A 262,275-nucleotide genomic window follows, 5' to 3' on the forward strand; every position below is an offset into this window, starting at 1 on the left:
GTAGATTGTGTAGTCTAATAATGTAACGTTTTTAGTGTAATAATGTAGCTCTAGTATTATTATCACAACTATCTAATCTAGGGATTCAATAGCTGAGATTTACTTTGATTTTTTACAGAATCTACTATAGTCAATAATGCGCCCTTATCTTAATATTTTAAACTTATTAACACATTCTAGTATAATAGACTATACATTTCTAAAAAAAATAATAGAATTGATAAATACCAAAGTAGAATAAATATTTGATTATTATCCAAAATTCACATTGAGTTTCAAAGCTGCAATGTGATTCGAAAAGTTGGGCCTTAAATATACATCAGGCCTTAACTCAATTGGGCTTTAAAATTAATCAACATTGGGCCGAAAATAGAAAAATCACTCTCCACACACATTCTCTCACTCACCGGAAAAAAAAAAAAAAAAAAAAAAAAAAAAAAAAAAAAAAAAAAACCCTACTGAGCTTGATTGCTGAAGCAAGTGAAATGGATAAGATTCTGGATTGCTTCGACAAATCGATCAACTGCAACTGCCTACCATGAAGATCAAATAATCGGAGGAAAAGTCAAGGAGAGGAGAGAGAGAATCGGAGAGATGGTAGGACCAGTGAGGCCATTGTTCGTGCTGTTTGGATCATCTATTGTTCAGATCAGCTTCTGCAATGGAGGCTGGGGTGCTATCCTCTCCGAAATCTACGCTCGTAAAGTACGTCGGTTTCTTCTCCACTTTTTTTCCAAAACCTAATGAGATACTTATTTCACAGTTTGGTAGTTTTAATTTTTGTCAAATTCAATCGATGAACGTATCCGTAGCTGCGGATGCTTGATTTGTGTGAAATTGGGGAGAATAGCTAATTGGTATCGGTGTTTCATTAATAATTGGAGATCAGAGTGTTTACTAGCATATGTTTCTCCAATTCTGTTGGTGTTTTAAGTGAATATCTCAAATAGAGAGAAGAGTTATCGGAATGTATTCAAGTTGTTTGTTCAAAAGGCTGACTGAATTGAAATGTGTTTGTGTGAATGCGAACTGAATATCACACAATGGAGATGAACACTTGCATAGATGAAAGGACTTGATAAAAATACAGGGGAAATTCATGCTTGGTGACTTGATCTTCATTGATAATTGACTACATTCCGCTGCATATCTTTGATTGTAGATGATCAGTTGTATTTTTAATCGATTAGTACTACATTGTAATCCTACTTTTGGCTCTTTGCATTTGCATCATCATCTTATAAAGCCTTCTTTTGTAGGCTGATATAATTACCAGAGGCTACTTCGGTTGGAATTCACGACGAGCTCTCCAAATCCTTGATCAAGTTTTCCCAAAAGTACATGATTGTTTTGCTATTATAGACTCTCCTATACCAAGTACAAATGATATCTGGATTACGGCCTGCATGATTTACTGTTTTTGCATCAACTGTAGAAAGTGGAAAACCGATTCATTTAGAAGTTGTACGATGAGATGACATCGAATATCTTAACATATGATTGTGCCATTTCAGGAAGCTGAAATTCAGCCATCGTTGGTGATTGTGTATTTTGGTGGCAATGATTCCACGGGACCTCATTCATCCGGAAGAGGTCCTCACGTCCCTCTTCCAGAATACATTGAGAACATGAAGAAAATCGGAACCTATCTCAAGGTGATATGTTAGTAACAGTTCTATTGATTACAATGATAGATCTTTTGGTATTAGTGAATCTATCAATACCAAATACAGAACTATTTCAAGGATATTTCAATCCATAGTTCATCACTAACACTGCTTTTGACTCCAGAGCCTCTCAGACAAAACTCGTGTAATATTTCTTACTTGTCCTCCTATCAATGAAGCCAAGGTTCGTATCAGCAGGTACGCCTCCTGTCGCACAGATAACGATTCCTTGAGCATATTAGCGTTATAATGATATCCCACACCTCTGTTTTGATATCCCCTTTCATTCTGAGGGTGCTTCTTTGGCATCTCCCCCGGTGCCAGTGTATATTTCAGTGAGCTGGTCCGGACAAATGAGCTATGTCGCACATATTCCGCAGCTCTTATGGAGCTGTGCAAGGAGTTGGGTATAAATGCAATCGATCTTTTTACTGTAATCCAGAAACGAGAAGATTGGCAAGAAGCTTGCCTCATAGAGTGAGTACAATGCATTGTTTATACTTCGTTGAGGCTATGTTAACCAAAGAAAAACCCTTTTTTCACGCGCAGAGATGGAATTCACTTGTCCGCGGAGGGCAGTAAGATAGTCGCGGAGGAAATACTTAAGGTGATCAAGGAAGCCGAGTGGGAGCCTAGTCTGCATTGGAAATCAATCGCTACTGAATATTCGGAGGACTCGCCTTACGATCTCGTTGCAGCTGATGGAGAAAGAACCTTGAATCCCTCAGCATGGACTTACTACAGAGAAACCCAATGGGAGTAAGTCTTGGCCTCACTGCTACTAGGATCATTACTATGAGTTACCCAAATATGCAATAGGGTCAATTATTTGAGGTTGTAAAACTCCTTCAAGTATATATGATCAGTGTGTGTTTAATGGCTGAAAATATTATGTAACATATTACTGTACTACTATTAGAGTTCTTTCTAAATACTCCCTTCTTCCTAGCTTCAAAGCCCGAATTTTGGTTCGTCCCAGTTTAAGAGTTCTGCAAGTGCTCTCCATATTTTTGATGAACATTTTCCACTAAAAACCACTCTCTTTGTCTGCAATTACACGTCTCATTTTGTCATTTTAGTTTGTCCGATATTAATTAGTATCTTATTTCATTTTTTTTATACTCCATATGGTAACTAAATCTCATATTCCGTTAACCTATTGCATTCACATTTCATCATTAAACTATTACTATAATATTCACAGTCTACTAATTTTTTTACTCGCATAATTATATTACTCATCGCACATTCTTTAAAACCCGTGTTAAGTAAAAGTTGGACTCTTAAGTTGGGAGAGACGGTATAATATTCAAACGATATACCTAGTCGTAAGAAAGATTTCACCCCTGACTTCAAATTGCGCAAGTTTTGATATCTAATTTTTCATCGCAAATTATTTATAGTGATATTTTTGAAAATAAAACTATACTAACTTTCCACTAAACACTAATAACATTGTATAAATTGAACAAATTGTGTTGCTTAATTTGAATGAAACAAAAATAAGACTTGCTCCTACAATCTAGCCTATTTAGGTAATGAAAGGTTTCCATTAAAAAAATCTATTATGATGAGAGATTATTGGTTCACAATATTGAAGCCATGTGACAAAGAAAAGTCACAAGGCATGTGCATGAAGACAATTTCTTAGTCACCAATCTTGATTGGACCATCTCTATAAATTATAGGAGTACTTAAATGGGTAATAATACAACTATTGACAGGCCAACAGAATATTATATGAGCCTAAACTTAATTAGGAATTTACATTTCCTAAACACTTTATATTAACAAAAATGGTATAATACGTGAAATGTATCACACTATCACCAAAGAAGAGGAGAGATAAAGATTGGCTCCATCACCTCCATGTGCATATTCCATTGACAGAAAAGTTAAAAACTAGAGACAAAATTATTAGATTCTTGAGTGGTTTTGCATATGCTGTGAAAGATCAGCATATTGATATTTGTGGGATTCGAAATTTCGAATATCTAATAGTATGAGATATTTGTGGGAGTCGAATTTCTAATTGGAAATAAATGGTGGAAAAGGAATAAAAAAGAAGGTTGAGAATAATTCTTGTCTCATCGTAGCACTCACGACGACACCGAAAATTGAGCCGGACCGGAGGGCTTAGGCATGGGTCACTTGTACGGACTACTAAGTAGTTGAAGTAGTAAGATGAAAGTGAGACGATAAATAAAAAGGGAAAAATTATAAAAAAAAATCATATTTGATCAAATTCTAATTAATCTTTCAATTTAAAAGAATGACGGATTATATCATAATTTTAACTTTTTTTTTTTCAATTATTTCACGGCAATGTAGTGTCGTTGTAGGGGGAGTGAAGCGATTTGAGCCCTATCCATGGACACCATCCGGTGGACTAGAGAATGGTCCAAGTTGTATGACAAAATTGGGGCAATAAATAGAAGGGTAGATCGTTAGAAAACCGTCAAATTTGATCAGATTTTGGTCAGTCTCGAAACTTTAAGAAATGACCGACCATATCATAATTTTAACATTTTTTTCAATTGTCTCAGAATGTCTTATTTGAAAAATATATGTATGTTATGGTAGATAGAAAAAACTATGTTAGCATAACATTCGGCTATTTAAACGACGTCGTTTAATACACTTAGTCAATCACGTCTTTAGTTTTTACACTTGTGCACCTCATGTCTATAAATCAAGCTATGGAGGATTTGCTTTGCTCTAAATGCAAACCTACTTTATTAGGAAATGGTTCAATACTTCAATTATTAAAGTGGGGGTAGGAATTTTAATGCAGCTTTTGGCATAGTAGGAAGGTTGTTCAATTATTAAAGTGGGGGTTGGACTTTTAATGCTGCTTTTGCCAACTAAAGTTGAAAAAGTCCAATTAATTACAACGACGTGTTTGACGACTTTTCCTTTTGCTATTTGTTCAATATTTTTATTTTAATTATCATCATTAATAGTACTATAGTTTAGTCTTAGTTTTAGTTTTATTAGTAGAGTTTTTCGTGCATGACAAAGGATAAAACGTGTAAGATTGTCAAGGTATAAACCACATAATTAAATATTCAATACTATAACCACATAATTAAATATTTGAATTATTAGAGAGGATTTAAACCCCTACCAATTATTTTTTGTCGTCTATTTTATTGTTAAAAAAACCCAATTTTTTAGTATACTCCTACTAAAATAAAAGAGAAATAATTTGTTTTAATATTAGAAATAATTTGTTTTAATAAAAATTACAAAAAATGTTACATTTATTTTATTAAAACAATTATCTCACATCAAATATATGAATATATATTTCTATTTTCATTTAACACAGAAAACAACATCGTTTAAAACCTCGTGTCATTTTATATGTTCATCACTATACACAAACGTGGAAATACGCCAACATTTGTACTCCACTTAATTCTTTTAAGACTAAAGTTCAATTTTGGTCTCTTACATTTGTCCTAAAATTCTTTTTGGTCCCTTACATTAAGTTTGTGACCTTTTGGTCCATAACATATTGTTTTTGTACCTTTTGGTCTCGAACAAGGTCATAAACTTAAAGTATGAGACCCGAAAAGAATTTTATGGAAAATATAGGAGACTAAAATTAAACTTTAGTCCAAGATTATAATTAAGTTATTAAAATGGTCAAACCTTTTGACTGTTAATTTTAACAAAAAATGATTATTTGGACCAGAACAATATATTTGGGACTATAAGGTACCAAAATAATATGTTAGGAACCAAAAAGAATTTTAAGGAAAATGTAAGGGACTAAAATTGGACTTTAGTCTTCTTTTAAATAGAGTACCAAAAATGAGCTTTATATTTTTAGCTATTACATAAACTCTTACATGTAACATAATTTTCCTTAAATATTTGTTAAGATTTTCTTGTTTTCCATAGTTTTTAAAATACATTCCTATACTTTTTGCATATCAACATGACATTTTCTTATATAGTCTATATTTTAACTTATTGACTCTTTTGCGGCAGTTTCGGTGTCACGTATATAAGTTATTTATCTAAATAATTAATTTTTTATTATTAAATTCCAAACAAATTACAACAACTTCGAAAAAAATAAAGTTTAAGTCCCCCTCAAATCTCAATCATCATGGCATGCCTTTCAAAAAGAGTAGTCTTCCAATAAACAAAGAGAGAAGATAAAGATTAGGAAAGCATCCCAAGAGAAAACACACAATCATCATAACAACACACACTTATGAATAAAAATCTAGACCATAATAATAAAAAATCATCAATACCTAATTCATGATTCGAAATTTTCAATTCCTTTGCCAGTCAAGTTGGAGAACGAATATTTATTATTAAAATCAATTTATTAGGAAAAGTCATGGAATGCATCCATCTCGAAGTAAACGTGTCGGCACACGTCTCCACGATGCGACTTGCCACCACCTATCATTCTTGGATTAGTATTAATTTTAAAATATTCTTTCTCCATTTAGGAATTTTGATCGCATTTTAGTTTAGCTTGGATTTAAAAATAAAAAATATAGGGATAAAAGGTTAATAAAATATAAATCTTATTTTTATAAATTTATTTTATATTCAAATATAACGAAATGAGTTAATAGAACGTGTGACTCACTTACTAAATACATGTATTTATATTAGTATGAAAGAAAACTTTATGGAACAGACTAAAAAAAAGTGTGGCATCTAGTATAAGATGAATGGGCATATATAAAGTTAAAACGAAGTGTAACAATAGAAAATGCTCTTTCCATCCCTCTCTAGGAGAGATATTTATTTTCGGAATGAAATTTAAGAATATGTGATTTTGTTAGTTGAGTAGATAGAAAATAACATAAAGAGGAAAGAATAAGAGAAAAAAATGCCAAAAAGAAAAGAAAAGAAAACAAGTCATTTACCTTAGATATCCTAAAAAGAAATTTGTAGCATTTAACAAGAAACATATAGGATTCATTTGAATATCAACCAGAGGCTTCACTTTCATAGCAAGATATAACAAAAAATCACATCGTGGATGCAACCCTCTCAGCGTGCTTTCATGAAAAGGTGGTGCACGCACAAAAATTTAATTTTTCTTTTTTAAATTGAAGCTAAATTGAAACCGAAAAAACTGAACCAGATTTTAAATTTTGATTTGGTTTGGATCGGATATTAGGTTTTTTGTTATTTTGCTCACCCCATCAACAATAAGGAAACCCTAAAATAGCTACACTTTATTTTACTATTTTTAATTTTTCATTATTTTAATTTTTATTTATAAAACAAATAACATAAATTAAAATGAACAATACTATTTACAAAACACTAAAATGATAATATTTTTATTTAACTAAAATTTCTATAATTTATTTGATTTTAATCTTTATATTAAATAGAAGGCGAATAATGATTTAAATTGTAAAAAACGCAAAAATAAATAAATAAATAAGTGCGTAATTAATTCCAGCTGCGGCGCAAACTGTTGCCCGTGGTGTTCCGCCGACCTAGCGGCCAAACATGCATGGCCGCCCCTCGATTCCCCATTGCAATAGCTGGGTTCGGCCGGCGAAAAAATCCGGCGCTATTACGAATTCCCTTCGTACTTTTTTAGTTATTTTATAAAAAAAATTATACATTAAAAATTATCTAAAAACTTAAAATATCCAATGACAATTGTGACACCGACAGCTGAGGTCACAAAATTTTGTAGAATTTCACTATTTATCTTTCCTTTTCTTAAAAAAAAAACTAGTTATCTTTCCTAATTTGATTGTTTTATTTTGGTGACTAAAGCAAATCAGATTAGTCATTTCAAAAAAAAATAATTACGCAAATAACAAATCTCATATTCTAAAATATTCGAACCCTAAACTGTCCATTCAAAAGCATAAAAAAGGAAATAAACAAATCTTAAATCATAAATTTAAAATAAATATCTAGAAGTAAAATACCATTTTCCTAAATCCCATGCCAAATATAAATCTTAATTAACATCAGATAAAGCTAGTAATGAATTTTGAGTTTTAAATCTAATATTGCAAATATATAGTACTCACATAAGGATAACAATTTACTCCATTCGTCCCATTTAAACAATAATTTACGTCATCGGCCCCATTTAACGCGATACAATTTCAAAAATAGAAACACTATATTTATTTTAGTCTCTTTTCGCTTAATACAAAAGTACATCAAATCCGATCCGAAAAAATGCTCGCTTCGTCCATAATAAAAGTCTGATTTTGTCGTTTCGTTATCTATAATTTAAAGTTTCATTTATTATCAAATTTAATTATAAAAGTAATAATCCCTCCACCCTACTGAACATGACACATTTTTTTTTTCTAATTTATCTTACCTAAAATGATCCATTATTAAAAATAAAATCTATTTATTTCTACTTTATTCTATCCACCGAACACGCAAAATAAAATATAAAATCTTATGCCGTTTGAGAAATGAGTCATTTTCCTTAGAATTGAGCCAGTACGATCACTAAAAATTTCTAACTATTTTCATATTTTCATACTCGACTCGAATCAAAGTGAGACTTTAAATCGCAGATCCGGACCAAAGAAATTTAATTCAAAATGGGACCATAACAATATTAATAATAATTGCAGAAAAGGACAAACTATATTTATTTATTTGATGGAAACCACTTGGAAAACACCTTCGTCTCTCATCAGTCATCTTCTTCATTTTCTCATCTCATTATCTCTCACTACAAACCCTTCTCCATACTCCTCTCTCTCTCTCTCTCTACCCTCTCCAATTCTCTCTGCTCCTCTCCTCAATCTCTCTAGGTAATTAATTTTCCACATAATTTGCTATGCGCTGTGGATTTGCCTTCGATGTCTCCGCCACCGATCTGAATTTTTTTCTCTCTTCTTCGTTTTTGCTTGCCGAGCTGATTCACGAACTGCGTGTTTTTCACCTATCTTAGCGTGAATCGTGATTTAAATCGTGTTTAATTTGATTTATTGGAGAGCTAGGGTAAAGGTGTTAGCGATAGGCTAAGATTCGTTTTCGATTTTTTGTCCACTTTTATTTATGGTGTTTATTTCCGCTGGGAAGAGATAACGCTGTCGGTGTTCTCCTTTCTCTCTCTCTGATTTTTGATGCTTTGTTAGTCTAATTCCCTTTAATTTGTGCAACTTGTATTAATTGATTAATCAATTAGGTCATATGGAGAGTATTGTCTTGCAGATTTAGAACAATAAATATGTTGAATTTATAATTAATCCTTCCGATTGCTAATCATTGGAGAGTATTTTAGTGAATTGAGCTAGTTTTTGATCCGTGAGCTGTTTTATCGCAGGAGTGTTGTATTTGGACTCATGTCTGTTCCAGGAAATGCAGAGGTTTTCGATCTATCTTTAGATTATTCGTTGTTAATTTTTCAAGTTTGAGATTTTTTTGTTGTCTAATATCGTTAGTTTTGTGTACATGAGCAGCGGTCTCTTAGTTTTTCGAGCAGTATCCCTATAAAGAAGAGGCGGATTCCGGTATTCCAGCCTTGTTCTCCTCCCCGAGAAGAAAATCCTCCAGCTTTGGAGGATTGCGGTTCAAAGCAAAAAGAAGAATCTAAAGGTCAAGATGGAGGAGCGATGCCGTCAAGTGAGGCAATGAAATCTGATTCTTTGGTTAACTCTGTGAAAAAGGAAGTTGATCCAGTGAAGCTAGCTAATGTGGATGTTGCTGCATCCAAGCCTGTGGAGGTAAAGCCCGGAAGTAGTTTAGGTCTTCCAGATGATTCAGGGAACAAAAAGGTCGTCGAGCAGAGTGAAAGATCTTCAGCACATGTGAAGCAGGAAATTGTTGGTGGACAAATTGAAGGTACCTTTGGACTTCAACGTTCTACTGAAAAAATGAATGTTGAATTGTCATTAGGACCACAAGAATCGGTTGTTCATGCTTCGGAACATCAACAAAAGGAAGTTAATATCCGTAAATCTGACAAAGTAGAATCTTTGTTGAGTTTGGCTTTACATGAGGAAAAGCTTGTTTCGCGTGACAAGAAAGATATTGCTGCTGACTCCAGCAATCCGGTATCTGCTAATCGATCAAATTGGGATTTGAACACGACTATGGATGTATGGGAAGGTTCTACATGTAGCGATGCATTTACTCAGGGGCTTGGTAATATTGGTGGGTTCAACAAGAGTGATAGTCATCGCGATGATAAATCTTTGTTGACTATGGCCAGTTTGACTCGTCCTGGTTATAATAAAGGAAAACATATATTAGATGGTCACACATCCAGTTCTTTTAAGTTATTATCTCCACAACAGCGCAAGGTGGATGATTCACTTGGTCTTAGGCTAGCTATGCCGTTTATGGATACCAGCAGTGTGCGCTCATCTTTATCTGATAACTTAGACCTTACTAGTGCCAGTCCAAATTTGAGTTCGAAACAGGTGCAACTACCCATCGTGAATGTGAGTAGGGCTGTGAAAACGGAACCTATAGATGATAATTCGAAACGTGACTGTAGCATAGGTAGTTCTAGCAGTACCAATATGGAATCTTCAAAGTTCAGTTCAGTTAAAAGAGAATGTGCCATTAACCACAGCTTACAAACAATATTGCAGTCATCCCCAAGTCTTGAGAAAATAGATGACCGTATACCGATAAAGTCTGAAGTGGTTCAGGATTACAAGCAAGAAGTCTGCAAGTCAATTGATGCTGCTACTCCACCTGTTACAAGAGTTATGCAGCATCAAGATAGCTGTGCATCCTCTTCTGCCATGCCAGTTTCTTTGTTGCCTCAGAGTATATCTCCTGCGCGGTTAACAACTTGTTCAGAGGTAACTACAAATAGAGATATTTTAAATCAATCTGAACAATCCATTCATAGTAAGGAATCTCAGAGCAGTGACAACAAGCCTGATGAGCCAAATGCTATGCCTATCAGAAAGGACAACAACCAATTAAGAACGTCTCAGTTAGGGAGTTCGAGTGTTGTAGACGAGGGTAAGTGTGCATTGGCTCGGATTGATGAACATGCAGTTGAATCATTCCAAAATGACAACACATCTGAAAATGGTGAGGTAGATATGGACATATCTAATGATACTCGTGAAGAAAATTCCTCTGGGTCTGATACTGATACTGAATCTGCACATATTCGTGCCGCTGGTACTGTTCGTCAAAAGGAAGATGAAGAATATGAAGATGGTGAGGTTCGAGAGCATTTGCAACATGCAGCTGAAGGAGCTCCAATTGTTGAGGGAAAGGGTAATGATGATTTAAAACTTGTCGCATTTGATTCTCAAAATTTGCAGCCTGGTGATCCTTCAGTCAGCCAAAGCATGAGTACATCTGTATTCAAGGAAAAAGATGTTGTAGAGGAAAATATTGACGGAACTCAAGCTGAACCGACCAATGATCAAGTTGGTGCTTGTTGTGAGCCTGACATTGAAGATAACTCGTTGCATGAGTCATATGAAATGTCAGAAGTGGTTGCTGAAGAGAAAAGAGCAACCAGTGTCACTCTTGATGGACAACTTGATATGTCAGTAGAAGATATGCTCGAAAGACAAGTCTCTTCTGATATTCCAACTGATCAAAGCCATGGGATCGATGTTGGAATTGGTGGTGAGGCCAAGGTTGTTAGAGAAAACTGCATGCATGAGGGTGAGGGTGATTTGACTTTGTCTGATGTCGGAGCATGTCTAGATGGCCATGATGCCGCTAAGGATTCCAACAATGCTAGTAATAAGAGCCGCATCATAAATTTATCACGCCCTTCAGTTATGTCAGCTCCTTTCAAAACAAAACACTATTCAAATAGGTCACAGACGACACGAAGTGGGAAAGAAAGATATTCTGATTTTGATGGAGAGATGCAACCAAGAGGCAATAGGTGAATATATCTTCGTGTCTTTTCTTTTCCATTTCATTTTCTAATTAGTCTATTCCTTTTTTCCAAGAATGTTGTTTATATTTTCATTTCCTGTGGCTTATCTTATCTAGCAGAGATGAATTCTATACTGGCGGTTCAAATAAATTTGTGAAAGATAGGGCCTATGATCAATCGGTCAGGAATTCTAGACCAAATTTCATGCGTGGAAAAGGGAGAACCGGTGGCCGTTTTGGCTCGTTCCGTCGTGAATGGGATTCTGATCACAACTTTGCACCAGAAAGTTCTTATGGCCAATCTGATTATCGAGTCATCAGGCGTAAACATGCTTCATCCATTTCTGATGCTGATCTTGAACATGGTGGCTATAATATTCCACAAGATAATACCTCTTTTGGTGGTAACAGAAGGAAGACAATGAATGATGAATTTTCTTCACTACGCCGTGCATCCTTGAGGAGAGTCTCTTCTGGTGATAGAGATGGTCCTGTGGCAAGGGGCTTTCAGATGATTCACAGAATCCCAAGAAATTCAAGTCCAAGACGCAGTTCTGGAGAGGCTGGTTCCAATATGATGGGACTTCAAAACGATGAGAAGTTTATGCAGCATTTATCTGATGATGTTGGTAATCCTGTCTATGCTCAACCACAAGCTTTGTATGAAGAACTTGATAATCAGCTTGTGCGTGGGAACAGGAACTTCTCTACTACCCTGCAAAGAAAGGGCTATCCTCGAATTCGCTCAAAATCTCCAGTTAGATCTCGAACACGTTCTCCTGGTCCGTGGTCATCTCCTCGCAGGAGATCACCCAACGGACTTCAAGAACTTGTTCAGCATCAGTCTCCAGCGTTGTATAGAATGGGGAGGATGAGATCTCCTGACCATGGTTGTTTTCATGATGACATGGTTGCTAGAAGGCGTGGATCTCCCTCCTATGTTGCAAGGCATAATAATGACATGAGAGAAGTTGATTCTGGAAGGGAGCACATTCATCCTAGGACTACTGATTCTAATAGGAGAGACTCACCTGGACTTTTTTTTCCTAGAAATACTAGGAGAGCTGATGCATTAGATTCTCGAGAGATGGGAGATGGTGAAGAGTACTTGAATGGGCCATCACATTCCAATAAGTTTCATGAGCTTCGTGGTGGTGATGGCAGCATGGATGATAGAAGAAAGTTCATAGAGAGGAGAGGACCTATCCGTTCGTTTCGACCAAATTTTAACAATGATAATGAAAATTTTAGATTTCATATGAATGATGGACCCAGGCCATTCAGATTCTGTCCAGATGCAGATACAGAATTTGAGAGAAGTAACGGCCGGGAAAGGGAATTTGATGGGCGAGCCAAGCATCCATCTCTTGCTGTACCACGGAGAATGAGAAATATGGAAGAGCAGCAGGATGGAAATTTCAGACCTCCTGTCGAAAGGGTCTGGCATGATGATGGATTCACTGAGGCTAGAGTGAAAAGAAGAAGATTTTGAGTTGCTACTGCCCTTTTTATGCTTGGATGTAGCAGCATCCGATGCGAACAGCAATATCTGCATGTGAATGAAGTTTGCTGGAAGAGAAGGGGCATCAAGATGCCGGTATGGTTTAATTTCATGGAAAACAAGGGTCACTCAGCTTTGCTCGCCTAAGATTGGTATAAGGAGCTGAGATTCTGGAAAAATAATGTACTAAGAATTAATATCTTGATTGGCAACATGAGTCTGTTGTTAAATGCTTGGCAGGTCCCTTGAAAAAGTTGGCTCTTCTAAGTGCTCTGATTCTCCTGGTGGTGCAGCATGGGTTCATTGCAGCATCATGAGTGAAGTTCCTAAGTTACTGTTTCGAGTCTTTTTATGTTGGTGCTCATCGCTTGTAAATTCTCAGATGGAGCCTCCAATAGTTTGTAGCCTTAGGTCCAATCTTGGTGCTCAATGGATGGAGTTTTTTACGTAATAATAAAGATTTCATCACAAGTTGCATTCAGATTGATAGGGTGCGCTGTATATTGTGATCTTGTGGAAGCTTGAGCCTAAAGAAAATATCACAACTTAAAACAGTGCCAACTCGTGTCGCAACTCTTATCTACTATTTTTGTTCGGTAGCCACTGCAGTTTACTATTTTTAGCACAATGTTCTCGACTGTTCTTTCAGCCAGGATTTGTTCGAGAAAAGGTCTGAATCTTCCTCTTCTTTTGTGTGATGTTTGCTGGAGGGTTGTCCCTTTGTTTGAAGGGTGAGCTGTTGTCATCAGTTTTTTTGCTGAAAACAGATTTTATGGATCTACCATTAGTTTTGGAGTCAAATTTTCGCTCCATTATTAATCGTATTTGACATTTGATTTCTGTATGGCTCAGAACATGCTATCTGATGATTTCTGTTGCGACTGACTGGAATGAGTAGAATCTGTTTTTTCTCATGTGACCGGCCGTTTTATGGCATGGATGGATACTTGTGTCGTTCATTTATGCGATGCTTCCAGATTAAAATATGTCTCACTTGTGTTGGACTAGTCTGCTCCTGATGGGCTCTGTAGTTCTTCTGGTATGTGCTCTTTGTTGCATATGACTTTGCGAGCAGAATGTGTTGAGAACAAGCAGTGGCGACTCGTGGGTGGATTGATGTTAGATCGATCGAATCGTTAATGGTGGCTGAGGGTGACTGAATCTCCTTTGAAAGAAAGTGTCTAATTCTGTTCAAACTGATAGGTGATGATTGGTGAGTGAGGTGTTCATGAAACTTGATTAGGTTTGGAGGGTTTTGATATCTTTCATTTCTAACTGAATGAAGACAGAGATATGTTGAAGACAGTATATGGTCCTTTGCAGGTGAATTATTTGATGTTTTGTGAAAATATGTACTTTTTCTTATGAATAGTTCTTAGTTTCTTGAATGCTGTTGTTCATCCAACTTTCCTCGTGTCACGGCCTATGCGAATAAACTAATATCGAAACGAGCCCAAAACTTGGCTTTGAAGTATGGTTGACTCAGAGCTCGAGTCGTCAAGACTTTGGTCTTGGTTGACTTGAGCTCAAGTGTGAGAGGTAATAAAATTCTTGGAAAATGTTGGAAAATGTCTTAAAGATTGTTTTTCCACTCATTAAATGCTGGCCAAAAAAGGAAGGCAAAAAATTGAAGGCAATGATGACCAGCCTATGTGTTACCAAGCAGCATTGATAATTTAGAGTGTGTCACGTCGTTATCATAATATTAAGTATCATGTTGACATAGTACAAAATATGAGGCAAAATTATTGTGTTATATACAAAAACATGAAATCATCATGCTCTTGTGTAACTTGTTCATGATACAAATATGTTAAAATTTGACCATCGGCTTCGTATGAGTTTGCGTTGTGCTTTCATAGTGTGATTTGTGCCGACTTAAAAATTACCGAAACAATAGTGCAACACTTTAAATAACTGCGAAGCAAGATAAATTATACTACCTCCGTCCCTGAAAGTTTGACACAGTTTATCATTTCGGTTCGTCTCTAAAAGATTGACACACTTCACTTTTTACCATTTTTGGTAGTGGACCCCATATTCCACTAACTCATTCATACTCACATATTATTATAAAAATATGACTCACATCCCACCAACTTTTTTAACTCACTTTCTATTACATTTCTTAAAACCCATGCCAGGTCAAAGTGTGTCAATAGTTGGGGGACGGAGGTAGTAAGAGCCAGGAGATGCATAGTTAAACCGTAATCGTTGGTTCAACGCAGAATCGGAATGCATGTTCTAGTTTTCGAATCGTAGCCATCTCTCCTTGGTTTACTAACCATAATCAGTGTTTCATCGTTGATACTGGCCTAAAATCAAGGAAAAAATTATAGAAATCGTTGGGAAACTTAGGAAAAATGGGTTAAAAACAGCTAAGTTATCTGATCGTACTTTTTAATGCAATTTTTCAAATAAAAATTGGAGGGAAGGCAAGATTTTACGTTTTAAAATATTGAACCAGTAATAAATTATCAAGGTAAAAATAGTGTTATAGTGTATTAGAAAATTATCATTCACTTAATAAAAAAAGAATAATACTCATAATCATAAGTTATAATAAAACAATAAATAAACCAAAAAATGGAGCAGTTAATGAAGTAATTAGTTCGTAATAATAAAGCTGCATTAACAATAATCCAACCTCTCATTATCCTTAATTTTAGCCATCTTCTTCTTCCTCAATCCAATTCCCACAACTCCCAAACCCACATTATTCATCCATTTTTCACCAATTTTTCGATTTTTTTTCGTGTAGAAATTCCATGATTACATGATCATTCCCACCACCTTCTTCATCCCCAAACTAATCGCATCAATTTCATCAATCGATCGATCAATCTGATCATCAATCTCCCCCTTTCTCAATTTGAATTGTTGTTTCGATCAGACGATTCATGGCTACATGATTCCGATCGACAATGGCGCCGAGAAAATTGAATCCGAACGGATAGGGATCGCAGAGATCATGTATGCGTATAAATGCACGCAGAGTTTCCGCAATAAGAGAAGGAAGAGAAACGGTGGATGCGAATGGGGAGCTACAATTATTATAAGATGTTCGGTTGCTTCAACCGGAAGTTCAAAATCAGCGAGTCGGAGCCGCCGCCGGACGTGAAGGAGGCGTTCTGGCGGTACTCGGCGGGGGCGCAGCAGATGACGGCGGAGCAGCTGCTGAAGTTCATGGTGCAGCACCAGGAGGAGTACAATTGCACCGCCGTGGACGTGGCGGAGATTATGCGGCACGTGTTCCACCGGCGCCACCACGAATTGGAGGTGATGAGCCTCAGTTTCACACTGGAGGACTTCTTCTACTTCCTCTTTCAAGATGATCTCAATGGCCCTATCAATCCCCTGGTTTCTCTCTCTCTCTCTCTCATTCAATTTTAAAATCCCCAATTTCTATCTTAGGAGCTGTTTGGCTAAGCTTATTTTAGGAAATTGTCAAAATATTTGGATAACATATATAGTTAGAGGTAGAATTGTGAAACTGAAATGTATGCATATTAGAAATAACAAACTATATAGAGTTCTTTTTATGAAACTGATTGTTAGTATAACTTATATACTATAAGATTATGGAAAAATGAGTTAAGGAAGTTATTTTTTGGAGGTTGTGAGCACCTATGCTCTTTTAAGTTAGAAAGCATTGTGATTTTGAAAATAATTACTAGTACTAGTTGAACAGAGGGACTTCTATGGTGATTTTGGGCTCATGCAAGGAAATTCTAGTACTCTCTCCATCTCATGTTTAGCGAGGCGTTTCTTGGGCACGGGAATTAGGGGAAATGGTGTTTATTGAGTTATGAAGATTGAATTTTGACAAACGAGAAAATGACTCATTTACCTTTTGACGTCCCAAAATTAAATGCGAATCGATTAACTTGGGACAAAATAGTAGTAGAATATATGTCCACACAGCTTTGGAGATTTTAAGGTAGTTTGGGATTTAGAGGTAGAAGGAAAACCGGAGAAGATAATGCCCTTATGAGATTAATTTCATTTTGTTGCATATTGTTGGAATATTAGTTGATAAGGAATATATGAATGTTAAATTCAAAACTTCTGCAAATTGGTAGCAAATGCATGTAGAGATTAATGCTTAAATGGTAGTACTACTATATCAATATTTTCTTTCTTTTCGTTGTTATGAAAAAGCAATAAGATGTAGTGATATGGGAGCAAGAATTGGTTTTGTTTTTGTTTCTTGTTTTAACTTTTAAAGAATTGACTGAATGCCCTGCCGTAATTTGATTTAATGCTTACAATGAATTAGTAGATTTTCATATGTATGTAGTGTCAAACCATTGTAATACTGTGAAAAAGTAGAGATGGACAAGTTTATTTGAGAAATTATACAATTCATATTTACATTGGCAATTTGCACAATTCCAGGTACACCATGACATGACTGCTCCGTTGCATCATTATTTCATATATACAGGTCACAATTCCTACTTAACCGGGAACCAGTTGAGCAGTGACTGTAGTGAAACCCCTATCGCAAAAGCTCTTGAAAACGGTGTGAGGGGGATTGAGCTTGATTTATGGCCCAATTCTACCAAAGATAGTGTGCATGTGCTTCATGGAAGGTATGGTAAGCTTCTTTGTTTACATTCCTCTATTTCCAGACGTCGCTGTTGATCGCTTGTGTTCAAGATCTAAGCTGTCAAAATCCTCGAGTGTGTTTGTAGTCTACGTTTTGATTGTTGAGGATAAATTGGCAGAACGCTTACAGCTCCAGTGCCCCTCTTCAAATGCTTCAAGTCTATAAAAGAGCATGCCTTTGTTAAGTCGCCTTATCCTGTCATCATCACATTAGAGGATCATCTCACTCCGGACCTCCAGGCTAGAGTGGCGGAGGTAACTACTTTCTGCTTTTTCTAGATTGAATTGTTCTGAGTTTATCAAGTATGGTTGTTTATGAGAATTCTCCATTTCTTAGATGGCGATGCAAATTTTTGGAGACTCGTTGTATTGCCCCGAATCAGGATACGCAGAGGACTTTCCTGCAGTTGAGTCCTTGAAGTATAAGATTATACTCTCGACGAAGCCACCTAAGGAGTATCTTGGTTCCAATCACAGCAAGGGAGGAGAAACCTCCTCACCAAAGTATAAAGATTTTTCTGATGATGAGACTGAAGCTGAATCGGAAGCTGATGACAAAGTAAAATATTGATAAACTGAATTTTGTTTTGTTCACTGTTTCAACTGTCATGATGCTAACCAGCTTTCTTTCTTTTCAGCTAGAAAGCGACAGTGATTATGAGGATTACGACAGCTGTGGTATAACATCCGGAAATGTGGCAGCACCGGAGTACAAACGTCTGATTGCCATTCATGCTGGGAATGCCAAGAACAAGTGCTTGAGGCAGGTGCTGAGAATCAGAATTGACAGAGCTAGACGGCTTAGTTTGAGCGAGCAAGAGCTTGAGAGGGCTGCAACCTTGTATGCTAGTGATGTCGTGAGGTATACTTATCTCGTACTATTTTGTTTATGCTTTTTATTGCGACCATCTTATGATTATAGCTACTTGTTTCCACTTCTTCAACATGCTCTAGGTTCACACAAAAGCACTTGTTAAGGGTGTTTCCTAAGGGCACGCGGGTAACTTCATCAAATTTTAGTCCAATCATCGCGTGGATGCACGGAGCACAGATGGTCGCGTTTAATATGCAGGTTAGTTTTGTTTTCCATGGATATATGGTGCATTTAGCTAGCTGCCCCTTTTTGTTTTTTGTCTTAAGATGGATGAGCTTTTATTCTTCCTTTTTAAAGTACTTATACGTTTCTTGCTGAAATTGTTGTTTTCTTCTTTGATTTAATAGGGATACGGAAAAGCTCTTTGGACGATGCATGGATTTTTCCGGGCGAATGGAGGCTGCGGTTATTTCAAGAAACCACATTTGCTTATGAGCAAGAACTCAAACGGCGATGTGTTTGATCCCAAACTGCCATGGCCTGTGAGGTTGACATTAAAGGTGACCGGAAAGCCACAACCCGTCGATCCTTTTTCCTTTAATGCTATCTGCAAGCTCTATCCATTTAAGTCCTCTTGTTAGTGAAATGTTTTGGTAGAGTTTCTTATGAATCATTCTCGATTTCACAGGTGATCGTGTACATGGGAGATGGGTGGCGTCTAGATTTCAGCCACACGCATTTTGATACGTACTCACCACCGGACTTCTACACGAAGGTAAGCTAGAACTTTTGAATTTGACAAGTCATGCTAGTTGGTTAGACAGTACCCATATCCGAACATAAGCTCATGTCCGGTGATTAGGAGTGTCAAAACAGGTCAATCTAGCTCGGGCCGAGCTAGAACTAAATGGTCTAAGATAAAGAGTCCCTCATATTTGACATAGACATCTTCTTAGTTATGTTAGGATCGTCGACTGAGTATCTCCGTTTGATCCTATGATTGTGAGGTTGCAGATATACATCATCGGTGTGCCACTAGACGCTGCCAAGTGTAAAACGAGGATAATAGAAGACGACTGGGCGCCTTACTGGGATCAAGAGTTCACTTTTCCATTAAGAATTCCTGAGCTAGCTCTCCTGCGAATAGAAGTCCGCGAACATGATAGATCGGACAAGGATGATTTCGGAGGGCAGGCGTGTTTACCGGTGTCGGAGTTGAGACCGGGCATTCGAGCAGTTCCACTTTACGACAGGAAGGGTCGGAAATTCAAATCTGTTAGGCTTCTTATGAGGTTTAAGTTTGAATGAAGTGTATTTTTGTTCAAATTTATGTACATGTATTTTTTTTAAAAATTTACTCAATTTTCTGAATTTTGATTCTAGACTGTAACATAGATTGTGATATTGATTACATGGGTAATAGAGAGAACCTCGTTTCCTTTATTTGATGTGCAAGTTTGGGATATTTTTCATAAAACAACTTTCACACTTTTTCTCACTATAAAGAGGACATTACTTAGTGAGAGATGCTATCAGAAAAAAAGTGACAATTCGCTAACTTTAAAGCAACTTATAAAGCAAAGCAAAAAGTGCTACCTCGAGCCTAGACAACTTCAAGACATATCAAATCTTGATTTAATTGATTAGCTATAATTATTTGTGTGTGAGCAAACACATGCACTAAAATTGCATTTCATTTGTATTGTCTAGAAATTTATACTCCTTCCATCCACAATAGGGTCCCTTTTTCCATTTTTGTCCGTCTGCAAATAAGAGTCTCGGTTCATTATTACCATAAATGGTAAAAAGACCCTACATTCCACCAACTCATTCCACTCCCGTATCATTTAAAACTAATATATATAAGTGAGACCCTTATTCCACTAACTTTCTTCCACTCATTTTTTCTTAACATTTATTAAAACCCCGTGCCGGAATGGAATGAGACTCCTATTCGCGGACGGAGGGAGTATCTTTCAATCCAGAACACCAAATTAAACTTTACGTAATTTACAATTGCGATTATATTTACACATGTGAATACTTGGAAAATTCCTTAATTTACAATTGCGATTATATTCTCACATGTGAATACTCGGAAAATTCGAATTTGGACAAAATAAATAAAGTTACATAATTAAAAAAACAATAGCTGCATTAAAGAATCTCAATTTCTTCTCGAGACTTCTGGAAACATGTGGTGCTTTTGCAATTTCTACTAGTTCACCTAAGACGTGTCTTTATTGTTGTTAGAAATATGTCAATATTTTTTTTCTATTTCGTTTGGTGTGTGTAGTGCTCTGTTTTGTTTTCTTTTGTTTGGTTTGCAACTATGCTCATCTCTTGCCGAGAGAGTTCGACCATTTTAGTTCGTCTTGTCATGTGCTTAGCTGTCTTTGTCCAGTTCAGTCTCCACACTAACGCTCCCACCCGTATTGCCTCTTGGAAAGGGATTACCTTTGTCTTTATTAGAGAGTTAGTACGAACTCAATATCTCACAATGGTTGTGAGAATAATTGGTGTAAGGTTTGTATACTAAATGAGTTCTCTGTTAGACCGGTCTGGATGAATTCTCCCATTTGGTCTGTCACAGTTGGCTATTGGATACTTCGTTCTCTTAGTTCTGGTCGCTTCTACTCTGCACACCCATTTGTTTCGTAGTAAGGAACCTTCTCCCAAGTATTCACATACTTGAAAGCTCTTATTCTCCTCCTATAGAGGAATATGACCACCTCTTCTACTATAATAGTCTCACTTGCATCATTCTTCCATTGCGGCTAGTTTTATAGACAACACAAATTATTTGGATGTATAGGTTTATTCTACCGAAATGAGCTCGAAGCATTGGTGGAACTAGGTGAAGGAGACATAGGGCTTAAGCCCCTGATCAACTCATTCTTTTAAATATTTTCTTTAATAAAATTTTTAAATTTAAATACTCCCTCCATCCCCATAATTTGTCACCATTTAACCAGTTTTAAGAAATATAATAAAAAGTGGGTTAGAAAAAGTTAGTGGCATGTGGGTCCTACTTTTATATATTAGTTTTATAATAAAATGTGAATGAGAATGGTGTTAGTGGAATATGGGGTCCACTATCCAAAATGGTAAAAGTGAAAGGTGACAAATTTTCAGGGACGGACGAAAAAGGAAATATGTGACAAATTTTCAGGGATAGAGTTTTTAATAAAATTTTTAAATTTATCTAAACCTTGTGTAAATTGTCATACAAAAATCTCTATTAATAATCTAAATCACTCAAAAATATACTTTCAATTAGTATTTGGAACATATAGCCTCATATAGACCTGCCCAAAACCGAAACCGTGAGAATTTACCCGAACTGAAACCGTCGATTTTTGAACCATGGTTCGGTTCAGGTTCAAAAATTTTCAAACCGAAACCGTCGGTTCCGCGCGGTTTCAAATTGGAACTGCGAAAAATCACCGGAAAACCGTGAAATCAAGCCGGAACCGGAAAAAACCCAGCGGTTTGAACCATGAAAAACCGCCGGAAAACCGCCGGTTCGGAACCGAAACCGAAACCGGTGGTTTTGGAACCGGAACCGTAACCGTGAAACACCCTCGCGGTTCGGTTCCGGTTCAATAATTTCCAAAATCAGAACCGGCAGTTCCGAACACCGTCGATTCTTGAACCGTGGGCACCTCGAGCCTCATACGAGTTTTTTCAAGCGTCTGCCCATGGCTCTAAGCATACGAGATCTGCCCCGCAGAGGTGCGTCCAAGGCACTCTAGACAATTTTTATATCAAAAAGCATTTTTTGTTGATTTGAGGAAGATAATTTTTTGCTAATCGTATCTTTACTAATTTAACATCGCAATTAAAATAAGAAAAAAAAGTCATTTCACCATTTTATTCGAATTCTAAGAATCTATTCGCTTCCTCAAAAGAAACAGCAACGCGATTAAACAATTCCCGCGCAATTCATCTGCACTTCTAATTTATGACTTTCCACGAATAATCATTCCCAATTCTTCACCTTTTCAACTTTATTTGATCCACACAAATATGCAGCGCCGATCACACTTTCACCGTCGATTCAAATCATTCAATCTCAGCTTCCTCGATCACTTCCGATTTCCGCTGATTCGCTTCCGATCCTGCTCGATCGATCGATTCCATGTCCAAGCAGACCTACCGAGTGTGCTTCTGCTTCCGCCGCCGCTTCCGCCTGACGGCCGCGGAGGCGCCGCCGGACGTGAAGGCGCTGTTCGAGGCGTACTCGCAGGGCGGCGCGATGAGCGCGGACGATCTGCGGCGGTTCCTGGTGGAGGTTCAGGCGGAGGCGAGCGCCACGGCGGAGGAGGCGCAGGGAATCATCGATTCGCTGAAGCATCTCCACATATTCCACCGGAGGGGGCTCGATTTGGAGGCGTTCTTCAAGTATCTGTTCAGCGATGCGAATCAGGCTCTGGACCCCAAAATTGGGGTAATTTTGAGCTTTTTTTTAGTTTGATTGTGCCAATTCATGCTTGTTTAAAACCTAATTGATGAATCGGTGAAGCGATGCTGCTGTTTCTCAGGTTCACCATGACATGACTGCTCCACTGTCTCATTACTTCATTTATACTAGCCACAATACGTATTTAACGGGGAATCAATTTAGTAGCGACAGCAGCGATGTTCCGATCGTACGTGCACTGCAGCTCGGTGTTAGAGGGATTGAGCTGGATTTATGGCCGAATTCTACAAAAGATAACGTTGATGTTCTTCATGGGAGGTATGAACTTGGAATTATATGCATTTATTTATCTGAATGCTGTTTTAGACTTAATCACGGTTGTTAAATTTGGATCTATGATGCAGGACACTGACTACTCCTGTGCCACTGATCAGATGTTTGAGGTCAATTAAGAATCATGCTTTTTCTGCGTCGGAGTATCCTGTTATAATAACACTTGAAGATCATCTAACTGCTGATCTTCAAGCTCTAGTTGCTGAGGTATATAGAAATGGTCTATATTGTAGGGATTGATTTGTCATCTTTGGCTTAAAGTGTTGTTTGATTAATTCTAGATGATTGTTCAAACATTTGGAGAAATGCTGGTTACCCACCCTGGTTCAAGCCTTTTAGGAGAATTTCCCTCCCCGGAATCACTCAAGAGGCGGATTATTATATCAACCAAACCGCCTAAGGAGTACCTAGAAGGAAAAGAGGATAAAGCGAAGAAAAGCTGCACAGACAGTTCGTCCGATGATGGAGCTCATCCTAGAGAAGTTCCGGATCTTATACCAAGAAATGATAACGATAAGGTGTCTTTTTGAGTTGTCCCCACTATAACCAAAAAATGTGTTTTTCTGTCAGTTTAAGTGACCAAAGCTTCTTTTCTAGGATGATGATGATGATGATGCAAACAGAGATGTCACGGAAACTGATGAAGATGATGAGAAGGATCCAAAGGTAGGGAGCCAAGCAGCGCCCCAATACAGGGATTTGATCGCTATCCCTGCTGGAAGGGGAAAGGGAGGCATACAGGCGTGGCTGAGGGTTGATCCTACGAAAGTGAGACGTATTAGCTTGAGTGAGCAAAAGTTTGAAGATGCGATCTCAGGAGGATATGGACAAGACATTGTTAGGTATATACCATATTTTTTTGATCATATTTCTCTTTTTGTCTGTGTTGAGGTAACATGATGTCACAATTTTCCTTCACCCAACTTGAATATGAACCAATTGTGATACTTTTATAGGTTCACACAGAAGAACATATTGAGAATATACCCCAGAGCTATTCGGTTGGACTCCTCCAATTATAAACCGTTATGTGCATTGATGCATGGAGCTCAAATGGTTGCGTTAAATATGCAGGTTAGCTAAAACATACCGCTATTATTACAGATCGTTTCGTACTCATATTGATATGTGGAAAAAAATGTTCTTGACATGGACTTGTGTGTGAATCATGCTTGACAGTGACCAACTTGTATTCTGTTCTAGCATAAAATAAGAGTATTAGAGTATGTTATTTCAGCGATATAGATGATACAACACTTTTCTTTCGCGTAATATTTTTTGGAAACTATGATGCTAGTTGATAGTTTCTTACACATGTTTACATTGGAATGTAAATCAACAGAAGTGGATAAGGCTTTTCATTTCTTATCAAACTGGATACGTAACTCAATATAGTTCGCCTATTTAAATTGACAGGGTTATGGCAAATCACTATGGTTGATGCACGGGATGTTCAGGGCGAATGGCGGGTGTGGCTATGTTAAAAAGCCAGATTTTCTGTTGGATGCTGACGAGGTATTCGATCCGAAAGCTGAATTGCCTGTCAAAACTACTCTGAGAGTGAGTGAATTTCTCTACTATAATGGAAGATGATGCATGATTTGCCCTTGCTTAGATCTTTACTTCGAAACAGGTGACAGTATATATGGGCGAAGGATGGTATTACGATTTCTCTCATACACACTTTGATACCTACTCTCCCCCTGACTTTCGTGCAAAGGTAAGCTTCGTCTAGTTATTCCACATCTTAAACTCGTCGTTGCTGTTGCTGCTGATGATTTACACAATCTTCAACTGCAGATTGCAATTGTGGGGGTGCCGGCTGACAAGAAGAAGAAGAAAACAAAGACAATAGACGACAACTGGATCCCGTCATGGGATGAGGTGTTCGAGTTCCCATTGACAGTTCCTGAACTAGCTCTCCTCCGACTCCAGGTTTCCGAGGAAGATGTATCTGGTAAAACTATGTTTGCCGGCCAGACGTGCCTCCCCGTGTCGGAGCTCAGGGAAGGTATTCGAGCCGTCCCACTCTACACACGCAAGGGAGAAAAATACAAGTGTGTCAAGCTTCTTCTCAGATTTGAATTTGTTTGATCCATAGTGTATTTATTCTATTTTGGTGCTTTGTGTGTGGTTGCTCTAGAGATTCAATAATCTAATATAATCATAAAATAACATGTTACAATAAATTAATACCTAAATTCCGTTCCAAATATACCTAACTTTGTTGTATTATGAATGTAACACGGCTTGTAATGTGCTTATACTTTTCGTGAGTAATTTAGCTTGTTAATTAAATTTGTATCTGTACTTAGCTTTCGAATTTGTCAAAGAACAAAATTTGATACGTGCGTATACTTAAATTGCATTAAATTAAAAGAAAATGATAGCTGAAAAATGAATTCATGTTATTTCCAATGTCCGTGAAATGTTGTCCAGTTTGATTTTTTTTTTCTTCTTTTAGTAAATGGTTCTCACTTTCCATTAACTCATTACACTCACATTTTATTATAAAATTAATATATAAATGTGGAGTCTACATTCCACTAATTTTTTACACTCATTTTTCTTCGGGATATTGGCGTCTAATATCACGAAATTTTAAAAAGTTGGATTTTTCCCACGAACTTTAAAATTGGCAAATAATATCACGAACTTTACCCCGAGTTTGTTTTTTGCCATGAATGAAAAAATTCATGTTATTTTAATAGATTAAAGAACAATTTTGGATGGTGTGCTTCAAGAAAAACTATCTTCAAAGATTGAAAAAATTAAAGCTCTCAAAATTGTTGTCGAGAAATTACGAAAAAAAATCTGTATCATAATATTATTTGTGGGAATTTTTTCATTCATGGGGAAAAACAAACCCGGGTAAAGTTCGTGATATTATTTGCCAATTTTAAAGTTCGTGGGAAAAATCCAACTTTTTGAAAGTTTTGTGATATTAGATGTGAATATCTTTTTTGTTCTCATTTCTTAAAACTCATGCTGAGTTAAATATAAGCAATATTTTGCGGACGGAGGAGTAGAATTTATTAAAATAATCAATCCTCTATATCATTACGAAAATTTTTGTAAGATGGTTTAAGTTTAAGATAAGTCAAATATCCAAATTATCCACTGCATTGTTTACTACTTTCTCTATTCACAATCATTTTATAATCATTACCAACACTATATCTGATGTGTAACTTTTTCATCTTATTTATAGACATTATCCTACATCAATCACTTTTTATTTTTATTAACGTGTAGACACATGAGACTATAGTTCTAAATTCAACAAAGTCAATTAAATAATGATCATCAATTATTTATTTGAACATACCTAACACAATAAATAGGACTCCCTCCGTTCCGGATAATTCGTCCGAGTTTTTCATCTCAGTCTGTCCCATATAATTTGTCTCATTTCACTTTTATCATTTTTGGTAGTGGACCCCATATTCCACTAACTCATTCCTACTCACATTTCATTATAAAACTAATATAGTATAAAGGTATGACCCACATTTCACTAATTTTTTCAACCCAATTTTCGTTACAATTCTTAAAACCCGTGCCCGGTCAAAGTGACCCGAATTATTCGGGACGGAGGGAGAATGAAACAACTAATTATTTTTTTTTCATAAAAATCACAACTGCAATTTACTGTTAAAGACGGCGACGTGTTCACATCAATGGCGATGATCACAAAGACGTGGCCAATCCGCGGTTGAGCTGACCTCCTCTCCCCCTCGCGATGGCCCCACCTCTCAATCCTCCAAAATCCAAAGGCATCTAGCGCTTGATTCCGTTGCAATCAATGCATCTAATCCTTTCCCCTTCAGCTCATAACCCTCACTCTCACATCACCAAATCTCATCTCTCTCATTTTCAATTCCCGCAGCAACCGACTCCGAAATGTCGTCCAAGCAGACCTACCGCGTGTGCTTCTGCTTCCGCCGCCGCTTCCGCCTCGCCGCCTCCGAGGCGCCGCCCGACGTCAAGCAGCTCTTCGCGGAGTACTCCCAGAACGGCGTCATGGACGCCGAGCACCTGCGCCGGTTCATGGAGAATGTCCAGCAGCAGAAGGACGCCACGGTGGAGGACGCGCAGGCGGTGATCGACAGCCTCAAGCACCTCAGTATTTTCCATCGCCGCGGCTTCAATCTCGAGGGCTTTTTCAAGTACTTGTTTGCTGATGACAATTCGCCTATTAACACCAAGCTTGGGGTAAATTTTCGCCTCTTTTTTGTTCCGTTGATTGCTGAATTTCTGTTTTTGAGGCACAATTGAAGCGATCGCTGTGGTTTCGTTTTGATTCGAGCCATTGTTGAGGTGTTTTACTTTCAGAAGATTTTGAGAATTGGTTATAGTTTAGATTTGAAGTGATTCTCTGATTACTGAATTTCTGTTTTTGAGGGAATTGAAGTGATCGCTGTGGTTTCATTTTGATTCGAGCCATTGTTGAGGTGTTTTACTTTCAGAAGATTTTGAGAATTGGTTATAGTTTAGATTTGAAGTGATTCTCTGATTACTGAATTTCTGTTTTTGAGGGAATTAAAGTGATCGCTGTGGTTTCGTTTTGATTCGAGCCATTAGTTTTAGTTTAGTTTTGTTTCGATAGAGGTAGTTTTTTTGGCGTTTCTGTGATAATAGGCTTTAAGTTCTGAAGTTTGAGAAATTGGTATACTGTGATTTGCTGTGCCTTGAATGACGAGGTGTATTGAAGGATTATATCAGTGAAGATGGTGCTTTTAGGCAGTCAAATGAGTAATATAATGTGATATGTTGAATGAATTTCATCCTGTCAATTTTCACACTTTTTTTTGCTATACCTTCATTTTTGTTTCACTGAAAGATAGCCTGAAACAAAAAATTTGTAGTGCTCTCTTGCTTAAGATAGATATGGGTGAAGCTGTCGAATGGATATTTTTGTTTTTATATAAAAAGGTTGGATTTTTTTCATCCTCTGCATCTTTAAGGGGCTGTGATGGTCTTTGCAATGTGAATAACATACTACCATTTGAGCTCCAGTTTCCAAATTGGGACTTTAAAACCATCTTTCAGTTTCTATTTATAGTTTGATTATTAGTTGTTCTCATGATATCCTCTGTTGTGATCGTCCTTTGTGGTAGCCTATTAGCCTTGCTTTTTGACAGTTTTGCCATTTTTTCAGGTGCACCATGATATGACTGGTCCTCTTTCTCATTATTTTATATACACGGGCCATAATTCCTATTTGACGGGGAATCAACTAAGTAGTGATTGTAGTGATGTTCCCATTATAAATGCATTGCATAGAGGCGTCAGAGTTATTGAATTGGACATATGGCCAAATTCTGCTGGTGATAATGTCAATGTTCTTCATGGAAGGTATGCATTACTTACACATCTCGTTTGGGTTTTCCTATTATTGTATAGAATTCTGTAAATAAGCTTAATTCAAAATGTACTAATCATTTACATACATGAAAAACAAGCCCATTGATTGAGGTTTTAGTTAAAAAAAATGGCTTAACTGATTTAAGTTTTATCTCGTTTGAAATGATAGGGTATTTACCCCTTTTAACACGAATTCCATGCTGATCATATGATTTAGTAATCTTATGGATATTTCAGTTGAATTGCACTGCATCAACCAGTGAAACATATCTACTACAATGCTGAGAATAAATATGGAACATAAGCTTTGTTTCTGTGAAGATGGAAAAGAAAATAGGATATTGTTGTACTCTGTACTTGTGCAACTTTTTATTGAAATGTTCTAATGGTTCAGACTGCATAACTAACATAATATGGATGTAAACAGATGCTAAGTAACTGTCAGTATTATCTGCAAAGTTTTCTTCAAACTGCTGTAGCAAGTACATCCATTTCCAGTATATTATTTTCCATTTGGAAAATTGTAGAATTCCATGAAAAGGGGGATACAGATAATTCATTTCTGAAAAAGCAGTAATGCAGATTTCGAGCATATCTTTTAGTTATCTGCAGGATATGTATTGTTATCTCCTTGTTATACACTTATACTTCCTTTTATTGTACTTGTTAAGGACGCTAACCACTCCTGTTGAGCTCATCAAATGTTTGAGGTCGATCAAGGAAAATGCATTTGTTGCATCTGAATATCCCCTTGTAATAACATTAGAAGATCATCTTACTCCAGATCTTCAGGCTAAAGTGGCTGAGGTATGTATGTGGAGCTTTTATGGGAAATTAAGTAATTTTTCTGTGTGTAATCACTTCTCCTCTTACTGAATCTAGATGATCAATGAAACTTTTGGCGACATCCTGTTTGCCCCTGGTTCGGAATGTTTGAAAGATTTCCCTTCCCCTGAATTTCTGAAGAAAAGGGTTATTATATCGACCAAACCACCAAAAGAGTACTTAAAGGCCAAGGATGTTAAAGTACAAGAGGGTGATTTAAAAAAGGAAAAGGATGACGAAGCATGGGGAAGTGAGCCAAACTATGCTAAAAATGACAAGGTACTTATAAAGTTATTTATCTCTCAAGACTGAGTAAGGTCCGTCCTGTATATTTCTCAGTAGGCCATAATTTTTCTTGTAGGATGATGAAGATGGGGAGGACGATGAAGATGATGAAGAGGATGCTCAGGAACAACAAAATGAAGCCCCAGAATACCGGCAGTTGATTGCTATTCATGCTGGAAAGGGGAAGGGTGGAATGCAGGACTGGCTGAGGGTTGACCCTGATAAAGTGAGACGTCTTAGCTTGAGCGAGCAAGAGCTTGAGAAGGCCATTGTAGATTACGGAAGAGATATTGTCAGGTGACTTGCACTTAAAAATAGGGCATTATAGTGCATGATTTCTAGTACTCTAGGTGTGAAGAGATTCTGTTAGAATGTGGTTTACATTCGAAATAACCAATTCGCAATTAAAATCTGAAATCTCAGCCATTAACAAGTAAAGCAAGCAAAGGCCATGGTAGGATGTATACATTGCCTTAAGCATAGTTTCACCTCACTCTCCCTATAGACTACTCTTTGATGTTTATAGAGCTCGTATTGGCAAACAAGTGTGACCATTTAAATGTAATTATCCATTGATTTCTACAAGTGTTACACATGAGATTGAAACCAATTGATAACTTAACTGGTATATATAAAGTCTGCAAGTCGTAGCATGAAAGAGCTAATAAATCACTCTCCCTGACGTTAACCTCTCCAATGGTGTCTCATGTATAGCCTCCTCAAAGGTATTAATTCGGAGAAAGCTAATGTGTATGAATACTGGCAGTCTTAGGCATTTTCTGAACCTTACATATCATATTTCTGTTCTTCAGGTTTACCCAAAGGAACTTGCTTAGAGTGTACCCTAAGGGTATACGTTTTGATTCATCCAATTACAATCCCCTAATTGCGTGGTCACATGGAGCTCAAATGGTTGCATTCAACATGCAGGTTGGCTATTGACTCACAAGAAACTCCAATTACAATCCCCAAAGTTTTTGTTTTCTCTTCATCTTGTTTAATAATATTAATACCTGCGTAGTACCAATAAGTCCAACTTATAGTTGAAAGACTTAAATGTTTATTGTTTCTATGTAGTTATACTACTGTCTAGATTTGAACATATATGTACGAGAAATAAATAAACAGTGCAACAGTTATGGCACAATGTAGTGTTCTCACTGTGCACCCGCAAGATATATCTTTCAGCAGCAACCTTAGAATGCGCGAAAAATATTTTGGTTCTATCACTGACATGTTATTACTGTCTCTCAGGGTTATGGAAGGTCCCTTTGGGTGATGCATGGCATGTTCAGGGCCAATGGTGGTTGCGGATATGTTAAAAAGCCTGACATTTTGTTGAAACCTAATGCATATGGCGAGGTCTTTGATCCTAATGCATCATTACCTGTTAAAACAACTTTGAGGGTAGGCTGAAAATGCTTATAGCTTTTGACTGTACGTGTGCGCGTTGTTGGTTAGTTACTAAATTGACTGAAGCTTTATACATTTGGCACATGCATAAACAGGTGACTGTTTATATGGGCGAAGGATGGTACTATGACTTCCGTCATACGCATTTTGATACTTATTCTCCCCCAGATTTCTATGCTAGGGTAAGCAGCTACAACCATCTATGTTTTTGCGTCTGATTTAATTACCTTCGGCCTTCCATATAATTCAGACTATTCTCATTGTCGTTTACTCTGCTTCCATATAACTATGTTTCAAGCTAGCAAACCTTGTTGTATCAATTTTTTGATTGGTGGCAATGATCTGTGTGTATTGTAAGGTTGGAATTGCTGGAGTGCCTGCTGATACCATCATGAAGAAAACAAAGACGCTCGAAGATAACTGGATACCGAACTGGGATGAGGTGTTTGAGTTCCCACTAAGAGTTCCGGAACTGGCATTGCTGCGAATTGAAGTCCACGAGTATGACATGTCTGAGAAGGATGATTTTGCCGGGCAGACATGCCTGCCGGTGATGGAGCTCTGCAAAGGCATCCGAGCCGTTCCACTGCACAACCGCAAGGGGGTGAAGTACAACTCCGTGAAGCTTCTTATGCGGTTCGAGTTTGTGTGATGTGCAATGACTCTTTTTTCTTTGGGGTCTGGATTAGTCAGCCATGCATTTGTATATATAATGAAAAGCATGGTTTAGTTCCTTGTTGAACTCTGATTTATGTTCATTTGTCGATTCATGTACATGACTCTCGAGTGAGAGTGAGAGTGTTGAGTGTGTGAGAGAGTGTGTGTGTGAGATTGATGAATATCTATGTGAAATATCACACGATGCGTTTGATTTCTACTGTATCTATCGTAGTGATAAATAAATCGTGTTGTCGTGACCTTCTCTTGAATTCGCAAAACTTTGTTCCTAGGGTTTGGGATTGTCCCATCTCTCTTTCAACTACCATCGCGTCAACTAAAACTGTCTTCATCCTCATCAATTTAGCCGCCGCCACCACCTCCGCTTCGAATGACAGATCTAGGTGGGGTCAGAGTCGATCAAATTCCTGTCAGTTCATAACAGTTGAAAAACTCTACTAAATTCGGATTTTGGGGCTGGCTAATCCCACGATGATCCAATCATTTGGGGTTGAGGTTTATTGTCATTCTTAATTCGTTATTCACTATGTTTCTTTTCACTAAATATTTTAAAAGGTAATGATAAGAGAGATTATACTAGGTATGGTATCGAATGAAATCGTCACTGGAAATACGATCTTATTCAAAGTTAAAGATATCAAATATTTAGAGTTTTTTTTATATACATGATCGAACATGTGATTGGGAATTATTTGAAATATATATGGCAAATTGTATGTGTACACATCAACTATACTTATTTGAAGAACTCCATTAAATTTCAATGCTAAGAATTACTTTTGTTTATTCTTGGCAATCTATTGTCATCGATAGTTGATGTATCTCTTTCACTTTTCAACACCATTTACATTGTTCAACCCCCACGAGCCTCATTCATGGTTTGCCAAAAATAAGGCTGGCAATATCACTTGATAATTATGTGATAAATGCTAATTTTACCAACAAATCACAATCAAAGTCAACCATATTTTGCATGATAAATTAAATTTATTTAACATTACAAAATTATTAGTAAAATAATTTTAATCATTCCTACCACCTAAAACAAATACTAGTGCAAAATTCTCTCAATTTTGTCAGCTCAAATCGAAGATTTATCAGTCAAAATCCCAACCCACCGCCGCACAATGCTCTCCTCCGCCGCCCACCACCTCTCCTCCGACTCCGACTCCGACTCCGATTCATCCTCCCCCTCCCATTCCCACCAGCGCCACCCCGACCTCTCCTCCTCCATCTTCCAATCCTACCTCTCCCATTCCAGTTCCCGCACCACCACCGCCGATCTCCACCACCAAGATCTCATAAAAATCCAATCTTTCCTCACCTCCTCCCGCGCCGGCGCCCTCTCCTGCCTCATCTGCCTCGAGCGCATCAAGCCCACCGACCCCACCTGGTCCTGCTCCTCCCGCTGCTTCGCCATCTTCCACCTCCTCTGCATCCAGTCATGGGCCCACCAGTCCACCACCCTCGCCGCCTCACGCGCCTCCTCACGCGCCGCCGTCGCCCCCGACGAGGGCTCCCTCGCCTGGCCCTGCCCCAAGTGCCGCGTCGAGTATCTCAAGCCCCAAACCCCCAAGAATTACTATTGCTTCTGCGGGAAGGTCGAGGACCCGCCCCGTGATCCCTGGGTTTTGCCTCATTCTTGCGGCGAGATTTGTGGGAGATCGTTGAAATATAACTGTGGGCATCTCTGCCTGCTGCTGTGCCATCCCGGGCCGTGTCCGGCCTGCCCGAAATTAATTAAAAATCGGTGCTTTTGTGGGAAATTGGAGGATGTGAGAAGATGTGGATTGAAGGAATTTTCTTGCAAAGGTGTGTGTGGGAAGGTGTTGGAGTGTGGAGCTCATAGATGTGGTGAGATCTGCCATGATGGATCGTGCCAGCCGTGTAGGGCGAAGGGGAGTTTTCGATGCCAGTGTGGGAAGGAGGAGATGGTGAGGGAGTGCTGTGAGAGGGACTTTAGGTGCAATGGTGAGTGCAAGAAGATGTTGAGCTGTGGGAGGCATGTTTGTGAGAAGGGGTGCCACGAGGGCGGGTGTGGGGAGTGCCCGTTTCAAGGGAAGAGGAGTTGCCCTTGTGGGAAGAGAGTGTATGAAGGGATGGCATGTGATGTTTCTTTGCCTCTGTGTGGGTCAACTTGCAATAAGCTGCTGAGCTGTGGCTTCCACAGGTGCCCCGAGAGATGCCATCACGGCCCGTGCGTTGAGAATTGTAGGATGATCGTGACAAAGCCGTGTAGGTGTGGGAGCTTCAAGAAACAGGTGCATTTTGTATTGGATTGGATGGTTTGTTTTTAAATGTGGTGTTTCTGTGTTTAGTGTCTTTGTGTATGATGTTTGTGATAAGGAGAATGGCTCATTGGATTTAGAATAGGTCCCTTGCTATCAAGAGTTGACTTGTGAGAGGAAATGCCAAACGCTTAGGGATTGTGGTCGGCATGCTTGTAAGCGCCGCTGCTGCGATGGGGACTGCCCTCCTTGCTCAGAGGTTCTTGCTTTTGCTATACTCTAATATGTGTACTGTAAATGGAGACTGTTCTTCTTACTTTTGTACATATCTTGGAGTTCAGATATGTGACCGGAAGCTCCGGTGTCGAAATCACAAGTGCCCAGCTCCATGTCATAGGTAATTCTGTTGCCATCGTTTTGTGCAATGTGCGGACTTGGTAGAACCTTATAGGTCTTGTAGGGTTCTTAGACATTTATCTACACATGTGGGAACATTGAACATTTACAAATGTATTTGTATAACCTATGATCTTTTCGACCCATATGGACGTTGGAATATTTGCTGATTGTTTTTTTTGTTGTTGTAGAGGTGCTTGTGCTCCTTGCCCACTGATGGTGAGGATATCATGTGCATGTGGCAACACACATTTTGAGGTTAGCATTGTATTTTTTGAGTCTTGAAATTTGTCTTTTTATCTCTCGTATGCTTGGGATAATTGGCGCTAGTGTGCTCCACCGCGTATTTAATAGATGAGTCTATGTGGCTGTCCAACAAAAATATCATTATATACTTATTCAAGGACATACCATTTACTAAATAGTAAGGGTTTTGATAAATTTGTTGATTGCTTGCTTCTGTTGTGAGCAAGAAAACTTAAAGCTGATTATACTTCAATCACGATGCATGCTTTTCGGGGAGAATATGTGGACGAAGGATTTAAGAACAAAATTTGAAAGCTATCCAATTATCTGATATGAAAATTGCATACTCCGCAAGAGTTCTGCTCACTCTTTTAACTTGTAATCAGGTTCCTTGTGGCACAGAAACTGAACAAAAGCCTCCTAAGTGTCACAAACCATGTCCCGTAGCTCCTTTATGCAGGCATGCTCCACAATCTAAGGTATGGCTGTTCTCTCAATGTAATAATCTAATTCTTGACTGATAATAGCAGACTGTTAAGTACGCAAAAAATGCTTTATTTGATTCGACATTTAGTTTTCTTTCTAGATCTTTGCTATATAGCTCAAACAATGACAAGAAATTGTTTCCAATGACGATTTTTACATATATGTATCTCCAGCCACACCGGTGCCATTATGGTGCTTGCCCCCCATGTCGGCTAACTTGTGGTGAAAGATACTCATGTGGCCATGAATGCCAATTGAGGTTTGCCTCAAATAATTCTTCTTTGGTAACTGCCTCCTCCTCGGGCCACTCCATCTCTAACTCAATTGTTTAATGTTATATATAGGTGCCATGGACCTGTACCACCCCCACGCCCCGAATTTACGTTAAAACCAAAAAAGAAGAAGGGAAATTATCTGAGTGAAGCTACACCTGGTTCCCCATGTCCACCTTGCCCAGAAGTTGTGTTGAGGTCATGCTTTGGCCGTCACATAGGAGCAGAAAGGATGGTTAGTTTCTTCATCAGCGAATAGGCCTTTTCTATGTGTGTCGTATTTATATTGTTCTGTTGTATGAGGATAAAGATTATTACCTTTTTTCCTCTCAGATGGTATGCTCAAATAGTCCGGAGTTTCCTTGTGATAATTTGTGTGGAAATCCTCTTCCATGTAGCAACCATTACTGCACTTACGTATGTCATCCCTTGAAAGACCATTCTTCGAAAACAGGCGAGTCCTGTGAAGTGTGCAATCTCCCTTGTGATAAGGTAAATACTCCCCCGGTTCTTTTCTTAAATCTTGAAGCTTTAGGGTTTAGGGTTTAGGGTTCTTTTTGGTTACTTGTTCTTATTCGATTAGTACGTTTCAAGCCTTGTTCGAATAGCTTTAAATGTATCTAGAACTCAGATTCACGAAATATTTTAATATGGTGGCATTGGTTGGTGAAATTCACACAGTTTCTTCTCTTTGTCCATGATCTTCTTTCAGGATAGAGATCCGAAATGTCCACATCCTTGCCCTATGCGATGTCATCCTGGAGAATGCCCCCCTTGCAAGACGTTGATTAAGCGTTCGTGTCACTGTGGGTCCATGGTTCATGTTTTCGAGTGTAAATATTACAACTGCCTGTCCGAGAAAGAGCAAATGGTTGTCCGTTCGTGCAAAGGGCCTTGCCATAGGTATTCTCGAAAAGTCTTCATACGGTATCTTCTTATTTAAGATGACTTAATGCTATCCAAAAAACGAAAAAGAAACTGATAATTATAACTTCAAGGAGAGGACTATTTGGTGTTTATTTTAAATTATTTTCTATGAATTTGTGTTCAAGTTGTGTGAATAGTTTCGGCTTATGTCGTACCCATCTGATCATGATATCGAAATATTTCAAACATTCGTCTTTAGATGCTTTCGATATCACTCTTTTTAGTGTCTCCCTAAGAAGATCTAGTAAGTAGTGAATATCCTTCTTTTATGTTGTATGTTATATTCTTTGAGTTATTCTTATTTCTTGATATCTTGAAATGTTAAATAACATATCCCCGATTTTATTATTTTTGATCGGCAGGAAGTTGCCGAATTGTACACACTTATGCCCAGAGACGTGCCATCCCGGCCCCTGCCCATCACCTGACAAGTGCTCTAAGAAGGTACCAAAAACATCTACCGTGTTGGAATCTGACAACTCGAATGTGGGCCTCTCTGTTAACTTTCTCGATCTCTTGCTAGGTAACCGTTCGTTGTGGGTGTCAAACCTTAAAGAAGGAGTGGCTATGCAAGGATGTACAAGCGGCACATATTAGTAGTGGTTGCGATCCCAAGGAGATGCCAAAGAATCAATTTGGAGTCGGACTTCTTCCTTGTGGTTCTGACTGCAAGAGCAAAGTCAAGGCCCCCGACTCAGAGTTGCATCTTCGCCAAGTGAAGCCCCAGGAGGTAATTCTTTCTACTTCATTAAATCAATACGATGATTTTTGGAAAGCTCGGTACACGCTTATGTTAGTTTCTCTTTTGAAGGAAAAGGAGTCAGATAAGGCTAGTAACGTATCGAAAAGGAGGAGACGGAGACAAAGGGTACACGAAGAGGAGAATGCATCAAGGCTGCAGGTTTGGCTTCTATTCTCGGGCTAATAGGCAGGTCTTGGTTGTAGCATTTCTAGGTAGTGAATATTTTTCTTCGTCGTGCAGAGAATAGTTGGTGTGGCTCGACGGATCCTTTTGGTGCTTATCGTTGTAGCAACTGTCGTCGTCTCTGCATATTTCGGGTATAAAGGTCTGTTGTGGTTGTCGGACTGGATGAACCAACTCGAAACTCGACAAACAAGAAGATATCCACGGGTCTAAATCTTACCACAAAAACTCAAAATTCACAGATTGAATCTATTTTGTGTTCTTAGCTGGCTGGGGAAAGGTTATGGATTTTTTTTTCTTTATTTTTTGATCAACATATAGTGTGGAAAAATAAATCTTTGGTTCATTCTTATGCTTTACACATTTTTTGTTATGCTTTACGTGAGGAATTGTATTTTGGAGAAATAGAGAAAATAGTCTTTTTTTCCTAAATTTCTAAGAGCACTCCCAATGGCACTCCCTTATTTCTCCCTAACTCCTGCCACATCAGCGCCACATCAGCATCACATTTTATCCCCAGTTTTTAGCCAACTGCTACATTGGTTTCTCCCTTATTTCTCCCTTATTTCTCCCTAACTCAACATTTCATTTTTACATCATTATTTTTTATATTATTTAATTTTCCCTACAAATGTATTTAATAAATAGACTAATAATGAACAATTCATCGTTGTATTAATCATTGGAAAATATAATACAACGAGAAAAAAAAAACTACAAATAAAAAACGCAAATAAACAAAGATTTAAAAAAAAAAAAACTAAGACGGAGGGGCCGGAGGGGCGTCGGGATCGAGGCCCATCGTAATCTGCAGGCTTTGGATGCATTTCCAGAGGGCCGCCTTTTCTTCAGGGGTCCCGCCGCCGGTGAAGTACAGCGTGTACATCTGCGTCAGATTAGCGACATTGCTCGAATAAGTGGCTTTTTCTAAGTCGATGTGGGGTTCCGACTCGACTTCCGACGTTGTGCCCTTCCCCTTCCGCCTCCCCTTCGCCTTCTTCGCTCCCTCCGGGCGCTCGTGCGGACCATCCCCACTCAAGTCGATGTGGGTCGCGCTCCCCTCGCTCTCCGAAACGCTAAGTCGCGAGCGCACCGATTTCCCGTGCAGCGCGACGTGCATCCCCGTCCGGAATTTGGGGAGATCCTTCAGCTTATCGTAGATGTTCCAATACTTGAACCCCTTCGACAAGTACTTGCCACAATACCTCTGCATGGCCTCATCTCGGACCATATGCTCGTTCTGGCCACTGGGCATGTTCGCCAACAAGTTAGAATAAATACCGTTGAAGTGGCCGCAGTCCCTCATGAGGCGCTCCCAATGCCGACGGATCGCCTCGCTGCCATGGTCCTTCATTGAGGCAGTCTTGTGGCTCCTGTACTTCGCGGCAACCCGCTCCCAGAATATGATCTCAGTCTGGTAGTTGCTGCGCTCCGCGTTCTGTGACGTGTCCGCCCAGCAGGTGGCTATCAGCTCGGACTCTTGCAGAGTGTAAGTAGTCCTTACCCGCTTTGGCCTCTCATCGGAACCCGTATCAGTCGCAGCCGACGACGCCGGCGCCTTCCCCCTCCCGCTCCTAGAAGGCGGCTCGTGGGCGTTTCTTCCACCTCGAAGTCCTCCGCGCTCAGTGTCGCGGCCTGAGATTCTTGGTCGCCTGGGGTTGATCCGGGGGTGTCGAACTGGGGCCGATACACATCGTCGGCTGGAGAGGGCATTCTGCCGGCAGAGTTGAAGTACGGAGAAAGTCTCCGCGCCGGAGGAGTCTGCAAAGGAGACGGACCCGCGTATGGAAGTTGGCCGGGAGGAGAACCCATCGCCAACAACGAGTGCATCCACTGCTCGTTTGCTTCATCCGTGTTGGGAATTTGTGAACTCGACTCTTTCCCCTTACCCTTACCCTTACCCGAGCGGGAATTTTTCTTCCAAAAGCTCATAATTTTTGGAAGATTGATGAAGATTGAAGATTGGGAGAAGAGATTGAAAATGGAGAGAATGAAGATTGTGGGTGATGAATGGAGGAAGTGGAGGAAATATTTATAGGGGTGGGATGTAAAAATAGCCGTTGGGCCGAAAAAAAAAAAAAAAAAATTAAATATCGCCGATTTATCGCCGAGCGTCGCCCACAGTGGCCGGCGATCGCTCGGTGATAATCCGGCGAAAAAAACGCCGCTTGGCGTAAAATCGGTAGGATTTTCGCCGAAAAATCGCCGAAATCCTCCCAATGGCCGGCGATAAGTCGGCGATATCCGGCGATTTTTCGCCGGATTTTCGCCACCCCCATTGGGAGTGCTCTAATTGTGTTTTTATTTTATGCTAGTACTACTATTTTGTGACTTTTGTCTCACCTCAAACTCTACCATCGTTTAATTAGACTCTTGTCACAAGATCTAATATGATCAAAATGAAAACTCTAACTTTTACTTAATAGATACATATGTTTGCTATACTTACTGAATATACATGCTTGTTATACTCATACCTAAATTGGATGTTAAATAATTTTAGAAAAACATCTATTGTATTGGATTTGGACTCGAACTAGAAATGAGTTTTAAGTATTATGTTTAGAATATAAAAAAACTATAAAATCTCAAATTTTGAGGAGAATTCTAGAAAGTTTTGTGCATATTTCTAGAAAATCTCAAAAGTTCAGAAGAAATTCTCTTCAAACACTATAAAAACATATTTCAATACTTGTCATTTTTAGTTTCAATTTTTTTCAAACATATAAATACTAGTATTTCATCAATCATTATTTAATGAGTTGATTTATATCTTTTAAATATATAATTTATTTACTTATTTATGAATTATACCACACTTAGTGTTAAGATCAAATGCAACATGTTTATTCAATTTTATATTTACAATAACCATTACACGAAAATGCATTCAATTTTATATTCCATACGATAATCCAATGACATGATCATGATTCATGGATGTTACAACAAATATATTTCATTTATTTAGGAGAAAGGAAAGAACACTCTGCTCTGCCGTTGTTTCCTCCTCCGACATCTTATCCACAGTTATTTCCTCCTTCGCCGTTTTGTCTCCGTTATTTCCTCCTCCACCCTTTTGTCCTCCGTTTTCCACCATATTTCAACTAAAATGGCCTCTCAACTATGTTGAAACAAACACTTAATTTACATTGCAAGCCCCAGCAAGCTAAGAGGATTTCACAACACTATAGAGTTGATTTGATTATCGCAAACTAATCTCGATTATTTCTAGACAATCAATTATGATTTGGATTTGTTATTTAAATTAACTAATAATCAAACTAAATAAAAATAACCAAATAATTGAAAAAATGTGGATTAACTTATGAGGACAACCTCTATTCACCTATTATTAATTATCTAAACTCTCATTCCTATTCACCTCTAAATTGTTGGTAAGCTTAATACTAGCTAAAATGTGGCTTCTTTTGAATGCACACAAATTAATGTTTGATTAATCTAAACAAGTCTCGTTTAATTTCTAGTCAAATAATAAATAGCTCTATCAATCGGCTAATTTTTCATGCTTAGTCTCAAGTCTCTCGACTCAATTGCCTAACGTGTTGATTGTTTTCATTCCTACACAATTACCCTTTTGTCGAATGATGCATGGAGCAATGCACAAAATTTATTCAAGATATCAAACTCATGAGTTGTAAAAACTAAAAACAATCCTATCCAACAAAAGAGATAGGCAAAGAAATTCTAGAATAAGAACCATGAGAAATATAGTATTTAATTACATAGAATCCTAGTAATTAAATTAGCTACTCACAGAGACGAAGCCAAAAACTTTATGTTGGGGGACCGAGGCTTAGGTATTTTTTAGTGTTGGCATTGTCGAAATTTTTTTTAGCATCAGCAATGGAGAATTGCAAAAGATATAGTAGATGAATAATGAGAGGAAAAAAAAAGAGAATGCATAATAGAAATTAGAATTATGCTAGTACTATATGTGCTTATAATTGTTATAAAACAAGGTGCAAGTAAATTAGAGTAATATAAAACTAAAAGTTGGATATATGCAAATAAAATAGCAGTGAGAGTAAAACTATTAGACATACAAGTGTAAGAAAATAAAATAAAGATATTTTTTTTTATTTATAGGTAGAAGGATTTGAACTTGGAAACAAAAAAAATACTGTAATTAAGAAACTAAAACAAATTCCTGGAAGTAAAAGTGTTAAAATAATGATTTGTTACTGAATGAATTGAATTTTGGGAACATTAAACAAACTCCTAGATATAAGAGTGTAAGAAAATAAAGCAAAGAAAAAAAATTGAATTTTAGGCTCTAAGGGGGGGTCGACTTGGGAGCATAAAAATGTAAGTAAATTGGCTTAGAGATTCGAACTCGGGTATTGCAAGAACAATGACTTGGGCTGAAACCAACTGGGCTACTCACAATCTTTATCTTTGTAATAGCATATATATAATAATAATTGTATAAGTTGGGGGCCCCCCAGGCCCCATAGTGGCTTCGTCACTGGCTACTCATGTTAATCAACAATTCAACATTATTAATCCAAAAATCATACTGTACAATTCATGACAAAATCTATTATAAGATACTCCCGAGGTGATTTTCGGAGTGGAATCCTCGTCTTCAATCCGTATCCCTCGAAATCACTCCAAAGTCCTCAAAACTCTTTCTGGGGTCAGCTGGATAGTTGGAATTCGTGCCCTAGGTCCATTTATACCTAGGGCTGGACGACAGTTTCACTTACATTTCCCAAAGACTTGCTAGGTAAGCTAGTGTGTTAAACCTAGGGAGTTGTTGAATGTTTTCTAGAGTACAACGCCTTTCTAGTGAGTCGCTGGGTCCGTGAGCCTAGCGAGTCGTTGCACATCTTCTAGATACAGTACATTTTCAACGAGTCACTGGGTATCCAAGTGCGTCGAACCTAGTGAATCACTGGCATGCGCAGGTTCTCCGTACTTGATCCCGAGCTCCGCCTTTTGTTATTTTTTACCTATTTTTAAGCTCTTTTACTGCATGCACATTCTTCACAAGCTAGTCAAAATTTAATCTTTGCATTTCTTAGCAAAATATGATCTAAAATTACGTAAGTCTAATATCTAAAATCGTGCAAAATTACAGGGAAGCAACACAAATTAAATACTCCATATAGTCTCTATTTACATAACTGATCGTATCTACGGATGTATAGCATGTTTGGTAAGGTTGATAACTCACTAGGAATTGAATTTTATGAAATAAAATGACAAATTAAATATATAGTCTCTATTTACATAGCTATTGCTATTTTATTTTGTGACTTTTGTCTTACCTTCAGCTGATAAATGTAAATGATGTCAAACTCTTTTTATTATTTTAATTGAGTCACTCTGTTCAATTTCAAATTGAAAACAATTTTTTTATGTTAGATCAACAATCAATTAGCCCAACAAATTTTGCTCCATTCCAAATTAATCGAAACATTTTTTAAAGGAGATTTAAAGAGAGATTGTTGGAGAGAAAATAAAATAGGTAGAGAATAAAGTAGCAAATTAAAGAGTTGATTTTTTCCAAAAGGTGAAATGACTCGTATCACCTTGGATTGGGATGTCCCAAAAATTTAAAGCATCATATTATCTTTCAATTTCAATTTCTATGGGCAATGAAAATACTACTAATATATCAAAGGTATTTCAAATCGATTCTCTCAAGACTCTGAATGATGTGAGGTTCTCAACATACACGATTAATTTGATTAGCAAAATAGAGAACAATATCAACACCTATAAAACTCTCTATTGAAGCATAGTCAAAACGATGTTGAAACAAATAATTCACATTCCACAAACCTATCATATAATTAAGCAACAAAGGCCCGTCACTGCAAATAATTGATCGTATCATCAAGATATGCAATACTAGGATGATACACCGTCACGATTTTGCATCTATGAACAACGACGTTACACAGAGAACTTTACTTTTCACAATTGATCATGCTCGGGTTGTGACAAGGCTGAAACTTCGTCAATGGCTGCTTCACTGCACCGAACAATGCTGTACAAAACTTGTTGGCTCCCGAGTTGGAGACGCTGCCTTGTGAAAAGAATATAATTATCCTAAGCATTATATTACATAAAGACATGCATGACGGCCGCCAGTTTCTTCCTATGTCCATCCCGAAGAAGGAATTCCATGTTTCTGAAACCACTCGGGCATATGGAACCTTTCGTAGAGAATAGGCCTTACATCCTTTTGTTGAGAAAGATTCTTTAGCAAAGGAAGGATGACGTCCAAAAGCTGTATAGATGAATCCACAAATTAATTCAGGTGGAAAAGAAGATAACGAGGTTCGAGCAAAAACCTTTTTCAAGTGAGAGCAGATTAAACTCAAAGTATAAAGTGCACTTATTTGCATCGTGATAAAAAGTTAAGGTGTAGTAATGGTTCAGTGCGAGTGACTTATATGCCGGGTTATAGTCGTACCTGTTCATCATGAGGTTGCCCAGGAGAGAATGGTATGCAAGGGATGCCATTTAATGGTTGCAACAAGAAACTAAATGGATTATTGTCAACAATAACAATTCGGCAGAAGTCCTTCGACAAGCAAGATAAGTCCTTCACATGTTCACGATACTCCCTGTGATTTATGCAAAATATTTTCAAATGAATGGCTGAGTTCTGGTGGATGAATTTGAGAAAAGCACTCAAAATCAGGATACACATATAGCATGTCATAAAAACTGTACACCAACGATTATTTCCATTTAATAGTATTATTTCTTTCTAGAATCCATTACATACTTCATCATTTTAGCATTTACTTAGTCCCATCAGGTTCATGCCACAGAGTTCGGTAATGAGTGTATTGGTGGACTGTTATTAAGTACAATATCTACCTTAATTAAGTTTTTATTTATATCACCCACATAAGTACTTTAGCTTCCTTTCCCACAATGAAATGAAAAAGGTAGAGGCTCACACATCTAACAACAGCAAAAATCAAAACCAGTAACTTCAGAGATTTAATATATTCTGGTATGTACCACCAAAGTTAACAGATAACTTACGTGCTAATGGTAGAAGGCCGGTAAAGTCTCCGGCTGAACAGATTTGCAGAATCTATTTTATCTACGAGAGGTCTAGCATAGCCTGTAAACACAAAATAATTTTACTCCAATTGTAAATATCATACATAAAAAGTTGCAGCTGGAGATCAAGAAAAGTATGTCATCATAATAAGGTAAAAAAAAAACCTTCAAGTCCAGCTGTAAATAGTATAAGATCAGCAAATTCACTGAGTTGTTTCAGGAATTCTTTAAGCCCAGGACGTTCAAACACTGTCACATAATTGATCTTAGGCTTGCCTTCAAATTCCTAGGAGTTTCATTGAGAAATAGACAGTGTAAATCAATACCAAATATCATGAACTACTTTAGATAGCTTAATTACTAGTCTAAGGTCAACGGAACCAGAAACTTACTTTGTCAGAAGATATGCATTCCAATTCAAACCATTTTATACCAGCTTCTGTGGCTTGACTGCGTAGCATGGCTGGCAAGCTTGACGTCTCATATGCACATACCAGAGTTTCGTCCAAATCAAGAACAACCTGCATCCAAAGTACAAATGATTATGAAAATGCTTTAAATTTAAATAAACCTTTATGTAGCAAAATAAACAGAAATATGAAGTCTTATCCCTCATAGCCTGACATAGAAATAGTTTTCAAAATTGTAAGGCAGGCAACATCAGCTATGATAGTTCAAATTTCATCCAAACTTTATATTCTTTTATTAAGTAAATAAATCATTATATCATTCAAGTAATGCCCCAAGTTTCATTCTTGTCTATTAAAGGAAGCAATTTCACTAGACTGGTTCAATATTTACTCTTGGAGCGTATTAACCTACTCTTGTTATGGGTTTTAACTTCTTCCGACATCCCAAGTTCTCTTTTTATCCTATACAGCAGCACCGGCACTTGACATAATTAACATCTAAACAGTTAACTTGTTCGCCTACACTTCTCATGGGGTTCACTTCTTCAAACTGTGCTCGGCCATTATTACCAGCAATGGTCTTCAGCAAATAACTCAGCAACTGAAGTTCAACTTGTCAGCGAGAATTTCACATCAGAAGCTGCTACACACTGGTTCGTTCAGTTCAGATTCTTAATAACTTTTCAACTCTCTATGTTATGCAAATGCCATTAGAACAAGTTCAATAGACTACGCATTTCCTATGATTAGAAAAGACATCGGCAGAAGTAAACTCCTAATAAGTGCTATTGACTGCCTAAAGGACTAAAACCACCTGAATGCATCCAAAATAATTTTCATCCCATTTATCAAAAGATCAAAATTTATTTAAATAAAAATTTAGCAATAACAAAAAATTGTACTAGGAACAAGTATAGCACCATAAACATAAAGCCAATCTAAAAATCCATGTGATATTATTTCATCCAATCCTTCCAATCCCTATTTTTCCCTCAACTTTCTTACAAAATAGCACAACATATTCATAAAAAATCATTGACTCGAAACTATTTTGTCAAATCACTCTTCTTCTCAGCTCAACTCCAGGAAAAAACAATAGTAACTGAATCCTAAAATTTATGTTTCATCTTTCCTTTTAATTCGCTCTCTATATAAAATCAGCTAAACAAACTAAATCTACATCCACAACACACTTACTAAGCACTTCGCAAAGTCAACCACGATCAATTAAAGCAACAAACAGCACATCCATCCATCATTAACTCACAATCAAATAAAAAACACAATAAAACCTACCGTCAGCTTCCCGAAAGGCAGAGAATCATCAGCCGCCCCCTCTCCGCCGCCGCGCACCGCAACCGCCTCCTCGTGCTCCTCCGAGTACTCCGACAGCTCGACCACCGGCAGCGGCTTGAACTGCGGCGGCGCGTGGGGCGCGGACGGCAGCAGCGAGCCCTGGCGCAGGCCTACGTACGACAGGACCTGGTTGAACGACGGCGTGCCGCGGAGGATCTGCGCGAAGATCTGGAAGAAGAACGCCAGCCAGTTGAGGAGCGTGCGCCACACCTGCAGCGTCCGCGGCGCGTACACTTCAGCCGCCGCCAGCTCCGCCATCACCAATCGAAAATTCAACGGAATACTGGTGAAATTAAACCGCCGGAATTCGCGAGAGTGAGAGAGAGAGGTGTGTGGATGCGGAGGCGACGGAGAGGAGTGGTCAGGATTGGGGGCGATGGCGATTGCGATTGCGATCAAACTGCAGATTTTACATAAAATCGAAATTGAAAACGAAATTAAAAGGTTTTGGGGGAGAGTGGATTGCACGCGGCTAGAGCGAGAGTGGGGGCGAGTGAAGAAACATAAAAGGAGAGATTGAGTTGTATTATTATGAATACAGTTGGGCTTAAATTTAGGGAGGGATTATTCAATTATTTAATTAATTTTTCGTTTGTTTCTAAGTTTTTTGTAATTAAGACTTTGGGATAAAAATAAATCAGTGTTCAATGCAATGATGCTGACTATTTGAAAATCATAAATGTATCAAAATTGTAGTACTATATAATTGTATTTATAATTGGTTTACTAAGATTAATTAATTTAAGTTGAATTAATGTATTTTTATTTTCCTTTTGTGATCATTTAAAAAATGTTCAATTTTTGAAATAAATATGTGCAGATTTAGAAAATGAATCACTTTTTCTTTGATTTTAGATTTATTATAAATCTTTTAAATCAAATACTATCTTTTAATGACATGTTATAGTAAAATAAATAGATCGATGTGATTTAGTAAGGAAATACATATAGTACTAATTGATGAAATAATAATAATTTATAGACCATGTATTATTGTATATTTATTTGCAATTTATGATTCTATCTTTAAGGAGAGTTTACAATCTTTTACAAAATCCTCTTATATACCCGACCATAGCAATATATAGGAACGGGGGTGGTTACACGTACATCTTTTTTTTACTAGGGTACAATCGAAAATGGTTTCGGGGTCGATGTTAAAATAACTCACGAGATGTGCTTGCAGCAAGAGCTAGCGGCCATCTCGTCATGGCGCGACGAGCCACGCAAAATGCCCAACTGTTAAGCGAGAAGAGTCATTGTTGATGATGATTTTAATGATATGTTCGATATAAATTATCATAATGTTCAAGAAACTCTGGATACTGTCGGAATGGTGGGTCATCTAACAACGGCAATCCAATGAGTTTATGTTGATGATTTTAAAATACCTTAAATTATTTTTCCAACAGAAAAGTTGATGTTTTTTGCAATCTTCATTAGACTAAACTATTGTTGAAGTGGTGGTTAAGTTATGCCTCTCCATAGTAAGGTATCCATTCTCAAATTGCTATGGTAATTTGGTATCTTATTTAATTAATGCGATAGGAATAACCATTAATTATGAATGGATGTACATTTAATTAGACTCTTGGGACCTCATTGGCAAACGGTAGGGTCGTCAACCCTCTCGATCTTACTTGGATCCGCCATTTTTTATTAATACGATAGAAAACTACATTAAGCTTTTAACATTAGCTTTAGAAAGTTTAATTTCTTTAAATCCCAATAGTATTATTTCTTACTCATTTTTCCAACAACTTTAGCAGACATTATTTGACATTCAAATTCAACAAACACCAATTTTACTATTGCTTTACAATTCTAAAACTCTTAACCCCACAACTATCAGTCAAACAATATCTAAATCATTGTATTCAATTCCTTTTGTTCCATCTTAATTAAAGTATTCTTTCCAGCATTATAATTTAATGAAGTGTTATTTAACGTATAATGTGGCGAGAGAATCAATAAAATACTCCAGATTGCTATTTTCATTTTTAGAAATATGTAACTTTGAGTGAGACAGATTGTGCAACTTTGAGCGGGTAACACAAGTCAAGCTTTCTAATATATGTCATGATACAAATCTATATCCGGTGTCATATTGTAAAATTAAGTGTTTGATATGATTCTGAATCCAAACATGAGTGTCGTCTAATAGCTGTGGCCAAAATTTCATTAAAATCGATTTCCAGAGCTACTGTCGACCTTACTGTGCATAGCTCCCTTCATCCTTTGGGATTAGGGTTTGTTTTCGTTCTTCATCTATCATCGATTGTCAATTATGGCCGCTGCAAAGCCTTTTAACATGACCGGCGATCTTCTTTATTAAGATGAATAATAAAAGCCAAATATTGGATTGATTGTGCTATGTAAAATAGAGAGAAAGAATGCAAAAGAATTGAAAAAGAGGAAGGAAACAAAAGTAAGAAAAAAGAGGAATATTTTGCCAATCAGAAGAGACAGTTTTTCGTGCTAGTGGATACCTTTTAAAATATGTAGATCCCAATCTCAACATATAAATTAATATACCAACATTATTAATTTATTTTATAGTTGCCAGTAGTAACATAGATTTCCTCAGCATCCACAGAGACTCAACACTTCCCATTTGTCTTTATCCCTCACTTAGCTTTTTCTTTTCATTTGTGCTTTTCATCATAACTTAGCTTATAGTACCATTTTTAATGGCTTGCTTAGATTTTCACTTAAATAAAAATTACTTAACTATTTATAAAAAATTATATGCATTTCAATCTTTATGGATTTTTTTTTCTTTCTCTATATATAATATAAATATATCATTTTCAATATTTCAACATTTCTACAATTTTCCTCTCTCGTGATTTTATTTAAAAATTTAACCATAGATAATTTTTATAAAATTATTATTATATTCTTTCATATAATAAACTGATTACAAATCCTATATATCATTACAAATATATTAAAAAATATTTTGTAAGTGTTAGACATTAAATGAACTCCATAGATAGAAAAAAGAAATGAATATGTAATTTAAAAATTAAATGAAATTGGATTGGATAAAGATGACTGACGTGGAGAGTCTAGCATAGAAATTTCTAAGGATTTGCGTATTTTATTATTACAAAGTCAATTATAAAAACAAACTAGGTCTACGTCTATTTTACCCCACACAAAAGACTGAAGACTTGGTCGAAGACTTGGTCACTAGACAGTAACATAAAAATTGGGTCGGCTCACAGATTTCGGGTTGAACAAACATTTACATCCCAATTATATATTCTTTTCATTCATAAAAATAATTCATTCATGAGGGCATGGGTTTTAAGATACGCGGAGTAATTGGTAAAATATGAGATTGAATGAATTTTAAGATATAATTAGTAAAATATGGATTGAATGAAGAAATGTGAGTAAAGTAGAAAAGGAGAAAAAATGGTAAACAAATTATCTTAAGAGCATCCGCAGCGGATGTCCTTATGGATGGACACGTCCGTGCCGACGGCGCGGCATGCGCTGTCCGCCGCTGCGCAGCTATCTGTCTGTGTCGACTGCACAACGCTGTTCGATAATAAGAGCACGTCCGTGCCGCTGAGTAGGCTAACGTGGCGGCACGTGATTGGCCAACGGTTTAGCCGTTGGCAATTTCCTTTTATTTAAAAAATTTGAGAATAATACCAAAAATTAAAAAAATGGAGTATATATTTTTGGATTCCCAAAACATAGAGCCGTTTATTACCATTTTTTTTGAATTTTTTTTTATTTTTTTAATCTCAAAATCATCTATAAATACACACATTCATCATCCACTTTTCACATCAAATTGTCTCTCATTCATATTTTTTCATACAACTCATCTACATCTTCCTCTCTCAATCAAACCCTCTCTAAAAAATTCAAAAATGGATTTCACCGATATCATTGCGGAAGACCTAATCAAACACATTTGGGCGAAATTTGGCAACGAGTAGTAGGTTTTTAAATTTTATGAATTTAATTATGTAATTTTTAAATTTTTTTAATTTGTAATCATATTCCGGGTATTTTTAATACATTTTAATATTGTGGAAATGTTTTTATTCAAATTAAATAATAGAATGGTGGGATCCTTGAGCTTGTCATTGCGAAAGAGCATGAATGTGGATGTTGTGCTCTTATTTAAGCGCAAAGAGTAAAAAATGAATAAAAGTGGGTCCGGACCCACATTTGTGCTCTTGCCAATGAGCACAGATGGAATGCTCTAAAGAGGAATTGGATTAATTTTGATGGAATATTCAAAATAAAAAAATGAGACAATTTTTCGTGCATAAACAGATTATAACAATGGGATAGCATACAAATAATAAGGCTCAAATGCAATTGAATAAAAATGTTATATACATTTCCAGAGAAGAACAAAGATGATCTATCACCTCCTACAAAAATCTCACACTCTCATATCTGGAAAAGCCAAGGGTGCTTCAACGCCTCCCGGGCACTAGGCCGTCGCGCCGGATTGATTTCGAGCAAGCACTTCATAAAATCAACGAACACCGGATCATCCGGTATCTGCAGATGCTCCTCCAACGCCATCTCCTCCGGGATTATGTACTCCACCTCGTTCGTCTCCTATTCAAATTTCAACCACTTCTTTCACTATGCATCGCACGGGTGCAAAACTAGTTAAACCACATACCTCGTCTATATAGTAAAGATCGTATTCTCTCGTGAAATACTTGTGCGTCTCCTGCCCATCCCGGAGCATCTCCCCATCAATCGGGCCAAGCATTGCCACCATCCGCGCAAGAAGCAACACAACTTCTTCGTTCGGAAATAGCACCTGCATAATTTTTGACAAATTATCGACACAAAAATGCATAATGTCTAACTAAACGAGATAAAAACAAGCGTGCGTGCGTTACCTCCCCAGAGTATAGCTCGGCCAGGATGCACCCGAGCGACCACAAGTCGATCTTGTGGTCGTAGGGAAGGCCTAGCATGACCTCCGGAGCCCTGTACGAACGTGATTGTACGTACAAGGACAGATTATCTGCCTGAAAGCTACTGCTGCCAAGGTCGATAACCTTAATCTCACACCTTCGGTAGCTCTTGATCAGAATGTTTTCGGGCTTTAGATCGCAATGAACAATTCCTAAATCATGAAGATACACTAATGCCTCCAAACATTGTTGAATTATTACCTACAAATTACCATTTTCATCAAATATATTTCATTTGAATTGAAGATGAGGTTTACGAAAACTAGTACCTGCAGCCTATGCATTGTGAAATAGGGCTCTGCTCCCGAATCCCGGTTATATTTCTGGAACTCGTACAAGTTTGCTCGAAGAAGCTCAGTCACAATGAAGAGATGCTCCTATTCACATATATAGCGCGATACATATGTTATAAAATGTCGAATATGTTTAAAAACGATCGAATTGATCATACCTGATGGTAGAAGTAGTCATAGAGGCGTAGAATATGGCGCTCGTCAGCAGGATCGTTCCTGTTGACGAACTTGAGAAGTTTGATCTCGTCTAAGCTTTGGTCGAAGAAGTCCTTGTCATTCTTGATGATCTTCAAGCAAACATCGGTCCCTGAGTGAAGATCACGAGCCTGGACGACTCTGCTGAAAGCAGCCGATCCTAGAACTTCCGTGACATGATATCGACCAGCAATGACGCTGTTCAGAACAATCGGAAACTCCTTGTTCTCTTCAAAACCCGTCCTGCGTTAAGCATAACAAATTTTTTGTCAAACGGGATTTGATAAATTGGAAACGACCGTACTCAGATATGCTTCACCAACCGGTTCTTTCTGTGCACGATCCTTAGGTCGAATATCTCATAATCATCCTCCTTCTCGTAGCTCAGAAGCTCATCCGGGATTGCACGAGCCCTTTCAGCCGTTGTGTCCAATGAGGCTCCACCAATTACATCATCATCAATTGGAGACTCTTTCTTAACGTTGTAGGTGTCGTTCACGCCTACAACCCCGGCCTTTGTAGGACTCTCTTCCTTGCATACGTCCGTGTAGACCGTCTCAACGCCATTGCAATGTTCGTCGCACTCTTTGCTGACCTTTTCAAGTTGAAAGCCCTCACTCACTTCATCACTGTCATGATCAGGCTCACACTTGAAGTGCTCCTCGAAATCCAATTCCCATCGTTTTCTTCCCTCAGAAACCACATTTTGCTTCGTCTCATCCTCAACGGGCTCCTCTGCTTGCACGCTCATCACAAACTTGTCTTCGCTGGGGTCGCCATCAAAGTCCCTCCCGTCAAAGAGGGGCGGCATAGCATAGTCCCCGTCGTCCTCCTTGTACCACAACGCGTCGTTCTGCATATCGAAATCACGGGAGTCTCGAGCAGTTCCAAACTGGGACAGCCTATCGGATGAGGCTTGAGAACCCGGTCGCGTGGTGCGAATGGCATACGGATTCGTAAAATCTGGAATTCGTATACGACGAATATCAACACAAGACAAGTAGAATATCCTTAGCTAACAATCAAATTAATAATACAATACTAGTTTGCACAAAAAAAACACAAATTAATCACCAAATAGCTCACAGATACCAGAAAACAAAAATCCACATTACACCAACACAAATGTATGCAGTTCAATCAGAGATGAGAGGGCTTAAGCCCCCACCAACCACAAGAAGCATTTTTTCAATAAAAAATCGTCGAAAAAATCGGGTTTTCTGCAACTTTAATTAGACAAATCCAGTAGCCAAATTACTCTGCTTTTTTAAAAAAACATGAGCAACAATCAAGAAAACAGAAAACATTCACCCAAAAAAAATGCAAAATACAAAAATGACATTTCTTATAACTAATCAGGAGGGGGCTCAAGCCCCACCAATAAAAGAAGCATTCTTTCCAAATAAAATCTTTAAAAATCGCCAAAATCCCTTTTTTTTCTTCAAATTCTCGTCACATCGAATCATAGGAAAAATGTCTTCATAAAAACATGATCTTGAAATTCAAAAAATACATTCAAATCCAAAAATCCAACAAATGCCCACCAAAAAAGATTCAATCTTTACACTAAATTCAAACATCCAAACTGAAACAAGATCAAAAAAAGCAACATTCGAATTAAATCAATCGAACATCTTAAAAAAAGAAGAAGCATTTCTTATAACTAATACACGAGGGGGCTCAAGCCCCCACCAATAAAAGAAGCATTCTTTCAAAATAAAATCTTATACAATCATCAAAACATCCCTTTTTCTTCAAATTTCCTTTCAGAAAGCCTCATCACAGGAAAAATTCTTCCAAAAAAACATGATCTTGAAATTCAAAAAAAACATTCAAATTCAAAAATTCAACAAATGCCCACAAACAAAGATTCAATCTTTACACCAAATTCAAACATTCACACTCAAAAAAAGCAACATTCGAATCAAATCAATCGACCATCTCAAAAAAAAGGAAAACTTTACTACCGGAGGAGCCAAAGCTGACGAATTCATCATCATCATCATCGGAGGAGGCCTCGGGACTTCCGGCGCCGGCGCCGGCGGATTTCCGGTCGGTGATGTCTTGGAAGAGGGCGGATTCGGAGGCGGAGAGGCCGTTTCTCCTGAGGAATTGCAGCACGGCGTCGAGGTGAATCTCCGCCATGAGAAGGGATTGAATTGAAGAGAGATGGATCAATTGGTGTGAGTGATAAAGAGAGAGAGGGAGAGAGCGGTGAGTTCATGGGAATGGAGTGGGTCAAAAGTAGGACATTGATCATCAGCACTTGGCCTTTGCATGTCCGTGTCTCTTCTCTTCTCTCTCTCTCTCTCTCTCTAAATTTATATACAGTTGAGAGAGAGGTTTGTTTGTTTGTTTCTTTTGGTGTTTGTGCTGTGAATTAGAAGCCAACGGGAAAGATATCTTCTTGCAAACTTTGATAGCTATGGAAGATTTGTATGAATCTAGGTAGGTTGCTCTTCTTTTTCTTTAACTTTACAAACTTTTACTTTGATTTTATTTTTTCTATTTTGGCAATTATAGAAAAAGGTGAATTTTGGTTAAGTATTGGTGTATCATGTATTTTTTTAAGGTTAATTGAGAAAATTGGAGATGGGAAATCATATGCGGACGTTATCGTCGAAATTGTATCTGATATGGCAGATGAGAAAATGGATGCGGACATGGATATTACCGGTATCGATGTCGACTATTCATACATACGAGAAATTAAACTACATTGTTCAGTTGAAAAACATTAACGTAAGTATTCGTATTACATGTAGATGATCAGATTGTTTAGTTACGTGATGATTGTGAGCAAATCCAAATTTTATACTACATTCGTTCTGTGGTAGCCGAGTCATTTCATTTTCTGCACTCGTTTTAGAAAATTGATAATAAATAGTTAAAGTAGAGATAAAATAAAGTAAGACAGAGAATAATGTAAATAAGACTCTTATCTAACTTATTATGTCTCCTACTTTACTCTCTTTCCTTTTTAACTATTTATTATCATTATTCCAAAACGAGTACGGAAAATGAAATGACTCAACTACCGTGGAAAGTATTATCGATTGATTTATAAAATTATAAGATTGAACAAGAATTTGATTAAAATTTTTAATTTTTCTGCTAATTTATCGTATCAAATATTTTAAGTATCAATGCTTCATCTTATTCAATAAATACACCATCCGAGTTCGTGAAATGGGCGAAGATTTTTTAATTTACTACGGTAAATTTGATAACGAATTCAGTAATTTTATTGGATCAATACAAATAAGATTCTAACCATAAGAAATATTTTATTTTAGCCATACCCTGCTTAATTCGATTTCTTAAAATTGTAGTTCAATATCTGGTTTCCCGAGTAAACAACAATAGGAGAAAGAGAAAAAAAAAATATTAGTAGTATTATTTTTTTCTTTAAATGGGTTGAGAGTAATGAACTTTTACTTTATTCCATTATTGATGATTATTATTTTGGTGTACAATATGAAAGCTGTAATAAATTTAAGATTTTTTTATGATTCAATAATTTGGTTGATGGCAACGACATGCAATCATGTACTCCATTAACAAAGCATATATGTTATTGCTTTTTTAGCATATTGATTAATTTTTATAATGAAGCCAAAAGCTTTATAGGAGTATAAGAGTATTGGGGTATGCTATAAAGATTGGAATCTAAAAGGTTGGTGCTCATTAATTACTAGTGTTATCTCTCTATTAATATTAATATTCTTTTCATACCATTGTATCACTAGACAATAATATTAGTGAGACTATCTAATTTAAAAATGCAACAATAAAATTATAGTTTTTCCTATTCTTTTGTCTCATTCTTTATACAATTCAATATTATCCATTAGTATATATATAACTGACAAATTCTTTTTAAAATAATTATATACACATATATATTAGATTAGTTGATTGTGGTGTTATTTTCCTACCAATTATCAAATATGGTAGTATAGCATTTTTGTGGGATGCATTGCTTTTAAGTCAAGAGTGTCTAATGCGTATCTACTTAACCACTCCATATTCCTCATCTTAAAATACAATATAATAGTTATAATAATTTGCATACGATAATTATTGCTATACTCTTCTAGATTCACAATATTATTATTCATTAAAAAAACAATAAATTTGGACATGAAACAACTTTGATGCCTTCATATTTAAATAAGCATGTAAATGCCAATTATAAACATGAAGTAGTTTTTAGCATGTAGTAATTGCCAATTGTATGTAATTATGAGCATGTAATTGCCACTTATAAACATGTAGTAGTACTTAGTAGTTTTTAGCTGTAATTGCCAATTATATGTAATTATAAGCAAGTAATTGCCAATTATATACATGTAGTAATTTACTTGATTGTTAAATATTCACCCTAAATAAGTCGAATAAAGTCAAAAGCACCTCAAAACATCATTCCACCGATTCTACCGTAATTTTAGCCAATGTTTAGGCATAAATGATTCCAAATTTTCTATTTATCATTACCCTTTGCATCTCTATTTTATGATTAGTGGCTAGGATACACTACGTACGTGCATTGAATTAATGTCATGTTATGAAATAGACAACACTATACAATAATTGAAGACGAGATGCCACACAATATACATTAAAAATAAATCTAATATTATACTCCCTTATTTTTTGCTACTTTGGAATGTTGTGTCTTATGGTCCCTCCGTCCCGAATAGTTTGTCCTATTTTTTCATTTCGGCTTATCCTATAAAATTTGTTTCATTTCACTTTTTACCATTTTTAGTAATGGACCTTATATTTCATTAACTCATTGTTACTCACATTTTATTATAAAGTTAATATATAAAAATAGATTCACGTTCACTAACTTTTTCAACTCACTTTTCATTACATTTCTTAAAATTCGTGTCTGGTCAAAGTGAGACAAACTATCTGGGACGAAGGGAGTATCACTTTATGATAACTAGCTCTCAATCTCCGCTAATACTTTTAACTCGTAATATTTTATTAATAAAATATATAGAGATCAAGTCTAAATTCTATACATTTCTTCAATTTGTTTAAATCTCTTGTTGATGATAAATAGAATGCTAGTTTAATACATACAAAAAGAATAGTAATTTATCACAATCAAGGATCGAATTTATTCTTATTTGCAACTTTGCTTTGGGACCTCTTGTTCAAAGGTTTTTATCCGACCTCCCATCCTTAATCAGAATCACCTAATCTATGGTCAATTTGTGTTATGAATCAACACGTCTAGATCTACTAATATCTAAATGCATATAGTGTTACATGTAGAATACTATTGTTCCAAAAATTTTAGTTATTTTAAAAATAATTCCAATTTTCTTCTTAGTTTTTTTGTTTGGTTTCTCATGGTGTCCCTCGTGAAGTCGTGCTACTGCCGACAGCTAGATGACTAATCCTTCGTTCCAATGGTCAGTACACTAAGCGGTAGGGGACTGACCAGATGATTTTATCCACTCTCCATATATAGTTATACGACACACAATAATCATGCTATATAGTTACCATAATGAATCTAGATAGATTATTTGCGCCATTATACTCTTATTTTGATAATAGTACATTTTTTGTTTGACCATTGTGTACTAAATTGAAAAATGTCTTGAAGCAAAATGATTGAATTGATGGCGCAACCCACTTTTCACGAGAGCATGCATTATTATGACGACCCACCCTTTGCTAAGCCATAAATCTTTTCATTCAAATTTCATTTTATTTTTTCACAATTTCCCTTTTACTTTTTGTTGAAGCTGCTTTTTCATGTGTTCAACAATCTAGTAAAGAAAAAAGTTCGACAGACATATATATTGTTGGACCATAAATCCTTTTCACTTTTCTTTTTCCCACGTCGTTTCATTATTATATTGTCGATCAAGTACTTGAGCATAAATTGTTTTTGTTAATTATTTTGGGGCTTAAAATTATAAGTTTTTATGCTTTAATTAAATTAGTGTAAAATTAAGAACACCGGTGGGGCCCGGGGTGGTCAACGACCTCGTAGTCGGCCAATGAGGGCTAGAGGGTTTAGGACATTTGGAGCTACCGTCAAGCTCCATAAACTTCGGCTTCATTTGGAGCTGTCATCAAGCCCCAATTTTTCGAGTAGAGGTTCATTTCTGTCCTTCATTTATCGTCTAAATTTAATGCTAGGATGCTTTTTGTTCATTGAGATACAAATCTTGGAAGTATTCGAGACCAATATTATTGGTGCAACTACTATATGTTTTGGCAATTACATAATTTTGGCAAAAATAAATTTCAATTTGAAATTATTTGGAGGGTGGAAAATATATTTCTAATATATTTTTAAATTGAATTCATTATTTTGAGATTTACGCAGACACACCCTTTATTCTCGAATCCCAACAGCATAGCTCAAAATATTTTTCATGTAAAAATGAGCAATTTTAGTTCTTGTTATTTCACCAAACTCGGTAAAAACCTTGGAAATTTTGGGGTTTTCTATGGATTGATCATTTATGGAATCTATTCTTAAAACTTGCAACTTTAATGAGATCTTTCTGAGAAAACTAAAAAGTTGATAAAAAATTTTGATTATTTTTTACTACTTAATTTGTGAAATCATGAAAAGAAGTCATCGAAAGCCAAAAGTTTGAGCCAAACATATTTTTATTAGCCAAATTACTTTTTAGTAGTGTTATAAACTTAAACTCGAATTGTTCCTCAAAAAATCAAAATAGTAACTTGAAAAAATATTACTATAGTATTATAAACTCTATTCTATTGGAAAAAATTTGAATAAGTTCAATTTAAAAATTAGACAGTATTACTCATCGGCCCAAAAACACTAGGGCCATAATTCAACTTGGGCATTAATATTTGTGAGCATATGGGCTGTAACGTCTCTTTCCCTTTTCAATAGTATCAACAATTATTTTTTACCGTCTCAATCAATAGTGTTAATAATTTTAGATAAAAAAAATCATTTTAGATTTAGATTATTTTTTATGAACACTCCAAAATAAAAAAAGATGAGCCTATATTTTGGTGAACGGATGGATGGAGTATACTTTCTTCATCCCTATTAATTCTACTTTGTCATTTTCGTCCGTCCCTCATTAGTTGTCTATTTTCACTTTTTACCAGAAATAGTAAGTATGACTCACATTCCACTAAATTATTCCACTCACATTTTATTACTCCTATATTAGAATATTTCCAAGGGGAGAGGTAAATAGAGAGGTAAACTAATATAATTACCATATTTATCTTTTTTTCATGAAAAATCATTCTCCAATAGAAGAGGTATTTGAGAAGGTATTATACATTTTCCCATTTTGAAGAGGTATCTTTACCTCCCTATCAATGGAGAGGCAAAATCTTGGATGACGGTATTCTGCCTAAATAGTAGACATAGGTAATAAATAAGAGAATACTAAAGATCCGAGCCATAGAATTTCCCAATTCTGATACAAGGTACTTATTAGATCGAATGTACTTATTCGATCTAATAGAATGATTTTGCCGTATCCAGACTAATACCAATCCAAGCCATTTCATGAATAAAATGTGACCAATTAACCAACTATCAAACTTTATGTTTTTTTAATGCATTTTGTAACTATTATTTTATGTTTAAAATATCATTTACCTTTCTATATAGTATATTTCTTTTTGGAAGGGTATATTTCACTTTTGAGGAGGTATATAGATGATATATATCTTTCTATATACCTTCTCCCCTTGGAGATGCTCTTATAAAATGTGGGAGTTATACTCCATAAAGTTTTTCAACACATTTTTCTTTACATTTCTTACAAGTTACGCCGAAACCAAAATGACCAATTATTATAGGAAGGAGGAAATAACATATCCATACTATGTTGATGATTTGAATTTGTATACCTTGGTTTTTTCACCACCATCTCCACCGAGTAATCATCGAACGCAATGGAATCGATAATCAAACCGCATTTTACAATAATACTAGTCGGATATAGGATAGTAGCATGGAATAGTAATAATAATTATTAGTAATCCTAATTTATTGCTTCCTAGTGCATGGCAGTGTAACCCATTGGGCTGCTTGGTTTGCAGAATCTGAAAGATCACTGCCACACCACACCATTGCACTCCATCTCTAACTTCACAAATTCCTTCAAATCTCTTTATATACATGTCACAATCTGTGCTACATCTACACCAATTTACCACCACAACAACACTCATGTTTCCTCTCTCCCTTTCTCTTTTTTTTAACATTTGTGAAACACATACTAATCCGAAAAAATGAATTAATCAATGCAGGAAAACATTTTCATTTTCGCAGGAGACATCACCTTGGCCTTGGGCCCGTGGGGATATCAAACCGGCGAGCAATGGTCATTCGAAACCAATCCCGGCCAAGGCATCAAACAAATCATCGTAAAATGCGGTTTGATCATCGACTCCATCGCATTCAAAGACACCGATGGCCGCTCCACCAAATTCGGCGGGAACGGCGGTTATAAAACTTTCATGGTATACAAATTTCAAATTATCAACTACGTTATATTATTAGGGATATGGATAAATGTACATAATTGTACGTACATAATCGAACATTTTTTTTTTAACATTTTACATTGAAAAATTGAAATTTTAACTTAAATATTCATAACGTGAAATCACGTTCAATTTGACATAAATTTTTTATTATCGCTTTTTTTTTATTTTAATAAAATTTAAGGATATTATGTACGTGTAAAATTACTGACTAGTACGCAAGTACTTTTGTTACACAGGTCAGCATCGATTTTCCTAGGGAATATCTGACCGGGATAAGCGGGACCCACGGCTCAACTTGGCTCTTCCCAGACAGCGTCACGTCTCTCACCTTCATCACCAACAAGACTCAACACGGCCCTTTCGGAACCATCTGGGGCACCGAATTTTCCGTCAACGCAAACGGCATTGTTGTGACGGGATTCCACGGCCACTGTGGCAAATATGTTGAGGGAATCGGGCTTTACATCAAGGCTTGTGACGAATCGGATAACGGCTTTTTCTCTGCCGTTAGATGGAAAGAATATGTTGACTTTGCCTTCCGGTTTGTTGGATCGTTGAAGGCACGAATCAAAGCGATAATCGATGAAGGATTATCGAAAATCATATCGAAAAACCTCGAATTTTAGATATTTTCTTAGTAGTGTGTTGTTTTTTGAATTGTTCTTAACAACTAAGCTTCGACAATAGTACCTACATTTTATTTTGTTATGACGATGGATGGAATATATTTTGTTGAAGGGTTTTATAATCGACTTCTATTCATTAATCAAAGTAATTAAATAGCCCAATGTTAAATTTGGACGGACCATAAAATTAGATAGTAGAAGTACTATTACTTAGAATATGGGCTATAATGTAACTTGAGCTTTAATATTTCGAGTCATAATGGGCTGTATGACTTACCTTTAGAGCCTCATTTGCAAAAGCTACAATGTAGTTTCCTTATACTCCCTCCGTCTCAAACGAGTAAGCCATTTCTTTCTCGAACCGAGGTTTGAAGTGAGACTATTGAGTACTGAATACTCCACTCTTGTGGTGGATCCAGAATATAATTTTGTGAAATCCATTGTGTGGAAATGGTTTCCAGAGATCGGAGAAGTCAAAGAGGAAGATAGGTTATTATTACTTTATAAAGCGAGATAAAATCATAATTTCACAATATAAATTTTTAAAACATACAAAATGACATCATTTGCCGTCTTCTTCTTCAAAACAAATGTACATATTATGGGCAATAATGATATTTTCGACTGATCCTAAGGAAAAATTAGATTCCTCCGACGGTCTAACTTCTAAGAGCTAACTACCACTCCTAAATATCTCCTGGCTCAACTTATAACACTACTACGAACCATCTTATTAAAATTTGTATCTTCCAATTAATTTATTAAAATTCGTGTTGTGTACAACGCGACAAATTTTTATTTTTTAATGTAGTAAAAATTGGAAGTAAATAAAATTGAAGAATAAATTAAGCATGCATGGTGAAGGTGGGGACTGGGGAACAAATGCAGTGCATTGAACATAAACCCCACTAAAAATACCTTACTATTTATGGTATAGTCTAAGGAGAAACTCACCCCCTCTCCTAATTATATCACTTCATCTTCAAATCCACTTTTTTTGTTCACATCTCAATTATTGCTTTTTCACATAAGCAAACCAGCAACACACAAAATTGTGTAATTAAATAAATAATTTTTTCCGGCCCAATTAATAAATGTCGAAAGTAGTATAGGACAAAGATAGATATATTATTACCTAGAGACATAGTTCCCCACATGTCATTTCCAAACCACCCATGACATAATATTGTTAGTATTTCAATATATTTCTCATTTTTTTAAATATTCGAACAAATAATAAGCAACATATGGAGTATAAGTTTAAAACATAGTAGAAACTTCAACAAATAAAATCATGAAATCATCATACAGATAAAAACTAATGCTTTATTCAAAAATACCACAGAAAAAAAAAGTTTGCCCTTTATGTAAACGTTTATGTGAAATCATATATATGAAATAGAAAATGCTCAAACCAAGGATGACAAGCCACAAGACATGTCATCACAAATTCAAACAAAATTTGCTTCCGAAACACGAAAAAAAATATGCAACAGATGGCTAGATAACTATCATCGATAATAGATACTATCAAATAGAAGACAACATCTAAGACACAAAAGGCTAGGAACTAAAACCAAACAAAGATAGAACTAGAGACATTCAATAACAAAAATAACAACAACAATATATTCAAAGCACCTCAAACCATAACCCCAGCGAAAGCAAAACAACATCCCGCACTCAAACAAAACACACCAAGAAACCCAACTCGATCACTAATCTCTTACTCTCCACATGGGTTCGAGCTTCCATTCTAGTCTCAAATGGCAACAATCACCACATGCCTAGAGTCTGATGTATTCTACACTGAAAAAAAAATTTAACAATAGACAACATGTCGTTATTGACCTACCTATGTGATCAGAATTGCGCCTAATGTGTGCGATTATGACTACATTGGTGGTCGATGACAATGAGCAACCTATGGTTCGAAATTCTCTCAAGTGTATAATACATTAGGATCTGATTTCGTCATAATTCGTCATAATTTTGAATGTATTTTTGGCAAAGTATCCCTAAAAGTTGAAACTCCAATTAAAAATTTGTTTAAAGTTCAGACCATAAACTATAATTAACCTTATTTAAGATGATTCATTGATCCCATTCCATTTTGTTTGTTTTCATCTTATTTGGCCTTTAGGCTATTGATCATGACTTTGACTAAAGAAAAAGGGTAATAGTAGAAAAATCACTATTCCTCTTTTGGTATGATATTTAGGAAATATGCACAAGTGGAAAGATTCTCTACAAGTTGTGTGTAGTGGGTATTGGTGGATACCACCATTTGTCACTAATTTGTTAAATTTCTACCTTATTGATTAACCCTTGATGGACCTTTTTCATCTTCATTTACTCGTACAAATTATCTCTCTTTAATTGTAAATTATCAAAAAAAATAATCATCACACTATCGTCTTAATCTCATGTTATTTAGAGTGAAAAAACATGGGAAATATATCATCGCATCACACATTATTTCAATCATAATTCTTTATTTTAATTGTAATTAATTGATTTTCATAAACTAACTAATTTCCAGTTATCTCCTAAACATAGTTAATATAATAATTGCGGTTTGCAGACAAACGCTTCAAAATTTGTGATAAAAATCATGTAGACCGACGTCACTTTCTTTTTCGACGAGGGTAAAAATGATCAAAGTCAAGAGTTGACGAATAAAGATAGTTACAATATAAACGAAACAAAATCAATAATGCACATATTAAATGAGCAACACACTAACAAAATACTAAACCAACTATCAAACGACAAAAACACACAGCAATAGCAAGATCCGTTTTTCTACTTTAGCCAAGGTATCGTTCGACAACGTTCACACAACAAGCAACACAATTTCATCAAGAAAGACAGTTGAATAAAGATTGACGTCACCCTATACGTAATAATAATAATAATAATAATAATAATAATAATAATAATAATAATAATAATAATAATAATAATAATAATAATAATAATAATAATAATAATAATAATAATAATAATCAAAACATTAGGTGGGAAGCAATTTTCAGCTAAAAAACTGAAAGGAATGTTGAAAATGTTGTTGACCACTAATAACATTTTCGTAAGGGTCAATTATAACATCACAATTCGTTTTGATTAATCCATGTTTGATTTCTTTTAGCAATTCCTTTTCATAAATATAAATGTTTGCCCAAGAATAGACCGACTTCTCATGTCAAAAGTATTTGAGGTTCTTTTCCCACTATTATCTTTTTACATATAATTCGATTCTTGAAAATTAAATTATTCGATCAACACACGTCAACAAATCGGCATCAAGCATTTTTTGTACCGTATCTATGATTTACTACTAAATTTTTAGGCAATATGTAGTAATTAATTACATTTAATTTGTTTGAGCGTTTGACTTAATATATGGAGTACTATATAGAGTACATGTGAAGTGTCACTTTTTAATTGCATACGAATTAATAATATCATAAAATTATATAGAGGGAGAGGTCAATAAAAAATCCTTTTATCGTGATAATCATTTTCAACTTTTGAATTGTCAAGATCCATAGTTAATGATTTTTCTTGATGGATGATGGAGCTTTTGGATTCGAATTCTAGAGGCAATTGAGGTTTTATAAAAAAATGTTTAAAATCATTAAATATAGATTTAGAATTCTAATATGGATCAATATACAAATTTAATATAGGATATACAGATTTTAATATGGATCAATACACAATTCAATATAAATCAATATATAGTTTAATATGGATAAAAAATATGGGGAGCACTAGTTTCCTTTCATCCTTATCCTTAGAGTCACAACATCCTTCCAACCACATGCTGCTATGTGTCACGTAGATACAACATAACAACATAATTAAACAAGAAAGGATGATAAAGGATGACACAAAAGAATTATCTAAAATGCAAAATAAAGTGCATTTAATGCAACATAAACGATCTTTTATGCAATCTGATTATCTAAGTCATCCACTAAGTTTGTTGCTTAATAATGTTGTTTTGTTGCTTAAAAGTGTCACATGGCAACATGTAGTTGGAATGATGTTGTGAACTTAAAACTGTGATATTTTTGAAGTGTATCCCTAAAAAATATTATACGAAATGTGTATATTTTGTACATATATGTAAACCCATGGCAATGGTTAAGCCACGAGGCCGGGCATAAAGGCTAGAATACAAAGATTCACTAGGAAATATCTATATGGGCCATGTTTATTTTCCCCCCTCTCTTTAAAAAAAGAACAATTATATGAAAGTGAATTTTTTGGTGAAACTCAAGAATTTTGCCAACTTCAATGTTGCTAGCAAAATTTTATCATGTTTATGCAACCTAACGCTCCTCTAATTTTCATATATAGTTATTTTACTATATTAATTTATTGGACGTCTTAATCGTGTTTCATGGCCAAAGTAAATTGACATGATAATAATGAAGTTGGATTATATGGTGGGAGAAACATTGCTACCGAGATTTCAATAAAGTCATGCTATTGCTATCATCTCTAATTTAGTTTACATTTATTATGTTTTAGTTTATGATTTAATATTTAACTATATTACTTGCTTATCTATGTGGGTTTTATAGTTTCTTGCTTTTATCGTTAGCCGATCTTTTGTGTACTTCTGTTGCTCTTTATGTCTTTTGCGTTTGTGATATTTTCTTCCACGTAATTTGATTGTGTGATTGTTGTTTGGAAAGGTTTCCTTCGACTTAAAGTGTTCGTGAGACCATTTCCTTAGGTGGTTGAGATTGGCGGATAATGCGATGATATATGTTGATACCTTATTTCTGGCTTTTTTTTGTGTGTGTTTTCCCGTCATCCTCATCCATCAGAGGAATATGATAACGACAAATAAACTATAGCATTAAACTATGCCATGGGTCGTTTATGAGAATTTAAATTAAATGTATCATAGGTTACGCTAATCATCGGAAAAACGATCCTTGCACTACAATAGGATCTTTTCTAGGATTTGAATGGGCAAAAGTGAGATTTGGTTCCTTTCTACATCATTATTGGCTTCTCTCAATCAAACTTCAACTTTATTCAATGACAAATGAAAAGGAAAAAGCATCCTAATGCAATCTAATGCCTTCAAACAAATCCAACTATTTATTTCCTTTCTAGAAATATATGTATTACCTAACACATTAATTGATCGAACTTCTTAGCAATAAAAATGGACAATTTTTGTCCATCAATTATTTTTTTTTACCGCAATTTAAAATAGTAGTAGTAATCTGATTTAATAGATACCAGAAGAAGTGGAATTAGGACATTTATAAGTGGGGGAAATAGTTTGTCAATCAAATCAGTCACACACTAGCTAGGCCGAAGTATTAATGTGCCTAATTCACAATTATCATCTTAAATTAAACATTGGGTTAAATAAGATATTGACATGTACTAATATTTTTTCTAACTTTGACCACTGCTAATGATATGATGATGTCTAATCATGATATAAGAGATGGAGCTGCAAGGGATTGACACTGGGAATTAGCATGTTCAACGGTATCTAACTTTATAGAGTTTTTTAAAAATAAAATTGAAGTATTTTTGGGTTGAAGAAATAACCCCAAAAATTGTTCTTTATTGCAATTTGAAAGAGCCTCCGATTTTTTATACTCAATAAAAAATATTCATAATAAAAAAGATTAACGAGCAACAAAATAATAGTACGAAAACAATTCAGAACTTAATCAACAACAAAAGAATAATAAAATCAATGTATAGACTAAGAGCACAGTCCAAATCTACTAGTGTAAAATCACAGTTATGAACGTACACAAAAAATAAAATAAAATAAAATAAGTTGCAGCACGAGTTCTAACATTATCCGCCATCCTCGTTTACCAAAAAATCTGATGATCACAAATAACAAAAATAATAAAACTTAAAACTCACAAATAGGAAACATAAAGACTATCTAATCTTGAATATTTTAATTTGTAAGTTGTAAAATTTTGAATTAATTACAATCAGAAAATCAATCAGAAAATCATCCTTTATTTATTTAAACCTAAGTTAAAATTATGAAATGGAAATTAGTGTTTTATATAGACCCACTACAAATTAATGAGAAAATATCATAAATTATGCCTTAAATTAACTTAATTGTAAGACCAATTCCCAATCACAGCAATTCAATGGAGAATATAGGAAACCCAATAAAGATATCACCAGATATGACAAAACACTTGGAAGATAAAAATAAATCATAGAAAATGAAAAAAAGTCAAATCCCATCAAACTTTATGTGAAAAGCTTGAATATAATTGAGTAGTGGTGGGATGAGTTTTCAAGAGCAAAAGTTGAAAGCATTGTTGAATATATTCTAGTGGAATTGCAATGCATCATAAACAGCAAGTCAGAAATATATTATTTTGGTCCCCCAACAAGCACTCCAAAATTATTTGGTTTATCAAAAATCTAATGTTCTTTATATGGCTAGCAACACTTTGCCACTCCCCATATGCCATGATTACCTTACCATTTTTGCACCATAAAGCACCCACAATCCACAGAAGCTTTTATACGATAAATTACAGTTTAATTGGTAAGGTAATTATATTTCAATTAGGTAAGCTCATTGTATTTCAATCAATAAATCGAAAGTTTGAATTATCGCAGTTTAATTGGTAAGATAATTGTATTTCAGTCAATAAATCGAAAGTTTTTAAGTTATCAATATAGCAAAAAGCAGTTGTTGAACCAACTGAGACGAGTTGACAAGAGAGGAAACGATTCACCTACTCTATCAAGTTTTGTTTTAAGACTTTCATTGTCATCGTCTGAACCATGTCATCTTCTACTGTTGTTAGACCAGACGATGAGCCCAGATTCTTTGTTGTTCACTTTCTTGTTTTTTGCTATACTGTTTATTTGTTTTATTGGTTGCGTTTGTTCGTGAGTTTCGCGTTTAGAGCAGTAGAAGAATCCGAGTCCAAAGAGTGAGAGACTCTAAGGTAGGTATTGTTGGTCTTTAGGTTTGCATTGGTCTTAGCTTTGATTGACCTTAATTGTCATCCGTCCGCGAATAAGAGTTCCGTTTTTTCATTTTAGTGCGTCCGCGAATAATCATAAATGGTAATAGGGTCTCACCTTGCACTAACTCATTTCACTTACATTTCATTTAAAACTAATATATACAAGTGAGACCTCTATTCCACTAATTTTTTTCCACCCACTTTTCTTAACATTTCTTAAAACACATGTCACCCATAAATGAGACTCTTAATGGCGGACGGAGGAAGTATTTTGGTATCTAAAATTGAAAAAATAAGAGTAAAATTATAAGGGGTAACCAAGAATCCTTAGTGGAGTAGATGGATTCATTGCGATTTTCTTGTAGACTTGACCTATTAATTACGTATTATTAGTCATATTTTGGTTTTTAACAAAACAAACTTCTTATTTATTGGCTCGTACTGCAAGCATAATTTAAATTAGTTCAAATAAACCATTAACTTAAATTAAAAATGAAAAGGAAATTGCAAAAATAAAATGCTATGACAGCATACAATTCTTAAAAATAAAAAAAGTTGATGCATCACTCTAGAAACTATTGATTATTGAATAAAAGATGCTACCGTATATAAGTATTTTTGACTTTGGTTCTACAAAAGATATCTCAACCTTACATATTATCTTTTGAAAAATAGCCCAATATTAAATTATTCCTACTTTCCAACTTTTGGCATATCGAATATTTTTTTCCCTACTAAATAAAAAATCTTATGATGATTCCATAAAGAAACTATTAGTTGGCTAAAAGAGGAAAACGATTTATCTTGGCACTATTTATTGGATACTATGATGAAAATAAGATGAGTCACGATTTAAATGAATGCTCGGCAACATATTCATGATGTAAAATGATTTTTTTGAGGAATTATAAATTGTATTGTCAATTCAGGTTTCTTCGGGCATCCTCAACATAACCGTTTTTGCAGCGTGCGACGAGGTATATATGTTCTCAGTGGCGGAGCCAGAATTTTATAAGTGGGGGGCCCAAATTACTATTAAATATTTTGAGTGATTCAGTGCTAACAGCGCGGAAATAGCTTAGACATGAGCAATATAAAAAGGCGCGGTTAAAAAAATAAATGATGAGAAAATTAATTAGAGAATAGATTTTTTAAGCATAACATCAATTTAACTAATATTCCATGGTATAATTTCATATATTTATTAGATGAAAGACTTATTTTCTATTTTGATTTTCTTATAATAAAGAACATCACAAAGTTATCTTCTATTTAGATATATTTACATATTTAAAATTGATTTTATTTCTATAATTCAATTATTAAATCATTCTTTATGACTATAAATTAAAATGATTTTCACAAAATTACTAGTGAAAAAAATCCATACAAGTTAAGAATGTGAGAATCCATAAAATATAAATGAATATACGAATACCAATAAAAATTACTCCTACTATTTTGAGAAAATAAAGAATAGCCACAATTGAACTACAATCATAGCTTTAAAATCATTTTTTCTATAAATATAGTATTATACTAAGAGCATATTTTTACATTTGAAGAGCTAAATATTTTTTAATGATAAGTTAAATTATTTATACAAAACTAATAATATTATTATAAATCTAATAAAAAAAATGAATACAGTACAGATGAAACATATCAAAAAAATATTGGATGCTCCTCGAAGATCAATCTCAGCACATCGTGGAAAGAAGACTGGAATCCAGTCCAACTGCGCTAACATTACACATGTTTAATGATGCCTACATATATTATATATAGTAAATACATAAATGGCTTAGGGGCCCAAGGGCCCCCTGGTCCCACAGTGGCGATAGTAAATACATAAATGGCTTAGGGGCCCAAGGGCCCCCTGGTCCCACCGTGGCTCCGCCACTGTATGTTCTGCTTGGTGCGGCGGCCGAACATTCGACCGCTCCTGCAGTTATTGATGCGGCAAAGCCTAAGCCATTTTGCTTTTTCTTTTAAGATTTATTTTTAAAAAAATTATACAATTATATAATTTATTAAGTTCAAATATTTATTTTTAAAAATTTTAATCATGTATTTTTGTTAATGAAAACGTTTTTTCTTTATTATTTGTAAATGCATTTAATTGATTTTTCTTTCAATCATTCATAATTTACAAAATAAAGTTGTAGTCGGATTGTTGGGGTTTGTGGCTGTGGATATGAGAAGATGATATCACATGTTAACACATTCGTCGTTTCCTAAAAATAGAAATTATTTCATTTTTAGTCCTAAAATGAGAAACTCACCATTTTATGAAATGGATCTCATAATTCACTAACACAGTTACACTATTTTTTCTCTTCATTTCTCTTGCTTATCAATTTTTTCTATTCAGCTCTCTTACTTTTATCAAATTTGTATTAAAAGCCGTGTCATTTCTAAAATTTCTATTTTCACAAAACGGAGAGACTAGTATATTTATGAGCGAAATTTTGGTATAAAGTTGTGGATGACCGTATAGAGGTTTTAGTGTCTCTTGTTAATATGCTTATTAATCATATTTTACTGTAATAATTTAACAATAACCCAATAAATATAAGCATTAGTTAATTATCATAATCAATTACCAAACTTAAGAACTTAACACCTACTAACACAAACTCCACATTTTGAGGTAACTTTCACCAAATTATCACCTTTGGTAAAAAAAAATGTGAAAATATTAAAGAGTTTGAAATAGCAGTACAATTGAATAGGGAGTATTTTGAAGTCTAGTAGGTATTATTGTTGATTACAAAATAAAGTTATTGGAAATTATTTGACAGTATGCCCCCACAATATTTGAACTAACAGGCTAGGAGATCCTACACCAGATCCTAGAAACAGCAACTTCACTTTCTAAAATTAAATGCTTTACTAACTTTCCAATTTCCACCTGTAATGCCAAGTGGGCTATCTACACCAAATAATTCACACACATAATATATACACGTATATACTCCATTAATTTGATTGTTCATGATTGACAAAAGATTAAATTGGTCCGAAATTAATTGAGATTAATTTTGTCAAGGGAGGAAGGTCAATACTCATAAGATAAAATTGATCGTACGATTTTGAGATTAATATGAGTCCCATAAGTCTAATCAAACAATATTTGTAAATTAAATCTTCTTTAATTTATTAAATTGAACACCACCGTATATAAAAGCATGAGTTATACTATCAATTACATAAATGAGATTTTATAAGCAAATGAGTTTATATTAAAATAGAAACAAACTTTAAATATTTAAAAAAAAATTATGCATATAAAACACAAATTACACATAGACTTTTTAAGGGTGTGTTTAGTACCATGAATTTGGAGGCTTAGATTTGGAATTACAAATCTTTGATTCTAAATTCATAATTTGGTTGTATAAGGGTAGCACAATTTCAATGATCAAATTTAATTGGGAATTTTGGGCCGACGTACCTAGTCTTGTCCCGTCTAGGGGTGGGTCGATACGATATATCGTATCGAAAACGTTGTATTGTGTTTCGTATCGAAAATATCGATATGAAAGAATTTCATATCGTTATCGTATCGAAAGATTCGATATATCGAACTTTCGATATAAAAAAATTTCATATCGTTATCGTATCGATATTTCGATATATCGTACCGAAATTCGATATATCGTTAAATATCGATATATATTGAAAATTTCGATACATATCGATATATATCGAAAATAAAATATCGATATATATCGAAAATATCGATATATCGAAAATTTTCGATATATATCGTATTTTCGATATAAAACGATATATCGCGATATAAGGAAATTCATATCGTTATCGTATCGAAAACTTACGATACGATACGACGATATATCGAAAATTTGATAATTTTTCGATATTTTTCAATACGATACGAGCGATATATCATTTTTTCGATATTTTTCCCAAGCCCTACTCCCGCCCTCATGGAACGATGGTAGAATCAGTCGATAACCCAATGACAACTGGATCCGACATTATACGCGTGTTAGTATATATGTGTGTGCATGTGGAACTGTGATACTATTGGGTCCCTTCCCTTGGATTTGGTCGAAACGAGATTCATTGGCTCAATATATACTTTTAATTAACACATATATAAATTTGTTTAAAAAAGAAATATTATTCCACGTTGATCAAATATTGTTATAATTATTCACTAGTAACAAAAGATTTTATTTTTTTGTAGTAAGAAGAAAAGAATCTTCGCCCCCAAAGATCTCCCACTTCCAGATTCTTCTGTAGAGAGGGACCACCACCTTTGCCCCTTTGATTATTGAGAGGCTATACACATTCGATAATGATTTTTGTTGACACACACTATTTATATCTTAATTTTTTTCTTTTAATTTTAATCTCCAACGCATTTCACATTTTATTGATATTTAATGAGTCAAATTTGGTGGCATCTCTAAATTGACGGTCAGAAACCGATAGTTTCCTAATCGAAATCGAAACTATTGGTTCATGGTTCATGGTTCAAAATTGAAACGATATATTCTTTTCATAAACCATTCATTAATAATTGACCCATACAATTTTCTCCCTCATTTATTACTTATTCATGACATCCTTTCTATTATTAAGAGGTCTTACTAATTACTCCACATTCTTTCTTATTTGATGGAGTATAATTTACAATTATGTATAGTTATATGGAGTATTAATTAAATTAATGTGCAAAGTCACTCATAAAGTTGTAGGTTAATATTCGCCTTTAATGGAATTTGTTAAAAGGATTTAAAAGAAATTAAGAAAAATGGTAGAATATCAAGATTAAATCAGAAGGTATTTATAAATTTTTAAAATAGCCAACTGACCCTAAACCCTAAACCCTAAACTCGTTCAACAGTGATACAAAATAAAAATATTAAAAAAAAAAAACCTCAAAATTACTTTTATAAAAAAAAGCGGCCAATAATCAGACGCCACGCGATTGGTCTAAAAGAGCGAATGCTCTTCACACACACACACACGCATGCGAGACAAGGGACGAAATGACCCGCATCGCGAGCCAGCTCACGTATGTCACGTTGCGGGTTCCCCAAGTGGCGATGCGCTCCAATAGAATCGGAAAAAAAATATCTTGGGTAGTGAAAAAAGGGGATGAAAACGTTGGGTGGTGGAAGAGAACAAGGGAGGTGAAAACAAAGGAGCACATCAAATCATACAACTTTTGGGGTTTGATTCTCTCTCTTGATTTATTAATGAAGAGGTCCACCATGAATGGGACTGAACTTCCATGCTTTCATATTCGGAGGCGATGATGTGTGGTGGTGGTTGTGGTGCCTTTCCTTCAATTCGCTTGTCACATTCCACCTTTACAAATTTACATATTGTGGTGCATTTCCTTCACCTGTCACATTCCACCTTTTTATCTTTTTTCCCTTATATTCCAATTTAGCTAGAGAACCCCATATTTGTTGGGTCTCATCCCATTATATATATGTTATTTTATTTTTTATTTTTTTTTTATTTCGTGTGACTTTTTGTTGACATGAATTCATTGAGAAGGACCCAAGGAGAATTATAATAAGCAAATAGCAATAGTATTGATTAGGAGTATGTGGGATTAGACTACTCCATTACTCTTTCTTTCTAGTTTTAAGGAAAATACTAATTGATTGGAGTGTTACTAGTGGAAATAATTAAAATCCATAGAGAAAAATTTACTTAAAAAAAGATAGAGACTAATTTTGATGGACAGCTCAAAAATAAAAAAAATAAAATTATTTTTCATGGATGGATCTAGACACAAAATTTTATGAGCATTGAGTTAGGAGGAACGGATATAAGGGAAAATGATGTTTTTATTTTAAAAAATAAGTCACTTTGAATGATGTTCGCTTTGTGTGCTTACAAATGTCGATTTATGGGGATACTGATTCAAGATGATACAAATTTAAAATTACGAAAACTTCTACCACAAATAAGTTATCGTATGTTTCTAATGAGGGTGAGATTGTTCACTCTACATAGTTATGATTTTCAATAATTAGAGACGGCTTTGAATATGGAGCAAGTTAACTTTACAAAAAGCTTTTTTTTCCTAGTTAAATGTCTGGAATTTTTATTGCTAAGTGTGAAATTGTCCACTTTATCTAGTACTCCTTACCAATTAATTTCAATCGCAAGAGATACCGATTTAAAGATATACATTAGTAAATTTAAAAGTACCAAAGCTTTTTTTAGAGAAACCGATTCAAAGATATACAGTAATAAATTTTGAAGTACCAATGCTTTTTTCCCGATTGTAAAATGATGTTATATTTCATCCTTATTTAAAATTTACAATACAATAATTAAAGATGACAAAATACATTGCAAAATGTATACTCAACATCTATTTGATGACCCCACAATCACCATACACTAAAACTCCAAGTCTCCTCACCACCAACACCAACAGTCACACACACTACTTCCTTCCTTCTCCACACCCCATTAAATAATTCAAAAGCCTAAATCCCCAAAAAAGCCCCTTCTCAACTCCTCATGCCTTAAAATTCCATTTTATTTATTACTCCCTCCGTCCCCAAATAATTCGTCCTACATAATTTGTTTCATTTCACTTTTTCCATTTTGGTAGTGAATTCATATTCCACTAACTCATTCCTACTCATATTTTATTATAAAACTGTATATAAAAGTATGACTCACATTCCACAAACTTTTTCAATTCACTTTTCATTACATTTCTTAAAACCCGTGCACGGTCAAAGTGGGACGAATTATCCGGGACGGAGGGACTACTCGTTAAAACACACCTCTCCATATATATATCGACAGCAACACTCCCTCAGTATTATAATAATATTCCATTTATTTAATAAATATTACTTCTTCCATTATTTTATTCGCTCTTTTTTCTTCTCAGAAGCAAACAAACAAACACTTCCCATGCCGACGCCCGTCGCCGCCGCCCGCCAATGCCTCACGCAGGAATCGGCGGCCGTCCTCGACGAGGCCGTGGCCGTCGCGCGCCGCCGCGGCCACGCTCAGACGACCTCTCTCCACATGGTCTCCTCGCTCCTGTCGCTCCCGAATTCGTCCCTCCGCGAGGCCTGCGGAAGGACTCGGAGCAATGCCTACTCTACCAGAGTTCAATTCAAGGCGCTGGAGCTCTCGCTGAGCGTGTCGCTGGATCGATTGCAGGCGGGGAAGGGCGAGGAGCGGGAGCCGCCGGTGGCGAACTCGCTCATGGCGGCGATCAAGCGGTCGCAGGCGAATCAGCGGCGGCAGCCGGAGAATTTCAGCTTCTACCAGCAGCAGCAGCAGCAGTACTCGTCGTTCTCGTCGGTTCCGGTGGTGAAGGTGGAGCTGCGGAATCTGATCGTTTCGATTTTAGACGATCCGCTTGTGAGCAGAGTGTTCGGAGAGGCGGGATTCAGGAGCTGCGACATCAAATTGGCGACGCTGCGGCCGGGGATTGGGGGTTTTCACTCGTCGCAGGTGTATGGTTGTACCTCGAGGTACAAGCGGCCTGGTGCGCCTGTGTTTTTGTGCAATTTGAATGGGGAGGGCGATTTGGGGAATTTGAATGGGGGGAGGGGTTTTAGCTTTCCGTTTATGGGGTGTTTCGCGGGGGACGACAGCTGTAGGAGGATAGGTGAGGTTATGGCGAGGGACAGGAAGAGATGCCCGCTTTTGTTGGGGATTTCTGCAGGAGATGCTCTGGCAGCTTTTTTGGAAACCGTGCGAGGCGGAAGCGGCGGCGCGTTGCCGGAGGGGATGAGTGGGCTGCGCGTGGAGCGCGTGAGGGATGAGATTTCGAGGTATTTGAGGTGTGATTGCGATGAGGAGGCGTTGGGGCTGAGGCTGAAGGAAGTGGAGAGGGTGGCGGAGGGCGGAGGGAGCGGCGGCGTGGTGGTGGATTTCGGCGATTTGGGGAATTTGGTGGGGGAGGGCGTGGGTGCGGAGAGGTTGAAGTTTGTGGTGGGGAATTTGGGGAAATTGGTGGTTGGTGGTGGTGGGAGGATTGGGAAGGTGTGGCTGATTGGAATGGCGGCGACGTATGAGGTGTATTTCAAGATTTTGAACAGGTTTCCCTCCATTGAAGAGGATTGGGAGCTCGGTGTTTTGCCTATTACTTCCTTCAAGTTCGCCATGGGAGGCTCCTACCCTAGGTCCAGGTCACTTCCCTTTCTGCTTCTCAGTTTTAAATTTGATTTTAATACAAAAGGGTTGAGAATTATTTGAATTGATGTTAATTGTATTCAATTTGTGGATTTTAGTAGTTAATGCTGCAAAATTTTAGGCAGACTGCTAATGTGTTTAGCTATAAAGATAGAAGTGACAAGAAAGCTGGGAATCTAATTCAAATTCTTGGTGTCAATGGTGGAAAGAATAGTTTTTTAAACAAAAATTGTTCTCTCTTTGCAGTGGATTTGGGGTAGTGCTGATTGTTGGTAGAAAATTACTTGGTTATGGGTCGTTTCGTCTGAAACTTGGCCATTAAATGGCGTAGGAAGATGGGAATTCTAGTATTTAGTCTTCTTCTTACTTACTAACAATGATTAAGAAAGAAAAAATAGTGGAAAGTAGAATTTTCTTTGACGCAATTCCATCCTCGAAGAAAACTAATGGCATAGCGACAAGTATAGGACTACTGTTATGTTGAGTGGCACACATCTTTCAATTGCCAATCATTCTTTACTGTACTCCTCTTTGTTCAATTCATTTGAACCTATGCATCTAATCATAGTTCAAGAGATTCCCTTTTGAAGTCGAATACGAATATCGAATAATCAGAAGAAATGGAAGTAGGCTCAGAGTCTTGTAAGAGAGGTCTAGGGATCAAAGTCCACCGTTAAGAACAAGTTGATTAACTGGTGTGATGTTCCTTGAGTGTTTTAGCATCTTTATTTGCTAGAGTTTGCAGAATATGTCTAGAGATTGTCTGTATAAACAGGATGAGTGGCTTTTATGAACAGCTTGATGGAGTCTTTTGTTCCGTTGGGCGGGTTCTTCTCAATGCCACCAGAGACAAAGAGCCCCTTGAGCAACGGGTGCCAACATGTGGCCCGTTGCCAGCTATGCAACGACAAGTGCGAACAAGAAGTGGCCGCATTATCAAACAGTGCATCTCCACCTGCTGAGAACCATCAATCTAGTGGTTCCATAAAGGTATGTTGCTATGAAATACTACTACAATATTTGAAAAAACAAAAAACTTTCACTTAACCAATGATGTGAATCAATCCCCAAATATATGTAAGAAACTAGTCATAGCAACTTGATTTTTGATATTTCCAGTGCAGGGCACAGATGATAGAGTGTTACTGAACGCTAAAATCGAGGGGCTGCAGAAGAAATGGGACGCCATATGCCAGCAACACCACATGGGACGAGGTCACGCTCACCAGTCGAGCAATCAAGTCCCGCGTGTTCTTGGATTCCAAGTCAGGAGAGGGAATGAAGGTAGCGACAACGAGTCGTCAAACAGCCAAGGTAACAAGAATCAAGAATCGTCAACCCTTTCCACTCACCTACAAAAGAGCTCCTCTTTCAAAGAACTCACCTCAAAATCTGGTGAAATACCTCCAAAGTTCAAATCTCCACATCTTGATCCTTCAACTGCCAGCGCAGATGATGATCGTACCTCTCCATCTTCAGTTACCTCTGTCACTACTGATCTAGGGTTGGCCATAGCGGATGCATTCACCCCCACCATCTCAAACTGTCAATCTGATATAGTGAAAGATCCCAAGCTTCTCTACAGAGCTCTCCTTGAAAGAGTCAGTCATCAAGAAGAGGCAGTTAGATCCATAGTCGAAGCTCTAACGCGAGGAATCGGTCGTGGGAATGTCTGGATCAACATGAGGGGAGCTGATGGATTGAGCAAGAAGAAGCTGGGCCTGGCGATGGCGGAGGTAATGTACAGAAGCCGAGAAAGCCTTATCTACGTGGACTTGAGTTTCCAAGAAGAGATGAGTCAAGTAGATGCCTTGTTCAATGCCCAAATCAGTAACAAATATGAGCTAACAATGAGAGGTACTGTCGTGGATTACTTGGTCGAGAAGCTCAGCAAGAAGCCGGTTGTTGTCTTCCTCGACAATGTTGACAAAGCTGATCCCGTGGTCCAGAATACCCTGCTGCAGGCTGCCAAGACCGGCCGGTTCACGGACTGGTGCGGGCGAGAAGTGAGCGTCAGCAGCTGCGTGTTTCTCGGAGCCACGAGGCTGCTCTCGGAAGGAGACACGTGCGAAGACGAGGAAGATGTGGCGAGCGTGAGGGGAAGTGCGATGCAGATAGTGGTGAGATTCGATCTGAGCGATGATCCCACCGCGAATAAAAGGAAGTTGGTCGGGCAGGAAAGGAGTAGCATCATCACAAGCAACAGCAGCAGCAGCCACGAAACCGGGAAACGTGCACACAAGGCGTTGAAGTCCTACCTAGACTTGAACCTCCCAGCCGAAGGGAGTGAGATATGCAACACGATGGGATCAGAGTCCGAATCCAGCTCTGAGAACTCAAACTCGAACTCGTGGCTGGAGGAGCTCGACAGAGAAGTGGACGAAACAGTGGTGTTCAAGCAGTTCGATTTCTCCACACTCGAGAAGAAGGTGTTTGAAAGCATGGCGGGGTGCCTACGAGACGTGGTGGGGTGCGAATGCGCGGTCGAGATAGAGGGGAAGGCGATGCGGCAGATTGTGGGGGCTGCATACTTGTATGGGGGAAAGATAGTGGAGGATTGGATTGGGAGTGTTGTGAGGGAGGGATTTGTGGGAGCCATGGGGAAGTATAGCCTGAGTAGCCGGTCGATCGTTCGAGTCGACGTTGTCGGGGAGGAGCAGCGGCAAGGCCTGCTGCCGGCCAGAGTTGCAGTCAAGTAGATTTAGATTGTTGATGAAGTAGATGTGTATTTTGTAGTAGTTGAAGATGTGGATTTGCAGGTGATTAAGCAGTTGTGGTATTTTAGCTAGGTATATTATATAATTATATATAAATGTAGGAGTATGTGCTTGTGATCCATCCCTAGCTATTGCAGATGGATGTAATTTTATTGTAAGATGAAATATACTAGTAAGTAGATAAATGAGTAAGCGTCAAAAAAATAAACTTGTTACTACAAAGTTAGACAAATTTCTTAGCTTTCAAGTTCTGTCTAGCCCAAAAAATTCTGAATTGGGCCCAAAATATCAATTGATACAAAACCAATCAATGCAAGAGCATGGCCCAACCTAATGCAAAAAAAAATTGTACTACAACTTGGGATGAGATTTAGAAAATTTGAATTTTATAAATTATTAGTTTTTTATAAATAAGTTTGAACCCTAATAATTACTAGGTAATTGAAACTAAAAATATAACATATAACTCCGACATCGGTGTTAAGAGAAAACAAAAACTAGTATATAAGTCTCATGGGCCCCTCCTCTTATCACCAATTGGTTTTAGGATGGAACCCATGAATTTCCATGGTATCGAGCGATTCACCGACTGTGAGTCAAATTTAATTGATTCAGCAGTATATCTGGGACGAAACCGAAAAAACGACTGACCCAACAGTATATCTTGACTTAAAAATTTGGGCCAAGTGGTCCAAACCGATCGAAAAAAAATTGGACCGATTGTCCAATCGATTAGAAAAAAGTCCAACCCCTCCAAGGAAACTGAAACTAGTATATAAGTCTCATGGACCCCTCCTTCTATCACCAATTGGTTTTAGGATGGAACCTATGGATTTTTATCAATATTATTGGGTGAGAAATATTAAGATAAAACATTTTGAATACGATACTTATTTCAATAAAGTTAACATATACTCCCTTCGTCCCGCTTTAGCAGTCCCATTGACTTTTCTGCCCTCTTTCTGTAAAAATAAAAAATAGTTAAAGTGGTTAAATGGTAAAGTAAGAGAGACAATAATGTAGATAAGACTTTCATATTTTTTTAATTTTTTTATTAAAAATAAATCTGATCTGAAAATTGAAAATTTCCAAATTGAATTTAATGCTATCTACTTGTTAGGGATAGGTAATACTTTTGTAAGACAACATCACAATTATCACATGAGATTCTCTACATATATCATATTATTTGTTGGTCACAATAGGGCTGTTTCTTGCTGAACAGATAAGAATAACATTAGAAGATAGAAAGTATTTTAAAAATTCATAACGTGTGCCACTTAAAAATATTAAAAACGTGTGACAATATGAATATAGTGTGGAATGACGTGTAAGCGTGTGCAATCAATGAAAAATTATTGGGTATGTTCCCCAATTCAAACTCACATATAAGTTTACTAATTTTCTAATGCTTAGGTTTGTACTATATGTTTAAGCTTAGTTTAGGATTTATATTCATTTGAAATTTACTAATCAGCAATTGAATTTTCAGTATTTAAGATTAAAAAGAAAAGTAATTGTGTTCATTACACTCCCTCCGTCCCCGATTAGGAGTCACACTTTTCCATTTCGGTCTATCTTCAATTAAGAGCCACACTTCATTTTTACCATAAATAGTATGTAGCCCCACATTCCACTAACTAGTTTCACTCATATTTTATTATAAAACCAATAAAAAAATGGGTCCCACGTTGCACTAACTTTTTCAATCAACTTTTCTTTACATTTCTTAAAATCCGTGCCCAGTCAAAGTGTGACTTCTAATCGAGGACGGAGGGAGCATAATAAAAAGCGTATGGGCCATAAAATTCTTCCAACTTATAGTTGTGCTTCATTAATGTGTAATGCTACTTGAATTTAATAGATATTTATGAAATTCGAACTCATTATTACAAATTATATCAGTATACATGTCACTCTCCATAAATTGTGACTCGTTATATTATTTTTATGGACAATAGAAAATTTTAGTATATTAATCACCACGTATGCAATGGACATAAAATTAAACCTTACTTTGACTATTTCTTACCAATGTTTTATTAGCCAATGAAAATATTTTCTTTCATAAAATCCTATCTGGAAATAGAAATTAAACACTTGTGAATATGTGTAGTTGACTTGACACAAGCCCCACATAACATAAGTCCTCAATTTATGAAATGTTTCATGAATTTCGTCATTGTTTTACAAAAAAGAAACTCACATAATTTTACAACTATTCTTTGTCAATTATTGCTTTTATTATTCGGTTTTTCGTTAGACTTTCTAGCCAATTTTGCTTGACAAAATTTCGAAGTTTTTATGGCACTCATGCCCCAAACCATAAATTCGAATCGAAATTATACATATTTTTTTTATGTAGCATATCCCATTTAATTTTTGATTTAATTTATTTATTAACATCGTTATTTTAATTTCTATAATCACGAGATCGAGAAAATAACTAAAAATTTCAAAAAATAATATACTCCCTCAAATCCAAAGGTAATTGAGTCGTATTCCTTTTTAGGTTATCCCAAGTTAGTTGAGAGATTTTCTTTTTTGGCAAAAAAGTCTATCTTCTCTCGTAATTTACTGAATTTTCATTTCGATAACTTTACTCTCTTTTCATTTTAATGTTTACCATATAAATTTGTTAAATCATGTGCTCAAAAGAAATGTCTCAACTACCATGGGACGGAGAAAATGCTCAAAATTAAAAAATTATACTTTTAAAATCTAAATTCAAACATTAAACCATTGCAATAAAAGATTGCAAACTTTAGAAAAACCACCAACAACTTTTTCTCTAAATAAATACTGTATTAAAATTCAAATGTCGAAACAAGTATTACAAAACTCAAAATTGTGCAATGGACGGTGCCATGTGGCATCATTTCATTGGTTGTTGTAACACTCTTATAGTACTTATTATCAAACAATAAGTAAAAGAAAAGGAAAGAAGTTTTTATTTCTCAATTTCCAGCAATTTTGAAATAAGCAAAACATGTTAGAAAGCAACTTTACTTATTCGATTGTTTTAATAATCAAGAAAGAGGGTGTTAAAGATTAGTAACGCGATGCCCTTGGTTATAAAAATACAACATTAAAAATGACACATGTTTTAACAAAAAAATTGATAGGATGGAGTGGAGAATTAATCCATCATAAGTATATTGTTATTAATGATTAGAAAACATATCCTGAAGAGGGAAGTGAGTTTCTCCCCAATGTAATTATACACCAAATAGAGTAATAATTAAAGATACAACAAAGTTATATAAATAAAATTATATGATGCGTAGATGAATTCCATCATTTAAATTTCAAGCTAATGCAATACCACAACCACCTTGCAGTGGTCGTAAATTTTATTTAAGTGATGATTAATTTTGGATGTAAAAAGTTATTAAGACATTCTACTGTACATGTAATCAAATAAAAACTCTAAATATTGTACAAACTCAAAACTATGATCTGGACCACTGAAAAAATGTCAAGAAATCACAAAAAAGCATCAACAGGAAAATGTCAACAGAATTTCAACGATAGTCAATGATTGATGCTGTGCTGATATTGTGTTGATACTGTATTGACATTAAAATCTTAAAATTTGATATTATATTGAAACAGTGTTGAAGTTATATTGAGGTGTTTTGAATTTGTACAATATATAAGTTTGCATTTTATCACTACCCAGTCATTCTAATACTAATGCTAATTCAAGTAGTAATCAGATCAAAAAAAGAATATTACCAAAAAGGAGTTTAATTATAAATTTATCCAATTGCTATATTCCTATTTCTTTCCTAGTATTCCTTTATTCAGTGTTTGCGTGTTAATTCTTGAAGATGAGTTTCCATATCATAAGATTATTGTTTAAAATATGTTTTTGCCATTTTGAGAACTATGAGTTGAGATGTGCTTATAACTGATGGGAAAAGGAAGTCCAATAATAGAATAATTTTGAGAAATATAATTTGTGAATGTTTTAATACTATCAAACTATAAAATATAGCAACTATTAACTAACACTGTCTATCTTATCTTAAAAGTTCATATTACCAATTTCTTCGACAAGAAAACGTGTGGGAAAATGGGGCCTTTTTTCCAAGAAAACAACAGCACTTTGATTTCTAAATGGATAAGGCTAAATACCCCATTGGCCTACTTAGATTTTAGAGTTAAAAATTTTCTTTTAGGATATCTTTCTTATTATTTAATTGAGATATTGGTATCCATGAAATTTTTAAAAAGTTGGATTTTTTCCATAAATTTTAAAATTGACAAATGATATCACGAACTTTACCCCAGGTTTGTTTTCTTTCAACAAATGAAAAAATTCATGTTATTTTAATAGATTGAATAACAATTTTGGAGGGTGTGCTTCAAGAAAAACTATCTTCAAAGATTCAAAAACTTGAAGCTCTCAAAATTGTTGTCGAAATTACGAAAAAAAATCTGTATCATAATATTATTTGTGGGAATATTTTCATTCGCGTGAAAAAACAAACCCGAGATAAAGTTCGTGATATTATTTGCCAATTTTAAAGTTTGTGGGAAAAACCCAACTTTTTGAAAGTTTATGATATTAGATGCTTTAATTTTATAGACAATTAATAAATTAAACAACACGATATAAAAATAATTTCGTGCAGAAAAAGTCTTTCGCTTAAAATAAAATAGAGAGGGCATAATTCTTATAAAAGTGCATTTCATGTTTTTTCAAGAAGATGAAAAATAATTCTGCATTTAATCATGTGATCATAGTCACTCAAATGTTCAGTACATTTATCAAAGAAAAAATGTCTTATAAACTAAATTATGTAATATTATCATGAATACATATGATGTTTGGACTAAACTATTACAAAATTTATATAAATTTCATATCGCTTACTCGTTGCAAGTACAATATTACATAAATTCTATATAATTCTTAATCAGTTATCTGTTTACGATAAATATTCTTATCGGATGGGATGATGAATAATGTCAGTATGTGTGATATCCATTTATTTTTATTCGTTATTTTAATTTTATAATAGTTTTTAATAGAAGATTGCTTTTACCTATGTTGATTTTAATTGCTTTAGGGTTAGATCACTTTTGTTCTATTTCATTTTTATAGAAATAGGCCCGTAAAGATTTGGGTAGGTATGGCTCACATAATTCAAACAAGATAGCAAATCTTACCAATTTTAAAAGAAATAAATATGTTCTATTTCTTATGAATAGTATGGATTTATCATCAATTGTCGGGCTTCAATGAATTGTTTCTTGTAAAGCAAACAATGGAAATGAACAGATTTGACCTCATTTCTTGGCAGTTTTTGGCATTTCTTGTAAAGTGATTGTCGTTGGTATTGTATAGAACTGATTTCATTCGCAAATGTTTTTTTTTTTATAAAAAACAATATAAGATAGTTGATCGAATTGTTTCTCGTAAAGCAAACAATGGAAATGAACAGATTTGATCTCATTTCTTGGCAGTTTTTGGCATATCTTGTAAAGTGATTGTCGTTGATATTGTATAGAACTGATTTCATTCGCAAACGTTTTTTTTTAATTAAAAAACAATATAAGGTAATTGATCATTGAATATATAAATGCATAAAGCATTCATGTATGTATATATTCTTTAAATTTTCAATCTTTAGATTTCTATAATGTATTTTTTCCAATGACCTTAAAAAGTGCATACACAATTTAAAAGAACTAATTATAAAGTTAATTGATTAATCATACTTCAATCTCTATGTATTGCTCGAGGATACTTCAAATCTGAAATCAACATCTTATTTTTATATTTTACAGCTATTTTAATGCCCATAAACGCACAAAGACAGATTTTTACACACAATTAGGCTTCTAGATAAAGTTGTATACTAATAAAAAACAATAAAAAATTAACAACAATGATTAAAAAAGAGAGCGTGCAGGCAACGCGCCACAGCAGGAAATTTCAAAGCAGGTGGACCCCACACGTGAACGGGAAAAAACGCGCGCTCACGTGGGCCCCCCTCCGCTCTCCTTCATTTGCATCTGCATTTGCATTTCACCTGAATCTGCATTTGCATTTTGAACTGGTGAACCAGTAAGACACACAAGCAGTGTGAGAGTGTGGACTTTTGACCCCTTCCTTTGAAGTTTGACTTTTTGACCAATTTTGGAAAAATATTTCCATATTTCTTTAATTATACTCCCTCCGTCCCCGATTAAGAGTCACACTTGTCCATTTCAGATCGTCCTCAGTTAACAGTCGCACTTCATTTTTATCACAAATAGTAAGTAGGTCCCACATTCCCCTAACTCAATTCACTCACATTTTATCACTCCCTTCATCCGCCATTAGGAGTCTCATTCATGGGCGGCACGGATTTTAAGAAATGTTAAGAAAAGTGAGTGGGAAAAAGTTAGTGGAATAGCAGTCCCACTTGTATATATTAGTTTTAAATGAAATGTGAGTGGAATGAGTTAGTGGAAGGTGAGACCCTATTACCATTTATGGTAAAAGTGATCCGGACTCTTATTCGTGGACGGATTAAAATGGAAAAACGGGACTCTTATTCGCGGACGAAGGGTATAAAACTAATATAAAAAAATGGATCACATATTCCACTAATTTTTTTAACCAACTTTTTTTACCTTTCTTAAAATTTATATCCGATCAAAGTGTGACTCTTAATCGGTGACGGAGAGAGGTATTCACACACTCCCTCCCAAGAAAAGAGATGATTGCAGCAAGAAGAAAAGTCACACTTTCCTCCTCCTTTCCTTCCTTCTTGCTCAGTCACCATGTGTGAATTCTTCTTCCCTATATATATTCACATAATCTCACTCCAAAGTCTTCATCCTTCAACTCAATAATTCCTTCAATTTTCCCTTTAAAGACTTATCCTTTCACTTCTCAATCAAGGTATGCTTCTTTTCTTCTGCAAGACTCAATTTTTTTCCTAGATTTTTCACTCAGAAATAGTATAAAAATCATTATTTCCTGTTATTAATGTTTCAATTATAGATAATCATTCTAATTTCCCTATTTTTCTCTCAATTTAGGGTTTATTGATGTGCGGTGGTTCGAAGAGTAATCTCTACCCCTTCGATATGGCGACGGATTCAGGATTTGGAAGTGAAATTCAGCAAAAAAGTAGCTCAATACTGCTTGAATTGGCGGCCATGGATGATTTGGCTGGTTTGATTTGTGAAATTGAGGAAAAAAGTGTTGATGTAAACGAGAGCAGGTTTTGGTATGGGAGAAGCTTCGGCTCGAAGAAGATGGGGTTTGAGGAGAGAACTCCGATCATGATTGCTTCACTCTATGGAAGCACAGAGATTCTCAGCTATCTAATTGAGAATTGCAAAGTCGATGTCAACAAAGCGTGTGGCTCTGATGGCGCCACCGCGCTCCACTGCGCCGCCGCGGGCGGCGCCTGGTCCTCCGTCGAGATCGTGGAGCTCCTGATCGCCGCCTCCGCTGACATCAACGCCGTTGATGCGAAGGGGAGAAGAGCCGGCGAATTGATCGCGCCGTGTGTGAAATCGTCGATCGGATCGAGGAGGAGGCGGCTTGAGATGCTGCTGAACGGATCCGCCGCGGAGGAGGAGCGGATCTGCGAGGAGGCGCCGGAGAAGAAGGAGTATCCGATCGATTTGCCGTTGCCGGATATAAACAACGGCGTCTACGGCAGCGATGAATTCAGGATGTATAGTTTCAAGGTGAAGCCGTGCTCGAGGGCTTACTCGCACGACTGGACCGAGTGCCCCTTCGTCCACCCGGGCGAGAACGCGCGCCGCCGCGACCCGAGGAAGCACGCGTACACGTGCGTGCCGTGCCCCGACTTCAAGAAGGGCGCGTGCGGGAAGGGCGACGCGTGCGAGTACGCGCACGGGGTGTTCGAGTCGTGGCTGCACCCCGCGCAGTACCGGACCCGCCTCTGCAAGGACGAGACCGGCTGCGCGAGGAAGGTCTGCTTCTTCGCGCACCGCGCGGACGAGCTCCGCCCGCTGTACGCGTCGACGGGCTCGGCCATGCCCTCGCCGAAGTCCTTCTCCGCCGCGGCGTCGTTGGATGTGGCGGCGGCGGCGGCGATCAGCCCGCTCTCGCTCGGGTCGGCGGCGCTGACGCCGCCGTCGTCCCCGATGTGGCAGAGCAAGGGGAGCCTCACGGCTCCCCTCGCCCTGCAGCTCCCCAGCAGCCGGCTCAGAACATCGTCGGCTGCTGGGGACTTGAACCCTACGAATCTGGATGATCTATTCCAGATTCACTTGCAAGGAATGTCGCCGTCGCTGTCGTCGTCGCCGAAAATCAACGGCTTCGGCCACCTGCGCGCGAGCTACCCTTCGAACAACGCGGGAGCCGCCGCGTACGGGTTCGAGTCGGCGGCCGCGGCCGTGATGAACTCGAGGTCGAGCGCGTTCTCGAAGCGGAGCCAGAGCTTCGGGTTCCGCCACTCGAACTCGAGCGGACTGGCGATGGCACCGCCTCCGTCGAAGCTCTCGAACTGGGGGTCGGGCGATGGGAATGTGGACTGGGGGTTCAACGGCGACGACGCGAGCAAGCTGAGGAAGTCGGCTTCTTTCGGGATTCGCAGCGCGGGATCAGCGAATCCAAGCCTGGAGGAGCCGGAGTGGGTGAACGCGCTCGTGCGGGATGTTCCTCAGCGGCGCGGTGGACTCGAGCCGATGTCCCATTGGATTGATCAGATGTATGTGGAGCAGGAGCAGATGGTGGCTTGAGCCTTGAGTTGTGTGTGTGAGTGAGATTCAAGTGATATTCTTTGGGGAATCTTATTATTGTTAGATTGTGTAGAGTGAAAGGTATAACATAACATCACAATATGTAATATCTTGATTATATGTTGATCAAGATTTAGTTGGAAAGGATTAGGATTGAGATATATCTGTATTTTTTCATTTATTCCACACAAGTGTTCTTCACTTGTCTTATGTAATTTCTTGATATCCATGAGATAATTAAGGAAAGGAAACCAAGAAATTTCATTTCTAATGTATCTAGTTACTATTTTTTTATGTTCCTCTCTCTAATGAGAGATTTAGAAAATGAAATTCATGGGATTAGATATAGTCAAGAAGGATGTCTAAATAAATGAATGGTCGAAAAATAATAAAAATTAACTTTAACTATATGTTATAGGGATGGAATTGCTGCATCGTGGAGTCAGCGACAACTCTAAATGCCGAGTTTTTCTGCTCTTAGAGCATTCCCAATGGAGGTGGCGAATTCTCGGCGATAAATCGCCGGTTATCGCCGAATTATCGCCGGCCATTGTGGCGAAGTCGGCGATAATTCGGCGATAATGTTGCCGTTGCTTCGCCGAGTGGCGTTCTAACGCCGGATTATCGCCGAGCGATCGCCGGCCACTGTGGCGACGCTCGGCGATAATCGGCGATAATTAAAATTTTTTTTTTTTTTTTTTTGAACCCAACGGCTATTTTACATTCCACCCCTATAAATATTTCCTCCACTTCCTCCATTCATCACCCACAATCTTCATTCTCTCCATTTTCAATCTCTTCTCCCAATCTTCAATTTTCATCAAAATTATGAGCTTTTGGAAGAAAAGTTCCCGATCGGGTAAGGATAAGGGTAAGGGGAAAGAGTCGAGTTCACAAATTCCCAACACGGATGAAGCAAACGAGCAGTGGATGCAGTCGTTGTTGGCGATGGGTTCTCCTCCCGGCCAACTTCCATACGGGGGTCCGTCTCCTTTGCAGACTCCTCCGGCGCGGAGACTTTCTCCGTACTTCAACTCTGCCGGCAGAATGCCCTTTCCAGCCGACGATGTGTATCGGCCCCAGTTCGACACCCCCGGATCAACCCCAGGCGACCAAGAATCTCAGGCCGCGACACTGAGCGCGGAGGACTTCGAGGTGGAAGAAACGCCCACCGAGCCGCCTTCTAGGAGCGGGAGGGGGAAGGCGCCGGCGTCGTCGGCTGCGACTGATACGGGTTCCGATGAGAGGCCGAAGCGGGTAAGGACTACTTACACTCTGCAAGAGTCCGAGCTGATAGCCGACTGCTGGGCGGACACGTCACAGGACGCGGAGCGCAGCAACTACCAGACTGAGATCATATTCTGGGAGCGGATTGCCGCGAAGTACAGGAGCCACAAGACTGCCTCAATGAAGGACCATGGCAGCGAGGCGATCCGTCGGCATTGGGAGCGCCTCATGAGGGACTGCGGGCACTTCAACGGTATTTATTCTAACTTGATGACTCACATGACGAGTGGCCAGAACGAGCACATGGTCCGAGATGAGGCCATCCGGATGTATAGTAGCCAGTACTTGTCGACGAAGGGCTTCAAGTATTGGAACATCTACGATAAGCTGAAGGATCTCCCCAAATTCCGGACGGGAATGCACGACGCGCTGCACGGGAAATCGGTGCGCTCGCGACTTAGCGTTTCGGAGAGCGAGGGGAGCGCGGCCCACATCGACTTGAGTGGGGATGGTCCGCACGAGCGCCCGGAGGGAGTGAAGAAGGCGAAGGGGAGGCGGAAGGGGAAGGGCGCAACGTCGGAAGTCGCGTCGGAATCCGTCATCGACTTAGAAAAAGCCACTTATTCGAGCAATGTCGCCAATCTGACCCAGATGTACACGCTGTACTTCACCGGCGGCGGGACCCCTGAAGAAAAGGCGGCCCTCTGGAAATGCATCCAACACCTGCAGAGTACGCTGGGGCTCGATCCCGACGCCCCTCCGGCCCCTCCGTCTTAGATTTTTTTTTTTTAAATCTTTGTTTATTTGCGTTTTTTATTTGTAGGTTTTTTTTTCTCGTTGTATTATATTTTCCAATGATTAATACAACGATGAATTGTTCATTATTAGTCTATTTATTAAATACATTTGTAGGGAAAATTAAATAATATAAAAAATAATGATGTAAAAATGAAATGTTGAGTTAGGGAGAAATAAGGGAGAAATAAGGGAGAAACCAATGTAGCACTTGGCTAAAAACTGGGGATAAATTTTGGTGCTGATGTGGCGCTGATGTGGCAGGAGTTAGGGAGAAATAAGGGAGTTTTTAGGGAACTCCATTGGGAGTGCTCTTATGGGCAAGAGGTGGGACCCATTTAATCCACCATTGTTTGTGGATGGAAGTGTTGCCTCTATTGATGTGTGGAAAACATTGCTAGTTAACAGAGCTTGGTTGCAAACTTGCAATTAATTGTGATGAAATCTTCAAAGGAAAATTCACAGCTACTACTGTTTATTGACTTTTCTAGCAAACATTAATTTGATTTAATATTACTCTCTCCGTCCCCGATTAAGAGTCACACTTTTCCATTTCGGTCCGTCCCTAATTAAGAGTCACACTTCATTTTTACCATAAATGGTAGTAGGTCTCACATTCCACTAACTCACTTCACTCACATTTTATTATAAAATCAATATAAAAAAGTGGGTCCCACATTCCACTAACTTTTTCAACCAACTTTTTTTTACATTTTTTAAAATTCGTGCCCGATCAAACTGTGACTGCTAATGAGGGACGGAGGGAGCATATGTTTATTCTTGGAATACTAATTTTTGTATACAATAGTGGAAGTCACTCACTCATGTCACAATTTTTTGTTCATACAAATAGTGGATGTCACTCTCTCATGTCTCATGCCTCAAAATTAAGTATGCAAAAGCAATCACACACTAAACAATTAATTTAGGTGATATTGTGTAATTAAATGGGATGTGAATCAAAGAGCTAATAAAAGTGGGCATCACCGTAGATATTCATCATTCGTCACCACCAAAGCCTACTTTCCTAAACCACTAGCTTTATCATAAATTCATCATAACCATGTGTTTATGCACGCCTAACTTTTTCTTTGACTAACATAGATTTCCCCCTAACTTTTACCCCTACAACCTACTAACATGTTTTTTGATTTAAAAAAAATACTAACATGATGGCATGTCAGTCTTGTCGGATTCAAAAAGCGGAACTTGTGGGATCGTACACAGTGAAGAATGTTGTCATCGGTGTAAAAATGTATAGAGATTATGAGATGGCCATTGCAAACATTGGATGAAAGAAGAAAAATATAAATGAGCCTTAGTACTAAAAGAATGAGAATGTGCAATTTAATGAAAATTTTCTACTATTATATACTCCATCTGTTCCATAGTAATAGAGACATTTCATTTTGCGCACTCGTTTTGAAAAAATAATTATAAATAGTTAAAGTGGAGAAAAAGTAAAGTAAGAGCGAGAATATTATAGATAAGACTCTTTTCTACATTATTTTTTCTCTTACTTTACTCTCTCTCCACTTTAACTATTTATTATTATTTTTTTAAAATGAGTGCAGAAAATGAAATGACTCTAGAACGGAGGGAGTACCAGTATAGAACCTATTAGTGAGTGTCCCAATTTGATTAGTGAATGAAAAGGTGATTCTCCCGACAAGATAAATATTATTATTTGCTAGATACAAAAAATCCAACCCAAAACCAACTTCTAATTAAATAATTACTTACAATCGTTGTTGTTTATTTGCTTTAATTTGAATATTTGATAGCCGCCCTATAACAACTTTATTCCCTCCTCTCCACCACTTACAAATACTAATGGATTATCCCTTTCACCTTCATTTTTACGTATCTTATGCTAAACTTTGTTTTGCGAATAGCATTCTCGTTGAATTTATATTACGGTTATTTATTTTATTTAATTATAGTACATTAAAATTTATGACCGATATTATTCATTTTACAAGTTACTTAAAAATCAAAGATTAATTTGTTATATTATTCATTCATTTAGTTGAATTTATAGAGAAAATAAACAAATTAGACTTTGTTTTTAATTACTTTACATATTAATAATTATAATCATATTTTTGAATTATTTTGTCAAAATAAATCTATAAAAGTAAATAAATAATAAGAATATATTGCGGTCCCTAAAATCATAAACCTTGGTCAAAGTTTGGTATTTCCTACGAACTTTAAAATTGGTCTAGAATATCACAAAGTTTGCAATTTGTTTGGTATTTTCCACGACATATCTATCACCATATTTGACCAACTTATAAGGTTTTTTTTTATCATACTTGACACAATTAAATCAATGTAGGTTTTTAAATGATTTTTTATCCTATTTATTATGAGCTTAAAAAGTGGTTTAAAATACCATAATACATATCGGCCGCCCTTAATGAAAATATCTTATTTGGATCGGTTTGGGAAATATCAAACAAATTCCAAAACTTGTAATATTCTAGACCAATTTTAAAATTCATAAAAAATATTAAAATTTAACCAAAGTTTATTATTTTAGTGACGAATATCCAAAATAATATTTAAAAAAGATTAAAAATGTTGCTCGGGTAAAACTTGGGTCCAATAATAGAAACTTGATATTTGGGTTCTGCTCTAATGGGCCAATGGCTTAACTTATAAGATTAAAGTTTTGGGCTGTTGGGCTTAATTTTTAAATTCTAATTTGTCTAAAGCGTTTTTTAAAAAATGAATTATAAATCACATAGTTTGAAATTTTCGCAACCATCCTTCCGTCTCATTTACGATGAAATATGCGACAACGTGACAGCATTTTTAAACACGTAGAAATGTTATAATTATTCCATGAATGTTAAATCTATTTTTTATGAGTACATGTTTGTATAGCGATGACATTTTAAAAATCGATAGTCACAACAACGCATAGCTCGTCCAAATGAATACGCCAGAGATCAAATATTTAAAACTTCATAATTTTAATTCAATATGACTATTTCTGCTTATTTGACATTTTAACAATAAATAAATCTACATTAACTTCTGTTTCTTTTCCATTTTTCCCATAGGCAAATTACATTAATTTTTGTAGCTAAAGAACAGATTTTTTTGTAAGCATTAAACACAAGGCAGTTGGACAAGAACGACGGCGAAGGAAGTATTCAGTTCATCCCAGTTTTTTACTACCCTTTAGTGTTGTTAACCGGCTGCAGTAACATGCTCTCAGGCCTCACTCTTCCTCTCAATAGTAAGTGCGATTGCAGAATTGAGCCTTGTTTGATGCATATGCGTTTCTGCGCACCAGATGTTTGTGAAAATTCCTGCTAAAAGTAGTAAAGTTTGAACCTTTTTTTCTCTAATTCCCATCATATGAGACCCTTGATGTACATTGTATGACTGCATTTTCTTAACATGTTTCACAAATTTGGTGTTATTTGTTGTTTAGGTGGCAATGTGGGAGTGCAGCTTTTGCCTGGAGTGTCTAATATGCCTAAATGTCCAGGTATTACTGCAAATCACTTGCATCAGTTAAATTGGAGATTCTATGCTTCTGTGCCCTGAGAAATCCATCTTAATTGAAGAATGGATGAAGAAATGAATAATAAAGTGACTTGTTGTAGGAGTATTGAGTAGTGCTATGGTAGCTCTTCTGATTACTGACATATGGTGCTTATTTGCTGTTAAAATAAGAATAGAAATTGGATAGTTTCATAATAAAAGTTGTGAGTAAATGAAAAGTCATATTCTTGATTGAATCTGGAAGTTTATATATTTCTCTTTTGGGGGTGTCCAATTTGTTTACTAACATTGTTTTTTGTTCGTCTCAAACGTCTTGTAAGTAATACTCTTGTTTCGTATCTATTTACTGTTTCGTATTCAATATACAGTAAAGTTTCGCATTTTTGTTTGGTTAAGGTTGCATTGTATAGAGGAACATTCGTAACTGGTAGTAATATGTAAAGATAGACAGTAATTGTTGTATTTTAACAGTGAAACGTGAAATTGACCGATCAACCACACCGCCAATCTGCAGGTCTCTCATTCGTGGAAACACGTTTGTCCAGCATCCCAGTTTTTCCTAAGATGAAGGTAACATGTGCAGTGAATCACTCGGAAAGTGTTTCTTCTGCTCAAAAGGAACATGATAAGATCAAGGTGATTAAACCTTTAGTTAAAATGTGTGGAATCACATCAGCTAGAGATGCTGCTTTGGCAGCAGAAGCCGGTGCGAATCTTATTGGGATGATTATTTGGCCCAAATCAAAAAGGTCTATTTCACTTTCTGTCGCCAAGGAGATTTCGAGGGTGGCAAGGGAACATGGAGCTGAGCCAGTTGGGGTGTTCGTCGATGATGATGCAGAGACTATATTAAGAGCCTCTGATGAAGCAGAACTTGGATACGTGCAGGTTAATACACATCTTTACCATCACTATCTGTTTTGTTCCCTTTCTTCTTTTGTTCATTCTGTATCGTGTCCGTGCAGCTTCATGGAAAGGGTTCTAGGGATGCTTTTCAAGTCGTAGTCAAACAAAACAAAGTAATATATGTTCTTCACGCGAATGAAGATGGCGAACTTTTGAATTCTATTTCTGATGAAGAATGCTCTCAAGTTGATTGGGTTCTTGTCGACAGTGCTACAGGCGGCAGGTATGGAAGATGTCATAATAGTATTTCTTTATGTTAATAATCTTTTTGATTTTGCCGGAATGAAGCCATGTGTTCCGATTTGATTTGTTGGTTTGTTTTGTGGAATTTTGAGGCAAGACTTTTGCTTAAACAAGAACAAACTGTCATTGTTTATGTATTTCTCTTTTTGTATGAGTTTAAAACTTAGATTAAAGTCATCCAAATGTTCCAAGGAGCATTAAAACAGATTCCTTCATTTCCTTGGTCTTTGACACATAAGCATTATTGACACGAAAAGGTTACGAAACTAGGTAACTCGACAGTTTTTCAATTGTATTCTCATGACACAGAGTTAAAATATAGCCTAGTTGAGTTTGACCTATTTCATGAACTCTTGTTTGCAAGCTGTATGCAGCCATGACTGAAACTTTTCTTTGGATGATTGCAGCGGGAAAGGCTTCGATTGGTCCAGGTTCCGATTGCCATCTATTAGCAGCAAACAAGGATGGCTTTTAGCTGGTGGGATTAAGCCCGATAATGTGTTTGAAGCTCTTTCGACTCTCAAGCCGACTGGCATTGATGTTAGTAGTGGAATTTGTGGTCCGGATGGAATTCAAAAGGACAAATCGCGAATATCATCATTCATGGAGGCAGTGAATTCGGTACAGTATTGAGTGATGGAGCTTCTGAAGCCATGAGAAATGTCTGTATTCAAACCCTCTTTCTGCAAGTACCCTCATTTCTAGCCATGTTAAGCTTTTTCATTTTACCATAAGACCACACTATTATTGTAATGAATCCATATGGATTTTGAATTCAACAGTCCAAATCTCCATCTTCCAACACAAAATTGTGTGTTATTAAAGTATTATTGTTGCATCACAAAAATGTGGTACAAATAGTGGCATAGTGTTGGTATATTTTGGTTGGTTTTCACTAATTCAGCGTTCTAAACCACACACTCAAACTTGCTTATCCACAACCTTGATTTCCATGTGGACTTGCAATTAGATTCTCCCATCTATTTGATTCCCAATTACATGTCACATTCAATTTCATCACCATACATCACATGAATAACTTAATGAATCACATTACTTGAATATAATTATTCCATAGTATTCATATGCCAAACACTAGTTTACATGGAAACATATCACTACTACAATAGCATATCATCAACAAATCACATCCTTTATAGAGACAATCATTACATCCTTTATAGAAATACACATCAATCTTTTTTAATCTTGTAATAACTATATAAGTCTCCATCACCGGAGGGCGAAAAAATCGGCTCTGCAGCTAGAAGACGACCCCTTAGAGGTTCCGAGCCCAGCAGCCTCCACGTCTCATATTTATCGATTTGTTATAGATATACCGATGGACATGTTGAGGTTTAGTTCAGCTTAGGATCGGTCTGGTAGTACACTATGTCACCCGTGTCACTCACATAATGATCCTTTTTCATGCTCTTTGCGAGGACTCCCAACAAGTATAATGGAAGAGGGCCTGATTTCTGAGGCTCCTTATAATATTTTCCGAGCACCGGCTTTGCTGCTTCCGTCTGTTGCAAGAATCACAAATGGTCAGTGAATATTAATAATCTGTGAAACTGTATATAAGAAGCAAGTTTTCTTGAAGAAGATGGATGTTTACTGCTTCTATCAAATGGTAGTGCGGGATTTGGGGGAAGAGGTGATGTATAACATGTGTCCCTATGTCGTGGTGGATGTTGTTTATCCATCCATAGTCGCGATCAAGCGTCGTGAGCCCCCCTCTCAGATAACTCCACTCCTGCATCGCCAACGAAATCAATCCGGGATTGAAACAAGAACACTTCAACATTCTTTGTGGAGTTTCGTGTATTCAAGAAGCTAAATTTACCTTTCCTCGGTACCAAGGGAGCTTATCCTCGTGGCCATGGTGATGCAGGTAGGTAACTAGATCAAGCCACGCCACGAATCCCTACATCAGAATCCCATTTTTTTTCAAGTTATACAAGGTAAAACAACGTTGAAGAAAACGTGGAGCTATTGAGAGGAGAGGAACGGGAGGAACTAACGAAGTAAGGTATGCCATAGAGTTTGAGCAACTGAAGAGGACCCATAACGAAAGAGAGCCCTGCGAGAATTGCAACCATTGCTGTCCAACAAACTGTCGATGTAATGACATCTTTCCTCTCGTTTGGAACGAACAAATCGCTGTCTGGATGGAAATGAGAGCCTTTCTTCCCTGGACTTCTGCTCCACTGCCATTACATGGACCATAAAGGAGCAATGGTTTCAATCAAGAGAGCCTAATACCATACATTTCACATGCAAAAGTTCGAATTCTGAAGAAAGTAAGCCAACCAGATAGATGGGATAAGCCAACATAGGAAAAGGCAATGTGAACCTCAACTTCTTGGTCACAAAATCCAATTGCTTGTATATCTTCTCAGACAACTGGAACAAACAACATGAACAAAACAGACATCTCAACTTGCACGTTCTATCAACAAAAACGCGAAAAATGCAACTAAATTATCTTCATAAAAAAGTGGAAAAACTACATACTGGATGCCAAGATTCATCATTCTCAACATGTCCATGGTTCTGATGGTGTGTCCTGTGACTAATTCTCCTGAATCATTCACCATTACACAATTTGTTAACATCAATTTTGGTTTATTACATACATATGAATATTAATATATCATACATAAAAAAGTTATGGTTTTAAGGTTTAAACTTACCATCCATGATAAGGAACAAGGATGGAAGAGTGAAGCAGGTGGCCAGCAACACTATTCAACTTTGGATCATTGGAAAAGCTCCCATGTCCACTGAAACACAATTCAAGAATCATCAAAAGGAATCAAACAAACACAAAACCAAACCACCCCACAAAAAAAGATTACAAATTTACCAATCATAGCCAAGAACAAACAGAGCCCAAAAGAATAATTAAAAAGAATCACACAAACACAAAAACAGAGCCCAAAACAATTCAAGAATTAGAAAAAAACAACCAAAACCACTCCACAAAAAAAAAGATTAGAACTTTACCAATCATGGCCAAGAACAAACAGAGCCCAAAACATAGTTCCCTGAGCAAACCAGTAGAGAGGCCACACAGCCCAGTTGTTCAAATAGGCAGCAGCAGCAGCCAATCCAAAAACCACAGCAACATCTCTCACAACATAGCTCATGGACTTCCATGGATTCTTGACCCAACAATGTTTAGGAATGGCTGCCCTAATATCAGCCAGCTTGAATGGGGGTGGTGCACCAGGGTCAAATCCATCACCACCACCAAAACCATTTACCACCTCACTCTCCCTCTCCTCATTCTCCTCCTCCCCCACCTCCTGAAATCTCAGTGGGGCACTCACATTCAAACCCCAATTCCTCCCTCTCCCAACACTGCACAATGAGCTGGAATCACTGGAGAAATCTGCTGTTGAAATTCTCAGCTTTGAGGGGTTGGGACTGGAGACAGTTCTTGGCATAGGGTAGATTCTTGGAAGTGGCTTTAGACCACATCCTGATAGAACCCAACTGGCCATTTCACCACCCCAAATCTGAAAATGGTAAAGATCGCACCTTTATCAGTTTCTGTAACTGGGGTGGGAAAGAGAATGTGTGTGGAGTTGAGGGGCTTGCAGAATTGTATGTAGATGTGTATGTATAATCAGCAGAAAATGGATGGATAATGGAAGTGATACTCACCTCAAATTCAAGAATCCCAACTTGATTTTGGTGAGGCTTAGAATCTGAGGTGAATGTGATTCATTTATATAACCCAATTTGAGGCTCTATTTCTCCTCTCTTTCCTTCCCCACCATCTATGTTTCCACTTATATGGTCTACTACTGTAACTCTCTCTCTCCCGAGATCTGTACAAATTTGTGTATTCAACAATGACTAACTTTATTTAAATACTCCTCCGTCCCAGATTAGGAGTTAGATATAGTTATAGCTCAAGTTTTAAGAAAGAATTGAAGTGTGTAATAAATGAAATAAGGTGAGAGAATGTGTAATAAATAAAATGAGAACATAAGATAGTGGAGCGTGTAATAAATGAAATGAGATGATAGAGTGTGTAATAAATGAGGTGGGTTGGTTGAAGGTGCGTTCCTTTTGACTTTTTTGGAGTTTTTTATTTTTGTTTTAGTTTATTTTAATGTAGATAATGACACCTTGATGTAATTTTGATGAATAATGGAGTAAAATTGTATGACCAAATGTGAAAAATTCTAAATACGGACGACTTTTAAATTGGGACGAACTTTTATGGAGAAAAAACTCTTAATTTGGGATGGAAGGATTAATTTATTTTTATCAATTAACTTGTGTTATATATCGTGGTAGGAAATTGTGATGATATTTTTAATGGATTTGGTGTGGTGCCTTTTGACTTTTTTGGAGTTTTTTATTTTTATCTTGGTTTATTTTAATGTAAATAATGATATTTTTATGTAGTTTTGATGAATAATGGGATGAAATTATATGATTAAATATGAAAAATTGTAAATGTGACTTTTAAATTGGGACGAACTTTTATGGCAAAAAGTGACTCTTAATCTCAGACAGAGAGAGTAATTTATTTTGATCAATTAACTTGTGTTATAATATTGTGATAGGAAATTGTGATTATATATTTAATGGATTTGGTGTGGGGAGAGGAATAGGACAACAAGGTTATGGTGTTTGGTGATGTTAAAATTTAATAATAAAGTTGACTAAATCCCTCGTCTCTATTTGTTACTCCATATTTAATTGGGTGTTGGATTCATGTCATTGATTACAAGATATTTGCATGAGCTGCCTTATTAACTAATGACTATACTTTCCATTTTTTTTATTTCGCCACGTGCAATAAAATTATTTGGATATTTTCTTACTTCATGTTATTCAATAATCAAAATTCTGATTTGCTTTTTAACGATGATTTGGAGGTTTAAATTAGAAAGGGGGTTGAGCTTAGCTATAGATCCAGAAAATAGAATTCGTGTGCGGTAAAAAAAAGTTGTCATCAACATCGAAAGGCCAAGATGGTGCGGCGTCGCTTGCGATAGATGGCAGACGAAGAATGAAAATGAATTTCAACCCCGAAAGATTAAGTCGGAGTTGCAACACTAAATTGATATCAAATCTAAAAGGCCGAATTTATTGTTTGACGATATGGTTAGTAGAACCACCGACCCCACCTGAATATTGGGTCTCTAAGTTTCAAAATATTCATTTTTCTATAGTACCGACCTTATGTGGGAAATTATTAAAATAAAATTTCTTGACAATACGTATTTATTACATTCAACATACATATTTATTGACAATAAGCAGTAGTTGATGTACTAATGCTTTGATTTTCCAAATAAATAGATGAATTCAATGCTTGTAGTCCTCGTGGAAACGTTTTCACGTGTTAAAAAAAAATCTCCATTGCAATATCAAATAAATAAAGTAGTGAATAAAATAAACAAAAACTACAATAGTAAATATTTATTTAATCCAATGAATAGTATATGAACTCAAAATACAATAATCAAGAAATATGAAAACTCAATTGGAAAATTAGGACAATATAAGAATAAAATTATTATTTTTAATTTTGTTTAATTGCCCATGATACGAGTACCGACCAAAAAAGATAGTACTATACCAACTTTTATCAACAAAAATTTGACTCATCAATTAAATTGGTCGGTTCAGAAACCACTTACCTAACTGACGAATTAAACGTGTTGAATTATATAGCCTTTATTTTTTACAATCAGAATTTTACACGCTAAATATAGTTTATACTGTAGCATGAATATCTGGATAATTTTAGTACATAGTTTTAATTTTGATTTATTTTGTATATAGTGTGAAAAATGAAGAAAAATCTATAGACAACAATGTTGTCGGACCACCAATGTGGTCGGAATTGCACCTGAAAGTTAGTGCAGCAATGTTGACTTTCACATGTGATTTCGACCCCACCTATGGTTCAATAATGATAGTTGCACCTGAAAGTTAGTGCAACAGTGTTGACTTTCACATGTGATTTCGACCCCGCATATGGTCCAATAATGATAGTTGCACCTGAAAGTTAGTGCAACAGTGTTGACTTTCACATATGATTTCGACCCCGCATATGGTCCAATAATGATAGCCTCCTCGTTGCTAGAAATGTTATTAGTGTTAAATACAATACATTAGGCTCTAATTTCATAATTTTGATTAAAAACGTAGCTATGTATATCATAATTTAAGCCCTTGATTGTGACTAAATAAATAATTCTCTAAATTGAAGCTATAAATTAAAATTTACTAAAATTTCATGCGAAAATTTATATCGTAACTAGTGTTTGGGATCGAAGTAACTACATATGCTCTCTCAATAATTATTGTTATCTACATTAGAAGAATTATACTATCAGCGGCCTAATTTAAATTTTTTATCATGGTATGTTATATACATGGTGATCAAAATTAATTCGTTTGGCCGTAACTAAATGTCTCATATTATTCATTAATAAATAGTATTTCATTTTATTATTTTTAAATAAATAATAGTACATTCTACTAATTCATTTTATCCACGTTTTATTAGGAATAGTATAACAGTACGAGTCACATTTTATTAAATATTTTTTGTTAGTATTTATATTTTTTTCCATACGTGTGCTGGATCAAAATAGGACGGAGAAAGTATTTAATTTCAATATATCTGATAAATTAATATGGCAAACTAATTTCTACGGCTGTTTGCACCGGCCATTTACAAATTGACACTTTTTTTTCGTGTCTTTTTTTTTGAAGTGTAGATACTAGGTACATGCCTATTCACTAGCTAGATGCCTATTCTCGAAGCTAGATTGTTTTTTGACTTATAAAAATATTGATTTTAAGTCCTAAATCATGCCATTAGATTGATTAAAATATACTACTACTATTAGTAGTATTAATGAACTCAATACATAATTTTGGGTAGGCCTAATAGGTTGTTCGTCTGGGCCTAGCAAGCCGAGCCCGTGTTAGACTATTAGAAAGCCCACTATTACATTTTACATTTTCAAATATATAAGTGGAGTAATTTTCAAGTGCAAGTTCTTAGGAAAGAAATAGTAAAATTTAGGATGAAATGAGCTCACACTATTAATACAACATAGGTAAGTTACTGTCGCTTGCTCAAAATTAATATGTTTGTGATATAGTTTTAAATTGAACGACCCCAATATTACTTGAGATTAATTTTGTCACAAGAGATCTGGTAAGCTAACCAACAAAGGTAGCCGTTAAAAATTCAACATCTCGATTTATTTGACGACTGATCGTATCGAAACATTTAAAGTTCATAATGTGTCATAAAAGTGCTTATAGTAGTAGTAGTTAAGGTGTTCCATACCTTTTTTATTGATTAATGACTCAAAACACTATAAGGTACTCCTATAAAATTTAATGTTGCTCATTTTTAGTCCATCGATTCAATATGCGAATCAGACCTAAATAAGCATCGGTGTTTGCAGTCGAACGTTCGAACTAACCGATTCGATCATAATTTAAAAACATTATATAGAAGTAATATTTATAGGCCAAGACTAATCATACATGTCATTGTAAAGATCAGACAAAAGATTAACTAATGATCAAATTTATGTATTTTATCAAACGAAACATATGATTTATACATTACCAAATGTCGCTTATTTTTTTCCTTGCACTTTTCCCTTTTCAACCTGAAATTAAAAAATCATGATAAATCGTGTTCGGACAAAAATATGAAAAAAGGGAAAAGCAAAATAAGTACATCATTATTCTCTTTTCAGATGATAGTTCGAGTAAAAAAATCATATGATTAAGGGACAGCATCCCTTAATCCTGGCAGCAGCCTAACTTCCACTTACAAATTGCAAGAACTTAATTAATTATCTGGGAAAAGATATAAAAAATAATAAAAAAAATACACTGTAGTAGATATATTTGAAAATCAGCCACAATTTATGACAACAGGTATGGAACAAATGGTTATGGTCTTGTTGGAAGAATATTAAATTAGGCGATAGTGCATCTCACATGCTTAAACTGATTATATAAGCTTCAAAATAATTCAATTAATTAGTTACCGGTTGTTTAAACAGAAATATTAAGTAGTATTAGTGAAAATTAAAGAAATAAATTATGGGTATGGGTATATCTAAAAAAAAAAAAAAAAAAGAGAGAATAAAAAAATTTAATGTTTAAAAGAAAGAAATAAAAGGAAATATATTATGCAATAAAGACGTTGATTGCTAGCATTGAAAATATCTATTTCAACATTCCTCCTTAGTAATTTTCACTACATAAGGGCAACAATAATTTATACTTTCTCTCGTGATCGTTGTACCTTGTAACTTTAATCCGTGAATTGTTAATTAAAGGGAAAACATGTAAGTAAGTTGTGTTTGATTGTCCAAATAAAAAATTAAATTCTCCATGTTCAATTTTTATGCAAATATATCGAGTCTTTTCCTTTTGTGTTTTGAACTAGGAATATGCTACACACATAGAAGCATTTGATATTTTAAGTTTCTATCTAACTAGTCATTCTTTTATTCAAATAATATCGTCACATATTCAACATTAATTTGTAAGTACATTTTGCAAAAGAAGTTATCATTAGATTCACCCCCATGAATTATTTTCTTTTTAAACAAAATATAACATAATTATTATCTTTTACTTTATTCTCTACTTTAACTTTTTAACATTATTTTCTTATATCTCGTGCCTAGAAAACATGCATCGTTTATGGCGGAACAGATGAAGTATTAAATCCATGTCATTTACATTTAATATTAGGATATATGAGGAAAATGTAATTAGAGGCGTGGAATTGGAATTGGAGCCTTTCAATTCCAAATCCAGTGTTTGGTATTACAAAAATATTTGGAGAAATTGAATTGCAATTCCAAATCTTTCCATTCCACAATTTGAATTTCATATCAAAAGTAGAATATTGGAATTCCAAATAGTTATAAAATTAAATATTTTCACTATATATCCACAACACATACTTGACACACTACATACACTTCACACACTACACACTTTTTTCACACACACTACACAAATTTCACACATTTCACGCACACACTACACACATTTCACACACTACATGCATTTCACACATTTCACACACTACACGCATTTCACACATTTCACACACACACTATACACATTTCATACACTACACACACTACACATATCTCCACACACTACACGCTACAGTGTGTTAGTGTGTGTATATTGTGTGCAATGTTTTTGTATTTTGTGTAGTATGTGGATTGTGTGTGTGCAGTATATGTATTTTGTGTATAGTGCGTTTGTAACGTGTGTATAGCGTGTGTAGAGTGTGCAGTGTATTTTGTGGTATATAGTAAGTGAATTTTGTGTAAAGCATGTATGAATGTGTATTTTTTGTATATTATTTATGCACAAATTCTTCAAATTCAATTCCATATCAATTACTTCTAGCAAACGGAGTCTTAGATTATTGGTATTACTTTTTCTTTTTTCTTTCTTATTAGTACAAGCCCACAAGCCTCGTGCAGGCGGGAGAAATCATTTATAAAAAAACAAACGATTACTTCAATAATTCACCTCAAAATGGCATCATCATCTTCATCATCCCACCACCACCCTCTCCCACCTTCCTTCTCCTCCACCGCCGCCCCCCCTCCCACCCCCTCCTTCTCCTCCGACCTCCCCTCCTCCACCTCCTCCGCCCTCCTCTCCACTCTCCTCCACCGCCTCCCCCCCTCCCTCTCCCTCCCCACCACCTCCACCCTTCCCTCCATCCCCCTCTCCGCCCTCACCCCCTCCACTCTCCTCCCCGCCGCCACCCAATTCGGCTTCTTCCACCTCACCCACCACCCCATCCCCTCCGATCTCCCCCTCTCCGCCGAATCCGCCGCCCTCTCCCTCCTCTCCCTCCCCCTCCCCCAAAAGCACCTCCTCTTCCCCTCCAACTGGCCGCTCGGCCACGAAATCGACGACGACGATGACGACGGCAGCGAATCGCTCTGCCTCGACCCCTCCCTCTCCGAGTTCTGCGGCTTTGCCGCGGAACTAGAGAGGCTGGGGCTGAAGGTCCTAGAAGAGCTGGCCTCCGCGGTCGGGTTCGATAACCCGACCCGGGACCAGCTCTCCTCGCTCCTCTGGATATCCGGTGGAGCGAGGAAACCGGGTCGGGTCTACCCGTATGCGGTCGGGTTGCATTACCAGATCACGACCCGAAAACAGACTCTGTTAACGGATTCGGGTCGGGTCACGGTTTCCGGGCTGGCGGGTTCTGTTTTAGTCACTCTTGGTGACATTGCTCAGGTCAGATTTTAATTAATTACATTTGTTAGCACTTTGATTAATAATTAATTGAATGCTAGAATAGTACTCCCTCCGTCCCGGATAATTCGGGTCACTTTGATCGGACACGGATTTTAAGAATTGTAATGAAAAGTGGGTTGAAAAAGTCAGTAGAATGTGGATCCTACCTTTATATATTTGTTTTATAATAAAATGTGAGTAGGAATGAGTTAGTGGAATATGAAGTCCACTACTAAAAATGTTAAAAGTGAAATGAGATAAATTATATGGAATGGACCGAAATGGAAAACTGAGATGAATTATCTGGGATCGAGGGAGTAGAATGAAAGAAACGAAAATAGTAGTAGTAGTTTTGATTACATACACATTATTATGGAAAATAATATGTTTCGAAAAGAACATCCAATTCTAGTAGGTGTGCTGTCACTATTTATATTATTGTTGTTTTTTTTGAAAAATCTTTAAATTGTTAGCTGTGAATCACTAAATTATATAATGTGATTAGACATATGTTAAGAGGTTTGTGTTAAAATGACAACCCCTTTTAAAGTGACACCGTGACACCACTTATACAGTAATATTATAAATGTTGCACAGCAATATTCAATACGCATTGCTGTCTAGTGTGTCGGATATTGCTGGACAAGAAAAATTGTTGTATAAAGAACAACAAATTGCTGGCCGTCTTTTTCAGATTATTTATTTATTTATTTTGCCACGTGGCAGCTTATTATTCGTCTACGTACACAAATAATTAGGTAGAAATGGTAATATGGTGTTATTTTAAGAGGTGGTGGCACCCTAACATGGCCCTGTGTTAAGATATTAATAGAGTTTTAACTAATGCTAGTTTCGGAAAAGAGTTTAATTCCAATACGTTGTTTTAAAATAAAGTAAAATCAAATACATCCACTTAGTTCAATGCATCATTGCATTGTCTTATTTGTTAAAAAAAATTAATGACCAAACATAGCAAATATTAGTATATTCGAAGATAAATGGAATAATAAAGATAGCTATACACATTACACGTTTAGATTGATATATCATTTATTTTTCAAAAATATGCTACGTAAACTACGGTTTCCATGTTTATCCAATAGATTTGGTAGGATCATATATGATTCTTTAATTATGATACGTGCACGTGTAATTATTTATATGTATCTAGTATGAAATGTCAAATTAAGTTAGGCTACATACTACTATAATTTGCTGGATTTCTTGACTAATAAGGTTAGTTGATTTTTAAAGAAATTCATCAATGGCCGGCTATGTATTTGAACACCTAACTTGATTAACAGTTAGCTAGTTTTCTATGAATGAGATTTATTTAAATTCAGTTGAAAATTAATGTATTGAATTAGTATATTTTTGTAGACAAAAGTAGTTGCTCTTGAGTTTAAAATATTCTTGCATAATGCTTTATGAGAATTGAATATTGGAATAGGTTTGGAGCAATGGAAAGCTAAAGAAAGTGAGAGGAAGGCCTTTCCCTTGTTCATTTGATGAGAACCCTAATAATGATCCGTGCATAAACATGTCTTTGCTTATCACCCTTCCCGCGGAGAGCATCGTTCGCCCCCTCCTTCCCAACTTGATCGGTGGTGATGATGACGATGATGACAACGGTGAAGGTGATGCCACAAACAAGAAGGAAGGAGAGAAGAGATTGTTCAACTCATTTAGTTTGGAAGATTATGCATGGAGAATTTATCACCAGCCTCTCCTATTCAAAGACCCCCTTCTTAGATATCGCGCTTGATCTCATCACGAGGGTCTTTTGAGCTTGCCTCTAGTTCGATTTTGCAATTGATATGTTACTTTAATCTCGTGGGTTATGTTTCTCGATTTTGAAATTGGTGAGCCACTTATTGAACAAGATTTTTTTCAATTTATTCTTTGAATTTTGATGTACAAATCGTTTGAATGCAAGTTTTTACAAAAATAGATGTCTCCTCTTCATATCTTAGATGCTTCGATCCATGTCTGAATGCACCTTTGGGTTGTGATTACACGTCTCATTTTAGTCTGTCCGCTAATTTTCTAATGTCACTCGTTCCAATTTTACTATATATGGTAAGTAATCTCTATATTTTGTTAACTTTATTTCGTTAACAAGAATGCTATTTTATTTTTAAAAATTCAGTTTAATGTAAATCGATTATATTTTAATTATACTTTATGTTTGTTCTCTAAATATATGTAAATATGGTTTTATATTGAGTAAATCAGATTTAATCGTGTAATATCATGATTTAATAATGTAAATTAGGTTATTATCACGTAAATTGATTTTTTTTAATCATGTAAATCAAGTTTAATTGTGTAAGTACAAGTATAGTATTGTTGTACATTAGGTTCAGGTCATTATCGTTTGTTATCTTGTTGTGTGAATCCATATTATATCGTGTCGTGCGCTGGAAGTATTCGGAGAAGGTAGCAGATCGAGTTCGTGTTTGAATTGAAATTTTTCTTAACAGACCGAGTTTGAATGAGACCCTCCACATGATTTGTCACCTCTAATTTGTTCTTCCCATAATGTAAATGAGGTGGTGAAATACCCACATAATATCAACCAAAATACCTAAACAATTAGTGTATATTCGATCAACCAATAAATTGATCGATAACTAATATCATTAATCTAATTGAGTAGTTACCATAAATAAGAAAATTAACTGATAAATAAGTGAATTGATAACTAATAGCCTTAATCCCATCAAATTAGAGCATGAAATATATATTTTGTTGTATAGATTTTAGTGGTGATGCAATAAATAATTTTCGAATACAATTGTAATAAATTATAATACTGGGCTGATGATAATCTATAGATTTAACCATTATATCATTAATTTTTCTTTGGAATGCTTATTTATCTCCAAATTTTCTTCCAATTTCTCTCTTAATTGGCGTTTTTCTTCCGTCTCAGGTATTTCCACCTCTTCTTCCTTGCATTGATTACACACAACACATAGCATAGATAGTTCTGTGTAATTAATTTCATATGCATTCATATAATTACAAGTTTATGGTGTGTAATTACTGAGATATGAATGACTTTGAAACGCCAAGTGTTGTTGATTATAGACTTATAGTACTATGTGGTTTATTTTCAGCAGAGAAATTGAACTTTCAAAATTACAGGTCAGAATAAAGTTTTAATGTAATTTGATGTATTATTTATTAATCTGTAGTGTTGTTAAAGCCAGTGGTAAATTCAAAAATTAAAATAAACTGGGGCTAAATTTTTAAAAAATGATCTATATTTTTAAACTGATTTTTAGAGCATCCCCATCCGTGCGCTTATTTAAGAGCACGGAGGTGGGCCCGGACCCACTTTTAATCCCTGTCCTTAGGCAATAGCACAACACACACATCCATGCTTTTCCGCAAGGACAAACTCAAGAGTCCCACAATTCTATTATTCAATTTAAATACTTCAATTACTAAAAACATTCAACAATATAAAAATACATTAAAATATAAAAATTATATAATTAAATCCTAAAAAATAAAAATTACATAATTAAAATCGAAATGGGGGTATTTATAGATGAAAATGTGAATTTTGGGGGAAAAAATTGAAAAATAAATTAAAAGTGTGTAGAAAATGGATATAATTTATTGGGAAGTGGCAAAATATTTTTTATTTAAAAGCTATTTTTTATATTAAATTTCAATTTTTTAAAAAGCCAGTCGCAGCCCGCCACGTTAGTTCTACTTATTAATTTTTCAAATTAATAAAATAATAATATTACAAATTTTGTATCAAATATTAGTAGTATTTTTATAGGTATAATAGGAAAATAGAAGAATAACTTATTTTGTTAAAACACTCATTATGAAAACCACCAAAAGTTTAGAACCATGTTTGAAACACTCATTATAGGTACTATATATAAATTGAAGTTTAGTCAAATTTTAGAACCATGTTTGAAATCAAAGGATTTTCTCATTATTAAAAAATAGGAAAATAGAAGAATAACTTATTTTGTTAAAACACTCATTATGAAAACCACCAAAAGACAACATTTAGTACTCCCTACCGTCCCTAACATGTTCCATGTTTGACCGGTGCACGTTTTAAGAAATTGTACTTATAACTCTGTGAAGAAAAGTTAGTGTAAAACGTTAGTGGCCGTCACGGAAAGGGGCAGCCATGGTGGGTTCCGATTTTGAGAACGAGTGTGAAGAAAAGGAGATGATGTATGGGGATGATTTTATCAGTAGCTTACCGGATGATCTTCTTGTTCCGATCTTATCGCGTTTAACGCTCAAGGAAGCGGCCGCTACTAGCTTTTTATCGAGGCGATGGCGCTATTTATGGACTAATGTAGCTACACTACATTTTGATGCTGATGACAAACTGGCCAGCATTGCTTATAGGAAAAACTTTGTGGTGAAGCGTGCAGTGAGGCGTGTGGTGAGGCAACGCAGAAAGCGGATGCTACGTGTCTTAAGGATTCGGTACGTTGGTTGGGTGAACCGTGTGCTGAGGCAACATAGCGGGCCGGCCCTGGAGTTTAAGATTTGTTTCAATCTGGATAAGAGTAGGAGTGATGCAATCGACAATTGGGTAAACATTGCTATTGCAAAGGGAGTTCAAAGTCTTGAGTTGGACTTGTTGGGAGGTGAAGAGCCCGTGGGAAACAACTACTACTATAGTTTCCCGTGCAAGCCCGGCACGTTGAATTGCCTTAGAGTTGTGTCACTGACAGGTGTGAATGTGAGCGAAGAAGCTCTGGATTGTCTCTTGATGAGATGTCCAGAGCTGGAAAAGTTATCCTTATGTTATGCCTCCGGTTTGAGGAATGTAGAGATTAGTGGATTCGAACTTTCGATTAAGTGTCTAGAGATAATTTGTTGTCCGGGGATAGACACGATTGAGATTGCAAACTCAAGCATTGAGTCATTTTCCTATGGAGGATTTTATGCCATTGATTTAATTATCAGCAATGTTCCCATGCTTGATCAAGTCATGATTATGGAAGGAGATTCTGCACTTGAGAACAATGTGTTTGGACAACTTTCATGTTGTCTCAATCAGCTCAAGATTCTTGACTTGACTATATTTTTTAATAGTGTGAGTGCACAGAATTATTATGTGTTTGTTTTAGGGACTGAAAATTGAATATGAGTTATATGATTGACTTGCTTATTTTCAGGAAAATGCAGAGATTTTCTCCTTCCCTGTTTTGCCCAACCTCAAAAAGCTAATCCTAAACGTCGGAGCATGGGCCGATGATAGTCTTCTGGAGTTCGCTTACTTTGTAAAATCGTGCCCTAATTTGATTATAGTTAAATTTCGGGTATGAATATGAACTTGACACCGGAAACGTTTAACTCGTAATTTTGGTGTTATTTATTTGTTCCTTTGTGGTTTGTGTTATGATCCTGTAAGTGTTAGGATCGTCGATTGCATCATTAGTTTTATATTGTACGCTATGCAGTTGATGTGGCCGTCACTCATCCCATGCTCAAACCAACCGGACAGAAGAAGAGAAATGGTGCGAGTACCCAAATGTGCCCACGAGCACCTGAAAGTATTAGTCATTCGTGGGTACAATGGTCGTACAAGTGATGCTGAACTCGCCATGTACTTCGTTGAAAAAGATGTTGCTGCTCTGCAGAAGATCAAGATTGATCCTCGCAACCTAATTCGAGATATATCGTCTCGGGGGGTTGCAGAGATCAAGCGCCAAGAAACTGCTCGAAGACATGCCAGGGACCACATCGAATCGAAAATACCTCCTCAAATCAAATTAGTAATCCGTTAATCCCTCTCTATATACACACACACATGTTTGCACACATCTTATGATACATTATTGGTAATGAACTTTATAAGCTTGTGCATTTGCCGATATACAATTGTTTCCTACATATATACTGCTACTACTTGTTTTATTTTGTAGAATAACTTCTTTTTGACAAAAGTTCTATATACTCCAATTAATATTACCATGTAATAATATTTTACTACTTTTTTGACGAACTCGTGTTACAAGTACAACTCATTTTTATGCACAATGGATCATATAGTCATAAATTTATTTGACTTTTTAAGCACACCCATGTAGGGGAGCATTAGGTTGCTACCATAGTTAGAGTGACAATGTACCACCAACCTCGCGCTGCCATGTGAGCATTAGGGTGCTATCATAGTTAGAGTGACAATGTACCACCAACCTCGCGCTGCCATGTGGCACGCTATCCAGCAATATTGTAGTTAAACTTTTTAGATAGATTTCTATAGAATGCATGATAGTACTGCGTGGATTGCAGTGTTGAGTATTGCATTATTGTCAATAATGCAAAATAACGGCATAAAAAACAATATGTATCTATATATATTGCAACTGAAACATTTTATGCCTATACTGCAATACTCAACAATCTAAACCGCAATCCACCTATTACTATCATGCAATCTATAAACGCATACTAAATGAATATTGTTGGATACTCTACTATTGCTGGATAACGTGTCATATGACAGCACGAGATTGGTAGTACGTTGTCACTGTAAAGAAGGATTGTCATCTTAACATAATCACACTCATGTAGGGGTGCGTTAAAATGCAACACCTCTTAAAGTGACACCATAACACCACATATCCAGCAATATTATAAACGCTACACAGCAATATTATAAACGCGAGACAACAATCTATAGATTGCTGTATAGCGTGTTGGATATTGATGGCCGAGAAAAATTGATGCATACAGTGTTGTATATTGCTCGCCGAGAATTTTACACTTGAGCATTTTTTATGATTACCACATGCAGTGGCAGATCCAGACCCTGGAAATGGCGAGGGCGGAATTTAATTATTTAAATATTAATAAATATTAATATTTAAATATGTAATACTCCCTCTGTAATGCCCCGCCCTCCTAGGGTATAATAAATTCGGCGGTCATTAACTAGGCAACTTAAATACAACAAGAACAAGTCTAGGGTTTCATTAAAAGGGTTTGACCTAGGTATTTAACAAACTAACGAGGCAATAAAACAAGGTTTAATCAAGAATAATCAATGAAGAGAGGATAACTTAAACGACGATCAAAGTCAAGGGTTGGTACGAATTCAACGAAAAGCACAATATGTCTCAATCTCCAATTCTTAAAAGGAATAAGTTCAAAAAAACGACTAAGTGGTAATAATGAGTTTCAAAATTTAGCGGAAGCATCCAAGAGAAAGTGAAGCCATGTATGAAGACACGACTACACTCGAAGTTCAAAATATTCATCTTATTAATTAACTTTGCTCAACACCCGCCAACGCTCGTCGCCATTCAACCTGCACATAAGAAAAACACATGCAGGGCTGAGTATTTTGAAATACCTAGTGGACTCGTGCCAAAACATTTTATTTAATAAGTTATGCCACCCTCACCATAGTGAACTCGAGTTTTAAGCAGCTATAAACGAATATCACGAGTATCACAAAAATAATTTCTTAGACTGGTCAGTCAAACAAATTCCCCACTTTTCTCATCAATAATCACAATCACAATCACAATCTTTCCATGGTGCGACGAAAGTGTGGCCACACTTTTCGCCCACGAGACCGGCCGACTAGCAAGGACGGCTCCCGATCCCACTGTGTACACAGCCTGGTAGGGTTTGCGGCCCATACTCAGACCCGAATTCGTTTACGCATAGCCACTGTAGCCTAATGGAGCGTACTCACAAACTAGGCATCAGACATACAATCTCATCAAAACAATCACAGGCATGGCATAACGTTTCAAACCACCCTTATAACACCAATTAATATTTTGACAAAAATAAAGGAGTTTAGTGAATAAAGCCCACCTCGACTGCTTAGATTTCAAGTACGTTTCTCTTTTTCGTTATCCGGCTTCGCAACTAAGGTTTCACCTTTTTAATCACATATGCACATATCAAGTATTAGTCCCAACATAAATTCCTAAATCATGCATGCCTCACGTTTCCCTTTTCCCATCGATTTATCTTAATATCACCAATCAAAATCAAGTCATGCTCATCATATAAATTTCATTCGCATCTTACTCCAGATCTATCATCAACATATATCACTATATCACACAAGAGTATTTCGCCAACATGCACACACACAGCGCACCCACACACACGCGCCGCACCCACACACATGCACGGTTTCACACATGCACACATGTATTCCATATTCCCTCTATCCCACTTTCACTCAATCAAGATGCATGAGGGTTCAAGAATACCGATTAATCGGTTAGATGAAGAAGAATTAATATAATAATACCTTTTTGAGAAAAAAGCGAACGGTAGAAACAAAGTAGAGACTTGGTTCTTCAAAAATCTTGGGGCTCAAACTCTAATTCTTCTCGAAGGATGAAGGATTATTGTAGAAAAGTAGAAGAAAATTGAGAGAGTGTGAAGAGAGGGAGAGGCCGAGAGTTTGGGGGTGGGGGGCGAAAATTTGTGATGGCTAGGGTTAGGTTTTTGGCTTCTTATTTATAGATTTCAATAAGATCTTTAGGTAATTATATAGAATATTTGGGAAGATTTGATTCTACACAATAAAATAAAATAAATATTGTGAAGTAGGGAGGAAGAAATATTAAAATGTGATCTAGGGTTTTAAGGCATGGAATATTTCGAAAATTGTGGCTTCTAATTAGCCAAGATTTTGTTTTGTATATTTTACGGAGTAGAATAAAATATCACGGAGCAAAATAAAAATAAAAATTCTCCCATTGGAGAAAGGAAATAGGGGTGTAGTATAGGGATTAAATAAGGAACGGATTTTGAATATTAACTAAAATAAGATATGGCAAGATCTTCTTAAGGTAAGGTAAGATTTGGTAGAATATTTGATTTTAGGTATGGAAGGAAATCAATAAGATATCAATTAAACAAGTAAAATAATACTTCCTTCCCAACATAGGTGATTTTCGAAAATCACCATGGAGTATGGGGGGTTGATTTTTCTCATTAAAAAATTAAAAATAAGGAATAATTGGGTTTTGGATTTAATTTGGATAAATATCCCAAGAATTAAATTAAATCCGGAAAAAATAGGATTTTCTAAAAATAAGGTTATGGAAAAATATCCTAAAAATCTCACTCACCCTTAAACAATTAAATCATCACATAATTTCACCTTTAATTCGAATATTCACATGTCACGTCATATAATCAACAAGTTTTGACTTTTCAAACTTCCAACGCAACCCTAAACTCGACTTGGTCATAATTTCGTTCCTCAATTAATTCACGACTCCTATGTCATAAATTAGGGAATTAAATTTTTTGGCTCTAAAATTAGGGTTCAAAAAAGTGGGGTGTTACACCCTCCATCCCACTTTAGGAGTCCCGGTTGAGTTCGACACGTGTTTTAAGAAATGTAAAGGAAAATTGGTGAAAAAAGATAGTGGAATGTGGGTCCTACTTTTTATATTAGTTTTATAATAAAATGTGAGTGAAAAAAGATTAGTAGAATGTGGGGCCTAATACCATTTATGGAATATTTCAACTGTGCCTCCTAAAATGGGACACCCAAAAATGATAAACCGGGACTCCTAAAATAGGACGGAGGGAGTAATATTTTTAATAATAAAATAAATAATATTTGTATTAATATTCAAGTAACAATAGCTTCGTTAATCAAATATAAACATGTATTAGCTTGCAAATATGTATTATTCATTTAAAAATATAAAATTATTATACTTATTATAAATTCAAAATCATTGTAAATATTATATACAAAAGTGATATAAGTAGAGTAGTAAATATTTAGATTTCAAAAATATTTAAAATGTTTATTTTGTTACATAGAGAATAATGCATGGATCACAAATTATAAATACTTTAGGACAAAAAATAAAACTTTAACACAAAATAAAAAATAATTTTAATTAAAGAATAAATATAACAAAACAACATATGCAAATTAATAAAAGTTTTGATTTTATAATGTATTTAAAGGTATTATTTTGATAATAAGAAGAAATATGAATTGGTAAAATAAAAAAGTAAGGAATGAAAAACATATGTTGTTGTTGAGGGTTGAACCATAGACCACATAGTTAAAAAGCCAACCACTAAAACATTGGGCTACTACATTTTATATGATATTTATTGAAAACAAAAACACATTTCTACACTCCACTAAGGGGACAAATATGCTATTTTACAGCTCGATTCAAGGGAAAGTTTAGGCTCTTCGAACGGTCGGGAGGGTGTGACCGCCCCCTCCTGCCCCCGAAATCCACCATTCGCAAACACCCAACTACATTGTTTTGATGGTTATAATATTAATTATAACAGCTTATATTTTTAATTTTTAAATAAACAGAAATTTATAGCTACTTGCAGTTAATAATATTAATGTGGCTTTAAGTCTTCAACAGCCGCATAGAGCCATTTATGCACGACCTCAATTTTAAAATTGGAACTTTCTTATTTGCTACGTCATTGTTTATTTAACGGTACAAATAAATAAATAATTAAGGTACTACCATATTAAGTGTAGTACATACCAAAAAATTTGTCGGTTCCATGTTGCAAAGTTAATTACAAATAAAAATAAAAATAAAAATACATCAAAGTGGACTGGTATATTCCAATCTATCCTTTTTGATGAAATATTCGGTATTCCAATCTATCCTTAAGTCGGTAATTCACTAAATTTGCTTTGGATTTCAATTGACAAATAATGACAATACCTCATGCTCATCCTTCAAATGACCTATCAGTAAACACTTAATTAATTAGATAAGCCTAAGTCATCGAAGTGCATAAACCTAAATGAAAACTAGTAAATGTCTCTGCCAAATTTCAACTCAAAGGTCACTAGTGAATAGACACGTCCCACATTAATTAGAATACAATTTCCACATTAATTAAAGTAACAACTAATTAAATTGATCACCCCCAAAACCCCAATTAGTTAATCAATAAATGGAAAATGTCTGATTAAGATGCAACCGACACTAATTCTCATATTCTTGAAACTCTTCCATCTCCATAATCAAGATTTAATGAATCTAGAAACGTAATTACTCCCTCCGTCTAGAGATGCCCACGGTTCGTAAACCGGCGGTTCCGGTTCGGAACCGCCGGTTCCGGTTTCGCAAAATGTGGAACCGGAACCGAACCGTGAGGCTTTTTGACGGTTCCGGTTCCGGTTCCAAAACCGGCGGTTCCGGTTCCGGTTCCGAACCGCCGGTTTTTGTACGGTTCTCACGGTTCCGGTTCGGTTTTGGCGGTTCCAACGGTTTTTTTTTTTTTTTTTTTTTTGCTTATATAATTTGGAATTTTGGATTTATACAATAAATTGGAACAAGGCAATGGATAATTTAAATTGAAATAAGACGAATAAGGTGAAAATCATATCAATTTTATTGAATTTGAGTTGTAACTTGTAACGAACAACAATACATTACAATAATACAATTGTCAATACATTACAATAATACAATTGTCAATACATTACAATAATACAACAATGTGATATAATTTACAAGTGTCGTCGGAACATAAATAAAAAAAACCATGAAATGGGGGGAAAAAGGAAAAAATTGAAAAGGGCTTGAACTCAACTTAAACTTTCAAAGTTAAACTTTTCAAATTTAAGTTGAGTTGCCTACGTATCCACAATTTTATTGAGGAATCAAAGCCCACGTAGTTCTCTTACCTTGCTTACCTTTTTGGCCGGCCGTGCTCGCTGTTCACCGCCCCCCCGTCATTGATATTGTTGAGCGCCTTCGCTTCCGACCTCGTCATCGGTGGAAAACTCTTCACCATCACTCTCTACACGAAAGTCGAAATCCGGCTCTTGTGCTCTCATGTCCGCCTTTGCCCAATCATCAAGTAACATAGTGGCTTCCATGTTTTTGGCGGAGAGATTGCTCCTTTTGTCGTCTAGGACACAACCGCCGACACTAAAAGCTTGCTCCACGGCGACGGTGGAAGCGGGAACGGCGAAAATCTCCTTAGCCATTATCGAAAGTATCGGAAACTCTTTGTCATGTGTTCCCCACCAATCAAGGACGTCAATTTGTTGAGTAGGGGGACCTGGATTTTGAAAAATAGAGCGCGATTCCAAATATATATCTAACTCACTAGTAGCTCTAGTCCTATTGGTTGTAGCACCGTATAGATCTTGCAATTGTGATACTACATCGGGATCAATCATGACATTGCTATAATTCCCGCCACCAAAATCAAATGTCGAAGGACTAGGAGGAGCACGTACCTGGTGAATGGTGTTATATCGCATTTCATATTCCCCGAAGAGAGCACGAAGCGCACTATCTAACCTTAGTTTGATTTCTTCAACATTCGGAAGATTTAGTTCGAAGCTTTCTCCTCTTGTCAAGCCCATTTCGCGAAGTTGAGAAAAATCCAAATCGTGCAAACAACCATAATACATGTCTAAAATTTTATGCACACCATGCAACTTCCACTTTGGATCCAAGCATTTTGCAATCAAGAACACATTTGGAATACGCGCAAAATATTTCAACCATTTTTCAACCATATAAAACAAAATAGCCTTCAACTCAATGAATTGAGTATTTTTCACACATGTCTTAAAACCAATTGCCACATACATGCAATGCTCCAAAACACGCACAGAAGTAGGATAATAAACACCGGATAACTCAACAGTGGCATTTTTGAAAGCTTGGAATAATCGAAACAAATCCATGCTGTGGTCCCAACAAGAGGGTATCAAAAGCAAATCAGAAGGAACATGCGGGCAAGTTCTAAAAAAATCACATAAATACTCAATGTGGTTCAAAGTCGACTCCAACATATCGTACGTCGAGTTCCAACGAGTTGAAACATCCAAACGAAAATTGGTGTACCTGCACTGCTTGCTATGACAATATTTCTTCCAAGCTCTACCAATAGGAGCTTTGTTATGAATCAATTTAACAGCAGTTCTAATAGGATCAACATACTTTTGCCACAAATCGATCGCATCTTGAACACACAAATTCAAAATATGAGCAATACATCGCACATGAAAATATTTGCCATCAATAACAGGAGAACATGCACTGATGAGATCATCTATACTAGCAGTGTTAGCACTTGCATTATCAAAACCAACAGAAAAAATTTTATTGATCAATTGAAATTCATTCAAAACTTGAATGATCAATTGAGCAATTGCTTGTGCAGTGTGTGGTGCGGGAAATTCCCGAAATGCAATCAAACGTTTGTTCAAAGTCCAACTATGATCAACGAAATGCACAGTAATGCCCATATATGAATTTTTGCAAAAACAATCAGTCCACACATCAGAGCAAATCGAAACTTTATGACCCAAGTTAACAATAAACGTACCTAATTGCACCTTCTTTTCCATGCATTGTCTAACAACAGCTCGAGTCATAGAAGTTCGACTCAATTTTCTTGCAGCGGCATTATAAACTTGTCGCATACTCGACTCAAAAGCATCGTTATCAAAAGCATTGAATGGAAAATGTTTCATCACAGCAAATCTAGACATCACATTAAGAGCATTTTTATGATCATATTTTAAAAGAGTATTGCTACACATACCTGATGTTTGGGATGAACCCGTCCCACTCCCGGTCCCGCCTCCATGTTGAAAGTTGAGTTGAGTTTGGGTTGGAGCGATACCAAACTCGACCGGATGCGCTTTCTCCATGTGACGGGTAAATGTACCATATCCTCCACTCTTTCGTAATGTGTATACGTTTTCACAATAGTTGCAATACACATTAAAAGTGTTCGGATCGGTACTATCTCGTACCTTCTTGAAATGTTTGACCATGATATCTGAGGTTAAAGTCCTTTCAACTGGTTTAGGAGGTTGAGGCTGAGGAGGATGTCCACGACCACGACCACGACCACGACGACTCCTTGGTGGTGGGGGTGGGGGTGGCATTTCTTGTTGTTGTTCCTCTTCCGCCTCCTCCTCTTCCTCTTCCTCCTCGTCATCATCGTCGTCATCAAGATTCACCGGGGTTGGAATTTGTTGAGAATAGGCACCGGGACCGGGAGCACCACTACCACTACCAACATAAGCATCGCCTCCATATCCACGTCCGCCTTGGGATTGAGAGCGGGAGAGAGCAATAGCATTGGCCATATCTTGCTCTTCTCGATTCTACAAAATAATATTTGTAGCGAAAGTATCAAATAACATTATGAACAATAATGTAATGTAATTCATAATTAATAATATTAGTAGATAATAAATATTAACCTGCCACATATCCATGTTCCTTTGAGAAATCTCATCAATAACGGATTTTCGACTTGGCCTCTTGGACTTTCCTTTTCCCTTATCAATACGACCTTCTCGGGATGAAGACATCTTGATAGTTTATGGAATTATAGTAGAAATATGGACTTATAATTTTTTTTTTGTTTTAGCAATTGAGAAAGACAACTTATAGAACTATAGATCAAGTATAACAATGCGTAATATAAGAGTAGCACTTGAATAATTCAAATGAAAGCACAAATAGCACAATGAGAAATGGGAGACAAAGAGAGAGAATTGGGAGATTGAAGAGAGAAACTCTTATTAACACAAGAGTGGGGTAAATGTAAGTGAGGATAGAGGGGGGTATTTATAGATAAAAATTTGGGGGGAAATCTGAAATTGAATTCAAAATTCGAATTTAAAAAAAAAAAAAAAAAAAAAAAATTAAAACGGTCAAAAACCGCCGGAACCGCCGGTTAACCGCCGGAACCGCCGGTTAACCGCCGGTTTTACACCCGAAACCGCCGGTTTGGTCAACAAACCGTCTGACCACCTGCACTCAAACATCCCATCGAAGCTGCAACGTGTCAGCCTTGTGTTCCGCGCCAAAACCGAAAACCGCCGGTTTGGCGGTTAACCGCCGGTTTTCACGGTTAACCGGCGGTTTTGGTAAAAAACCGCCTGCAAAACCGCCTGAAAAAGCCGACCATCCTACCGATAGCTGGCCGCCTCGAAAACGTCGCCGGAACCGTGAAACCGCCGGTTAACCGGCGGTTCGGAACCGTCCGGAACCGGCGGTTCGGTGACGGTTTCGGTTCATTAAATTTGGAACCGGAACCGGCCCGCGGTTCAAATTATCACGGTTCCGGTTCAAGATTATTGTCACGGTTCCGGTTCCGAACCGGAACCGGCGGTTCCGGTTTCGCGGTTAACCGCCGGAACCGAAAACCTTGGGCATCTCTACCTCCGTCCGCGAATAGGAGTCCCAGTTGAGTTGGGTGCGGGTTTTAAGAAAAGTTTGAGTGTAATAATTAAAGTGTGTGATAGTGGAATGTGAGACCCATTTATATTATTATTTGCAATCAAACTGGATTAAAATTAATTGCAGCTTCTAAATTAAGGGAAAAGTGGGGTCATTTTTTATACTTCCAAGATAGAATGTCTAACCGGGACTCTTAATGACGGACGGATGAAAATGGTCAACCGAGACTCCTATTCGCGGACGAAGGGAGTAATAATTAAGAGAAGTTTCGTGGCTGCCCATGTGGTGTACATATCAAAAACCGAGTGAATAGTGAGTTCTTTATATTCTACTCCTATTATAGATTATAGGATAGGTATGACTAATTTATTATAACTATATACTCCCTCCGTCCCGCTTTAGCAGTCCCATTGACTTTTCTGCACTCGTTTTATAAAAATGATAATAAATAGTTAAAGTGGAGAAATAATAAAGTAAAAAATAGAATAATATAGATAATATCATTTTTACAAAACGAGTGTAGAAAAGTCAATGGGACTGCTAAAGAGGGACGGAGGGAGTATTAAAAAAAAGTAGAAAATTTTGCATCAAAGTAAAAAAAATCTTTCGAGGCCCAAAACAATTATTTTCTTATGATTTTTTTTTATTTGTAATTTTTAGAAAAAAGGGGTTCCAAACTTACAACTCCATTTCACCAAACCTTTTAACAGTTTTCAATTGAAAGGAATTAGAATTAGTTTGATAATTATGAATGAAGTGTATTTACTTCATGAAAGGAAGGTAAGAAGTTTCTATCAAAGCCACAGCACATGCAAACACAGTGTAAATAGTCATGAGCAATTTAGGCTCCTCTTTTACTTGCAATTTTTTGTGAGAGAATTCGAAGATTTCATTAATTTCAGCACCTTCCGAATAATAGACGTGTCATTATATCATTCTTTTTTCAAGTCATTCCTCTTCCTATAATTACTTCTCTCACCAAAGGTCTCTTTCTCCCTCTCATCAATTTTGCTCACAATAATTGTATCAAGACATTCATAGCTATCCATGGCTGAGAAGGTAAAAATCCAAATTTTCTTGATCATGCATGTAGAATTGAAATTTTGGAAATTGACTTTTGATTAATTGAGTTATGGATGAAATGAAATAGGTGACGATCATGGTGCTCAAGGTTGATCTCCAATGTCCTTGTTGCTTCAAGAAAGTCAAGAAAATTATCTGCGGATTTCCCCGTGAGTAGTTTTTATCCACCCGAACTCGCATTAGTATGAGAAGTCATCAAAATATGCTGCAAACGTGCAAAAGTCATCAAAAGCATCGAAATCGTTGACCCTCCCAAGCCTGAGAAGCCCAAGCCCATAGAGCCCAAAAAGCCCAAGCCCATAAGCCCGAGAAGCCCAAGCCCACAGAGCCTGAAAAGCCCAAGCCCATAGAACCGGAAAAGCCCAAGCCTCCTCCTCCGAAACCGGGGCAACCTAAACCACCAACCCCGGCCCCTGTCCCCATCCGGGCACCGGGGCCTTGTGGGTGCCCACCGGTTTCCAGGGTGAGGACTGAGGACCAAGGATATGGTGGGGGGCCGTGCTACTTAGGAAATGGGCCATCGATGCCACAACCATGCTTTGATGGTTGCTATGTGTACGGGTGCCATGATAGGCCATGTCACGTGACGAGATGTGATTACTACTTTAGTGAGGAGAATCCTCAAGCATGCTCGATCATGTGATGTGTATACATTTCCATTTTATTATTATATATACAAATAAGCATAGTCTACACCGTACATAACCCAACCGTTTCAAACTTTAAATATCTATTTATTTGGAAAAACGAATAAACATATACAATTATTTGCTGCCATTTGTACTAATAGAAGTTGTTTTTATCTGCAACTTTGATAGTCTAATAATTGATTAGTCTTCTCTATAATCCACCACACGAGATAATGCATCATCCATCGTATACCCACTATGCTATTCACTATTTCAATTTTCTTTTTTTTTTTAATTGCTAAGTTGATTAATTTTTTTTGTTGGAGAAAAGAAATTAGTGACCAGGTGTACAAGAAGAAGGAAAACGAGATAGTAATAACTGTTGTATGCTGCAATCCGGAGAAAATTCAAGATATATTATGCCGCAAAGGTGCAAAAGTCATCAAAAGCATCAAAATCGTTGACCCACCCAAGAACAAGCCCACAAAGACCGACAAGCCCGAAAAGACCGATAAGAAAGTCAAGGTGAGGAGTTGTTGCGGGCCGTGCTCACAAGGATACGGTGGAGGCCCGTGTTACTTCGGGCACGGGCCACCACCGCTGCCGATGCCGCAGCCATGCTTTGATGGCTACTATGTGTACCGGTGCCATGATAGGCCATGTCACGTGACAAGATGTGACTACTATTTTAGTGAGGAGAATCTTCAAGCATGCTGGATCATGTGATGTCAATGGCAGATCCAGAAAGTAAAATCCGTGGGGTCGAATAATAAAAATTTAATGTAATACTATAATGTTTAAATAATAATTTTAATCATTGTATTTTAAATAGTCATATTCCAATTTCAGTGAGCGATATTTAATTTCTTAGAATATCCTTCAGAAGCGGAGCAAGGAATTCTACTCAAAAGATGTAAAAATATGCATGAGAAAAATTAGAAGAAATGAGAGGGTGCATATAAATTTAAATAAATTTTTGAAAATTAATCAAACAAAATACACTATACGTGAAAGTATGAGAGTGTGCATTTGCTCGACCTACAGGGTGGAGTTGAAGCTGCTGTGGGGTCGGAGGCAGAGCTGCAATTGGTCAAAGGTCGATAATGATGTTTTTCGGCAGCGCTCAATCGACCGCTGCTGCATAGAATCAGTGGGTGTAGGTAGTGTCAAGCTATTTCCTAACCTCCAAAAGTTGCAATCAATTGACGAATTTTTCAGCTCGTCTCTTAAAAAGTTCGACTATTGTAGGCATTGTGAGCTACAAGCCTTTGGCAAACATCAAATCTTTGGAGAAGTTGATTAAGAAATTGGAACATATGGGAGTAGGGGTGGGTCGATATGATATATCGTATCGAAAACGTTGTATCATGTATCGTATCGAAAATATCGATATGAAAGAATTTCATATCGTTATCGTATCGATATTTCGATATATCGTATCGAAATTCGATATATCGTTAAATATCGATATATATCGAAAATAAAATATCGATATATATCGAAAATTATCGATATATATCGTATTTTCGATATAAAACGATATATCGCGATATAAGGAAATTCATATCGTTATCGTATCGAAAACTTACGATACGATATCGTATCGTATCGAAAATTATGATATATCGAAAATTCGATAATTTTTCGATATTTTTCAATACGATACGAGCGATATATCATTTTTTCGATATTTTCCCCAGCCCTATATGGGAGTAACAGACTGATCCATTTCACTTTAAAGATTTAGGAGTATAAATAAAACTTTTGTTGTTTCTATTTCGATTTTCTCTCATTATTTTAGCATTTTAATAAAAATGACCCACCTTATGCTAATAGCAAAAATGTACTTATTATATTAATTTTGAATAATTCTGTCGCAATATTACATTGAATAAATAAATATGTCATGTTTTGCCTAAGACGTAAGCACATTACTTGACTTCGGGTAATCCCCGTGCATATGTACCATTCTTTGTTTATATTATAGTGTTTTAATTCTTTGATGGAAATTAGTGGAAGATATTATAAATTTTAACAATTTTTTTATCTTTTCGCATAATTTGTGACGTGGGTGATTTTCCTCACTCATTTCCCACTTTTTTAAATCCAATTTAGGATACTTATATTTAATGTTATATTAGTGTCATACTCCTTCCGTCTCAGATAATTTGATCCAGTATTCCATTTTGGTCCGTTCCGGATAATTTGACCGAGTATTCCATTTCAGTTCGTTCCGGATAATTTGACCCATTTCACTTTTACCATTTTTTTTAGTGGATCTTACATTCCACTAACTCATTCCTACTCACATTTTATTATAAAACTAATATATAAAAGTAGGACTCACATCCTACTAACTTTTTCAATTCACTTTTTATTACATTTCTTAAAAACCGTATCTGGTCAAAGTGAGTCGAATTATCCGGGACAGAGGGAGTAATATATTTCCACTAACACCCATTCCTCGTTATCGTCAAGATAGCTAAGCTGGAACTCCTCTGTCGCAAGTTCGAACCTCTTTGCCACTTCCGAATACAGTTCAAAGCACATTACTATGTTCGATCAATAATAAAGGGATTGATAACTAAGTCCACTAATCTAATTATGAAAATTAGATTAAATAAATAAGTGAATTAATAACTAATCGCCATAATCCCATCAAATTAAAGGATGTCATTTATATTTATTGATAAGTAAATAATTTTCAGATATTAAGCTTTAATACAATTGTAATAAATTTTAATATTCGGCTGAATATAATTAATCAACTAAATTTCACTATTTAATCATTAATTGTTCATTGGATTGCTTATTTATCTCCAAATTTTCTTCCAATTTCCCTCTTGGCGTTTTACTTCCGAGGCTTCTTCCTTGCATTGATTACACACACTAATATACTCCCTCCGTCCCCGATTAAGAGTCACACTTTTCCATTTTGGTCCGTCTTCCATTAAGAGTCACACTTCCTACTTACTATATTTGGACATAAAAAATACATTTATTTTTGGCAAAATTTACACAAGATGCCATTATTTTGAATAGTTCTAACAGATTTATTACACACAAAAAGTCAAAGAGGTCTCACATTTCACTACCTAACTCCATTTATTACACATTCAAACACTTCCACCGGTGCCCGGTCAAAGTATGACTCTTAATCGGGGACGGTGAGAGTAGCATATATAGATAGTTCTGTGTAATTAATTTCTTATGCATTCATAAAATTCCATGTTTATGGTGTGTAAGTAATTATCGAAATATGAACAAAATAAACGCATGTGTTGTTGATTATTATGTGGTTTATTTTCTGCAGAGAAATTGGATATTGAGAATCACATATTACAATAAAGTTTTAATGTAATTTGATTACTAGTATTATTATTTATTAAAGCTAATGACATTTTTTCTATAAGTGTAAAAAAGCAGTCTAATGTTGTGATTGTATGCGATAAAAAGGAGATGTTTTATAAGGATGATTGTATCAGTAGACTACCAGATGATCTTCTTGTCACGATATTATCGCGTTTAACGCTCAAGGAAGCCGGTGTTACTAGCGTTTTGTCGAGACGATGGTGCTATTTATGGACTAATGTAGCTGGATTAGACTTTGATGCTGATGAGAAACTGGTCAGCATTGCTGCTGATCTCAAACTGAGGATCCCCGAGAGGAAAAAGTACGTTAATTGGGTGAACCGCGTGATGAGGCAACATAGAGGGCCGGCATTGGATCTCGTTAGGATATGTTTCATTTTAGATAAGAGTTTGAGTGATGTTATTGACAATTGGGTTGGATTTGCTATTGCCAAGAGAGTTCAGAGGCTTGAGTTGGACTTGTTGGGAAACGAGGAGGCTCGTTGTTGGCCCACGTACAACTATACTTTCCCTTACAATCCCGACATGTTGGCTTGGTTGAAAGGCCTTAAAGCCCTCTCACTGAAATGTGTGAATTTGAGCAAAGAAGCTCTGGATTGCTTCTTGTTGAGGTGTCCAGAGCTGCAGAGTTTTTCCTTGCATTCGGCCGAGGGTTTGAAGAGTGTGAAGGTTGATGGCTACAAGCTTCCGCGACTTAAGTGCCTAGAGATAAACTGTTGTGGGGGGATAGAGACGATAGAGGTCTCAAACTCGAACATTGTGTCGTTTAGTTATGTGGGCCATGTCATTGATTTAGTTCTCAGCAACGTTCCCATGCTCGTTGATGTCTCGGTTATGGAAGGACATTCCGCGCTTCAGACTAATGTGTTTGGACAACTTTCTTGCTGTCTTTATCAGATTGAGATTCTTACATTGGGTATACATCATACTAAAGTGAGTACATGGGATGATTTATCTCTTTAGGGACTGAAAATGAGTGTGATTTTATGAATTATGATTGGCTTGTTTGTTTTCAGGACACAGAGAATTTCTCCTTTCCTGTTTTGCCTGGCCTGAAGGAGCTAATTCTAAACGTCGGAGCGTGGGATGACGATAGTCTTCTCGAGTTCGCGTACCTTATAAAGTCATGCCCTAATTTGAAGAGATTTGCAATGAAGGTATGTGTTTGAACTTGGTATTGGACATGTTAACTTATGATATTGGTAGTATGTATTTGTGTATACAAGAAAAGTAGTTTGTTGTGAACTTATAATTTGATTGCTTTCACATGATTTTCCTTATTTAGAGGAAAGGCCTAATGCCTGTTTATAGGATGCATAGATTCTCATTGTTCTATTGAGATTGATGCATAATAAACTTTCTTATTGCAAATTCTTGGCTGTCTTTATACAATCATGTATGTTTACTATTTGGAAAATGGAACCATTTTTCTTGCTAACTCATAATTCATGTATTTTCCATGTCTCAACACATGTGTAACCGTGTTGCAGTTGAGATGGATGTCAATCGTGTCAACCCTGAAACGAACAGAAATGAGGCGAGCACCTAAATGCGCCCACGAGCACCTGAAACTGGTGGAGATTGGTGGGTACTATGGCCGTACAAGTGATGCTGAACTCGCCATCTACTTCGTTGAAAACGCGGTTGCTCTACAGAAGATCGTGATCGATCCTCGCAACCAAGTTCAACATAGATTGCCTCTGACGGATGCTCAGATCAAGCGCCACGAAACTGCCCGAAAACATGCCAGGGAGCATCTCAAATCGAAAATACCTCCACAACTCGAATTAGTAATCCTTTGATCTCGGCCTTGGCCTCCGCGAAGCGCGGTTGTGAGCTATAGAAACCCATTTTTGTGCACATTATTTACATTATACGTATAATTTAGCACTATCGTTAATATGGATACTATAAGTCGTATTAGGTCCGCACTGAACGTGACAGCAACGTGTTATGTAAATATTTATCGCTCTTCAAATAAAAAAATTCTAGATACGACAGTCGCACAACGGTGCACGCTAGGCGTGATTGTTAGACAAATGTACATCGGACGGGAGCAGGCGGGACCCACTATATGCCTTCCACTATGGTATTTCCTCATAAATTCATAAATAGGGAAGCTTACAAAGAGTTAATAAGACACTTCTTCTCCGATCATTAGGTTGAGATTCGAGTCACATGAAAATCGAAAAAGTATAGGCAAAATTGTGATGCATCTCATTATTCATTTACAAACAACACATTAGATAACCTATGCAGATGCTAAATAAAAGGGTAAAATAAGGCTAAAAATTAAGTAAATCGTCACTAGTAAAAGGAAAAGGATATGGCAAGCATACAAGCAGTCCCAACACCAAAACCACAACTCCCAAGGCTTTGTACTTGTCCTCGGGTTCCGTAATCTCCTCTGAAAGCGGAGCAATCGGCCCTCGTTGCAGGAAGAATATCAGCACCACCCAGTAGAACGCCACGTCGCTGAACAATGAGGACAGTCCAAGAAGCACAATGGACGCTGAAGTTAAGCGCGATGAAGCCTGCAAAAATATTCATGATTGTTCAGCTAAGATCAGTTATTGGATCATCAACTGCTGGATTTTTATGTGTACGTTACGTACCTTTCTTCCCCAGAGCGAAAATGCAATCCGTCCGCCATCAAGCTCTCCAGCAGGAATGCTGTTAATGGCGTTAATCAGAAGTCCGGCCCATGCCCATAGCACAACTGGATTGACTGAAAGAGGGGTGCCTTCTTTGAGAGCTCCTCCGAGGAGAAGCTTAGCTACGATGTTTCAATCAAGATAGTATCAAAATGATTGATGTATGGAAGTGGTGTTTAATTTGACAAAGCAAAGCAAATGAAGTTTACCTGTTCCCCCAACTAGGAGTGATTCATGAAATACCGATGGATCCACGACTATACCTAGCTGATCAGTGGGAGGCAAAATGAATCCTAAAAGCAGAAGAACAAAGCCTAAAGCAAAGCCAGCTAAAGGACCGGCTGCTGCAACTTTCAAGAGATCTTCACGCTTGCGTACGATATTCAGTATCCTCGTTATAGCTCCATAAGAGCCTATCTGCCATTTGAAGCTCGTTAAGTTATTTGAAATACAAATTGTTTTTCTGATGAAGTTTGTACAATTTATTCAAATACAAATAAAGCAGTCTCTTTGATAAAATAAAATGAAAAGCGTAGTCCCTTACCTGCCAACTAGGGACGAAATATGGCACACCCATCTTGATCCCCGATTCTTTCGCAACTATAATATGACCGATTTCATGTATGCCTAGAATAAGTGCTGTAACAAGGGCTCCCGGAAGGCCATCCTTCAACAACTCGGCATTTTCAAGTACTGATCTGGAGAAGAAAGATATACTTATGTCAATGGCCAGATGAAAATGAATTTGCAAAGATGAGGGATCGAACTAGACATTCACCCACATTGAAAAAGGAAATTGGCAAGCTAAATCAAGGTGAGGACAATGAAGGATATTGTTGCACAGCTATTTTCATGTTGAAATCTTGGAAATTTCATGGTGATTATTGAAAAAGATTTACAAGAACTAGTGATATAACAAAGAACATCCGCTCTACGAATAGTTGATACACACGGTAAAACAGAAAACTCACAATACATTCGTCTGTAATGCAGGAACATTTCTCAGAAGTAAGGTGAACAGCGTGACCAATCCAAAAGCCCCGGCAGCAAACCACTCGGGAACAGCTGCATTTTAAAACCATGATGCAGAAGCAATCTTGAGATTATCTTTTACCATTTCAACAGAGAAGATTACGAACAATATCTAACACAAGCAGAGCTAACAATTCACCAGTGGTATCCGGTTGCAGTGTCTTCCTAGGTACCACAACCGCGACAGGCTTATCATCCTCGGGATTAATTAGAAGGAACAGTTTATATAGATCTCCAAATTTGTCCTGTACATGATACGCGAATTCACGTAAGAAATAATATGACCGTGTTCAAGAATGTACTTAAACACACATGGTGGATGCTGAATCACCAACTTCCATTCTCGTAGCTATTTTTTCATAACTTTTGGCAGCTTGTCCTCGTAGGTTTCCCTTGAATAACACACCACCCTATAGCAAAGAGATCACAAATCAGGGGTTTTCGATGGCATCGTTGCTACAACCAGATAATCAAAAGAACTTACTTCATAGGGTTCCTGACTGGTTATGAAGAAGGTGTCGAAACCAAAAACCTGATCCTTCAGAATGTCAATTGTTTCCTTCGAAATTCTTATTGACTCATCAAACTCTTGCTGCTGCTCGTATAGAAAAAGGGAAGTAGATTCCATCAGAGTGAGAGGAGAAAGGCATCAACATAACATATAACTACTACATTGTAATCACCTTCAGACCTGGAAGAGGCGAACCACTCGTAATTTGAACTTCATTATCATCCTATAAAATCATCGAATCAACAAAACAATATGCAGAAAAAAAACACCTACATCAAAAGGGCAAAAGGGAGAGCAACAAAATTGGACAACCAATCGAAAAAAATGCTCTAATCGAACAACTAGATAATTCGAAGAGCACCTCACTCTTGACTTGGGCCTCACTGGTTCCATCACTTCCTTCGTTTGCAAACTCTTTCGACTCAAACACGTTCGACTCACCCGATGGATTATCATCCTAAAAAAAGAAACTAGCACATCAACAAACACAAACAGAGTGCAATTTCTTTTTTTTTCAGAAACTAAACTGATCACTAACCACATTCTGAGAATCCTCATTCGCGAGAGACGAATCACTCGACACAAATCCATCCTCACCATGAGAGTTACTTTCCTTCAAAAACCACTTCTCATTTCAACCAAATCTGACCAACCAAAACATGTACATATACAGAACGAAAACCACCAACAATTACCTCATCATTATTACTCTCAGGCTCCGTCTTTGCCTCGCTACTTCTCCTAATCACCTTCTTCCTACACCAAAAATCCCCAAATTGAAACCTAAATTTCAAAAAAATCAAATCAAAGCCAATAAACGCTAATCCAAAAGCACCTCAACAAGCAGCGCGAGCTCAATTTCCATCCCGCTGTTCCCGGAGGCGAAAAGCAAACCCGAATGCAAGAATCGCAGCGAGAAACGGGGAGGATGAGACTCCCGCCAAAACTCGCCGATAAGTTCATTGCTGCAGAATTTTAAAAAAAAAAATTGAAGGAATTTAGCAATCAATTGAACAGCGCAGCCATCGGAATCGAGCAATTAGGGTCTGATTTATGTGGGAATCGAATCAAAATTGAAGCTTTCGCAGCTGGGAAAGGGAGTTTCTACTCTTGAGCTGGAAATATCTTATCTACACAGATGAATCAGAACCGACAAAGGATATTTTAAAATAATATTTTATTTTATTCATAATTATGGGTTCGTTATTTCGGTTAGCATATAAAATCTAATTTGCTTCCCTTCAACGAGTAGCATTTCGCCACGTGTCCTTGTTGGTAACCTTATCACTCTTTCTTGAGTTTGAGAATGGATATTATCACTAAATTTTACACTTTCAAGTTTCATCTATCATTAATATTGACATCTCCTATTTACTTTTCCGTTATGATTGTCACATTTTATTTTGATTATTTTTAAGTATACCTCATATTTTATTAACGTATTTAATTATATTTATTACTCCATAAAAACTAATAATATATAAAAAGATGAACATATTCTAGAGATGTATTCATATCAAAACTCTAAGGGTAAGTAAAACTCAAAACACTTGCAGTCCATTGGATCTTGTGATCTAACGGTCAGATGAATGTCGCATGTCATCTAATAATGTACTCCCTCCGTCCCACAAAAAATGTCACACTTGTGGGACGGCACGAGATTTTAGGAGGTTTTGTTTTGTGTGTTAAATGGAGAGAGAAAATATAATTTTTATATTCATGTGAGTGAGAACTTTTTCTAAAAAAGGAAATGTGACATCTTTTGTGGGACAAACTAAAACGGAAAGTGTGATATCTTTTGTGGGACTGAGGGAGTAGTTTTTTAGCCTAATAATGTAGTTCAGATAATAATGTAGCATTTTAGTCTAATGATGTACCTTTCCAGGCTAATAATGTACCTTGTCTAATAATGTAGATTTTTAGCATAATAATGTAGTTTATCACAACTATCCAATCTAAGGATCCAAGAGGGTTGTGATTTGTGTTGTGTTTTACACTAAAATGTTATAAGGACCCTAACACACCCCTATTCCACTATTTTCTTTTCATTTGCTGTTATATTTAATAAATTTAAAATTTGTGCCAAACAAAATAGGATATTTAATAGTGTACAAAAGGAAATACACTAAAATCAGGAAATTAAAAGATTATCCAAGAATAAAAATTTGAAGTTATTGTCGATTTCCAAGGTTGCCCGCTGGGCTTAACATCTCATCTTGACCTGCATTTCTTCATCCGTGTGCTCACATTCAGAGTGGCTCTCTCCCCGTGGCCTTCGATGCAGCTGGTGTCTAATGGCTAGCAGTCGCAGCAGAGGAGTGGTGGCACTGGCTCGAGGTGATGAATGGGGATGAAGACGGGAGTGGTGTAACCTCTGCAGCCGCTTCTGTGAGGGGCTCCACGATATCTGGAACCACGTCTTCTTGAGCATCAAACGCTCGGCTGCAGCCATGTTCGAGTGAACACTCATACCAAGTGAAAATGGACCTAATTCATTAGGGTACATTATGAAGTAAGACGCAAAAGTAGAAAACAGATGAATCTTCATGGGACTCTAAAGAGCACAAATTGGTAAAAACTTCAACTGTGTAAATGCTATTCTACAAACTAAGTTACTGCATAAACAAAATGTGAGCAGATCATGGTTTGTAAAAGAAATGCTTGTTAGTTATTGCAGGACACAATCAATAGAAAAAGGGGTTAAAAAAACATAAAAGTAACAAAATGCAAAGAAAAAGGGGCATAAAAAACATAAAAGTAAAATTGTGAAAATTAGAACTAAAATAATGATGTAGTTCCAACTTTACCTTGAGCAGCTTCTTCTTCACACGTACCTTAACCATTGCTTCCGCAAATCCAAACGGCAGCTTCACGTCGACCACAGCGTCCATCGGCGTCGTCAAATACTGAGAAGAAGAGGGGAAAAAGACTCTACCAGTAGTCATTGCAAGAACAAACCCCTCCTTTAAAATGATGAAACCGATTCGAATCTCTAAGAACAATATGCCGTCGATAGACCAGAGACGCGAACCTCATCGCGGAATGGCAGTCACCGCAGACCCGGACATTCTTGTAGATCCGAACAGGCGCGCCCTCGGTCAGCTTGAGGAGGCAGAACGCCAGTGCCAGCTTCTCGCTGTGGTAGGCGAGGCCGTGCATTTTCCCCTCCTCATTGATGTCGTGAAGTGCAAAGCTCATGTCGGGAACATAGCCCGCTGCCTTGATCAACATCAACACCTCATCGACCTTCGAGTAGATCGCGCCTGCTTCCAGATGGTTTCGGTCATCGGAGGTGAAGGTGTGCACCCTGCCATTCATCTCCACCCAGCTCCGGCCAGGTTCTTTCACCACGCCCTTCACTTTCATCGAGCTTCGGGTCGAAGCAGCTTCTTCCCACTTCCCAGCTGCGGAATACATGTTTGAAAGCAACACATAGGCCACGGGATCTTGAGGTTCTAGCTCAATCAGAGCTGCTGCCGCTCTCTTTGCAAGATCAAGATTTCCATGTTTTCTGCAGGCAGAGAGCAGAGATTTCCACATAGTTGAATCGGGCTCGAATTCCATTTCTCTTAGCAGCTTCTCTGCTTCGTCGAATCTCCCTGATCTTCCCAGAAGATCGATCATGCAAGCATAGTGATCGTGGCCGGGCCTTATCCCGTAATCCCTAACCATGGACTCGAAGTGGCGTTGGCCCTGTTCAGCCAGACCCGCATGGCTGCACGCAAACAGCAACCCTATGAAAGTGATGTAGTCGGGCTCAACGCCACCAGCCCTCATTTCGTCATAGAGCTGGAGGGACTTGATCTCTTCACCATTTTGCGCGTAGCCAACAATCAATGCAGTCCAAGAAACCACATTTCGTGTTCTCATTGAGTCGAACACCCTCTTTGCATCTTCCAAACACCCACAGTGAGCATAAAATGAGACGAGAGAGTTGTCAACTGAAGGCGAATCATCAAGCCCAGATTTGACACAATTCGCATGAGCTTGCTGCCCTAAATCTAGCAAAGCCAACTCAGCACAAGAACTCATGACAGTGGAAGCAAGAACACGATCAGAAGCCATCCCATCTCTCCGCATTCGACAAAATAACTTAAGGGAACTTTCATATAGACCGTTATGAGCACAGCCAGTGATGAGGGAAGTCCATGAGATCACATCCTTCTCCACCAATTCATCAAACAGTCTTAATGCCGGATCGAAGTTGTTCTGTTTAGCATACATATCAATGAGCGCGTTGCTCACGAGCGTATAACCTTCAAAACCAGATTTCACAACCAAAGAATGAACTATCTTCCCAGTATTCACATCCTTCAACAAGGCAACAGAGTTTAACACAGAGGGATAGGTGAACTCATCAAGTTTCATGCTTTTTTGATGCATCATCCGAAACAAAGCCAAAGCTTGCTCGGGAGAACCCTGTCTCACGCATCCAACAATCATGGCATTACAAGAAATCAAATCATCAACCTCCATCGCCTCCACCACCCTCCAAGCGCTACTCAGATCCCCACATTTCGTGTACATATCAATCAAGGCACTCTGCACAAACACATTAGCCTCAAAACCACCACGAACAACGCAAGAATGCACCTGCACCCCGTATCTAATATCAGAAACGGCTGCACACGCCACCAACACTCCCGGGAATGTGTACTGATTAGCCTCAACCCCCTCTGCCCTCATTCCCCTAAAACACCGCATTGCTCCATCAGCATCACCGTTCTGTGAATACCCCGTGACCATCGCAGTCCAAGTGACGTGATTTCTATCTCCAGACATGCTCCCAAAGAGATTCTCCGCCTCCACAATGCACAAACACTTTGCGTAAACATCAATCAGGCCCGTGACAACGAAATGATCCAGATCCAATCGAGTCTTCACCGCATAACCATGAATCTGCTTGCCTCTTGCGATCAGACCCTTTATCGAACACATCCTCAGCACACCTCCAAGAGTGAAATGACGAGGCTTGAATCCATCAAGCTGCATTTCGTAGATCAACTTAAAACTCTCGACCTCGCAACCCATTTTGCAGTAACCCGAAACAAGTGATGACCACGTGATCGCACTGCGTTTGGGAGCTTCATCAAACAGTTTCCGTGCATCAGCAAGCCTCCCTGAATTCCCGTAGCCAGCTATCATCGCGTTCCACGTGACCTCATCTCGTTGAGGCATTTCACCGAACAGTTTCCTCGCATCATCAATTCGGCCCGATTTGAGCAGCTCGGTTAAATTATTATTCGATTCAAAGAGTAAATCTTTCCCGCTAGAGAAACTCCTGCACCCACGCGGTGAAAGGAATCTGTTCATAACCCGATTCCTCTCGATTCTACATCAAAAATCTTTTCTTTTCAAAGGAAGCATGCTTCGCTTCAGATGAAGAAGAAGAACTCCTAATTTGAGATGGGCCAATTTCATTTGGGCCGATAAAACATTGATTAAACAAGCGACCCAATTTAATCAAACAAAGCAATAAAAAATCGGAAAGGATCACTTAATCCGGATCCTAATACATTTCCTACTCCACCTCTCACGAACATAAAATATAATGGTGGGTCCACTATCATGTTTGTGAGGGGTAGAGTAGGAAATGTATTAGGATCCAGATTAGGTGATCATTTCCGATAAAAAAATAGAGTAAAAGTCAAAACTGGTCCCGAACATATGCCAATTTTATGATTTTGGTCTTATACTTTATCTTTTGAATTTTTGCATCCTGAACATTTCAACTCGGATGACAATTAGTGCTACACTAACAATTCCGTCAATTTTTTAAACGGTTTTAACCCGATTTTGATGGTTTTAACAATCTCATTCGAGTTAAAACCGTTCAAAATCGGTCAAAATTCAGGTTGAAATGTTCAGATTGCAAAAGTTTAAAAGATAAAGTATATGACCAAAATCATAAAACAAACATATGTGCGGACCAGTTTTGGCCTTTACTTTAAAAAATATTGTGTCACTGGCTTTTTCGACTAGTGTAAAAATGCTTATAGTCATACATGTTTTTACAAGATTTTAAAAGAAAATTAATAATGATTCTTTTAACTTATGGGCTACATTTTACCAACTAAGTTGCGCTTTATCATTTCCATAGCAGCCGACAAATAAAATACAAAATCAATACTCAAAAACAACAAAAAAGCATACAACAATAAGTAACTAAATAGAAATAATCTTATATAATGTGGATCAATAAACATAGATCAAATGGGACAAAACTAACTAAAAAATAAATTAATGTAGTCAACTCAAAAACTAAATAAATCGTCGTTGTAATTTCAAACTAAGAAACAAACCTGATGTCTTTATAAAATTCTTGAATAAAACTTGCATCAAAAGCAGGTCATATTTCAAACATAAACAAGATAAATCTCGAGAAGTACTCACAAAAAGCAAACATCATGTTGAATAATCAGTTAAAATTTGTCATTCAATGAGGTTATACATTTACATGAATCCAGTTTATGGACTAGATGAGAGCTTTGAATGCCTAACCGGCTAAGGATCACCGGGCTTGACATCCCATCTTGACCTGCGTTTCTTCGTCCATGCAATCCCATCCAGAGTGGCTCTCTCTCCCGTGGCCTTTGATGTAGCTGGTGTTAAATTGATGAACTCATTATCATCATCCTCATCGCACCCGATCCAACCATAGCAAGGGAGGCGTTTCCGTCTAATGGCTGGCTGTGACAGCTGAGGAGTGGTGACCCCGGGTGGTGATGGAGCTGAGAGCGGTGTTAGCTCTGCAACGGTGGTATCTGATGGAATAACGACGACTTCTTGAGTATCAGGAGCTCGACTGCAGCCAGTTTTTTTGTCGCCATGTGGTTTGTCTGACAGTTGGATCGCTTCTTGATTTCCAACCGGCTGAGAGTAGTGTGGTGAGAGTGGTTGATTAGGATACAAGCTAATGAAAATGAACTAAATTGTGTTGTAAGTTCATGTAATGCGAAGTGATAACGACTGACTGACGAATTCTAACATCATCAAGGAAGTACAAACTATTGATATGCGAAATCAGTTCTCTAACATCATCTCTTCTTAAGAGGTTTTGGAATATAAATTATGTTGATCTACTCACCTTCGGAGTGGCTCCCTTCCCCTTGACTGTGGATACAGCTGGTGTCAAAATGATGAATTCGTTATCTTCATCATCCCCATCGCTGTCGATCCAACCATAGCAAGGGAAGCGCCTCCGTTTAATGGCTGACTGCTGCAGAGGAGCGATGTCTTGAGGAGGTAATAAGCATAGGAGTGGTGTAGCCTCTGCAACTGCTTCTGTGGGGGGTTCCATGATATCAGATGGAACAACGTCTTCAGGAGTATCAGAAGCTCTGCTGCAGCCAGGTTCCTCATTGCCACGGGGCTTATCTGGCAGTTGAATAGCTTCTTGATTTACAATAGGCTGAGAATAGTGTGGTGAAATTGGTTGATTAGTATACAAGCAATTGAAGAGTTGGTTAGAGAAAATGAACTAAGTGAGAGCAAAGACTAGCAAAACCCAACATCATCAAGACTATATATTGCATAAAGCAGAACAAACACATTGAAATGCAAAATCAAATGTTCTATACATATAATATAAATTGAGTTGATTTGCTCACATTTAGGGTGGCTCTCTCTCCCATGGCCGTCGATGCAGCTGGTTTTAAAGCGATGAACTCATCATCATCAAGGATAATCTTCCGTTTCATGGCTAGCAGCAGCAGAGAATTGCTGTCTCGAGGTGTTGATGATGATGGGAGTGGTGTAACCTCTGCAACTGCTTCTGAGGGGGGCTCCACAATATCTGATGGAACGTCTTCTTGAGTATCCAAAGCTCGGCTGCAGCCAGGTTCCTCATCGCCATAGGTTTTGTTGGACAGCTGATTTGCTTCTTGATTTCCAACAGGCTGAGAATAGTGTGGTGGATTTGGTTGATTAAGATGAAATGCTAACTGATAACAACTGACTAGCTAAATCGAACATCATCAAGCATATATGGTCACTATATAGTGCATAAGACAGAACAATTATATCTTCTTGAGACTTGAGAGCTTTTGGAATATAAATTAAATTGATTTCTGAACCCATTGTAAAAGCAATGGCACCAAAAGTCAGCTAATTTAACTCCTTTTTACTAGCATATTGCCATTGCATGACTTGTTAAGGCCCAACTCATTTCTTGATTCGCAAAAAAAGCTAATGAACTACCACATCTCCAAAGAAGCTAATGAACTACCACTCGATTCACTAAACTCCCAAATATTTCAATGTTAGTAAAAAGATCCAAATATTCCAGGTTTCACTCACACCAAGTGAAAATGGACCTAGTGCATTAGAGTACATAGTGAAATAAGAGGCAAAATTTAAAGACAAATGAATCTTCATTGATCTCTAACAAAACCTTCAATGGTGTAGATGCTATACTACAAACTCAGTTTTTGCATAAACAATTTGTGAGCACAGATCATGGTTTGGAAAAATGAGTGTTAGTTATTGCAGGACACATTCAAATAGAAAACAGATCAACACCAGAATAGAATAAATGACTTAAAGCTGTTATAGAAAAACACGATAAAAAGAGTGCTCTAATATTGGGCATACCTCAGATAGTCCATTCTGCGCATCTTTCTCTTCGAGTTGGGTTTGCTCATCGTCATTCATATTTGCAAGAATGGACTCAATAAGTACCGAATATGCCGATTCTTCAATGAATGGCCATCCTTCATCTCCACCATATTCCTATATAAGAAAAATATTGTACAATCAAATACACAGTTATTCTTCAACATGTGACACCTTTCTGCTTACATGCATGCACTTGTTCTGCTCAATTCCGCACACCATGAAAATTTACTCATATACTCTACACATATATGTTTGATTGTCTTACACTCATAAAGACAGAAGTAAGTTGATAAATGCAAAAGAACTAATGGATTATGGAAGAACCTTTAAACAATAAACAAGGGAAAGTTTTTAGAAAAGTTTGTCTCTTTGATCTTATACAAACTTCAGTTCAACTTAACCTAAAACAAAACAAGACCACTGGAACCCGAATGCTCTGCTTTAACTTACAGCCTCAACTAACAAAGCTCACACATGGATTTTGGTCATGAACATCTCAGCAAGCTCAATTCATCTCTGAAATTTACTGAAAGAAGATCAGTAGTCAGGCTCCAGCTAGCAAAAGACCTATCGACCCATTCCGATTAAAAATTGCAGTGCCAAACAATGAGGAAATCATTTACACTCATCACAAACTTCTTCTGACAACAGGATTACATGTTACTAGAAACCAGATTTCAAAGCATTGCCTACTTTCTAGCAAATATGGAATAATTTGAGCCTACAGAGACGATTTTCGCTAGCAACTTGAGCCTAGAGAGACGATTTTCGCTTCATTCTACTCAATTTAGTTGAATCAAAGTGTGATGCTAGATTATTTAACCTAACTTCAAACAATGCGACTACTACAACCAAATCAGAACAAATAAGCACCACAAAAACAGAGAGAAATGGAGAAATCGCAACCAAATCAGTCAAATGTAGCTCACAAATCTACCTTCAGCAGCTTCTTCACGCGATTCTTCACCGTAGCTTCGGAAAATCCGAACGGCAGCATCGCGTCAACCGCCGCGTCCATCCGCGTCAGCCGCTTCTGAGAAATCGAAACCCTAGAAGTGTTAGCACACGAAAACAGCCCCAAAAACCGGTGCAAAAGCGAAATACAGCCGAGAGAGATGAGTTTACGCACGGTTCTCCTCGGTCTCCCCTTCGGCCACCCCATCTTTGACTGCGAAGGACTCAGGCACAGCGCGCAGGCAGCGAATCAGAGAGGAGAACTGGTATTTTTGAATTTTTGTGAGGTGCAAATGGGGAAGAAGTAGGTGTAGTGAGATGAAGAGATCACATTCAAGTGGAAGGTGGTTCGAAGAAGCAGAGGTTATTTGCTAAGAAAAGACATGCATGCTTTTACTATGAACATACATGAAGCATATCTGTTTTGGGTAATTATTGTTTAATTTCCGCCCTCCTTCCGTCATTAAGAGTCTGATTCAATGGCGGCTCGGGTTTTAAGAAATATTAATAAAAGTGGGTAGAAAAAAAGTTAGTGGAACAAGGTCTCACTTGTATATATTACTCCCTCCGTCCCGGATAATTTGGGTCACTTTGACCGGGCACGAGTTTTAAGAATCGTAATGAAAAGTGGGTTGAAAAAGTTAGTGGAATGTGGGTCCTACCTTTATATATTAGTTTTATAATAAAATGTGAATAGGAATGAGTTAGTGGAATATGAGATCCACTGTAAAAAATGGTAAAAGTGAAATGAGACAAATTGTGTGGGACGGACCGAAATGGAAAACTGGGACGAATTATCCGGGACGTAGAGAGTAGTTTTAAATAAAATGTGAGTGGAATGAGTCAGGTGGAGGTGAGACCCTAGTACCATTTATGGTAAAAGTGAACCGGAACTCTTATTCTGGACGAACTAAAATAAAAAAACGAGACTCTTATTCGTGGACGGAGGGTTAAGGAAAGCAATATGCATGGTAATTCTATTCTAAGAGAAATATTACTCCCTCCGTCCATAAATAAGAGTCCCGTTTTTCTATTTTGGTCCGTCCACGAATAAGAGTCCCGGTTTATAATTACCATAAATGGTAAAAAGACCCCACATTCCACTAACTCATTCCTCTCACATATCATTTAAAACTAATATATACAAGTGAGACTCCTATTCCACTAACTTTCTTCCACCCACTTTTCTTAACATTTCTTAAAACCCGCGCCATTTAGAAATGGGACTATTAATTGTGGACGGAGAGTGTACATGGTAATTGACTTGTGTAATTGATTCCTAATTTATGGTGATTTGATCATGACAAATCTTTTCTTTTCTTAACAATTATTATTTTAAACCATTGTTTATTGCTCTCAACCAACCATTACTTTGCAGCTTTTGAATTTTGATGTATACTTTTATATCAATGGTTATAAAATCCTTTTTTATTTAAATTAAAAGCAAAATTTGTGTTGATGTGCAATAAAAATAGAGTGAACTAAATAAAATGACCATATATAATTAAAATTCTATTAGTACAGATAGATCTTGGAAATAGAGGATAATCATACTTTTTCTCCTTCATACTATTATTGTTGTGTTTACTTTTTAGGCTGTGAAGTTATTTTAGTCTATTTTTACCTCTTTTCTCTTTCAAGTAATCCTTCTCTTCTATATGTATTAACATTTCGAAAAGTTGCCCTTAGAGCATCCGCAATGGTGCTTAGGCTAGCCATAGGCCGCCATTCTCTCCCCTGCCACGTCAGCAACACTAAAAAATCCACCTGCCACATCAGATTTAGGCCAGCCGCAATAAAAATAATTCAAAATATACTACATTTACGGAATTAAATTTTCGACACATATACGGGAAAAATTCGTTAATTTTATTTAAATAAAAAAAAGTACATTAACTAAAAATCAAAAAAATTACATAATAAAGAAAAATTCGGGCTTCCACACACGAGCCACCGCCCCACTCTACTCCTCACTAATTTATTAAAAAAATACATTAAAAAAATGTAAGTATGCCTTGAATCAGTTATAGTTTGCCGCTAGCCGAACGGGGGTATTGGGCCTAGTTTTGTTGTCCATCGTTAAATGTTGTTCTTGTACCGAAATTTAGAGAGAGAGAAAATCGCGTTTATATAGGTTTTTTTTTAAAAAAAAAAAAAAAAAAAACATAATTTGGCGCTGGCCGATCGCTGGCCGATCGGGATGCCACAATAGCGGCTAGCCGATCGGCTAGCGCATCGGCCAGCGCCCGCCGATCGGCTAGCCGAATTGCCGCTTGCCTATTGCAATGGTTCGGCTAGCCGACCGGCTAGCGCGACGAATCGGCTAGCCGGTGGCTAGCCGGCCATTGGAGATGCTCTTACATGAATTAATGTCATTTGATAGGATTTCCAGTAATCTTTCTCTTATGATAGAGTTGTTTTTGTATACTCATTCCGTCTTACAGAAATAGGCTACATATTTTCTTTTTCATCCGTCTCTTTTTCATCTGTCTCATACAATTCATATTCATTTATCACATTCTTTTTTTTTCTCCTCTTTTTTTACTACATTATCATCTATGAGCTCTACTATCCACTACACAATTTCAACTATTTTTTCTCCTTCTCTCTTACTTTACAAACTATGCATTAAAAACCGTGTCAATAACAAATGATCTATTTCTATGGGACAGAGGAAGTATAAAGAGCTCTACTATCCACTACACAATTTCAACTATTTTTTCTCCTTCTCTCTTACTTTACAAACTATGCATTAAAAACCGTGTCAATAACAAATGATCTATTTCTATGGGACAGAGGAAGTATAAGTAACTTTTCAAGAGTTGGCCTTAGATGAATTAATGCCATTTGATAGGATTTTAAGTTGTATCCTCTTACATGTATTAGGCTATTAGCAAAACACGTTCAATGACAACTCAAAGATAATTGCTCCTATAAAAATATAAAAAAAGTTGTCATTCTATATGTGATGTTAACATTTGCATTTGTTCCTTGAGGACATCATTTACTATCTAAACTATTTTTACTTTTTAGTAAATCTTTGTAATGAATATGGATAGCTAGGCTGGAAAAAGTTAATGTTGCGATAACTGACAAGAGGTTTGACATATGCATCAAGAGGTTTGACAACTGATAGGAGGTTTCAAGTTTTATCAATTACAATTTCAGGTTCTCTTTCTCCATCAATCATGAAAAAAAGTAGGATAGGTAAAAGAATTTTCCTTGTGATGCGAAGCAAATATAGTCTTTTATCCCATCAAACTTTAGTAATTTTACACATGTTTGGACTCATTTAAGCATGCTATTTCCAATGTCGTACGTGACCTAAAGTGTAAAATGGAGTTGAGACAAAATTAGGAGCCAAAGGATGAAGTTTGAAAGTGCTTTTGATTCTAGAGAGTTCCATTAGCTAGACCCGAGTGACTATAGAAGCTTCCACTCGGACGAATGGATTTTTAGATGCCACTCGACCCAAGTGATTATTGTGTCTCCAGCACAGAGAGTTCCACTCGTCCAAGTGGATTTGTAGCGAAAAGCCACTTGACTCGAGTGACCATATCGTCGTCTTCAATACATAGAGTTCCACTCGCCCGAGTGGATTTGTGGTGAAAAAAACCACTCAGCCCGAGTGAAACCCATGAAATTTATGAAGAAAATACGCGTTTTTTAGTTTAAAGTCAAAACATGTAATTAGACTATTTGATCAGATTTTCGTCTTGAATTAGTTTTTATTCCATGTTTCATCTTGGGATTAAATTATGAAATTATCTTTGAATGTCCATCTATAATTGTCAAATTGTGTAGACTTTTCCCATCCCTTTCACTTAAGTTAAGATGGACAATGTCTATGATGGATTGTTTTGTTTAGCCGATAATGATTTTTGGAATTGAGCACTGAGTAATTGAATTTAGTGTCTCGAGCATCCGTAAGATCCTAGAATCGATGAAAGGTAACTCGAGATTAAATGTTTAGCTATTCAAGAATTGGTAATCGTACAAAATATGTAGTGTTAATAGTTTGTTTTGATTTCTTAGTCCCATCATAATTGGAATTGAATAGTGATGCGTATTTCCATGAATTGTTAGGACTTAGGAGCAACAACCATATTTTCTACTCACGAAGATTAAGAATAACACATTAAGAATAATTGTGTTAGGTGAGTTAAGTAAAGAGATAATAAAGTGGAAAATGAAAAAGGTAGAGAGATGAAGAGAGAATAAAGTAAGAGAAAGTAAAGTAGGTGTGGAAAAATGTGTTGACTTTTACTAAAAAGGGAAATGACTCTATTACTATGGAACGGACGGAAATGGAAAAACGCCCCTATTACTATAGAATTATACTCGTGTGGAAGTTTCAACATTATTGTATAGAATCATTTGGTCTCCGCTAAGTATAAATATCGAAAGTAATTCTTTCTAGTCAAACTTTTTTTCCCTTAAAAAAGGAGCTCATCCGTAAGAAAACAAATAAGTTTGCGATGTTGTTATTGACTTCAAATATGTAAGAAAATTTTGAAAATACTTGTCTCTCACATTATCCATCATGTATTGAAGTATAGACATAATTTTACAAGTCATTTGGTCTTTAATGCTTGCTATATGAAGAACATAAATATCCAAATTAATTAGCCCTAGTCAATCTTTTTAACTTCTAGGTTCATTTCAACTTAAACCATTTCTAATTAAGATATAGAAATCACTTTGATTTATTTACTAATTTTTATAAACACAATTAAAACTCAAACACGCCCCACCTATGAAGTGGCCAGATATTAGGCCTGGAGATGTACAAACAAATTCTGGCTCAATTCAGTCCAATCCAACCCAACTCACTTTAGAGTGGACCGGAATGGACTCGCACAACCGTAAATAATATTCCCTAAAAATGTCTCGTTTACACTTTCTTTTTTCCAATTCGAAGTAAATGCACCACACATTCAATTAAATTATAGCACTCACATTCTATTATAAATCTTATACTCCACATTTTACTAATTTTTTTTTTCATTTTTCTTAATCAAGTCAAATAATTTCTTAAAACATGTGTGGAGTCAAAATTAAACTATAAATCACGGAGAAATGGAGTAATAATTATAACAACAATAATAATAACAAATACAATATTATAGTAATAATAATAATAATCACAATTATTGTAATATTATTTACTTAGTTATTATTATGTTATTAATATGTATTTTATTAGGAAAATCGAGTTATTAAAATTATGAATCATAATAATACAAGTATTATTACAACAATTACTATTATGCTCATGATTAATAATTTATCAAGAAAATCTTAATGTATTTTTATACTAGTAGTAATTAAGTTATTTAAACATTTAACTAAAAAATTACTTTTAAAATATTATGTTATTTACTTAACTAAGCTATTATATCAATTAGTTAATTGATTTAATTTATTAATATAAATTCAAATTATAAAAATTGATTTTAATATTTTCAAATACATAATAAAGCCCAATTCCTTCGGAAAGAACCAAAGATTTTGTAAAAAGGTAACTAAGCCCAAATATAAAGCCCAATTCTATAACACAGCAGCAGCCGTTAGATCATCGTGTAACCATACGCCAAATCTTGACCGTCCATTTTAGGTCATCCATTTCCCTCACTATAAAATCACCTCACTCTTCCGAAACACTCACCAGCATTTTAGGGTTTTAGTCTTCCTCTCCGCCAAAAATCCCCAAATCTGAATCGAAGAGGTTAAAGTGACGGCGCCACCGTCCGCCTTGACCTAGCCTCCGTCGCTCCGTCTAGGCCCTCATTTTTGTACCTCCTCCGTTCAAATTCTAGGGTTTAGTAAATTTTAGTTTGAGAAGAAATGGCGCCTAAATTGTCAAAGAGCGACAAGAAGCTTGCCTACGATTCGAAGCTCTGCCAGTTCATCGATGAGTACACTCAGATTCTGGTGGTGTTCGCCGACAACGTCGGTTCGAAGCAGCTCCAGAACATCAGGAAGGGGCTGAGGGGCGACTCCGTGGTTCTCATGGGGAAGAACACTATGATGAAGAGATCCGTTCGCATCCACGCTGAGAAGACCGGGAATCAGGCGATTCTCAACCTGATTCCTCTCCTTGTTGTGAGTTTTGTTTTTCCTTTTTTGTGAAGGTTTGTGTTTGATGATTTGATTAGATTTGGGGATTTTTGAATTTGATTGATTTTTGGTTGTGTTTGGATAGGGAAACGTTGGATTGATCTTCACCAAGGGTGATTTGAAGGAAGTCAGTGAGGAGGTTGCCAAATACAAGGTGAGCTGATTGGATTTTATTGATTTTTTCATTTTGTATTGCTTTTGATGGCTAATTTACACTGGTACTGTTATTGTTAGTTTAATGAAACTCATTTGTATATGTGAAGCTTAATTTCACTTGAATTGCTCTGTTTGTTTTTTGTTTTAATAGAGCAATTCTTCTAATTGATAAAAATAATGTCTTGCTTGTTTTTGAAATATATTTTCGTTGTTTAATGTTTGTAATTTAATGAATGTTATAAAAAAGTCTACCTTTTTGTTGTGTTCTACCAATTTAGAACACCGCTGTTGCTTAATTTTGGATTCAATTTGATTTGCTTGCTGTAATTGCTATGGTGTTATTGAATTTTATTTTTTTCTTTACACCAATTACACTATTTTGAAGTATCTGTATTTGTGATTGGATGAATAGATAATAGCTATCCATTATAATCTACTACTGTTTACTTTGCTGGATTAGTTAAATTTAAACTTGTTTTACTCTGTTTAATATGATTAGTGTTATTTAGTTTGTTGCAATGGTTTTGCAGTCAGAAATTAGATTCTCATACTCTTGGTACCCTGTTTAATGTGGTGAAATTTGGTTTTGTGTTAATGTCTTAATACTGTTTTGTTCTGTGCTTAATTGTTCTATTTGTTTTTCTAATCTAGCAATTGTCATAATTTCATCAGGTTGGAGCCCCTGCTCGTGTTGGTTTGGTTGCTCCAATTGATGTCGTTGTCCCACCAGGCAACACTGGACTCGACCCATCCCAGACTTCTTTCTTCCAGGTAATTGTAATTAAATATTCCTGGTTTCTATTCCGTGTTTTTCTCCTCATGATTCTAAATTTTGTTAATATATGTCTCCAGGTGCTTAACATTCCCACCAAGATTAACAAGGGTACTGTTGAAATCATCACCCCTGTCGAGCTCATCAAGAAGGGTGACAAAGTGGGTTCCTCCGAAGCTGCATTGCTTGCCAAGCTTGGCATCCGTCCCTTCTCATACGGTCTTGTCGTCACCTCAGTGTACGACAACGGAACTGTCTTCAGCCCTGAGGTGCTCGACATGACCGAGGAGGACCTCATTGAGAAGTTCGCCCTTGGTGTTTCCATGGTCACATCCCTGTCCCTGGCCATCTCATACCCAACCCTCGCTGCTGCACCACACATGTTCATCAATGCCTACAAGAATGCCTTGGCCATTGCGGTCGAGACTGACTATTCATTCCCTCAAGCTGACAAGGTCAAGGAGTTCCTTGCTGATCCCAGCAAGTTCCTCGTAGCTTCTGCCCCTGCTGCTGCGGCTGGTGGTGATGCTCCTGCTGCGGCTGCCAAGGAAGAGGCGAAGAAGGAAGAGCCTGAGGAGGAGTCTGATGAAGACATGGGTCTCGGTCTCTTCGATTAAGCTGCTAGTCTGCTGCTCTTGAATTATATTATCTCTCGTTTTATGAACTTCATGCTTTGTTTTTTTTCCCCGTTGCTGGAACTAGTTTCTTTTGATACTTGAATCGAGTTTTTTCCTTGAACTTATATGTTGTTTTTTATGATAATGTTATGTTTATTAGCATTCTCCTATATTCTATTTGTTTCTTAATAGTAATATAGTTAGAAAGCTAATATCATTTTTGGATGCTAAAGAGCGAGACGAACCAAACTTTATGGATTATATGCTGCCAAATTGATAATTTTTAAGTTTATAATATTTCGGTGAAATTCGTTTTCGTCGAAGAGTGTTTGTTAGAAATAAATTTTTTGAAAAAGATGCAATTTAGAGAAAATTGGATGATATGCTGCCAAATTAAATTTAATAAGTAAATACTCGTAGTTAGCAAGATGAGTAGGTAATTGCTACCATTTAAGAAAAGTGATGCCTTCCTTTAGGGTATTCTATTCTTGATCACAATTTGAGAAAAAAGATGCTTTTTTAAGACATTTTATACACTCAATCCAAATAGCCAAAAATTAATACTATGCCGGTCCGAAAGAAAAGCCAATGCACCCTTAGTTATATTAGGGCGTTGCCCTAAAATCTAACATTATTCACAATTAATTGTCATTAATTAATAAAAAAATGTTAATAAGTGGAATTCTTTTCCCACTCAACATAATATAGGAGTACTATCTAACTATATGGGTCAAAACTCCGCAAACTTGGTGCTTTGTTTGTCATCTATTGTCAGTGTAACTATATGGGCCAAAACTCCGTAAACTTGGTGCTGTGTTTGTCATCTATTGTCAGTGATAACTGACACACTGTCTATACTTTATGATATCAGCAGCAATTTATGGGTCTACCGAGCCCACAACTTGATCATGATAGGTAGGAATTCTCCACCAACTTCGTTCTTTGTTCGTCAATAATTGTTAGTGATAACTGTCACACCGTATCTAATTTCCGACATTGACAGAGATTTTGGGGTTCTATGAACCTCATAGTTTGCTAATGATGACTTGGAAAACTCGACTAATTCTGATCTTGTTTAAAATGACAATCGCCACATATGCTTACTGACGCTAACAATATCCTTATCAAATTCGTTAGTTGCTTTTCAATAACACCAAGATATGCAAATATTTTATGGGAGGAAAGAGTATCATATTTTTACAAAAAAAAGTGGTGTATTTTAATAGTTTTTGGTACCCACATCCCCATTGATCAGGCAATGACAACTTGCGTGGGGAGTGAAACTTTTCATGATTGGAGAAATTCATATAGTAGGCATTTATGCATTAAATATAAATCCATACCTCTCAACGCCACTAAGAATTGAGAACCTCACCAATCCATATGCTATCCATACATTTGTATCCTATCAAGATTCCCATTCATTGTATTAGAATTAAATATCATGAAAATTTTATCCTTATAAGACCCATTATTATCCAACTCAAAATAGTAACAAAATGAATAAAGTAGTCAGCGCCGAGTGATTCTCACCCCACTTTAAACTTCAATATGAATTGACACTTGCTTCTAAAATTAGAAAGCATAGATTTTTTTTTTATATATATATTATTGGATTTTAGTTAATTAAAAATGAAATAATATATTGCATATTTATCCTTGCATTATATATTTCCACATTCAGGAAAAGTATTTGGATTCAGGATAAAATATGAATTCATTAAGATTTTGGTGCAATTGATGTAGAGATTTGCTAAAAATTTTGGATTTTATCTCTATATTTGATTTGTCTAAGAATTTTTTATCATACCTTTTAAAGTATAATTGATGCAATATAGTAAGAAAATCATAACTAATAACAAAATTGATCAAGTTGAAAACAAAATTTAGAAATATTATGTACGTACAATTCATGTATTTATATATTTATTTATTTATTAGACAAAATTGTAGGGCTTAAATGAATGATATTTATCCCATACTCAAGATTGTTGTAGCCAAGTGGGCTTATAGAAGCACTACAAGTTACCTCTTAAAAAGGATTAGGGAAAACTTTTTGGATTTTCTAATTATTAGTAGTTACTAGTATTTGTTTGGATTTTAAGTTGGATGTAGTAAACTCGAGAACATTTGTATAAATTTTTATGATATAAAATATCTATGATAAGACCTCGATGAGTTTAGAATTTAGAAGACTTCCCTTTATTTTCATAAATAGAATTGACACACATAAAAATATCAAGATAAAATCATTACATAATTGAGAAAGAAACATAAAAGATTGATAAATAAAGTGCATGATATCCATTGGACTAGATTAGTTTCGAATTTAAAGAACTTCCCTTTGTTCTCATAAATAGAATTGATGCACATCAAACCATCAAAATAATTGGTAGAACTTTAAAATTAGTACATAATTGAGAAAAAAACATAAAGATTGAGATAGAAAAGTGCATGATATCACTAGGCCTCTAAATAATTTGAAAATTCAGTTATTATGTGTTAAAGTTGGAGTAGGGTGTTAATTTGAAATTCCAAAGTCACAACGAACAAGAATTCTTTTACAAGTGGGCTATAAACTTGGCTTTATATACTTGTAGATAACATATTCTTTCCTACAAGAAATCAAGAATTGTTGAACAATAGAAAAGAATTAGTTGGATATGTGTTTGTAATCCAAACACATAGAAATGGAGGCCAAAAAAGTATATAAAACCAAACAAGAAAAGAATCAAGATAAGTAAAGTTTGAAGAAACTCATTGGATAATGTTCTCAAGCTATCTTTATATCATTTTGTCACAAACGATGACTATGTCTATGGTGTAAAGCTTAGTGTTTGATAGGCGAATTGGCTTTTACTTTACTAAATTATTTCATTCAAACATTTTTTTTTATGTATTTGTATTTTTCGGTTACGTTTAGAGTTGAGATTTAGACATCGGTTCGGCGTAAGCGCTGAAAATTTGATTGAGAGCTTTTGGAGCCTATTGTTTTGGAACGTCAGCTCTCTTGTTGTCAATTTTGTCATCGAAACATCAATTTCACAACTTGTAATGCTACGAAGCCTTAAATCCATCTGCAAACTCATGACTCATCCAGAGTCGAGATTTAGACTTCTATTTGGCGTAAACATTGGAAATTGATCGCGCGCTTTTAAAGTCTATCGTTTGGATTATTATCTCACGTGATGCCAATTTTATTATCGGCACAACTCGTAATACCATGAAGCCTTGACTCTATCCGCAAACTCCTAACTCAACTACTGATCAACGGTCAGATATTCATCGATGAAATATGTACCACGAGAAGACAATCTAGATAACAGCTAGACTTCAAACACTCTCATTTAACTTTTGAAATATTTAAATCTCAATTTCATTCTTGTGCAAAGAAAATTGATATGTCTAAATGGCAAAGAATGTTAAAGTTGAGACTTTTTGTTATGTCTGAAAGATTATGTCCATGAGTTTGACTACTTACCATTAATATTCATATATAATAGCCCTTTTTAAATTAAAAATATAAATGGCAAGCGACACTAATTGCAGAATTCAAGATCATTGTTTATTTAGATACACTATTACATAGTCAATACCAATCTAAATAGTACTACCTTTGATTTAGAAAACAGCAAAGAGATTTTGAATTATTCAAAAATCAACATTTGAATTTTAATTTCAATAATTGCGGCTTAAAAGTTGAATATCATTTGACATGTTGTGTCTAGGCAAGAGAAAAATGGTGACCCTAAAAAGAATTAATAGAAAAAAATTGTCGAGAAAAGAAGGGTATAATCGGGACAACACATGGTATGGTTGCACTCTAGGAAACCAACCACGTAAATCTAATTTTGACTCGTCTTCAAAGTCAACCGCCTATGACATTCCAACCCAATCCTATATGTTTGTGAAATGAAATTATCTACTTATCAATACATATCCATTCAAATACGTGGAGATTTTGATTAGTGAGGATTAAATTATTCTCAAATTGTTCTAGATTGAATTGAGTTAAGATTTCCCCAAATTAAATTTGTCACCTAAAAGGGATAAAATTCCTACGTCAAAATTAAATTAATTTTGCGTGAAGTTGACTTTAGAATTAATACAATTAACCGAATAATAATACAAAACTCAATTTCGCCTTAGCCATCTAATTAAATGATAATTACTTTATTTCCACCCACGTACTAAAATACTTACCCTGTCCTGCTATATCAATCCTATTGACTTTTCTTCACTCTTTTTGTAAAAATGATTAAAAATAGTTAAATAGGAGAAATGGTAAATTAAGAGAGAATAATATAGAGAAGAGTTTTATCTATATTATTGTCTCTCTTACTTTATCATTTCTTCACTTTAACTATTTTTTTATCATTTTTACAAAAAGATGACAGAAAAGTTAATGGGACTGCTAAAGTGGGACGGAGGGAATAGTAGTATTACTAATACTCCTTATGTCCTAATTCATAATTTTAATACTCCCTCCGTCCCATAAAAGTTGAGACAAAACTTTTGGGCACGGAGATTAAGAACTTATACTAATAAATAAATAGGAGAGATGAAAAAAAGTAAGAAAGATAAGAGAGAGTAAAGTAAATGATGGAATAAAAAAGAGTGATTAGATGTTTTGTCTTTTCTTCAATAGGGAAATGACTTAACTTTATTAGGACGGACTAAAAAGGAATACGACTCAACTTTTATGGGACGGAGGGAGTACTAACTTTGACTTCTTGTGAGTTTAGTGAAACGTAAAAGAAATCATTATACATTATCGTTATAATAGATGTGAATGGACATCTTGAGATGACAAAATGAAATATTATTTCGTGAATAAAAATAATAACAGTTAAAAAAATTATAAAAGGTGATAAAGAAGGATAAATTGGGGAGGATGGTACAATTTTATTCTCAAAATTAGGAATGGGGCACTTATTAGGAATGAAGAAAACAACATCTTACACAATTGACAAAAAAATTCCAAATCCAAATAGATACATAAAATTTTCAACAAAAACACTTAAATTTATTTATACATTATGAGAACAGGATGTGTTAAAATGACAACCCATCTTAAAATAACATCATATCATCATTCCTAATCAATCATTTGTACACGTGGACGAATAATCACCTGCCATGTGGCAATCATAAAAAATTCGCAAGGGTAAATTTACGCGAACTGCAACATCCAATACTCTAGACTGCAAGGTGACGCGACCTGCAATATCCAATATGCTAGACTGCAATCTATAGATTGTTGTAGATTGTTGTCTAGCGTTTATACTATTGCAGTTTAGCATATATAATATTGAGAGAATTGGATATAATATTGCAAGGTGACGCGGCCTACAATATCCAATACGCTAGTCGCTAGACTGCAATATCCAATACGCTAGACTGCAATCTATATATTGTTGTAGATTACAGTCCAACGTTTATACTATTGCAGTCTAACATATAACATTGAGTGTTGTCCTTTTAGCGCATCCCTCGTAAGAAAAATTGTATAAAATAGTTTGCAAATCACATCGAGAGAATCGAGAGAAATAAGTGAAGATTGGATTATTTTACTTTATTGTAATCTCGATTTAAAACCAAAAATTTGAAAGACCTTTTCATCAACATTACAACTGTTTTATGAAGGCATTTCACGCGACTCCTGTCTCTGTCTGAGCTTGCAAGCCAAATAACACCTTGCAAAAAGGGCAAAATCTAATCCGATTATATATGTCATTCATTGTTTGAACACCGCTGACCCAACCATCTTCTGCCACGACACTGGGCCCACGTCACCAATAAATCCACGTGGCCCTTCCATGACTGTCACGTGATCTGCCACGTAATGTGTTAGTAGTTGTGGACGGTATCTAAAAATAGGTGTAATAAATATGTTAATACAAGTAGGTAATGTGTTTCGTGAGTGAAAAATTAATTAACTTAATTTTATTATTAAGATATACAATGGTGAATTATCTATGGCTTTTGTAGATAAATGAGTTAAATTACATAAAGTATATATAGAAGTTATTAAAAAAAATATATACTCCATCCGTCCAAAAAAAATAGGACTATTCCAGTTTTATCTCTCATTTTAGAAAAATGATAATAAATAGTTAAAGTGGATATAAAGAAAAATAAGAGAGAATAATACAGAGAAGTCTCCTGTCTATATTATTCTCTCTCTTACTTTTCTTTCTCTCCACGTTAACTATTTATTAGTATCATTTTTCCAAACGAGGGATAAAAATGGAATAGCCCTATTTTTCGTGGACGGAGGGAGTAGTACTTCTTCGTCTCAAGATATTTGAGTCGTATTCATTTTTGAATTATCCTATAGTAGTTGAGTTATTTCATTTTTTGGCAAAAAGTCTATCTTTTCTCATACTCTCCTACTTTGTCTCATCACTTTGGGACGAAGGGATTGCTATTTTCTAAACGACAACTTATTGATCTAATTATAAAATTTGGTCAAATTCTGGTCTGTTTCATAATTTTAAAGTTCAGCATGACAAAATCATTAAATTTGTATTTATTTCAAATTATTTACGAATGATTCAGGCGAAATTGTGTTTGATATGGAAGCTGAGAAATCATACGTAAACTTCTCCATCAATGAGTTAATTTATCATCTATTCATAAATAAAACGACGTCGCTTAGCTGAAAAACATCATACTATCAAAAGGAATTTACATAGCGACCATAGTATTTTCAATTTGCCCATTTCTAAAATAATGTAAAATATTAATAAAATGTGCAATGTTTTTGGGGAATGATGAGGTATGTATAGAGTGGTTGGGCGCTTTACACTAAATGCAAATAGGATATAGTACAATTATTAATATATATAGCCAATTATGGGATGGAAGAAAGAGTGATATATTCATACATAATGATAATGGGCTGTCATCCCTTTTCTAGTGTGAAACATAATGGGAGAAAATGCTTGTAAACACGAGTTGTGTTCCCCAAAATTACGAATAATAAAGTAAAGTTATTTTATTACTCCATTTGCTCCACTAAATAATCCATTATCTTAGTGAAAATTGTGTTTCTATAGCGCCTGCTGGTCCAATTTTTTTCAATGGCTAGCCTTTAACAAATTATCCTCAATGCGTTTTAAAATTTTTTTATAGTACTTCACATTATTAATGTGCAATAAAATTTAAATAAAAGGAAATGCAAGAGATTTTAGATTTTGGTGGAGGTACAAACAAGATCACTATTAAATGTGTAATTCAATTGAATAAATCCAACACTTGAGTATTTGTTAAACGTTCATTATTTACCTAGAGGACACATGTATGATAAATTTTGGTTTTATTTTGATATTAATTTATAGGCTGTCGATGATGAAATTTTAGACCATTATAGACAATTGACATGGTTGTTAGCACCACTTAGTCAAAAGATTAATTATGTAGATTAGGGACTAGATATTACATTAATTAGTTATTAAAATTGTGCTAGTAATAACTTTTAATTTTATTTATTTATGTGCTATTAGGCATACAATTTATCGTTACTTGAACCAATCCAAATTATATTTAAAATAAGAATAATGTTAGGCTAGAAATATATAAAGCCCTGCCGTCCGTTAGCACCATAAATCTTGTTAAAGCTATTAAGGTTCTCATATTAAATTGCAACCATTGCTTTTTAATGAAAAAGATATTCTTTATTAATGCATATCCTTAACAATATTCTCTATTTGAGAAGGAAAATAAGTTTTTTTTTATCCAAATGGAATATTAAGCAATATATTGCACGCACGAGGTCGAACCACACTACATCGACAATTTTGCAGTCCGAGCCCATTTGTGGTCCGAGTTACCAATGACCTTAGGATCAATTCGTCAAGACTCATCGTATGTTTTTAATGAGGGTCATGAAAAGGCTCGAAGCGAAAATTGGCGAAGAAATCCAACAAAATTGATAACAATTGAAAATAAAAACATAAACAAGACATATCAATACAGCAACAAACTAATAAATAGTACTAACGGCTCGCAAAGAGAAAAATCACACGATAAATCGACAATAACATATCTGAATACGTAGAATTTACTTTAGCAAATATACCTATTTGACGACACATAAGAGCATCCTTAACGCTACTGGGCCGCGCCACAACTCGCGAGTCCCGGCCCGATTTCAGCGTTGGAGGGGGGAGAGTCACGGCCCGGGACGGTGCCGGGGCCGCTCCCAGGGTCCGGCCCGGCTCAGGGTTATATGCATCGGGACGGGCCGCAAACCCCCAAAATATTGATTTTTTTTTTATTTTTTTGCCATTTTATTATATCCATTTCTTCAACATTCTTCCACCAATTTCTCCATTTCTATCTTCTAAGTTATTTTAATATTTTTTCTAGGATGTAATTTTTATTTTCTAGGTCTTAATAATTTTTTTTCTAGGATTTGTAAAAAATTTTCCTCAGATTTTTAATTTTCTATTTTTCGACTGAACAATGAATTTTCCCGATTTTAATTGTTCAACGTATTCTATTTTACGATTAAAATATGTTGTAGTTGTGAATAGTGCAAATGAATAGTTGTGGCCTGAGTTGTGGCCTGCGGAGTTAATGGAGTTGTGGCCTGGAACCCCTAATTTGAGGGAATGATGACGTGGAGAGGACTTGCGGCCCAAATCCGGAACGGGGTTAAGGATGCTCCAACGTATCCAAATAATGCTCTTAAAGAATATAATGAAGAAGGATCTCATAATAAAAAAGGAAGCAAACAGTAAATAAATATACAATTTAGGACCAGGTTGCATTATCTAGATTTTGTCTGTGGATATGTATAAAGACCAAAGTCAAATTAAGACACAATTATTCAGCAGCGTTAAACGCGGAAATGAAATGTGAAGACCGTTTTTCAGACAAGAGTTTCGGCCGCCAAACTTTGAAACCATGCGTGTTTTTGGTCTAAATCTTATCCCAGACTAATTAACGGAAACATTTCCACTATTAGAAATGGAAGTTTGAACCATGCGTATTGACGGTTCTGCCCCTCGATTAAATTTCATTTGCATGCTCTAATTAATTCCATTTCCATCATCTTTTATTTCACTAAATTGGAAATGAATTAATGAGTCAACTTAATCGTGATAGTTCTTTTTTAGTGCAAATGCTCGAGCCAAAAAAATATCATACTGGCATAAGTAGTTCATTTAGTAGAACAGAAATATCAAAATTTTAAAATAATACTCCTCCCCTCCTTTATAAAAATTAGAAAATCTGAGACGACACTAAAATTAATGCATAACTGATAAAGCAAGAGAAGAGTAAAATGGTAATTAAAATAAAATAATATTAGTGGATAGTGAGAGTCGTTATAGTGGTATAAGTTATAAATGAACTGATGTACGAGTAATGAGTTTAGGATAACTTTATATAAATGGAAATTGATTATTTTTATGAGATGGATGTTGTATAACATATTAGCGAAAATAAAAAACGTTATATATGTAAACATTACGTAAATCGCCAATTGTATTAGGAAATAATCATGAATGTAAGAGCTTATAAATTGTTTAATCTTTTTAATACTATGTGTATCTACGTATGCTGACGATTGATGTACAAGTAATGAGTTTAGGATAACTTTATATAAGTGGAAATTGATTATTTCTATGAGATGGATGTTGTATAACATATTAGCAAAAATATAAAACGTTATATCTGTAAACATAATCACGAATATAATAGGACAAACTTATAAATTGTTTAATCTTTTTAATACTACGTGTATCTATGTATGATGATGATATCAAACCAAAGATTTCATATTAGTATTATCATGCTATGTATCAACAAGCCATGTAGCTCCATCAAATAAACATAATAGTTTGCTTCTACCAAACAAATGGTTATGGAAGTTAATATACTACCAACGAATTGCCTGGTAACATTAGTTTGCTTATAAATTATGCATTTCATTGATAAAACTTTGTTGATCCTTGTAACCCAACTAATATGGCAAGAATATCCTTCCCCAACAAGCCCAAAACTAAATACAAGAGAGAAAGCATTTACATCGTTCCAAAAGGGAAAAAAATAAAAATGAAGATATATTAAATTTGGCCACATTGATTACGTTATTATAACAACGATTAGGACAAAAAGTTATTCGCAATACAAGTATACAACATTTAGGACAAAAATCTCTTTTTGTAAGAGCATATCCTATTTTATTCTAACACTTAATTACACAAATCTTTGTCTCATCATCTACCTCTTTATTTAAAAATTTCGAAGCATATTCTCTTTATACTCATTAAGTGCTGCTGGCCAATCAGATTAGGAATTCATTAAATATTCATATTGTTTGTCTTGTTAATTTTATAATCCATCACACTTTCTCAATTTATCCCTGCAATTAACTTCAATTACTCATTCAATATTTATTTATATTGCCATTAATAAAAAAAAATTAAAGAAACATGCCTATCCATTCGGATAAGTTTGTGATTTGTCAAACTTATATTCCTACAGTTTACAATATAATTATCAAATGATATTAATTTGACACAAGTTTTAATAATTTGTAGTATGTAACTGAAATAAGAGTCTTGTTTGAAATATGTGAAATGTATGGTAAGTTACTAAGTTATAGTAGTATAGGTTTTATTACTACTATACATATTTTTTTATTTAAATAAATTGAAAAAAATGTGTGAAATTTTTATGAATGGATGCAAAAAGTGGCAGTTTCAGCTTTTTTTCTTGTTATTTTATTTATTTATAATATGGATATTGGATATTACAATTTGGTCATATCATATCAATCTCTTTCGTGTATTTCAATAATTTCATTCATTAAATTCTGGATATATTTCCATTATATATGTAATGTTATTACCACATAATATTTCCTTAACAACTATTCGTATTTTAGTTGAAAATGATATCCACATATCCATTTAATATCCTTGGAAAATGCATAAATGAAAATGACATAGATTAGATCAACAAATGAAGGATCCTATGACTAGTCTAGGAGAGAAGCATTTATGGAATAATCTTAGTATGCAAATTGGACCAATTCTTTAATTAAAACATTGTAGTATTTAATTTTTCTTTCCAAAATTTTGAATGAATTTTAATTCTATTAAGATAACATAGAAACTTTGAATACTTTTTATAATTATCTTAATGTTACACCAGCCTATAAAAATAGTCTTAGAGACAATAACACAATTTAATAAATATATAGACAGGTGGATGGAAAAAAATAGAAAAATATAACTATTTTTCGTGAACGAAACAATATTAAACATTTTGCAATAAGATTACAAAATTTACTAGAATAAAATCAAACGTCTAACAATCAGAATTACTATCTCTACCTCATATTTTTTTAGTAATTTTAGTATAAAATCTAAGAAAATTATATTATTTAAATTAAGTGATGAGAATAGGATAAAATATAGTAAGAGAGAATAAATAAAATGTTAAAAATGAAAAATAGAACAGAAGATAATACTCCTTCCGTCCCAAATAATTTGACCCAATATTTCATTTCGGTCCGTCCCACATAATTTGACTCATTTCACTTTTTACCATTTTTGGTAGTGAACCTCATATTTCACTAACTCATTCCCACTCACATTTTATTAATATATAAAAGTAGCACTCATATTCTACTAACTTTTTCAACTCACTTTTCATTACATTTTTTAAAATTCGTGTCTGTTCAAAGTGAGACGAATTATTCGGAACAGAGGGAGTAATAAGGTGCTGTTTATTTTATTATTATGAAGGAAAATGAGATGATAAAAAAAGAAAATGGTAGTAATAATTTGGAAGATTGTAGTGGTAATAATAGAAGAATGTAGTGGTATCCTAAGCACATACTCGACCACGCGGCATTAAACTATTGGTTAAAATACCAGCGACGCGTAGTAGGTTAATAATCCCCCAAACAACTGCGTTAGGTATATCTGTATACGGATAAGGTTTTCCTTTTTATTTTAAAAATAAAAAATAATAATTCTCATTTTAAAATAATTAATTAAATCCGCCGCGCCTTTACAATTTCTTCCCTCTCCCCTTCCACACGCCTTTCTCCTGTTCTTCTCCCCCCTATATATACCCCTTCCTCCCTCATTTCCCCCAATTCAAATTCAAAAATCAAAATTAAACTCATAATTCACATGTAAAATGGTGGATTTCGATTGGCAAGCGAAGATGATCGGCGCCGAGATCTCCAGCAAATCGCCGAGACTATCCAACAAGCTGCACATCACGATTCCTCCGCCGAAGCTCCGCAGCGCTGAGCTGGCCGCCGCGTCGGAGTCGTCGTGCTCGGCGTACGAGCAGTACCTCCGCCTGCCGGAGCTGCGGAAGCTGTGGGATGCGACGGAGTTTCCTGATTGGAGAAGTGAATCGGTGTTTAAACCGGCTTTTACCGGCTTGGAGATCACCTTCCGGTTCATTTCCACGGTTTTATCCGACGCGCGGCCGTACGTGAACCGCCGCGAGTGGCGGAGGCGGATCGAGGCTCTCGCGATGAGGCAGATCGAGATCATCGCCGATCTGTGCGAGGACGATTGCGCGATTCCGATTGTGGATCTGTCGAGCGAATCCGGCGCCCTAGCGCCGACGAACAGCTCGGCGGAGGTGTGGAAGATGGCGGACGACGACACGGTGGTGGTGAGCCACGTCAGCGAGGAGAGCCTCCTGCCGCGGCTGGCGTCGTGGCAGAAGTACGAAGGCGTGGCGCGGCGGATCCAGTACTCGATCGAGTGCCAGATGCAGGGGCTGCCGTACACGCTAGGTCTGGGGGAGCCGAACCTGAGCGGGAAGCCGAGCCTCAACTACGACCAGATCTGCAAGCCGGCGGCGGTGCACTCGCTGAAAAAGTGCTCAATCGACGGCGTGGAGACGAAGAATTTCGAAAATCGGACGGTTTACTCGACGCATCAGGTTCTGGAGTCGTGGATCCGAGTCGCGAGGGGGCTAATCGCGAGGATCGGAGAGGAAATCGACTCGCGGCGGTGGGAGAGGGCGGCGAGGGATTGCTGGCTGCTGGAGAAGGTGTGGTCGATTTTGAATCAGATCGAAGATCTGCATCTGCTGATGGATCCGGATGATTTCCTGCAGCTGAAAAATCAGCTGGTGATCAAGGCGAGCTCCGATTCGGAGCTCTTCTGCTTCCGATCGCGCGAGCTCGTCGAGATCACGAAATCGTCCAAGGATCTGAAGCACACGGTGCCGGCGGTGCTGGAGGTGGAGGTGGATCCGAGCGGCGGACCGAGGATACAGGACGCGGCGATGGAGCTGTACCGGAAAAAGGAGGATTTCGCGAAAATCCACCTGCTGCAGGCGATGCAGGCGGTGGAGGCGGCGGTGAAGAGGTTTTACTTCGGCTACAAGCAGCTGCTGGCGGTGGTGATGGGGAGCTTGGAGGCGAAGGGGAACGTTGAGTCCGGCGATCTGTTGAGCCAGATATTTACGGAGCCGACGTATTTTCCGAGCTTGGACGCGGCGAAGACGTTTCTGGGGGAGCGGTGGAGCCATGAGGCGGCGGGGCGGTGTAGTCCGGAGTGGCGGCGGCGGAGTGTTTCGTGACGCGGTGGCGGGCTCAGTCAAATAGGAGATGGATTTTAATTTGCTGATTTTAGTCAAATTTTTGGTATATGAAAAATTAATTATTTTATGAATTTAAATATTATAGTAAGTACTATGATTCATTGCAATAGTGACTCATCCGATTTAGATGGAGAATGATCTTTCTAGTATGTTGCATGTACGTAAACAACCATCCAATATTTTTTATTTTAAAGTGATATTCTATAGTTATATTTATGAGCATTCGTCAATTTTTCGTCAAAGCCAAATTCAATTAGAAAGTTGATACATTTGAGAAATCTCGATCTTTCAGATGCATATATTGAAGACTTGCCGGAGTGGATTGGTGAACTCAGTCGCTTGCAAACATTAAGAATGTCAAGGGTCAGTAATCAGAAGCTGCCAAACACATTGAAACACTGGATTAACTTGAGGCATCTTTATTTTGATTTTGATGTAGGGTGACATGTGGAAATTGAGCGATTAACTAGTCTCCAAACACTACCTTACTTCACAGTGAGCGAAGAGAAGAGCTATCACATTGAAGAATTTGAAATGTGAAAAGTTACAAATGAGAATTAATTATTAAAAAGCTTGAGAGGGTTAGTTGCAACTTATAAGAATGACGTTAGGTTAATTTTAATTTCTAGTTTCCTTGTTAGAATAAAAATGTTTCGAATGACAAAAAAGTAACTCGAGTATCGTGTAGTTTTATCAAAAGATCACTCATCATCATATAATATACAAATCAAAATACCAACAACTCACAAGCCGAAGGCATACTAACTAGGGAGCTAATAAGAGTATATCGAGTAACAACAATGAATCACATTGAAAGACATGCGTATGAAAGTAGAATGTTATTAAGATAAACCAAGATAATTCACATTACATATACTACTACTATCTAATAATCGATATTCAGTCATATAATAAGGATACATATACGTAGATCGACAGCCCTATCGCTTATATGCCCTACTATTTGTACTCCTTGAGCTAGACCAATCTCTATTACTATAACCGAAGATTATTCGTTTGTCTTTGTGGAAAAAGAAAAAGGAAATTGGACAATGCCATACCCATTTTCTCATGAAGCACAAAAGTATTGTCTTCTCCTATCCCAATTAGGTTTGACACGTTCAAACATTGTCTTATATGTTCAAAATGTCAATATATTAGTACCATCATCAAGAGAATTTTATAGTACTATCGATTGTAATACACTTTGAATACTTGAATCAGTTTAAATCTATAAAAATAAAGTTATTACAATGGTTGTCTATTTAGATATAGAAACTGAACATAGAATAGGTGTAGTAATGATAAATGCAACGAAAAATGAACTACAATATTAAAACAATGAGCTAATTTCACTCGAACAAATTAAAGATGTGAAGACTGTAAATTTGGATTAGATATTCAGCCCATTTTAACTAATAGAGATCAAAGTTTTAGGCCCGTTATTTGACAAGGCCAGGCCAGTCAGTCGGCCCACGAGTTTAATAATTTTAAGCCCATTTATATTTTAATTTTCAAAACATTTTATTGAATATTTTGGAAATCATTTTGTCATATTGGCCCAAGCCACTCCTAGGCCCTAGCACAGGCATCCATACAGATTTTGCTTATGAAATGCAAAAATGTTTGAAATGTGTTTGACAACAAATAATTTGTGTCAACAAAAAACCAAAGGTTGATTTAAAATCTACATTTCGAATAAATAATATTCAGTGTACTTATTTATTTTGAATTGATCCATTTTGAATGAAGGAGGACACGGTTTGTTGCTTAAAATATTGATTGTGGTTACCATATGAAATAGTATACATATTGGAAAAATTGATCCATTACTTATGTGCCAGCAATCTTGTGTTTTAGAACAAAATACCATTTCACACAAATCACAAAGGGCACTGATCAAAGCAAAAATAAAAGACAACAAACAGAAAAATGACTACAAGAAACAATAGCTACCGACTCTATCAACAAAAATTGAAGGAAAATCAAAACAAGCCACAAAATAAGAGCTCACAAAATGACAAAAGTGAAGTGAGGATTGAGGTGTTGCATAAAGACACCTTATTCTTAGGTTGAAAAATGAGATCTATTTTAAGATTCATTAAACCTACTACACTATAACCCAAAATGTCTTCCCTATTGAATGCTATTTTCACTTTATTAGATTAGCCGCATGTCTATGAGTAAAAGGACACTATGAAGAAAGGTCATTCCTAACGTCACACGATGTGACGGTTATCACTGACAATGAATGACACACGAAGAACAGAAGTGAATCCTAGCCCCACAAACAGTTGGGGCTGAGCTGTCGCACTGTGAGATCAGCGAGAACTCCAAAGGTCGAATTTAATGAAGTTTTCCTGCTCTCATGAACCAACGATGAAGTCGGACAACCTCGACCCCACCTGATCCAACCAATTAGACGAAGTCAAGATGACATTGAGATAGTGCACTTAAACTTGTTTGATTTCTATTAAGATTATGAAATTTAGCATAAGAGAATGAGAAAAGGAAACTTAGAAATTAGAAGACAAAATTACATACTAGTAATATAGTAATTAGTAGTATAGTATTCGATTTCCAGTTCATACTAAAATATAAACATCACCTCAATTAACTAAGTTATTGTTTGGCTGGCTCGGATTTCTCTCCACCACAAAATATTGTACAGTTATTATGTGGTATTCCCATAGTCTACCACGTTAATATAATTAAATTGAACTAAACCGACCAATTATGCAATATGATTAATGAAACAATAATAATTATAATCGAAGTGCTTAAATCATTGCTTATATTAAAAAGGCTGCCAGAGTGGAATAACTTGCAAATTTTGGACCAATCAATGGCAAATATTAGGTTAATGCTGTCACCATTAACAACCGCCATTTATAATTCCTTCACTTGCTACTTGAATATAGTAGTAACATTATTTAGTATTGACAACGACGACCAATTATTATGTTTTGAATATAAATATTTTTATATGTTTGTGTGTAAATAATAATATAAATATGTGCTGTATGAGCGTTTTCGATCATATAAAAATAGTAAGAAAATACTAGTATATTTTTTTTCTAGCACTCCTAAACCACATTCAGTATTATAATTTAATTCTAAGCATTGAGTATAGTTGTTTATATAATCATATGATATCATTACTAAAGCATTACTAATATAATAATAATACACAATGCTAAAATATGATAATGTTTTCAACTTATTAATTAAGCTGGCCAGTTAATTTATATTGGGTCAAATATAGTTTATGGCTTGGATTTAGGAATATTTTTTTTTATAAAAAACTTGTGTACTCTCGCTTATTTTTTAGAACCTTAAAACACGCATAAAGGCGCGATTTTTAGCTCGAGACCAATAATCTAATATCGGAAAGCTAAATCAGTGCGATATCTTAAGTATTCAAGATTTTTAAATGAATAAATAAATATTCAAGTTATTTTAAAAAAGACTCAAACTTTGGACTATAAACCTCTTATGAAAGTGAATTTGATTTTTCCGATTCAAAGAAAATGCTCAAAGCCAAAAGAGAATGACGAACGAGAGAGGATTTGACACAACAACCAAACAGAGAAACAAAAAATGACGTTCCATTACAATATTAAATGATATAGACCACAATTTGGAACCTTATCCTTTACATTAAACCACAACGGTTTACAACTATGTTTCTAACAACTATAGTTCTATGACAACTCATTTATTTGGATTTTCCTATATTTAACAACGAATTTTCGTATTATTCCAACGGTCATTTAAATATTGATGTCATTTTCATAAAGAAAAAATGTATTTTGTTTTAAACAATGTAACGTTATAGTAATAATTAATAACGGTCATTTTATTGGGGCACACATATATTGCATGGTTATAAACAAATTAAACTAGATAGTTATAGAAAATGAATTAATTTTGAAGGTTATTATATGTGATCATTGATTTTTGCATAAAGACCAATTTTACTTCCATGATTGAATTATGACTCCTCCCACTATATTATACATTTCTTATTTGAGTTTTTTAAAAGATGAGTGGTGTAATTCAGCCATAATAATAACTTACCTTGATTTCGGTTCAAATAAACAAGTCCATTTTCTAGTGATTTAGTAAATATTTAATTCATTCAGCTAAAAAGTAGGAGTATAAATTTTTATCATGCGATTATATCCTTCATTGTAATCAAATCATATCTCTAAATAAGTATATAAGTAGAAAGCATAATAATGTAAAAATATTTTAATGGAGTATTAAATAAGATAATTAATTTATTATCATTCTTTTTACTAATTAGTAAGATTTATAAAAATATTCTTTCATAGCTAGACAACATGGTTGGGGCTGCCTAGGTTTATTTTATTAAATATACTAGTATGATTTACAACAAACCTATATGATTTTACTAAAACCTATTGAGTTGTCTCATAAATTCATAAAACCACATTGATATGCTCCATGTTGATGAGGGACCCTGTGCCACAAAAAACATTAAATATATTCTTTAAAAAACACATTAAAATATTAAATATATTTTTAGTAAGTATACATAATAGACCAAATCTTTTCAATCAATATAAGCATGTGAGCTGACGTGGCAGCTCACCAATGACAGAGTAGGAGAACTTGTAGTACTCAATGATAAGGAAACATGTATTTGGACAAATTTATAAATTTCGATTTATTATGCAATGTCATTTGCACTTCTTATTTAAAAATAATAAATGTGCATGGACCTTGTGGGCAATAAAATCATACGAAATTCACAATTTGACTTTGAATTTTTTTTACGTGGCCAGAGTTCTACTGGTGGACTCAGCGATTTATTTCTCAGTGAGTTATTGACATTTAGAAAAATGAAATAATGACATATTTCCACACCCAAAATCAATGATCTAAGTGATACTTTTTGGTCAGGATGAATAATTTTATTTATTGTTTTTATGTGTGCAATTTTGATATTTGGTTAGGGATGAATAGTTGAAGCATTTGGCCCGGATTCAGGCCCCAAATCCTCTCCACGTCATTGTTCTTCTAAATTTGAGTTTCATACCACAACTCTTCTAACCCTACCGGTCCGTTAGGATTTGCTTTATCTGACACTGAACTGAGCACTTATTTTCAAAATTTTAATTTCCGCACATAGATAAAAGCATCGGTAGTTATAGATATGTTATTTTATATGATGAACTATAAGATTTCCACAGAGCTAAGTGTATTTTTAAATAAAAGATTTGGACATGAAAAAAGACAAAATGAAACGTGGTAAACCACAGTGAATTCGGCGACCGCCCCGCTCTGTTTTGTCGTGCTTTATTCAATGTTTCCAATTAAAAACGCCAAACCATTATATCACATGTCAATTTTTCTTTACCTAACTCATTTATTGCCGATTATACTCCCTCCGTCCCCGATTAAGAGTCACACTTTGACCGGACACGGATTTTAAGAAATGTAAAGAAAAGTTAGTTGAAAAAGTTCGTGGAATGTGGGACCCACTTTTTATATTGGTTTTATAATAAAATGTGAGTGAAATGAGTTAGTGAAATGTGAGACCTACGTCCATTTATGATAAAAATGAAGTGTGACTCTTAATCGGGGACGAGCCGAAATGAAAAAATGTGACTCTTAATCGGGGACGGAGGGAGTACTTGTCTTACATATTTTGCTAGCTAGGTGTTAAAGTGCTTCTATTTACCAAAGACTAGAAATTTTATAAATAGTACATATTGCAAGTTATCAACAATGGAGGCAAATTTTTGTGTTTAGGTGCGGTAAATAATTACATAATCACATATTTACAAGAACTCGAGACCCGGGACGTGTTGTCGCGATGATGAAAATAAGATTGAAGAGCCTACAGAGTCTGAACATATCGTCGACTGTGAATGGAGAAACTTAAGCTCCTACCGAGGCTATATTTTGTGCAAATCGTTGTGCCTGTCATCATAATAAAATATAAAAAAACCTTTTTTTATTAGATTCGAAACTTGAAATTTATAATATATAGCCTATCAAAATAAATTTTTGTATCCGTCTCTAATCCGCCACTAATTGGGTACGATTAATGACTAATAGTAATAGTATGACATGTATGGGAGTCTAACATGATATTTTGTTTGTATATTAAGATTGTTGCCTAACTATATTGTTTTCTTGTGTTTATTAAGTAACACAATTATTTATGTGTATTAAAATTTTCATATCGAAGTTGATTGCACAGCTAGGATTGATCCGCTGTTCCTTTTGATTTCAGAATCTTTTGCCTTTTTAATTGCCATTTTGTTATGTTGAATGATAGATAAAATTTTCAAAAAACAATACAATTGTTTTTTTACTCTTAAGTTATTTTATTGACCTAACAGTTTTATTTACAAGAATAAAAACAATTAGTCCTCTTATCTTTTCATCCAATTTGAGCTTAAATTTGTAATTATAAGGCTAAAATTGATAGGAAAATAGAATTTTTTTAAATCATATGCTTTTTAAAATGAAAAACATGGAAAAATATCATCTTGCTCCTACCTATGAATTGTGATGAAAACAAGAGAAATGGGGTTGCTCGAATTTCTCTTCCATACTACTCCAAAAAACTAGAATCTACCCTATAAATACTGGTTGATCCAGGTGGAGTTGAAGAGTCGACCCTACCGTCTCATAAAAATAAGAAAACTCCCAATAAGTTTAGTGTTTGGAGCTGTCGTCTATCACACTATACGATGGCAACACCACCTCAATTCTTCGGGATTGAGGTCCACTCCAGTAATCCACAACTATCCCAAGACTCGAACCTTTGCTTTGTTTATATTAAACCAACGTGTTCTCTGTTAATTTCAGCCCTTTTAGCTATATATGTGAAAAGTTATTCGTTCGATATCCAAAGCGATGTCAACTACACTGTTGTCTCTGTCTTCCGATTGTAACAAAGAGTTGAAATACATGAAAAGAGTTGAAATTAGAAGAGTTGAAATACATGTAAAACACTCATAGATAACAATTAACTCCAAGTTGATTTACTAGAGAGTAGAGAGTAGTGTTACTATTGATTTGTCAAATTAAACCTAGCTAGAGTGTGGTGGGCGTCATTATCAATTATCATCAAACAATAATATCATGCATAAATTTGAGGACCTCAATTAGCCAGACTTCCCCAATTTCTCGCCGACAAAACACACAGCGTCGTTTTCTCCTATCCAATAAGATAATTTTAATAAAACAAAATAAAAATAAACACCACACAATTATTCAGAAGTCGGCTCTATCATATTGAAAAATGAACTCATCCATATGCAGGTCACCATGGACCCATACCATCAAATCATATGACCAAATTCTACGTTTTCTTATCGTTATTCCAATCCTAATTTCATTTTCATATACTCCAACATTTAAATAACAAGTCATATACTATAATCAATCACCTAATAAAACAATTAATTTTGAAGAAAAATTAACTATCTTTGCCCATAGCAGGACTTTACACTATATTCTACTACAATTTAATATGTGAGCTGCAATTTTTACACCAAAATCTCACTCTTTCTAGATAATTGCGTTAAACATTGATCTTACTCTTTTTATATAATTGTGTCGATTAAAGTAAGCCAAGTTCTAATATCGATAACAATTGTTAATGAAGTACTCTCATCCCATTTCATTTTCTAGGGATAAATTTATATTTCATCAAATATGTGCAATATTTTTTTACATGAGAATCTTACACTTTCTAGAGAATAGTATCAATAACTTTCTTCATTTTAATATAACCATGCCTAATAAAACAAACCAAGTTCTAGTGTCAAAAATTTGTAGCACACTTCGGCAGCGTGAAGTTGTGGTGACTCTGAGGTCACAGATTCAAACTCTGCCATTCGTTGGGAAACTTTCGACCTTAGTTCACAAGTCTGATCGAGTAGGATTAGTCGAATTCCGCCAATATAGATTCAGTACATCTATGATCGAATAAAAAAAGAAACAAACTAAGTTTAATGAAATGGAGAGAGTACTAAAAATAACACGAACCTCGGGGGTTCTTAAATGCCAACCCAACCCAACTCTTATCACATCATATCCCTATAAATAATCCCCCATCTTCCCCCACATTATCCCATCACTCAAACACAACCAAAATCCCACAAAAACCTTCAATCTCTCCCTAAATTCCAACAATGGAGAACAAAGAGGAGGACGTCCGCGTCGGAGCCAACAAATTCCACGAGCACCAGCCCATCGGCACGGCGGCCCAGAGCCAGGACAAGGACTACAAGGAGCCCCCTCCGGCCCCCCTCATCGACGCCTCCGAGTTCGCCTCGTGGTCCTTCTACCGCGCCGGCATCGCCGAGTTCATCGCCACCTTCCTCTTCCTCTACATCACCGTCCTCACGGTGATGGGCGTCAGCAAGGCCGACTCCAAGTGCGCCACCGTGGGCATCCAGGGCATCGCCTGGGCCTTCGGCGGCATGATCTTCGCCCTCGTCTACTGCACCGCCGGCATCTCCGGCGGCCACATCAACCCGGCCGTGACGTTCGGCCTCTTCCTCGCCCGGAAGCTGTCGCTCAACCGGGCCGTGTTCTACGTGGTGATGCAGTGCCTCGGCGCCATCTGCGGCGCCGGGGTCGTGAAGGGCTTCGGGAAGAGCCTCTACATGACCAAGGGCGGCGGCGCGAACGTCGTCGCGCCCGGATACACCAAGGGGAGCGGCCTCGGCGCGGAGATCGTCGGCACTTTCGTGCTGGTCTACACCGTCTTCTCTGCCACTGACGCCAAGCGCAGCGCCAGAGACTCCCATGTCCCTGTAAGACAGATGGGAAATCATTATTGATTATTTTTTATTATAAAAAAAAAGTGTTTCTGAAGCGCGACTCAGCTGAGAAGACATTTTTTAATTAACTAATAAAATGTTATTATTTTTTTTCTAGATATTGGCTCCGTTGCCAATTGGGTTCGCGGTGTTCTTGGTGCACTTGGCCACGATCCCGATTACCGGGACCGGTATCAACCCGGCCAGGAGTCTCGGGGCGGCCATCATCTACAACAAGAGCCACGCGTGGGACGACCACGTAAGCGTCCTAATCTCATTAAGATTTCGTTTTGATAAAATAATACTCCTATTTAACTAGATTTATTTTTCGTGCGATGCAGTGGGTGTTCTGGGTCGGACCATTCATCGGGGCGGCGCTTGCGGCTCTCTACCATCAAGTGGTGATCAGAGCAATTCCGTTCAAGTCCAAGTGAAGACTTTGATTGCATTTTTCAATTTGTGTAATCTCATAAAATTTGGGGCTTATTTTTATTCTCCAATGTTTTTGGTATTTGATTTAAGTTTGCTTTGCCCACTTGTATTATAAAGTGTATCATTTCAAGTAATAATCTTATAATGGGTTTGGAATTATTTGATTGAGAGCCTATCGTGGGATTGTCTATTGTTTCATGTTCACTTTTCTTCTGTTTTTTTTTTTTGTGTGGTTTATCCATCCATTAGCAATAATTTAGTCAAATGACATATTTGACAATATAGTACTTTTAATATTCCATCTGCAACCGTCAAACTAAGCTTGGCCACAATTTTTTACTCATATTCTTGTGCCTGTGAATGAAATTTGTAACCACCATAAATTGGAATGACCAACTCATGTTTTGCCTTTCTACCAAGGAAAATAAAGAATTTTAACAAAATTATATAATCTCTATGTTGTGCCATTTAACAAAATTATACGAATCCAACTCGACAACAAAAGAAATGATTTCAATTTTCAAGCATCAATAGCCGTGTAAAGCCGTCCTATACGTTATTTTTCGATGTAAGAAACATAGTCGCTCAAGCTATGAATTTACGAACTAGCTAGAATAGGCAAATCTAACACCAAAGAAGAAATAATAACCATCAAGAAGAAATTACAAATCAAACACGCAAAAAATAACTCCAATCAAAATAAGAAGACACTTCGAGCTGACTCCAAGTAAACGAAAACAAAACTAGCTACACTAAATCAAACTATAGCCCATGTCATATTCTAGTGTGCAACACATGGCTCATTGAGTTGCACGTTTCAACCTTACCCCCAAATTCAGTAATTCATCATTTTTATACTATGCTCTATTCTATAACATTCTTTTTTATTCATGCCACCTCCTTTTCTCAATGTTATATTTCTTTGCTCTTCTACAATTATCTTTTTGAAGATTGGAATGTGTTGATTGTTGGCATCACAAACTAATTATCCACACGCAACACATGTTGAATAACGTATTTGCTTCATACTGACGAATCTGAAGTAAAGTTGATCATCTTCCAATTGAGAAAACGAAAATTAGATTGTCGTTTGTTATATTCAGAATGTAATACCATCAACATATTTATTACTAGTATATGTTTCACTTAAGAATCTCTCAATAAAGAACAAGTCTCTAATATAATTATAACTTCAATTTTTTTATAATATACCTGAACTATAAGTCTCCACTTTTATAGATGGATCGCCCCTTATTTATTAATTTATAGTTATAACTTAGTAAATCACTTCATTAGATTAATTGATAAATGGTTATGAATATATATAACACTAAGTCGAACTATATTATAATCTTCCCATATTAATTGTATTTTCAAGAAATTTATTTTGAGCCACTCATTAATCATTGTATACTAGAGGGTGGTGGGCGGTGCATGGTTCCAATTTCTTTGTAGAAAATGAATCACTTCTTCACAAATTTTGACCCCACTTAGCCAGAGTGGCCGCCGACCAAATACAACGTCGTTTTCCCCATTCCAACGAATTACACTTGCGCAAAAAAATAAAAAACCCCACCAAAAATTAAACCCCACAAATTATTATTGGTCGGCTATATCATACTCTAAAAATACCTCATCATTGGCCCACTTCCACCACAATTTTCCCATATAAATTCCCCCAACATTACCCTATCACTTCACCTCTAACTCAACACAACCATCTCCACTCAAATTTGCTAGCTAATATTTCTCTTTGGGCTTAGAAAAAAAATGGAGAACAAAGAGGAGGATGTGAGGGTGGGAGCCAACAAGTTCCCCGAGCGCCAGCCGATCGGCACGGCGGCTCAGAGCCAGGACAAGGACTACAAGGAGCCCCCGCCCGCCCCCCTCATCGATGCTGCTGAGTTCGCCTCGTGGTCTTTCTATAGGGCCGGGATAGCCGAGTTCATCGCCACTTTCCTTTTCTTATACATCACCGTCCTCACGGTGATGGGAGTCAGCAAATCTGACTCCAAATGTTCAACCGTCGGCATCCAGGGCATTGCCTGGGCCTTTGGTGGCATGATCTTCGCCCTCGTCTACTGCACTGCTGGAATCTCAGGTTTGTCCCTTTTTATTACTTGTTGGGAGACATTTACTCTGAGTGATATCTTTCGGTCTATAAAAAATAGTCATTTTTCTATATTTATCGACCAAAATTAATCTCATACTACTAAAATTTTAAAGTTCACTTACAATTTATTAATCAAACTCATTCCCTCATTTTATCTGTACTTTTTTTTTATCTCTCTTAATTTATCTATTTATCTCTCATAGTTTATCAATTTTTACTTTAAAACTGATGCCGTCCGTGGACGGAAAGAATAATTAAATAATCAATTATGCTAAATTTTTAATTTTGTTTTACCATCTTATCCTTGAAAACTCAGTCTTATCTTATGTTTCATCTATCTATTTTATCATTTGAAATAACATTGTCTTAGTGCAGACATCACATAGTAACCAATTAAGCACAAATAAATCATAAACCATAAATAAAACACAATAATTCTCTACCCAATAAAAAACAGATCAATAATTTTACAAAGAGTGAAACACAAGTGATTGTTGTTTGCAGGTGGACACATTAACCCGGCGGTGACATTCGGGCTGTTCTTGGCGAGGAAGCTGTCGCTGAACCGGGCGGTTTTCTACATCGTGATGCAGTGCTTGGGAGCCATCTGCGGCGCTGGAGTCGTGAAGGGATTCGGCAAGACCCTCTACATGACCAAGGGCGGCGGTGCCAACGTGGTCGCACACGGCTACACCAAGGGCAGCGGCCTCGGTGCAGAGATCATCGGCACTTTCGTCCTTGTTTACACCGTCTTCTCTGCCACTGACGCCAAGCGCAGCGCCAGAGACTCTCATGTCCCCGTAAGTATATAATTAATTAGAAATAAAAAATTCATGAATTCAATATAACTAAAAAATAATAAAACTCGATTTAATTGATAAGACGTTTCCCTTTCCTTTTTCAAGTTATCCTGACTATAGTGATAAATGGTCCAATAGTATAATTCATGAGTTTGAATAGTCAACTAACAAATTTATCATGAGTTTGAATAGTCAACTAACAAATTTATTGACAATGTTGTTGTTGTTGTGGATCTAGATTTTGGCACCATTGCCTATTGGGTTCGCCGTGTTCTTGGTGCACTTGGCGACAATTCCCGTCACCGGAACCGGTATCAACCCTGCCAGGAGTCTCGGAGCCGCCATCATCTACAACAAGAGCCACGCCTGGGACGATCACGTATGCTCCTCATCCCTTTTTAGCATCGTTCATTATAAGTAGTTCATTACTTTAGGTCATAAAAAATCTTGTGTTTTGCGTTTAAATAAGTTTTTTTTATAAATGAGCCATTTATAGTGAAACGGTCCAAAAAATAATACTGCATAACATATAACGGATCAAAAAATTGTTGTGTGTGCAGTGGATATTCTGGGTCGGACCTTTCATCGGAGCGGCGTTGGCAGCTCTCTACCATCAAGTGGTGATTAGGGCCATTCCTTTCAAGAAGTGATGGAAATCATCCAATTTGTAGAAATTAATTGTATTTCTCTCAAATTATCTTCCCTTGTTTTTTGTTATTTTTGAATTTGGTTTCTGTTTGTGTTGCCAGCTTATTGTATTGTAAATTATGTGGTTTGTAATGAGAGGCCATATGTGTGTAGGCCAAGGCAATAAGTTGCCAACCTATGTGATTTGGAAAGGGAATTTTAATTATTTTAATGAAAATTCCTTCACGAGATTTGGTGATTTTGTTTTGTCTCTTCTGTATTGTTATTTTATTTTTATGTTGTGGTTATTAAGTGGGTATTAATTAAGTAAGCATATGGTGAGATCATGTTAAGCTAAATATAATACTAAGTACTTTTCTTGTAAAATTGATGGTTTTGTGGAGAAAAAACTTAAACTAATGTCATTTTTAATGAAAAATTTAAAGTTTGAGACACAAAAAAGGATCAATTTATTAATAATATGTAGTAGTTTTTCTTTTATTTATGTCCTAGCATCTATTGTTTGGAGTTTCATAACCAATTAATTGATTTAATGTGTCATGCTCATGCTACAATATCGAGTATATATTAAAATAATAACAGTTCTCGTTTCAATAGAAAATAAAAGGTTGGGTGATTTTACATTTATTATTTCTCTATAAAGAAACAAATATCTAAAGTTTTAGAAACAAATATGCCAAAAAGATAGTGATTTGAGTTTGACAAATGTTCTGGCAAAAGGCCTATGTAAAAGTTGGATAAATTTTATATCATCAACCAAACTTCATGCACGATCTATAATCAATACTTCAAATTGTAGTATTATAATGAAAAGTAATGAAAAAAGGTCCACTCCCATGGTGAGATTTAAACAAATTTTTTTATTTTTCTACGACAAATTAAAAGTATTATCAAGATTTCTAATCTGAGCTGCGTATTTCATAGTATATCACATTTGTCAACTTTTAGATGTAAAAAAGAGTAGAAAATAAGAAAACAAAAATGAATAAAACAAGTTTTACAACGATGTGTAGATGGGAAAAAGGGACGTGATCCAATGAAAACTCTAAATATTGTACAAACTCAAAACTATGATCTGGACCATTGAAAAATGTCAACAGATCACAAAAAAGCATCAACAGGAAAATGTCAACAGAATTTCAATGGTAGTCAATGAATGATGTTGTGTTGATATTATGTCGATACTGTGTTGACATTAAAATCTTGAAATTTTACACTGTGTTGAATCTGTTGATATTGTATTGAAATTGTGTTGAAGCTGTATTGAAGAGTTTTGAGTTTGCACAATATATAAGTTTGCATTTTATCACTACCCGATGGGAAAAATAACAAATATTTTAGTTCCAAAAGAAAACATAATATAAATGATGATTAATTATAAAATAAAAACTATTTATTACATCCGAATTTATGGTGCATTTGGGCCTCTGAAAACGAAACAGGCTTAATTGAGGCCCATTTATCGGCCCACTTAGGGCCCGTTTAATCCATCCCCAATTTCGCCTCCTCTCTCTCAATTTTAGCTCAACCCTAAAACCCTAGAATCCCTCTTCTCTCTCCCCGCAATCATCCAGCTGCACAGCACCGTCGCAACGATGGGATCTAGTGGACAAACGGTGCTGCAGTATGTGCCATCACCGGCGAGCGTCTCGGCGAAGGTTCATCCGCTTGTCATATTCAACATCTGCGACTGTTACGTGAGGCGGCCTGACCAAGCCGAGCGCGTCATCGGCACGCTCCTCGGCTCCGTTTTGCCCGACGGCACCGTCGACATTCGCAACTCCTACGCCGTTCCTCACAATGAGTCATCCGATCAGGTGATTCAACATTTCTGCTTTTTACCTTTTTGAGATTAATCGAAGATTATTCTAATTGTGCTCTATCTTCAATTGCGTTTGTTTTTGTGTAACTTTTTTCTAATTGAGAGTGTTTTTTACGGAGCCTTCTGCCGCGATTGTCAAATCGGAGCTTATTTTCCTTTGTTTATTATGTTTGTATGTGTTTATGAGTTTATGTCTGTGTGATTTTAGGTTGCGCTTGATATTGATTATCATCAGAATATGTTGACGTCCCACCAGAAGGTGAATCCAAAGGAAGCCATTGTTGGATGGTAATTTCTTGGTTATAATTCGAGTTTCACTAGCTTGTTTACTCCTATAACCTGTTCTGATCTGACATTAGAGCCATAGTTGTTTGAGTGATGTCTTCTTGATTTCTTTATATGCTTAGTAGGACTTAGTATGTATTTTGTTAATTAATGTCATCTTGTCAGACTTAAAGGTTGTATCTTTGGTAGGCATCTTCACTTAATAGTCGTAGTTTTGTAAGAAATAATTACCTAAACAATGTGGAAGAGCAAGATAGATAGAAATATGTCTCCTGAAGTATTCAACTCTTGGTTTATATTTTTATGAATTTTGACCAACGGTAGGAGAAAATTAAGATTTCATTTTCAATTTTCATGATAATAGAATTCTGTTTGCCTTGTGTTATAATATACTAATTTAGTACTGATGGGTGTTGATTTTATTTTGGTTAATATTCATTTCCGTGTTTACGTCAACTGAGGAACAGCATGATTAATGAGATTGCATGGATTGCTTGATGAAAATTGATTATGAAAATTTGTTACATTCTTGTCTGGATAGGTTTTCAACTGGTGGAGTAATTGGTGGCAGTGCATTGATCCACGAGTTCTACTCTAGAGAAGTTAACAACCCTATCCATTTGACTGTTGATACTGAATTTAGAACTGGAAATGCTTCAATCAAGGCTTTTGTCTCTGTGGGCCTGTCTCTTGGAGACCAACAACTTGCTGCACAATTTCAAGAAATTCCACTCGATCTACGCATGGTTGAGGCAGAGCAGATTGGGTGTAAGAATCAACCTTAATCTATGGGTTTAATTAGATGTGCTGTTTAAGGGTCTTTTATCGTTTACTAACTGAACTTTTAGTCCATCATTCAAATATTTCACTGGGTGTGTGCTTTACATGATATCAGTGGCTATGTAGGGACAAATGGTTTTATCAATGCATTTAAACCTTCTAACTAGCAAATAACATTGTATTGGGAAACAGTTGACATTATGGTTTTAATCTTGGGCACCATGGGGGAAGGGAAGGCTCAACAGTAAATTTCCATATTTTGCATTGTCAAGTTTGTATTTTCAGCGTGATGTTATATGTTTCTGTATATTTATCTAATTGCCATTTTTCTTTCATGTCCTTTCTATCTGGTTTGAGGTTTAAGCCACTCTTCAGGACTGGTCTGTTTCTGTACCTTCAGACTTTTTTCCAATGAACTTTCATTAACTAGAACCTGTTAAATGGAGTCCTATTCATTTTTACATCTTTTTAATGGCATGTAGTTAGTTTGTTAGTGCCTATGTTAGAAGGATCCTTGTTTTTTTACTTGTCAACAGTGTTGCTATTAAATTATCACTTCAGAGAAAATCAGTTTTTCACATATTTTACTTTTTTAATTTCTTATTTGGATTTACTTGGGCAGTTGATGTCCTTAAGCCAACAATTGTTGACAAGCTTCCAAATGATCTTGAGGGAATGGAAGCCACCATGGAACGGTTGCTTGCTCTAATCGATGATGTGTACAAATATGTGGATGATGTCGTGGTGAGAAAGCTGTTTCTGTGCTTTTGAATATCTTGTTTGCATCCTTGCTTGTGATTTTGACACCAAATTTTTAATTATTTCAGGAAGGACGCACTGCCCCTGACAATAAAATTGGAAGATTTTTATCTGATACCATAGCAGCTCTTCCCAAACTATCTCCAAATGCTTTTGACAAGCTAGTGAACGACAGTCTGCAGGTATGAAATCCTTCCCGCTGAATGGTGGTTGTTTGATCTAAACCAACAATTATCATAAGCATATTCAAGACATCGATTATATACTGCTGAAGGTCATGAACTATCGATATTCCGTATCATTAAATAAACCATTTATTATGCTTCAAGTTGTTTAGTAAATCTGCAGTTTCCGCTAGGTTTAATGTCTTTGCAGTCTTAGTAAGTGTTTGAGGTGTTCTTTTCTTGCCGAGTTAATCTTCAACCGTGCCTTTTTCTTCTTGCAGGACCAACTTCTGTTGCTTTATTTGTCTAGCATTACGAGAACACAACTTAGCTTAGCCGAAAAGCTCAATACTGCTGCCCAGATCCTTTGATGGATCACCATTCTAGTTTCTCGGTACACCATGATAGTGTCTCTGTCATGTAGTTTTTTTCTTTCCGAGATGTACGACCTTTCTTTTCATGTATGATTTGCTTTGTTGAGAATCTCTTTTTTTGGCCAGAACAAACTAGCTATTTGCTTCACCTTTGTTTGTCCCTGGTAAAAATTATTTATGGAACAGCAATCTATATTGATATACTTTAGTGACTAGTGTATTAGCCAGTTGTTATGGCATTGAGCTTTTCTGTGCACTTTTTGTTTTCCATTTCAATTAATTGATGTTTTTACAAATTAAAGCTACAGAGTGTAAACATTAGTACCGCTTTATACTTGGTTATTGCCCTATGATAACTGTGTTTGTTTCCACCTAGTATATAATTCAAATGTACGAGTTGGTGATTTCTAATTTTATCACTTAGTGCTATATCCTCTTTTGAGTGTGTGTAGGATTTTGGTTGGGAAATGTGATGTGATTTTTCATTAATGTTTCAAAATATGGTTGAGTGGAAATAAGCTCAGGAAATGTTTTGAATTAGTTGTGTATCATGTCTGTTTTAGAGCATCTCCACCAGCGGACCTCCCGGTCGGACGTCGCGGAAGTCCGACCGGACGTCTGCCATTGTGAAGGAAAAGGTCGGACACAGACGTTCCGTGAGGACGTCGGATATCCGCGCGACGTCCGACCGGACGTCCGCCATTGTGGCGTCAGTCGGACGTCATGGTCGGATGTTCGAGTTAAAATTCAATTTTTTTTAAAACTCTATAAATACGGCTCGAAATTTTAATTCCGTAAATTGAATAATTGTGAATTTAATTTTATTGCGGGAAGTCCTAGTGCAGGGGAAGTCCTAGTGATGTGGCCGTGGAATGGAAAGTCCTAGTGATGACGTGATAGAAAGTTTTTGTGGGAAGTCCGCCACCGGAGATGCTCTTATATGCCCTTGAAAATGTATTGAAAAGAAATGAGAAGTTGATTGAATTTGAGTATTATGATAATCGAATCTGTATGAATAAAGTGTAGTGAAGAGAAAGAAAGAACCTGGAAATAAGCTCTCCTCTTCACTTAGAGCATCTCCAAGGGGGAAAGGTATATTGAGAAGGCATATTTCTCATTTACCTCATCAAAAAGGTTATTATACCTTCTAAAAAAGTAATGGACTCCAAGGAAAGAAGGTAAATTCAAAGAGTAAATAAAATAACTAACTTTATACCTTTTCTATCAAGAAGAGGTAAAGATACCTCCTCAAAATAAAAGAAGGTATAATACCTCCTCAAATACCCTTTCCCTTGGAGCATGAAATTTTATGAAGAAGAGGTAAAAATGGTAGTTATTTCTCTTTACCTCTCCATTTACCTTCTCCCTTGGAGTTGCTCTTACAATACTCAAATAACTTTTTCTTTCTACCTCACTTTTATTTTACCAATGTTGTATTAAAATCCGTGTCATCCCCAAAGTCTCTATTTTTATGGTACTACTTCTTGGTACAATCAATTATGTCAAATAATAAAATCAACGTTCACATACTATACTTTTATCAATATACAAATTTATTTCTTTTTTAGTCAAATAATACAATCTCACATACTACACTTTTTGATATATCCAAATTTATTTCTTACAATCATAAAATTTCTGATTTCGTAAAAAATTCAAAGTCCAATAATTTGACACCAGTCTCAAACAAAATCTTTAAAAGTGTAGTACTAACATTTACAATCACATAGAAAAGAAGTTAGTTGGGAATGGCTGTCTAAATTAAATTGTTCTTTGGGCGTGAACAATCTTATTCAAATGGAGGTATTCTCTGATCCAATAGAAATAAGAGTAAATTTTAATAATATCAATTATCCTATATATTTTTATTCAGGACTATTGGTCACTAATACCGCAAAATATGGTCGAATTCTGAATTTTCCCAAGAGTTTAAAACTTTGATGTTAAAAAACTGGGATTTTCCCACAATTGATGTTTCTAAGGAAATTGAAGAGGACTAATAAACAAGGGCACTACTTGGAGTAGTTAATTACCAAAGAACATTGAGATTTTGAATTGATTGGGGGCAGTCACTCCCAATTTTCCACTACACTCACATTCTTGTGAAGCACAATAAAAACTAGACTAATTTATCAAAATCGACAACTGAGATGTAAGTTAACTTCAAAGAATCTTCCACACCTAAGTCCATATATATATACATTTCTCTATGAAAATAATAAAATGTGCAAATTTCTCATCTATGCTTTCATCCAATTTCCAAGTAAAAGTGATAGGAAAATAAAATATACCATCTCATAAGCATAATAAACCAAAGCAATGGATTAAATATATCATTTTATCATTTAATCCTACTAATACTATGAGCAACAGATAAGTACTAGCCACACATGCTAAGTAAAAACCAAACCTTAGAATTCATGATGTTCTCCAATTGTTAGTGTTAGTTTGTCTCCGAGATGTTGGAGTTTGGATGCTTGATCTTCTTCTCCCTCTTCTCCTTTTTCATTCTTGGTCATTTTCTTATTTTGTGGAGTTTGGAATGCCAAAAACTGTCTCTTTTCCTCATTTAAATCTGAATTTCATGAATCTGCTACACCGGCTCGTGGAAGATGTTCTGGACAGAGCACGACGTCCAACGAATGCGTTTGGAATTTGTGATGAATCCCGCAGTCCACGTGGAATGTTGTGAATCCTGCAATTCTCGTGGAATGTCTCTCGACTTTGCTTTTCGGTTCCGACTTCATCCTGACTCCATTTTTGCAGTCTACCTAGGAAGGAAAAATAACACATTTGTAAGTTCAAAAACATGTATACATGTATGAAAATGAGAGATGAGAGAGAGAGCCCTCCGATTGCTTCAATAAACTATTTTCCATCAAGACAACAACAAAAATGATACTTACTTGTTACGACATTCAATTAAGATAGATGCACGCCATCAACCCTGATGTAGAGATTTGGATTATTTCGCCACTCTGAATCAATACATAGTTCTGGACAATCTTCAATTTCTAACAGAGAGAGGCGCTTCAATGCATCCACAGAGGGCAGACATCTCAACTTCTTACAACCAACTAGAATTAAACACTGCATAGATGAGAGGTTTCTTAACCATTCTGGTAATTCTTGTATCCCTATATTCTCTAACTTCAACAAAGAAAGGGAAGTGAGGTTTTGAATTGATTGGGGCAATTCTTGTACCCCTATATTCATTAACCCCAATGATGAAAGAGCAGTGAGGTGTTGAATAGATTGGGTCAATTCTTGTACCCCTATATTCTCTAACATCAAGTTAGAAAGAGCAGTGAGGTGTTGAATTGATTGGGGCATCCACTCCCAGTTTTCCACCCACTTCAAATATAAGATTTCAAGTGAGTTGGCACATCCTTGCAGCATGCCTTCCACAGTCTCTCTAATGCCAACACTACTCTCCATTGACCACTCCACACTCACATCTATACATAACACCTTCAACCTGCCTAAACTCCAACTCCCAATAAAACCACTAGCCATGAAATTAGGCACACCTCTGATTGTCAATTCTTCGAGACGAGGAGATGATTTAGCGAGGCAGTCAATTAGCATCGGTAGATTCTTTAGGCTCCTTAATTCTTCCAATACGAGTGTCTTGATTGTGGGTGCAGACGACTCCAGAATTTGACATGGCAATGCCATCAGCTTTTCGCACTTTATAATTCTCAGCTCGTGGAGGATTCCTTGATTGTTTTTTGGTCCACCACTTGGATTCTTGATCAACTTCAGATTTGGACAGTCCCTGATAGTCAATTCTTCTAGAGAATTGAGGGTGTCCAGCCCATCTGGTAATTCACTCAACACAGGGCACTTCACAATCTCTAAATTTGAGAGACTTGGATTGTTACAGAATAACGATTCTGGCAGATATTGTAAGCTCTGTAATCCGAACATAACGAGAGATTTTAAATTTTTGCAGGGGATATTTATGGACCTCACCTTATTCAAATGAATCAAAGAAAGATATTTGAGATTAGGCAATGAGTGATCCAGCATTGGGATTTCCTCACACTCTGAGCAATTCTCAAGTGTTATCCGAATCAAGTTATCAAGTTGTACCCAAGAGCCTCGAGACCCATCCCGCACTGCCATCTTCTTACACCATGTGGGAAATGTTTTGCCTTTGTATCCTTGAATCCCCAACACCTTCAGATTTGCATGAGGTTGAAGGCCCTCCAACACACTCTCATAATTTCCGTCGGTGCCACTATCCTCATTCCATTCTAACCGCAAATTAGATAAGTTTGACTTCTGCAACAGATATGCTTTCATAGCCTCTTCCTTGTCACGCACCCTTTCGAGATTCTGAATCCATAGTGATCCTTTGAGATTCTTCAAACTTCCAAGCTCTTCAATTTGGTAGCCCTTCTCTTCACCCACTTTAAAGTGTTCAAGTGTTTGGAGACTAGCTAATTTCCCAATCTCTGCAGGTAACTTTGTTTCCCACCCTAGATAAAGATGCCTTAAGTTAATCAAGTACTTCAATGTACTTGGCAGTTTCTCTAATCTCCATAAATCTGCTCTTAGTGTTTGCAAGTGATGGAGTTCACCAATCCACTCCGGCAAGTTTTTTATTTCTGTACTCGATATATTAAGATTTCTCAAATGTATCAAGTCCCTAACTGAATCAGGCAACTTTGTAAAACCTTCGCCAGCGAGAATTAGATTGCGCAGACATTTGAAGTTAGAGAATATGGTGCCAGGAGTTTCCAAGAGTAATGTTCGCAAATGCTTGGCCTCTTGTTCCGGAATATGCCTTGATTCTTCTTTGAGAAACATGTATCGAGCTGGGGTATTTGCATCTGCATTATTAGATAAAACAGAAGATGCAAGATCATGCACGAGATCATGCATCACAAAATATTCCCTTCTACCAAAATTATTTCTTGTAACTTGCAACAAAGAGTTCTGCAGAAGCATGTTAAAAAACCTGTTTCCCATGAACTCCATATCATGTCGTTGGCTTGGTTGAAGAAACCCTTCTCCCATCCATAGTTCAATCAGCTCATCCTTCTCGATTTCCCAACCTTTGGGGAAAATCGAACAGTATGCAAAACACTTCTTGAGTGACGGTGAGGACAAATAATCAAAACTCAATTTCAATATTTTGGAGATATTTTCACCTCCTTCATCATCTGAGAGCCCGTTGTCTTTGATCGCACACCACTCTTGTTCGGACTTGCAGCGGCGAAGCACACCACCAACTACATTGGCAGCTAAAGGCAAACCATCACATCTTGTTGCAATCTCTCTTCCAATATTCTCAAATCTTGATGAAATTTCTCCATTTCCATTTCCATCACAAGCATTTGCTTTGATAATGGACCAACAATCATTACTAGACAAGCCTTTTAAATGATGAACAAGAAATGGCTCAGCAATTGAAGCAACATTTTCCTTCCTGGTAGTGATGATAATGCAATTTCCATTGGTAGATGTTACTCCCTCCATAGAATTCATAAAGTCTTTCCATTTCAGAACATCTTCATTCCACACATCATCAAGAACAAGAAGATAAGTTTTAGCCTTGAGAGCTTCTTGAAGCTTTTCCAGTATAACTTGCTTAATCTCAACTCTATCACCAGTATTTGAAGTCAATGTTGAATTGATTTTGTTGAAAAGACTGATTGCATCAAAAGTTTGAGATACATGAACCCAAATAAGTGAACCGAATCGAGCCTTTACGCTTTCATGGTTGAAGACTTTCTTGGCCAACGTAGTCTTCCCCATACCCCCCATTCCGACAAGAGCAGCAATTGAGAAGCTCTGATCTTGTGGGATATGGGTGACCATGCCAACTAGTACAGGCACATCATCATCTCTTCCAATAAAGATTGGATCACGACTGATCGAATCAGTCTCAATGGATGTTTCAGCAGCAGCAACAGGTGCATTAAGAAGTATGCTTTGAAGGCCAAGATCTTTTGCCATTTTGTTCATACACTCGAACTCAGTATTGATTTTTTTGATTGCAAGAGCCATATTATGCCGACCTGAACAGCGATGAAATGAAGAGAAATATGATGCAGCCCTATGCTTAAGTTTCATCATCTTCTTCACTTTTTTGTGGAGAAAATGATAGCTGAGTTCGTCCAAGACATTATCAGCATCGAAAGCCAGAGTTTCAAGCTTCCTCAACCAGAATTTGACAGCATCTTGGGTGATGAATTTTTTCTCTGCATCATTCAAGTAGGCTTGAATCATGCCCAAATTTGTCTGGAGCTGCTGGGAATCTCCATCGAGACCTTGGCGTAGAAAATACTCTTCCTTCAAAACATTGATCAGGTTTTGGAGAAGAACTTCGATGGCAGCAGCACCTCCATCCATGGCTTCACACAGAGAGATCTGAAGTCAGAGAGAAAATGCTTTTAAATATGATTGTAATTGTAAGATTGTGAATGATTATTCAATACTCACTCAACATACTATTGAGCTTGTAGCACTAACAAGTAATTCCAACACTTCATCAATCTATCTCTTGAGAGAACATATAAAAAGTATTGGTCAATGTTTATGTAAGTAGTAGTTTTCTATCCACAAAATCAACAAGCTCCTTCTCTGAATTTTTCATGACTCTTAAAAAAAACAAAGTAACAATTAACTACTCTATAAATAAATTAGGATATCAATATTATGAAACTATGAATAAAATACACAACACATAAGATAGCTAGGACAATCCACGTTACCTAAAATAGCAGCAATTAAATGAAGATTTACAAGTTGTTTCGATATAAAAATTCACTCAACAGTAAATGAAAAACAAACTTACTTGTTGCAAGAGATGGTGAGAGAGAAGTAGAGAGAGAAAATGCTTGCAAGTCTAGAGAAAGAAAATGCTTGCAAGTTGCAAATTTTATCTTCGAAGGTGCAAACTATCTGTAAACTTGTGGTGGTTATGCAAGGACTACACTACAAAGTCTCCTTTTTTGACTACTTTTTGATATTATGTCTGTTTTTCTTGAATCAAATAAAACAATCAACGTTCACATGTATAAATACTGGTTGATTTTTGATGTGGCAAATTTATTTCTTGCAATTACATTATATTTAATTTTCGTAATAATTTTAAAGTCCAACAATTGGACACTAGTCTCTAACAAAATCTTCAATAGTTTAACGTTTACAAGAAATAAGTAAATCTTTGTTAATTTCTTGGTAATTGAAAGGGAGCAAACCATATCCCACATCGGAGAATGAACAAGACTTGCAAGTGTATAAATGGGCTACCCCTACTCCATTAGTAAGAGGCCTTTTGGGGAGATTCCCAAGAGCAAAACCGTGAGGGCTTTGCCCAAAGCGGACAATATCATATTAATGTGGAGTTCGGGTGTGCGCCACCGAGTCCCTACAGTGGTATCAGAGCCACGGGGGGACTAGTCCGGCACGCCGAGTCGCATTAAGGAGGTGGGCAAGTGGAATCCTCCCTCGAGTGGGGATTCGCGCTGGTATATTGGCTTAACCTCTGTTTGTTTTCTTTCTGTTTCTGCATAGTGCCGAATATAGGTTTGGGTTATTGTTGCTGGTAGACAGCCTTTGGCAAGGCTTAGGTCTTTCTTGCTTGTGTTTTCTGTGTTTTCTTGCTTCTGCTGTTTGTCTGCTCTGTTTGGTCCTCTTCTGATTTCTATTCACCTGACCACCAAGCTCTTTGCTGCCTAAGTGACCCCCTGCGCCCTCCGATAGTGAGTGATTGCGAGCTGGGATAGCCTTAGCCAGTGTGCTCGTGACAGTCAGGGTTTGGAAGTCAGTTTTTTGGTGTTCTGTGAAATCTGCAAGAAAGTGTGGTTTTCTTGTCCGTATATGTCATTGTGCTTTAATCTTTGCAAGTTTCTCTGCTTTTGTATTGCTTCTTGTGTGTTTGTTAAAGTTGTTTCAAAAATGACTCAGCCTATTGGTTTGGTACCGTTTAATGGCAAAAATGATTTTGTTATATGGAAACAGAAACTGAAATGTGTTCTTATTCAACAAAAAGTCTTTAAAATTGTTGATGGATCCTTACCTGAAGATACTGCTCAGGAGAAGAAGGATGAAATGAATGAGTTGGCAAGAGCTACTATTGTGCTTAATCTGTCTGATTCTGTGATTAGGAAAATTGATCATATTGAATCTGCTTCTGAAATGTGGAAACACCTTGATACTCTGTATACTGAAACTTCTATGTCATCTAGAATGTATCTGCTAGAAAAGTTGTTTAAGTTTAAGCTTGACCTTGCTAAAGATATTGATGACAATGTGGATAGGTTTCAGAAGCTTGTGCAGGATATTAAAAGATCTGGTGATAAAACCATTGATGAATACACTAGTATTGCTCTCATGAATGCTATACCTGATTCCTACAGTGATGTGAAAGCTGCCATTAAGTATGGCAGGGACTCTGCCCCTCTGGACTTTATTATTAGCTCCTTAAAATCTAAAGAACTTGAATTAAGGGAAAGGGCAGCTGATAAGAATGCTTTCATTAAGGCTCTAAATGTTAGAGGTAGATCTCAATCTAGAGGGGGAAAAGACACTAATAATGGATCAGGGGGTAACTCAAATTCTAAGAAAAAGTACAGATCTAGGTCTAATAGTAGAGACCCTAAGACTTTCAGGAAGTGTTTTAATTGTGGAGAAGTTGGGCATTATAGAAAAGATTGTACTAAGCCTAAAAAGAAGAAATCTCCTATTAATGACACTCAGTCTGAAACTCTTGTTAATGTGGCCAAGTATGATGCTGATAATGAATCTGTGTTTATGGTGCATGATTTGATATATGCTAATGCTTCACCTGACTGCCCCTTTACTTCAAATGATTGGCTGTGTGATTCAGGATGTACTTATCATGTTAGTCCTTTCAAAGAGTTGTTTTCTGACTTAAAACCTGTTTCTAATGTCTTTGTGTCAATGGCTGATGACAAGAAGTGTGAAATTCTTGGTATTGGCACTGTCTGTTTGAAGTTTGAAAATGGTTATATGCTCAACTTGAAAGGTGTAAGATATGTTCCTGATCTGTGCTACAATTTGATGTCATGCACAGCCCTTGAAAATGCTGGCATGGGGGGAAAATGGGGGGAAGGATGCATGAAAATCTGTAAGGGTTCAATGTGTCTGTTTAAGGCCAAGAAAAAATGTGGTTTATATGTCTGCTCTGCAGTGCCTCTATCATGTGAAAGTGTTTGTGCCAATATTGTCAAAAGTGATAAAACTATGTTGTGGCATAATAGACTAGGTCACATGAGTGAAAAAGGTCTGAATATTCTGAAAAAGCATGATATCCTATCTGAATCTGATGTACATGGTAATTTACCTTTTTGTGACACTTGTGTGCTAGGTATAAACAGCATAGGGTGACTTTCCCAACTCCTGTGCCTTCAAATGTCAGTAAATGTATTCTTGAGTATTTGCATATGGATGTATGGGGCCCTGCTTCCGTGTCTACTCATTCTGGCTCTGTGTATTTTCTATCTGTAATTGATGATTTTTCTAGGAAGGTTTGGTGTTTTCTCATGAGACATAAGAATGATGTGTTTGAAAAACTCAAAACCTGGAAAATTTTGATAGAAACTCAGACTGGAAAGAAAATTAAGGCTATTAGAACTGACAATGGTCTTGAATTTTGTAATAATCAGATTGATGATTGGTGTGCTGGTTTTGGAATTAAAAGGCATAAGACTGTTCCTTACACACCACAGCAAAATGGGGTGGCTGAAAGGATGAATAGGACTTTACTTGATAAAGTGAGATGTATGCTTTCAAAATCTGGTTTATCTAAAAAATTTTGGGGTGAAGCTTTGTTGACTGCTTGTTATCTAGTGAATAGGTCTCCCTCTGTTCCTTTGTTAGGGAAGTGCCCTGAACATGTGTTTACTGGAAAATCCTTGAATATTTCTCATCTAAGGGTGTTTGGTTGTTCTGCTTTTGTGCATACTAAAACTGATAAACTTGATCCTAGATCTAGAAAGGGTGTTTTTCTTGGATATCCTGAGGGTGTTAAAGGATATAGAGTTTGGTTGAGAGATGTGCCTGGGTTTAAAGTTACTATTAGCAGGGATGTGGTTTTTAATGAAAATGAATTCCCCTGCCTAAAAGTAACTCCTAACCCGGCTTCAGAAACTGTGGACAGTGACCCTCTTATTGAGGTGGAGTCCCCAGAACAGCCCACTGATGTGGAGCATTCAGTGGATGCTCCAAGTGAGGTGGAGCAGCCTTTCTTCTATACTCACCCAACCTATTTTCCTGATGATACACCTAATGAGGGGGAGTTACCTGGTAATGATGTTAACAATGTGCCCCAATGTGATAATAATAATGTGCATGCTAGTCCTATTAGAAATCCCCATGAGCCTACCCAGAATGTGCCTAACAGCCCTAGTGGTATACGAAATGCTATTGATCCTCCTCTTTTGAGTGATTATGTGTTAGCTAGGGACAGACCTAGAAGGTTGAATGTTCAGAAACCTCCTAGGTTTGATGGCTTTGTTGGTCTGGCTGCTCTTATTAATCTTGCTTTCAATGTTTATGAATCTGATGGAGATGAGCCACAGTCCTACAAGCAGGCTGTGAAGTCTAAATTCTGGAGTAAATGGCATGAGGCTATGTTAGAGGAAATGCACTCTCTTAGATTAAATCTTACCTGGATTCTTGTACCTCTGCCTCTGGGTGCATCTGTGGTTGATTGCAGGTGGTTATATAAACTGAAAAATGAGGTGGAGGGCCTGAGGTACAAGGCCAGATTGGTAGCAAAAGGCTTTACTCAACAAGAGGGGGTAGATTACACTGAAATTTTTGCTCCTGTTGTTAAATTTACCACTGTGAGATTGATGCTTGCTTTGTGTGCTCACTTTGATTGGGAGCTAAAACAAATGGATGTTAAAACTGCTTTCTTGCATGGTGACTTGGATAAACCAATTTACATGAAACAGCCTGAAGGTTTTATAGATCCTAAGTTTCCTAATCATGTGTGTCTGTTAAAAAAGGCCTTGTATGGTTTGAAACAATCCCCCAGGCAGTGGAATATTAAGTTTAATAGTTGTATGCATAAGTTGGGCTTTATGAGAAGTACTTTTGATGCATGCTTGTATGTTAAGGGTCTGAATTCCTCTGTGCCTGTGTTCTTATTGTTGTATGTTGATGACATGCTTATAATGGGACCTTGTTTGAAAACTATAAAGGCTGTTCAGTCTGCTTTGAGTGAGAATTTTGACATGAAAGACTTGGGTGATGCTCAGAAAATCTTAGGGATTAATATTTTCAGAAGTAGGAAAGATTATACCCTTGTGCTGCATCAGGAACCTTATGTGTACAAAATTCTGAAAAAATTTAACATGTTGGATGCTAAACCTGCTTCAGTGCCTTTAGCTGCTCATTTTATGTTGAGTAAAAGTCAGTGCCCTGAAACTAAGTTTGATATTGATGCTATGAAGAAAGTTCCCTATGCTAATGCTATAGGTTCAGTCATGTACTTAATGGTCAGTACCAGACCTGACATAGCATATGCAGTGTCTTGCTTGAGTAGATACATGGCCAATCCTGGTCCTGTTCATTGGGAAGCTTTGAAATGGCTTCTGAGATATTTGAAACTTACTGCAAAGTATGGGCTGTGCTATTCTAGATGTGATGATGGGGTGATTCTTACTGGTTTTGTTGATTCTAATTATGCTAATGATAGGGACAAAAGGAAGTCCACAACTTCCTATGTATTCACTGTTGGCAGGTCATGCATTAGCTGGAAGTCACAACTGCAACATATAGTGGCACTCTCCACTACTGAGTCAGAATACATTGCCATAACAGAGGCAATGAAGGAAGCTGTGTGGTTGAAGGGAGTTCTTTCTGAACTCAATTTTGTGAAATGTTCTCCTACTGTGTTCTCTGATTCTCAGTCTGTAATTTAGTTATGTAAAAACCCTGTTTTCCATGATAGAACTAAACACATTGATGTAAGGTTTCATTACATTAGGGATGTTGTAGAAAAAGGGGAAGTTTTTCTTCAAAAGATTCATACTGATAAAAACCCTGCTGACATGGGGACAAAAAGCTTACCACTTGAAAAACTACTTTTCTGCATCAAGTATTTGCATTTTGATCTAGGTTAGATTGCATGTCCCGAGGAAAGACCTCAGCTAGCTTACCCACTGTGGTAAGGGTGGTAGGTAGCTGAAGGCATGAAGCCCTTTAGACTAATGGGTGTCAGCCCTTTGGTGTCTATTGGCAAACCTGGTGGCCTCCCTAGTGGGGGTTGCCTTGTAGGCTGTGATGAATTTTAGCCTTAGCCAACACCTCAGATTGGTTTCCCAAGAATAAAGTCCAAGGTGGAGTATGTTGAATATTATGTGATGGACTTCATATTGGGCTGATTATTTATTTGGCCCGTATGATATTATTGGGCTGAGCCCAAACCACTTACCTCGCTGCACTAGATGCTGCCACGTGTCTCCTCTATCTGGATCGTGTGTTGTGGCCGTTGGATGTAGGGCGAGCGGTATATGTGTGTGTAAGCTGTTTCTCTTTCAACCAATTCAGTCTTATCTCTCTCTCTCTACTCGCTGATTCTCTGCAATCCGCTCTCTTCTTCTCCGATGAGTCTCCGGTTGTTTCCCTGTGATATGTCACTGTTTCTTGTGTGGTAAATCTTGTGAAGCTGTTGGAGGAAGTAACTACTTCGGTTGCTTGGTGTTCTCTGAGAACTAGGGTTTTCTTGGAGTGAGGGTTTCTGTGTGAGTTTGTGTTCGAGAGTTACGAATCCAGTAGTGGAGGTGTTGAGTGTTGGTGTCTACGGTGTGAGGTGAATCACTGGTGGAATCAACGGTGCTCCCTTGGGCTGGTTTCTGGTTGAATAGATCTGAGTTGTTTGGCGGGTGTCTGAGCCAAACTTGATTGATCTATCTGATTTCTTTGTTCTACTTGTTAATACCGTTCTAGATCCGAAAGGATCTTGCATTAGTTTACTGACCTGTCTCTATTGAGTGTGCAGGCTATCGAGGACCGAGGTTCTAGCTAGGGTTCGGTCAAGAACCTGTAATAGCTAGTGTTCTTTACTTGTAAAACGTTTCGTGTATTAACTTGTAAATAAGCCGCGTGGGTGAGGGTCTGGCTTAGCCCTCTTATACAAGACCAAAGAGGTCTCGGTAAATAGTGAACCCGGACTTGTCTGATCATATTGGGCTGATTATTTATTTGGCCCGTATGATATTATTGGGCTGAGCCCAAACCACTTACCTCGCTGCACTAGATGCTGCCACGTGTCTCCTCTATCTGGATCGTGTGTTGTGGCCGTTGGATGTAGGGCGAGCGGTATATGTGTGTGTAAGCCGTTTCTCTTTCAACCAATTCAGTCTTATCTCTCTCTCTCTACTCGCTGATTCTCTGCAATCCGCTCTCTTCTTCTCCGATGAGTCTCCGGTTGTTTCCCTGTGATATGTCACTGTTTCTTGTGTGGTAAATCTTGTGAAGCTGTTGGAGGAAGTAACTACTTCGGTTGCTTGGTGTTCTCTGAGAACTAGGGTTTTCTTGGAGTGAGGGTTTCTGTGTGAGTTTGTGTTCGAGAGTTACGAATCCAGTAGTGGAGGTGTTGAGTGTTGGTGTCTACGGTGTGAGGTGAATCACTGGTGGAATCAACGGTGCTCCCTTGGGCTGGTTTCTGGTTGAATAGATCTGAGTTGTTTGGCGGGTGTCTGAGCCAAACTTGATTGATCTATCTGATTTCTTTGTTCTACTTGTTAATACCGTTCTAGATCCGAAAGGATCTTGCATCAGTTTACTGACCTGTCTCTATTGAGTGTGCAGGCTATCGAGGACCGAGGTTCTAGCTAGGGTTCGGTCAAGAACCTGTAATAGCTAGTGTTCATTACTTGTAAAACGTTTCGTGTATTAACTTGTAAATAAGCCGCGTGGGTGAGGGTCTGGCTTAGCCCTCTTATACAAGACCAAAGAGGTCTCGGTAAATAGTGAACCCGGACTTGTCTGATCCCTACAGTGGTATCAGAGCCCTGGTTCAGGGCTGGGCCTGTGTGGCTCGGGGTTCGGTGGTTGCGCTTGCAAGTTCTCCGATGTGACGGTCTCGACCAAGACCTGTGGTGACCGGTGGACCTGTAACATGAGGCACACATGTGGTCTTGGTCTGGTGGTCTTGGTTTGAGGGGAGGATTGAAAGGGAGCAAACCATATCCCACATCGGAGAATGAACAAGACTTGCAAGTGTATAAATGGGCTACCCCTACTCCATTAGTAAGAGGCCTTTTGGGGAGATCCCCAAGAGCAAAACCGTGAGGGCTTTGCCCAAAGCGGACAATATCATATTAATGTGGAGTTCGGGTGTGCGCCACCGAGACCCAACAGTAATAATAATAATAACAATAATAATAATAATGATAATAATATAATAGTAATACTCCTCCATCTACGAAAAATAATACTATCATTTTGGATGTCCACAAAAAACATCTCATTTTTCTCTCTTATCTACTTTTTCTCCTTTCTCCTATACTTTACCCACTTTTTCCCCCTTATCTCTCTTACTTACTATTTTTTCTCCTTTTCTCTTACTTTAATACCTTGTCAAACTTTTATTAAAACCTGTGTTGTCCACAAACGAGACTATTTTATTTGGATGGAGGGAGTAATAATAATAATAATAAATCTTTGTTTATTTCTTAGTTACAATTCACGTTCACTTGCTTGTAACGTGTTCTTGATGTCTTTATATGCTTGACCTGTTATGTAGATTGTATCTGTATTCTGTGGAATAATTTTCTGTTGGTTTGTATCTTTACGAATTTTGACAAACGGATGATGAAAATTAAGATTTGATTTTCTTGAAATTAGAATTTTGTTTGCATTAGTTCTTATAGTACTAATTTAATCTTCCAAGGTATTGATTTCATTTCTAGTTCTTTCCTACTTCAATGTTTAAGTCAACAGATAAACTAAATGATTAATGAGATTTCGAAAAGTGATTATGAAATTGTGCTACATGCTTGTCTTGGCTAAACTAAACAATTGCATGCCATATTTTATACTTGTTCAAATCTTATTTGGATTTGCTTGCACAATTGATGTGCACAATTGATGCAAAATTGCAACTTTGCTTCACTAAATTATTTTCCTCTACACAATATATATCAGAAGTAATACTTACTTGCTGCACCATTCAAATGAATATATATAGATCTAAATTCATAACAATTATGTATGCAGAGCAGTTAAACTCAACAATTAGAGAAAAAAAAACAAAAAAAAAAAAAAAACAAAACTCAACTATTAGAGAACTAACTTACTTGTTGTGTTGTGTGTTTCCACGGTTTGATCAGATCATGCAGTTGAATTAGCACAATCAGCGATGGAGCCACTATGGGGCTTGAAGTAGTGAATTATTCCTACTAAAATTATATTAATTTCTCAAAATCGACAACTAACAAGTAATTTAACTTCAAGCAATCATTCACACTTTTGGATTTATCTGTAAACAAGATAAAACGTGCAAGTTCCTCATCTATGCTTTGAAGCAATTTTCATGTTAGAGTGATATTAAAAATAGGCAAATAAATATACTGCATCATAAAACAGAGTATAAGCAGTCCAACCACATATGAAAAGGTTTTGAGATGTTGCACTATTGCAAATCGATACGCAGTTCCCAACAATCTTTAATCCCAACACAGAGGCTACACACCTCAACTTGTTACAACCAACTACACTTATATCCTTCATCCTTGTGAAGCACAATAAAAACTGGACTAATTTCTCAAAACTGACAACTAAGAAGCAAAACTTCAAAGAATCTTTCACACCTAAGTCCACTTATGAATTTCTATATGAACAAAATAAACCGTGCAAGTTCCTCATCTATGTTTTCATCCAATTTCCAAGTAAAAAGTGATGTTAAAAAGAGGTAAATAAATATACTACTGTCTCAAATGCAGCATAGCTATAGATGAAAACCAAAGCAATGGATTAAATATAGATTTCAACAAATTATTCTACTATCATTTTATCCTTCTAATGTTAGGAGCAACAAAGAAGAACTAGCCACACATGCTAAGTATAAAAAACCAAACCGTAGAATTCATGATGTTCTCCAATTGCCGGTGATAGTTTGTCTCTGAGATGATGGAGTTTTTGGATGATTGATCTTCTTCTCCTTTTTTATTCTTGGTCGTTTTCTCTCTATTTTGTGGAGTTTGGAATGCCCAAAAACCGCCTCTTTTCCTCATTTAAATCTGAATCTCATGAATCTGCTACAATGTATCGCGGAAGATGTTCTGGACAGAGCACGACGTCCCACGCATGCATGTGGAATGTTGTGATGAATCCCACAGTCCACGTGGAATGTATCTTGACTTTGCTTTTGGTTTCCGATTTCATCCGGACTCCATTTTCAGCTCTCCTCTATACCTAGGAAGAAAAAATAGAACATTTGTATGTTCAAAAACATCTAAACATGTACAAAACCAAAGGGTTAATTAAATATTAATACTCATGAAATTTGGGTTTAATCTGTATGAAGAAATTGTTAACACAACAACAAAAATGATACTTACTTGTTATGACATTCAATTAAGATAGACGCACGCCATCAACCTTGATGTAAAGATTGGGATTATTTCGCCATTCCGAATGAATACATAGTTCTGGACAATCTTCAATTTTTAACAAATGTAGCTGAGTGAGGCACTTCAATGCATCCACAGAGGGCAGACACCTCAACTTCTTACAACCAACTAGATTTAACCACTGCATAGATGAGAGGTTTCCCAACCATTCTGGCAATTCTTGTATCCCTATATTCTCTAACTCCAACACCTGAAGACCAGTGAGATGTTGAATTGATTGGGGCAATTCTTGTACCCCTATATTCTCTAACTTCAACTTAGAAAGAGCAGTGAGGTGTTGAATTGATTGGGGCATCCACTCCCAGTTTTCCACCCCCTTCAGTCGTAACACCTTAAGTGAGTTGCCACATCCTTGCAGCATGCCTTCCACAGTCTCTCTAATGCCAACACTATTCTCCCTTGACCACTCCACATTCACATCCATCTATAATCTCCACAACTTGCCTAAATCCCAACTCTCAATAAAACCACTAGCCATGAAATTAGGCACACCTTTGATTGTCAATTCTTCAAGACACGGAGATGATTTAGCGAGGCAGTCAATTTGCACCGCTAGATTCTTTAGGCTCTTCAACCCTTCCAATACGAGTGCCTTGATTGTGGGTGCAGACGACTCCAGAATTTGACATGGCAATTCCATTAGCTTTTCGCACCCATCAATTATCAGCTCATGGAGGATTCCTTGATATTTTTTTGCTCCACGACTTGGATTCTCGATCCACTTCAGATTTGGACAGTAGATTTGGACAGTCACTGATGGTCAATATTTTTAGAGAACTGAGGGTGTCCAGTCCATCTGGTAATTCACTCAACAGAGGGCACTTTGCAATCGATAAATCTGAGAGACTGTGATTATTATGGAAAAATGACTCTGAAAGATATTCCAATCTCTCTAATCCGTATATTGAGAAACGTTCTAACTTTTTGCAGGAGAAATTTATGGACCTCACTTTCTTCAAACCATTCAAATAAAGATTTGTGAGATTAGACAAGTGATCCAGCATTGGGATTTCCTCACACTCTGAGCAACTCGTAAGTGATATCTGAATCAAGTTTTCTAGATGTACCCAAGAGCCTTGAGAATCATTCCGTACTGCCATCTTCTTACACCATGTTCATGTTGGAAATGTTTTTCCTTTGAATCCTATAATCTTCAATATCTTCAGATTTGCATGCGGTTGAAGGCCTTCCAACACACTCTCATCATTTCTGTCAGTGTCACTATCCTCATTCCATTCTAACACCAATTTAGACAAGTTTGACTTCTGATACATATTTGCTTTCATAGCATCTTCCTTGTCATACACCCTTTCAAGATGTTGAATCTTTAGTGATCCTTTGAGATTTTTCAAACTTCCAAGCTCTTCAATTTGGTAGCCCTTCTCTATGCCCACTTCAAAGTGTGGTAGTGTTTGTAGACTAGTTAACTTCCCAATCTCCGCCGGTAACTTTGTACACTCCCATATATAAAGATGTCTTAAGTTAATCAAGTACTTCAATGTACTTGGCAGTTTCTCTAATTCCCCTAATTCTGCTCTCAATATTTGCAAGTGATGGAGTTCACCAATCCACTCCGGCAAGCTATTAATGTTTGTACTTGATATATTAAGATTTCTCAAATGTACCAAGTCCCTAATTGAATCGGCCAACTCTTCATAGCTTTCACCAGCGAGAGTTAGATTGCGCAGACATTTGAAGTTTGAGAACAGTGTACCAGAAGTTTCACCTTCCAAGAGTAATGTTCGTAAATGCTTGGCCTCTTGTTCCGGAATATGGATTGATTCTTTTTCGATAAACATGTATCGAACTGGGGTGTTGATATCTGTATTATTAGATAAAACAGAAGAAGCAAGATCATGCACGAGATCGTGCATCGCGCAACCTGCCACATTTCCATACTCATCCATGTATGCAACTTGCAACAAAGATGTCTGTAGCAGCTCATTTATAAACATACTGCCCACAGACTCCATACCTTCTTTTTGGCTTGGTTGAAGAAACCCTTCTGCCATCCATAGTTCAATCAGCTCTTCCTTGTTGATTTCTTGACCTTTGGGGAAAATCGAGCAATACGCAAAACACTTCTTGAGTGATGGTGAAGGCAAATGATTATAACTCAGTTTCAATATATTTAAGATGTTTTCTCCTTCATCATCCGAGAGCCAATTTTCTTTGATGGAACGCCACTCTTGTTCGGACTTGCAGCGGCGAAGCACACCCCCAACTACATTGGCAGCTAAGGGCAAACCATGACATCTTGTTGCAATCTCTCTTCCAATATTCTCAAATTGTGATAAAACTTCTCCATTTCCATCACAAGCATTTGCTTTGATAATGGACCAACAATCATTATCTGATAAGCCTTTTAAAGGATGAACATGAAATGGCTCAGCAATTGAAGCAACATTTTCCTTCCTGGTAGTGATGATAATGCCATTTCCCTTGGAAGAGGTAACTCCCTCTATGGAATTCTTAAAGTCTTTCCATTTCAAAACATCTTCGTTCCACATATCATCAAGAACAAGAAGATAAGTTTTAGCATTGAGAGCTTCTTGAAGATTTTTCAGGATAACTTCCTTGATATCACCTCTATCACAAGTTTTTGAAGTCAACGTTGAATAGATCTTGTTGAAGAGACTAATTGGATCAAAAGTTTGAGAAACATGAACCCAAATAAGTGATCCGAATCGAGCCTTTATGCTTTCATGATTGAAGACTTTCTTGGTCAACGTAGTCTTCCCCATACCCCCCATTCCGACAAGAGCAGCGATGGAGAAGGGCCGATCATCAGGGATATGTGTCAGCATGTGAACTAGTTTAGGCACGTCATCATCTCTTCCAATAAAGATCGGATCACGACTGATCGAATCTGTCTCATTGGAAGTTTCAGCAGCAGCAGCAGGTGCATTCTGAAGTGCGCTTTGAAGGCCAAGATCTGTTGCCTTTTTGTTCATAGACTCAAACTCCGCATTGATTTTTTTGATAGTGTGAGCCATATTATGCCGACGCGCAATGCTTTTGCACAATGAGAAGCATGATAGTGCCTTATCCTTGGCTGTGGGTGTCTTCATTTTCTTAACTTGTTTTTGGAGAAGAGTATAGCTGAGTTCGTCCAAGACATTATCAGCATCGAAAGCTAGAGCTTCAAGCTTCCTCAACCAGAATTTGACAGCATCTTGGGTGATGAATTTCTTCTCTGCATCATTCAAATAGGCTTGAATCATGCCCAAAGTCGTCTGAAGCTGCTGGGCATCTTCGTCGAGACCGTGGAGTAGAAAATACTCTTCCTTCAAAACATTGATCAGGTTTTGGAGAAGAACTTCGATGGCAGCAGCACCTCCATCCATGGTTTCACACTTAAGAGATCTAAAGTCAGAGAGAAAATGCCTTTAATTGTAAGCATGTGAATGATCATTCTTATACTCATGCACTAACATAAAAAAAAAATATACTCACCCATCATATTATTGAACTTGTAGCACTAAAAAGTAACACCAACATAAATTACCATATTATGTTGAAAAATCATATAATTAAAAAGCAAGATTCATCTATTATGTACTTTTTTCTCTCATACACAAAAACAGCAAGCTCCTTTCAATTCTATATACATTTAAAAAAATTAAAGAACCAATTAACTACTCCCACAAATAAATCATAGTCAAAAAATTATGATATCAATTTTTAAATCTATGAAAATATACACAACACATAAGATTGGACAATCAAGATGAAACTTTAATTACAAGTTGATTTGGTATGAAAATTCCATTAACAAAAAACGAAAAAAAATGAACTTACTTGTTGCAAGATTCAGTCGCAGATGATGGGAGAGATCTAGAGAAGGAAATGCTTGCAAGTTTATCTTGTGAAAAATAGTACAGTATCTGTAAACTTGATAATTACTATCCAACTAGTTTTTCGTACAATCAATTACTCCATATGTCTGCTTTTTCTTGACTGAAATGACACAATTATCTATGTTAACATATGTACTTTTAGATATATGATCACATGAATAGTTTATTACTCTGTCCATTCCTGAAATTTCTCACATTTTTCTATTTTCATCCATCTCACAAAATTTGTCACATTTCATCTTTTACAATTAACTTATTTTCACTCATATTTTATTATTAAAAACTAATACTCCATTTATCCCATTAAATATGAAATATTTTCTTTTTTGAATTGTCCAATTAAAAATGAAATTTATCCTAAAATAAAAATAACTCTAATTCTATTCGCTCTTACATTACTATCTGTACATTAACACACTAAACAACACTACATAAAATCCCAAATGTTGCATATTTAATGGAACTGAGGGAGTATATAAAAAATAGGATCCATGTTTCATTAATTTTTTCAACTAACTTTTTATTATATTTGTTAAAACTCGTATATGATCAAAGTGTGACAAAATTTATGGGACATAGGGAGTATTTTAAAAACTTTTAGGTACAAATTTATTTCTTGCAATTAATTAGGCACTAGATCTCTAATTTTCGAAATAATTTGAAGTCCAATAACTATAAACCAGTCTCAAAATAATTCTTTAATTGTTCAACATTTACAGTCACATGGAAAAGAAGTCAAGAAGTTAGTAGGGAAAAGCTGTACAAGTACAACCACTCTCTTCTACCATTAAATTGTTGGTTGGGCGTGTAGGTGTAGAGTAAATGGTGAAAAATCTTAGCTTTTTCTGATTTGATACATAAAAGTAAATTTTAATAGTATCAATTATCCCATATACTGAATTTATTATGGCTATTGGTTGATAATATGGCTAAATATGGTGGAATTCTAAATTTTTCCTACAGAGTTTAAAATCTTGACAGTAAAAATCATGAACTTGATTTTGTTTGGTATTTTCCCACATCTGATGTTTCTAAGATAATTTTACCATACATTGCATTTATCGAATCAAATATAATCGGACCATTGTTTAAGAAGAAGAAGAAACTTCATCTAAGAACAAAAGGAAAGACTTGTGATTTTAATTGCATGTGCTATTGACATGATCCTTTTATCATTGTACTAACTGATCGTTTAGTTGATCTTTCAAATATTTCACTTGGTGTGTTCTTTACATGATATCTGTGGCTATGTGGAGACATATTGGTTATATTATATCAATGCATTTAACATTCTAACTTCCAAATAACATTGTGTTGGGAAAATATTGACATTATGGTGTGTGTCTTAGGCACGAGAGACGAGACTGTCGCGTAACATTCCATATTTTGCACTGTCAAGTTTTCACTTTTACTAACAATTATGATAAGCATATTTGAGACATGAACAAATAGATCACTACCTAATCATATCAAAATTCTTATTCATTAAGCAAATCATTTGTTATGCTTCAAAGTGTTTAGTATATAGTCTGCCGTTTCCCCTAACTTGTTAATCTTAAAGCATGTCTTCATCTTCTTGCAGGAATTGGTTACCTAAACAATGTGAAAGAGCAAGATAGATAGAAATTATGTCCCCTGAACCTGATGTATTTTTGTTTATACTTCTATGGAATTTTACCAACAGAATGAGAAACTGAAGATTTTATTGTCTTGATATTAGAATTTTGTTTGTCTTGTGTAATACCATACTAATTATGTCATGTTAGGTGTTGATTTCATTTTGGTTAAAATTCATTTCTGTGTTTAATTAGTCAACTGAGGAACAACATGCTAGCTTCAACTTTCAAACAAACACAGTCGCCATCAACTAAGATTATGAGATTAGGACAGTTGCGCCATTGTGAATCGATACGTTATTCCCGACAATCTTTAATCTCTAAACTTGTTACAACCAACTAGATTTAACATCTACAATGATGAGGAGAGGTTCCCCAACCGTTGTGGCAATTCTTCTATCCATATATTCGTTAACCACCAAAGAACATTGACATTTTGAATTGATTGAAGCAGCCACTCCCAATTTTCCACTACACTGACATCCTTGTGAAGAACAATAAAAACTAGACTAATTTCTCTAAATCGACAACTAAGAAGTAATTTAACTTCAAAGAATCTTTCACACCTAAGTCCACATTTATATGAATTTCTCTATGAACAAGATAAAATGTGCAAATTCCTCATCTATGCTTTTATCCAATTTCCAAGTAAAAGTGATACTAGTATTTAAAAAAGAGGTAAATAAATATAGTAGTATCTCATATGCATCATAACAAGATGAAAACCAAAGCATTGGATTAAATATAGATTTCAATAAATTATTAAATCATTTTATCCTACTAATGATAGAAGCAACAAAGAAGAACTAGCCACACATACTAAGTATAGTAAACCAAACCGTAGAATTCATTATGTTCTCCAATTGGAGTTTGGACTCTCTCTCCCTATCATAGACATTTCGAGTTTAATTATAATTGAGTAGTATAGTGAAGTATTTAAGTGATAAACAAGATTTATCAGAAAATGGGCTTTTCAAGAGTTTTGGAATTGGATGTTTTTGGGCTGATAACAATGGGCCGCTGGAATTGGGCTATAATGCGTTTGGTTGAAGTAGTGATTTGTGTTGAATAGAGTTGCTAAATTACCAATATACCCCTCAAGCATAATCTTCTTCCCAAAAAATTCACATTCCAAAAACCGTTTGGCATTCACTTCCAATTTCTTTTCGCCCAAATTCAGTTAACCGAAGATTTGGTTGAAAGTAGTGAATTAATCAAATGTAACAAAATTAATTAATAGGTCGATAGTTGGCAGTTTTTATTTACAAGATGTTGCTGCTTACTTTTATTTATGTATTAATAAATGCACAAATCAAAGACGGTACAGTAAAATGTAGTACATCTTTAACTAGTTGACATGTTCTTCTTTTTCAATCTTTTTTTCTATCTAAACATGATTAGAGTTGGAGAATTATGTTACGCAATTAGAATCAATCCCATGTATAGATTTCTTCTCAAAATCATTCAAACATACCAAAGAGTGGGTACTAAGATGACAAATTACAGCTTGTTTAATTGATAAAAAAAAGAAGAAAGAATTCTCTCCACAGAAATGAAAATTGATATGCTTAATTTTGTGGATGTAACTCCGGTAGGATGAATATCTCTCCCTCTCCCTCTCAAGATTCAATCGTAGATGGTGTGAGGCATATAGCTATAAACATAATACAACAAGAATACACAGGCAGAGCTTCAAGTAGTGGGTATTTAAAACTATATATTGACCTTAAATTAGTCATTGTATAGTTGATTAGTTTATGACATAATATGCACATTCACAAAACTACTCTACAAGATTCCTTTAGGCCTCGTTTGGTTGCACTGATAGGCCTAGATAAGGCCTCCTATCGGACTCTATCTCCCCGTTTGGTTGCACTGATAGGCTATCATACTGACCCGGTACAAAAATTGTGACCAGGTAGCATTTACGATAGCTACCTGCACTTCGCATATCAGATACACTATACAATCAAAATATGGCCCAACAGTGTCAATACATATGGTCTTTTAATATGGGCTCAAACTATATAATCACTAACAATTTATATATGGGCCGAAACTAATTTACTAGCCCAACAGTTAATGAAATCTCAAGTCATGAAAAATGGAAGAAACTGCTGAAGGCCATGAGCTATCAAACTTTTAATCATTAATCATTTGTGTTATACTATTCTCATTCATCACATAAATTTGGTAGCATTAGACATTTCTGTGATTTTCATATAATTCTCATATAATCATTTATATGACAATGAAGATGTCTCAGTATTAAAGATATCCTAAATCTAGTGTGATTAAATACCTTTTTTCCTCATTTAAATCTGAATTTCATACATCGGAATTTCATGAATCTAGTGTGGAATATTGTGATGAATCTGCTCTTTCTCTAGACTTTGCTTTTGGTCTGACTTCATCCGGACTCCATTTTCAGCTCTGCTCACTATTTAAACATCTAAACATGTACAAAACCAAAGGGTTAATTAAATGTTATGAGAGATAGAGAAGAGGAATTGCAACTTTGCAACTGTTTTTCCTCAACACAATATCATAATATGATGCTCCGTACTTACTTTATATGAACCGCAATGGTGAAATTCAGTTGGTTGCGCAACTCTGAATCAATACATAGTTCTGGACAATCTGCAATTGCTAACCAACGTAACCGAGTGAGACGCTCCAATGCATCAACAGAGGGCAGACACCTCAACTTCTTACAACCTACTAGAGTTAACTTCCCCAGGGATGAGAGGTTTCCCAACCATTCTGGCAGTTCTTCTATCCCTATATTCTCTAACTTCAGCTCAGAAAGAGCAGTGAGGTGTTGGATTGATTGGGGCAATTCTTGTACCCCTATATTCTCTAACTCCAACTCAGAAAGAGCAATGAGGTGTTGGATTGATTGGGGCACCCACTCCCAGTTTTCCACCCCCTTCAATTGTAGCCATATAAGCGAGTTGCCACATCCTTGCAGCATCCCTTCCACAGTCGCTCCGATGGCATCACTACTCTCCATTGACCACTCCACACTCACATCTATCTCTAATGCCCTCAACCTGCCTAAACTCCAACTCCCAATAGTACCACTTGCCATGAAATTAGGAACACCTCTGATTTTCAATACTTCGAGGCAAGGACATGATTTGGCGAGGCAGTCAATTAGCATAGGTAGATTCTTTAGGCTCCTTAATTCATTCAATAAAAGTGTCTTGATTGTGGGTGCTGACGACTCCAGAATTTGACATGGCAATTCTATCAGCTTTTCGCACCCTTCAATTATCAGCTGATGGAGGATTCCTTGATATTTTTTTGCTCCACGGCTTGGATTCTTGATCCACTTCAAATTTGGACAATCACTGATGGTCAATTCCTCTAGAGAATTGAGGGTGTCCAGCCCATATGGTAATTCACTCAACACAGGGCACTTTACGATCCTTAAATTTGAGAGACTCTGATTGTTAGAGAATAACGATTCTGGCAGATATTGTAATCTCTCTAAGTCGTATATATGGAGAGATTTTAAATTTTTGAATGAGAAATTTATGGACCTCACCTCTTTCAATTTTGTCATAAAAAGAGATTTGAGATTAGGCAATGAGTGATCCAACATTGGGATTTCCTCACACTCCGAGCAATTCACAAGTGATATCCGAAACAAGTTATCAAGTTGTACCCAAGAGCCTCGAGGCCCATCCTGCACTGCCATCTTCTTACACCATGTTGGAAATGTTTTGCCTTTGAATCCATCAATCCCCAACACCTTCAGATTTGCATGCGGTTGAAGGCCCTCCAACACACTCTCATCATTTCTGTCGGCATCACTATCATCATCCCATTTAAACACCAATTCAGACAAGTTTGACTTCTGCAACAGATTTGCTTTCATAGCATCTTCCTTGTCACGCACCCTTTCGAGATTCCGAATACATAGTGATCCTTTGAGATTCTTCAAACTTCCAAGCTCTTCAATTTGGTAGCCCTTCTCTTTGCCCACTTTAAAGTGCCCAAGTGTTTGGAGACTAGTTAATTTCCCAATCTCTGCTGGTAACTTCGTATCCGGCCATAAATGAAGATGCCTTAAGTTAATCAAGTACTTCAATGTACTTGGCAGTTTCTCTAATCCCCATATTTCTGCTCCAAATGTTTGCAAGTGGTGGAGTTCACCAATCCACTCCGGAATGTTGTCAATTGATGTGTCGGAAATATTGAGATTTCTCAAATGTATCAACTCCTTAATTGAAATGGACAACTCTTTAAACTTACGACCATAAAGAGTTAGAGTATGCAGACATTTGAAGTCAGAGAATATGGTAACACAAGTTTCATCTCCCAAGAGTAATGTACGTAAATTCCTCGATACTGCTTCTGGTATATGAATTGATTCTTTTTCATGAAACATGTATTGAATTAGAGTGCTGCCATCTGCATTATTAGATAAAATAGAAGATGCAAGATCATGCACAAGATCGTGCATCACATAGTTTTCCCTTCCATGATAATCTCCCTCTGCAGCTTGCAACAACGAGTTCTGTAAAAGCACATTGAGAAACATGTTGCCCACGGACTCCATATCATCTCTTCGGCTAGGTTGAAGAAACCCTTCTGCCATCCAAAGTTCAATAAGCTCATCCTTCTTGATTTTCCGACCTTTGGGGAAAATCGAACAAAACGCGAAACACTTCTTGAGTGATGGCGAAGACAGATGATCATAGCTCAATTTCAATATTTTTGAGATATTTTCACCTCCTTCATCATCCGAGAGCCAATTTTCTTTGATGGAGCACCAATCTTGCATGGATTTACAGCGACGAAGCACACCCCCAACCACATTGGCAGCCAAGGGCAAACCCTGACATCTCATTGCAATCTCTTTCCCAATCGTCTCAAATCCTGATGGAACTTCTGCATTTCCATCAAAAGATCTTGCTTTGATTATGGACCAGCACTGTTCATCTGATAAGCCATTCACTCGATGAATATGAAATGGGTCGGCAATTGAAGCAACATTTTCCCTCCTGGTGGTGATGATAATACCATTTCCCTTGGTGGAAGAAACTCCCTTCATGTTATTTATAAAACCTTCCCATTTCAGAATATCTTCATTCCAAACATCGTCAAGAACAAGAAGATAAGTTTTAGACCTGAGAACTTCTCGAAGCTTGTTCAGGATAGCTTCCTCCTGCTCAACTCGCTCAACTCTATCACCGGTAGTTGAAGCCAATGTTGAGTGCATTTTGTTGAAAAGACTGATTGGATCAAAAGTTTGAGAAACATGAACCCACATATGCGATCCGAATGTCTTTAGCCTTTCGTGATTGAAAACATTCCGGGTCAACGTGGTCTTCCCCATACCCCCCATTCCGACAAGAGCAACAATGGAGATGGTCTGATCTTGGGGGATATGGGTCAACATGCCAACTACTGCAGACACATCATCATCTCTTCCGACAAAGATTGGATCACACATGATTGAATTAGTCTCAATGGAAGTATGAGTAGCAACAGGTGCATTCAGAAGTATGCTCTGAAGGCCAAGGCCTGTTGCCCTTTTGTTCATAGACTCAAACTCTGCATTGATATTCTTGATTGTGTGAGCCATATTATGCCGACGCGAAATGCTTTTGCAGGATGAGAAGCATGATAGGACCCTATCCTTGGCCTTGGGACTAGGATTGGGTGTCTTCATTTTCTCCACTTTTTTGTGGAGAAGGTGATAGCTGAGTTCGTCCAAGACATTATCAGCATCGAAAGCCACGACTTCCAGGTCCCTCAACCATACTTTGACAGCCTTGTCAGTGATGGTTTTCTTCTCAACATCATTCAAGAAGGCTTGGATCATGTCCAAAGTCCTCTGCAGCTGTAGGGCAGCTCCATCGAGACCTCGAATCAAAGAGTACTCATCCTTCAAAGTGTTGATCAGGTTTTGAACAAGAACTTCAATGGCAGCAGCACCTCCATCCATGGTTTCACACACAGAGATCTAAAGTCAGAGAGAAAATGCTTTTAATTATGCTGGTAATTGTAAACTTGGTAATGATTATTCAAATACTCACTCAACATATTATAGAACATTGTAGCACTGATACCAACATACATACATTATCATAAAAAAATATACTCGCCCATCATATTATTGAATTTGTAGCACTAACAAGTAACACTAACATACATTATCATAATTCCAACTCTTTCATCTCTCTATCTCTTGAAAAAGCATATAAAAAGTCTCAAAGATTCAATTTTTGTGTATTTTTCTTATCCATAAAAACAAAAAGCTCCTTCTTTGAATTCTTCATGACTTTTGAAAAAAAGAGAAATAATCAACTACTCCCACATATAAACCTTAGTCAAAAAATTCTGAAATCAATATATGTATTAAACTATGTAATAAAATACACAACACATAAGATAGGACAATCCTTGTTACTCAAAGTAGCAGCAAGATGAAAATTTACAAGTTGTTTTGATATAAAAATTCACTCAATAAAAATTGAAAATGAAAACTTACTTGTCGCAAGATTCAGTTGCAAATGGTAAGAAAGATCTAGAGAGAGAATGCTTGCAAGTTTATATTCGAAGGTGAAAAATATCTGTAAAGTTGTGGTGGATTTGCAAGGAATACACTCTCCTTTTTGACTACTTTTTGGTACAATCAATTATGTCTGTTTTTCTTGAATCAAATAATGCAATCAACGTTCACATGTATATATACTGTTTGATACTGTGATCACATGTTACGTATACTTTCTGATGTTGCAAATACATTATATATATAATTTTCGTAAAAACTTTAAAGCTCAACTATTAGACACCAGCCAAAATCTTCAAAAGTTTAACATTTACAAGAAATAAGTAAACCTTTGTTAATTTCTTTGTAATAATAATAACTCTTTGTTTATCTTAGTTAAATTCACGTTCACTTGCTCGTTTACCCAACGTGTTCTTAATTTCTTTATATGCTTGCGAGGACCTGTTATGTATTTTTATGAATTTTGAGAAACGGATGATGGAAATTAAGATTTGATTTTCTTGAAACTAGAATTTAGTTTGCATTAGGTCTTACACCAATTTAATCTTCTAAGGTATTGTTCTTTCCTACTGCAGTGTTGTAAACATTCATATCAATGTTAAAGTCAGCAGAGGAACAAAATGATTAATTATATTTCGAGAACTTATTATGAAATTTTGTTGCATGCTTGTCTGAATAGGTTGATGACTTGATGTACATAAGCCAACAATTGTTAACAAGCTTTCGAATGATCTTGAGCGAATGGAAGCCACCATGGAACGGTTTCCTTCTCTAATCGATGATGTGTCGTGGTAAGAAAGCTGTTTTTATGATTTTGACATCAAAATTATTAGTACTATTGTTTTAGGCAGTCCGGATCACCTAATTCTTTTCCTACACCATCTCCTGCTCCACTCCATACTAACCTGATTTTACTCTTATTAGAACAACTAAGGATTTATGTTTATAGCATAAATTTTTTCTGCAATCAAGCTTTAAATTTCACTATTTTTTAAAATCGCAAAATTATGATATCTATATATGGAAATGGAACCATGAAAAAAACACACAACAGAAAATTTAAAAATTCCCTCAAAGCAGCAGCAAGATGAAAAGTTACAAGATGTCAAAATTTAAAAATTCCCTAAAACAGAAAATAAAAGATAAAAACTGATCATATGGTACTTACTTGTTGCAGGATTGAGTTGCTGATAGTGAGAGATCTAAAGAGAGAAAATGCTTCGAAGTTTATCTCCGAAGATAAAGAATGTCTGTAAATTTTGTGGATTGAAATGATAGACAAATCTCTCAGTCTCTCTCCTACATTATGAAAAATCGACAATCACTCATCAAATTCTCAATCATTCATACCCCACCCCTTTTGCTCTCTCTAATAAAGTTCAAAACTAACTATCCAGTGTCATTTGTAGATGTTTAGCAATTAGTATCGATTTTTTAAATAAAGTAGTATCAAAATATAATTTAGGATTAAGTCGTGAGATTATTTTAGTTGGAGGTGATTAATTATAACTAATTATTTCCATTATTTATAACTAATTTTCCTGATTATTTTTCTAGGATTGAGTTGCGAAATAGAATCTATACAATCTTCCAAACTAAACAATATATGTATAAATCAAAATTGAGGAGTAGTAAAGTATAAGTGATAAACAAGATTAATGAGAAAGTGGGCTTTTCAAGAGTTTTGGAATTGGATATGTTCCACTCAGTATGCGTTGGGCTGAAAACAATGGGCCGCTGGAAATGGGCTATAAATATAATGCGTTTGGTTGAAGTAGTGACTTGTGTTGAATAGAATTGTTAAATTACCAATATACCCCTCAAGCATAATCTTCTTCCTCAACAACCAATTCACATTCCAAAAATCATTTGCATTCAATTCCAATTTCTTTTCTTCTTCATGATCATTAAAGATGTTTGCGATTGAAGAACAATACAAAATATAGTTGTAACATACAGTGCTAATTTAGTCATGTTAGGTGTTTGTTAACATTCATTTCAGTCTTTAATTAGTCAAAAGAGGAACCGCATGATTAATGAGATTTGATGGATTTCTTAGTTTTGGAAAGTGATTATGAAATTTTTCTACAAGGATAGGTTTTCAAATGGTGGAGTAATTGGTTGACAACACTATTCATTTGAGGCAGAGCAGATTGACTACCAAAACCAGTTTACATGGAACCCCCACCCTGATTCATTGATGAGTTTGGAGCAGGGGAGGTCTGCCGACTCCAGAAGACATTGTACGGACTGAAACAATCTCCAAGAGCATAGTTTGGGAGATTTAACGAAGTAATGAAGAAGTATGACTATTCAGACCGCACTCTATTTCTTAAGAAGAAGAATGACAAGATCACCTTTTGATTATCTATATAGATGACATGATCATTACTGGAATGATGAGGAGGAGATAGCTGAATTGAGGAAGAATCCTTTTCAGGAGTTTGAAATGAAGTATCTGGGTCTCCTCAAGTATTTCTTGGGAATAGAGATACTTAGATCGAAGAAAGGAATCTTTATAAATCAAAAGAAGTGTGTACTGGACTTGTTGGCAGAGATTGGGATGCTTGATTATAAGCCAGCAGATACTCTTATGGTTCAGAACCATGGATTGCAGATGAAGAGGGCTGCTAAACAGCAGATAAGCCAAGGTACCAGAGGCTAGTTGGGAAGCTAATCTACCTTTCTCATATGAGACCAGATATTTCTTACTCGGTTGGGATGGTAAGCCAATTCATGCATGTACCACAGAAGGAACATTGGGAAGCGGTCCTAAGGATCGTTCGTACTTGAAAGGAACCGCGGAGCATGGGCTTATGTTCGATAAATATGGACACATGGAGATACACGGTTTCACTGATGCGAACTGGGCAGGCAACCCAAATGAAAGAAAGTCAACTGCCGGGTACTTTACATTTGTAGGAGGAAATCTTGTGACGTGGAGAAGTAAAAAACAGAAGTTGGTAGCCCTCTCAAGTGCCGAAGTAGAATTCAGAAGAATTAAAAGTGGACTAACGGAAATACTGTGTCTAAGGAGAGTGATGACCGAACTAGGTCTTCGATTGACCCATCCGTGCAGACTATTTTGTGACAACAAGGCGGACATTAGTATCTTAGCAACCCCAGTGCAACATGACAAAACGAAACATGTGGAAGTGGATCGACACTTCATAAAGGAGAATATCGAAGCAAAGGTGGTGGAAATGCCTTATGTCAAATCTGAAGATCAATTGGCTGACATATTGACGAAGGCAGTGAACTTGAAGTCATTTCAAGTAGTATTGTGCAAGCTAAGTATTGACAATCTCGTTACATAGCTTGAGGGGGAGTGTTAAAAGATATTGCATGAAATCAGGAAAAGATATGGGAGCATATTTGGCCTAAAATAGAGGAGTAATTATTGTAAATTAGGTTTACCATATGTAGATATTGTGTAGCCTATATATTCTTGTGTAGTGCCTTCGTCGAATTACAGTGAATAAGAATGATACAATTTCCCAATCCTTTTGTTTAACAAGGTGGTTGAATTTGAGTATAATGAGTGGATCTATCTATATGAGAAATTGTTGCCATGTGTAAAGGGGAAAGTAACAACATGTGTATGAGAAGGGTTGCAACTTTGCAAATAGAGAGAGATCCATTCCATTCCATTGCTTCAAAATTTTATTTTCCTCAACACAATATCAAAAATGACACCATTCAAATACGGTCACCATCAACCAAGATATTGAAGTTGGGATGGTTGCGCCATTGCGAATCCATAAGTAGTTCCCGACAATGTTTAATCTGTAAATGAGCGAGGCTAGATACCAAGTTCACATATATATGAATTTCTCTACGAACATACTACTATCTCATATACATCATAACTATAGATGAAAACCAAAGCAATGGATTAAATATAGATTTCAACAAATTATTCTATCATTTAATCCTACTAATGCTAGGACCAAAATAGAAGAACTAGCCACACATACTAAGTACACCTAACCGTAGAATTCATGATGATGTCGGTGGTAGTTTGTCAATGAGATCATGAATCTGCTACAACGGCTCGCAGAAGATGTTCTGGACAGAGCATGACGTCCCACGCGTGCGTGTGGGATGTTGTGATGTCCACGTGGAAAGTCTCACGCATGCATGTGGAATGTTGTGAATCCTGCAGTTAACGTCGAATGTCTTTCGATTTTGCCTTTTGGTTCCGACTTCATCTTGACTCCATTTTCACCTCTGCACTCTACCACCCACGAAGGAAAAATAACACATTTGTAAATTCAAAAACATATATATATACATATTCAACTATACTATTTTCCTCAACACAATATAAAAAACGATACTTACTTGCTACAACATTCAAATGGAGACGCCATCAACCTTGATGTTGAAATTCGATTGGTTGCGCCACTCTGAATCAATACATATGTCTGGACAATCTTTAATTTCTAACCACAATAAATGAGTGAGGCACTTCATTACATCCGCAGAGGGCAGACACCTCAACTTCTTACAACCAACTAGACTTAACCTCGATATATATATGAGGTTTCCCAACCATTGTGGCAATTCTTGTATCTCCATATGCTTTAATGTCAACCAAGAAAGGGCAGTGAGGTGCTGTATTGATTGGGGCAATTCTTCTCCCCCTATATTCTCCAACTCCAACCCAGAAAGAGCAGTGAGGTGTTGAATATATTGGGGCAATTCTTGTACCCCTATATTCTCTAACTTCAACTCAGAAAGAGCAGTGAAGTGTTGAAATGATTGGGGCACCCACTCCCAGTTTTCCACCCCCTTCAAATGTAACACCTTAAGTGAGTTGCCACAGTCTTGCAACATGCCTTCCACTGTCTCTCCAATGGCAACACTATTCTCCATTGACCACTCCACACTCACATCTATTTTTAATTTCATCAACCTGCCTAAATCCCAACTCTCAATAGAACCACTAGCCATGAAATTAGGAACACCTTTGATTATCAATTGTTCAAGACAAGGAGATGATTTAGCAAGGCAGTCAATTAGCATTGGTAGATTCTTTAGGCTCCTTAATTCTACCAATATGAGTATCTTGATTGTGGGTGCAGACGACTCTAGAATTTGACATGGCAATTCCATCAGCTTTCCGCACCCTTCAATTCTCAGCTCACGGAGGATTCCATGATATTTTTTTGCTCCACGACTTGGATTCTCAATCCACTGCAGATTTGGACAGTCACTGATGGTCAATATTTCTAGAGAATTGAGGGTGTCCAACCCATCTGGCAATTCACTCAACACAGGGCAATTTACAACAACTAAATATGACAGACTTTGGCTGTGACAGAATAACGATTCTGGAAGATATTGTAATCTCTCTAATCCGTATATATAGAGATTTTTTAAGTTTTTCAAGGAGAAATTTATGGACCTCACCTTATTCAAATGAATCAAAGAAAGATATTTGAGATTAGGCAATGAGTGATCCAGCATTGGGATTTCCTCACACTCTGAGCAATTCTCAAGTGTTATCCGAATCAAGTTATCAAGTTGTACCCAAGAGCCTCGAGACCCATCCCGCACTGCCATCTTCTTACACCATGTGGGAAATGTTTTGCCTTTGTATCCTTGAATCCCCAACACCTTCAGATTTGCATGAGGTTGAAGGCCCTCCAACACACTCTCATAATTTCCGTCGGTGCCACTATCCTCATTCCATTCTAACCGCAAATTAGACAAGTTTGACTTCTGCAACACATTTGCTTTCGTAGCCTCTTCCTTGTCACGCACCCTTTCAAGATTCTGAATCCATAGTGATCCTTTGAGATTCTTCAAACTTCCAAGCTCTTCAATTTGGTAGCCCTTCTCTATCCCCACTTCAAAGTGTCGTAGTGTTTGTAGACTAGTTAATCTCCCAATCTCCACAGGTAACTTTGTATACCATGATAATCTCCCAATCTCCACAGGTAACTTTGTATATGGTGATAAATGAAGATGCCTTAAGTTGATCAAGTACTTGAATGTACTTGGCAGTATCTCTAATCCCCATATTTTTGCTCTAAAAGTTTGCAAGTGATGGAGTTCACCAATCCACTCCGGCAAGCTTTTAATGTATGTACTTGATATATTAAGATTTCTCAAATGTATCAAGTCACTAACTGAATCAGGCAACTTTGTATAATTTCCTATGAGAGTTAGATTGCGCAGACATTTGAAGTTAGAGAACAGGGTAGAAGTTTCACCTTCCAAGAGTAATGTCCGCAAATGCTTGGCCTCTTGTTCTGGAATTTGGCTTGATTCTTCTTTATGAAACACGTATCGAACTGGAGCGCTGTCATCTGCATTATAAGATAAAATAGAAGATGCAAGATCATGCACGAGATCGTGCATCACACAACTTTCCACAGTTTCATCACCGACCTTCTTTGCAACTTGCAACAAAGAGCTCTGTAGCAGGACGTTAAAAAACACACTGCCCACAGACTCCATATCATCATTTTGGCTTGGTTGAAGAAACCCTTCTGCCATCCATAGTTCAATCAACTCCTCCTTCATGATTTTTCGACCTTTGGGGAAAATCGAACAATACGCAAAACACTTTTTAAGTGACGGTGAAGGCAGTTGATTATAACTCAGTTTCAATATATTTGAGATGTTTTCTCCTTCATCACCCGAGAGCCAATTTTCTTTGATGGAACGCCACTCTTCTTCGGACTTGCAGCGACGAAGCACACCCCCAACTACATTGGCAGCTAAGGGCAAACCCTGACATCTTTTTGCAATCTCTCTACCAATATTCTCAAATCTTGACGGAACTTCTCTATCTCCACTGCTAACATTTTCTCTGATAATGGACCAACAATCATTATCGGATAAGCCTTTTAAAGGATGAACATGAAATGGCTCAACAATTGAAGAAACCTTTTCCTTCCTAGTAGTGATGATAATGCAATTTCCATTGGCAGAAGTTACTCCCTCCATGGAATTCATAAAGTCTTTCCATTTCAAAACATCTTCGTTCCAGACATCGTCAAGAACAAGAAGATAAGTTTTAGCCCTGAGAGCTTCTTGAAGATTTTTTAGGATAACTTCCTTGATCTCAACTCTATGACCAGTATTTGAAGTTAAAGTTGAATAGATTTTGTTGAAAAGACTGATTGGATCAAAAGTTTGAGAAACATGAACCCAAATAAGTGATCTGAATCGATCCTTTATGCTTTCATGATTGAAGACTTTCTTGGTCAGTGTAGTCTTCCCCATACCCCCCATACCGACAATAGCAGCGATGGAGAAGGGCTTATCTTGGGGGATATGGGTGAGCATGTCAACTAGTTTGGGCACATCATCATCTCTTCCAATAAAGATTGGATCACGACTGATCGAATCAGTCTCAATGGAAGTTTTAGCAGCAGCAGCAGCAGCAGGTGCATTCTGAAGTGCACTTTGAAGGCCAAGATTTGTTGCCTTTTTGCTCATAGACTCAAACTCCGCATTGATTTTTTTTATAGTGTGAGCCATATTACGCCGACGCGCAATGCTTTTGCACGATGAGAAGCATGATAGTGTCTTATTCTTGACTGTGGGTGTCTTCATTTTCTTAACTTGTTTTTGGAGAAGAGTATAGTTGAGTTCGTCCAATACATTATCAGCATCGAAAGCTAGAGCTTCAAGCTTCCTCAACCAGAATCTAATAGCATCTTGGGTGATGAATTTCTTCTCAGCATCATTCAAGTAGCCTTTAATCATGCCCAAAGTCATCTGAAGCTGCTGGGCATCCCCATCGAGACCCCGAAGTAGAGAGTAATCTTCCTTCAAAACATTGATCAGGTTTTGGACAAGAACTTCGATGGCAGCAGCACCTCCATCCATGATTTCTCAGAGACACAGATCTAATTAAAGTAAGACACAAAATGCTTTTTAGTTTTTATTTTTTTTTATCTGAAGATGAAATGGTTATAATAGAAATTGAGCGATGAATAATTTGAAAATTTGAAAATGAGCAATATAAATTAAAGGTACATACGATGAGGAGATGAGAGTGTCAGCATCGAAATAATAGAAATATATACTCCCTCCGTTCCATTGTAGTAGAGTCATTTCTTTTCGGCACGGAGATTAATAAAAGTTGTGTGAGGTGAGTTAAGTAAATGAAAAACAAAGTAGGAAATGAAAAAGGTAGAGAGATGTAGAGAGAATAAAGTAAGAGAGAGTAAAGTAGGTGGGAAGAAATGTGGTGACTTTTACCAAAAAAGGAAATGACTCTACTACTATGGAACGTACCAAAATAGCAAAATGACTGTACTACTATGGAACGGAGGGAGTAGTATTTTTATAACAAAAGCATAACTTTTTTATTAAATTTGCTAATATTACTCCCTTCGTCCCCATTAGGAGTCACACTTCCGCATCTGCACCCGTTTTATAAAAATGATAATAAATAGTTAGAGTGGAGAAATGATAAAGTAGGGTGAGAATAATGTAGAGACAAGTCTTATCTACATTATTCTCTCTCATACTTTACCATTTTTCCACTTTAAATATTTATTATCATTTTTATAAAACGAGTGCAGAAACGGAAGTGTGACTGCTAATGAGGGACAAAGGGAGTATATAATATGCATGCATAATTATAGGGCCGAAGAATTTTTTTTATTTTTAGTTTATAAAGATCATTACCTTGTGATTTTACACTAACAATATTTACGCAAATGAAAAAATAATTAGAAATTGCTCAAAATTAATTAAACGTGTGAGAAAAAAAAATCATAAATAAATTAATTACTACTACTAGTAAATGAATTGACTATAAAATTTTTAAAAATGAATTAATTTAACTATAAGAAATAAAAAATTTAAATAAATTATTTAATTACTAATAGACTAACTACGAATATTGAACAAATGAATAAATCTAGTTTGAGAAATTCCAGTAATGTGAGAAATAAAAACACATTTAATATTATTAAAAGCAAGTGAACTCAATATACCTATAACTTTCAGCCAACTTTAGTGAGAATATTTGTTAACTTTAGTGAGAATATTAAATATATAATCCCTCTGTCTTCTATTACGTGTTTTTAAATTTTTTATTTTAATTCTTCCCTTGTTATTAACTCTAATTTACTTTTACTAATTTTAGTAATAAGTACTAAATCATTTCTTTTTTACTCTATTATAAATTTAATATATAAAAATATAGTAACATAGTATATCACTAATAACTCATTTTTTTTTACAAAATTTGAAACCGTGCCAGGCCAACGTAGGACGACCTTAGGGGAGGAGGGAGTAAATCTCTAATGAATATATATGGCATTGACTAGTTGAAACTATTGGCTGTGTGCCATAATATCCAGCTGCCATTGCCACATAATTCAACATAGCAATATAATTAATTAGTGGCTCAATTGTTAATTACGTAGGCAATTTTTTATTACAGTTATTCCTATCTAACATAATGCGAATAAGAACAATGTAAGGACTGATTTGATAAAAAGATGGAATATGAGAAGATATGTAAAACAAGATAAAAAATACGGGCTTCATGTCAAGTATGCAAAGATATAATTTTTTTCATTATTGTTTGTTTGAAAAGAAATTATCTAAATTTATATAGTATATTATATAACATGGCTTAACTTGACAAATTGGTAGGTTACATAAATATGGTTAAAGTTATAATTTTGGTAAAGTTGGATAGGGCCCTTGTCTTATATTGGACTTTGAGTTAAGCTTAATTATGATATCAAACAATTAGAAATGTCCATATATAATTCTCTATCGTGATATTACTAACTTATTAAACACGCCATAGTGTACAATTTTGGATTATATTAGATCTGAATATATTAAACTATACTGTATTTGACAAGTATATTTATTTTAATGATATTGATTATTCGCACACGCTATTCTAGGTCGGTACACACACACACGAAATGTTAGTTAAAACTACTGAATTAATCGAACGTATCAATTAATTAGTAGGTCAATTAATTAATATCTTAATTGTCAATTTAGACGCAGTTTTTAATTACAAGATGCTGCCGCCTCAACAAATGTATCTAGCAGAAAGCAAACAGACCACAATAAAACGACAAAATATGAAGTACAGCTTCAACTATAGTCAAGGCGGGCGGAGCTAGGAATTTGTAGGGACGTTGGCAAATTTATCTATGAAGAAAATTTAAAAACTGGAGGAGGAGTATTTTATTGAAAATTAAAGAAATAAATTATATAAAAGACTATATATATAGGAGAAAAATATGAGGTGGGGCAAATGCCCCTTCCGAGGCATGAATTGATCCGCCCTTGACTATAGTAGGCATGTTTTACTAATTAGGATTTTTTTTTCTATCTGAACATGATTAGGGTTGGAGAATTATGTCCGTTTTCGCTATTAGAATCAAATTGAATGTATAGACTTCTTCTCAAAATTCTTTCAAACAAATTGAAGGAACCCCATATATTCTTTGAAATCTAAGCAACGAAAGTAAATTAAAAGATATGAAAAATAGATCCAGATTCATAATAATAATATATGTTTTAAAAAAAATAGTTAGAGAATTTACTTGTTCCGCTGTGTGTTTCCACAATTTGATTAGATCCTTCAGTTGAATTCAGCACTATCGATATTCACGCGTATTCTGATCCGATGCAGCAACAATTTTCGGTATAACTGCTCTACAGAAGAAACCTAGGAAAAGGTGACGGAACAATTCACGATTTAATTGGGTCATCATCTTCTTTTATTATAATTAATGTGTAGGTGATATTGGAACTCTTTACTTGATATACTTACTTGCAAAAAAATTGATATACTTACTTGCAACAAGAGTCAATCGTAGATGTGAAGAGATGGTTATAGCGCCACTCAGAAATCAAGACGTATATATAAATCCGGCAGAATGTAGCTCTCTCTCTCTCAAGACTCAATTGTTCAGAAATTGAATTTGAGGCAGATAACTATGATAACAATAATTATAAAACAACAAGCAGAGGTTTAAGTATTGAAAATCTAAAGCTAGTGGGCATTTAAATAATTGACCTTAAATCGGTCATGGTATAATTGATTAGGTTTATGGCATAATATTTACATGCATGAGACAAATTAATTATTTGCTAAACTATACTACTCCACAAGGTGCGTTTGGCATGTCCAATATTATACAATCAAAAGTAATACTCCTTCCATATACTAGCGGTAGTCTTGGTAGTAGACTATACGAAATTTAATACAAAATCGATAAAGTTTGAGAGATATAGATAAAAAGTTGTTAGGTATTGTTAGTGAAAAATAAAGTTGTTCGTGATATTGCAAGACTACGAATGTGTAAGAGTTTTAGAATAATGGAAATTCTTGTTGGCGGACCATGCCAAGTAGGAGCGCTTCGATGAAAGATTGAAGAACACACACATTAATAAGATGTCGAGGTTATGACCTGAAGAGGGAGATGCCGTTGTCATTCAACAATTGTTTAAGAGGTTGGAACATAGAAAATTCTACTATTTGCTTAATGTTGATAAATACTCTACACCTAAATCAAAAGCCATTGGGTATGACCTTGTATAGTAAATTTTATGGGACGAAACAAAATGAAAATATTTGTTATTTTTAAGAGGCGGAGGAACATTGAATAAAGATTGGGCCTGAAGAAGGTTATTTTCTTTGGGCATTTATAATTTGTTTGCTGGACAAAGAAGCATTGGACACCTGGGCTGGTTTCTAGGTAATTGTTGGACTCTTATTTCTTTTAGAAAAGGGCCGAATATATTTACAAGTGGTCTTGTTATCTTTTATTTGAATTGTGGGTTAATAACTTATTATCTACTCAATTGTTGGGCCCTTTTATTAAATGGTATGCTCTTGGATTTTCCAATGTACATAATCCCAAAGTGATTAGATACAATGATTCAATTAGTCTCATATAATTAAAATTCACTGATTTAATTAGATCTAAAGTATTTAAATCTGTTGATAAGTGCAAGGGAATGTCAAAATCTTGGCAGTAAGCACTACAGAAGTTAACAACCCTATTCAATTGAGCTGAATTTTGAAGTGGAAATGCTTCAATTAAGGTTGAGGCAGAGCAGAATGGGTGCAAGTATCAACCTCTACTTAATGGTTTAAGATCATCTTTCAAGTATTTCCACCTCATCTATACTTTCATCCAATTTCCATGTTAAAGTGATAAATAAAAAGAGGCAAATAAATATACTGCATCATAAAGTAGTATATAACCAATCCAAACCACACATGACAACTAAAGCAATAGATTAAATACAAAATTTCAGAAATTTATTCTATCAATTCATCCTACTAAAGCTAGGGGAAACCAAGAAGAACCAGCTATGCATGCTAACATAAATCAAGCAATAGTAATGAAAACCAAACCATAAGATTCATGATGTTTTCCAATTGTCGGTTGTAGTTTGGATGCTTGATCTTCTTCTCCTTTATATTCTTGGTCGTTTTCTCTGTATTTTGTGGAGTATGGAATGCCAAAAAACTTCCTCTTTTCCTCATTTAAATCTGAATTTCATGAATCTGCTACAATGGCTTGAGGAAGATGTTCTGGACAGAGCACGACGTCCTACATGTGTGTGTGGAATATTTTGATGAATCCGCTAGTCCACGTGGAATGTCTCTTGACTTTTCTTTTCGGTTCCGACTTCATCCGGACTCCATTTTCAGCTCTGCAATCTACCTACGAACGAAAAATAATGCATTTGTAAGTTCAAAAACATATATACATGTATGAAATCAGAGGATTAAAGATGGAAAATCTCCTTCTTATGTGATTGAAAGGTATCTCCAAACAACAAGAATGGGGCCAAATTACACCAAAACATGCCTATAAAACTGAAAGATATAGAGTTGCAACTTTGCAAATAGAGAGCCATCCCATTGCTTCAATAAATTATAAGGGAAATTAAGGTTATTCCCTTGGAAGCCGTAAGATTCTAGATTTAAGGTATAAGACATATATTCATTAATTAAAAGACGATTTCAATTTTTTCGGTTGACATATAACTATTGGGATTCTATCATAAATTTGAGTGTAATCATTGAATCTGTATAAAGAAAGTGTTGATAAGTGTGATCGGAAAAGAAAGAATATGGAAATGAGAGATGAAGAGGGGAGTTGCATCTTTGCAAATAGAGAGACAGAGAGCCCTCCCATTGCTTCAATAAATACTCCCTCATAAATTATTATACTCACACCAATGTCTCTTGACTTTGCTTTTCACTTCCGACATCATACGCACTCCATTTTCACCTCTCATGTCTTATGCCTGAGAAGGAAAAATAGCACAAAACCAAAGGGTTAAAGATGGAAAACTTCCTTCTTAGGTGATTGAACATGACAGAAGCAGTTAGGTGTCTTGTTAGGTGTTGATTTCATTTTGGTTAACGTTCATTCCAGTGTTTTGACTGTTATAACAGAGCAACAACAGGATTAATGAGATTGTTACATGCTTGTGTGGTGGAGTAATTGGTGGCATTGCATGATTAAGTAAAAGTACTGATATTAAAAACAGGTATATCAAGTGTACTATCTCATATGCATGAAAACCAGAGCAATGGAATAATTATAGATTTCAACATATTATTCTATCATTTATTCATTTAATCCTACTAATGCTAGGAGAAACAAAGAAGAACGAGCCAAACATGATAAGTATTGAAAACCAAACCGTAGAATTCATGATGTTTTCCAATTGTCTTTGGTAGTTTGTCTCGGAGATGATTTCAAAATAAGACATTTGTAAGTTCAAAAACATGTATACATGTATGAAATCAAAGGGTTTAAGTTGGAAAATAGAGAGCCATCCCATTGCTTTAATAAGTATTATTCCTCAACACGGCTTCAATAAATTCATGAAATGAAAGATGAATTTGAACATTAATATTTTGTGCGTGTCTGTGGGATTCAATCATAACTTTTTCAAATTTGGTAGATTAGTAAAGGAGCAGGCAAAACTTTGATCATGTTTGTTTTATATATATAAAGAAAAAAAGGTGCTGAAATTTGGGTTTAATCTGTATGAAGAAATTGTTAATAAGTGTGACTGGAAGAGAAAGAATATGAAATTGAGAGATGAGAGAGAGCCCTCCCATTGCTTCAATATACTACTCCTATTTTTAAAAAATGATACTTACTTGCCAAAAACGTGGATTGTGAGATTGGGATTGTTGTGCCACTCCGAATCAATATATAGTTCTGGACAATCTTTAATACGTAACAGAGTGAGGCGCTTCAATGCATCCATGGAGGGCAGACATCTCAATTCATTACAATCACTTAGAAATAAACACCGCAGAGATGAGATGTTTCCCAACCATTGTGGCAATTCTTGTATCCCTATATTCTCTAACTCCAGCAAATAAAGAGCAGTGAGGTGTTGAATTGATTGGGGCAATTCTTGTACCCCTATATTCTTTAACCTCAATGATGAAAGAGCAGTGAGGTGTTGAATTGATTGTGGCAATTCTTGTAGCCCTATATTCTCTAACTCCAAATTATGAAGACCTGTGAGGTGTTGAATTGATTGGGGCAAATCTTGTGCTCCTATATTCCCTAACTTCAACCGAGAAAGAGCAGTGAGGTGTTGAATTGATTGGGGCATCCACTCCCAGTTTTCCTCCCACTTCAAACGTAACACCTTAAGTGAGTTGCCACATCCTTGCAGCATGCCTTCCGCAGTCTCTCTAATGCCAACACTAGTCTCCCTTGACCACTCCACACTCACATCGATCTCTAATCTCCACAACCTGCCCAAATCCCAACTCTCAACCCTACCACTTGCCATGAAATTAGGAACACCTCTGATTACCAGTGTTTCGAGGCACGGAGATGATTTAGCGAGGCAGTCAATTAGCATCGGTAGATTCTTTAGGCTCCTTAATTCTTCCAATTCGAGTGTCTTGATTGTGGGTAAGGACGACTCCAGAATTTGACATGGCAATTCCATCAGCTTTTCACACCCTTTAATTCGCAGCTTATGGAGGATTCCTTTATATTTTCGCGCTCCACGACTTGGATTCTCAATCCACTCCAGATTTGGACACTTACTGATGGTCAATTCTTTTAGAGAATTGAGGGTGTCCAGCCCATCTGGCAATTCACTCAACATAGGGAAATCTTCAATAACTAACCTTGAGAGACTTTGATTGTTACATAATAACGATTCTCGCAGACATTGTAATCTCTTTAATCCGTATAAACAGAGAGATTTTATATTTTTCAATGAAAAATTTATGGACCTCACCTTCTTCAGATTAATCAAATAAAGAGATTTGAGATTAGGCAATGAGTGATCCAGCATTGGGATTTCCTCACACTCCCAGCAATTCACAAGTGATATCTCAATCAAGTTATCAAGTTGTACCCAAGAGCCTTGAGAATCATCCCGTACTGCCATCTTCTTGCACCATGTTGGAAATCTTTTGCCTTGGAATCCATCAATCTTCAACACCTTCAGATTTGCATGCGGTTGAAGGCCCTCCAACACACTCTCATCATTTCTGTCAGTGTCACTTACGTAACTCCAATGTAACACCAATTCAGACAAGTTTGACTTCTGCAACAGATTTGCTTTCATAGCATCTTCCTTGTCACGCACCCTTTCAAGATTCCGAATACATAGTGATCCTTTGAGATTCTTCAAACTTCCAAGCTCTTCAATTTGACGGCCCTTCTCTTCGCCCACTTTAAAGTGCCCAAGTGTTTGGAGACTAGTTAGTTTCCCAATCTCCGCAGGTAATTCTGTAACTAACCATGTATATGGCACTAACCTTGCAATTGACCCTGTCTCTGAGTGTAGATGAAGATGCCTTAAGTTAATCAAGTACTTGAATGTACTTGGCAGTTTCTCTAATCCCTTTACTTCTGCTCTAAATGTTTGCAAGTGGTGGAGTTCACCAATCCACTCCGGAATGTTGTGAATTGATGTGTCGGAAATATTGAGATTTCTCAAATGTATCAACTCCTTAATCGAAATGGACAACTCTTTAAAATGATCACCAGAAAGAATTAGATTATGCAGACATTTGAAGTCAGAGAATATAGTAACAGAAGTTCCATATCCCAAGCGTAATGTACGCAAATTCCTCGATACTTCTTTTGTACTATAAATTGATTCGTCTCCATGAAACATGTATCGAATTATAGTGCTTCCATCTGCATAATTAGATAAAACAGAAGATGCAAGATCATGCACAAGATCGTGCATCACACACTTTTCTTCTCTTGGATAATCTGCCTCTATAGCTTGGAACAACGAGTTCTGTAGAAGCACATTGAAAAACCTATTGCCCACAGACTCCATATCATCTCTCTGTCTAGGTTGAAGAAAGCCTTCTGCCATCCAAAGTTCAATCAGCTTCTCCTTCTCGATTACCCTACCTTTGGGGAAAATCGAACAATAAGCGAAGCACTTCTTCAGTGACGGCGAAGACAGATTATCATAGCTCAATTTCAATATGTTTGAGACAATCTCACCTCCTTCACCATCCGGAAGCCAATTTTCTTTGATGGAGCGCCAATCTTGTTCGGATTTACAACAATAAAGCACACCCCCAACCACATTGGCAGCCAAGGGCAGACCCTGACATCTCTTTGCAATCTCTTTCCCAATCGTCTCAAATCCTGATGGAACTTCTGCATTCCCATCAAAAGTTTTTCTTTTGATTATAGACCAGCACTGTTCATGTGATAAGCCCTTCACTGGATGATTATAAAATGGGTTAACAGTTGAAGCAACCTTTTTACTCCTGGTAGTGATGATAATGCCATTCCCCTCGGTAGAAGAAACTCCCTTCATGTTATTTATAAAACCTTCCCATTTCAGAATATCTTCATTCCAAACATCGTCAAGAACAAGAAGATAAGTCTTAGCCTTGAGAATTTCTCGAAGCTTTCTCAGGATAACTTCCTCATCCTCAACTCTATCACTGGTAGTTGAAGCCAATGTTGAATGGATTTTGTTGTAAAGACCGATTGGATCAAAATTTTGAGAAACATGAACCCAAATATGTGATCCGAATGTCTTTAGCCTTTTGTGATTGAAGACATTCCGAGTCAATGTGGTCTTCCCTATACCCCCCATTCCGACAAGAGCAACGATGGAGATGATCTGATCTTGGGGAATATGGGCCAGCACGTCAACTACTTTAGACACATCATCATCTCTTCCGACAAAGATTGGATCATACATGATTGAATTAGTCTCAGTGGAAGTTTCAGCAGCAGCAGGTGCATTCTCAATTTTTTGTTGAAGGCCAAGATCTGTTGCCCTTTTGTTCTCAGACTCAAAAGTGGCATTGATTTGCTTGATTGTATGAGCCATATTACGCCGGCGTAACATAGCTCTAAAGTACGAGAAGCATGATAGCAGCAACTTATCCAATGCCTTGGAACTGGGATTGGGTGCCTTCATTTCATTCACTTGTTTTTGTAGAAGAGTATAGCTGAGTTCGTCCAAGACATTATCAGCATCGAAAGCCACATCTTCAAGCTTTGTCAACCAGATCTTAACATCTGGGGTGATGGATCTATTCTCAGCGTCATCCAAGTAGGCTTGGATCAAGCTTAAAGTGGTCTCAAGTTGTTTGACTTCTTTATCGAGACCTTCAAGTAGACTGTAGTTTTCCTTCAAAACGTTGAACATGTTTTGGGCAAGAACATTGATGGCAGCAGCAGCCATGGTTTCACACAGAGAGATCTAAAGTGAGAGAAAAATGGTTATAGATATGCTTGTAATTGTGAACTTGTGAATGATTATTCAAATACATATTATAGAATCTAACTGCATCAAACATTATACTCCATATAACACTAATACTTCATCTCTCTATATTTGGAGAAAGCATACAAAAGTCCAAAAGATTCAATTTTTATGTAGTAGTTTTCTTATCAACATAAACAACAAGATCTTGCTTTGAATTCTTCAAGACTTTTCAATAATTAAAGAAACAATCAAGTACTCCCACAAATAAATATTAGTCACAAAACTATGAAACTATGAAAAAAATGCACAACACATGTATAAATCATAAATCAAAATATAGGACAATCCATGTTACTGAAAGTAGCAGCAAGATGAAACTATACAAGTTGTTTTGTATAAAAATTCCCTCAACAGAAAATGAAAAATGAACTTACTTGTTGCAAGATTCAGTCGTCGCAGATGGTGAGAGAGATCTAGAGAAGAGAAATGCTTGCAAGTTTTTCTTCGAAGGTGAAGTATATCTTTAAACATGTGGTAGTTATGCATGGAGACTCTTCTCATCCATAATTTGATAATCATATCCAACGACTTTTTGGTACAACAATTAATTATGTCTATTTTTTCTTGACTAAATAAGAAAATATACACACCAATCAATTATATGGATAACCTAAGAGATTTATGTATTAAAAATAAATACGATAATTGGCTTTTTATGTATCTGAATTGGTCCTAAAATTAAAAATTTGCTAAAAACATAAATCAAACTGAATCGAACAAAAACATACCAAACTCGAAAATTAGTCAATCGACTCAATCCATCAATATAAATTGTGGTTAACTTGAAAGATTTTTATCGATCTTATTATGTCACTCAAAGTGAATGCTCCTATAACAAGGTGTAATCCAACCCATGGAGAAATTAATTTTCAAACATATAAAATCTATACATACATATATTATTCTAGGAGAGTGTTATATTGCTAACTCAATGCTTAATTGTTAACTACAACTCAATAATAATCATTAGATATTCAAATTAAAGGCCTAGATCATTAACCACAAAATGTCAATACGATCAACAAAAAACGTCAATAAGGCTATAGAATTAATTCCAATAAAAATCAATAGGGGTATTAATGTCAAGTTAGTTATAATTAACTTTCAAAAGAAATTCCAAAACTTTAAATTCATATAACATATATCAACTTAAAGATAATTTTATAAGGATTCCAACGATATACTACATGCATATGTTCCGACGTCAAAATTTGAAAAATAAATTTAGAACTTTCGTATTTTTCGAAAGCATTGTGTTGATATTTTCGAAACACTATATTGACATTTTCAAAGCATTGTGTTGATATTTTCGAAACACTATATTGGCATTTTCATCCAAAATCCTAGTTTGGCGTTTTTTTTAATTTTTTTCGATTTAATTAATAAAAACGCAAATTAGACGTGGCAAATTGTAGACCACACGTTTTTTAAAATCATGTGGCCTTGAATTAGTTGTAATTAGCAATTAAATGATGAGTTAGCAATTGATCACTCCCCTATTATTCTATTTGTTCTACGCTATTTGTTCTATATTCTATTTCATATAGTTCATTTTTCTACTTAACAATCAAAAATCAATTTCTCCAATCTTGATCCATTCATTCGTTCCTTTTTAGTTGAAGTGTTCTTAGAGCATCCACAATGGATGCCCGATCGCGCGCCCGATCGGCCGAGATCGGGCTCGGGCGCGGTCGGGCATCCATTGCAACAGTCGGTCGCGCCCGATCCCGAGCCCGACCGATCGGGCGTGAGCTCGGGCGCCCATTGCAGAGCCGCGCCCGAGCCCGAGCCCTAGCCTTTTTTTTTTTTTTTTTAATTATTTAACCCTAATTTAAACCACTATAAATACTCCATTTTCTTCACTTTTCACACACCAAACCTTTCACTTTCTCTTCTATATTCTCTCAATATCCACACTTCCAACAATGGATCCGAGTCAATACCCGAGCCCGAATAATGTCGACGACGATATGCCGATGTTTGGAGGAGGAAGCGGCAGCCGCGGCGCCCGGTGGCCCGGCCACGAAGACTACCGGGTTGAGACGCCTGGATCTGTGGGATCCACTTTCGTCTCCGACTCTGAGTTCGATCCGTTCTTCGGCACCGAGGAGTATCGTGTTGAGGATATGGAGCCTAGTTGTGGGCAACCTCCTGCCCTGTGCGGCCGCCGCCGAAGAAAGGGAAGAAGAAGATGGCGCGGAAAGAAAAGGCGCCATCAGTCCCAGTCCCACTCGCAGACGATGAGCCGAACGAGGAGTACGCAACAGGGCGTACTGACTACGAGTTGGATGAGTACCTGAAGGTGGCTCAGTGTTGGGTCGATGTATCGGAGGATTCGATAGCCTCCAACAACCAGACTTCGGCCAAGATGTGGGATCGCATTGAGGAACGCTACAACGAGGTGAAACCGAAGTGGGCGTTCAAGCGGACCAAGGTTCAGCTGCGCAAGTGTTGGGATCGGATCAAGCTCCACGTCAACAACTTCTGCTATATCTACAACAGGAACAGGGACGGAAGAGCTAGCGGTGAGAGCATGGAGGATGTCCTCAACAAGTCGTTGTCCGAGTACCAACAGCAGTTCGGGCAGTTCAAGTTGTACAATGTTTGGCTGATCTTGAAGGACAAGGGGAAGTTCAACAGAGGGATACCGATTGGATCCTCGGCTCCGAAGCGGACGAAGAACACCGCCGCTGCGGCCCATCTCCTGTGGATCTGAACGCTGAGCCGGAAGGGAGTTCCGGCACGCCTACGTCTACTTTTAGACGTCCCATTGGTACCAAGGCTGCCAAAGCCCAGGCCAAAGGGAAGGCGAAGGCGGGCGCGTCTGGATCAGCGGCCCCCCCGCAGGCTGCGCCTGCTCCATCTGTTCAGCTCATGGACAGGGCGATCGAGGAGTTCGGAGGTTATCGCGAGGTGGTTGAGTATAGGTTTATACTTGACGCCCAGAACAGCCTTCGTGAAGAAACCGATCCGGAAGCCCGACAGAGGACTAAGAATATGATCAAGAATTTGGCGCAGAGGTTGAATTTAGATGGCTAGTTTGGTTTTTTTCTTTTTTTTAGTATTTTAGTTTTAATGTAGTTTTTTTTTTAATCTAAGTATGATGTAGTTCCACTTTTTCTATTAAGTAATGTAGTTTTTTTTTTTTTTTTTTTGTGCATTTGTGGTGTTTGAAATAATATATTTTGATAATTTATAGTAATTAAAAACAAATTAAAAAAAAATAATGATTTAAAATTGAAATGAAAAGTGGATAAGAGATAGGGCATGCACTAGGGCTCCACCATTGCAGAAAGATAGGGCATGCTGACGTGGCAACCACTAGGGCTCTCACTAGGGCTTCCACTAGGGCATCCATTGTGGATGCCCTTACTGTGCATAAAGATTAAGAAATAGGTTAGATAAGTTAAGTAAACGAGAATAAAGGAAAGAGAAAAGAAAATAAGAGATAAAAATAAAATAAAAAATTATAAGGAGAGTAAAATATAAGAATGAAAGAAAAGATATAATTTTTTATTTGTTAAGAAATGACTCAATCATAGTAAATACTAGTACTATCTCCGTCCACTAAATTTAGACTTATTTTTAAATTTAGAAAGTTGTAAATATTTAAATACTAATATACAATCATTAAATTGTGAAGCATACAGTCCATTAATTCAACTTCTCTCTTATATATCAATTGACTCAACTTATTTTAAATAAAAGAATAAAAGAGAGAGAAAAGAAAATAAGAGATAAAAATAAATAAAAAATTATAAGGAGAGTAAAATGTAAGAGAATTATAAAAAAGATATAACGTGTTACTCCTTTGTTCCAAGGAGTTGGGGGCATATCCTTCGGGCACAAGATTTAAGAAATTGATGTGATAAAGATTGAAGTGGAGAAAATAAAGTAAAAGAGAAGATAAAGTAAAAGAGAGTAAAGTATGAGAAAAGATAGACATTTTGCCAAAAAAAAAAGGAAATGACTCAACTACCTTGGAGCGGTGGAGTACTTGTTAAGAAATGACTCAATCAGAGTAGTAAATACTAGTTCTACCTCCATCCACCAAAATTAGACTAATTTCTACATTTGGAAAGTTTTAAACATTTAAATACCAGCGCACTAAATTGTGAAGCCCACAATTCACTAATCAACTTCTCTTTTACTTTTTTCCACTGACTCAACTTATTTTAATACAAGTAATACCTGCAAGTGTACAAGACTAGTGCAACAATTAGTAAGTAAGGGTATCGTATTCCACGAAGACAAGATTGTACATACCAACTTAAGTATTACAGACAAATATTGACTATTAGCTAAGAGAAAGTTTGGTTTTGTAACTATTAACTACTTATAAGCAACAAGAATTTAAAGCAACAAATATGAAATGTATCACAAATAAAAATGTAGTTTTGTGGATCCAACTACGATGGAACGTCGTACAATTAATTCAACAACTTTGATTACTCATTTTATGTCTCTAGAATTACTAGCAAAGTCGTAGTCTAGGTTGAGCCCTCTCTCGAGTGCACTCACCTCATTGACTAACCCTTAATATTGAAGTCTCATTCTAATATGTTTAGATTAACTCCAAGAAACAAAAGACCCAATCCCTCGCTAAGGTATCCCCTCTTTCGAGTGCAGATTATCTAAATGTTGTTCATTCTTTTATCACCCCTAGTTAGGTATCTCCCGATTACTAGATAACAAACTCAATTGATAGCTAAGCAATTGAATTAATTAAGCACAAGAACGAACTAAGAAACCACAAGAGCTAAGCAACCAAAAGATGTTATTGAATTAATCACAAACATCTATTGTAATCTTCACCAAAATTCCACAATAAATTTAGCTACTCATGTTCTTCATGAAAACCAAGTGTAAAGCAAAGGATTCAATCAAATACATATATAAAAGCAAACTAGATACTCATGTGGATGATTCTACAGAATGGAAACTTCAATCTTCTGATGTGTAGTCTTAAATCTTCAAATCTCTCTCTAATAGTATTCTTGGGGTGTGTCAGAATGTGGTGGGCGGATAGTGTATATTGATGCAACCTAGATCCCCTTTTCCTTCTTATTTTCTATTTTTGCGAAATTCACGCCATAACACGTGTTTTTCACCCAACCAGGTGTTATAAGCCATAAACACACCCGACCAGACGAAATGCTTCTGGAATCCGCATGCTTTAAGAGTTAACGCCCGACCGGGTGTTATAAGCCACAAACACACCTGGTCGGGCGAAATGCCTCTTGACTTCCGCTTCATTAACTTTATCACTCCATCGGGTGTGGTATGCAAACAGGGATGGATTCAGAAATTCTGTATAGGTGGGGGCAAAATTCCATACAAACACATTTTAAGGATTTTAGAAGGGGCATTTATAATGGTATTTCAAAAAAAATTTAAAAATAATGATCAAAACAACACTAATGAATTTTTTTGAGGTGGGGCATTTGCCCCTTGTAGGATGCATGTACATCCGTCCATGTATGCAAATAGCATCCGACTGGGTGGGAGCTCCTAGAAATCATATTTTGTCTGTCTTAATCTTCAAATCTCTCTCCAATAGTGTTCTTGGGGTGTGTCGGAATGTGGTAGGCAGATAGTGCAGATTGATGAAACCCATATCCCCTTTTCCTTCTTATTTTCTATTTCTGCGAAATTCGTGTCATGACGCGTTTTTTTCACCCAACCAGGTGTTATAAGCCATAAACACGCCCGGCCAGACGAAATGCTTCTGGAATCCGCATGCTTTAAGAGTTAACGCTCGACCGGGTGTTATAAGCCACAAACACACCCGGGTCGGGCGAAATGCCTCTTGAATTCCGCTTCATTAACTTTATCGCCCCATCGGGTGTGGTATGCAAACAGGGATGGATACAGAAATTCTGTATAGGTGGGGCAAAATTCGATATAAAGACATTTTAAGGATTTTAGAAGGGGCATTTATAATGGTATTTCAAAAAAACTTTAAAAATAATGATCAAAACAACACTAATGAATTTTTATGAAGTGGGGCATTTGCCCCTTGTAGGATGCATGTACATCCGTCCCTGTATGCAAATAGCATCCGACTGGGTGGGAGCTCCTGGAAATCACATTTTGTCTGTCTTAATCTTCAAATATCTCTCCAATAGTGTTCTTGGGGTGTGTCAGTAGGCGGATAGTGCATATTGATGAAACCCAGATCCCCTTTTCCTTCTTATTTTCTATTTCTGCGAAATTCGCGTCATAACGCGTTTTTTTTCACCCAACTAGGTGTTATAAGCCATAAACACGCCCAGCCAGACGAAATGCTTCTGGAATCCGCATGCTTTAAGAGTTAACACTCGACCGGGTGTTATAAGCCACAAACACACCCGGTCGGGCGAAATGCCTCTTGAATTCCGCTTCATTAACTTTATCGCCCTGTCGGGTGTGGTATGCAAATAGCACCCGACCAGGCGGGAGCTCCTGGAAATCACATTTCGTCTGTTTTTGCCTAATTTCTCAATATATCTCAACAAACACATCAAACTCCAAAATAACAAATAATTGGCTGGAGATACTTAAATCAAACAAAAAAACTCAATGATATTCACATAAACAGACTAATTAAACCGATAAAAATATGAGTTCGTCACCAATTGCACATAAAAACTCGTGTCATACACAGCTATGTCTGTTTTTTTAGTACGGGGTAGTATCATATTATTGAGTTGTATTGTTTTCCAGAAAATGACTCAACCAGTACGTTCAAATTATTGAAGTGCTAATATTTTTGGTGACATAATACTCCCCCCGTCCGCAAAATATTGTCCATGTTTGACTCGGCACGAGTTTTAAGAAATGTGAAGAAAAGTGAGTGGAATGTAAGCCCCACATTTATATATTAGTTTTATAAGGGAATGTGAGTGATGAGTTGGTGGAAAGTGTGGTCCATTTACCAAAAATGGAAAGGGGAAAAAAATAAAGTGGACAACATTTCATAGACGGACCCAAATGGAAAAACTGGATAGCATTTCACGGACGGAGGGATTATATATAGTAAATCGCATGTAAATCCAAAAAATAGTAAAATTAGCTTTGTTATTTTGGTATATAAAAACCTTATTGGATTGTGATCAAATGGCTTGAATATTTAAAATTTAGTAAAACCTTATCGATGAAATTGCCATAAATATTTGTTAAATATTAATGGGCTGATTGAAAAGTTCGGGTCGACCCGAAACCTGATAAAGGAGCTGCCTAAATCTGATAGGACGACGTCGGTTTATATAACAAACGCTACTCTTTCCTTCTTTCAAATTTTAATCATCGCCGACCCTAAATATCGATTTCAATCCAACTGCGAAGCGCCGGAGTTTGGCTGTGCTCTTCTAATCGGAGGTGAGATTTCCTCTCCTTTGTAACAATCTTTGAATTTTGTGATTTATCGTGTTTCTGTTTGAAAAATTTCTACCTTTTTATCCCGCGTTCCGTTTGTGAACAATCCTAATCTTAGATCTGTTAGGTTTTGATGTGAGAACATGGTGAGGAGCTTGATTTAAGATTTTGTAGCACGTATTGTTCTATATTCCGTGTGGAATTATTTTTTCCTGCTTCAATTTTTAATTTAGGGTTTCCGGATCTGATTGATTGCAGAAATTGGGAGAGGGTTGATTGTTGTTGTTACTGAAATCGGAGTTCGAAGATGGCGGCGTTGACAGATATTCTGCCGAAGGCGAAATCTGCGGTGAATAGTAACTACGATCACTCTAACGATCCGTGGTTTAAAAGCCGGTATAGTTTATCTGAGGTGGAGGAGGAGAGTGTGGCTGTGAGGGCTAAGCCAGTGCCTCCTTATTTGAAACGGGCCGGGTTTAAGCCGTCGAAGCCCGAGGATTTTGGGGATGGAGGGGCGTTTCCGGAGATTCATTACGCGCAGTATCCGCTTGGGATGGGGAGGAGTAGGAGTAAGCCTGGTTCCAAGACTTTGCCTCTCACTGTGGACGAGCGTGGGAATTTGAGGTATGATACGATTGTGAGGCAGGACGAGAATGCGAAGAAGATAGTGTACTCGCAGCACTCGGATCTTGTTCCGGTCTTTGCCAAGGATGGTGCGAAGGAGGATGACATGGATGTTGACGAGAAGCAGAAGGAGATTGATGAGACAACCCAGCAAACCAAGGCTGCGTTGGAGCAGATTGTTAATGTTAGGCTGAGTGCTGCGCAGCCGAAAAACGTTCCTAAGACGTCCACGGATTCAAAGTTCATTAAGTATAAGCCGTCTCAGCAGTCTGCGGCTTTTAACTCTGGTGCTAAAGAGAGAATCATTCGGATGGTGGAGATGCCAGTAGATCCTTTGGAGCCTCCGAAGTTCAAGCACAAGAGGGTTCCGAAAGCTTCGGGTTCTCCACCGGTCCCGGTCATGCATTCTCCGCCTCGACCTGTGACTGTGAAGGACCAGCAGGACTGGAAAATCCCACCTTGCATATCTAACTGGAAGAACCCTAAAGGTTATACGATCCCTCTCGACAAGCGGCTGGCTGCTGATGGTCGTGGGCTGCAGGAGGTTCAGATCAACGATAACTTTGCTAAGTTATCCGAGGCCCTATACGTTGCAGAACAGAAAGCCAGAGAGGCTGTTGCAGTTCGATCGAAGGTTCAAAAGGAGATGATGATGAAGGAAAAGGAGAAGAAAGAGAATGAGCTACGGGTGTTGGCACAGAAGGCAAGATCTGAGAGAACTGGTGTTGCTTCAGCAGGTGGCATATCAATGCCTTCTGAGAGAACTGCTAATGATGGTGATATGAATGTGGAATACGAAAGGGGTAGGGATGAGAGAATTAGGGATGAGAGAGTTAGAGATGAAAGGGTTAGAGATGGCCCCAAGGAAACAAGAGAAGAGAAAGAGGAAAGATTGGGAAGGGAAAAAATTCGTGCGGAGCGGAAGAGAGAGAGAGAGAGGGAAAGACGACTCGAGGCAAAAGATGCTTCCATGGGGAAGAAGAGCAAGATCACCCGGGACAGAGACCGTGATATCAGTGAGAAAGTGGCTCTTGGGATGGCCAACACCGGAGCAAGAGGGGGTGAAGTTATGTATGATCAGAGGCTGTTCAACCAGGAGAAAGGGATGGATTCTGGTTTTGCCACAGACGACGCTTACAACATCTACGACAAGGGCCTGTTTACTGCTCAGTCTGCTATGACTACTCTGTACAGACCTAGTAAGAATAACGATGATGAGATGTATGGTGGTGCTGATGAGCAGCTCGATAAGATAAAGAAGACTGAGCGATTCAAGGTTGACAGGGCGTTCACTGGTACATCCGAGAGGTCTGGCCCTAGAGACAGGCCTATGGAGTTTGACAAGGAGCAGCCGGAAGAAGATCCCTTCGGTCTGGACCAGTTCTTGACGGAGGTCAAGACTGGTAAGAAAGCCATCGACAAAATTGGGAGCGGAGGTACTATGAAGGCAAGTGCTGGATCCATGCGAGATGGGTCAGATGGATCTTCTAGGTCCCGTATTCAATTCGACAAGGGGGGACGATGAGGAGGTAGATCACCTTTAGCTTATGTCCCAAGCTTCATCTTATTCACCACTTTGTGCTGTTCGAATTCAGAATGATATATGACTGTATTATGCCTGATGGGATGTTGTAACTTGTTTGCACTTGAATATTTTTGTTTTGGTTATGCTTTGATCTATTTGTTGTGAGATTTACTATTAAGATGTCAGAAAATGCAAACCTTTCATGGGATTAGGGAAAGAAATGGGTGTTTATGTAAGGATTGTTGGATTGTAGGTGTAAAACATGTTGAGCAAACAAAATATATATATTGAAGATGTGCTATCACTTTGAGGTGTTGTATTTCTACAAAAATGCATTACAAAATTTTCCAAAAGCCAACAAATGTGAAAAATGCAGTGTCTGCAACCGAGGACGAGATTCTGATCACTTTCCCAGATTGATGAAAAACTAAAACAAACATAAGAATTTTGTAGCACTTTCCTGTGAACATGATGCGAGCTGTTGCTGTCGTTTCTATGTCCTCTTGCACCGTTCGTGTGACCCCATCAACAACTCTCGCATTGCTTCCTCCAATTCATCGGTCGATCATGAATGAACGCTCATTGAATCCGTACAGTTTTAGTTAAATGTCGAACGCATTTTAGCCAAAGTTTGGTCACCATACTCACAATGTTGGGTGCAATATAGATCGCAACCTTTCCACCCGCAAATTGCCTCACCAATCACCACACCACACCACACCCCATCGATCCCACCTCAAACGAGAATGCGTTGTAGTCTAAGTAGACCTGCCCAAGGTTTACCAAACCGGCGGTTAAAACTGAAACCATAACCGCCGGTTACGGTTCCGAACCAAAACCGTGAGAATTTACCCGAACCGAAACCGTCGATTTTTGAACTGTGGTTCGGCTCAGGTTCAAAAATTTTTGAACCGTAATCATGCGGGAACCGCCGATTCCGGACGGTTTCAAACCGGAACCGTGAAAACCCCCCGAAAAACTGTGAAATCAAGCCGGAACTACAAAAAACCGACGGTTCGGAACCTTAATCGAAACCGGCGGTTTTGGAACCAGAACCGTAACCGCGAAACACCCTCACAGTTCGGTTCCAGTTCAACAATTTCCAAAATCGGAACCGGCAGTTTCGAACTGTAACCGCTGGTTCCTGAACCGTGGACACCTCTAAGTCTAAGGGTGATTCATATATAACCTACTGTCATTTACAATAGTCATTTATTTATAATACTCTCTTCGTCCACGGTCTAATATCTCATTTTACTATTAAGATACATTCATAGATAGAAATTCTCATTTATTTATTTTATTCTAAATAAGAGGATAAATAATGAGGATTGCGATAAAATTTATCATCCATTTTTTCTTCTGCACCGGGTCGAATCAAAACGGATTATTCGAATCCATATCGTATACGGCGGGTCAACCCGGCCCAGTAGCGAAAACCAGCGCGAATGAGAATCTGAATTTTCGTAAAGCTCAAGAAATTGAAACCGAGCTACCACAACAAGAAGGAGAAGCAATCGAGTCGAAATTGAGCTGAGATGGACGTGATCAAGTCGCAGCAGATACTCTCGCGCCCGATCGAGAAGGTCGTGGTGCATCCGCTGGTGCTGCTCAGCGTCGTCGACCACTACAATCGCGTGGCGCGTGACACCAGGAAGCGCGTCGTCGGAGTCCTCCTCGGAACTTCCTTCAAGGGCGCCGTCGACGTCACTAGCAGCTACGCAGGTTGTTGTGTTGTTCCAGATCTCATCGTTTCCCGCTTCTTCGATTTCAATTTTTTTTCATTTTTCTCGGATTACTTTTACTCTTCTGGTGTACCTTATTTGCTTAATTTCTGGATTTGATTGGATGCACTGTTGAATTCGTTGTGAGCTGATGAGTTTTGCGAATTCAAGTGTAGCGTTTGATGATTCTTTTCGTGTTTTGTTTATTTACTTGTGGAGTAGTGTGCAAACAATAATAAAAACTTGAAGTATTTTGAGCTAAATATGGATATAGATAGGTCTTAAAAGTATAGAATAACAATAGTTACACCTAAATATTCATAATTATAAGTATAAGTCATGAAAGCTTTGTATTCTAGGAATTTGATTTGCCTCTGAATTGGTTTTAGGATGGAACATGGATCTCTATCATGGTATCAGAGCGGGTCACCGACTATGGGTCAAATTTAACTGATTCAGCAGTATTTCTGGGCCGAAACCGAAAAAATATGACTGACCTAGCAGTATATCTGGGCTTAAAATTTGGGCCAGTGGTCCAACGATCGGAAAAAAATTGGGCCAATCGTCCAAGCCCCTCCAAGGTTCACCTTAAAGGGTTTGAGGGAGGATGTTGGCAATTGAAACTGAAAAATAATATTAGAACTATCCCACATCGGTGTACAAAGAGAACTAAAAATCCAGTATATAAGTCTCATGGGCCCTCCTTCTATCACCAATTGGTTTTAGGATGGAATCCATGAATTTCTATCAGCCTCAACTGTTACAAAGTTAGTGTCATGTTTTTTTCATTACTAAAGTATTAGGCCATGTTTTGAAATTTTAGTTGGAGCATTTAGTTAAAACTTAAAAGCTATAGTTTCTCATGTCTTTTGCTTTGACATTAGCACTTTGAATTGTTATAGAATCAGTTGATAAGTCCTTTCAATATGATAAAGCTGTTTTTATTGTCTCCGAGAAAGATGATTTTGTTCTTGATTACTTCAGCAAGTTCTTTTTGTCCACAATTGTGGGTACTATATAATAAAAAGGTTCAATATCAATTGATGTACTTTCATTATTTCAGATCATTCGTGCTAAGGCTTTTCGTATAATTGTTCTAACATATTGGTCTGATTTGAGCAGTGCCTTTTGAAGAAGATGAAAGGGACCATAGCATCTGGTTTCTTGATCATAACTACCATGAATCAATGTTTTCCATGTCCAGAAGAATAAATGGTTTGTTATTTTTTCATGACCTTTTGTTCCCGGCTGAATATATTTTAAAGTTTTGCATCTAAACAACAAATTTTATCTCATGTCAGCCAAGGAGCATGTTGTTGGCTGGTATAGCACTGGTCCAAAACTAAAGGAAAATGACCTGAGTGTACACGGTCTTTTCAGTGAGTAAGATCTCTTTCTAATACTGTTATCTTTTCTTTCGGGCTAATTCATTACAGATATTACTATTTGCTGGTTAGTTGCTGGTTTTTTGTTTCATGATCTCATTAGAGACGTATCATGTTAAAAATGATTCCTCTCAAGCATGGTACAGAAACTTGTTCAGTGTCACTGTACAAACTCGTTCTAGTCACTATATTCTTTATGTTGGATGCTAGCACTCATTCCTACTTCTTCGGTTGCCTTTACTGGTCTGGTGTAACTTGTAAGGAACTTATTTAGTGTCACTGTAAACACTCAACGTTGAATCACACACTTCATGTTGTTTCAGCTACGTCCCCACTCCAGTCTTGGTCATTATTGACGTCCAACCAAAAGAGCTTGGGATACCCACTAAAGCCTATTACGCTGTTGAAGAGGTTAAAGAGGTATCTAGATACTACTGATGTTTTACTCTATATGTAAATGTCAATTGTCTGTTTTTTCGTTCCTTGAGTTTGAACTTCTTCCTACTCTATGGCACAACATGTTCTAAAAAGGGAATGCAAAGATGATAGTTGTACATAAAAACTGCCTTGATGTAGCTAAAACAATCACTGGAGGAGTTTGCTTATATCTTGAAAACTTGCAGAATGCCACTCAAAAAAGCAAGAAGGTATTTGTGCATGTTCCTTCTGAAATCGCCGCTCATGAAGTTGAGGAAATCGGTATGTTACTGCACCAGAATAGTTCTATGGAATACTACTGTTTAGAGTAATCTATGTAATTTTATGATATGGATCATAGACAAACCCCTTATTATTTCCTCTCATCTTGGTTATGACAGGAGTTGAACACTTGCTAAGGGATGTAAAGGACACTAGTATCAGCACCCTTGCAACTGAGGTTATCTTCTTCTCTCCTTTCTGCCTAGTCATGGAAATCATTTCTTCAGACTCTTATACTCCATGTCTCCATGTATGTTCCTGTGTAATCATCTCAGTATGATAAATTGATCTTAATGACATTTCTCCAGGTGACGGGGAAACTCGCTTCTCTGAAGGGATTAGATGCACGATTGAAAGAGATCCGAAGTTATCTTGACCTGGTTATAGAAGGGAAGCTTCCATTGAATCATGAAATCCTCTGCCATCTCCAGGTATCGTTTTCACATTTTTGCTAATATTGATATATAAACAGCAGTACAGCACTTATAATTGGGATTGTATCGCTTCACAAAAGGGATTGTATCTGTTTTCATGTAGTTCTGGTCTGAATAGATAATTTTGAAATAGCATCTCATTTTGAAATGTAACCTGACTTGTGCAGGATGTGTTCAATTTACTCCCAAATCTAAATGTAACAGAACTTGTCAAAGCATTTGCTGGTAATCAAGTTAGCTGATTGATATTTGTTACATGCTTCATTAATCAGTTGCTCTCAGGAGTTAGGCATATTTCTGATGCAACTATTATCTTCCTCTCTGCAGTCAAAACAAATGATATGATGTTGGTCATATATCTGTCGTCCCTTATCAGAAGTGTGATTGCCCTGCATAATTTGATCAACAACAAGGTGAAATATTTCTTTGCTCTTCTGAGTGACGTTTTGCATAAGACAGAATGACATATTTTAAGTCCAGCTTGCATAAAAATGAACTGAGATGGATATGTTAAGTTGCATTGAAACATCAAAATGATTTAAGTGCACAGCCAAAAGGAGTGCCCTTTGTGGCTGATGTATGAGTATATAAGCCAAACTGCATTCTTGAATAATCAAGAGGCAAGTGACTTTTGACATGTCATACGACATTTTTCCGGTTGAGACATGTTATAGCATATAAATAATGTGTTGAGTTTGCTCCCACGAACTAAAAATTGGACATATTTTGAAACCAGAACGACTTGCTGGCTTGATTTTGCGGTGGACTTAATTTGTGGCTCTGACAGTTTAGAAAAACGGTTGCAGATGCTGAACAAAGAGCATGAAAAAACAGAAGATTCGAAGCCAATTGTTGCAACTGCTTGAAGCTTAAAGCAAATTTCCAGTATAGCACTAATTGTGTGAATGATTGAAGCTAAATTGTGTGAATGATTGAAGCTAAAAGCAAACTTTGGAATGGCAGTGCTCTTACAATCCAGTCGAGTCTTGATTCCTCTCTTCGAGTTCTTCCATAGCAAAGCAAAGCCCGGGACTTGGCTATCTTGACGAGATGGTAATCGTTTAGCCATTTTACCTTTATTTGCTGTAATTGAATAGGATCTTCCACAAGGAATGATATTTCTATAGTCTTTCTGATTATGATTCTATGATGAATACATTGTTGAAATTCAGTTACAATTTTCTGTGATTATGTGATTTTACTCAGTTGCAAAGCTTGGGTTGTACACATTTACGTGAATATTTGGGCCATGCAAAAAATACATAAATAAATATCTATGGTATAATTGTGTGGATCAAGTGGTGTACAGAATTATTGTTGACCATTGAAAAAGTGAAATTGAATAATTGTGAATATGCAAAATTAGATATGGAAGATATTGGTGGGGGAAGGCTTTAATATAAATATTTGCAATTTGACATGAAATTGTTTGAGCAATCAATTAAAGTACTAATTAAATACTAATATGTCTGAGTGATAAAATATAATTTGGATATGATGTGTTCCGAGACACAATAATTGAATTTAATTCCACTTGCTAAATTTAATATTAATATCATTCATATTTATACTATTCATGGATTAATGGGTTTATAAGTAACAAAAATACTTCTAGGCTATTGGAGGAAGAGATTTTAATTTATTGACGTTGGGGATTTATTTATTTGTCGCTATGAGTGTTTCAATGGTATCTAATAAGTTTTTTGCCCCACCTTTTCTCTTTTTATAGATTTTGTAGTATTATTTATTTTATTTTTGAATTGCATTGTATCAAAATTGGATTCTGTCGAGTGAGAGACAAGTTGCATAAAAATAACGTAAGAGACCTATTTATTTTCTCATTACATGTTTTTATTATAGTACCCCAAATTAAATAGGAGTTGGAAGGGGACACAATGTCAAAGATTCATTGGAATCCACAATATTTGAAGAACTAATTGTGTTGATTTTGATATTTCATGCAGATAAGAATCCAACCATAATAAGCCTATATTTTTTCATTAAATTGATGAAGAAGCGATTGCGTCTATTTTGATATTCCATGCATATAATGATCCAACCACACGCATATATTTTTTATCATATTAATTTACGAATAAACAAAAATGTTATAATTATGTGATGATAATGAAAATTATATAACTAAACAGAACACAAATTTTAGTAAGGCATATAATACACTTCTATATAGACGCCAAAACTTAAATATGACAACAATTACACATTGATTTCACTGATTTTTTACGGATTCAATTCTCATATCGGTTGTGAAAATAACTGGAATGAATATATAGGCTAAATGAGCTCTCTCTCCTAATAGACTAGTCTTTTTGGGATGAGTTCTCCTTTTTGATTTGTATCAATTGGTGGTGCTTTCATTGAGAGCTCAAACGGCTCGGAGTGGTGGCTAGGCAACGAATTTGTCATGACCAACAAGTACGTTTGGAGCCGACTAGGAATGATGACCCGTCAAAAAACCAGCCGTGACCAACGAGGACATCGGCCTTTAAAGGGGGGTCGAATGTTATGGACTCAATTCCTACATCTATTGTGAGAACAACTGGTGTGGGAGTATATAAGCTAAATGGTTTCTCTTTCCTAAGAGAATCTTTTGGAATGAGTTCTCCGATTTAATACTTATCAGATTTCGTATATTGCATGGGATAGAAAATTGCATGGCTGTTTGTGATTGAATCCCAATAGCGTGCTCAAGCGCACGCTGCATATGAAGCCCTTGCATTCTTAACAAACGCGACTGCGTATGAGGCTATGAGCACGACAATGCATGCTCAATTCTCTCATGAAAATAGCAACTTTAGATACTATTACTATAAATAACCATTTTTAAACTACTCTAGAAATATCAAACACCGCCACAAAATGCAACCAAAACCATGCTAAAATTAGTAAACACACATTCATCATACCAATGTAGATAGATTGCTTTAATAATTTATTTCTTCCAATTCACGAAAACCATTCTACATTCCCATTCCTCCACATCACCACCTCCATAATTAATCTAAAAATCACCGTTAAAAAGAGAAAATATAACACAATCAATTCCATCTCTAAATGAGTTATCACCCCTGTCAAACATGACTTAACAAACAGTCACATACTGCATGAACTCCGGGTCGGACTCCAGCCCCGCCATAGCCCCGGGCGCCAAAACCACCTCCAAATCCACCGCCCCGCCCCCCTCCCGTCCCGGAAACGCCGATATCTTCCCGTCAAACTTATTATTCTGCCCGCTCCTCACCGCCACCGGCCTCCCCCACCCGAAATCGTTCTCGTACATCGGAAACCTCGGCGAGCTCCCCATCACCACCATCCCCCCGCCCGCGTTCCCCAGCGGAAAGCACCTCGGCTCCCTCTCCCACTCCGCCACGTACTCCCTCACCGCCTCCCCGCCGTACCCCGCCACCGTCGCGTTCAGCCTCTCCGCGCACCACCGCACCCCCCTCCCCTCCACCTCCCCCGCCGCCGCCGCCGTCGCCGCGCTCTGGATCGCGTTCCCGAAGTAGAACGCCTCCAGTTTCGGATCCAGCCGGTGCCGGCAGTTCACCGCCATCCGAAACGTCGTCGTTTTATCCGCCGGCAGCCTCCTCGCCCGCGTGATCGCGCGCCACAGCAGCGCGCACAGCGACTGAAACGACGAGATCTGATTAATCGTCCTCGTCTTCGTCTTCATCATCAGCTTATCGTTGGATTGCTTCCCCATCACCTCCGCCATGTCATTGTTAATTTGATCATTCACGATCGATTTCAGCTTCGAAATCGCCTCGCCGCTGAAGCTGAAAATCCTCTCTCGGATCGGATCGTCACCGAAATCAACGGAAAAACCTCCCTCCGGCAGCCGGAGCACTGCATCAGAGATCAAAACCGATTCCCGCCGAAAATCCGGCGATTTCGAGATCATCGTCTCCGATTTCAGTTTCAAAATCGACTCACCACTGAAGCTGAAAATCCTCTCTCGAATCGGATCGTCGCCGCCGAAATCAACCGCGAAACCTCGCCGGAGCACTGAATCGGAGATCAAAACCGATTCGCGATCAAAATCCGGCGATTTCGAGATCATCTTCTCCGATCCTCTGCAAACCTCCGCCATGTTATTGTTAATTTGATTATTCAGTTTCGAAATCGACTCATCACTGAAGCTGAAAATCCTCTCTCGAATCAGATCGTCGCCGCCGAAATCAACGGAAAAACCTCCGTCGGGAAGCCGGAGCACTGAATCGGAGATCAAAACCGATCGAAAATCCGGCGATTTCGAGATCATCGTCTCCGATCCTCTGCAAACCTCCGCCATGTCATTGTTAATTTGATTATTCACAACCGCGAAACCTGCCTCGGGAAGCCGGAGGACTGAATCGGAGATCAAAACCGAATCGCGATTAAAATCCGGCGATTTCGAGATCATCACATTGCAAACCTCCGCAAATGTGTTAAAAAAATTCCAGAAGGAAGTGCCATCGACAACGGCGTGACTGACGGAGCACGCGATAAAGACTCCATCAGCGAGCTCCGTGACCTGAACAGCGAGGATCGGACGGAAATGCGCGGCGTAGCTGACGGCGCCGTCGAACGCGAACAATCCTCTCACGTGGTCAGGAACGTCGCCGCTGGGGGAATTGAGAAGGTCGGCGGCGCGGAGGTGGGAGGCGTCGGCGTGGATGAGGTCGGCGCCGGCGTCGTTGGAGAGGATGCGGACGTGGCCGGCGGGGTCGGTGGAGAGGCGGCCGGCGAGGGGGGGGAAGAGGGAGAGGGCGCGGGAGAGGGCGCGGCGGAGGAGGGGGAGCGGGGGGAGGGGAGGCGGGGGGAGGAGGACGCCTTTTTGGATGTAGTGGCAGGAGAGCATGGGGAGGTCGGAGACGGAGAGCTTGAGGGGGGTGAGGGTGGAGGTTTGGTCGGGGGTGACGGTGTGTTTGGAGATGATGGGGAAGGTGTGGGAGGGTTTTATCTTCATGGTTTTGATTGGATGTTTTGGAGTGGGAGAGATGGGAGAGGAGGATGGGGTATTTATAGGGATTGGGATGAGGATTTGTGTCGTGTGAAGATAGTGAGTGAGTGATTCAATTGATGGCGTGTTGAAGCCACGTGTTTAAAAGAAGATGTTGTCATTTTTTACTCCTTCCTTCCACATAGAAATGTTAAGAAAAAACGGATAAAAGAAATTTAGTATTCCCTTCGTCCGAATAGATATTAAACGTTTGTTTTTCGGCACAGAATTTTATGGAATGTTGTTTTGTGAGTTGAAGAAAAGAGAGTAAAGTAACAGAGTGAGAAAAGTAGAGATAAAGCTATTTATATTTTAAGAAACATTTCATTTTTAATGGGACAACCTAAAAAGGAAAATGTTTCATTTCTAGTGGGACAGAGGGAGTATTCTTTTAGTAAAAGTCAACATATTTCTTCTCACTTACTTTAATCACTCCCTTACTTTATTCTTTCTTATCTCTCAGCCTTTTTTATTTCCTTCTTTATTCTTCCTTTGCTTAACTCACTTAACAACTTTCTTAAATCTCGTACTGAAAAGAAACGCATCCACTACTATGGAACAGAGGGAGTAGAATATAGATCTCATATGCAGTATATATTATTATTAAGTGATATGTGAATTTGAATGAGTTAGTGGAATTTGGAGCCATCTTTACCATTTATAGTACTAGTAATTATGAATTGGAACTTCTATTCATGGATAGACCAAAATAAAAAAAAATGGGATTGCTATTTACGGACCAAGGAAGTACTTGTTAAGACGTTTTTCATTTTAAGTGATAGTAAATCGATAGTTTGGAGTAATTATAGTTGCAAGTGAATAGAGAATTGCTCCCTCTGTCCCAAATGATTCGTCTCACTTTAATCGGGTACGAGTTTTAAGAAATCTAATGAAAAGTGAGTTGAAAAAGTTAGTGGAATGTGAGTCCTACTTTTATATATTAATTTTGTAATAAAATGTGAGTAGGAATGAGTTAGTGGAATATGGGTCCACTACCAAAAATGGTAAAAATTATGTGGAACGGACCGAAATAGAAAATGAGACAAATTATCTGGGACGGATGGAGTACTTATTCTTGTATGTGGTTAATAATCTCATTTGGATCCAATAAAAATTTTAAAAAATTACAGTATTTATAAAGAAAATGTCTACTTTTATTTATTAATTTTATAATAAAATATGAGCGAGAATGAGTTAGCGAAATATGATATCCACCATTAAAAATGGTAAAAAGGTGAAATGTGACAATTTTATATGTATGAATAAAAATAAAAAAAATGTTACAAACTTTCCAAACGGATGATACTATTATAGATAGGCTCCATTAAGTGGTAGTATGATTTGGTGCTTTGTGTTTTTCTTTTTCCTTAAGTGCATATGCCGTTTTTCAGTTTATGTTCGCCATTTGCACATTTTGAGTATATCTTCTTATCTCCTTTTTTTTCTTTTTCTTTTATTGGCTTTGGCGTTTTTAGGTTTATTCTCTTTAATTACATATTTTGAGTATATCTTGCTATCTCCTTTTCTCTTTTTGGAACTTTCGTTTTCAATTTTTACTCCCCATTTGCATATCTTGCTATAAAGAAATGACGCACTTCTATATGTAAATATCTCACTAAGTATGACCCAATCACTCTAATAACTTAAACCATACTTCATTATAGTTTTTTTTTTATAAAACTTTCGATTTATAGAGATGATTATACAAACGCATCATACACTTGTCAAAATTGTGCATCTTTTAATTTTTAAACACTTGTCATTATAGTTTATTTACTATAATTTCGATTTATCTTGGAGTGGATAAGATCAATGGAAATTATAGATTGATGGCACTTTGGGAAGCAACTCTGTTGCTATTTTTTTTTTTTTGGCAGTGGCAGCATAAGGCTCCAAGTTCCAACTTCAATTGTAATTAACCATCTTGTTTTTAACATAAGGCCAACAAATTCATAAATTATTATTTATTTCTTAATAAACTATCATATCACAAAAATAATTTGTTTCCGAATATTGAATTAAGGTTTGAACACTCTTCATATTTCCCAAAATAATTAAATTTAAAATGAATAAAATTCCCCATGCATGGATATTTCACATTATATATATAGAAAAGAAAAGATCATTTTGGTGTGGTGCAAGGTGAATTTGTTATATGCCACGTCGGATCCCCGTGTATGTGTGACAAAAGAGAAAGACAGTCAACATAAAAATGTTGTTTAACAACAATTATTATCAATATAATAGTCAAATGCCAGTATTTGTTTTTTTAAGTAGTGACAATCAGTCAATTTCTCCTTTGAACTTTTAGTCATTTAAATTAGCATTTACAGATACCATTATAATTAAAAGTCGGACATTATTGATTTTTAGAGTCCAAGTTCTTAGACCTTCAATTGATTGAAATTTTAATTTATTATTTTTCGACCCATAAATATATAAATGTAAAATGTCTGAGAAAATCCCCACCATATTATTATAATTTTCTTTGACAGTGTTAATTGATGCAATGAACCCAAGTGAATTATTGGGATAAGACATGGTATTTAAATAAACATGTAAATATGTAAATAGTATCAATGAGTAGGCATGTTTGTTGCCAATTTGACTGCTGACATTTGCTCTTCAAGTTGCAGTTTTATCTCATATTTTTATTTCACAAATTTAAACATGCATGCATATACTATATCTGAATCAAATTGCTTTATCTTCGAAAAAATATTGACAAAAAATAACTATTAACTATTAATGTATATATCAAATAGTAATACCCCATCCTAAATGTATCTGGCCATATCCCATCCTAATTTTATGAACAAAAAATTAATATAGACTTAATTTAAGTGAACGATTATAATTGATTTTCACTATGATATAGGAGTACTTCGTTATGTATATAATGTTTACTTTAAAATATCACAACAATACTTTATAAGTTGTACTAGTATATATAGACCGTATTAAAATTAGGGGCGTAATCAAATGCAAACTTAAATATTGTACAAAGTTCACGTTATAAGATCTGGACCATTAAAAATCTTAACGGATGACAAAATAACAGCAACAAGAAATATCAACCGTTGATGTTGTGTTGAAATTGTGTTGACACCGACTCACACTGTATTGACATTATTTTTGCTATCATTTTATCTTTATTGATATTTTTTAACGGTCCAAATCATATAATAAAGTTTCCATTTTATTACTAATGTGTGTAAAAATTTTGTGTCATAAAAAATAGTTTATACTTGCCATGTTTAAAACAAATAAAAACAAATTAAGAGTTCTAACATATCAGAACTAGGCCTGTGTAGCCCAATCTTTTTGACGTAAATAAGTAAAAGTCAAGAAATTACAACTCTTAGTACACATTCATGGTATCATATTGCCTCCAATAATCGAATATTATCTATGTAACATATGTAATTTTTCATGAATTGAATGCAACTCTTATTATATACTTCAGCCACTATTATATTTCGGTTACATTTTATTTATTTAAGTGTGAATGCATTTCATTTAATCGATATATATGCATAGATATCATATAATGGGACCAAAACATTCACATTCCTCATTCGATATAACGTAGTCCACATGTATTTAATCTGAATATTCATCCACATTTTCATAGTCAATAAATGGAGAGAGAGACTTCCACTCATTTTTCAGCATTCATGCATTACATTTATCTAAATGCATGAACCGTACACATGTAGCTGAATAATATTCCGAACATATGTATTTTAATTGGAAAATTGGCTTAGTAATATACTACTAATTAATAATTAGTATATTTATAACTAATTGTTCCACCACAAGTCAACTGCATACCAACTAATAGCTTTATAAAGCTTATTTTGTCAACGGAAGTAATTAAGAAGTTATGGTAGTTAATCAGTAGTTACTAGTTTATTTAGTAAATCATTCTGTCAGAAAACAAAATGCAAATTAATGCCCTAAATGCAGATTTTATAGTAGACTATGGTATTTTGGATGCAATTGGCGGAATCTGATTATTTGCATGCTCAAGGACTCGGTATCTTGTTTTATTATATGGATGGACACACCGTTCAGGAGATTTGATAAGAAAATTTGGAGATCCCTCTTGTACATGACCTCTTGATCAATCTGATGGCTTGGGAATAAAGTAATCTTCGAAAAGATAAACCAAATTGGGATGTAGAGAAAAAACTGTCTTCTTTGGAGGCTTGGATTATGGATTAAAGGATGGTGTCCAAATTTTCCTTACTTGCCCGAGCAAGTATGCGAAGACCTACCTAAAATTAGAAGATGGTTGGGACACAAATGAAGTATACCTGGTGAGTTGTGGCTTTTCATCTTTGTTGATGTTTGGCACTTTGCTAGTAGTTTTTGGTTTGTCGATTATTCCTTTTGGGTTGGCTTTGTTTGCGGTGGTAGTAGGTTGTGCTTGGTATGATGTTTTTGTGCCGTTCTTTTGCTTTTGGAGAGCTTTAGTTCTTTGTTTAAGTTTTGTACTCCTTTGCTCACCATGTTGAATGGTATGAGCCTTTATTTTTTTTTTTTAAAGAAACAAAATGCAAATGAGTATATTCTTCAAATAATTGAGTAACGGTGGGATGTATGAATGCATCATTCACTTAATACTCCATTACATAATACTATTACCTTTTTTTATTAATATAAAAGTATATTTTAAAATGTTAAAATGAATACGAGATATATTTCGTATATATAATATAATGGCTAATATTTAAATAAAATTCTGACGAGTCCAATATATTCTAAATTCTTATAAATCAAAATTCCAAGAATATATTCTCCAATTATTTAACAGAAAAAAGTCAAATTTGAGAAGTCAAATTTGTTTGAATTGAGATAAGTACTATATGCATGTACGTACATTATTGGGGAGTTTCTTTTTTAACGTCACATGTTTCCTTATCAAAGAAAATTGGTGGTGTTGGTGCTAAGTTTTAGGCTTTCAATGTAATAAATTGGACATATTTTATGGGTGCTATTTTTAAGGTAGAGGGTTGTAATATGTTTTTTGGGATTAAATTGGTTAAATTCTCATCGTTTTTAAAACTATTTCCTAATGGTTGCTCATTAATTATAGAACAAATTCTTTTTATTGCGATTTTTAATTTTTTGTTATTTCTATTATGAACTATTTTGTGTATTGGACACTATGTTCTGCTTGTCAAATTTGCCTTGGCTTTAAGACCATCTCCAACCATACTCCAAAAATGAGTTTTAGTGTAGAAATCTTCTCCATTCGTACATCAAACTCAAACCTATTTTTGGTGTTTTTTTTTTTAAACAATACCAAATATGGTGTTACTGCAAAAATTTTATGAGATAAAAACTCAAAAATGGTGTAAATTTTGAATTTAGTGTTAATGGTTGGAGTAAAAACTAATTTTTAGTGTGACATTTACTCAAAAATGGATTTGTGTTTGGTGTAAATGGTTGGAGATATTTATATTTTGTAAACAATGAGGCAGTTAATTTTGATTAAAAAATGGAAAAGTTCACAAACATCTCCTCTTCCTATTTTCCCTATTTTCATAAGATATACACGCACACAACATTCCAATTAAATTCTTCACAAAATTATAGTACTACTAATTAATTGTTCAGTGGAACACACATATTACACTATTACATAAAATACAGAATATAAGATTCATGAATGAAAAAAATAACATTCTTAGTGGGATCTGTTTCAAGACTCTTGAGTCAATGGGGCACATATAAAATCAAAGATAAGGCTTGCATGATCAAATGGACTTTGAATAGTATTATACTCCATTTAATATATGTAAGGAGACAAATAAAAATAATATAATGCATTTGTTGACGACTTTTGTGGGGGAAATACATTGCATAGTACAACATGATGTTTTGTTTCAAGAATGTTAATTATACACATCCATCCAAAATTGAAGGGAAAATAAATAAAATTCTAAAGTGATTATAGACAGTAATTGAAGACGACATAAAGTTCATTGTCTACTTGCTTAACACAAACATAAACAAACTTTTGTTGATAATGGTTGTCCCTACATTAGGTTGACTATACAAAAACTAAATAATAGCATTAAAAATAATGAGGAAATGAAAATGTTATTTTTAAGAAAAACATTCAAAGACAACCCAAAGGGCAATGAAACATAACTTAGACCCACATCAAGAATTATTTATTTATTTAAAAAAGAGAGAGAGATTTGACCTGCCATGTGGGAGAGTTACGAATAATAGAGACAGATATCTTTAAATATCGTCGGGAGGGCCTAATTTTCTTTTTAGATCAGTCCAAAATGACATGATATAATTTTTTTTAAATGTCAAATTACGTTGTTTCAGATTTTGTAATATTATTATATTTTGAGAATATAATTTTTTTTTATCAAATAAAAAAGTAAATAAGTTTTTTTTCTTATAAAAGTAAATAATTAAATATTTCAATTAGGTTTTAGCACTTTAGTCCGGGTTAATTGGGCTAGAATTTTTCATTCCTAATTTTTTGTTATTGATCTAATCTTATCAATTCAATTTGTTAGTTTTGGACTCGATTGATATCTCTTTTGATATTAATCAATTTGTATATTTTATTTCTTCTTTTAGTTTTAGAAGGTACGCTGTTTAATTTGATCAACTATAATACTCCCTCCGTCCTAGAAAGATTGTCCCAATTCACTTTTTGCACTCGTTTTGTAAAAATTAGTAATAAATAGGTAAGTTGAAAGAAAGTAAAATAAGAGAAAGAATAATGTAGAGAAAGAATAATGTAGGTAAAACTATTCTCTACATTATTCTCTCTTTTACTTTACTCTTTCTCTATTTTAACTATTTATTATTATTTTTGCAAAACAAGTGTGAAAAAGGAAATGAGACAATCTTTCTGGGACGGAGGGAGTAGTAGCTATAAGCTTTATTATGTTTATATTAAATCCAATCCAATCTTTATACCAAACAGTTTCCAATTATTGGAATTTTCAAGCCATGTGCTTAATTTTAGGGGACTAATGAGAAGAAGAAAAAGAGAGAATGAACTACACATATTTCGGCGGATTCTCTTATGAATGAAATCTGAACTCAAGAACTATTTATAAATTATAGTTTCTAGAAACAATGATGAATTTTCTTTCATTAAAAGATATTTTGAGGATAAAATAGTATGTAATCATCCAATAATTTATTCAAGACAAAGATGCCACTAAGCTAGTCAGTGCAAATATAAAAGGAAACTATTTTTATGTGGTTATATTATGATGGGTCATAAATTATTTGTCTTTTTAATATTTTATACATAAATTTCTCTTTCTAGCATTTTTATATCTAATTTGTAAAACCATTTTATTATTTAATATATTTAATTATAAACATATCATCATTGCGACTCATCATACATGATGGTCAAAATGACTTTCCCAAATCAAAAAATGTGATACACACCATACATGAGATAGAGAATGCCGTGGAAATATTGGGTGAAGAATTATTTATTTTATATTTAAAAAATCCAATAAAAATATAATGAGTGGTGGGTGTTTGTTCAAATATCATTTGCAATAAATAGTGACGTGGGAGAAGTAGACAAACTTGTTATCAATTTGAACAGTGAGTTTTATAGTACTCCCTCCGTCTCCTATAATTTGTCCAACATTTGATCTGACACGAGTTTTAAGAAATGTAATAGAAAGTGAGTTGAAAAAGTTGCTGGCATGTAGGTCTTACTTTTATATATTAGTTTTAAAATAAAATATGATTGGAAATGAGTTAGTGGAATATGGAATCCACTACCAAAAATGGTAAAAGTGAAAGAAGACAGATTTTTAGGGACAAACGAAAAAGGAAATAGGTGATAAATTTTAAGGGACTGTTTGAGTATTTTATATCAAAACAAACTTTTGCTCCCACTCTATAATGTCATTTTGTATAAATAGAGATTGCGTGGGTCTACAAATATTGGTTAAATTTATTAATTATGTACACATTTTTACCCCTTTTAGAGCAACGTTTAGACTACTAGGTTTCTAAATTCAATGGATTGAATTTGTGGTCACCTAGCTAGGACCATTTATAATTTTAATATCATAGTGGAACTATCATAAAATTATTGAACGACATTAATGAACAACATTTAAAGTGAATGAAATTGAAAATAATATATTGCGTACGGTATAATAGGTAGGGCTAAGGCGAATCACTAGATTTTCCATCTCTAATTGTTTAAGATACAAATAAAAATGGGTGTTCTGATTTTAGGTAACTCATTTGGTAAAGACTTAAAAGTGATAAGCATGGAGATCACAAGTTCAGTCTTACATTATATTGGAACAAAATTTCTTTTTGTTTCTAAATAGCAGTACCTCCATGCCTGAAAATTTGTCACTTATTTCAATTTTCGTCCATCCTAAAAATTTATTAACTTTCACTTTTACTATTTTTGGTATTTGACCTCATATTCCACAAAATCATTCTCACTCACATTTTATTATCAAACTAATATATAAAGTAAAATTCACATGCCACTAACTTTTTCAACCCACTTTCTATTACTCCCTCCGTCCGCGAATAGGAGTCCCGTTTTTCCATTTTGGTCCGTCCACGAATAGGAGTCCCGGTTCATAATTACCATAAATGGTAAAGAGACCCCATATTCCACCAACCCATTCCACTCACATATCATTTAAAACTAATATATACAAGTGGGACCCCTATTCCACTAACTTTCTTCCACTCACTTTTCTTAACATTTCTTAAAACCCGCACCGATAAGAAATAGGACTCCTATTGTTAGACGGAGGGAGTACATTTTTTAAAACCTGTGTCAGGTCAAATGGTGACAAATTATAGGGGACGGAGGAGGGAGTACAAAGGATTAACTAGAGCAAATTACTCTAATGGGCTCCTCATGGTTAGACTAGGGCCAAGCTAAGCTAGATTAGCTTGATCGAGTTGACATTTCCAATCACCAAACTAGTCATGTAAACTAAACATTTACCAAAGTAAATTATCTCTCAATCATACTATCTATTAGGCCGTTCTTTAAATGGAGCCTTTTATAAGGTTACATTTGCTACAAAACTTGTTGAGGACAAAAAACTCATAAAACAAATCAAATGCTAATCACAATTTCATATGTATAAAACAAATACAATTGATGTTTTGTTTCTTTGTTATGGGCTTTCTTAGTTTTGGTACATCTTGAAACCACAGCAACATCTGAAATCTCAATAATTGAGCATGCTACCACCTCAACATATCTTCAAAAGGCTGATCAGGATCTATGAATCTTGCCATGTACTATCATGCACATTTGCTAATAACAGAGTCGTATTTCTACCACGCGTCATCGGTCTGGGGAAAGAAAAGCTTTTGCCTATCTTAAATCCACTAGTCAGTCGCTCTACTACTGGTACCAGCCGGGAAACTCCTTCTATGCGAGCTACTTACTTTATCGGAACCATCTACTAGATTGTGTTCCGACATCTTAAGGGCATCGTTCTAAACTTGATTAAGCTCACAAGCCAGAGGCAACCTTCACTAGATTAAAGGCCATGAGAAGAAACCTAAATATGCAGCTTAAAAGGCTCTACTTCTATCAAGATTTATAATTTTAGAATCACAATAATTGCAAGGCTAAATGTTTATAGGTATGTTTCAGCTCATATTCTCACAAAGGGTTCAAAACAAAATCAGACTCCTGATTGTTATCTCAAAATAAACTAGCAGAGATCAAGCATAAAACAAAAAACACAAAGCAAATGTGACGTTTCTTACAGACGAAACACACTAGTATATTCAGATCAAAACTGCACAATAACAAATTAGCCCAACTACACAACTGAACCCCTATAAAACTGCATAACAATGCAATGCATATCAATCTCAGCACAAAGTCACTGCAGAAGATCAAGAACTAAAAAAAGGAACCAGACCGGATTCCAGAAATCGAGCACAATGTAGTGGAAAAAGAGTTCACTCCTCGGAATACCAGAAGTTCATATACATATATCAGCACAAATATCTCATGACACACTTCTCAGAGTTCAAATCCTCAATCGAAACACAATTCACAGAAAGCTCCAATCTTTATCTATGAACTTTAACACAAAGCCATAGTCGGATCAAAAAGTTAGAGCGAATCAGATAAAAACTACAAGATAATGCAATGCACATCCATCTCATAAACAAGGCAGTGCAGAAATTCAAGAACTACAACCAACGAGGCCGGATTCTATAACACGAGCATAACTTACTCCTCGCAACACCACAAGTTTATATACATACATCAGCACGCAAATGTCACACAGCTCAAATCCTCCATCGAGGCACAATTTCACATAAAACCCCAATCTTTATATATAAACTTCAACACAAAGCCATACTCATAAATCAAATCACAGATTAAACTAATAATCACTTCGATACTCCCCATACCGATGATCATCCCTCGCAACAGCCGAAGCCACATCATTCTCCACCCTTTCCCCAATCTTCTCCTCCTCATATTTCACACCCTCCTCCAATGTCATCCCTCCGAGAGCCCCTGCCGCCGCTCCCACTGCCAATCCCATCCCCGGCTTCCCCACGCTCCGCTTATGGTAATCATACGGCGTGTAGTCCACCGGAGCGCTCGGCCCCGACGCCACCGATCCACCATAGCTCTGCTGCCGCTCTATAAAAGGACGCGGCGGCGGCGAGTAATAGGAGGAATAGTACCCCGAGTGCGGATCGGAGTAGGAGTAATAAGGCTGCGGAGGCGGAGAAAACGACGACGGCGGCGGGAGAGTGGAATACGGAGAGGGAGAGTATCCTCTGTAAGGCATCGGCGGCGGAGGAGCGGAGAAATTGTAGTAATTGGAGGCGGGGGCGGGGGCAGGGGCAGGGGCAGGATGGTAATTTTCCACAGGGCGCTCGATCAGGCCGATCTTCACGCGGATCTTGCCGTGGGGGCGGCCGGAGGGACGGTGGAGGTCGAAATTCATTAATCGAATCGGCGATTGGGGCGAATCGGAGGCGAGATCTCGGAGGTCGAAGCGGTGGGCGCCGACCAAGGGTTTGGGGGTCTCGGAGGGCTTGGAGTGGAAGACCTCGAGCGTGAGGGCGGAGTCGCGGAGGGGGAGGGAGAGGGGGAGGACGAAGCGCTCGTTCCAGACGGGTCGGGTGGATCCGGAGTCGTCGGGTTTGGTGGCCTGGCGGCGGTCCGGGTCGACCCAGAGGATGACGTAGGGTTTGAGGTCGCCGTTCCTCCAATTGACGTTCTTGAGGTGCTTGGCGGAGACGATGGTGACGTCGAGGTCGTAGAGCTTGGGCTGCTGCGGGCGGTGGGCGGCGGCGGAGGCCATGGCGGAGGCGGTTTGGTTTTGGTGGGGTGGGATAACGTGCGCCGCGGGGGGGATGAGTTGGAGTGCGCAGGATTGTGTAGAGTGAAGAAATTTGGAGAGATTTTTAATTTTGTTTAGTTTTTTTTTTTCCTTTTTGGTTTTTGTGGATAAAAGGTATTGTGGGCCCTGTTTTAATTATGGATTAGGTGAAATTGGTGCAATATTTTGTGAATTATTTTTATTAGATTATATAATAGGGTTTTTGGCTTTTAAAACCAAAAACTTTCCCCGAATTCCGGTTTTTCCCATGAACTTCGAGATTTGTTTTTAAAACCATAAACTTTCATTTCGTTTAATATTTCCCGACTCGACCCGAATAACCCATTTTCGGCCAGAAGCTTCCCACGTGGACTACCGCAAAAATGACATGAAAGCCGGAATTTTCACCCTAAAACGACGTCGTTTTCAACCCAATTCCATTTAAAACATTACATAAATTTCCTAAACCCTAAAATCGGCTTCTTCATCCATTTTCGAAATTGGCTTCTTCATCCATCTTCGAAATCAATTTTCATCCATCCATCTTCTTCATCCATCTCCTAAACCCTGAGATTGGCTACGAAATTAGGCGTCTTCGTTCCAGGTCGAAATTCAAATGTCGTTTTCTTCACAAACCTCAAGCTTCAACGTCAATTGGCCCGAAGGTGAATTCGTAATCTGTAACCATGGAGTTCGGGCTGAGATTGGGACGTCGAGGACTGATAGTAATCCGGGAAGACGATTTTATTGTTGTCCGTCTTGGAAGGTATTCTCCACTCCCTGGCCAACTTTAGAGAAAAATCGAAGAATTGCGGTTGAAAATCCCAAAATATGCGTGAGAGAAAGGAAGAAGATTGAGAAAGGAGCCCTAACTTTTCGATTCTGTTTTTTTGTTTAAGTGTTGCTGTTGTGAATATTATTTAAATGGTATGTTGTTTAAGTTTTATTTTGCCTATTTTATTTTGCCAAATAAAAAGGCCTATTTTATTTTGCCAAATGTTTAAATTGTGACTGTATATTGCCACGTAAACACTTTAAATAACAATTAGGATTAAAATTGACACGTAGACATCCGGGTTTGGCCGGTGACCCGCCGGGGGAAATATCAACCGACATGAAAGTTTATGGTTTTAAAAACAAATCTCAAAGTTCATGGAAAAAACGGGAATTCGGGGAAAATTTTTGGTTTTAAAAGCAAAAAACCCTATATAATATTACCTTATTCCTAATTTATGAAATATACAGAAGATATTTATGAAAAAAGTAAATATTACTTTGAATTATGAATATTTTGAAACGGTGATAAATAACATTATATTGTAGGCAGATGAAATTATATATTACTCCATTCATGTCATTGGGAGTTTCAGTTTACTAGTGTAGTGCTTTCGTGATAATGAGTCTTTATTTACTATTTTAGTTCATCCGCATTTAAGAGGTTCGATTCAATTTTTTCTATTAATATTAGGTACATCACACATTTCATTAATTCATTCTACTCATATTTTATTAAAATTGATATAAAAAACTAAATTTCATATTACACAATCCTCTTTTCACCAACTTTTCTTTATTGTAGTAGAATTTCTTAAAACATGTGTTGAATTCAAATGGACCTCCTAATGACCACAGACGGGGTGTTAAATTTTTGCTCTTGGTGTGGCACCTTTGTGTTGATACTCCCTTTGTCCTATTTTAAATGGCGCATCTTCTATTTTAGATGTCACACTTTAAATGATACATTCCTTAAAATAATAATATCACTTTTTTTTACATTCTTTATCCCACTCAATATGACCACATTCTTGAGTAGTACGAAATTTTAAAAAGTATTATTAGGTGGAATAAAATAGAGAGGAAAAAATATATTTAAATATTTTAATGAAAAGAGAGAAGAGAAAGGTGTTATTTTTAAAATTAAAAAATAAGCATTGAAAATGAAAGATGATTATTTTGAAACAGACGGAGTACTTTATTTTCTCGATTTTGACTTGTAAAACAACATTGCAATAACTTCAGTGTCAAATCATTATAGAGAGAGAGAGTTATTGTGGATTGCTTCAATAAGTAAATAGAAAATTTTGCTACCCGCCATTTTGGGCTTTGCCTTAATACAAAGCCCACTTACTCAAAGACTATAATTCTTTTTGTCTCTACAAGCTTGTTGTTGGGTTCAATTGATATTTCTCTCCCATATCTTCTATTTTGGGCATAGCTCAGTCTTTAATGATTGATTATATTCAATAAATTATTGTCTTTCTGGATAAATTTATATATTCCATGAAGTTAGATGAGGAGAATTATCACTGAAAAATATTGCATTGACAACAATTGTTACCCGAGACTTTCCTTATAGGGAAAATGGATTTTCTTGATAAAAGAAAAAAGTTATCCATTTATATTCTTATTTCCACCCTAATGATTCAAATTTAGTTGATTTACCATGCCCAATATGCAATATACTTATATCTTTCGATTGCATCATATCGGGAGCATTTGAATCAGCCGACTTCTAACTACTTATCAAATGGTGTGGTGAACGTGGACCACACAAGGGAAACACTAACGGATCAGAGATGATCGACAACATCATTCTTAAATGCAGCATAGGCACGATCTATGATTTTATCATTCATAGACGAGGATAAGATTCATCTATTTAGCAGCACTTTAGGATTTTTAGCAATCAAACAAAAAAAAAACTCATTTCAAATGATTACGGTGTCATAACATAATTCATTTGATCTATAAATTTTACATATATTTTCTTACATAACTAGTGTAGGATATAAATTATATTAAAGCCCATAACATGTATATACAAATTTCATAAATTAAAAAAAATATTAGTCTCTATTTCTAATGTTTCAATCAATCTTAATATGATGATAACTAATAAATGTTGCAGTTAATATGGGTAAACTCTAATAAATTTGGTAGGCCTATACGCAATACTGATAACAATAAGTAAAATAGTAAATTAGCTCAATTGTACTAGCAAGCTACTATTACATATTTACAATTGACCATTTTTTTTTACTGCTACTACTATTTTCTTTTGTTATATGTCAGTATTTTTATTCTGAAATGATTTTGGATGAAATTATTTTTATATATACATGTCAAATTTATTATTTGTAATTGTTACTCCTATTATAATTCTGAATTATTTCTGTGTTGTTATTTTATTGCTAATCATTTTCAAGGGATCCAGAAGCAAACACTCTCTATTGTTTCAACGGATTATTGATTTCTTTTTGAGAATTTGAATTATTGATTTAAAAACGAGAAATATGAAAAAATATGCCGAAAGCTGAAATTAGACCATCTCCAATCGTACACCAAAACTCATTTTTGGTGTAGATAATTTCTCCAACCGTAAACTCAAACTCAAAATGTGTTATAACTATGTGCCCACACTGATTGCAATATCTGCTAGTGCTCACAGCCTCTCACGTCTGTACAAATTCATAAAATAACAAATTAAAAGAATATGAATTTAGACAGCAAACAAAAACAACTGGAATTTTGAATCTAATGCGAATTACATTTGGTAAAATTATTTATGAAAACACTGTAATTGTATTTATGTAAATTAATTGTATAATGTAGGCCCACCCTACATAAATTCTTCACATGTAATTTGAGGCCCACCAGCTAAATTTATGATTGGGCCCTAAAACTTTTTCAGGAGTTCCATGATGGAATAAAATTCCAAATTAAAATAATTTTCAAATTTCCAAAAAAATCATTATCGTTGTCATTTTATTTCTTCTAAATGGTTAATGATGGTTTTACATTTAATTCATGATATTAGTGACTCCAACCCCTAGTTTATTGGTCGTAGAAAAAATGTATTAGCAACTTAATTGCATATTATAGACTATCATTATCACTTATCACTATGTCAGTACTTTTACTTGGTACATCCAAATTAAAAGAACTATAAACACTTGGTAGAATAGTCTCATTCCTACAAGGTAAATTTCAATGACTCTTGGAACCATTTTACCCATTTTTTAAAAATCGACTATAGCTATACAAATAATTAAGTTGGTACATTTTTTTATAAAAAAATGATCAAACCCCAAAGGGAGCACATGTTGTCACACAATCAACATTAACCAAACTGAAATTAAAAAAAAAAAACACAATAAACAAGGCACATAATGCATTCTAACAAATCAATAAAGGAATAAGAGATAAAGAAGGCAACAACAAGACAACATTAACCTAGACCAGAGTTTGGTCGAACAGCAACAATAGCCACACAACATAAAATAGAGCACATACCAGTAAAACGAAGTGGAATCAAAGTCATCTCTCTAAGCCGAAGACTAAAGTCTATACTTCCATTCGTATCAACTTTATCAATAATTATTAGATCAAGAAATTAAAAAATAACATAAAATTGTTTTTTTTTTTTAAATACTAAATCTTCAAGATTGAAAATGTTGACATTATAGCTTTTCCAAAACAACATTTCTCATCATTGCATTTAACTTACTTGAATTTTCAACATCACAACAGAAGTCCCTTTAGGATGGCCTAAATATGGAGTTTATTTTAGAAATTCTATATCACCTTTCATTTTCACTATATTTAAAACAGTCTATTGATTTAAATTGATAATCCCAGTGAAAACAAGCTGAGTTATGTAGTAGGAATAAATATTTTGATTACTATATTTCTTTTTATTTATAATTCACACTCACTCATTCAATGTTTTTTTTTCAATTATTGAAAATACTTCATATCAGTGTAGACACCATTTGATCGAAGAAAAATTGTTTACCAACTAAATTGTAATATATCATCGAATTACTTAATTAAAAAAATAAAAAATAATAACATTTCAATGTCAATGTTAGTAATACATCGTCGAATCATTTAATACGTTACTTTATACGCATTAAAAATTAATTAATATATATAATTTAGCTGTCGGAAAATGAAATTTGTTTGGACCTTATGCAGCAGTTGCATTCAATAGATTAATTTATTGATGTTTGAATTTGCAATTCAACACCGTGATTAAGGTACTATTAAGCTATTACTTTATTAATCGCCTAGGATAATTTCATGTACATCTCTATAAATGTAGGATTAATATAATTTTATCACAATCTTTAAAATGATTTTACTAAACAATTTAGTAATTGTGTCAATTATATCGCAATCTTTTAATTTATTAAATTTGTTCCAATTTTTTAATATGTACTCAATTTATCAATTACTATACCTTAATATTTTAATTTATTAATTTTAATTAATTTGGTGCAGATGAGGACATGTAACATTGCTATTATTTGGTACAGATGAGGACGACACAAAGTATTGCTATAATTTGGTACATTATAACATTGATCCTCAAATATTATTTTTTGGAATTTGACATATGGAATTATATTTCTCAATTATTTCCATCGTATTTTATAAAATAAGAATTTTCACATTTTCTTATTCATTATTTTCATTCCAATACGCGATAATATAAGAAAATATCTCGTGGTAATATTATCCCTCAATTTTTCATGATAAATTTATATCTAAAGATGACGATGCGCCCTAATCCGAATAACAACTTAGAATATTTTTATGATAAATTTATGATAACAACTTAGAAATTTTTATTTGTAAAGGTGAGATTCGAACTTGTAACAAGCTATACATACACCATTTGATAACGTAAATTCCACAATCCATAAAATAGTTGGTTGAAATTTCTTTATGCTAATTCCGATTTCAAAGTATTTTTCTATTGAATCATGATTCGATACATCATCTTTTTTATCATAAAGAAAGATACATGAACAAGTATTCGATACCCTTCAAATCTCCTGAGTCAAAGTCAAAATAACACTTGGAATATTTATATGTAAATTACACCCATACTATTTTATCACAATTTTTTAATGTTTATTGATTGTATCTCAATTCTTGCATATGAGCTGCACTCCACAATCCATAAGCGAAAAAAAAAACATGTACTGTAGTTAATACATTTAATTAACATATAATCAACTTAAATAGAATTTAATAACCCTAATTAATAGTATCATAAATCGTGCAATTAGTGATAGTTAATGAGTGCGCGTAACACCAGCGCGCACTGATGGGAGAATATGCCGTATCAATATCTTCATTTTTATAATTTATTAATTTTATCCAACATTTTTCAAACTTAGTAGAAGTATCAATTTTATCATTAGGATTTCACTCCAATGGTTGAGCCATAACATTTAGTGTCAAAAGATATCCTATTATTTTGCTCTGAAAAATAAGATACAATAATATTATATTTCACTTTGATTTTTAACTTTTATAAATAATAATATACATAAAATTAATTGATAAAATTGACACAATTGATCTATTCTGTAAAAATATGGACTTTGGTAACAACACAAGTTTTAATATGAAATTGGTAAAGTAATTGGTTGAATTGTTATTAATGGAAAACGAAATCCAACATAAGAGATAAAAATTACCAAAATTGGAAGAAAATAATTTTGTGGGACAAATCAAATTGTAAAAAGAAGACTGTTTTTATGAGTGGAGGAATATGATATGGATAAAAAAAAACTACTACTACTAATTAAAGTTGAGACATTTTTATTATCAACCCAATATTTATTGAGGAAAAAAATAGTGATCACTTCCATATGTAAAAGAAATATTTTATACTTAGAGTGACTATTTTTTGACGCCTAAACTATTAAACTCAATTAATGGTTAATCAAGTCACTACAATTCATTGAACTTGAGCAACAAAATAATTAAATGTATAGTTTTATCTAATAAAGTAGTAGTATATTATTTTATTTTTAATAAATGTGACTAGCATTTCATTTACTCGCTCCCTTATAATACTACTCCGTATTATAAAATAGATATCTCATCATAATAAATGTAAAAAACAAATAACACTTTTAATTTACTAGTAAACATAGGCAATATATGATCATAAACATCATTATATTGCAAGATATTAAATCATAATTTAGTTGATAAGATGCATCTTTTCCTCCAATCAACAAATTAGCAGTTCAATTTGAACACTATATATAGATAAATGAAGAACTATCTATCATTGATAATTTTTTATATAAAAAAATTGTTATAGTGCAACATATGAATCAACATAGCTAATCTAGATATGGACCCTATTAGTGAGATTTATTGATTTTGAATATTAATGCGTAGTGTATGACCTTGTATTTGTGATTTAGAAATTTAATAATAAATTAAATTTTTTCTTTAAAATAATAAAAAATCTAAAATGATGAAGGGGACCACCAAAGTCCAAAATTGATGGTTGATGTGAAATATTGTAGTGGTCCATGGTCTTGTATTGCCGCAATCAAAACAATATCTTTAATTACATAAATTCATAGCCTTGCAACTAATCAATGTATTCATACTACTATTCATAAATTGTGAATGAAGGTTTTCCAGTTTTATTTACAGATTTTATTTATTTATTTATTGGAATCCAATTTCCATTACCTATCTTATTTAAATGGAATACAAAATACTTAAGCTGAAGATGGCAAACAAAAGTACAATCTTAGGGCAACAAATTCAACCAAAACTTGCCTACGAAATGGAGAAAATGGAGATGCAAGAGGTGTTTCGTCAATCGCCACCGGCATCGGACAATGAATAAAAAGACGACAACTCGACATAGAAGACACATACGAATTAAACACCAAACAAAGACAAGACTAGAAACAGCCAACAACGCAACACAAAACAACAACAAACTACACTGCACCAAATCCTTAAGTAAAGCAAAACCGCAAACCGACGCCCAAACGAAATGAATCGACATACTCGAATCAAATCGGTAATCTCTAGCTAACTATAAGTGAGCTCCAACCTCCGTCCCAACATCCAACATTCCTTAATTATTCCACACCAATATATATGTTTCATATAGATTATCACCGGCTCTGCCAATAAATATTTTATTTTAATTTTAATATTTTTGGTAAAATGACCCATATTTTACTATAGTTTATTTTATTTATAATTTATTATAAAAATTATTCTATAAAATAAGATGTTAATATTTCTTTATAGATGTTAAAACTTGTTTCGAATTGAAGTACAACATTTAATGGCATAAGAAAAAACGTACTGTTTTATTTATTTCATTTCACCTAATCTTACACAATAGTCTATAGATTATTTATAGCGAGCTGAAAAAAATACCAAGTTCGTTCATGCAAAGGACGTTAATTACTTTCCTAATCTATATAAAATCTTACCAATTTAAATTATCATGTAGGCATAGACACAATTATTAATCCTACTAATGCTAAAATATAAGTTTGATGTTTTTAAATATTGTGTGAAAAGGGGAAAATTGTGTAGGCTGCGTAGACAATTTAAATTATTATATGCCGTATGCACAAATTTTATACTAGTATAATAACTTAGCTAAACTCTATGGGCTAAAAGGTCAAATGACTAATATAATCATCTTTTGACTTAGAACAATAGCTATAATCATTTAAGTAAGAACTACATATAAATATAATATAGATTTATTGAACAGAATTTCATTTATTGCAATTTTTTTTATCAATACATAAATACTCAGAGGCGGGAATTGGCGAGGAATCTACCAAGAACGAAGACAATTTAAACAACAAAACACGAAAGACGCGAAAAAAAAGAAACACAAATACCTAACAAAGAAAAAGGATAACAAATAATAAATGTACACAACAATGTGATGACCCGCCGATCTCATTTGATAGAGTCATCGATCTTGCAATATACAACATATATAACTCCTACACGACAAACGAAAGAGGAAGAAACATAAAATCTATAAAGATAAACAATAACTAAATCAAAGCTAATTATTTATAATAAAATAAAATAGAATAGAATAAAATAACCAGCAAGGTTTTTAGCATTAAATAATAAACTACTACTAATAATTAAGGAAAAATTTCAGATTTGTTATAATTTTATTTTAGCTATATATAGTTTTAAACCAATAGCTCAAATGGCTACAACTACAAAACAAAAAATGCGTTAATGTCACAAATAGTAAAAGATGTACTAATTCTTTTTAATTATTTTTTTTTACAATAAAGCTTAAAGCTGGATTGGTGAACAACTGGTTGAAGCATAAAAGTAGATATTTTTTATGAGAAATTAAAGTTTAACTCAATTAACAAAA

At 36.3% G+C, this 262,275-nt stretch overlaps 31 protein-coding genes and 3 pseudogenes across 50 annotated transcripts; 21 read left to right on the top strand and 13 right to left on the bottom strand.

The window, feature by feature from the left end:
- Nucleotides 1–472: 472 nt before the first annotated feature.
- On the top strand, nt 473–2,601 carry LOC125209960 (GDSL esterase/lipase CPRD49-like). Of its 2 annotated transcripts, XM_048109541.2 has the most exons (6): nt 479–705; nt 1,260–1,337; nt 1,515–1,655; nt 1,792–1,865; nt 1,992–2,144; nt 2,217–2,601. In XM_048109541.2, exons 1-6 carry the CDS (start codon nt 595–597, stop codon nt 2,428–2,430), a joined length of 771 nt encoding a protein of 256 aa, XP_047965498.1. In that variant the 5' UTR covers nt 479–594; the 3' UTR covers nt 2,431–2,601. The 2 variants fall into 2 exon arrangements, with proteins under 2 accessions (XP_047965505.1, XP_047965498.1); XM_048109548.2 differs by lacking the exon at nt 1,260–1,337 and having other exon boundaries at nt 473–705.
- Nucleotides 2,602–8,285: 5,684 nt separating this feature from the next.
- LOC125202551 (uncharacterized) lies at nt 8,286–14,399 on the top strand. Of its 2 annotated transcripts, none has more exons than XM_089064317.1 (4): nt 8,286–8,455; nt 8,971–9,013; nt 9,107–11,517; nt 11,631–14,399. In XM_089064317.1, exons 1-4 carry the CDS (start codon nt 8,301–8,303, stop codon nt 13,000–13,002), a joined length of 3,981 nt encoding a protein of 1,326 aa, XP_088920443.1. In that variant the 5' UTR covers nt 8,286–8,300; the 3' UTR covers nt 13,003–14,399. The 2 variants fall into 2 exon arrangements, with proteins under 2 accessions (XP_088920443.1, XP_047956919.2); XM_048100962.2 differs by having other exon boundaries at nt 8,308–8,455; nt 11,628–14,399.
- Nucleotides 14,400–15,777: 1,378 nt separating this feature from the next.
- Nucleotides 15,778–19,878, top strand: LOC125201456 (phosphoinositide phospholipase C 6-like). The gene is made up of 9 exons (XM_048099576.2): nt 15,778–16,371; nt 17,410–17,606; nt 17,742–17,877; nt 17,960–18,181; nt 18,261–18,484; nt 18,577–18,694; nt 18,844–18,996; nt 19,125–19,211; nt 19,451–19,878. Exons 1-9 carry the CDS (start codon nt 16,042–16,044, stop codon nt 19,742–19,744), a joined length of 1,761 nt encoding a protein of 586 aa, XP_047955533.2. The 5' UTR covers nt 15,778–16,041; the 3' UTR covers nt 19,745–19,878.
- Nucleotides 19,879–22,394: 2,516 nt separating this feature from the next.
- On the top strand, nt 22,395–25,533 carry LOC125210768 (phosphoinositide phospholipase C 2-like). The gene is made up of 9 exons (XM_089066158.1): nt 22,395–22,886; nt 22,981–23,177; nt 23,264–23,399; nt 23,474–23,710; nt 23,790–24,034; nt 24,149–24,266; nt 24,609–24,752; nt 24,826–24,912; nt 24,993–25,533. The coding sequence occupies exons 1-9, from the start codon at nt 22,578–22,580 to the stop codon at nt 25,284–25,286; spliced, it is 1,767 nt and encodes a 588-aa protein (XP_088922284.1). The 5' UTR covers nt 22,395–22,577; the 3' UTR covers nt 25,287–25,533.
- A 1,411-nt stretch (nt 25,534–26,944) lies between these two features.
- LOC125202222 (phosphoinositide phospholipase C 2-like) lies at nt 26,945–31,959 on the top strand. The gene is made up of 9 exons (XM_048100586.2): nt 26,945–27,407; nt 28,354–28,550; nt 29,231–29,366; nt 29,442–29,663; nt 29,746–29,966; nt 30,482–30,599; nt 30,924–31,076; nt 31,178–31,264; nt 31,441–31,959. Exons 1-9 carry the CDS (start codon nt 27,096–27,098, stop codon nt 31,732–31,734), a joined length of 1,740 nt encoding a protein of 579 aa, XP_047956543.2. The 5' UTR covers nt 26,945–27,095; the 3' UTR covers nt 31,735–31,959.
- An 843-nt stretch (nt 31,960–32,802) lies between these two features.
- On the top strand, nt 32,803–37,586 carry NFXL2 (NF-X1-type zinc finger protein NFXL2). The gene is made up of 13 exons (XM_048100585.2): nt 32,803–34,021; nt 34,134–34,247; nt 34,330–34,385; nt 34,576–34,642; nt 35,017–35,109; nt 35,290–35,375; nt 35,461–35,623; nt 35,722–35,880; nt 36,101–36,291; nt 36,678–36,759; nt 36,839–37,045; nt 37,127–37,216; nt 37,298–37,586. The coding sequence occupies exons 1-13, from the start codon at nt 32,888–32,890 to the stop codon at nt 37,451–37,453; spliced, it is 2,598 nt and encodes an 865-aa protein (XP_047956542.2). The 5' UTR covers nt 32,803–32,887; the 3' UTR covers nt 37,454–37,586.
- A 5,394-nt stretch (nt 37,587–42,980) lies between these two features.
- On the bottom strand, nt 42,981–46,530 carry LOC125202252 (Haloacid dehalogenase-like hydrolase (HAD) superfamily protein). The gene is made up of 6 exons (XM_048100619.2): nt 46,000–46,530; nt 44,686–44,814; nt 44,459–44,579; nt 44,273–44,354; nt 43,689–43,842; nt 42,981–43,502 (listed from the first exon to the last, which is right to left on the bottom strand). The coding sequence occupies exons 1-6, from the start codon at nt 46,315–46,317 to the stop codon at nt 43,371–43,373; spliced, it is 936 nt and encodes a 311-aa protein (XP_047956576.2). The 5' UTR covers nt 46,318–46,530; the 3' UTR covers nt 42,981–43,370.
- A 3,797-nt stretch (nt 46,531–50,327) lies between these two features.
- LOC125213037 (putative dual specificity protein kinase YAK1 homolog) lies at nt 50,328–53,918 on the bottom strand. Its single transcript, XM_089063777.1, has 7 exons — nt 53,482–53,918; nt 51,838–52,477; nt 51,478–51,757; nt 51,296–51,403; nt 50,949–51,227; nt 50,723–50,866; nt 50,328–50,655 (listed from the first exon to the last, which is right to left on the bottom strand). The coding sequence occupies exons 1-7, from the start codon at nt 53,657–53,659 to the stop codon at nt 50,482–50,484; spliced, it is 1,803 nt and encodes a 600-aa protein (XP_088919903.1). The 5' UTR covers nt 53,660–53,918; the 3' UTR covers nt 50,328–50,481.
- A 5,876-nt stretch (nt 53,919–59,794) lies between these two features.
- Nucleotides 59,795–60,666, top strand: LOC148931384 (mannose/glucose-specific lectin-like). The gene is made up of 2 exons (XM_089064048.1): nt 59,795–60,013; nt 60,277–60,666. Exons 1-2 carry the CDS (start codon nt 59,795–59,797, stop codon nt 60,664–60,666), a joined length of 609 nt encoding a protein of 202 aa, XP_088920174.1.
- A 13,471-nt stretch (nt 60,667–74,137) lies between these two features.
- Nucleotides 74,138–78,739, top strand: LOC125200548 (protein SMAX1-LIKE 8-like). 3 transcript variants are annotated; one of them, XM_089064746.1, is made up of 4 exons: nt 74,138–75,826; nt 76,628–76,820; nt 76,955–77,144; nt 77,283–78,739. In XM_089064746.1, exons 1-4 carry the CDS (start codon nt 74,346–74,348, stop codon nt 78,527–78,529), a joined length of 3,111 nt encoding a protein of 1,036 aa, XP_088920872.1. In that variant the 5' UTR covers nt 74,138–74,345; the 3' UTR covers nt 78,530–78,739. The 3 variants fall into 3 exon arrangements, with proteins under 3 accessions (XP_088920872.1, XP_047954153.2, XP_047954152.2); XM_048098196.2 differs by having other exon boundaries at nt 74,138–75,820; nt 76,955–78,739; XM_048098195.2 differs by having other exon boundaries at nt 74,141–75,826; nt 76,955–78,739.
- Nucleotides 78,740–85,289: 6,550 nt separating this feature from the next.
- Nucleotides 85,290–87,539, top strand: LOC125200597 (zinc finger CCCH domain-containing protein 29 pseudogene; annotated as a pseudogene). The gene is made up of 2 exons (XR_016135674.1): nt 85,290–85,448; nt 85,589–87,539. The product of XR_016135674.1 is annotated as a zinc finger CCCH domain-containing protein 29 pseudogene (transcript).
- Nucleotides 87,540–92,312: 4,773 nt separating this feature from the next.
- On the top strand, nt 92,313–94,785 carry LOC125201734 (N-(5'-phosphoribosyl)anthranilate isomerase 1, chloroplastic-like). Its single transcript, XM_048099972.2, has 5 exons — nt 92,313–92,540; nt 92,739–92,795; nt 93,327–93,700; nt 93,778–93,941; nt 94,369–94,785. The coding sequence occupies exons 1-5, from the start codon at nt 92,510–92,512 to the stop codon at nt 94,592–94,594; spliced, it is 852 nt and encodes a 283-aa protein (XP_047955929.2). The 5' UTR covers nt 92,313–92,509; the 3' UTR covers nt 94,595–94,785.
- A 208-nt stretch (nt 94,786–94,993) lies between these two features.
- On the bottom strand, nt 94,994–97,792 carry LOC125201775 (omega-3 fatty acid desaturase, chloroplastic). Of its 2 annotated transcripts, XM_048100024.2 has the most exons (9): nt 97,634–97,792; nt 96,971–97,485; nt 96,658–96,747; nt 96,479–96,545; nt 96,275–96,367; nt 95,986–96,171; nt 95,808–95,888; nt 95,580–95,717; nt 94,994–95,487 (listed from the first exon to the last, which is right to left on the bottom strand). In XM_048100024.2, exons 2-9 carry the CDS (start codon nt 97,468–97,470, stop codon nt 95,320–95,322), a joined length of 1,323 nt encoding a protein of 440 aa, XP_047955981.1. In that variant the 5' UTR covers nt 97,471–97,485; nt 97,634–97,792; the 3' UTR covers nt 94,994–95,319. The 2 variants fall into 2 exon arrangements, with proteins under 2 accessions (XP_047955981.1, XP_047955980.1); XM_048100023.2 differs by having other exon boundaries at nt 96,971–97,790.
- A 5,748-nt stretch (nt 97,793–103,540) lies between these two features.
- LOC125213102 (2-oxoglutarate (2OG) and Fe(II)-dependent oxygenase superfamily protein) lies at nt 103,541–106,205 on the top strand. The gene is made up of 2 exons (XM_089064515.1): nt 103,541–104,257; nt 105,708–106,205. Exons 1-2 carry the CDS (start codon nt 103,541–103,543, stop codon nt 106,020–106,022), a joined length of 1,032 nt encoding a protein of 343 aa, XP_088920641.1. The 3' UTR covers nt 106,023–106,205.
- A 2,259-nt stretch (nt 106,206–108,464) lies between these two features.
- LOC148931385 (F-box/LRR-repeat protein At3g58900-like) lies at nt 108,465–110,040 on the top strand. Its single transcript, XM_089064767.1, has 4 exons — nt 108,465–108,659; nt 108,705–109,346; nt 109,429–109,572; nt 109,714–110,040. Exons 1-4 carry the CDS (start codon nt 108,465–108,467, stop codon nt 110,038–110,040), a joined length of 1,308 nt encoding a protein of 435 aa, XP_088920893.1.
- A 10,365-nt stretch (nt 110,041–120,405) lies between these two features.
- On the top strand, nt 120,406–122,021 carry LOC125201155 (uncharacterized). The gene is made up of 3 exons (XM_089063391.1): nt 120,406–120,525; nt 120,617–120,698; nt 121,510–122,021. The coding sequence occupies exons 1-3, from the start codon at nt 120,514–120,516 to the stop codon at nt 121,902–121,904; spliced, it is 489 nt and encodes a 162-aa protein (XP_088919517.1). The 5' UTR covers nt 120,406–120,513; the 3' UTR covers nt 121,905–122,021.
- A 2,616-nt stretch (nt 122,022–124,637) lies between these two features.
- LOC125213811 (F-box/LRR-repeat protein At3g03360-like) lies at nt 124,638–126,352 on the top strand. 2 transcript variants are annotated; one of them, XM_089063769.1, is made up of 3 exons: nt 124,638–125,487; nt 125,574–125,707; nt 126,041–126,352. In XM_089063769.1, the coding sequence occupies exons 1-3, from the start codon at nt 124,638–124,640 to the stop codon at nt 126,350–126,352; spliced, it is 1,296 nt and encodes a 431-aa protein (XP_088919895.1). The 2 variants fall into 2 exon arrangements, with proteins under 2 accessions (XP_088919895.1, XP_088919894.1); XM_089063768.1 differs by having other exon boundaries at nt 124,638–125,483; nt 125,567–125,707.
- Nucleotides 126,353–126,724: 372 nt separating this feature from the next.
- Nucleotides 126,725–129,881, bottom strand: EGY2 (ethylene-dependent gravitropism-deficient and yellow-green-like 2). Of its 4 annotated transcripts, none has more exons than XM_048100409.2 (13): nt 129,583–129,881; nt 129,443–129,503; nt 129,286–129,360; nt 129,109–129,204; nt 128,920–128,970; nt 128,721–128,828; nt 128,572–128,646; nt 128,376–128,481; nt 128,176–128,269; nt 127,749–127,902; nt 127,414–127,621; nt 127,166–127,326; nt 126,725–127,084 (listed from the first exon to the last, which is right to left on the bottom strand). In XM_048100409.2, exons 1-13 carry the CDS (start codon nt 129,708–129,710, stop codon nt 126,836–126,838), a joined length of 1,566 nt encoding a protein of 521 aa, XP_047956366.2. In that variant the 5' UTR covers nt 129,711–129,881; the 3' UTR covers nt 126,725–126,835. The 4 variants fall into 4 exon arrangements, with proteins under 4 accessions (XP_047956366.2, XP_047956365.2, XP_047956368.2 ...); XM_048100408.2 differs by having other exon boundaries at nt 128,721–128,831; XM_048100411.2 differs by having other exon boundaries at nt 128,928–128,970; nt 129,583–129,670.
- Nucleotides 129,882–130,807: 926 nt separating this feature from the next.
- Nucleotides 130,808–134,187, bottom strand: LOC125215254 (Tetratricopeptide repeat (TPR)-like superfamily protein). Of its 2 annotated transcripts, none has more exons than XM_089064010.1 (2): nt 131,582–134,187; nt 130,808–131,234 (listed from the first exon to the last, which is right to left on the bottom strand). In XM_089064010.1, exon 1 carries the CDS (start codon nt 134,058–134,060, stop codon nt 131,679–131,681), a length of 2,382 nt encoding a protein of 793 aa, XP_088920136.1. In that variant the 5' UTR covers nt 134,061–134,187; the 3' UTR covers nt 130,808–131,234; nt 131,582–131,678. The 2 variants fall into 2 exon arrangements, with proteins under 2 accessions (XP_088920136.1, XP_047972581.2); XM_048116624.2 differs by having other exon boundaries at nt 131,555–134,187.
- A 946-nt stretch (nt 134,188–135,133) lies between these two features.
- On the bottom strand, nt 135,134–138,629 carry LOC125202011 (uncharacterized). The gene is made up of 6 exons (XM_048100326.2): nt 138,493–138,629; nt 138,301–138,396; nt 137,340–137,477; nt 136,358–136,645; nt 135,835–136,158; nt 135,134–135,620 (listed from the first exon to the last, which is right to left on the bottom strand). The coding sequence occupies exons 1-6, from the start codon at nt 138,523–138,525 to the stop codon at nt 135,252–135,254; spliced, it is 1,248 nt and encodes a 415-aa protein (XP_047956283.2). The 5' UTR covers nt 138,526–138,629; the 3' UTR covers nt 135,134–135,251.
- Nucleotides 138,630–143,973: 5,344 nt separating this feature from the next.
- On the top strand, nt 143,974–146,107 carry LOC148931386 (Ribosomal protein L10 family protein). The gene is made up of 4 exons (XM_089066021.1): nt 143,974–144,422; nt 144,523–144,591; nt 145,266–145,364; nt 145,446–146,107. The coding sequence occupies exons 1-4, from the start codon at nt 144,165–144,167 to the stop codon at nt 145,980–145,982; spliced, it is 963 nt and encodes a 320-aa protein (XP_088922147.1). The 5' UTR covers nt 143,974–144,164; the 3' UTR covers nt 145,983–146,107.
- Nucleotides 146,108–158,096: 11,989 nt separating this feature from the next.
- LOC125221192 (nematode resistance protein-like HSPRO2) lies at nt 158,097–159,800 on the top strand. The gene has a single exon (XM_089066132.1). The coding sequence runs from the start codon at nt 158,148–158,150 to the stop codon at nt 159,555–159,557; it is 1,410 nt and encodes a 469-aa protein (XP_088922258.1). The 5' UTR covers nt 158,097–158,147; the 3' UTR covers nt 159,558–159,800.
- Nucleotides 159,801–167,688: 7,888 nt separating this feature from the next.
- Nucleotides 167,689–168,982, top strand: LOC148931387 (aquaporin PIP1-2). Its single transcript, XM_089064415.1, has 3 exons — nt 167,689–168,385; nt 168,510–168,650; nt 168,733–168,982. Exons 1-3 carry the CDS (start codon nt 167,759–167,761, stop codon nt 168,823–168,825), a joined length of 861 nt encoding a protein of 286 aa, XP_088920541.1. The 5' UTR covers nt 167,689–167,758; the 3' UTR covers nt 168,826–168,982.
- Nucleotides 168,983–170,516: 1,534 nt separating this feature from the next.
- LOC148931388 (aquaporin PIP1-2-like) lies at nt 170,517–172,622 on the top strand. The gene is made up of 4 exons (XM_089065558.1): nt 170,517–170,924; nt 171,441–171,736; nt 171,975–172,115; nt 172,297–172,622. Exons 1-4 carry the CDS (start codon nt 170,594–170,596, stop codon nt 172,384–172,386), a joined length of 858 nt encoding a protein of 285 aa, XP_088921684.1. The 5' UTR covers nt 170,517–170,593; the 3' UTR covers nt 172,387–172,622.
- Nucleotides 172,623–173,902: 1,280 nt separating this feature from the next.
- LOC148931389 (eukaryotic translation initiation factor 3 subunit F-like) lies at nt 173,903–176,783 on the top strand. Its single transcript, XM_089063678.1, has 6 exons — nt 173,903–174,201; nt 174,415–174,494; nt 175,033–175,259; nt 175,894–176,015; nt 176,099–176,212; nt 176,476–176,783. The coding sequence occupies exons 1-6, from the start codon at nt 173,980–173,982 to the stop codon at nt 176,563–176,565; spliced, it is 855 nt and encodes a 284-aa protein (XP_088919804.1). The 5' UTR covers nt 173,903–173,979; the 3' UTR covers nt 176,566–176,783.
- A 1,938-nt stretch (nt 176,784–178,721) lies between these two features.
- LOC125213170 (putative disease resistance protein RGA3) lies at nt 178,722–183,482 on the bottom strand. 6 transcript variants are annotated; one of them, XM_048113562.2, is made up of 4 exons: nt 183,377–183,482; nt 181,728–182,949; nt 179,475–181,631; nt 178,722–179,339 (listed from the first exon to the last, which is right to left on the bottom strand). In XM_048113562.2, exons 2-3 carry the CDS (start codon nt 182,929–182,931, stop codon nt 179,491–179,493), a joined length of 3,345 nt encoding a protein of 1,114 aa, XP_047969519.2. In that variant the 5' UTR covers nt 182,932–182,949; nt 183,377–183,482; the 3' UTR covers nt 178,722–179,339; nt 179,475–179,490. The 6 variants fall into 6 exon arrangements, with proteins under 6 accessions (XP_047969519.2, XP_088921683.1, XP_088921679.1 ...); XM_089065557.1 differs by having other exon boundaries at nt 178,722–179,335; nt 179,475–182,949; XM_089065553.1 differs by having other exon boundaries at nt 179,475–182,949.
- An 8,626-nt stretch (nt 183,483–192,108) lies between these two features.
- LOC125213316 (putative disease resistance protein RGA3) lies at nt 192,109–197,120 on the bottom strand (annotated as a pseudogene). Its single transcript, XR_016135185.1, has 3 exons — nt 196,995–197,120; nt 193,122–196,559; nt 192,109–192,975 (listed from the first exon to the last, which is right to left on the bottom strand). The product of XR_016135185.1 is annotated as a putative disease resistance protein RGA3 (transcript).
- A 3,348-nt stretch (nt 197,121–200,468) lies between these two features.
- On the bottom strand, nt 200,469–206,554 carry LOC125201344 (putative disease resistance protein RGA1). The gene is made up of 3 exons (XM_048099415.2): nt 206,364–206,554; nt 201,240–204,646; nt 200,469–201,121 (listed from the first exon to the last, which is right to left on the bottom strand). The coding sequence occupies exons 2-3, from the start codon at nt 204,626–204,628 to the stop codon at nt 201,097–201,099; spliced, it is 3,414 nt and encodes a 1,137-aa protein (XP_047955372.1). The 5' UTR covers nt 204,629–204,646; nt 206,364–206,554; the 3' UTR covers nt 200,469–201,096.
- A 2,412-nt stretch (nt 206,555–208,966) lies between these two features.
- LOC125213362 (putative disease resistance protein RGA4) lies at nt 208,967–213,063 on the bottom strand. The gene is made up of 2 exons (XM_048113867.2): nt 209,540–213,063; nt 208,967–209,432 (listed from the first exon to the last, which is right to left on the bottom strand). Exon 1 carries the CDS (start codon nt 213,041–213,043, stop codon nt 209,552–209,554), a length of 3,492 nt encoding a protein of 1,163 aa, XP_047969824.1. The 5' UTR covers nt 213,044–213,063; the 3' UTR covers nt 208,967–209,432; nt 209,540–209,551.
- Nucleotides 213,064–217,387: 4,324 nt separating this feature from the next.
- Nucleotides 217,388–223,494, bottom strand: LOC125201345 (disease resistance protein RGA2-like). 2 transcript variants are annotated; one of them, XM_089065720.1, is made up of 4 exons: nt 223,342–223,494; nt 219,339–222,901; nt 218,398–218,470; nt 217,388–217,877 (listed from the first exon to the last, which is right to left on the bottom strand). In XM_089065720.1, exons 2-3 carry the CDS (start codon nt 222,881–222,883, stop codon nt 218,458–218,460), a joined length of 3,558 nt encoding a protein of 1,185 aa, XP_088921846.1. In that variant the 5' UTR covers nt 222,884–222,901; nt 223,342–223,494; the 3' UTR covers nt 217,388–217,877; nt 218,398–218,457. The 2 variants fall into 2 exon arrangements, with proteins under 2 accessions (XP_088921846.1, XP_088921845.1); XM_089065719.1 differs by having other exon boundaries at nt 217,388–217,881.
- Nucleotides 223,495–230,189: 6,695 nt separating this feature from the next.
- Nucleotides 230,190–232,615, top strand: LOC125200712 (SNW/SKI-interacting protein A pseudogene; annotated as a pseudogene). Its single transcript, XR_016135881.1, has 2 exons — nt 230,190–230,326; nt 230,582–232,615. The product of XR_016135881.1 is annotated as an SNW/SKI-interacting protein A pseudogene (transcript).
- A 1,352-nt stretch (nt 232,616–233,967) lies between these two features.
- Nucleotides 233,968–237,905, top strand: LOC125201703 (26S proteasome non-ATPase regulatory subunit 7 homolog A-like). Its single transcript, XM_089064301.1, has 10 exons — nt 233,968–234,197; nt 235,319–235,411; nt 235,498–235,579; nt 235,905–236,001; nt 236,205–236,280; nt 236,400–236,458; nt 236,589–236,711; nt 236,882–236,939; nt 237,042–237,127; nt 237,521–237,905. The coding sequence occupies exons 1-10, from the start codon at nt 234,011–234,013 to the stop codon at nt 237,578–237,580; spliced, it is 921 nt and encodes a 306-aa protein (XP_088920427.1). The 5' UTR covers nt 233,968–234,010; the 3' UTR covers nt 237,581–237,905.
- A 1,730-nt stretch (nt 237,906–239,635) lies between these two features.
- LOC125220560 (putative acetyltransferase At3g50280) lies at nt 239,636–241,706 on the bottom strand. Its single transcript, XM_089065551.1, has one exon. The coding sequence runs from the start codon at nt 241,681–241,683 to the stop codon at nt 239,818–239,820; it is 1,866 nt and encodes a 621-aa protein (XP_088921677.1). The 5' UTR covers nt 241,684–241,706; the 3' UTR covers nt 239,636–239,817.
- A 10,168-nt stretch (nt 241,707–251,874) lies between these two features.
- On the bottom strand, nt 251,875–253,169 carry LOC125220570 (uncharacterized). Its single transcript, XM_048122731.2, has one exon. It carries the CDS (start codon nt 253,056–253,058, stop codon nt 252,123–252,125), a length of 936 nt encoding a protein of 311 aa, XP_047978688.1. The 5' UTR covers nt 253,059–253,169; the 3' UTR covers nt 251,875–252,122.
- Nucleotides 253,170–262,275: the final 9,106 nt, after the last annotated feature.

This window comes from Salvia hispanica, chromosome 2 (assembly GCF_029641045.1).
Source record: "Salvia hispanica isolate PSC_SH4W2 chromosome 2, Shi_PSC_v1, whole genome shotgun sequence".
Lineage (NCBI taxonomy): Eukaryota > Viridiplantae > Streptophyta > Magnoliopsida > Lamiales > Lamiaceae > Salvia > Salvia hispanica.

Excerpts from the sequence above, each read along its gene's own strand:
- LOC125220570 (XM_048122731.2), bottom strand. The coding sequence starts at position 253,058 with ATGGCCTCCGCCGCCGCCCACCGCCCGCAGCAGCCCAAGCTCTACGAC.
- LOC125213170 (XM_089065557.1), bottom strand. The coding sequence starts at position 182,931 with ATGGATGGAGGTGCTGCTGCCATCGAAGTTCTTCTCCAAAACCTGATC.
- LOC148931388 (XM_089065558.1), top strand. The coding sequence starts at position 170,594 with ATGGAGAACAAAGAGGAGGATGTGAGGGTGGGAGCCAACAAGTTCCCC. Across the intron at positions 171,737-171,974 it reads CCAGAGACTCTCATGTCCCC|ATTTTGGCACCATTGCCTAT; the intron begins GTAAGTATATAA and ends TTGTGGATCTAG. Across the intron at positions 172,116-172,296 it reads GCCACGCCTGGGACGATCAC|TGGATATTCTGGGTCGGACC; the intron begins GTATGCTCCTCA and ends TTGTGTGTGCAG.
- LOC125202011 (XM_048100326.2), bottom strand. The coding sequence starts at position 138,525 with ATGGGGTGGCCGAAGGGGAGACCGAGGAGAACC. Across the intron at positions 138,397-138,492 it reads AGGGGAGACCGAGGAGAACC|AAGCGGCTGACGCGGATGGA; the intron begins GTGCGTAAACTC and ends TCGATTTCTCAG. Across the intron at positions 135,621-135,834 it reads GGAAGGGAGCCACTCCGAAG|CCGGTTGGAAATCAAGAAGC; the intron begins GTGAGTAGATCA and ends CACTACTCTCAG.
- LOC148931385 (XM_089064767.1), top strand. The coding sequence starts at position 108,465 with ATGATGTATGGGGATGATTTTATCAGTAGCTTACCGGATGATCTTCTT. Across the intron at positions 108,660-108,704 it reads TTGCTTATAGGAAAAACTTT|CGGATGCTACGTGTCTTAAG; the intron begins GTGGTGAAGCGT and ends CAACGCAGAAAG. Across the intron at positions 109,573-109,713 it reads TGATTATAGTTAAATTTCGG|TTGATGTGGCCGTCACTCAT; the intron begins GTATGAATATGA and ends TACGCTATGCAG.
- LOC125201775 (XM_048100024.2), bottom strand. The coding sequence starts at position 97,470 with ATGGCCAGTTGGGTTCTATCAGGATGTGGTCTAAAGCCACTTCCAAGA. Across the intron at positions 95,718-95,807 it reads TCCCTTGGTACCGAGGAAAG|GAGTGGAGTTATCTGAGAGG; the intron begins GTAAATTTAGCT and ends TTGGCGATGCAG. Across the intron at positions 95,488-95,579 it reads ACTACCATTTGATAGAAGCA|ACGGAAGCAGCAAAGCCGGT; the intron begins GTAAACATCCAT and ends TTCTTGCAACAG.
- LOC125215254 (XM_089064010.1), bottom strand. The coding sequence starts at position 134,060 with ATGAACAGATTCCTTTCACCGCGTGGGTGCAGGAGTTTCTCTAGCGGG.
- LOC125202222 (XM_048100586.2), top strand. The coding sequence starts at position 27,096 with ATGTCGTCCAAGCAGACCTACCGCGTGTGCTTCTGCTTCCGCCGCCGC. Across the intron at positions 27,408-28,353 it reads CTATTAACACCAAGCTTGGG|GTGCACCATGATATGACTGG; the intron begins GTAAATTTTCGC and ends CCATTTTTTCAG. Across the intron at positions 28,551-29,230 it reads GTCAATGTTCTTCATGGAAG|GACGCTAACCACTCCTGTTG; the intron begins GTATGCATTACT and ends GTACTTGTTAAG.
- LOC125213811 (XM_089063768.1), top strand. The coding sequence starts at position 124,638 with ATGTTTTATAAGGATGATTGTATCAGTAGACTACCAGATGATCTTCTT. Across the intron at positions 125,484-125,566 it reads TGGGTATACATCATACTAAA|GACACAGAGAATTTCTCCTT; the intron begins GTGAGTACATGG and ends GTTTGTTTTCAG. Across the intron at positions 125,708-126,040 it reads TGAAGAGATTTGCAATGAAG|TTGAGATGGATGTCAATCGT; the intron begins GTATGTGTTTGA and ends ACCGTGTTGCAG.
- LOC125209960 (XM_048109541.2), top strand. The coding sequence starts at position 595 with ATGGTAGGACCAGTGAGGCCATTGTTCGTGCTGTTTGGATCATCTATT. Across the intron at positions 1,866-1,991 it reads GCCAAGGTTCGTATCAGCAG|TGTATATTTCAGTGAGCTGG; the intron begins GTACGCCTCCTG and ends CCCCGGTGCCAG. Across the intron at positions 2,145-2,216 it reads CAAGAAGCTTGCCTCATAGA|AGATGGAATTCACTTGTCCG; the intron begins GTGAGTACAATG and ends TTTCACGCGCAG.
- LOC125201155 (XM_089063391.1), top strand. Across the intron at positions 120,699-121,509 it reads AATTATCTGCGGATTTCCCC|AAATTAGTGACCAGGTGTAC; the intron begins GTGAGTAGTTTT and ends GTTGGAGAAAAG.
- EGY2 (XM_048100408.2), bottom strand. The coding sequence starts at position 129,710 with ATGAACTTATCGGCGAGTTTTGGCGGGAGTCTCATCCTCCCCGTTTCT. Across the intron at positions 127,903-128,175 it reads GCATTACAGACGAATGTATT|ATCAGTACTTGAAAATGCCG; the intron begins GTGAGTTTTCTG and ends TTTCTTCTCCAG. Across the intron at positions 127,622-127,748 it reads ATTTCGTCCCTAGTTGGCAG|ATAGGCTCTTATGGAGCTAT; the intron begins GTAAGGGACTAC and ends TTCAAATGGCAG.
- LOC125213362 (XM_048113867.2), bottom strand. The coding sequence starts at position 213,043 with ATGGATGGAGGTGCTGCTGCCATCGAAGTTCTTGTCCAAAACCTGATC.
- LOC125201344 (XM_048099415.2), bottom strand. The coding sequence starts at position 204,628 with ATGGATGGAGGTGCTGCTGCCATTGAAGTTCTTGTTCAAAACCTGATC. Across the intron at positions 201,122-201,239 it reads ACCATTGCGGTTCATATAAA|ATGTTTAAATAGTGAGCAGA; the intron begins GTAAGTACGGAG and ends GTACATGTTTAG.
- LOC148931386 (XM_089066021.1), top strand. The coding sequence starts at position 144,165 with ATGGCGCCTAAATTGTCAAAGAGCGACAAGAAGCTTGCCTACGATTCG. Across the intron at positions 144,423-144,522 it reads ACCTGATTCCTCTCCTTGTT|GGAAACGTTGGATTGATCTT; the intron begins GTGAGTTTTGTT and ends GTGTTTGGATAG. Across the intron at positions 145,365-145,445 it reads CCCAGACTTCTTTCTTCCAG|GTGCTTAACATTCCCACCAA; the intron begins GTAATTGTAATT and ends ATATGTCTCCAG.
- LOC125213037 (XM_089063777.1), bottom strand. The coding sequence starts at position 53,659 with ATGGCGGAGATTCACCTCGACGCCGTGCTGCAATTCCTCAGGAGAAAC. Across the intron at positions 51,228-51,295 it reads TCACAATGCATAGGCTGCAG|GTAATAATTCAACAATGTTT; the intron begins GTACTAGTTTTC and ends GGTAATTTGTAG. Across the intron at positions 50,867-50,948 it reads CCGAGCTATACTCTGGGGAG|GTGCTATTTCCGAACGAAGA; the intron begins GTAACGCACGCA and ends AAAATTATGCAG.
- LOC125201734 (XM_048099972.2), top strand. The coding sequence starts at position 92,510 with ATGCTCTCAGGCCTCACTCTTCCTCTCAATA. Across the intron at positions 92,541-92,738 it reads CCTCACTCTTCCTCTCAATA|GTGGCAATGTGGGAGTGCAG; the intron begins GTAAGTGCGATT and ends TTTGTTGTTTAG. Across the intron at positions 92,796-93,326 it reads TAATATGCCTAAATGTCCAG|GTCTCTCATTCGTGGAAACA; the intron begins GTATTACTGCAA and ends GCCAATCTGCAG.
- LOC125202252 (XM_048100619.2), bottom strand. The coding sequence starts at position 46,317 with ATGGCGGAGCTGGCGGCGGCTGAAGTGTACGCGCCGCGGACGCTGCAG. Across the intron at positions 44,580-44,685 it reads AATGCATATCTTCTGACAAA|GAATTTGAAGGCAAGCCTAA; the intron begins GTAAGTTTCTGG and ends TGAAACTCCTAG. Across the intron at positions 43,503-43,688 it reads GGCAACCTCATGATGAACAG|CTTTTGGACGTCATCCTTCC; the intron begins GTACGACTATAA and ends TCATCTATACAG.
- LOC125200548 (XM_048098195.2), top strand. The coding sequence starts at position 74,346 with ATGACTCACATTCCACAAACTTTTTCAATTCACTTTTCATTACATTTC. Across the intron at positions 75,827-76,627 it reads GGCTCCTACCCTAGGTCCAG|CTTGATGGAGTCTTTTGTTC; the intron begins GTCACTTCCCTT and ends TTTTATGAACAG. Across the intron at positions 76,821-76,954 it reads AATCTAGTGGTTCCATAAAG|GGCACAGATGATAGAGTGTT; the intron begins GTATGTTGCTAT and ends TTTCCAGTGCAG.
- NFXL2 (XM_048100585.2), top strand. The coding sequence starts at position 32,888 with ATGCTCTCCTCCGCCGCCCACCACCTCTCCTCCGACTCCGACTCCGAC. Across the intron at positions 34,248-34,329 it reads ACTGCCCTCCTTGCTCAGAG|ATATGTGACCGGAAGCTCCG; the intron begins GTTCTTGCTTTT and ends CTTGGAGTTCAG. Across the intron at positions 34,643-35,016 it reads GTGGCAACACACATTTTGAG|GTTCCTTGTGGCACAGAAAC; the intron begins GTTAGCATTGTA and ends ACTTGTAATCAG.
- LOC125201703 (XM_089064301.1), top strand. The coding sequence starts at position 234,011 with ATGGACGTGATCAAGTCGCAGCAGATACTCTCGCGCCCGATCGAGAAG. Across the intron at positions 236,002-236,204 it reads CTGTTGAAGAGGTTAAAGAG|AATGCCACTCAAAAAAGCAA; the intron begins GTATCTAGATAC and ends GAAAACTTGCAG. Across the intron at positions 236,940-237,041 it reads ACTTGTCAAAGCATTTGCTG|TCAAAACAAATGATATGATG; the intron begins GTAATCAAGTTA and ends TCCTCTCTGCAG.
- LOC125201456 (XM_048099576.2), top strand. The coding sequence starts at position 16,042 with ATGCGAATGGGGAGCTACAATTATTATAAGATGTTCGGTTGCTTCAAC. Across the intron at positions 17,878-17,959 it reads TCCAGGCTAGAGTGGCGGAG|ATGGCGATGCAAATTTTTGG; the intron begins GTAACTACTTTC and ends TCCATTTCTTAG. Across the intron at positions 18,182-18,260 it reads AATCGGAAGCTGATGACAAA|CTAGAAAGCGACAGTGATTA; the intron begins GTAAAATATTGA and ends CTTTCTTTTCAG.
- LOC148931384 (XM_089064048.1), top strand. The coding sequence starts at position 59,795 with ATGCAGGAAAACATTTTCATTTTCGCAGGAGACATCACCTTGGCCTTG. Across the intron at positions 60,014-60,276 it reads GCGGTTATAAAACTTTCATG|GTCAGCATCGATTTTCCTAG; the intron begins GTATACAAATTT and ends TTTGTTACACAG.
- LOC125213102 (XM_089064515.1), top strand. The coding sequence starts at position 103,541 with ATGGCATCATCATCTTCATCATCCCACCACCACCCTCTCCCACCTTCC. Across the intron at positions 104,258-105,707 it reads CTCTTGGTGACATTGCTCAG|GTTTGGAGCAATGGAAAGCT; the intron begins GTCAGATTTTAA and ends ATATTGGAATAG.
- LOC125210768 (XM_089066158.1), top strand. The coding sequence starts at position 22,578 with ATGTCCAAGCAGACCTACCGAGTGTGCTTCTGCTTCCGCCGCCGCTTC. Across the intron at positions 22,887-22,980 it reads CTCTGGACCCCAAAATTGGG|GTTCACCATGACATGACTGC; the intron begins GTAATTTTGAGC and ends GCTGTTTCTCAG. Across the intron at positions 23,711-23,789 it reads CAAGAAATGATAACGATAAG|GATGATGATGATGATGATGC; the intron begins GTGTCTTTTTGA and ends CTTCTTTTCTAG.
- LOC148931389 (XM_089063678.1), top strand. The coding sequence starts at position 173,980 with ATGGGATCTAGTGGACAAACGGTGCTGCAGTATGTGCCATCACCGGCG. Across the intron at positions 174,202-174,414 it reads ACAATGAGTCATCCGATCAG|GTTGCGCTTGATATTGATTA; the intron begins GTGATTCAACAT and ends GTGTGATTTTAG. Across the intron at positions 175,260-175,893 it reads TGAGGCAGAGCAGATTGGGT|TTGATGTCCTTAAGCCAACA; the intron begins GTAAGAATCAAC and ends TTACTTGGGCAG.
- LOC125201345 (XM_089065720.1), bottom strand. The coding sequence starts at position 222,883 with ATGGCTGCTGCTGCCATCAATGTTCTTGCCCAAAACATGTTCAACGTT.
- LOC125221192 (XM_089066132.1), top strand. The coding sequence starts at position 158,148 with ATGGTGGATTTCGATTGGCAAGCGAAGATGATCGGCGCCGAGATCTCC.
- LOC125202551 (XM_089064317.1), top strand. The coding sequence starts at position 8,301 with ATGGAAACCACTTGGAAAACACCTTCGTCTCTCATCAGTCATCTTCTT. Across the intron at positions 8,456-8,970 it reads CCTCTCCTCAATCTCTCTAG|GAGTGTTGTATTTGGACTCA; the intron begins GTAATTAATTTT and ends GTTTTATCGCAG. Across the intron at positions 9,014-9,106 it reads CTGTTCCAGGAAATGCAGAG|CGGTCTCTTAGTTTTTCGAG; the intron begins GTTTTCGATCTA and ends GTACATGAGCAG.
- LOC125220560 (XM_089065551.1), bottom strand. The coding sequence starts at position 241,683 with ATGAAGATAAAACCCTCCCACACCTTCCCCATCATCTCCAAACACACC.
- LOC148931387 (XM_089064415.1), top strand. The coding sequence starts at position 167,759 with ATGGAGAACAAAGAGGAGGACGTCCGCGTCGGAGCCAACAAATTCCAC. Across the intron at positions 168,386-168,509 it reads CCAGAGACTCCCATGTCCCT|ATATTGGCTCCGTTGCCAAT; the intron begins GTAAGACAGATG and ends TTTTTTTTCTAG. Across the intron at positions 168,651-168,732 it reads GCCACGCGTGGGACGACCAC|TGGGTGTTCTGGGTCGGACC; the intron begins GTAAGCGTCCTA and ends CGTGCGATGCAG.